At 39.7% G+C, this 283029-nt stretch overlaps 23 protein-coding genes across 44 annotated transcripts in view; 11 read left to right on the top strand and 12 right to left on the bottom strand.

The window, feature by feature from the left end:
- The window catches only part of rorb (RAR-related orphan receptor B), a 30019-nt gene extending 9365 nt beyond the window's left edge, over positions 1–20654 (top strand). The window contains exons 1-10 of one of the 2 annotated variants that reach the window (XM_086075045.1): positions 9467–9611; positions 10137–10222; positions 10326–10467; positions 11887–12318; positions 12465–12586; positions 13541–13673; positions 13766–13873; positions 14057–14167; positions 14461–14573; positions 16257–20654. In XM_086075045.1, the coding sequence (XP_085931171.1) occupies positions 9593–9611; positions 10137–10222; positions 10326–10467; positions 11887–12318; positions 12465–12586; positions 13541–13673; positions 13766–13873; positions 14057–14167; positions 14461–14573; positions 16257–16421 (1431 nt within the window). In that variant the 5' untranslated portion in view covers positions 9467–9592 and the 3' untranslated portion in view covers positions 16422–20654. Of the gene's footprint in view, positions 1–9466; positions 9612–10136; positions 10223–10325; positions 10468–11886; positions 12319–12464; positions 12587–13540; positions 13674–13765; positions 13874–14056; positions 14168–14460; positions 14574–16256 lie in introns of those variants that run through there. The other variant, XM_086075044.1, reaches the window with a different exon arrangement.
- trpm6 (transient receptor potential cation channel, subfamily M, member 6) lies at positions 19948–41016 on the bottom strand. 4 transcript variants are annotated; one of them, XM_086075039.1, is made up of 41 exons: positions 40757–41016; positions 39006–39085; positions 38525–38563; positions 38098–38287; positions 37792–38005; positions 36740–36864; positions 36505–36676; positions 35832–36006; positions 35575–35698; positions 35419–35491; positions 35189–35289; positions 33750–33884; positions 32415–32468; positions 32170–32313; positions 31970–32095; positions 31529–31800; positions 30987–31215; positions 30596–30748; positions 30361–30516; positions 30064–30192; positions 29587–29838; positions 29335–29509; positions 28485–28599; positions 28207–28403; positions 27956–28088; positions 26901–27318; positions 26545–26805; positions 26234–26465; positions 26009–26103; positions 25759–25861; positions 25533–25576; positions 25373–25437; positions 25251–25276; positions 25132–25179; positions 24905–24970; positions 24491–24789; positions 24183–24265; positions 23897–24102; positions 22042–22093; positions 21816–21925; positions 19948–21149 (listed from the first exon to the last, which is right to left on the bottom strand). In XM_086075039.1, the coding sequence occupies exons 1-41, from the start codon at positions 40757–40759 to the stop codon at positions 21046–21048; spliced, it is 5778 nt and encodes a 1925-aa protein (XP_085931165.1). In that variant the 5' UTR covers positions 40760–41016; the 3' UTR covers positions 19948–21045. The 4 variants fall into 4 exon arrangements, with proteins under 4 accessions (XP_085931165.1, XP_085931167.1, XP_085931166.1 ...); XM_086075041.1 differs by having other exon boundaries at positions 31529–31683; XM_086075040.1 differs by having other exon boundaries at positions 32179–32313.
- A 130-nt stretch (positions 41017–41146) lies between these two features.
- Positions 41147–43035, bottom strand: LOC147173889 (uncharacterized). Its single transcript, XM_086075046.1, has 2 exons — positions 42579–43035; positions 41147–42399 (listed from the first exon to the last, which is right to left on the bottom strand). The coding sequence occupies exons 1-2, from the start codon at positions 42924–42926 to the stop codon at positions 42241–42243; spliced, it is 507 nt and encodes a 168-aa protein (XP_085931172.1). The 5' UTR covers positions 42927–43035; the 3' UTR covers positions 41147–42240.
- Positions 43036–43697: 662 nt separating this feature from the next.
- Positions 43698–51427, bottom strand: carnmt1 (carnosine N-methyltransferase 1). Of its 2 annotated transcripts, XM_086075026.1 has the most exons (9): positions 51204–51427; positions 50562–50757; positions 49351–49517; positions 48988–49128; positions 48729–48907; positions 47297–47410; positions 46794–46897; positions 46491–46681; positions 43698–43873 (listed from the first exon to the last, which is right to left on the bottom strand). In XM_086075026.1, exons 1-9 carry the CDS (start codon positions 51338–51340, stop codon positions 43825–43827), a joined length of 1278 nt encoding a protein of 425 aa, XP_085931152.1. In that variant the 5' UTR covers positions 51341–51427; the 3' UTR covers positions 43698–43824. The 2 variants fall into 2 exon arrangements, with proteins under 2 accessions (XP_085931152.1, XP_085931153.1); XM_086075027.1 differs by lacking the exon at positions 43698–43873 and having other exon boundaries at positions 44688–46681; positions 51204–51426.
- A 1664-nt stretch (positions 51428–53091) lies between these two features.
- On the bottom strand, positions 53092–55988 carry LOC147173887 (serpin A3-2-like). 3 transcript variants are annotated; one of them, XM_086076866.1, is made up of 6 exons: positions 55881–55988; positions 54050–54650; positions 53906–53976; positions 53635–53828; positions 53426–53573; positions 53092–53337 (listed from the first exon to the last, which is right to left on the bottom strand). In XM_086076866.1, exons 2-6 carry the CDS (start codon positions 54639–54641, stop codon positions 53143–53145), a joined length of 1200 nt encoding a protein of 399 aa, XP_085932992.1. In that variant the 5' UTR covers positions 54642–54650; positions 55881–55988; the 3' UTR covers positions 53092–53142. The 3 variants fall into 3 exon arrangements, with proteins under 3 accessions (XP_085932992.1, XP_085932994.1, XP_085932993.1); XM_086076868.1 differs by having other exon boundaries at positions 55892–55949; XM_086076867.1 differs by having other exon boundaries at positions 55876–55947.
- A 1863-nt stretch (positions 55989–57851) lies between these two features.
- On the bottom strand, positions 57852–61088 carry LOC147173886 (dual specificity protein phosphatase 26-like). The gene is made up of 3 exons (XM_086076280.1): positions 60827–61088; positions 60215–60426; positions 57852–60135 (listed from the first exon to the last, which is right to left on the bottom strand). The coding sequence occupies exons 1-3, from the start codon at positions 61003–61005 to the stop codon at positions 59939–59941; spliced, it is 588 nt and encodes a 195-aa protein (XP_085932406.1). The 5' UTR covers positions 61006–61088; the 3' UTR covers positions 57852–59938.
- A 297-nt stretch (positions 61089–61385) lies between these two features.
- Positions 61386–67821, bottom strand: bag4 (BCL2 associated athanogene 4). 4 transcript variants are annotated; one of them, XM_086076847.1, is made up of 6 exons: positions 67797–67821; positions 66924–67063; positions 66511–66630; positions 64747–64971; positions 64335–64604; positions 61386–62944 (listed from the first exon to the last, which is right to left on the bottom strand). In XM_086076847.1, the coding sequence occupies exons 2-6, from the start codon at positions 66924–66926 to the stop codon at positions 62489–62491; spliced, it is 1074 nt and encodes a 357-aa protein (XP_085932973.1). In that variant the 5' UTR covers positions 66927–67063; positions 67797–67821; the 3' UTR covers positions 61386–62488. The 4 variants fall into 4 exon arrangements, with proteins under 4 accessions (XP_085932973.1, XP_085932971.1, XP_085932970.1 ...); XM_086076845.1 differs by lacking the exon at positions 67797–67821 and adding an exon at positions 67178–67285; XM_086076844.1 differs by lacking the exon at positions 67797–67821 and having other exon boundaries at positions 66924–67227.
- Positions 67822–67860: 39 nt separating this feature from the next.
- Positions 67861–69289, top strand: lsm1 (LSM1, U6 small nuclear RNA associated). Its single transcript, XM_086076849.1, has 4 exons — positions 67861–68023; positions 68147–68215; positions 68358–68473; positions 68805–69289. The coding sequence occupies exons 1-4, from the start codon at positions 67978–67980 to the stop codon at positions 68973–68975; spliced, it is 402 nt and encodes a 133-aa protein (XP_085932975.1). The 5' UTR covers positions 67861–67977; the 3' UTR covers positions 68976–69289.
- A 3128-nt stretch (positions 69290–72417) lies between these two features.
- grk5l (G protein-coupled receptor kinase 5 like) lies at positions 72418–101535 on the top strand. 3 transcript variants are annotated; one of them, XM_086075209.1, is made up of 16 exons: positions 72418–72916; positions 86939–87034; positions 87110–87222; positions 91308–91385; positions 91498–91595; positions 91740–91832; positions 92888–92951; positions 93301–93441; positions 93513–93703; positions 94419–94456; positions 95470–95559; positions 95636–95844; positions 95931–96068; positions 98978–99115; positions 99328–99455; positions 99542–101535. In XM_086075209.1, exons 1-16 carry the CDS (start codon positions 72865–72867, stop codon positions 99588–99590), a joined length of 1716 nt encoding a protein of 571 aa, XP_085931335.1. In that variant the 5' UTR covers positions 72418–72864; the 3' UTR covers positions 99591–101535. The 3 variants fall into 3 exon arrangements, with proteins under 3 accessions (XP_085931335.1, XP_085931333.1, XP_085931336.1); XM_086075207.1 differs by having other exon boundaries at positions 99328–99459; positions 99542–101534; XM_086075210.1 differs by lacking the exon at positions 72418–72916 and adding an exon at positions 85230–85315 and having other exon boundaries at positions 99328–99459; positions 99542–101534.
- A 4113-nt stretch (positions 101536–105648) lies between these two features.
- On the top strand, positions 105649–108942 carry star (steroidogenic acute regulatory protein). The gene is made up of 7 exons (XM_086075211.1): positions 105649–105815; positions 105893–106000; positions 106127–106257; positions 107653–107811; positions 107893–108077; positions 108154–108247; positions 108319–108942. The coding sequence occupies exons 1-7, from the start codon at positions 105752–105754 to the stop codon at positions 108436–108438; spliced, it is 861 nt and encodes a 286-aa protein (XP_085931337.1). The 5' UTR covers positions 105649–105751; the 3' UTR covers positions 108439–108942.
- A 1088-nt stretch (positions 108943–110030) lies between these two features.
- Positions 110031–124602, top strand: elmod3 (ELMO/CED-12 domain containing 3). 3 transcript variants are annotated; one of them, XM_086076662.1, is made up of 13 exons: positions 110031–110138; positions 112092–112798; positions 113223–113294; positions 113388–113462; positions 113951–114020; positions 114274–114336; positions 114438–114526; positions 116435–116558; positions 116628–116750; positions 116838–116968; positions 118268–118344; positions 118434–118561; positions 120060–124602. In XM_086076662.1, exons 2-13 carry the CDS (start codon positions 112763–112765, stop codon positions 120308–120310), a joined length of 1239 nt encoding a protein of 412 aa, XP_085932788.1. In that variant the 5' UTR covers positions 110031–110138; positions 112092–112762; the 3' UTR covers positions 120311–124602. The 3 variants fall into 3 exon arrangements, with proteins under 3 accessions (XP_085932788.1, XP_085932789.1, XP_085932791.1); XM_086076663.1 differs by lacking the exon at positions 113223–113294; XM_086076665.1 differs by lacking the exons at positions 113223–113294; positions 113388–113462.
- A 3615-nt stretch (positions 124603–128217) lies between these two features.
- Positions 128218–144396, top strand: aebp1b (AE binding protein 1b). Its single transcript, XM_086075523.1, has 22 exons — positions 128218–128744; positions 132032–132202; positions 132282–132341; positions 132436–133011; positions 134625–134699; positions 135194–135259; positions 135482–135559; positions 138093–138164; positions 138267–138376; positions 138762–138901; positions 138991–139075; positions 139169–139313; positions 139387–139475; positions 140153–140276; positions 140374–140570; positions 140669–140845; positions 140935–141095; positions 141168–141649; positions 141714–141853; positions 142990–143089; positions 143168–143334; positions 143419–144396. Exons 1-22 carry the CDS (start codon positions 128540–128542, stop codon positions 143803–143805), a joined length of 3807 nt encoding a protein of 1268 aa, XP_085931649.1. The 5' UTR covers positions 128218–128539; the 3' UTR covers positions 143806–144396.
- Positions 144081–150955, bottom strand: pold2 (polymerase (DNA directed), delta 2, regulatory subunit). The gene is made up of 11 exons (XM_086075524.1): positions 150794–150955; positions 150423–150655; positions 150049–150170; positions 149676–149799; positions 149484–149598; positions 149209–149407; positions 147423–147503; positions 147090–147247; positions 145359–145486; positions 145178–145279; positions 144081–144748 (listed from the first exon to the last, which is right to left on the bottom strand). The coding sequence occupies exons 2-11, from the start codon at positions 150646–150648 to the stop codon at positions 144588–144590; spliced, it is 1416 nt and encodes a 471-aa protein (XP_085931650.1). The 5' UTR covers positions 150649–150655; positions 150794–150955; the 3' UTR covers positions 144081–144587.
- A 225-nt stretch (positions 150956–151180) lies between these two features.
- On the top strand, positions 151181–153628 carry LOC147173878 (non-POU domain-containing octamer-binding protein-like). Its single transcript, XM_086075525.1, has one exon. It carries the CDS (start codon positions 151487–151489, stop codon positions 152753–152755), a length of 1269 nt encoding a protein of 422 aa, XP_085931651.1. The 5' UTR covers positions 151181–151486; the 3' UTR covers positions 152756–153628.
- A 2577-nt stretch (positions 153629–156205) lies between these two features.
- On the top strand, positions 156206–171223 carry npc1l1 (NPC1-like 1). The gene is made up of 21 exons (XM_086075974.1): positions 156206–156365; positions 158481–158642; positions 158723–159625; positions 161319–161612; positions 161685–161908; positions 161990–162090; positions 163340–163512; positions 163685–163813; positions 164130–164312; positions 164386–164500; positions 164678–164943; positions 165032–165121; positions 165209–165399; positions 166320–166447; positions 166529–166658; positions 166734–166789; positions 166871–167021; positions 168733–168964; positions 169034–169147; positions 169233–169395; positions 170447–171223. Exons 1-21 carry the CDS (start codon positions 156324–156326, stop codon positions 170668–170670), a joined length of 4071 nt encoding a protein of 1356 aa, XP_085932100.1. The 5' UTR covers positions 156206–156323; the 3' UTR covers positions 170671–171223.
- Positions 171224–171989: 766 nt separating this feature from the next.
- On the bottom strand, positions 171990–193265 carry LOC147173876 (rapamycin-insensitive companion of mTOR-like). Of its 4 annotated transcripts, none has more exons than XM_086076322.1 (38): positions 193197–193265; positions 193024–193071; positions 190249–190346; positions 189100–189164; positions 188740–188871; positions 188565–188628; positions 187204–187330; positions 186943–187112; positions 186445–186512; positions 185985–186052; positions 185837–185919; positions 185632–185719; positions 185393–185483; positions 185246–185312; positions 184962–185042; positions 184126–184226; positions 183868–184033; positions 183504–183605; positions 183378–183424; positions 183147–183282; positions 182845–183044; positions 182625–182751; positions 181509–181673; positions 181124–181200; positions 180953–181031; positions 180731–180840; positions 180562–180649; positions 180361–180453; positions 179953–180059; positions 179406–179635; positions 178247–179336; positions 177374–177454; positions 175615–175922; positions 175331–175537; positions 175067–175219; positions 174847–174970; positions 173630–173768; positions 171990–173562 (listed from the first exon to the last, which is right to left on the bottom strand). In XM_086076322.1, exons 1-38 carry the CDS (start codon positions 193243–193245, stop codon positions 173482–173484), a joined length of 5310 nt encoding a protein of 1769 aa, XP_085932448.1. In that variant the 5' UTR covers positions 193246–193265; the 3' UTR covers positions 171990–173481. The 4 variants fall into 4 exon arrangements, with proteins under 4 accessions (XP_085932448.1, XP_085932445.1, XP_085932446.1 ...); XM_086076319.1 differs by having other exon boundaries at positions 175615–175874; XM_086076320.1 differs by lacking the exon at positions 177374–177454.
- Positions 193266–193659: 394 nt separating this feature from the next.
- c5h5orf34 (chromosome 5 C5orf34 homolog) lies at positions 193660–197958 on the bottom strand. The gene is made up of 11 exons (XM_086076509.1): positions 197691–197958; positions 197500–197589; positions 197063–197425; positions 195646–195905; positions 195088–195183; positions 194652–194778; positions 194465–194556; positions 194318–194384; positions 194156–194247; positions 194032–194078; positions 193660–193909 (listed from the first exon to the last, which is right to left on the bottom strand). Exons 1-11 carry the CDS (start codon positions 197904–197906, stop codon positions 193743–193745), a joined length of 1617 nt encoding a protein of 538 aa, XP_085932635.1. The 5' UTR covers positions 197907–197958; the 3' UTR covers positions 193660–193742.
- Positions 197959–199239: 1281 nt separating this feature from the next.
- rnf34a (ring finger protein 34a) lies at positions 199240–205624 on the top strand. Of its 2 annotated transcripts, XM_086075953.1 has the most exons (8): positions 199240–199516; positions 199936–200154; positions 200991–201401; positions 202722–202784; positions 202867–203068; positions 203157–203186; positions 203613–203654; positions 204168–205624. In XM_086075953.1, exons 1-8 carry the CDS (start codon positions 199511–199513, stop codon positions 204353–204355), a joined length of 1161 nt encoding a protein of 386 aa, XP_085932079.1. In that variant the 5' UTR covers positions 199240–199510; the 3' UTR covers positions 204356–205624. The 2 variants fall into 2 exon arrangements, with proteins under 2 accessions (XP_085932079.1, XP_085932080.1); XM_086075954.1 differs by lacking the exon at positions 203613–203654 and having other exon boundaries at positions 199246–199516; positions 204168–205623.
- A 105-nt stretch (positions 205625–205729) lies between these two features.
- Positions 205730–216908, bottom strand: kdm2ba (lysine (K)-specific demethylase 2Ba). Of its 4 annotated transcripts, none has more exons than XM_086075949.1 (10): positions 216759–216908; positions 213575–213799; positions 213212–213355; positions 212630–212716; positions 211554–211895; positions 210626–211437; positions 208417–208580; positions 208152–208313; positions 207249–207467; positions 205730–206934 (listed from the first exon to the last, which is right to left on the bottom strand). In XM_086075949.1, the coding sequence occupies exons 1-10, from the start codon at positions 216810–216812 to the stop codon at positions 206753–206755; spliced, it is 2391 nt and encodes a 796-aa protein (XP_085932075.1). In that variant the 5' UTR covers positions 216813–216908; the 3' UTR covers positions 205730–206752. The 4 variants fall into 4 exon arrangements, with proteins under 4 accessions (XP_085932075.1, XP_085932078.1, XP_085932077.1 ...); XM_086075952.1 differs by having other exon boundaries at positions 211608–211895; XM_086075951.1 differs by having other exon boundaries at positions 211554–211886.
- A 3276-nt stretch (positions 216909–220184) lies between these two features.
- On the top strand, positions 220185–227618 carry LOC147173872 (calcium release-activated calcium channel protein 1-like). Its single transcript, XM_086076963.1, has 2 exons — positions 220185–220508; positions 224425–227618. The coding sequence occupies exons 1-2, from the start codon at positions 220395–220397 to the stop codon at positions 224968–224970; spliced, it is 660 nt and encodes a 219-aa protein (XP_085933089.1). The 5' UTR covers positions 220185–220394; the 3' UTR covers positions 224971–227618.
- Positions 227619–229026: 1408 nt separating this feature from the next.
- On the top strand, positions 229027–240495 carry LOC147173871 (histone-lysine N-methyltransferase SETD1B-A-like). The gene is made up of 18 exons (XM_086075958.1): positions 229027–229112; positions 229300–229452; positions 229536–229640; positions 229721–229991; positions 230092–230204; positions 231227–232135; positions 233140–233706; positions 233788–233886; positions 233959–234010; positions 234085–234278; positions 234912–235035; positions 235109–235495; positions 236361–237263; positions 237401–237561; positions 237625–237729; positions 239396–239515; positions 239677–239814; positions 239886–240495. Exons 2-18 carry the CDS (start codon positions 229315–229317, stop codon positions 240057–240059), a joined length of 4560 nt encoding a protein of 1519 aa, XP_085932084.1. The 5' UTR covers positions 229027–229112; positions 229300–229314; the 3' UTR covers positions 240060–240495.
- hpdb (4-hydroxyphenylpyruvate dioxygenase b) lies at positions 240335–245852 on the bottom strand. The gene is made up of 14 exons (XM_086077003.1): positions 245791–245852; positions 245574–245600; positions 245434–245496; positions 244731–244835; positions 244484–244526; positions 243401–243483; positions 243240–243329; positions 243057–243160; positions 242883–242960; positions 242365–242527; positions 242209–242280; positions 241090–241212; positions 240874–240990; positions 240335–240807 (listed from the first exon to the last, which is right to left on the bottom strand). The coding sequence occupies exons 1-14, from the start codon at positions 245791–245793 to the stop codon at positions 240697–240699; spliced, it is 1182 nt and encodes a 393-aa protein (XP_085933129.1). The 5' UTR covers positions 245794–245852; the 3' UTR covers positions 240335–240696.
- An 11311-nt stretch (positions 245853–257163) lies between these two features.
- Positions 257164–259774, bottom strand: aplnra (apelin receptor a). The gene has a single exon (XM_086077239.1). It carries the CDS (start codon positions 259626–259628, stop codon positions 258543–258545), a length of 1086 nt encoding a protein of 361 aa, XP_085933365.1. The 5' UTR covers positions 259629–259774; the 3' UTR covers positions 257164–258542.
- Between the last annotated feature and the right edge of the window lie 23255 nt (positions 259775–283029).

Raw genomic sequence — 283029 nt, 5'->3', positions numbered from 1 at the left:
CACCGCCCAATGGAAGCGGTCAAAATTAATTATATTTTTCTGTAATGATGAATCCACACTAAAAAAACTGTCATATAACAGCTTTTTCTGTATTTTAAACATACCAATTAATTTACAAAAATAAACTCAGATTTTACATGGCAAGTGTAAAATAACATGAATCACTGTAACTGTAAAAACACACAATATTTGTGTTCTTTTACAAAAAAAAACTCCATTAGAAATACATATATTGATTTTTAAAACATGTTCAAAAATATATCATAATTTCACAAATATTTGTCTGTTATTTAATGGAATGAAATGTAAAATTCAACTTAAATTGTTTGTTTGTTTATTATTATATTTACTGAGAAATTAGCAGTAAAAAAAAATCTTATTTTTACCAAAAGTGAAAATAACTACAATTTGTCTGTTATTTAATGGAATAAAATGTAAAATTCAACTTTAAAACATTTAAAAATATATATATATTTACTGAGAAATTAGCAGTAAAAAATCTTAATTTACCACAATTTCTTTGTGAATTGACAATTTTTTAAAAGTGAAAATAACTACAATTTCTGTAATGTCTTATAGATGTTAGCATTCATTGTATTAACATTTATTTTAAAAGGACATCTAATGTTATGAGAAGGTAACTTTCTGTTATTTTACAGTAATTTTCTGGCGCCCCAACTGCCAGAAAATTTGTTTTTTTAAAGATTTTTTTTTCACAGTGCACCAGTAAATCTTAAACTGAAGTAAAATTTTTAGCACAAAGTAGTCAGTGGTTGAATTTGTGGCTCAAATTTGGTTACAAAGACATGAATTCCTCGTTCCTGTTCACAATTTTAACAGTTGAGAGCTCATTAAAGATTTTGTGTTAAAGCACAAGATACTGGATGGTCTCAGACAAATACGTGGTGGTGGGTCTATAATAAATGTGTTCAGTCACTGTACATGCTGCAATAGCGTGACAAAGACATGTTTGGCGGCAGGGGTGGGACAAGGGGGTCACGCCGTTGCCCATGTGTGTGGCATTGTGATTATTATTTTAAAACACAGCAGGCTGTAAACTCACACAACTAGTGGAAGGTTGTTTCAAACCTCGTGCTAGCATGGAAGCATGCGTCCATCCTGAGTTTAGATGTAAACAATCTGTTACTAAATACTAACAATGGAAGCAATCTGGTCAAGTTGTGAAGGATACTAAAAGAAAAAAAACCTACAGGCTGCTTTTTGTCTAAGGTGAGCAGATGTTCCGGTTAAACGTGACTTGTTTTGAGCCTTGTGTGTCAAGTACCCGTAGATTTTTCCAGTCGCATTATTTCGTCCCACTTTTACACAGATCCTTTTCACACAGTTGTCATACCCATTCATACGACTAATCCAACTTCATCTTATGGCTAACAGGCATGTTTTCATCATACCGAAACAAAAAGCACAACTTCCTGTCTCTGTGTCTAAGAATCATGGGAAATTTAGTCATCGGACACATTGCAATGTGTGACCAGCACGAGGTAAACGGCACAGCCAGCTTCCAATAGCTGCCGTGACAAATCAAAAAAAGGTTGGGTGTTGGTCAGTGCAATGAATTGTTTAACGCCATTGAGCTGTCAAACAAGATAGCATTTTGCATTAGCTAAAGCAATAATACAACGGTCACCATATTGGCTACTGATTGAATTTGTTTAGTTTTTTTAAATGTCTGGTGAGAATTTATAGTATATTTGTCTAACAGCAAAAAATTTAAAATCTGACTACCCTAATTTTGGCCCACTCCTTTTGCGGTATCAACCACTCTGCTACTGTAGCTAAAGGCTGGCGCTAGCTAGTTTGTTTGCAGTCTGATTAGTAGTAAACACAAAATGTAACTCTTCTCATATAAATCAAATATTTGTTCTTGTATTAGACGTTGAGCTTTTGCTTTTTTCTTTATAAAAAGTTACACTCTGTTGCACTAATATGACAGACTATATCCAAAGCAGATGCAGTTATTACCATTTTGCCTACATAGCCTGTGGTGGAAGACCAAGCCAGATCATGAATATGTTACGTGCGCTTCGTGACGTGACAAGCTGAACTAATTTTTTTATCGCGTGGTAGAAACATAGCTGAAGTGTGTACGGGAGTATTGTTTGGGATGTATAGCAATCAGGCTTATAATAGTTTAGGATTTTTCATTATAGTTATTTTTAATTTCGTTTTGACCGTTGTTTTTTATTTCAATCTCGTTTTCATTAGTTCTCAAAGGATTTTGTTAATTTTTATTTGTTTGAAATTTCTGCTTTTTAGTTGAGTTTTTATTAGTTTTAGTATTATATTTAGTTTTTATGGCTAATTTGTACAGTACAAGATTTAAAAAGAAAAAGAAAAAAGTATTGTGTACAATAATACCTACATAAATACATTTAAAATGAACCCCAAAAGCTCAAGTATATTATTGACAAAAACATTTTCACTACAATTATAGTTAGTTTTACAAATGTAAAATGTATAGCTTAGTTTTTTTTTAGTATTTTCATTTTTCTTTGATTTCATCAATGAGAATGTTGAATGATGGAAATTAACATAGCATTTGTGTGTAAGGTGAGTGTAGTACTTTTCACAATACATTACTCGTTGAGTTTGAAAAGTTCTGAGAATTAAAGTAAAACTGTGTATCGAAGAGTCCTGAGGTCTAGCAGAAGCACAAGAAATTCCGATACAGTATAAACTTATAAACGCGTGGTGTTCAAACACAATGACAAACACGGAGAGAAAAACACAGACGTCTGCGTCAGAAGGAAGCAAAGAACACAAGCAGTATGGCTGACGGGTGAAAGTGACTGAAATTTAGTTTGTTAAGAAGAGCAAAAAGTCCACAGCTCTTGACTGAGTTTTTAGATGTTTCGCACAGCAAGTGAGACAACGTGCTGCTCGAGTCCATTTAAATCCGTTGGCGGAGGAGCATTTCATTGATTTTAATGGGACAGTAAGATGTGCCAACATGAGAGGAGACACAGGGGAGATAACCCAAGCAGCATTCTTATACGCTATTCCCAGAAGTGTGACTTAATTCACTCAGCAATCACAGCGCCAGAAGTTTTCGCAGTTGTTTTTCATCATCAGCGGACGGGAAGAAAAAGCTCGTTCCTCTCTCGGCTTGAGACGACAAGGATTTCTGCCGCGAGATGGAAATAGATCATGAAATACAGAAAGTGAGATGAATTCCAAGTCACACAGCCACTTACAGCGTGGAGGAACACTCAGAGATGCGTGGCAATGTCAAACAGACTGAAGTGGAAGGGATGGCGAATAGTGATAACATAATTCAGAGTGTGTAAGACATCTAAGGCCGGCGGCAGACTTGTTCGCATTTAACAAGCAGGCTTCGGGGGGAAGGAAGGAGAAAGTGTCGATCTCGTTAACTTGGAAAAGAAGCGATTCATATTTTTATATCGTGGAAATACCACCCACAGTCAACTCCTGGGACCGCAGGAGTTTTGTTTGCCTTTCTGAAGTGCCTCACGGTGGCAAAAGTTAGGATGGGAAGTGATATCAACTGTTCCGTTAGATGGGAAACGACAGCGCCGAGCTCGAGTTCATAGTCACTCGGTGCAATCGTGTGTTTTGTGTCGCTCTGGGTGTTTTTCTGTTTTGGAGACATCCCGCAGGCTGAATTAATGAAACATGCATGTCCATTCTGCCGCTTCTCAGCAACGCGCACAAGCTTTACATGTACAGCAACACCTAGTGGACTGCATTTGCCGTTACATGATTAGTGTGTAATTCATGTCACTATCTTCATATACATGAATTTCTGGCTAATAAGTGTGTGTTATAAGATGAAACATTGTAACGATGCGGGCGGCAGCCTGCTGCTTTTTTTTTTTCCCGAGTAGCACATTGTAGATAATTAGGACTCTATTTAAAGAGGGGCAGCCCAGGAAATACACAGGAGAACCTCACTTCATTAAAAATCAATTATGATAACGCACGTGCTGCTGTAATATAGTCCTCGTGGCCACAATCAGCTACACACACGCACACACATGCAGAGTTAACAGCACAGCTATCTGGCCTTGTTCTTTCTAAAGTTGTCTTTCTCTTTCTCTCATGAGCTTGAGACTGATCCTCCTCTTAGCTGAGGAATCGCCAGCGTTGCAGTCCTGCTCTTACGTAACAACTTCAGGATAAACACTCGCACTCCCGCTGGTCAACAGGGCTGTCTATGGAGGTAAATTTGGTGCAAAACTAACTTGTGCAAAAAATTTGTACCTGTAGAAAAAAGTCTAAATTTGTATCTGTAAAAGTCGTGATTTGTATCTGTAAAAAAAATGTGTGCCTGTAAAAAAACAATTTGTGTCTGTAAAAGAAATTTGTACCTGTAAAAAAAAAATGTGTATGTGTAAAACAAATTTGTATCTGTAAAAACAAATTTGTACCTGTAAAAGTCATGATTTGTATCTGTACAAAAAAAAATTTGTACCTGTACAAAAAGTATAAATTTGTATCTGTAATAGTTGCGATTTGTACCTGTAGAAATGACAACTTGTAGTCAAAGAAGTCGCCACTAGGGGTCACAAGTGGTTTTTCTGCTGCTGTTCAGTGACGTGAGTTCTGCCCCATTTGTCGCGCTACGAATGGAGCAAAACTAATTTGTACTTGTAGAGCGCCTGATTTGTACTTGTAAAGAAGGGGGCGGGCTCTGGTGAATGAAGGGTTGTTTTGACCAATCAAGTGAGAAGGATTTGAGCGGATTGGAGCGCAACCTCATTGGTTTAGCGAACGACGGTGGCGGGACTCGCGGAAGGATACAAGCAGGACACATCGTCGCCAACCAACATACATATTAAGAATACTTCTTAATATGTATGTTGAGGAAGAATACGTCAGTATTCTTAATATGTATGTTGAGGAAGAATACTTCAGTCGACTGAAGTATTCTTAATATGTATGTTGGTTGGCGACGATGTGTCCTGCTTGTATCCTTCCGCGAGTCCCGCCACCGTCGTTCGCTAAACCAATGAGGTTGCGCTCCAATCCGCTCAAATCCTTCTCACTTGATTGGTCAAAACAACCCTTCATTCACCAGAGCCCGCCCCCTTCTTTACAAGTACAAATCAGGCGCTCTACAAGTACAAATTAGTTTTGCTCCATTCGTAGCGCGACAAATGGGGCAGAACTCACGTCACTGAACAGCAGCAGAAAAACCACTTGTGACTCCTAGTGGCGACTTCTTTGACTACAAGTTGTCATTTCTACAGGTACAAATCGCAACTTTTACAGATACAAATTTATACTTTTTGTACAGGTACAAATTTTTTTTTGTACAGATACAAATCATGACTTTTACAGGTACAAATTTGTTTTTACAGATACAAATTTGTTTTACACATACACATTTTTTTTTTACAGGTACAAATTTCTTTTACAGACACAAATTGTTTTTTTACAGGCACACATTTTTTTTACAGATACAAATCACGACTTTTACAGATACAAATTTAGACTTTTTTCTACAGGTACAAATTTTTTGCACAAGTTAGTTTTGCACCAAATTTACCTCCATAGCTGTCACTCACTCACTTCAGACGTCCTCCCCACTCTGGAGAGGAGAGCTCGCTCGGAGGAAGGTGTCCTCCAGTTTTAGTTTGTTACTACCTGAGTTACAACAACAAAATGAGATGGAAGATTCCTTGGTCCATGCCTCAAAGCGTCAAAGAGTTTGGGGGAAAATAGGGGACTCCACACCTAAAATTTAGAACTGAAGAAGCCTTTTGGAATAAAGGTGAAATGTCTTCAACAAACTCGATTCCAGTTGCATCAATTAACCATTTATTTATTTAACCGGAAGGACTGAAAATCTACACAAATAACCAGCAGGATAGGTTTTACATCATGTAAAGAGGAAGTTAACCCCAACATTTTCTCTACAATATGTTCTATGCAGCCCCACCAGTTAAACAGGATATTCTGATTAATATTGTGTTTGTGGAATATGAGTTAAGCAGCAAAATGCAGCCCTTTTTATCCATCTCAGGGGGCGGCCATTTTGCCACTTGCTGTCGACTTAAGATGACATCACAGTTGCTCAGGGCTCAAGAAACAACAAATCACAGCTCACCTGTTTGCTGAAGCTGAGCTGTGATTGGTTGTTACCTGAGAAACTGCGATGTCATTTTTAGCCAACAAGTGGCACAATGGCCGCCCCCTGAGATGGAGAAAAGTGGGAGGAGTTTGCTGCTTAACTCGTGTTTTACATACACAATATCAATCACAATACTGTGTTTAGGGTCTCCATACAAAACATATTTTGGAAGAAAAAATGTTGGTTTGACTTCCCAATTAACTAAGAACACACATTGTGTGATTTCTTTATTATCGTAATGCCTTCATACTAAATATGTCGAACAAAAACAGGAAGTGGTCGGACGAATATGTTCAATATGAATTCACATGTATAACGGAACGTATGGTGTTCCACAGGTTCCATTTTTCTTGTGTCTGCTGCCCCTGGGTTCCATTTTGTGTGCTCTATAAATGTAGTTGAGTTGAGATGAGTTACGTGATTTGCAATGTCAAGTTGAGCAATTGTAGTCCGGCACAACGAGCTATCTCGCAAAACTAAAGGCACACTTTCTTAAGCTGTATGGAGATGGGGAGTACAAGAAAACAACACTTTCTGAATTCAAGGTGAAGAGAGACAGATTTGATAAAAAGGCTTCCCTCCCCGTTCATTTTGTTCACTAGTAAAAAAAAAACAACTTTACTTTATGCCTTCAGTACTTTGCTATAGAAATTCACTCGTTTCGTGTAAACATCAGTATAACTTTTCAAATGCATACAAACCATGGTTTGAACACACAAAAATCGCAATTCTGCTTTAATCCATAACAGGCAGAAAGCAAGTATTGTTTACAAAAGGAAGAAGTGGGAGTCCTGTGCTTTAACAATTCCTAAATCCTCAGCAGCCATGATAGAAAGAGACGGGAAGGGGGGTGGGGAAAGGGGAGGGGGTGTGCAGGCAGGACACTCGGTGACATCACTTCCTTTAAGAGTGCGACAGCTTAGCGCATCATTGCTGTGACAGCCAGACGAGTGCAGCGAGTGGGTGGTCACCCTGGCAACAGCGATGCTGTCATGACCGTATCTCTATATCCTACCTGACAGTCCCCGCTGGCAATGAGCGCATCCCATGCGCACGGCCGACAATGCGCACACCCACACACACGTTTGCAAACACGCACACGTGCCATACACGTACTTCACTTTTCTTGTCTGTGCATTTGTGGGAAAACTCACTGGAACACAAACGCTGACTGAAACAATGCTCGTGCCCACATGCCTGTGCTCCTTTGGGCAAAATTATATAGTACAAAGAGGAGTACAATCTCCTATGGGGTAAGAAGACATACAGCGAATATAGATATAATGTAATCACTGGAGCGGAGCTGTCAACACGTGCTCATCTTGTACACGTATCCACGTCACAGCAGCAAAAGTAGGCAGACTAAACGGAATCATAAGATAAGGTAAGAGGATTGTAAACACCGGGCATGAATATACGGTAGATGAGACGTTATTGTTGCTAACCAATCCGCAGAGTCCTAGACACAACTGACCCTGTTTACAGACGATCCAAACAGGCCGTGTTCACTGACTTCCCCGCATGTGTCGTCTGCTCTGACCCATTTTAGAGCCAGTTGGGCGGGAATGGATGGAAATGGGTCAGGTCTTGAGCTGCACCATAACTCACAGCTTGAGTGGCGCTAGATTCATTTTTTAGTTTTTTAAAGTGTGCAACCCGTCATCACTGATTCACACACAGACCAAGAAATAGAGATGGACCGATATGTTTTTTCAGGGCCAATACCGATGCTAATTATTAGTAGTGGAGGAGGCCGATATTTGGAGCCGATATTCATTTTCAGTAAAAAGGAGGAAAAATATATTGGTGTCCAAATTTTTGAAAATACAAATGCCAATCTGGACTTTGGTGTAATGTCATAGTTAATGCATGTTTATTGAAAATGTTTTCAGACATTTTTTTTAAATCCTAGACAATAAACAAACAAGGTTACCAGTATGTCTTAAAACGTTAAATGGAAACCTTAAACAAGTAAATAGCATTGCTCTCGAAAGTTTTCTACAGTAAATATATTTTCCCCAAAGTTTACGTTCACATTTATTTGTTTTAATGTTAAACAAAAACAAATGGTTCAGAAAGTTTCCAAGGTCAGCAGCATCTCTTTAAATAAATGGTTCCCTGAGATTAAAAAGGTTTTAGATTGACTTTTTATCGGCCGTCAGACTTTAAAAAAAAGGCTGATACCGATATTTGTCAAAAAACAGGCTGAATATTGGTCTATCCCTACCAAGAAGTACAAATCAACACTGGCCCATTGTTTGACTTTGACTTTTGATTATTTTGAGAAAAACGACATGTCATTTCCCAGTGGATCCAAAAGTTCATGAATGGTCATCCTGTAAACTATTGTCGTGCGTGACATTGATGACAAATAAAGGAATCATTCATTTGCATACGAGGGGTGGACCACTTAAGGTGCAAGTTTACAGCAGTCACAGTCTATAACGATGCAGTCGCATTAGACAGAATTGTCTCCATTGATCCTCATAATGGATTATCTAATTACACACACTGAACACTCATTCCGACACACAGCTATTTCATTTGCGAGTGCACATAACACGCCACATGCCGTATACGTCAGTATGCATAAATACACGTATGGAGCATTGACTTTTTCATTGGGTACATCTTTACAACATAGTAAGATCAGAAATCAGCATTTTTCTTCAAGGTACGGTCCGAAGTTTTTCCGTTGATGTTTGAAAAAACAACATTCAAAACCGACGTTGGAGGACAGCGGCTAACCAGGAACGTGAAACCAGCCTACCAATCAGGAGATGACGTTCACAGAGACGAATTTACATATGCAGACAAGACACAGGACTAAAGCTCCGAACACATCCGCGGAAACAGTCCACCAATCAGGAGCGGGCATTCGCACAGCAACATTTGCATATGCCACTGATAGTTGCTCGCCTCCGAGGCTTTGTTGGAAGGAGAACGTTGAAACATTTTGGACAGTCCAAAACAAATCCTTCGGACCATAACTTTAAAATTGCATGAAGATAATTTTTCTTAATTCTACTTCGTGATCATGAAATGGCCACAAAAGGGTTGCCAATCGTGAGCACCGATACCTTGAAATAAGGCCGGGTATCAGCATTGATACCGATACCATTCGTCTCACATTTTTCATCATTTCAAACAAAACGTGCCAAATGTCAGACCAACTGAATGGACGAATGAACATCTCCCGCAGAGTTTAAGACAGCGTTCAGCTCAGCACCACCAGCTTGTTGGGAAATAATTTAGGATTAGATAGGCTGCATAATCTCTTTAGAGAGTGTGCCATCTCAGCAGACAGACCTGCCTATCACTGCATTCATCTACGTATCACTTAACAGGAACGGCAGCTTTCGCTTTCCAGACTATGGATGATAGGCTCAAATATACGAGCAGCAACAGGCGCGCTTGTGCGTTACATTGAAACCGCTGCTGCTGTTTATATACTTGTGCCTTTGCTTTTGGCTGTACATGGAGCTGCCAATACACAGTGAGTAATATTTTAAAAAGGGAAACAAATGTACTGAATTTAGATTTGAAGATGTTAAAGAAAAGGCTTAAATGTGAAAAGTGGGGACATTTTGATTGTGTGAGTGAAAAGCGGTGATGCAACGTCCTTTCTTCTTTTTTTTTTCATTATGCGCAACATTACAAACCTGCAGGGGGTTTTTCCTTCTAGTGGAACACAAAGAGAAGAGACTCACATTTTGGAGTGTGTGCTTGGGAGCATGCATGTGGTCGCGCAGTCATTAGAGAAACTCCTGCAGACACACACAAGGTCTGCATGTCACACTGCCCTTGTGAAGGTGTTTTCGTAACTCTTAAGACAGCGCGTGGAGCACACGCATGCACACTGCCACTTCACAGGGGTCTTACTGCCAAATGGGTTACATGCATTTCTCTTTTACTCTCCAGTGAAATTAAACAAATATTTACACTCAAGTTCGTGTAGTTTAAAATCCTCTCACTGTGCACACTTAAAAAGATTCCTTTTTACATCTTACTGTGCTTTCAGCCCAAATCGAAGTAATACCATGCAAAATTTGCGGAGACAAATCATCAGGGATCCACTACGGAGTCATCACATGTGAGGGTTGTAAGGTAAGACTTGATGACGACGCCGCAAAAAAAAAAAAGCAAGTTTGTCGGTTTTGTCCCGTTACCTGCGAGCGGGTGTTCATGCATTGCGTTGACGTGCAAACAGGGATTCTTCAGAAGGAGTCAGCAGAACAACGCAGCCTACTCCTGCCCCCGCCAGAGGAACTGCCTCATCGACAGAACAAACCGCAACCGATGCCAACACTGCCGCCTTCAGAAGTGTCTCGCCCTAGGAATGTCCAGAGATGGTGAGGGAGAATTCATTTTATTCGACAGGTTGACATTTAGTCTGTTTGAATTGCACTTGTTGGTGTTCATTTAGTCAACCTCATCCCATTTTATTTAGTCAAGTTTTAGTTAATTATTTTAGTCTTTATTTTAGCCCTAGAAAATGTAATTTTGGTTTGTCTTAGTAAGTGTGGCGTATTATTTTATTTCATCTACATGAATTGTTTTTTTTTGTTTGCATCCATATGTAGCTGCCCAGGTGATTTGTGTTAAACTGCTGTATACGCTGTAAAAAAAATATTTCAGCCATTGTTATTGTAATTTAAGTGCATAACACGTTTTCACACATCAATGCATGCTTTCAAATGTCAATGTATGTTCATAAATTCAAAGGTGAATAACTCTTTGAGGTGAGTTGTTCAAAGGTTAAATTTGAAGACGTGAACTTGACTTAATGTGCTAAGTTTAAAAGTAGACGCCGGATGTTGTAGCCACAAAGCCATTTATGGTGCCTGAAAGTTTGTGTTCGTGGGGTAAATCAATACTTTAATAAACACTCTATTGTCCTTCAAATTAATTTTAAAAAAGGCTACTGAGGAACCTTAATCTGAACAAAAGTGGTGACTTGGCGGAAGAACACACCAGATCAGTCTGTTATCTGCCGCAAATTGCCGGTGGAACAGCAACCTAAATGGCCAGAACTCATATTGTTATGTTGGAACGATTGATTTTTTTATAAGTCATGGACAGTTTATAACTTTGTTGCTTCATTTGATTAAACGTGTAATTAGTATGTGCAAAGAACTTAGCGCATCATGGTGAATTTCGCTTGCAGCTCCTAGTTTAGCGCATACTTCTGTCTGCATTAACTAGATTTGCAATCCAACTGAAACCATAGCCCAACTGGTATCATGTATCTCAGTTAGCACAAATTCAACTTCACACACAAATATATCAAAAAGAGGCTATTATCGCTACATGCTACAAGCTAGTAACTTAGCCAGCATTAGTTTGCGGTTGGTTTATCATTATGGTTGGAACATTATTGCCATTGGTTTAATGTTTCGTTATGCAAATCACCGCAGATTTGAAAGGATCAGATCGTAGAATTTTCGTCTCGTGTTTGTTTGTGAACTAAAATGTCCATACTGTAAAATGTCCAGTATTTATTTAGTGAACTACATTTTCGTATCGTCTTATTGTCTCAGTTATTGTTTATTAAGGGAGGTTTTAGTCTCGTCTAGTTTTCATTCAACGACATATTTTAAATTTTCGTTAACGAAATTAACACTAATGGTGAGGCCCTTTTCATCGACACTTGTATCTTGTATGTGACGTGAACAATGCAGACATAAACGCACAAGTCGGACTGCGCTAAAACTGCTTCCTCAATCCTAATTCTTCATCTTATGCGTGTCTCTTTCCCTCTTTTTTGTTAGCGGTTAAGTTTGGCCGTATGTCAAAGAAACAACGCGACAGTCTGTATGCAGAGGTCCAAAAGCACCAGGCACGACTACAGGAGCAGCGGCAGCAACAGACAGGAGAAGCGGAAGCTTTGGCGCGCGTTTACTCATCTAGCCTAACCAATGGACTGTCAACCCTCAACCATGAGATTGGGGGCACTTACGCCAATGGCCACGTCATTGACCTGCCCAAGGGTAGCCACGGTAATGGCGGTGGACTTCCAGGAGGCTACTATGGGATGGATTCCACCCAACCGTCTCCAGACCAGTCAGGTTTGGACATGTCAGGCATAAAGCACATTAAACAGGAACCAGTGTACGACCTGACACCAGTGCCCAACCTGTTCAGCTATGGAGGCTACCAGGACAGTCAACTGGGACACAACAATGTCAGCATGGGAGAACTAGGTAAAGATGACATCTGACATGACATGTTTAGAAGGGTAATCAGTCCTACAAGGACAATGCGTGTCAGAATGATTGACAAATGTACAAGATGTACTCATCTATAGAGCGCTAGGCAGATTTGAATTGACTTACCTCCTCTTCCCCAGACCGCATTGCTCAGAATATCATCAAGTCACATCTAGAGACGTGTCAGTACACCTCAGAGGAGCTGCAGCAGTTGGCCTGGCAGACACACTCCTATGAGGAAGTCAAAATGTATCAGAGCAAGGTGAGTCGTTTTTATGACACTATGCTCATGTTTGATGTCAACAATTTACACTCTAAGATGACATGCATTATACACTTGACTAAATTCATATCCTTCATACATACAGTATATTGGTTTCAATGACAAATATGCTATGATATAAAATAAGGCTGGATATCGATTTTAATCTCCTCAATCGATTCGATTTTGATTTTTTTTCTGATTTGATTCACTTCAATCTGATATTGATAAATTATGGAACACCAAGTCTTCTTAATATCAAGGACATGATAAAAATCCACAAACATTAAATAAATTCCAAATTACATTTTGCGAAGGAAGTAACTGGTTAAATTATTTAGTGGTATAATCACATTAATGTTACACAAACATTTCATCACTGCTATGTGAAAAGCACTTATGTCCATTTTTTCCCCTTTTTTGGGATGTCTGCATTCAGTTTTGTTCCAATAACATAAAAATGGCTTATGTCTATTTTTAAAAACTCAAGTAAAAAAAAAGTCTCCTTTTTTTTTAATAGATTTTTTAATTTTTTGGAATGTCTGCATTCAGTTTCATCCCAAAAATATAAAAATGTCACATATCAGCGACGATTTGCATTAGCAAGGATGAAAATATTTGCGTAATTCTAATTCAATAATTGTAAATATAAATTAAATAGATTCTGAATTGTCTTAAAGTACAACAAGTCAGGTCTTTCATAAATGTAAGAAAATACTTTTAAATTCATGTGAACAGTACATGTCGAGAAAACAGTAAAATACACACAAAAACCTCTATTTTCTTACAAATGTATTGGAAAAAGAGATATTAAAATAATCGATTCATGATTTTATGAGTCAATATCAAGCTCGAAAAGGAATTTTTATTTCTTAAATGCAGCCCTAATATAAAAAAGAACATACAAACAACGTACCCGACTCTTAACGAAGTAAATGATGTGCTCTGGTTTAGCCTCGGGACGTGTTGTGGCAGCAGTGTGCCATTCAGATCACACATGCGATCCAGTATGTGGTCGAGTTCGCCAAGCGCATCTCAGGGTTTATGGAGCTGTGTCAAAACGATCAGATTCTCCTGCTCAAATCAGGTGAGTCCACACGTCTATTGGCCTTTTTTTACTCAGCCCGTGTGCACCAATGAGACTTTCCGGCTCCAACGTTCTCTGTCTTGCTCCCTCAGGTTGTTTAGAGGTCGTCCTGGTGAGGATGTGCAGGGCCTTCAATCCTCTCAACAACACTGTGCTCTTTGAGGGGAAGTATGGAGGCATGCAGATGTTTAAAGCTCTAGGTAAGACGTGATTGGCTGTATATTTCTGTCAGGTATGAATGACAATCAGGGCCAACCGAAGGGGAAAATGCATGTATCATTTGTCCTGTAAAAATAGTTGTATTCCTCTGAGCGTTGAAGACTACAGTAAGAGTAATGACTTTACTCCTCTCCTCTGTCCTCGTCTTTGTGTTTGCTCTCAAGGTTGTGATGACTTAGTGAGCGCGGTGTTTGACTTTGCCAAGAGTTTGTGCTCGCTGCAGCTGACGGAGGAGGAGATCGCTCTCTTCTCGGCAGCTGTCCTCATTTCCACAGGTCAGTGAACGCCCACTAATTGTATTAGAATCAAAGTGGCAAAAGCACATTTCAACACAATTCATGCTGTAGTGGCAGAATTGGCTTAAATCATTATTACTAAGAAACTTACAATTGCAGCAGATCAAATAAAAGCAGCGGTGGGGTGATCGACTTGGGCTTTGTTTTAGCCGTGTCCAAATAATCCAGACAACTGAAATGGTTAAAAAGAGTAAAATGATATATCTCGACAAATCAGCAGTCAATTCGTATGAAAAATGAACATCTCTCTTCTATTTCAATACCCTTTTAAGATCGTCCGTGGTTGATGGAGCCCCGCAAAGTCCAGAAACTCCAGGAGAAGATCTACTTTGCCCTGCAGCACATTATGCAGAAGAACCACATGGACGAAGATGCACTGGCTAAGGTAGGCCTAAGCGTTATAGCCGCAAACATCGTACGACAACGCATTCATGCAGCAGGTGATTTGAGCAGATATGAGGGACAGAAAAATGATCCGGGTCTCTCTACACTGTTGAGTTCAATTCAGCCAGGAAAAAGAAGAAGAAAGAAGAAGCTAATGCAGTTACACAGTTACTTTTGTCACATTGCATGTCTCTTTCTCCCGACTAGATTTCCTCTGACTGAGTTCCAGACCTTAGCTGTTTTGTGTTTTGTTATTCAGTAAATAAGTATCACTTAGAAAATGTGACATTTTGTATTTATAAAATGTGCATTTGTCTATTTTAGTCGTTGTCATGTTTCAGGCAAAGGTCAATGTGACGCATGCTTGCCTTTATGTCAAATGGGATTTGAACAACAAGTGTGATCTCAGTCACTTTGGGTACACTGTAAAAAAATAAATAAATAATAATAATCCTAAAATAACATAATTTCAATGTTTATTTTATAGATTTTTCCTATATTTTAAAAATATCATTTCATTTTCAAAAATAGACTGTGATCTTAAATACTGAATCACAGTAACTGTGAAAACACACGCTATTTCTGTTCTTTGACCACCCCCCCCCCAAAATGCATTAGAAACACATATTTATTTTTAAAATATGTTTACAAATGAATCTTAACTTCACAAATATTTATGTTATTGAAGGAAATAAACTGTAAAATGCAACTTAAAAACTGGGGAAAAAAATGGGGGGGGGGGGGTTAAATGACAGAAATTAAATTGTAAAAATGTGTAATTCTACAATAAATTTGTTGTTATTAATTGACTAATGTTCTTTTGTTTTGTTTTTTAAACTACAATTACTGTAATGTCCTAGATGGTAAAACATTCATTGACATTGTATTAACATTTATGTTGAAAGGACATCTAATGAGAAATAGGGAAAGGGGAAAGCTTGTGAGGGTGAATAATATGCAAAGCAGAGAATTGGACTTAGGGATGCTGCCTCTGCTTTAAGAAATCAGCACTACCAACTAAGTATACATTTAACAAAACTGTGGCGAATTGGCTCAGTGGTAGAGTGGTCGTCGAATATCCCTGAGATTGTAGGTTCAACCCCCTTTGTGAACATGTTGAAAAATGCTATATAAATGAATAACCATAATAGTAAACTGTTGCAATTTTAAACCCAATATCTAGTTTTTCAAGAGTTTTTTTTTTTACATGTTTTGAAAGATGAATCACATTACTTTTTTGTCATATACAGTTATATTACATCACACACATATTATAAAACCTCTTTCCATAAAAGAATGTGATTCAAAACCACTAATAACAGCACATTTCTGTAATTTTTAATAATTAACGTTTACCTACTATATTTCTAGGTACCGGTAATTTAATTGTTTTAAAATGTGAAAAATTTCTAATTAAACATTAAAAACAGCCGGAAAATAAGGCAAAATGTTGTTGAAATTATAACTGAAAACTGGAATTTATTTTTTATATGAAAACACAGTATTTTTATGAGAAGCAAGAAAGAATCAGTTTCTGTTATTTCACTGTATTTTTTTGCCGCCCCAGCTGCCGGAAATTTACTGGGGGGGTACATGTTTTTTTTTTTTTTAACAGTATATGCTTCCCATTTGATTTCCTGTCCATCTATCTAAATATCTTTCTTTTATCCCTCTTCTTTGTCAGCTGATCAGTCGTATCCCAACGTTGTCTGCTCTGTGCACGCTCCACACGGAGGAGCTTCAAGCGTTCCAGCAGCTTCATCCAGAAACAGTCAACGTTCTCTTCCCCCCGCTCTATAAAGAACTCTTCAATCCCGACCCGAACTCTGCCATGTCCATGCCCAAGTGACCGCCTATGGCAACCATTGCAACAAACAATTTCAGTGGAGTAACAAGACGACGAGAGGACCACTATGTCTGACAAAAAAGATTGGCAATATCTACTATGTCCTTGTCATATTTCACAGCTCCTCTTGTTTCATTTGAGACTGGGAAGGAGAGCGATCCACCAGAAACTTACAGTTACTGCCAACAATACTAGGAATGTCCAGCACTTATCCCATCCTGTTCACCGATACAGTCTGAAGAATGTATATAGAAATGAAACATGCCCCAAGCCACAACCTTAGCAGGGGCTTCTTGTCTCCTGACCAGAAATGTACAGACTTTAAAAATCAAGGAACAATTTATGTTTGTCAGTCTTAAAATATGGGTACATTTATTTTCAATTTGAAAAAGAAAATCCTTTTTGTTGTTTTTTTTCTGAGATGAAGAAATAGTTTTAAAATGCTGAATGGGGGTTGGGAACTGTGGAATTAGAAAAGCTATTGTAGATATTCTCCTAGTACAGAGCGGATTCCAGTATTACTTCTGTTGAAATAAGTTAGTCCTAATTTAAATATACAACGGTCCACTGTGGCTGATTAATCCTTGTCTAAGTGTTTTAATTTTAACTGATAGTTTCTCGTGTACAGAATTTGTAAAGTTAAGACTTGTAAAGGATTATTGGGTAAAACTGGGAAGGGATTTTCCTTTGTTTATATATAGAAGCCTTGTCTGGATTTTGTTGTATATGTATAGAAGGAATAGCATCCTTCTGATATAAACGTGTAGAGATGTAAAGAACATATGATGGAATAACAAAAAAAAAACGCCTTTTCAAGGTGAAAATGTATACAGTAATATTCTATATTGTTGCTGCAATAACTAAATCCAAAAAAGCTGGATTGCTTTTGAACAATCATACAGAAACAACCAATCTGAAAATGCAATTTCAAAATAAAATTAATCTCTTCATCAAGAAAACTCCCCTAACCATGCCCCATATACAGTATTCCTTATGAAAGGGCCTTGGCTTCAGGGTGGCGGGAATGTCCCCCAATGGAGAGCAAGATGAGAAAAGAAACTTAATCTTAATTTAAGGTAACGTTCTAATCTTCAAAGACCTGAATCATTGCTGTATCCCCTCATCCCTCCCATCACTATTTGCACAATCGCGTCCCTGGACATCCTGGACCACTCCGGGCTGTGAATATGAAGGAAGCCAGTGAGCAATAATTTTACACTGCCTTTTTTTTTTTTTCAATCTTTAAGATCTCCTTTATTTTATTTTTTTGTTGTTATTCAGAACAGGGTAGCAATTTCAACTAAAATGCACTATATTAGAAGGTACTAAATTCCATCACAGGCTCTTGTTTTTAGTGTTTAGACACAATATGGGCTGTGGTTAGGACATGCAACAGAGCACTGGTTGCCGGATGTAAACAAAAATCATCTTAAATACCAATGATCACTTCTTAAATGACAATTTATACCGAAAAAATGTGATTGACAATCACCTTGCTTGTTTTTTTGTTAGCAGTTACATATTTAATAGCACTTACAAATTGTTTATTTTGTTTGAAATTGTTCTGCCTTAATGTTTTAAGTATAATTTGGCCACTGAGTAACAAAAAGCTGCGTGAGCTCAACCGTTTGTTGGTTGGACACTTATACGAAAACTACAGACTTGGCTTAGGAGGTTTGTGCAGTTCTGCTTTTAGCCACTTGACAGGTATGACCATGATTTTTTCCTGAATAGACACAACAAAACAATAATGATGCTTTTCATCTTAAAGATTAGACAAGCAGAAAATGATGACAATAAATTCATTAATATAAATTATATATCATTTGGGAACGCACTTCTGTTGAACTAACTACTGCGTATTTCACTGATGTTGTACTGTATGTGCACAAATGTGCTCATTTGCTGATATCTGAATACCAATGTTCCTTACACAGTGGCCAAATGTAATGCTTGTTGTATGCATGGTCATAATTGTTCAATTAGCTCAACTCAAACATGGATTTCGTTTATTCAACCTCTCGGCCCACAATCGGAATCAGTGGCCGGTGACTCTGTAAGACAATCACTTGCTCATTAAGGCTTGATGCACTACACAGCATCTCTCAGGGAGCAGCTCTTTTCCAACTTTGCATTAGAAGAGGGTTTAATATTTTTGGAATAAAAAAAAAAAAAATACAAGTTTTTAATTATAATAGAATTACTTTTTGCGAATAAAAAAAAAATACAGCATATGCTAGAAATGGAATCTGCCCAGACAAGGCTTTGATTAGTATGCGTCTGTGTGTGCAGGGCATGAATTCACTGTCCAAATGTTGTTAACGCCCAGATAATATGATAAGCATTGTTACGTATAGCACAAGGAGAAATCTATTCGCTCCGTATCAGTGTGCTCTTGTCATCACTTATGTTGACTGCTTATTTTGCTGCTTTTGGGGCCATGTGGGAAGTTCACTGGCAAATTGTGAATCATGCGACATCACAACAACGCAGGACAGCGAATTTCAACTCTGACTTTGAAATTTTTGTGTGAGATGTTTTTATTTAATTTCCCTTGTTAGACTGTGAATCAGAGAGGTGGGATGGGGTTGTGAGAGGATGTGCTGGCAAGAACGAGTGGTAACATAAGTAAGTAAGACACTGTAGCAATAAGAACTGGAGGCATTTACTACTGTCATGTTTGCATTGTAAGATTATTTTTTATTTTATTACTATTTACTATTATTATTGTTCTTCTTATGTCTACTATTCTCTATTACTATTAGCCTATTGTTGTTCTGTTATATTTGCATGACGTTTCATTGCAATGAAACATTTGGGGCATATTTGTGTTTTCTCACGATATTGTGGGGTCCTGGGAGGGATTATTGGCAAGGGTGGGTTTAAGACGGGATGCAGAATTAAGTCAGTTTTAAATGATTTTCCAACAATATGAAGGACTTTTAAATAAAATATTATTATTTATACACAAGGAATTTAAGAGATACTGTTCAACTGGGTGAAAACGCTTTTTTTGCTTTTTTTCTAGAACTTTTGAATGTGTGAGTTGCTATCACCAGTCAGTGAACGGCCCATTCTGTACTGGCCTTATTGAACCGGATCAGAGACCCTTATACCCATGCTGTGGGGGAAGGTCAACTTTTCTGAATGTTATGGAGTTGTTTGTTCAGTGTGAGGGACTGAACTCAGTACGCCTTTTACCACTCCATCAACACAGACAAACACATTTGCAAGCGCACAATAAAACTAGTCGACATTCCACATGATGGCTCTGACAAATTGCACCGACATTTTAATACACTTGTTTTTGAAGTACATTTCCAACACTTTGTCCAACACACTACACCCATAAAACCGTCCTACCTTTCTTGAAAAACACCCGAGTGTGAGTGTGTGTGTGGGGGGGTGTGTGTGTGCATGTGTGCCTGTATGTGTGAGATAGACAGAGATACAGTGAGACTGAGACAATGTTTTGTCTACCAATGCTTTGTAAGCTTTCTCGATGCATTACACATGCGTGCAATTCAAGTAGTGTTGAAAATTGTTAATTTATTTTTTAGAATGTCTTTGCGTGCAAGCAAGAGCAAACAAAATAAAATGTAGCAATCTGTAACCAATACCTAAAATAAGGTATTTGGGGTTACAGAACCTCTTTTTACACAGGACTAACAAAACAAAATAAAATAAAATTTAAAAAAAATATACATAAAAAAAAAAAGGAAATGTTTTCTTTTGTTTTCAAAGTGCCATAGCTAGTGAAAAGAGGAATGGTTGGAAGTGGGCCATAGATGCTTTACTGTCTTGAGTTTACTTGAGAAACCAATCATGAAAACTGGAAACTCAAGGAAAACGTGCATTTGATGACACTGGCAAACAGTTTTTTTTTTTACATTTTATGCTTTCTTCGTTTGGTTATGTAGGACTCTGCAGGACTCTTGAGCTCTGACTATCAATCCATGAGCTCCTCTGTGGAAACACTTTCTTTTTCACATCAGAATGATATGATGTGTGTGTGCATGTATACATTTGCATTTAATTGCGTCGCAGACACCCACGTTACGGATTAGAATGGGTTGAAGTTCAGAGCTATGCAGGGCCCTTTACTGAGTCCTCCTTTGATATGTGTACATAAAATGTGAAGGTCTGAAGTGTTTTTTGTTAAATTCTATATTTTATCGCTTTTTGTAGACATTTTGTTGTGGGAAGAAAAAAAATACAATAAATTTTATGGGTGAATTTCCTGTCTCGTTTTCCTTTCTTACACGTACACAACAATATTATTGATTTGAGCAAGGCACTTGTATAACTGCGCATCTCGGATGATATAATTGAACCATGTAAATAGATCATCCTTTTTCAGCAATTTAACTTTGCTCATAAAAAAAATAACTATATATTAGCATATACTGTATATGACATGTATGATACTTGAAATGGACACATTTGTGTGTCTCAGTCACTCATTCTAATTTGTTGCTTTTCTACTGTATCTGTTGTATGCCAATCAATGTGTTTAAGGGCTGATGTATGAACTGAGCACAGTGTGAATTCCGAGTTGTCCGAGCATGACCTGCAATGTAGGTGTGTCCTTTTTCCTACTTCGTGGCTCAAAGGGAACCTGGTGCTTTTAGCCGAGACGTTTTTTTCCCCCCTCATCCTCTTGTTCTGCTTCCCCTGGCGTGGGCTCTGCCTCACTGCTGTTCTTGCATGTGTCCAGATGCTTCCTTAAAGCTGAACAAGAGAAACATCAGTAAGCGACATGTCGCTCCAATATGATAGTCATTAGCACAAGAAAGAGAATACTGACAAGGCTTTGAGGAAGTCCATGATTCCATCATGAATAATTTGGTTTGATTTGTTATAGAAATCTTGGAGAGGACATAAGAGGAGGAAGAGGAAACACAACATACCTTTGAAATATCAAAACAACTGTGACTGTATGTTTGCGTGTTTGTTTGCCGCGCTTGTTTGTTTTTCAGCACAGTTCCTTTCCGAGCAAGTTATCCTCTAGATGCTGGTCTCGTGTCTACCCAGAGACATTAATTAATAGCTAATCAAAGCTAATGTCTCAGCAGCACATTGCCAGCACAAAGACATGATTAATACGTAATCAAAGGCTGCGCAGCGCAAACGCACAAAGCAGAAGCCACCCCCAGCCACCCCGCCTTCGAACACCACTGTTGTTATAGAAATAAACGAATGCTCGCGGCTTAATTAGCTGGCTGTTGAGATGTGTTGTCTTCATTTGAAGTTGCTGAGGATTTATCTCCGAGCCAACTTTGGCCTCTTGAGTGACAACATTGAGGTGACATAGTGCATTGACTCGGAACTCATATTTTATCGCACGCTGTCTTCCTCTGGGATTTCAAATCCAATTGCTTTATGAACTTTTCTAACCTGAGAGGCCCAACGCGTGGCAGCAAGCACCGCATGAGTGTTTTTGCAGAAAAGCATTGATGGCAGCATCTCCAAGGTTGTCAGGGCCAAAGAGCATCTCGCCCATGCTGCTACAGTGCAATGAACAGAGAGAGCATCGAAAATGACAAATATGATTTATGTTAACTTGTTTTAGACAACCTATGCAGAACTTTAGCTAAGTTCTACTGTTGAAGTTGGTGTATACCTGTGCATTTCTGCCATACTGACTGTTGGATCGGTCAGCTGCTCACCCACTCCTGTCATATGCAAAATACACAATTCACAAAATGTTAAGGGTTTAGGCTTAAACATAAAATTTCTGGATGAACCTAAATGCATAAAAAAAAAAACTTTACAGATTAAATTAATTTGACTTTCTTAAAACTTCTGAATGCCTTTTGTCCACCCGTTTAACTTTCTGGTGTCAGACATGGAACTGAAACGCAAAATTCACAACAGGTGTTTTTATTTCTACCTATTCTATTTCGAACATGCATAGAAATAAAAGTACAACTTGTGTGTGTGGGGGGGGGGGGCAGCAAGCTTAAACCTATAAAATATAAATGGAAAAAAACTGCAAAAAAGTTAGAAATAAACAGAACGATATAGACTACTTACACGTTTAAAAAGGAGTAGGAGGTACATACGCATCTATTCCTTCCCCCATATATTTACTTTATTATTAATGTATTTCATATCTATCTGTACATAAAATAAAAATCCCAATATTCAAATTTACAATACATTGTGCAACACCATTTTTTTATCTACCAATATGTAGTTATCCATAATACTTTAATTTACAATCACTAACCCATCAATATAATGGTTCTTATGTTCATTTTACAAAATATTTCTCCTTCACCCTTATTTTCCCCGTAACAGTGAACTATCCCTATTCATATAGTGCTTTGTATTTCTACTATCTAGCCTACACATCATCAACAATATACATTCACGTTACAGCTTATTCCAATTCTGTACTTAACCCAGCCGCTCTTCTTCTTCATACCACTCCAAAATATTTCGTCTATATTTACTTTTGAACTGATTCATTGTTGGAAATGGTTGTAGTTCCCTATTTAGTATGTTCTATATTTACACCCCACAGACAGGAAAACAAAAACGTTTCATAGTTTTCCCTGAAATTATAACCTCCTTCGCTTTCAAAAAACATATTCTGTATATAAATTGCCTACCAGACTCTTGCACCGACCCTCATTAATATTTGAAAACAGTGCTCAAAGGGGGCCTTGACTGGAGGATGAGGTCATGGTCCGGTTGTGATTGACAGCAGCAGTGAAAACTACAATCTAAATTATTTCCATATTACTACAAACTATGCTAATAAAAAATGTTAAAAAAAAGTCACTAACCTGAAAATCGATATAAAGATGTTCGCATAAGAAGGCGGTGTACGAGAGTCATGTTTGGGTTCTGTTTTTCTTTGTGTGTCTCCCTTGGTCATGTTAAGTGTAACTTTGCCCTTCCTCGTGTCAACCAATCAGTGCCCTTAGCCACTTGTGTCTTGCCTCAGGTGTGTCTTGTTTTGTCATGTGTGTGTGTGTGTGTGTGTGTGTGTGTGTGTGTGTGTGTGTGTGTGTGTGTGTGTGTGTGTGTGTGTGTGTGTGTGTGTGTGTGTGTGTGTGTGTGTGTGTGTGTGTGTGTGTGTGTGTGTGTGTGTGTATATTTAGTCTCCTGTGTCCCCTCTGTCTGCGTTGATTCATTGTTGTTTTCCTCCCGTCATGCTGCCAGTTTTTTGCCTTGTTGCCCCCCTTTGTTTTGTTTCACTTGCCATTTGGAGTTTGCTTTTGTTGAGTAAAATTAAATTCCTTTTTTTACATCACCTCTGCCTCCTTGCCCTGCTTCCCTGCGTTTGGGTCCGCAACCACCACTACCCCCGTGACATGACTTGTTACGCAAAAAAAAAAAAATGCAAAATAGCTCGACATGTGCATTTAAAAGTTTAGAGAAGATCAATTTAAAGTAACCTGTAAAAGTTATATTGCATTTAGCTCTCAATTATATGTGACCAACACTTACAGGTTTGTGAGACTCACCTTGTACATCAAGTACCAGCAGTTCTCTGCGTGAGTACTCATAAGTCCAGTGTGAGAAGGCTAGGAGTAGCTCTTCCAAAGAACAGGAAGGCGTGATCTCCTCTCCTGTGTTGTTGTTGTACTTTTGGAAGTTACCTGGCATGTTCCGTTCAATAGTCAGCCACTGTCCATTCGAATGCCAAAGCACCAATGACACATCCAGAAATCTGGCACGGTGACATGACAAATGAATATAGAATCAACAATGCGTAAAAGTGCAAAAGTTGAATCACACCAATGCACATACTTTGGTGAATGTTTAATGCTAGCAGGTTTGAGCTGATTAAAAACTTGCATCATCCTGTGTGCTGCCCTCTGCTGCTGGATCTCCTTGAACAAAACACAAAATCTCCCGTTAAAAATCGCAATGGACCATGGCAGACAGGCTTAGAGAAGGCAAACAACTTGAGACAGCATCTATGAGTACTTACACTTACACCTGCCTCTTAAGCAGCACAGAGAGCACATGTTAATGATATCAGATGTAAATGTCCAAATTTGCCTCCCAACTGGAAATCTAAACAATATCATAGCTTTCAGACTTTTTGAACTAACCCTCAAACAAAGCTGCAGCGCTGTGCTACCATGAAAGTACTTCTGCCAGGCAGACACCACTTCTGGTCTGAAGGCTTTGACCACGTACACCGTTCCGGTTATGAGCACATCCTTTTCGGCCCAGATGCATAGCACCCTGCAGCCCTGCCGCAGGCCCCCATCTAGCGAACCCTCTTCGCTAGGAAGAGGCTGAAGAATTGCAGACAGGCCTCGAGAAGACCATGATGAGACTGTGCGGGATTCAGGTTCAGCCTCTGCGTGAACTTCCTCCAGGGAGTAAATACTCACCTCTTCGCCGCCTACAATAAACGACAGCAAAAGTAAATGGAGGGTGTTGAATTCATATTAGGATAACATAAAGTAACAGTAAGCAACTAGAAATTATTTGATGTGGATATGCATCAAAAAGTGTACCTAGAATGGAAACCGAAGTAAAAGGGATGGTGTGAGCCAGTCTCATCAGATTGTTTCTTTCCATGGCTGTTCACATACACAAACACACAAACTTAGCAAGGACTTAACTATTCCATAATAGTGGCGTTATCATGGCTGCAAAAGATGAGATGCGTTAAAAAATACATATGTGATATTACATCATATATGAATACAATTATTTTTCTGTAAGTTCATTTTATGAATACCTGAATAATGTGGATACAACATATCCGTGGAGTGGAATGAGGAACTCCCTGAAACAATGACAGGACAGTCATTTCGTACTATGCACACACATACGCTCACAAATAAATTTTAGAAATACCTTCAGCAACAATACCACTCTGCAACCTAGAGTAGGCATACAAAAAAATTGTTTTTGTTGATTCAACAATCTATGCACATTAGTCAGCCAAAAGAGGGCAGTCAGACAGAAAGCAGACTTACGAAGATCTGCGGCTCGTTGATCTCGCACAGCTGCTCCATGCTGAATGCGTGGGGCTGAAAACATCCTGATTGAAACACGCACACACAAACACACCTCTGCACTGTATTCCCTACGCTGTATACTTTATTTTATTGGCATGGTTGCTCAGATTTACAGTACCTGATGAGAAAAATTTTGCTTCTGCAAATCCATGGGATCGAAATCTTGGAAAAAGAAAAGTCAGCAAAATTTTAAACGTTATTAAACAATAACATGGCGAATAACATGCATTTTGGTACTCTCTCATAACCAGCTTGTCGTTATGTGTCGCAATGTACTCAACACTTGCTGGCTGAAAGCTGGCATTATGTATGCACTTCATTTAAAAAGTGTGTTTGGTCCTTACTAAGATGATTGAGGCTAGTTGAAGCTGACCAACATGCAGGCCCTCCTTTCAACCTTCGCCATCTTTTCCAGCAAGCGTCAGACAAAAATGTGTGCATGGTTCCCTAGTAAAAAAAACAATAACAACAAATAAACAACATAAGCAATTATACTGTTGCATGGGAACTGTTTTAAGGGTATGCATGAAGAAGACATACCAAATATACTGTCAATATTTAAAAAAAGTAGAATATTGGGAAACCAACTCTTACATTGTCTGCATTGATTTCCTGTATTTTGACAGTTTTCCTATTCGGGCTTCTTCTTCTGTTCAAGGCTTGGGTAAAGTCAGATGACTTGGACCACTCTGTAGAATCAAATATTAGAAACACTCAGACCAAACGATTCAACATGTTTTCAAGCCGAAGCTTAAGTTCACTCAAATCCCTCAAATAATTATGATAGGCAAAGTTCAAACTCACAAATGGCAACAGTACCTCTGCTACTGTTCCACTGCAATGATGTGTCATCGCTGAAACCTCTTTTACCACCTTGTTTGTTCAGTGCTTCGTTAAGGTAAGGAAACGATCCCCTTCGTGGATTCGGGGATGCCCCAAAGAAAGTCATATTCTCCACACTTGATGACAGAGATCTGCAGAAGCCATAAGAGTAGGCCGACCTTGGAGATTTCATAAAAAGTCTGGTCTGGGAATTCAGTTGGCTATCCTCCTGGTAGAAGATAAAATTGTCAAAATCCGAGGTTTTTTCTAGGGTCAGAAAGAAGAAGATTGCTAGTAGGTCTCAATACTTCTAAATTGGAGAGATGTTCATGCACTCGCTCTTCCCGTTCATCATCTCCACTGCCTTCTTCTTCCTCCTCTTCCATGTCAATTTCCTCACAATTTGGGTACAGGTGAAAATCACAGCTCCACAGTTTCGAATGTGGTGACTCCAGTGGTCCACGTGACTCATGAGGTGTCTGATCACTGAAGCCACTAAGATGGCTTCCAACTCCATGAAGGTGCAAAACTGTTGGGTCGGATGCACTAGGATGGTGAGCATCAGGAAACTGTGAAGTGAAAAAAAGAAGATAATGATTTTTGATTTACTGTACTATTATAAAAAAAAACATTTGCATGCTATAGCAAGAAGATTGCAAGATACCTCTTTTACTTCATCCTCCATTTGTCCTTCTCTCCCTCCCCTGCTTCCTCTGATTCCCAGGTTGGACTCCTGTGGCGCATGTCTAAGAAGGCAGCCTTTGATCAACGAAGGTGGAGTACTTTTAGAAGGCTTGCTCATCAGTCGTCTCATATTTGCCGCATCATAGTCCGCAGCGCTTCTGTGCAGAGTCCAGCTGTGAGGGAGGACGGGTGAGGAAGTTAGGCTCAGTCGGGACTGAGCCAGGCGGGTCTCCTCTTGATGTAGATTGTCAGAGGCGGAGAGCAGGGTCAGTGTGTCCACAGCTAACGCTGATAGGTCCTGAAGTTGACCCAGCTCAGAGTCCAGCTTTGTAAGACTGTCCTGAATGATGTCGACTTTCTCTGAGACTTCCCCCACCATCGTGCACATCTCTTCTGCTCTACTTGAACACATACTGGATAAATACATTTCTTGCACCGATACTGTACATTATTTCTAGATTTTTAAAAACATTGAATACTACACAAATTGTGCAACGTCAAAATCGAAATGGCACATACTATGATTTATTTGGGTTATTATTAGAGCTGTTAAAAAAATTTAATCATATTAATCACATCTTAGAATTTTGATTAATCACGATTAAAAGGCTTTTGTAACAAAACATTTTGTCCACCAGATTTAAAGAGCACCTGTTATGCGTTATTTATTTATTTTACATTTAATGATATGAGGACGTCTTAAAAATAATTTATCACTGCACACGCCCATCCTCCTCTTTTTTTTACTTGCATAATTGAAAATGGAAAAAAAATAGTTTGACATGAACAAATATTTTTAATGTCATACGCAAACTTTTATTAAATGCTTTACTTTAATGCAAGTAGTTATGTTTATTGCTCAAACACAACCTGTGCTACCTTTAACGTAACCATCCTCTGTCAAGATAAAGGATCATATGTGGTCAAAATTAATATTGCGATTAATCTGAGTTAATACATGATTAATGTGATGATTTTTTGTGATTAATTAATTAGTTAACGCTTTAACTTTGACAGCACTAGTTATTATACAACCTGTCTGCTGTGACTCTGATCCTGTTCATCTGACTGCTATGAAGATCTTGATTCTTCTCAAAGAGGTAGGCCTGTACACATTTCTCCTCAAATTCATAGAGCTTCTTGCGGTCATCACGGGCTAAATAGAGCTCTGGCGAAAGTACCACAAAAGAGGCTGTAGTACTACACACTTAATAATCTACAATAAAAATGTATCAATCTAAAAAAAAATCTAATAACAAATTATGCAATGAAAAAGTAGTACTCACTAAGTCCGGAGCTTCTTTCATCTCCATCAGCATTTCCATTAAGTCGCTTGTAAATGGCTAGCAAACCAAAAGTCATGTGACTGAGGAGAATTAGGGGTGAAGGCAGCCATGGTCTGTCCTGATAGGTCATTATGTATCGATAGCGGTTGTACTTCCACAATTTATTGGATGTTGAGGCCATATCGAAGTAGATGTTGCTGAAAATAAAAAGACAATCTGCAGGTTAAAAAGTGTCTCCCTTTATAATCAAATTTTAATGCGGACATATGGTAACTCACTTAAAAAATGCAATGAGAATGTTGACCATGATGATGTACTGAAAAAACATATAGACAGCTTGAAGGAATGCCGTGAGAAAGGAAGCGGGAGCACATGGATGACCATCATCACAAGCTGGTAATACAAACACATTCCATTCAGTCCAACATATTTGACAGATTAGCGTAGATTATAAAATGCAAACAGACATCAATATTATAACACAAGAGAGCGATTAAAAATAAATTGGCACGAAAGCAACGCATTTCTCTTTCTTCATGATTCTTTCTTTGAAAAAAAAAAATTCAAAGATGTGATTCACAGAACTATCCTTTTACACAGAGCCTCAACATATTATAATTTTAAGTAAGATATGAGGTATTTTCTTAATCACAAGTAGGGCTACAACTAATAATTATTTTAATAATTGATTAGTCTGACAATTATTTTTGTCAGTTTATTGATTAATTGGGTTTTTAAAAAATGTTTTAATTTCCATCCCTAAAATACAAAATAGCATTATTTCAAATTGACAGACAAAAAATGTAAAAGCATTAATTAAGATTCAGTTACTGGTTTGGTCTGTGAAAATGAGCAAAAATGTTGATCATTGTTTCCCAAAGATGTTTGCAAGTGTTTTATTTTGATTCAACACAAAGATGAAAAGTCTGCTTTCACGGACGACGACAGAAATCTGTGATTATTTACTGTTTAAAGGCTGAAATTCAAAGGATTTGGACAATTTGAAGTCAACAAGTGATGATTAATCGATTACCAAAATAATTATCAATGAATTTGATAATCAATTGATTAATCGATTACACCTCTAATCACAAGGTAATCAAGTGCAGTTTTTACTGAATCACTAACGATCTATTTCTGATGCGTAGACCTCCCCATAGATCATCCAGTAAGGCTGGAACACAACGTCACGGGCTAAACTCCACGATGGATCCTCATCTGGTGAGAGGATGGCCTTCCTGGATACCCCAAAACTGAGCAGTACAATTGCCATCATCACCACGATAAAGAACATGTTAGAGGTCTGGATGGAAACAAGACAAATAATGATTGACAGTATATTTTCCAAATGTTCAAAAGTAATCCATTTTACCCACATACCATTTTGGTGATCATTGTAAGGTAGGGACCAGCATGTTGATTGACAGCCAGCAGATCCATCACTCTCACAAACCAAAATATAATGTCCAGACAGTAGACGATTCGTCCGGCTGTCCGGTATGGGTCAGCATGCCAACGCATCACCAAACCAAATAGGAAGAGTACGATGGCAATGAAGTCAGATAAGTTCCAGTACTCTGAGAACCAAATCTTCATTTTCTGACTCAGCTTTCTTGGTTCTGACATTAACACCTGAAAAGAGGTTTACATAAATCATAACTATTAGTAATAAAACATTTTCCATAAAGGATAATTATTAGTAATGATTTGGAGGTGTCAAAATTAGTGAGTTAATTTTGAGTTAATTTAATGTTCCTTTAACGCCACAAATTTTTGTAACGCATAATTAAGTACTTGATCAGACTTTCCCACTTCAGTACACCCAACACAACAAGTCCCACTGATTGGTTTTCTCACCTCTCTGGTTTTCTCCACTGCTGTAGCCAATATATATAAAATGACTAACCACTCCTGGACACATGGTTGTTCATCCATCTTCACTAAGATGGTGTAGGAGAACAACACCAGGAAGGCTAAGTATGCCATCTACAGTTAACACAGTCACGGGAAGATGAAGAGATTTTTTTTTTAAAAGGGGGAAAAAAGATATACAGGCATATCCATTCAAAAAGTACGCGGAGGACATAAATGGATCTATTGCTGTATCAGAAAAATAATACAATTAATATTAAAATTATTCCTGACAACACCTACTGTATGGAACCAGAACTTGACAACAGGCGCTGTGTAGAATTCATAGAGTCTTGTGATCCAGGACACAGTGTGTAAAGTGATTGGGAAAAGTCCTCCAGACCCTGAACCAAGACGTGGGTCCTGGCATGGTTGTCCGTGCTCTGCATCATGGTTAGCCTGTGAGTGGGAATTTCAAAATGGGTTAGTGGGAAGCATTATGTTGACGTTTTTGGAGTCTGCTGTGTACAGTATGTACCATGTGATCAGTTTCATCGTGCGTTGCTCCTGACTTAAGGGTGTCACGTCCAAAAATAATTGCCTCATGAGACTGGGGAACATGACACATTTCAGCTTTACTTTTGAATTCCAGAAGGAGAATGGCAGGAGGCAGAAGAAGACTCAAAATGATCTGAAAAAGAGCAAAGAAGTCTAAAAAAAAAATACACATAAGCACAACAAGTCTCATTCAACATTGAGCCATTAAAATCAAACTAGATTTATTTTCCGAGCTCTGCTAGTTCAGATACTAAACAGGTTACTTACATAAGAGTGTGTATTTGTGAGTTTCAGTGGTCGTATATCAAGAGTGTTGATCATACTATAAATGTTCTCAAGGTCATGAAAAAATCTAGCCGCACTCCCATTACCTTCAAATATGAGTTTTTTCTCATGTTGAGCGAGCCAGTCCAGAGATCAGTGAGGAGCGTCTGCGTACAAGAGTGCGAAACAAAAGGTCTGTGGCATGACGAAACTGCAATTTGCAGGCTGGTGAAGTGGCTCCATGCTTCCATTTCAGAAGTGAGCAGCTTCATTGCCATCTTCTCATTCTGACGAAATGCGCAGTCTAAGACATTCACCGCCAGCTGCCCAAATTCACTAAGACACAAAACAGAATAAAAACACAAGCACCGTAATTTCTAGTGAGAGAAAAAAACACAAAAGCAGCTAAACTATATTATTCGTTAACATGTTCACATTCACATTCACATTCACACCTTAGGACAATAAAGAACCTTCAATGAACCTAACCTGCAAGTTTTTGGATTGTGAGAGGAAATTGAAGTAGGAGAAAAACTCATAAGCAAGGACAGAAAACTCCACAGAGGAAGGCCAGAGCCAGGACTTGAACCCCCAACAACCTATATACCATGCTGTTATGAATCATAAATGTGTAAATTGTGTGACTCACAGGGAATATGCTTTGAATCGTTCCGCAATGTGGTCATCCGTGCTGCTTTGCCGTGCCTTAAACGCCATGGAACGGTAAATCTTGCAGGCCACTGCGGCCCGAGCCAGAGCCTCTTCACCATGCTGCCATAGGAACAGCGCCATCTGCTGGCGTTGCTGAAGCACGGCCCACACAAAGACGTCATTAAAGTTGAACGAAAAAATCAGTGGCGCTTCACAAAGACCGGGACTCCATGCAGCCTTTTCACTGCTGCTGCGTGGCACATTCTGGTCCTAGATTGAAAAATTATTAAAGAATACCAATCGGAAGTGACCAACAAAATTAAAAAGACAATAGAGAAAAATGAGAGGGTATATTCTCACAAAAACAAGCCATTTGATGATAATAAAAGTACCTTTTGTTTCCTTCCCCATTGAAAAGATTAGAAGAATTGCCACCCACCTTGCGCTTGTAAGGCTGAGCAGTTCTAAAGAAATGGGGGTCCTGAGGACTTCCACTCCATTGAGAGTTTGGTATTATTCCCATTTTTTGTTCAGACAAGGAAGAGGTACTGACACGTCTACTTTCCTGTAATCACCACACACAAAAATACTAATTAACAGCAGAACGGAACTAGAATGAATCAAGGGTAAAAAACTAACGTTGTCCACCTTGTTCTGCAGTCTGTTGTAGGCCGTTCTGAAGTGTTTGCGTGTGTAGGTGCTGCGGTATGCTCCTCCTATGAGGCACTCTATGACCAAGCCCATGTCAATGAGAGACAGCCGGTAACCGAGAGGTAAAGAGGTCTGCGCACACACATATCCACATCAAGTAAATGGACATTATACGGTACATAATGCCAAACAAACGTTCTTTTGCTTCTTTGAACATAATTTTTAACACTGACCTGTTTCACGTCCTCAACAAGGTGATGAAGAAAATGGTCAGTCTGCCCCTGAGGCTGAGAAGCAAAGACTTACATAGTTATTAATAATAATAATAAACAACATATAGTTCAAAATATGGGAGAAGAGCTGATTTATAATTATATTGAGAAATGTATCCAATCAGCTTTTATTGGTGAGCTATACCTTTAAAGGAAATGCCTTTACAGTATATAGCAAGAAACGTGTTGCATCATACCATCTTGAACTGACTCACATATCAAATCATATCGTAACCGTCCTTCAATCGTATGGCACCCCGTGTATCAAGAAACATACCAAATCGTCTTTTATTGGAGAGATGCGCACCCCTAATTAACTCATTCACTGCCATTATTGGCTATAGACGTCAAAAATGCATTTGAAATATTTCTATTAGTTTCACATTTTTTCTACTTGTGTTAACAAGAGTATGAAAACCTAGAAGAAAAATTATTGTACATTTAGAACAGATATCAAATACGTGATTAATCGTGAGTTAACTACTGAAGTCATGCGATTAATTACAATTTAAAAATGTAATCGTCTGACGCCCCTAAATTTTTATAATAATTTCTTTCTTTTTTTAATTCGGGGCATCAGGCGATTACATTTTTTTTTTTTTGTAATTAATCACATAACTTCACTAGTTAACTCAAGATTAATCACATATTTTATATCTGTTCTAAATGTACAATAATTTTTTCCTCTGGGTTTTCATACGCTTGTTAAAAAAGTGGGAAAAAATGTGAAACTAATAGAAATAGTTCAAATGAATTTTTGACGTCTATAGCCGTCAATGGCAGTGAATGAGTTTTAATGGTTACTTTTAAAAATGATGCAGCAGGAGTCTGTATATTGAGCAGTGGCGCTGGCTCTAGTTTGTTTCTGAGGGAGACTTATTATGCCAGCATTATAAATAAGTAAACATATATTTTAATACACAAAAGATGAAGGCAAGTCTAAGTGGAAGAGAATCAAGTGTATACATGACAAAGAGTCTTGTGATCTTAACGGCATTCTAAACAGTTGAACTGAATGCAAATGACCAAAAGCCACAAAGAATCTCTTGAGCCTGAGTTTGCTGTTGTTGTGATTTTCTTTTTTCAGTCACAACCATTGTTTACAATCCGCGCTTCAAAAGAGAGAAAATAATTAAGTGGCTTTCCACTGTTTGTGCAGCAATTCATTCAAGGGGAAAGGGAAAAAATAACGAGCCAAAGAAAACAAGGGGGAGAAAGTATTCTGTTGAAAGAAAATGCGATTGAGAGCCACGAATACTTGTAGATAAGTTAATATTACACAGTATAATCAATCACCATGTTATAGAGTTCCTCCAGGCGATCCACAGTGAGGAAGTGGCTCATAGTCAACCCGTTGTCAATCAGCAGTTTAACAAAACTGACGCGGTCCATCACCAAAGCATCCAACATGGCCTGTTCCAATGAACCCACCTATGAATCACAATTAACAGCACCAATGAATATATGTAATATTGCGCTTCGTGAATTAATAGTGGTAACCTCTCACGATTTGAAGATTCTATTTGATTTGATTACAAGTCAGGAGCTACTTTTCAATTTGATTACCGAATCTTGAATCAATGCATTAAAAAGCACGCTACTTAAAAAATGTTAACGGGTAAAATCCCAAAATGAAACTAAAATGCACTGTAACCTTTACATTTTAATTTAAGTTGAGCTTGTTAAAACTTTTGATTTCACATGCCCACCTGTTTAATGTTTCAGTACTTTTAGCACAAGTTGATGTTCGCTAACAGGTAACTAAATGGCAAAATTCATACCACCTGTTTAAAGTGGGTCGCTTCTGCGGCCTTTCTGTGACTCTTCCAGTCTCTCTCGACATCTGGTGCAACCTACTAATTACACCCTGTTACACTCTAACTCACCCCAGTGGCTGCTTCCCTCTCAGAATATCAAGTTTGATGCCTGGCAGTGAGTGGCATGTTGTACACATGTACGCGTGCAGGTTAAGAACAATAATATCAGATATGCGTCACTTAACAGTAAATTGTAGGGATAGACCGATTATCGGCCAGGCCGATTATTGGTGCTAATATTCGGTATTTTGACAAATATCTGTATTGGCCTTTTAAAAAATATATTTGACAGCCAATAGAAGATCTATTTAAAACTGTGTTAACCTCAGAGAGCAAAATTTTCTGTTAACTTTATAAGAGATGCTGCTGACCCTGGGAACCCTCTGCACCTTTTGTGATTGTTTGAAATTATAACAAAGATAAGTAAAAATTTAACATTTCAGATATTTTGACATTTTGGAAGACTTTATTTACAGGTGAAATTAATACGGACCTATTTACATAAGTTTTAATTTAAGTTTTTAAAGATGCGCTTGATGATCCTGGGAACTCCCTGAACTTTTTGTTAGAATTTCAAAAATAATTATTTCTATGGTCTAATTAAAGAATAATAAAAAAAAACTAAACATTTTAACATCTGAAAAGTTGTTCAATAAGTTCAAGTTAATAACTGGAATTGTTTTATTATTTTAAATGTTAACGCCAATATGTGTTTCCCTTTAACTGAAAATGAATATCTGCTCCAATTATCGGTTATCGGCCTCCTTTGCTACTAATAATCGGTATCGGCATCAGCCTTGAAAAAAAAACCACATCGGTCTATCTTTAGTAAATAGACGGTAAAAAAATACAAATAAAAAATTATATCAGCACAAAATATGAGTTGGGCATGTAGTATAAAATCAGGCTTAGTCTTACCTGCCAATGTTGTCCATACACCAGGACGTTTTTTTGTGCAATATCAGGCCTGTCCCATGCTAGAGTCATACTCAGCTGCTCTGCAGCGCTGGCCTTTGTGCCTGTTCATTATATAGATCAATAGAAAAAAAAATCTGACACTTCATTGACACAGATCTTTCACAGCTTATTTAATGTCTGAGAAAAAAATATATATTAATGATGGCTATTTCACTAAGATGGTACAGTACCTTTGAGAATAGCGTTCAAAATGGCGGCATCTGGGGCCATCTGGTCTTCTGACTCTGAATCAAAGATGGTTATCTGTAACAACGAATAAATTATATAATGCATTCCAGACATGTGACTGACCATAACAAATCAAATGTAATTGTTCTTTCACCTACAGATTGTCTGTGGTCCATACATTCCAGAAGGAGAACGCAAAGGCGAGATGCTTCCTTTCTATCGACTCCAAACGCTTCTCCAATCCTTACAAGGAAGCCCTGTTTAATGTCTGCATCCAACTGCCTAAAACACATTTCATGTGCTTTTTTGAGAATGACTGCTTTTGACCAATCTCAGAGACAAATACTCGGAAGTATTTTTTTTTGCTCACTAAAGCCTACTTTTCCACAAGTTACATTCAACGACGTATGCATACCTGTCAGCATCAGTGTGCTTATGTAAAAAGGCAAACAGGTCTGCAGCCCTTCCAGATCCCTCAAACACAAAGACCGGCACAGGGGGGGTATTTTTGACGTAGTCCAGTACTGTGGACACAATGGCGGGGCCTCCTTCTAATACCACACACACCATTGGCACTCTTTGGTTCAATCCTATGGAACGCACATAGCACAAAAAAAAACTCTTGGCAAGAAGAGAAAAATCCTGATGTGGCATGCATTTCCATTAGAACCCATCCCAACTGGCGTTTGGAAGGGGCATGCAAGGTACAGCCAATCACAGTGCACATATAGACATTAGACAAACAACCATTCACACTCATATTCGAACCTAGGACAATTTAGTGGTTTCTATGAACCTAGCATGCCTGTTTTTGGAAGGTGTGAGGAAGACAGTTTAGACAGAGAAAGCCCATGATGCAACACAGAGGAAAAGCAAACTCCGCACAGGAAGGCCGGAGGCCTGATTCAAACCCACAACCTGAGAACTTTAAATCAGATGTGCTAAGCAATTGTTCACCAGGCCACTGTGGTTGAATATTAATCTGTTGTTTTGGTTTTCTTTCACTTTATTGCTTGGGGGAAGCAAACAAAGACTGTAATATCGCAGCCCCACTACTTTTTTTATGGTTTAAAAAAAAATGGACTCACGAGGATGGATCTTCAGCAGTTGAATGTGTTTCTCCAGCTTCTTCCTGAGGCCTTCTTGGCAACCATATTTTCCTAACGTTCCATCGTCCACCAGAAGAAAGTGGGAGTGGAAACTGTTAAGATAGGCCCTCTTGCTCAAAGGATTCCCCAGTGGCTGGTAAGGCCTGAAGACCTGAATAGCGAAGAGGAATATCGTTAAAATGATATTAACAAAGAACATCATTTGAAGACGCACATCTCTTCCTATAAGGTCTGTGTTGTTGTCTATCACTCCCCAAGGTGTGATCCCAATTGTGTTCCTCTTCCTCAGGTTGTGGCCACCAAAAGTTTTTGTGGCCTCGCCCACATACTTGGACACACCTACGGCGAGATGGCAAGAAGAACCGATGATTGTATTGTCTGTGAACATCTTACAAATCGTAATGAAAACCCTAAATTCACTACGTTCGCAAGAATTTATACTTTATAATTGATGCCAGCTTTATCGGCCTTCAGATTCATAAAAAGGCCGATTTTGTCACCGGTAAGCCGCCCAGCCGATAATTGGTCTATCCCTAATTGCAAACATACCATTCAAAATGTACTTCATATGAAATTGAACTGAGCCAATGTGCCCAATCTCAACAATGTATATTTTACACAGGGTTCTTGTTATTCTACAGTAAAACTGTGGAAATGTGCATATACACAAAACATAAAAACATCTTTACCACAAATGATGCGTTTATTTTATTACCTTAAAATAGGTGCGTTGCAACAAATAAAAAACTGTTTTGTAAAAGGAAATGAAAGGTCAATATTCAAAGGAAACACATTTTACACCCACATTTTATTCCCTTTATGAAACATGCTGATATTTATCACCACTTTCTTGCAAAAGAAAGGATGAAGCATTTAATCCAAAATATGTTAAAGTATTCAAGCATTTAAAAGAATTAGAAGTACCTATGGAAACCTGGTTTACAGATTGTGAGTGATTTTGTAGTTGTGATTTTTGTGACAAAAATTATTGCAACCTACTAAACAAAATGTCGTAAAAAAAAGTGAATACACACTAAGAGCAAAGCTATATTGCAAATAAGCAATTTTGAATCCATTAAAATAAATTGGATCATTTCCCGTTGCGCACCTGATGTGCCGCGGCACACTGCTTATTAGGAATCACTCGTCTAGTAACCAAATGTAACCGAGTGTCATTATTCTGCTTTGTAAATGGCCATGAGGCTGCCATGAAAACAAACATCATTAGTTGGGAAATTGGACCATTTTGTCAAAAATAACACTTACCAGTATTAACACCATCAGTAAGTATCCAAGCACCTGTGCTGTGGGCTGCAGTGATCAGGCCTTTACTGAAGGCTTGTTTGACTTTGGAAGGAAGGGTGAAGTTCTCAGATCCTCCATGGACACTAAGTAGGACCTTGGGCCGATCCATCTGCCATTCCCTCAGCATCAGCTGGAGAAGCACCTCTGGCTTTGAGTCCACGGCCACACGCACATACTACCAAGGAAGCATATGGGGAAAAGAACAGCTTGCTATCTCCACTAAAGTTTGAGATCATCCGGTCCAGACTGCATCATGCAATCACTAACCTTAGCCCGGCAGACTCGTGTTGCACTGTCTTGAAAGTCGATGGTCCCGTAGGCGTTGGTGGGACTGGCTCTGGTGTGCAGCTCCAAGGACCAGTCCTCTGGAACATCCTGTTCAGGACTAGGAAAGATGAATGTCGGGGGAGGTGCCTCTTGCCAAGAGTGTTCCACCATGAGACGACCACAGCAACACCTAGACAAGCAATATTTTTTATTGTTGTTTATTGTATTTTAAAGCAGAGTAAGTGGTGGTAAGTAAGGGAAGCAAAAAAACAAAAGTAAAACTGAGAAACTGACATGAATGTTGCAAAGGCAAAAACACATCAAGTGCATAAACGTAAATTCACTGGAATTGAGAGATAATGAATTGGGAGTTACTGCCACATGTTGGAATTATCGGCACAGGCATGCAATCATTCTTAAATCATACCTGATCAAGTTTTGACATACGTGACATACTGGAATGCATCTGTAAGAAGTGGGAAATTACATTTTTATCAAGTAGACCACATGGTTCCTGTTCCTGTTCCTGAAAATAATTCTGTATGCCAAATCCAATCCTTCTCTCTCTCAGGAAAATTAGATTGTCACCGTCCTAAAATAATGGTTTATGCCAATTTTTGACCTTTGGGGGGGCTAATTAATTAATCTCCTCATGTTGCCGACAAAATTGCCTATATCCTAAATTGAAGATATGAAATTCTACACCTGAAAGGAAACAATTAATAAATAGATTACATTCAGAAAGAAATTGCAATGCCATTATTTTAAGAAGGTGACGAAACACAGCCACTTCAGTTGTACCAGGTTTGACATTTACAGAGACCGGTAAATCTTTGAATTTATTTTTGTGATTGTTGTGCATGTTGGCTAAGTTAAATTCATTGATCCTGGAGGAAATGCAAATGTACCTGTGTAGATCTCGGGAGGAGGGGATAAACTTCACACATTCTCTCTTGGAGAACGTTTCCTCAATCCATGACTTGTGCGACTGGAATATGGAAGGAGAATGTTGTGTATCACAAATACAGCTAACAGTAATGCTGATAAACAATAAACATACTACTACTACTAGTCCAAATTGTGAGAATGTAACAGTTTTGATTCAATTATCAATACTTATTGATCAGATTCCTAATCGGTTCTCTTGAGCTTCTCATTGGGCGTGGAAATGAAATCATATAAATGGTTCAGTTGTTTTTTTCATGTTTTTGTTTCTTTTAGTCATTTGACCACTGACTGACAGGGACTAAGCTGAGAATCAAACAACAGCATCTGTCGCGCTAAAAATTTTGTCAAGTTATCCTTAGGAACAATTGATACAACTTTAATGTCTAAACATTGAGATCAACGCAGAGCTTTTTTTCAACTTCTCTCAGATCTCCTTTAATCAGCCACGTATAGAAATAGAAATGTTTCACTGGATACGTTTACTATTACTAATATATGAATATATAACACTTTGACTACTAACATTTGGAAATCACTAGCAGCGACTCCCCCTTCCCCGTGACAGCTGATTCTCAACACTCAGAATTTGTTACCTCCTCACTTTTTTCCGTTATTCTCACCGTGATGTGAGCCCACAACTGAGAATGATGTTACTAGTTCAAAGGGCATCACCAGCAGCCCAGCCCTGTTATAAATAAAATAAAACTCTCCACTTTTCACTCCCTTCTTTCCCCTCCAATTCGTCAACAGAATCACACTCAGAAACGAGGCGCTTAAAGCGGCCTCAAATGTAACTGAAGTCAGGTCATCTTGGCAAAGGAGAAATGCTCACTAACACGGACTTAGACAAGTTTTTGAATAATATTTGAGATAAATTGGCCTCTGGTGTGAAGTCTTCGAACTTTGACAGCTCAATTAAAGATCAGAGCAAAACAAGTGTTGTGTTTATATTTTTAGACTGTGTATTGTACACTTTATCTTCAAAACAGAGTACAAATTTGATGCAGCAAAAAAAAAGTCAACCTGACACCAGTATTTTCTTCATACTGCTCCCAGTTTCTCAAGGTCTCTCCGTCTCCTGAGTGAGCAGCATTTCAAGCAACATTTAACAAAGGCCTGACGTGAAGTATTGTTGGAAGGAAATATACACACATCACATCCCTTTCCTGAGATTTGTGTACATGTTTGCAATTGGTGCCCTCCCTGAAATACAAAGCCACACTGCCAAATTGTGTTGTTGTTGTTTTTACAGTAAATGTGACAAATTAGGAAAACAGTGTTAACTCCATTCTCGACCATAAACACGAATTAAGGGGGGAAACTGAAGGAAAATTCTGGACACAAATCTACAACCCAATAACTTGATTCAGCAGCTCAGTCGTGCTTAACAATGCTGTTTTTTGTTCACCTAACACGCGTGTCTGAGTACAGTAGACCTTCAACACTGAATTAATTAACATACAAACGTGTGGGTAGTAGCCCAGTAATTATTTGGACTGTGAGTATTCTGTAGCTGACATGGTTTCAGCACATGCTAACATAAATGAAGGTTAGCAGCCGAAAATTTAACGCCAGAATTTTGTTATACTGCAATTTATTAAGAGCTACAAATAAATAAACGAGATTTCAGCCACAAATTTGAAAGTTATGCTCCATATGTGTAACACTTCTATATGAATACGTTACAGTATCGGGGTGCTCAGCAACTCACCATATCTGGAGGAATACTGTAGTTTGAGACGTGTACATCAATACGTGTTTTTCCGCAGAGCACGCCTATATTATTAGGAGCATATCAATGACAAGAGTGGCCCTGTTATCAGCCATTAGAAGTCCAAAGGGTAATGAGTCTTTGAAAGTAGACTTGAGAAGTTCGCGGTCTCCGCCTCCAGAACACTTCCTCCATTATAGTTCTCATTCGGTTCCCCCGTTAGCGGGGTTCGTGCCCGAAAAGTGTGTCGGTGTTGTTTTACGTAAAAATGTGATGCTAATCGAAACTTTTAGCAGACACACTTGTCTTGTTGCAAGGTTTTCAATCGATAAGAGCGTAAATTAATCGTTAACGAATGCGGCATGGTGACGCATAAAACATTCCAATTAATTACCACAAAGCAACTTTATTGACTCAGGTGGACTTAATAATTCGTCATTGTGCTTTCTCCAATCACTAATAAAAAGAAAGTTCAATACACTTCAATGACCAACATCTTGAAATATTATCAAGCAACACGTGTGATATATGAACAATTAGATCTGGCTGGTAAGAAAAAAATGTTTTTTTATTGTTTCATATCATTGCCAGATCATATAACACGTAGACTATAAAATGTCTTAACAGGTGCACTGATGCTCATTTCTCCCACAGCATGTACAAAACCACTACATGTCAAAAACTAGGATACAGCTTAATGTGATGGCCAAAAAGAATGTACTTTTGCCCTAATTTGTAGAACAACTTTGGCACACTAGAACAGCTATGTTACTACAAGTGAGAGTAAGCAAAACTGTACACTAATTGACAACTCCGTGCAAATAGTTGTAAGATTTGACATTGCTAGTGAATATTATCATTCATCCAAGTCATTTCATTTTCAGTGTATTTGTCGATCACAAGACAACTGGACCATTCTGATTGACTTATATTTTTGCCTCTCATCCATGCAGGCCTCATCAGCTCATTAATATTTCGTTCAGTTGTTACAATACTGCATTGTTAGAGGAACCTAAAGGCCAAGCATGGCTGTGTTTACTTGTTAGAGGCAACATTATTGATTTTTTTCTACAATACCAGTGACATTGTAAGATTTTATTAGTTGTAGCAGCATGAAGGTGTCAACAACAGCGGATGTGCCACACTAGAAACATGTAATTGTCCTACTACTAATATACCAAAGTTGTCCTACTAGTGGGCACAAATTTCATTTAGTAGAAGGGAGGAGTCTAAAAATGTTACTAGACAGACACAGTGCAAATTGTTTTGCTTGTGAAGGCAAAGAGCGTAGATTACTAGTACAGTATAGCCATTAAGATGGTCACCAATGACATCAGATAAATGCTGAAACAGCTCTACAACAACAACAATTTTTTTGGAAAAGGTGCTGGTCACCTGCTCAAAGAACTAACTGCATCTCTAGCCACAAAAATTGTCATCAACAATTCTACATAACGTTTCCAAATTGCTCACGGAAGTGCTTGTCAGGTCTCCATTGCATCCAAAGCATTTCTGTCAATTGAAATGTGTTTTATTTGACAATTTTCTGTGGTTTCTTCCAGCAGCGAAAGGTCGACTTCAGGCAAAGGGACCCTCCAGAACTGAAAAGAGTTGTAAATGCAATCTTCAGAATCTGCATCTGTCTGAAAACATTGGAAGAAAATCTGGGTCAGAAAAAAAAAACGCACACGGTAAAATAAGTCCTACAATGGGTAAAGGGTGACATCTGGCGGTAGTGGGGACGCCATCCCACCAGTACACCAGTAAATCGAATTTTATTGTATATGTACTACATATAATTGTAATTTTTTTATTGACTTACTTTATCGCAAACCTGGACATCGGTAGTTCCGGATTCTTCTCGGCGTCGTTTCCTGGCCGTGGTGGAATCGCACGTCTGCGCATGAGACATACTCTCCTTGTGCGCGTCAGGTTTTGTTGTTGCCTTGAGATACAGCTGCGCTTCTTCTTGCGGCACATCTGGAATTTCTAAGCTACGTTGCCTTTTTCTGCAATGATCACTCAACAAAGCAAGCGTGTGTGATGGTTGCACGCCCCCGTACGCTGCCATGCTCTCGAGCTGCAGGTCAACAACGCGGCAAAGAGACCGGAACTTTCTCTTAGCGGGTGATTGGGAAAATAAAGTGTCGTCAGCGTGTCTCTTTGCCATAAAATGGCAAATTACAAAATTGCAAAAATGCGCAATAGCTGCCTATAGTTACTTTGCAACACAAATCAGCGAAAGCTTAGACTCCGGAAGTGGCTTGCTTAAGCGCAGTTGTAGCTGACCAATCAAGGCATTGTATCACTGTTTGGCCCCGCCTTAAAAGGAAAAGACAGCGCTTTTTCCCGGCGAAGGGAGTGTCATATCAAGATGCGTATTTTCGGCCGCCATATTGGAACGGTATGCATTCATTACTTGAAGCATTAGGGGGGAACAAGGATATATGAATTACTCCAATTAAAAAATATATGTTAATGTTAATGTTAAATGTTTAAAAAATAATGATAATAAAATGCCAAATTAGACAAACAAATTAGACAATTTAATGTGTTTAAATTTGACAATAATTTGCGCATCTGAAAACATATTGTTCAACATCACGGTCTATGTGCCCTTGACCAAGACACTGAAAAGCGGCTCATCTATTACTATTCAGTTTCCTCTCCTGCTTTTCACAATTGGTGTAAAAAGTGTATTAAGTTTTAATGAGCGGTGTTACCAAATAAACATTCATTCATACGGACATAAATGCAATTAATGAGAATGTACATATTATCTGAAGTTGGCTCTGGTAAGTGTTTAAAGCATTTCACCACTTGTTAAGTCAAGCTGAATGTGACCATAAGAATTCAATGTGAATATAGCATTCAACCCAGTTTTTCTTTATTTACCCCCCCCCCCCCCCCAAAAAAAAGATTTCTAGCAAAGCTGCAGCCAGCAAGCTTCAAAAAAATGTTCATGAACAATCCATACAACAAGGACACAACTGTTTTGTTGCATTTGAAATGTAGCAAATGTCCATCCATCCATTTTCTATAGCACCTATCCACATTCGGGTTGCAGGTCACCTGCAGGCTATTCCAGGTGACGTTGGAGACTCCGGAGAACCTGGACTGGTCACCAGACAATCGCAGAGTACATACAGACAAACAACAATTAACAGTCAGGTTTGCAACTTTAGACAATTTAAGAGTCTTCAATTAAACTAACATGCATGTTTTTTGTCATGTTTGAGGAAGTAGGAAGAGCCCCTGACAAGCACAGGGACACAAAGCAAGGACATCGTAAGGCTGGAGTCTCAGTTCAAAACTGAACCTCAGAACTGTGAGACACATGCTAACCACTAGTCCACATGCTTGAAATGTAGCAAATAAGTGCATTTTATTTTCCAATCGCACACAACCTCTGGTAACATTAATCATTGGTGATGGATTATTAAGACATGTTGACAATTTCAACAGTACACGAGAAACCTTTGCACAGTTAAGGCAAACCACTTCAGCATGACCGGCAGTTTAGTGTTAAGGTTTTCCTTTAACAGCAAATCTTAAAAGTAGAGGGATTTATTGAAATTAAAAATTAAAATAAATCACCATGCCTTTTTTTTCTCCATAAATGTTGACAGTAATTATGTTAAGACACTGAAGAAACACGGTGGATTAAAAAAAAGGTCTACACAAGCCTGTTCAATGCCACATTTTTGCAATATGAAAAAAAAATTGACAAATAATTTCACAACTTTTTCATCATTAATGTAAATCTTATAAAGAAGGGAAGTCCAAATAAGAGATAACGTGGTTGCACAATTGTGCACACCCTCTTGTAATTGGGCTCGATCACATTAAATTAACTTTAAATGGGAGTCAGCACTCATTTGCAACCATTCAAAGTTTTTCTGATTGACCCCAAATGAAGTTGAGATAGGCATTCCGGGTGTCTAGCGCATGTACTCCGAAATGTTCCATCTGAAGAAAAAGGTGCCAAAGCATATTGCTGTCACCACCATGATATATTTGCACCAAATATTATCATAGTTCCCTTAATACATGTTCCTGCATGCGTTTGAGAGATTTCAAGTTGCAAAATGGAGCCAGCTTGGATGTTTTTCTTTGTAAGATAGGCTTCTGTCTTGCAAGCCTGCCCCGCACTCCTGACATAAATAAAAAATAGAATAAAATACAAAAGGGAGATTGTTGTCACATGTACTAAACACCCAGTAATTATAAGAAATTCCTGCCGCTCCTTCACTGTTGCTGTCAGCATCTGGACAGCCTCTCAGACCAATTTTTCTCCACTTAATGATGGCTTCACTGTGCCTTGGTGATTTGAAATTCTTTTGTACGCATCTCCTGATACCTTTGAACAACTGACCCATCCCGTCTGCTGCAGTGGAAGCTCTGTGCTGACCATGGCTTGCTTTTGCTCTAAGATGGCAAAAATGTCAGAAAAAGAGTAAACTAGAAAGCTGACTTGACTTGGGGTAATCAGAGGCACTTTAAATGCTGGCAGTTTGACGCTTAAGTTTCGATACGTGCTTCTTCGAAACCTACATTTCCAAAGAATCACTACTTCAAAGCCTGCTTGAAGCACGCGATGTATGACGTTGGAAGAAGCAACTGCTTATTGGCTGAATGAAACACCTGACATGTTTGCGGTCCAATCAGGTGATAATGTGAGGTATTTTTGTAGGTGTTGATTCTCCCCTTCTTTATGTCATAGCAAACTTGTGTTGTCTCATGCTCGCTCAGTAGGTTTAATTTGCATACCAAACTTTGCCCTTTTTTGTCACTCACATTTATATGTATTCATATAAAGTTAGGATAACACTAATCCTAAACTCTTATGTTCCAAGTATCAATTTTTATTTTGCACGTTGTGAGCCATTGCTTTCCAAATGTGGAAAAGTTGTGTGCAAAAAAAAAAAAAGGAAAATAAAAAAGAAACAGGTTCAATTCAAAAAGTAAAGTGTAGGGACGAAACTAATGTGCCTCATTTGAGCGGTTCCCCGTCCCACTTAATGGCAAAGGCCATAGTTACACAAGCACACCCAAACTATGACATTTCCCCCCGGAACTCTCTAATCACTAACACAATACACATACAGTACTCATCAATCTTTACTTATAAAAATATTTTATTTGTTAATAATAAAAAAAAAGGAAGAAAATATTTTCAGTGTGTGTACGCATCAAAGACTTCAAAGCAAATATGATTTAAGTCCACTGCAGCCGAGCCTTCCTCGCCAGGAGAGGTCACTATAACCAAAGATGGTGAAATGATTCATCTTGATCTTATTTTTAAATGTCACAAAAACCTGGCATTTGAGCAGGAATGTACAGACCTTTTATATCCCGTGCTTTCTGCAAAGTTATTGCAGGTGGCTAACGGAATTTGAAAAATAATCTGTTAATGAGCAGAAACCCGTTTCTAAATTAGATTTTTACCACAAGGTTGCACATTTCTAAAAGCAAGTAGCCTTCTTAATGTAATGTCAGAAAACACATCTTCCCCTTAAATATTAAATGATCCTTAAACAAAAATATACTTAGTTGTTGCTTATTGTGTCTCCCTCCTGAGTTGATTCCATTTTGGTGGCTTAGAAACAGAATGGAACAAAAGGCTAGCCAAGTTCCTGTTTTCTCTTGTTCAGTTTCCATCCTTCCTTGGTCATCCATTTTTTTTGTCATATGAACCAAAGCTTATTGTCCTTGGTTAAAAAATTCCACTCACGTACGACACTCCGAGTTGTCTTGTCGAGGCGATTTGGCAGCCGGTGGTGAATGCTGTTGGTCATCCCCCGCTTGATACGTAGAGTACAGATTTTCAGGTTTTCGCGCCACAAAGAGGACACAGTCATAAATGTATCTTAACATGGAGCGCTCGTTCTCCGTGTAGGTGGTATGCAGACTCTCATTCTCCACCTGTAGCACAACAGATGTTATTTTAAATCAACAACTGATTTCATAAATGAACACAAAGTAAACGGAGATAAATGACAAATAAATAAATCAATGATTCAATTATTGGGTTTACCACTATGTGGAAGCCGATTTTCACCATAGCTGCTTTGATGTCTTCATAGCTGAGTTCCACTGAGAGCTCATTGGCCATGTTTTCAAAATGGTATAACAGCGGACCTGAAGGGGAACAATCAAATGAACGACGGAGTTTCTCAACAACAACCAAAAAAAACATTTAGCCTCAATCAACCTCTCTAAAATATTATTCATTTGCAGAAAACAACAATAACAACACATGATATCTGACCACCGTATTTAAGTAAAATCGTCTGAGTCGTGTTTTAGTCAACTGCGTTGTAGTTCTCATAGAAAAACAATGTTATTTTATTGACACAATACAAGCCTACAATCCTTGTCTCCTGAATTAAGTGCAGTAAGCAGCCAAAACATTTACTCATTGGGATTTTAGACCTGAATAAAGAATAAAACAGGATACAAAATGTGAATGCACGCGTGCGCACAAACGCGACAAACTTTTTTTCTTGTTTACAGACGGTGACTGTGATGAGGACTCACCCAGATTGATCCACACCCCTCCAGGTTTAAGAATCTTCCAGATGGTCTCCATATACTGTATGACGTTATGAGCCGTGTCGATAAAGAAGCAAGTCGCCACACAGTCCCAAGAATCTAACACAAGTAAGCCATTTATTAAATATATCATGTCTAATTCAATAAGAACTTCATTCAAGAATATTTGCAATCTGATGTGGCTTGCCAATAACTTTTAGTTTTGCATTCTCGGATGAGTTGAGGCTTGTTATTATACACTCTGGCAAATTGCAATTTAAGGTTTCCCTTCTTGAACGGAGGGTACCAACAATTTTGCTCATCTACAGAGTAAGCCCTGGATGCAGAGCGCAGTTTGAGGCGTGCATCAACGTCAAGTGGACCTAAACGTTTGACTCCGCCCACAGTTTTTCGACCTCGAAGCGCCTTCTTTCTTTCTTTGTTGTTAAAACGAACCCTCCTAACCATAACGATTAAAGCATGTTTTGAGCACTGTATTGAACAGCGAAAATTAAAAACTGACCGAAACCTAATTACGAATCTCAACCATCCTGCTGGGAACATTTAGTACTGAACTTCTGCCTCTTTCTCAAACCGTTAGTTAGCTCCGCCCCGGATGACAGGCTTGAGTGCTTGTAATTTTTGATGCTCCATCATGTGTTTTAAAAACATAACTTTACGTCATAAGACGGCGCATCATTAAATCTGCAAATTTTTGTTGGGAAAAAAATGGTTTCAACCATTTTGAGAAACGCGTGTGGGCGGAGTCAAACGTTTAAGTCCACCCGACGTTGAGGCACGCCTCGAACTGCACTCATCTGCATCCAGGGCTACTTGCATGGACACAAGCATTTTGACTCCGTGCATGGCAATTCACACATCCCCCCCAGTAGCGCTGGGCGATACGGTAAAAACATGATATCACGATACGGGCCATGTTATATCACGATAACGATATTGATATCTTTTCAGTTCTTCCATAGAGATGTACCCCCTTTTTTTCGGTACAAGTGCTTCTTTCTGTGGAGTTGAAGATGCAACTTCTTCCATTTCAGGGGCCGTTCTTTTGCCTTCTTCCTCCTCCATCGTCTGACTTGCGTGTGTGTGAGACAGCGCTTGTGTTAAATAACGTAAAGCAGCGCGGTGTCGCAAATCCTTGCATGCTGCTGTTAAACGCCACATACGCGAACTAAATGACGTAAAGGTTGCGGAGACGTAAATTTGTCTGTTTTTTTACTGTTGTTTGGCACTTAGATAATCCGAGTGCATGCATAATGACAAAAATACTTTAGCGTTCTAATGCTGCATACAGTATAGACACGTTTGTCTAAAAAGAGTGTAAACGACGATAGAGACGATGGAGGATAAACATTTTTCTATCGTCATGGCGATATATATCGCCCAGCACTACCTCCCAGTAAGGTTTTATTTTACTGACCTGCGTCAGAGTAGACTTCTAGGAAGTCCCCCGCTACCATGGAGAAATCTGAATCTGGTGGTAGGCTCTGAGGATTGACATCAGGAAATCTGATAGCCCGCGTCTGATCGGACGACTTCTTATTGTTGCTAAACTGGTGAATCCAGGGGTACAGTGTCAGACAATTCACATTTTCACACCTGAGTGAAACAAAAAATAGAATGATATCGTTACAAGGAGCAAATCAACAACGGAGGATTTACGTTGGTTCACAACGCACCTATTAAGAACAAAGTTGGAAGAGAAAAGCATGAAGAAGCTCCATTCGTTGCCCTGGCAAATATAGCCCAGGTGAGCAATTTCCCAGGCTAGACGACCAAGTCCAGCCCCCGGGACCAGCACGCTGACCTTGGACACATCACTGACATAATAAAACACACATCACATGGAAAACACTCACTAGTTTACAAGACCACAATTAAGACAAAGATACTGCGATATGTGTATAGCAACTGATGTTTTCTGACGGTGTCAACACCCATTTAAGTCGTGTGCAATATACATCTGAGCAAATGGAGTAACCTTGTGCGTGTGTATGGTGAATCCTTGCATTGATTTGTAAGAGCATAAGTGTGCTTCCTACTATTGGTCACTTGGGAAGTGTCTTTGGATCTCCCGGATGATGGGCTGATAGCAGGAGTCCCGCTCCCCCCGACCAGCCTCGCTCCAGTCTCTGACAAACTGCTTTATGGTGGACTTGAGCTTGTCCATGTCAAATGTTGAGGAGGAACGCACCTTCCTCGGATCCTCCTGAATAAGGTATAAGAACACATTGGCACTAGATCTATCCATCCGGTGTCTAGACAGCTTATGTTGTTCAATCTCGTGGAAGCTGAAGCCAAACCGTAGGTGGACAGATCGCCGCTCAAATATACACGGCTAACACAGAAAGATAACCATTCAGGCATACCGGGACGTCTTCAGCTAACTTCGTATACGTCATTTTGTACAGTACAGGGAAGCCAGAGTAAACAGTGACCACGTTAACATGCGGGCAATATTCGGGTTATGGTCAGAAGTCGGGTTTCTGGAACAATACAGTTACCCCCGTATACATGGCGTTTGGAATAACCCGATGTAAGGGGGTGAAGGACGGACACCATCATGGCAGAAATAGACGTCATTTCTGCTTCTAACTTTAAACGGTCAATAAAATTCATTATATTCATGTCACTCACCACGCTAAATAAAGTACTCGGTTCCCTACTCGCTCCAGAAGTGCGGTTCTTGTCGGTACACGCCAGAAGCACGGACTTACTTCGTTTGGATAAAGCAGAACTATGTGTGACTGACGTGTATTCTTGAACAATCCAAGCTGGAGATAAACATTGTTTAAGCATTACGAGCGATGTCGCGTCTGTCTCACATGAATAGTTAACGTGTTACAAACTGTAGCATTTTTGCCATAGAGGCACAATATAACGTGAAAACGGCGCGGAGAAATCAATGTATTTAAGCGAGGCCCGTGTAGGACGGCGCCGCGCCTACAAGTCGTTACTACAAAGACCAAGATTCCTTGCAAATAAGCAAAGAAGAGGAAAAGGAGACGAGGAAGAGGAAAAGCAATGCCCCATTGATTCGAGGTATTCCGATTGCGTTTATATGAACCAGTATTCCGATTATGAAATAGGGTAACCCAAGGCGCTTATTCGGGTTTTTAGAAACCCGAATAAGTGCATATTTGGGTTATCTGAATATTGTCAATATTGGGGTTTTAAATGGGTTATTGCCTGCATGTAAATGTACTCAGTGACCCCACTCACGTACAAAAACAGTTTCTTGACGAGTACTCACTCTCTCCCCATACTCGATGTTCTCAAACATGTGAATGCTGTGCTCGACGATGGCCTCTAGAACTTCATGGTTGTGGTCTGCACATTGACGGATGCGGGTCAGGTTTGGCAGTACAGACGGCAGTAAATTCTGGTGGCGTTGTGGCAGACTACAAAAGTGACGCTCGGCTCGATTGACATGTTCTTGTACATGGGCCCTAAGAAAAGGAATAAAAAATTTAAAAAAAGGGTCACAAACAGTGTGCTTGTGCGTGCGTGTGCGTGCGTGTGTGTGTGTGTGTGTGTGTGTGTGGAGGGGGGGGGGGTCCCCACATCAACTTTATGGCTGTCTTGAGTACAATTATAAGCTTATTTGTGCATTCAAATAGTTGTGAAACATCTAAAAACGTCATATAAATCCGTCCAAATTTCTAAAACGTTATCATTTTTCTAAGGATAAGGATGGATTGCAAACTTGTTTTAGAAGAGGACAACATAATGGGTAGAGGCATATAAACAAATTGAGCAAGCAGACAAATTCGTCAATAAGGACACTGGGGGTAAATGAATGGGCGTAGAGGAATTATTAACACGTTACAAAATAGTTATGCGTTTAAAGCTGTCAGTTTTTCGCAAACCTGTGTATTTCAACATGTAACAACACCTGTAAAATTTAAAGGCGTCGATTATCCTCCAAAAATGTTGCCTTTCTAGCTTGGTTTCTTCCTCGGGGGTGAACGTTTTTCTTTCTTTGGGAAAATATTCTCCGGTTAGCGGCGGCTCCTCTTTTGTTTCCGCCATGTTTGACTCGAATTTGGCAGCATAGATATTTCATATCAGACTAGATAGAGCCTGGACTTGGAGCGAAGTGCAGAGTGGCCGCCATCTTGAAACGGGAGTCTCGCCTCTCCACTTCGAGTGAGACAGCATTGCATTGGGGGGTTGGGGGAGTAGATCGTAATTCGCTGCATTTTTAAGAGATCTTCGGTTTGTTTTGTTGAAAACGTCAGACGTGTGGCTACAAAAAAAACAAACAGTGGGCGTTCACTCAAAAATGTATAAGTAATATAAACAAGTCTAATTAATTTATTTTCCTATTTCATATGAAACTGTTACATGGCACTAAACTATATTAAATTGCACCATGCCTTTACCCATGGCTGGACGATTGCTGCTGCTTTCTAATTTATTTAAGTTTTGAAATGTGGTGCGGTCAGATTTTCACAATTGTGGACATGACCAATGACAACAACGTAAAATGGTGGTTGTCAGTATCATATTCTTCATGCAGAAACACATGCTACTCGCCGTATCCGTGTGCAACCGTCAGCCACGCAATACTGTGACGTTTTTGTACCTAAGTAGCTTGACTGTAAACGTTAATATATTATGAAAAGGTCCTATTATAAAATTACCAACGTTTCTGGTATCATACATGCATGTCTGGTGTTTCTAAAAAATAAAATAAATAAAAACAATCCGTGCCGAAATCGGTAAAGAATTTGATGAGTTATGATTAATTTATTGGTGCCAAACAAAGAATAAAAAAGTGGAGATGGCGAGAGGGCTGATGATTCCCGGTTAAAGATGGTGGCTTGGTCTGCACGTCTGCAACCAGCCAATGCTGTCTCTAGTCTAGTCTGTTCAAACATTTTCTTCGTTCAATGCACCGTTTCCCACATCAGAGGCTCCAGACTCGTGCTGCCAGCTACAGTCAGATAATTGATATTGCAACTGAATTTGCCTCGTTGGCTACCTTTATTGAACCAAGGCTTTAAACTTTACATTAGAAAAAAAACACTGTACACCTGCCAGACAAAACTGGGGGTTGAGGGTGGGTTGCATACTAATAAATAATGATATTGTCTCAATTCAACTAATACTTAAACCTGGGCCTGTTTAACCATAAAGCCATGAGTTAATCTTTTGTATGAAAAGCAACAAGTGGATACACTGATTTATCATCTGCCATCTCAAGGAGGAGCATTTTATTGTTCTGTCTGTCCCTATGCGTCGACTGATGAACTTTGATGTATTTGAAACTGGAATAATTTTCTGATATACTAAGAAGTGTTATAAGATTTTAATAATTTCCCACAGCACATATGATGACCTCGCCTGGCATACGTGTGCCTTGGCATCCTGATGTACAGTATTTTTTTTTTAATTATTATTATTATTTACGTTTACTGAGACAGGTCCCTACAGGACATCACTGCCAGCGGGTGGACTCCCCACCTCTCCAAAGGTAGGCCTACCATTTTCAGGAAAACCCCACATATGAACTGGTGGATAATATGAAATTGACCAATTTTAATTTGTAACATTGCTCTGAGTGACCCTGAACTGGGTAAGTGGTATAAAGTGGATTTAGTAATATTCTACCACAGTATAGTGTTTTATTTTACAGACAAAGTTTAAGGCTTAAGTCTTAAAAATGGGGAAGTTTGATTACACACAAAAACGCACTCTTAATGAGTTGGTGTGTCAAATGTCTGAGTCCCATTATTTTGTTCTTCCAAGCTTTTTTTTTACAAGGAAAGTGAAAATGATTTGATCACAAAGACCACATGATTACTTTATTGTTATGATGATCATGTTCATCAAATGTTGGGATTAATTATCTTGCCCAAAAAGAGAATGTCATCTGTGGTGTTTTCAGTGATGAGAAGCATGAACGGACGATTGAACTTCAGCACAGGGACGTGTTGGAAGGACAACAGAGTGATGCCGATGCCTGTGGCGGCTGCAGCGGTGGCTCCGGCCTCATCAACGTCGAGGGCAGCTTTGTGCACAGCCTGAAAGGTAAAAAAAAAAAAAAAAAGCAGCGTGAGAGAGCGTGAAGGCAAAGAAGAGGTTTTAAAAAAACGTTGACTGCGTCCTTACGCTGGAGACAAACAGTTGCTTTCCCTCCGAAATGCCACTCAAATCTGCTCGAGCGTCAAACATGTGAGTCATTCCCATTTCAATCAGCACTTCCTTCAGAGGGTAGTTGGTCTTAATGGAGAACTTTGGAACAAAAATGTGGTACGTCCTAGAAGAAGCAAACAGCGATTAAAACGATCACACCAGGAGAAATCGTAATGTCAACCCACCTCTTTTTCATCCATTTTGACCATTTAGTGATATGTTGTGGACATATTTCCTTCTCTAGCATTGCCATGTTGTCAGGCAACAGCAGGAGCATGGAGTAAGAGCTGTTGAAGGGAAGGCGCAGGATTGTGGTGTTAATTGCCAGGTCATGGTAGACATCAAAGCTATCCTCCTTGTTCATCATCTGGACGGAAACCTGAAAAACAAAATCACAATGAAATCGTAGATCCGCCCCTTTTTTTTTTTTTCTTTCTCCAAGTTGTAGATTCAAACCTTGTTATCCTCATCAACGGCAAACATGTCCTCCTTTGTGAGCTTGGCTTCAAAAGGACTGTCCCACATTCCTATGCGATAGGATGGAACAGAAATAAGACGTTAGAGAAGACGTCTTCAGAAATAAATGTTATCCTTGTGTACCTTTGAAGTGGATGTAGCTTATGAGATACATGATGGTACCCGGATCCATGTCCTCCACCAACTTATCGATCTTGCCATGAGTCTTATCCGCTACATATTTATTGATGGTATCAGCGGCACTTTTTGTTTGCTGGAAGTTGACATTCGACACATCTGTATAATAGAATTCTTTCAAATCTTTCAGGAACTCAGGATTTGGCTCGAAGGTGTTATCCAGGTACACGGCAGTCCCTTCACTGATGTCCGATGAGTTCTCTTGCCTTTTGAGGAGCACGCTGAAGACCTGATTGACATCATTTTGCGTAACCAGGGAGCTGTTGTACCCCAAACCGCTCATCAGCTGTTGGTGGGTTTCCCCCCGGGCTCCGACAGACAAGGCGGCCAAGGCGACGGAGACGCTACTCGGAGAGCAGAAGATGTTCTTGTCCCGGTTGTCAGAATGAGCCGCCAACTTCCCGTACAGCTGGAAGGCAAAATCTTTGTTTCCCGAGCTCACGTGCGAGAGGCTGTCATTTGTGTGCTCTTCATGGTGGTCACCTCTTCCCAAACACACCACTGCTGATAAGATCCAGAATCTCAGGGACGCCTGCATCGTTGTGTACTGTGGCAAAGGTTCAAATGTACGATATGGATTTTCTGATTACACAACATTAGAGCAGGTTAGTGTAGGGTAGCATTCGACCCTCAATGACATACTTTTCTCTTTTACTCATTTCGTTTTTTGGGGAGCAAAACTACAAAACTTCTCTTGCCCCGTTGCTTTAATTAACAACTTTGAGACCGTAGAACAGTCTTGGCTGTTTCCCTGCGCCAACGCACCTGATTCGAACGATCGAGCTTCTGCAGAGCTTGGTGATGAGCTAATCATATGAATCAGCTGTGTTAGAGGAAGGAAACATTGAAAACATGATGGATCAGTGCCCTTGAATTGTATCATTTGTGCACTTAAACATCTGACACATACAAATGATTAATTTGCTAGTTACTGTATAGGTCTATGTACAAGGGGTGTCCAAACCAGGCCCCAGGGCCCATTTGCGGCCCACCATCCATTTTTCAGTGGCATGTACTAAAGTAACATTTGACACGGTCTACAAGCTAGTTAAAAAAAAATGGTGTTCAGAGTGAGAATGGGCATATCCAAAATATAGGTCCTACTATTACTAATAAATTGGTTTACAGTTGTAGAGCTTTTCTACACGCAAAGATACAAGTCAACTATTTCGACTAAAATGACGTGTTGAATAAATAGTTTCTTCTACTCTCTGCTCTGTATCAAGGTGGGATTTATGAACATTATGATCCTCAAGTCATCTTCCTACAGTTTGCTCTCGTTTTAAATCGGAAAGTGGAGATGGGATTTAATTGTTCAGTGCACAGGTTGATAAATGTAAAAAAATATATATATTAATAATAATATTTTGTATCCATTTTAACAAAGTTTATGTAGAAGAAATACCACCTACATTTAATTGATCCACTAACAAAGCATGAGTCTGCGTGAATTCAGGCTAGTTATTATTTTTTTATTCCGCTGAAGCATTGTCATTAACATACTTGATTTGTTTCCAATAAGCCTAGCTTGTAAAAACACTAATTAAAGGATTGTATTGTGATGAAAGTTTCCCTGGGATCAAAACTTTCACTTGTATACAATAAATTAATTTAAATGTACATGAAACGTGTTTAAGATATTCATTGGCATGTTTAGCAAAATATCAGGTCCGAAATTTGAGCTCCTGTCCTGTTCACACTTTATGGGTGACATTGGATTGTTTTATATGTTGTAATAGTGACGAAAGGAATACATTTCGGGTTTTGAATACCTTACCAATCGCTGACCTGCTCTCGAGCCTCAAGAACCACAGCCACACCGCACAGACTGTGAACAGTGAGGACTGTCTTCATATACACTTTGAGTGAGTGGGATGGCTCCACCTTATGCGAGACGTAAATCTATTGGCTCCTCCCACTTTGTGGGGGCGCAGTGGTAGCAGAATGGAGATGCAAAGCACTTTCACCTATTGAGGGCTAGGAAGTTTGGCATCCCAATATTTACACATTCAGACAAACCATTTCTACGTGCTATTTCATACATTAAAAATATTCTTGCATTTTCTTTTATTTCAATTCAATAATAGGTTGTGTCAGCTCACTAATATATTATCTTAATTTTCATCCAGCCAATGAGGAAGGCCAACTGAACTTTGGATTAGTGTACTCGTCTATGTGCTTAGCCACTGTTTGCTGTCCGACAATGACAATGCAAGAGTTTGCACAGTGCAAATAAAGAATTAAGCATGTGAGTACATACAATTGCAAAATTGGTACCGTAATTCTCTCTATCTCTAATGTAGTCTTCCTCTAAAAGCAATGCCAAAGAAAATGAGACTTGCAAAAAAAAACGTTATTAAAATGGCTAAGAAATATGGCTCCAAGTGGAAGACATTGCATTATAAAAAAATAAAAAAAGATACATAATGTAAATAGGCTTGACATAATCAGGATTTTTCAGACGATCAGGCAAATTAAGACATTACAACAGATCGCCAACTTTGCATAAACTGCTAAATATCGGCCGATCCTGAAGTTTTATATTATTATTATTATATCCATGTTTTAATTATAATTATAGTGTTATAATTAAAAACATGTACAAAGGGGAAAAGTGACAACAAATGAAATTATTCTTAACTCTTTTACTGCCACACGTTATAAAAAAACAACAACCCTGACACAGGCACGTGCAGGGGGGGGGAGAGGGGGTAGGGGCTAATGGGTTGCCGGGGCACATGCCCTTTTGGAACTGATGCCCAAAGTGCCCCTTTATCCATTTATTTATTTATTTTTATATAAAAAATAGTTTGTAAAAGTAGTTTTGTTGCCTTTAAACAAATTATTGTTAATACATTATCCTTGAATGACGTCATATTACTAGACGCGCGCCCCATTCTGCCAGGTCGCGCGCCACTACACCTGCGGTCGCTCCGTTTGTATTTACGAAGTCTCACAGTAAACAAAAGCCATAGGTCATAGAATGCAGAAAACTCAAGCAAAACCAATGCCTTTATTTGATAGATCTGGTAGCCATGATCACAGATCATGCGGCGTGCTAGCTAGCCTAGCTTCAATTGAAATGTGACACAAGTTGTAATCAGCCTCGCAACTACGATAAAGTCTGACATTTGGGCATAGTTCGCTCTGAGGTTGCGGGGAAGATGTCCCCCTCTGTTTTATAAAGACCACGATCCTTCCCATCCACGTTCGCCGCATCTAAAATCTACGTTAAACTAACGCTCCTCTTCCATTGGGACAGGCATGGAGCTTGTGTGGTGGTGACATGGGTTCAAAAGTGAAAATAAAAAAGGATACAAAAATTAAATGAAAAATAAATAAAAAATAAAATACATATATGCAAAAATAAATAAATAAAAGCAAACATAAATAAAAAAAATTAAAAACGAGATTCTAAAAATTAAAATTAAAGTTGAAATAAATACAAAAATAAATGTATAAATAGAATAAAATATCAATCAATAAATAACATTTCGTCCTGGCAGAGCGTCTGCATAATGAAATAAATAAATGTGAGAGCGAGTGTTTTTATTTATTGTTAGTGCAAGATAGAGTGATTGATATTTAATTATATTTGTATATTTATATTATATTATATTATTTTTACTTTTATATATATATATATATATATATATATATATATATAGTTATATATAGGTATTTTTATTTCATTTATATTTATTTTTGGGGATTAAATATTTGAATTATATTTTTTATATCTGTTTTTATTTTCACTTTTAGTCATTTGTTTATTTATTTAGTCATTTATTTATTTGGAATTTTGGCAGTTTTGGTCCTCCATATGCACTGGCCAAGGCTGACTGGTTTACATCAGCTGGGCTCATCAAACTCATACGTCATCAAACTCATTTGAATTAATTACAGAGAACTCTAAAACGCTGTGGAAACACAAATTATAAATTCCCTGCGGAACTTTTTCAACCAAGAACTTCCTTTACCCAGAACTCAAAGATCCTGGGCTTGTTGGTGGAAAAGCAGCTCATGTGACAAAGGCTTTGATCATTCACTTCATCCTTGAAAACGTTCTATTTCCTAAAATCCACCATGTGGGTTGATCTCAAATGACGTCACGTTTTCCTCAATTATATGCATGAGTCGGACAAAATAACAGCGTAGGACACACGCGTACACATCATTTTGGAAGAGAACGACGTCCCAGGCGTGACATTTCAACATGGTTCAATCAACAAACACACTTTGGAACATCTTAAATGGTGGTTGACATGCGGAGACCTCAAAGTACGTGGAAAGAAAGCAGTTTTTATGGAAAGGTCAGATTTATTGTATGATCGTTGCTGCCACTCCGTTGCGATGACTGCAAATATCGTGTTCGTCGCTAATTAATAAAAAACGAAACACATGAACTAATTTGCTCCCAAAAACTTAAAAATACGTTCTATTTTAAATGTTTCAAGTGTCCCAAAGACATATTTATACGTTTTAATTGTTTTTTTGTTTTTGTTTTAATGCTAGAGCATACAGAAGGCTTTGATGCAGCCTCTCAACTGCACCAAATGGTTGAAGCAATGGTAGTTATTACAAAAATGGCCAGCAGGTGTCAGCAGAGTATAAGAGATCAACCGGGGCCATGTTTAAAACAAACAGATTTCCCCACAATTTAAAGCAGATTTGTGAATAATGAAGAAACTTGCTGCAAAACAGATAGAAATACAAAAAAAATTCCTGATGAAAGAAGAGATTCTAATCTTTCTTTTGGTAGATTCCATGTTTTTATAGCAACAGAATACAATATTCTGTGGGCCTTGCAAAAATCAGTCAAAATCCAGTAAAACAGCCAGGGGATTGCTTCAGTGAAAATGGCTGTGAGTCAATGAGTTAAAGTCATGATTTTTAATTTGAAGATTTTAAGCCTACCTTTGGGTTGTTACTGTCTAGTTACTTTTGTTAAAGTGGCGTGGTGACACTGTGACCGCTCACATTTCATCTTAGTGACACTGATCAACTAGCATGTTGTTGTAGGCATAGGGTTCTATAACGCTGATACTTTATATTAATTTTCACATCTAAGCAGCAGTGGCTTCCGTAAGTCAACTCAAGGTATTTTTGGTGTATTTACACCATGATGTATAGTAGCTAGCATATTGTAGCAAGCAGCTAGCAAGGCTAATAACGCTGAGAAAGCAGACGATAAACATACCTGATTGGTTCTGGATTTTCAGCTGCTGGCCCATTTGAAATGTAAAGAACACATATAGGTGTCTTCTGTGACATTTTTTTGCGTAGATCACTGCCGTTTAATTGTACATGCTTGAACCCAGAAGAGACATTCCTCTGGAAACTCCCTTCATTCGATCCCGGTCACAACAACATCGCCAGACACATAGCGGCAGAGGTTTGTTCTAACCATAATATGTCTGATAAGTATATTTATGGTGAAATAGCGAGTCAGTTTACAAGTTTTGCCTCATACGAATACACTCCCTCAGTCGCCTGTCTGTGTTCCTTGTCCGAAAATCAACTGGCCACGCCCATGCGCTGTTATAAAATTAATAGATTGGGTATAATTGTAAACTGCCCTATTGAAAAGACAGAGAAAAAGATACAATGTCGCCATCTGCTGGCCATAGTTAGTGGCTGTTTTGTGATTTTTACACCCATTCACAAACGGAGCGCTGCACAAGATGTTGCACTGCCCATTGATAAAAATAAAAATAAAACGTGGTAAACTCAATTAACGTTTTTGGCGGCATTCATTTGAATTTTAGTCAACGTCATTAGACGTTTTTGTTCACAGGCAACAAAATCCCTGGCTGCACCTATTTCCGGATTCAGTTAGTTATGCGTGCCAAAAAGTTGCCCATCCAGACGGATAAGTTGTCGGAGGAAACCTCGGTTCGGAATGACCCCCCTGTTCTCTTTCACAGCGCATATAGCCTCCACGAGGGTGAGCCTTTGCTTCAGCATCAGGTATGCCAGGACCAGGGTGGCAGAACGGCTCACTCCTACATGACAATGCACCAGGACATGACCTGAAGAAATACAAGACAGGAAATAAATGTTACTTTTAGTCGCTCATTTTAACAGTAGGCTCTTCTTTCCAATTCTTACCTCCCCTGCTCAGAGCCCTGTGAATAAAGTCTGCAGCTGCCTGGAAGTTGACACTCATGTCAAAGTTGTATGAGTCATGGGCCTCGATGCCCATATAGGTGATCTTCAATCCCTGGTAGATGTCAGGACATCCTTGACGTTTACTGTGAGCTGCATTGAGGATATGAGTGATTCCATGCTTGGATAAATCACTCCGGTTCGCTGCACTGTGTCTGTGGGGGAAAAGTGATGTCAGCTTTATTATGCCATTTTTTACCGGTATCATCGATCTTTTAAATTAGCTACAAAGCTTAGCAACGTTTCTCAAAGAAATGCAAAGTACATCAGAGTGGCTCACTTACTATGTGCTGAAGAACCTTTCAAGCCTTTATTGGGAATTGTTTAGCAAACTTTGCCCAAGTCATTGACAGAAACTCACATAGTACAGCTGTCGCCGTGTGGAATGTGACTTGAGGGGGTCTAGAATTACTTGTATACTTAAATATGAATTTCTTCCTTTGCATATACGTGGACTCAATTAAACTTGCTAATATCAAAGAAAATGCGTCGGTGCTCATTCGATTTGGAAGATCTAGTCTTATTTAAGCATAAACAAAATCACAAGCTACTTACTGATCGCCAATGTAGAGCCTTGGCCACACTTCATCTGCATGGCTGATGATGGCTTTGCCAGTAAACAAAAGTCTTTCCAACTCAAACACCGCTAAACCAGGGGAACTTAGGTCAATTTCCACCTTCCTGGGAGGAGGTCTGTCATTCCAGGACGCGGGAAGTTTGGATGTAAACGACATCACTTTGCCAGTGCTGGAGTTATGCAGTCCTCTCAGGCGACAAAAAAAAAAAAAGACTTGTAAAAGAAGGAAGCTAGACTAACGGCAGGACATCCAAAGTGTTTTGAGAGCTCGGCCTCTTGTATTCATTCCAGCCCCCCCCCCGACGCTTGGGGTTCCACTGTTGTGCTTTTGAATCAAAATAGCAGCCTATTTAAAGACCAGACTGCTCGCTAGCAATGCAGTGCAATGTCGGCGCTATGCAACAGTTTACACAAATATAGCAACACTTGTATTTTTTTGTACAAATCACAATTTAGAAAGACAAATCTTTACAAATGGCAACTGGGGAATTCATTACGTCACAAATAAGGTTGGAAAAATGACAGATGTCACCAGAGTTAAAAATATAATATTTTATTATTTCTCAGAATTCTCAACTGTGACATCTTTTTTTTTTTACTGGTTTCATTGTTTTTTTTTTATCAGTCAAATATTTCCATCTTGTGTTGGAAACATGCATTACACCTGACATTTTACAGTTGGGCTCTAACAGCACAAGAAAATGAACACATAAGACAGATGATACATTTTCCATGCAATACTTTTACTTTGTTCTAAATATATTAAACAGCTACTTGATATATGACCCCCTCGGATCCATAAGGTTTCAGGGGAAAATATCTATCTTGCACTAGTTGGAAGGATTGTGCAACATTCCCAATATGATGAGATTCATGACAGAACAAATACAATTTGACTTGGGTGATTTCACATACACTGATGTATAACAAATTAATTGGGTTTTTCACAATTTGAATGAATATTTGGGAAAACACAAATTCATTGCTTGAAGGTATGAGGATCAACGTTTAACATTTATTTCAAAATGTAGGTTGGAAATCACAGCAGAAGCCCAAAACAAACAAATGACAATATTTTCAGAGTTTTTTTTCTTTTATACTCATTCCTTCTTCATGGTCCAATTATGAGGTCACAACGTTTGCAAAAGTATTGTACATGCAAGGCAGAGCAAAATGGAAACAAAACACACTGAACTACAGTACTGTGAAAGTCTCGATGATTGGTATCGACGACTATATGATCATGCAACTGGACTGTGACAAACACGAATGGGCAGTTAAGGCAATGTGCATGTTGTGAGGAGCAAGTGAACACAAGCAGGGACAGCAGGGTGATAAGTTGATTCAGAACCACTTGATGGAGATAAACAACAGTTTGGGAGTGGCAATAATAATAATGCATTCTTACTTTCATCATCCAGAATACCACAAATCAAAATTCAGTCACTGACCGATTTGAAAGTTCCTTGCGATATGTACAAAAAACCGTTTGTTGATCTACTGTATTGGCACCTCGTCACACATCCCAACAGCCTACTGGGTCATTTTTTGAACATTTCTTGATAGATTCTCTAGTTCAAAGACGATCTGGAAGAAGTCGAAAGGGTCCAAGACCCAATATAACTGGTTCGTGACCCACTTTAGAAAGCTTTCCTTTCCAGCTGGTCAAGAATGACCTGGATCATCTGCACGGCCTCCTTTCGCGCTTGACGGACATTTTCAAGTCCCCGAGTCTCTACAGAGTCCAGCGCAAGCAGCTCTTTGGTAAGAAGTTCCTCCAGGCATCTATAACTCTTATCTGTTTTTTTTCCCACAAACTCATCAACATCTTCCTGAAGAAGGAGTACTCTCGCCATGATTTGCTGGACCCGAGCTAAACTGGGGTTGTCGCTCACGGGCTGAGGTCTGAGAGCTGGAGATTGGGTGTGTGCGGCGGGTTGGGGCTCACCTTGTGAGTGGTTTTGATCAATTTGCCCTACTTTGTTGTAGATTTGAGGAGGTGAACTAATTTCTGTGGGGTTCCCATTAATACGATTTGGGGATGTGCCCGGCCTGGGCTTAGGTCCTACTTGCGGGGGGCGCTGGTGCTGTTGGTCCTGGAATGACACAAAACTATTTTACATTACATTTGACTTGAAATGAAATTTGGTGAAAAGGAAGTGACATTCTGAGATCGGCAGATTCCGAGCTCCGATCCGAAATGAAATCAGATTTGGGCCAAAATTAATTGAGCAAAACTAAAAAAGAATCACGCAAAACTCCTTGAATTGTAAACAAAAACTGAGATGATTGGTCCCATAAAAAACAAAAAAACAACAACAAAAATCTTTAGCATGCACTGCTGACATGTATGGTATCTTCATTTATTTATTTTTTAAATGCACAATCTTAATAAGAATTTACTCGCATTGGTTATCACTTTCTAATGTGTATACTGTATAGGAAAGTTGATACTCTGTGCAGTAGATAATATGCACAAAATCAACCGGATTCACGACAGCCCATTTTCTTCACATTTTGTGTGTGTATATTGATAAATCAGAATCCATTGTAAATTAAAGCATGTAAAAGCGTGGTGCACTAATTTGCATAATCATTTACATCAAGAAAGAGCATGCGCATGCAGGACACAGCGTCGCCATTCCGAATGAAGTGCATACATGACGCTCGTTCGGATTTGACGAAAGGAATATACCACCCCTGTGATTCCCAATTCAATTCCAGCTTATTCATTCCGTTTGAGGTGTTTACATGGAGCATTTTTGGATTCCTTTTGTTTGGAATACATTGCTCCATGTAAACCAGGCTGGTGTGTTGGTTGAACGACTCAAAGAAAAAGGTTTGCCTTTGTGATTCCACTGCTAAACTCCCATCTCTGACATGCTGTCATCCCAGCGCTTCTTACATTTGCATGAGTTATGTTTGGATTTTGTGTTTATTATGGATGATTTATTGCAACTAACTACTGCTTTCCTTGCCTTTTATTTGTGACAAGTGATTGGTTGATTGTATATACAGTATTGCGCTTCACATAAATACCGGATGCTCTGTATTGTCTAACTTTTGTGATTACATATAAAAATACGTATTATGACATAATATCATTTGTTAAACTGATCTACCTTCAGGACCCACTATGAACATAAAAATAAAAAACATCAATCAAACATGCAAAAAAATACACAAACAACAAATAGTGGTATTTTCACAACACACTCAATAACTTATCATCTACTTCGAAATACCTCGGCGCTCTATAGCATTACGCAAATAGTGTCACTGTAGCAAAGTGAAGCCATGCCACACGCTGTGTGGAAAAATGAAGTCTCAATCTGTGCCACCGAGCAACTCCAGATCTAATAAGTTATTAAAAAAATAACCTCATATTTATCCGAGTCCTGATCGGGTCAGTATCCGCGTGATTGGGTGAGCAAAGTTATACGCAATTTGATATATAATACAGATAATCTTCCGCTTGCTTCATACCTTGGGTTGATAAGGTGGTGGTGCACCAGTTCCGGTCCCTGGCCAAGCTGGGGGGTGTAGCGGACGTACCGGATTGCCATAATGATTCGGAGGAAGCTGTTGGCCTGGCTGCCATTGCTGCTGTGAGTGTGCATATGTGCCAGGGTGTGCCCAAGCTTCAGCTTGGGGGTTGGCGTGCAACGACTGGCCCGTGGGATATAGCGCGTTTGGAGGCATTGCATGACCGCCTTCGCTATAGTGAGAATATGGCCCTGGAGGATATCCAGGAACCTGGGAAAATAGAGATGACAAAGTTATTTCCCACCTCTTTAAAAAAAAACGAATGAGATGGAATAATGCAAATGGCCCTGGTGTTTGCTGAGAAAATACTAAATGTTGCTCGGCCTCAGTGAGTGTGTTTAAATGTCCTTACCCCTTGACAGTGTATACCAGGATAGTGATGGTTTTGTGAATGTGGCTGTCCAGCTTGCCCACTGCTTTGTTCTGCAGGACAGCTCTGGCTAGGGTAAGAAGCTGGAGGCGTTCTCTGAGGGTCAGCACAGTAGAAAGGGTTGGATGGGTGGAAACCACTTGTCGAATATTGACTCTGTGCCGGGCTGTAGACACCATGGCCATTTGGATAACCTCCAGAAACTACCTACAAAGTTGAATTTTCAGAAGTAAGTAATTACAGTATTCTGTAATGGTGGATTCTTATTATATGAGAGGTCACGGGTCGCATAACATTTTGTATGGGCCTCAAAATTGTTGGGCTTTCCCAACAATTATTCCTATAGGAAATAATGGAAACAATTTAAATGTTGATGGTTAATTATAAACCATCAGCAATCTTAACCACAGTAATTCTAACAACAAATAAATGTGTTCTTCTTATTTTGAACTGTCAAGTTATTGCAAGCAAATATATTTGGAAAACAGAAGTTCACACTAAGATAATGTAAACAAAAAGGTTAAAGCTGCTCTAAGGAGGATTTTGCCCCAAAATATTTTTACAATAGCAATTTTTGTACCATTTATGACTCAAACATATTCTGATTCGCAGATTAACACCTTAGCTGTTCACAATGGGTACTTTGGACAATAGTTTTCAGATGGATGCGGGTTCGAATTTCCTGTCATCTGTCTGCGCTTGCGGATGTGACGCCATGCATTTTTCGGTCATGTGGCAGCAGCCATTCAAAAGTCAATTTCCTGCATTGAGCTGCTTTAAAGAGGAAGTCAACACAAAAAAATCTTACTACAATATTAGATTGTAGACCGGTTTAAACATGGCATTCTGATTAATATTGCATTTGTGGAATATGAATTAAGACGCAAAATCCACCCATTTTGTCAACTGAAAATTACATCATAGTTGCTCAGGGCTCAGGTAACCCATCGCAGCTCACCTCTTTTCTGAGTTTGGTCATGTAACGTTTGCAAGCTGAGTTACCTGAGCCCTTGGCCACCACAGTGATGTAATTTTCAGTTGACGGTAGGGATGCAACGATATTGCGATATTGTGGGGAGGTTGGCCATACAAAAAATTCACAATATTGTAAAAAAAAAAAAAAAAAGAGCTCATACTAAAAAATACACACACAATATTGTGCTTTTGTACATAACAGCAATGCATATTAACAACCTACAAACACTTACTACTGAGGCACTTCCTTGCTAATGAACGCACACATTGAGTTCCTCCACATATTGACTCTGTTCACAAGCATATTACGTTCCCCTTCATCTGACCATGAGCATGGATTTTAAACATACAAGGGCCAAAACATGCGTTGTGAAAATTAAACTGCACAACAAAAAAAAACTAGCCACCAGAGGGTGGTAGAACTGCACAAATGGAAATCAAACTGACTTTTTTTGTAACAGATCCTGCTTTTAATATTGTGACATGACGACGATATATTACGGCAGTTTTAATATCGCGATATTACGATACCGCCGTTATCATTACATCCCTAGTTGACGGCAAGTGGCAAAATGGTCGCCCCCTTGAGATGGCTTAAAAACAGGTGGATTTTGTTGCTTGATTCATATTTCAGAATCAGAATACCATGTTTAGACTAGTCACTAGTGGGACTGCATATAACATATTAATGTCAAGGAAATTGTTGGGTTGATTATGATTAGGGCACTTCTTCACCTTTTACACAAAATTATGTTCGGACACGAAACGTACCTGAGGGTTATACTGCGGCTGGCCATCAGATCCAGAGGGATAAGTATTTGCATAGTGTCCCGTGGAATGCGACTGAGGGTACCAGTAGTGAGCTGGGTATCCTGGATACTGTGGCGTGTCCTGAGAGCACACAGCAACACATTCTCAAAGGATTTCACATTTGCTCTCATACATCAACTCCAGTACGTAGACCTGATAGTGGCGCATACTCATTCACGCACAACTAAACGTGACTAGCAACTAACTTAGCTAGGCTAGCAAGGAATCGCTTACATAACTGCAGTTAGTCCGTTAGCCGCGTAGCTAGCATGGGCACTAGCTTTATTATGGCGAGCTCGTGTTAGCCTAAAGCAGTAACATCAAACATTTCAAAGGCAGCATTTATACACAGCGGATGGTTTAGTCGGACTCACCATGTTTCTTACGGCAGTTTCTTAGGGTATTATCCAAGTTGGAATTCGAGGGCCAGGCAGATTTCACTTCATTTGACGGTTATGTACCAGCTGAACGCACTCCCGGCTGTAGTACAGTATACCAATGTTGAAGACAACCCCTTTTGATATAGAAAAGCTGCAATTAAATTACTATTGTGGCAGACAAGTGAAGCGGGACCGCTAAATAAGTGCAGATAATTTCATAAAGATCAGGAAATGATTGAATGGCTTACGACACGGTCAGCTCGCGTTAGCTTGTTTACCCTAATGAGGATGGCGAATTACAGGAAAGAGGAACCACTCTGAAATGTATTAAAGGACACCGTGTACAGTGTGACCAAAAAGACAGTCACGCTGCCAAAAAAGACAACATAAAACTAACTATATTTATTATTATTTTTGTATTTTATATATAATATCCAGTCAATGTTTTATTTGACCTGCTTACAAAATATGCACCAAAGTTAAAGTCTAAAAGTAATCCTCCTGGTAATTTATGCGATCTTTGTTCCACGAAGAACCTTTAAAAATAAATACGACTTAAATAAATCGGCATTCGTATTTATGAAATGGAGTCGATTGTAGACGTGTCAGCATAGCTAATTTAAATATTCCATACTGATTCAGATGCCTAACTACACAGTTAAGAAGACCAGTTGCGCTTTAGCAGCCCAGCTAACCGACGTGTCTACGTGGCGGCCATGTTGGGAGGGACAAAGTTACCATCAAAGCAATGCAGAACATAAAAAAACTGTCTTTAACCTGTGAATTGTTATTCTCAGCTCCCTTGTCGTAATTGTACAACATTGTCAATTTGTGTGTAATTTTATGCAGCACAAAGTGCCATTTTACTTGGTTTTCTTGTCGGCCAGTCAAGAGGGGCGTGTCGTATCAGGCAACCTCACCCGGAAGTTTAATCCAACTGTCTATAAAAATCTCTTCCGGTCATCTTCCGCTTATGAAATCTTTAGAAATATTGATGGCGTGACGGTACGACATCTAAGAAGATAAATTAGAAAAAAAGAATTCCAAGATGAACTACGTACCTGGGACGGCTAGTCTCATAGACGAGATCGACAGTAAGTCTGAGGGGAGAATCGACTGCCGGAGAAAGGCAGATCACAATGTAGATTTGGCTTTGTATCTGACACATTAGCCGGTGTTAATGTTGTATAATATCCTGCCTTACCTGTGCGTTGCAGAAAAACATTTGGTTCTCCTCCGAGATGGTAGAACGCTAATCGGGTACCTCAGAAGCATTGACCAATTCGGTACGTGTTTTGTTGTTGTTTTTATTACCTTCCCAGTGGTATCCTTCGCGTGACAATCTGTTTTCAATTTAGAAGTAATCACCGGACTTGCGTTGTTGCTGTGCAAATTCGGCACATCTAATTGCTTTGTTTATCTTTTCAGCCAATTTAGTTTTCCATCAGACCGTTGAACGTATCCACGTAGGTAAGAAATTTGGTGACATCCCTAGAGGAATCTTCATTGTGCGAGGAGAAAATGTGGTGCTTCTGGGCGAAATAGTACGTGTGCATTTTCTTTGTTTGTTTCACCCATCATCAGAACATCATTTTAACTAAGTTCACAGTTCCAGAAAAGTTAAGCTTGAGTTGATGCATAGCAAATGGTAAAAAAAAAAAAAAAAAGTCACCTCAATAAAAAATATAGAAAACCAACGCTTTATTAATGCTCCCACAACTCCTTTGCTCACGTCAATTACTAATCATATTTTGACAGTACAACAGTGGCATTTTTTGGGTTTGTATATAGTGTAAGTTTGAAATTCATATGTCCCTGTGACAGTGAGACAAGGGAAATGGACTAATTTAATGATGCATCTTTCTTTCATTGCAGGATGTGGATAAACCGTGTGACACAGTCCTGCAGCAGGTCTCCATTGAGGAGATTCTGGAGGAGCAGCGTTTGAAGCAGCAAACTAAGCAGGAGACTGAGAAAGTAAAGATGCAGGTCCTGAAAGACAGAGGCCTCGCCATCCCCAAAGCTGACAACTTGGACGAATATTAACACAGTGTACAGCCCATGAGCTGCTTCAGTTTGTATCAGACTGGTATCTTAGTTGAATTTGAAAACGTGAATTTTATGAGCAAAAGGCAACATTTTACTTTGCCTCCTTACTGTAGTATACTGTATGAAATTAATTTGAATGAACTTCTCTCAGCTTTTCAGGTCAGCTGAAGCAAAACCGTTTGTTGTGGCTCACTATGATGGCAATTATTTGACAGCAGCCCTTTGTGTTACTCAAGTGTTTGTATTTAGAGATATAGCCTGCTAGTGACACAAAAGTAATGGCTCTGCTCCATTAAAATATTGTTTTTGGATCATGGCTCTCTTTGCTCCCTTCCCGTTATAAAGATAAATATTAATGAAGCTTTTTGGAAGATGCACCAACCACTTAAGTGTTTTGTTGTGGCTGCTGCACATTACAGCGCAACTGTATGGTGAGATAAAGGCTTAATACCCATAAAATCCAAAATACTGTGGCAACTGTTTTAATTTTCTAAGGTTGAAGTGGACAACAGCAAATATGTGCATGTGAATTTTGGTGATGATTCATAGCATTTTTGTGTTACTAAGCAATGTTTAGCTTTTGAACTTATCCAGTTTACATACCCTAATTTTATGAGCACAACTGTACATGAAGTTATCTCACAAACAACCCAAGTACGGTAAGTACAAAATGTCGATCTAAAATGTTCATTTATTAAGGGGAAAACAAAAAAGCTATCTAGCTCTGTGAACACAACCATTACATATTACAAATATATACATTCTATTTTTTTCTCCCTCCGGCTTAGGTCCTCGACCAGAAATATGGGAGTTTGAGGGTTTTGTGCAGAATCTAAGTGATTCCAAATATCGTGCTCTTCTGCACGGAGATGTCAGATGATCCACCCAGCAAAGGGATTACTGCCCTCAGTGCCCCGATTACTACTGGCATCAGTGTTGCCTACTTCCTCTAGGGCTGGCGATATGGCCAAAAATTAACACCCCCCCACAAGTCATTCTGGACCATTACGATTTTAACTGAAGTAATAAACCAAACAAAAAACAAATATTTAAAGGTTTTATTCATAAAAATAAATCCTACGTGCAGTGTTCAGACAATGTATACTGATATTCAATAGGTTATGATGCAAACTTAATAGCTTGTTGGGGAAAAAGTGCATAACTTGCTTAAATGCCACAATTAAGTAGTGACTACAGTAAACATGTCTTGTAAAGCACCCATTGAGCATTCTGCCACTTGTGCAAAATTACAACTCACAATAACTTTTGTTTATAATATAATTTAAGAACAGCTTTTACTAATCCAGAAAAAGACAAAAGTTTATTTATTTATATGCACCTCGATTTCACGATTTAGCTACATTTGAATGATTTTATTTTGTTGATTGCACAACTCTATGCACCACATTTTCTCACGCTTCTTTCAGTGCTTGCAGCTGGTTGCTGGATGGCTCAGTGAGTTCAGACGATGGAGTTTAGACACAGGGGACTGGTGTTCAAATCCTGGCCAGGGCAAATGGTGATGTCAAGGTGGCTACTTATGCGTGGCCTTCTATACTGGTACTTAAGTTATAAATGATACTAATAACAGCCATATTGACTCGGGTGTTGCCATGTTTGAATTTTGAAGAAATTAGGACTTTTTCATGTTACTGGATAACATTCGAATTTCTTTAAAGACCTCAAGTCAGTTATACAGTGGAAGTATTTCTACCACCAGTGCTGAAAGAATTTTGTCAATGTGCCAAGTCCCAGCTCTGGCTGTATGCATTGCATTTGGAAGTTATTGTTTGAATATCACGCCTATTGCCCAATGATTCAAGTTAGTCTGTCTTTTGTCAGTACAGTATAAGTGCATAGGCCTATCTTGTATAACTCCTCCCCACCCCCACAACCAATGGTCTCTTTGCACAAATCCACTACTTCCTGAACTCAGTACCACTCCTTAATTTCCTGTCTTTCATGATTGGACAAACTGATTAATCCAGGTGTGCCTGACCTCAGTAACCACAACGACAATGGCCAGACACACCTTGATTAATCAGTTTGTCCAATCATGAAAGACAGGAAATGAAGGCGTGGTATTGAGTTCAGGAAGTAGTGGATTTGTGCAAAGAGCCCATTATCTTTTCTATTATATATATATATTTTTTAAAAACTTACACTTGACTGCCTATTTTTGTGCTGCTCAGGTTAAAGTGCAGTACATAGGCCTATGCACTGTATATTTTCATTAAAGTACCATGTGTCTATTGTATTGCCGGAATGGGCAAAATATTGCAGCAGGACACATATGGCTCACTCCCTTCAAATTTGGCTTGCTGAGCATTTACGGTATTAATAGTCCTGCAACATTTGTTTGCATTAATCTAGTTCTATGAACCCTACAATTGGTCAGTTTAGATTTGTTTTAAATTGAATTGGACCATAAAAGATCTGGTCAAATTAATTATAGTAAATAAACTAAAATACATACATTCACATTTTTTATTTATTTCATTAAACAATGCCCGGCGAGTACATTATTCAACTGTAGTTTTAAGTTGGAATGTCAACATTCAACACTAGATGGCAGACATGGCTTAGTTGCACCAGAGCCGTAGAGCCGTCTATATGGAAAAAATACACAAAATACGTTATTGTTGGTTTGTTGTTAAGTATTTTTGTGCCGTCCTTGAATGATAGTTTTTGAGCAAGACAACCCTTTCAGCTGGGAAAAAAAAGTCAAAGTATGTGATCTTTTTGTCGTTTGCTTCAAACCCTTTGTTGTTAGATTAGGATAGTGGATCTATATACATTGACAACATCATTTGTTAATATTTTTCTAATACATCTGGTTAGCAAGTGTTCTAAGGCCGTGGTTCTCAACCCTGGTCCTGTTTTCCAAGTCTCCCTCAGCCAACACGAGTGAGGATCGTTATCAGGCTCATAAAGAGCTTGCTGATTGGTTGATCGTTTGAAACACCTGTGTTGGCTGAGGGAGACATGGAAAACAGGCTGGATAGTGGTCCCCGATGACCGAGGTTGAGAACCACTGTCCTAGGGGGCCCCCTAGTAGCACTGATGAATACTTGTGGCCCTCTGCAGCATTCACGTTTTCCATCCCTGTTCTATGCCTATAGATGCTGAAAACGTATTTGACCAGGAAAAGAAACATCCTAACATCCACGCAGACCACTATAATGAGAATGAAGAGAATAACTATTTCGATAAATATACAGTTTTAGGGAGTTGATATTAGAACTTATGTTATCCATTTACAATGGACGTGAGATGTTTGTTTGTTTTACTTATAAAGCAATACAAGAAGAGTCCATATCGGCAATAAAAGCTATTTTACTTTGAGGACTCATGTCTACACTTCCGGTAAGTTGAAGCGTCAGTAAGCTTGACACATTCGGGGGCCGGGGGTCCAGCCCATTTTTCTGATGACGTACCAGTAGGGCAGAGGGGCGCGCTGACGTCCTCTTTGCTGCACTCAGCCAACCTCCGCCGCTGAAACGTGAAGCTATCGGTGTCCCGCTGGTGCACCGCGGCGAAGAATCCACCGAGAGGAGTCGCTTTGCTTGTACCACTTTCACCAGTGTGCTTTTTCTATGCCCTGGGGAGATTGTGTCGCCAAATCACGCATGGGACGGCTTTGCGGTAGAAGAAATGCAGCAGCGCACTTTCATCCCACAAGAACCATGCCCCGCGTTACATTGCAAGCAGACCCATGACACCCTTTTTCATCTCATACGACTTTGTCATGAGTGAAATTTGCTGGGCTTCCAACGAGGAGTGAAGACGCTTTTACGCGGGCCGTTAGAGCCCAAAGGACGGTGGTTCCACTGCAGACGTTTGTGTACCGTGAACCTCGTGCAGGATTTTTTTCCCCCCTCTTTTGATGGAGCTGGAGAACATCGTCGCCAACACTGTACTGCTCAAAGCCAGAGAGGGTAAGTTGACGCACCAATGATGCAAGTGTCTGTGGTCCTTTCTCGTGAAATGTGTCTAAAGATGAGCTTAGAAAGAGCCCGGCGGTCATGACTGCAGGTAAACCCCGCCAGAGGATTCCCGCACCTTGTACTACGTTACTGCCAACGTTTGAAACGATTCACTGAGAATTCAGCTCTACGCACTAAAAGGCATCCACTTGATTTCCATCATTTTGAATACAAGTACGCGGTTTCCTCTCACATGTACAGTAAGAGCAAAACCTGCTCTGCTTTCCACATCCGCTTTCAGTCTCTGCGAAAATGAATGCGCTCCCATTGCACTGTATACACACACACACACGCACGATGCATACATTGATTCAATCAACGACTATTTTCGTTTAAAAATGCAGACTAGAGACCGTTTTACAAATGCAGCCAACAGATGTGCTGTCAGCTAGATGGGAGTGGAAAGGCCGTTGCAATAGTGATCAGATCTGAGGACTTGCATGCAAGTCGAATTAATTAGGCTACTGTATTTAAATGCAATTATTGGGCCATTACTGCCATTATTATGCGATTATTCTCTTGCAATAGAACTATAACATATCCCTATGTAAGGTATATCTGTTTTGATCAACTCGCTACACTCACTGGACACTTCAGATAGGCTACACCTGCTTTATTTAGTGCAATAGTTGAATCAAAAACTGTGTATTCAACATAATGACACTGACTTTAATGTGACAATGTCAGCCATGCATAAAATAAACTACTTTAATGGTTTTAAGTGGCGTAGGACTGCATTGATCATATTTCAACATAGATGTTTCAAGATGACATCAATAGCAATAGCAACGTTATAAATCATACAAGCAACCTAAATAATTTGAGTTCTTTACAAATCATCATAACTGAAAGTACATTTTAACTGTTGAATGGAAACAGCGAAGACGATCAGGAAAATTGCTGGCGTTCTTATTCTTGTTTAGGTTACTTGTTTGCTTCCACTTATCGCTTGAATCCATAGCATTCAATCGTAACTACCAATAACCCAATGGAAAAATTGGCTTACGACGTTTCACAAGGCTGTTTGAATGGCGAATTTGGCATTGAACCCGATTGGGAAGCTAGACGTAGACAAGATCCCATAAAAGACAGGAGCCACTCTAATCAGCCGAAGCCGGACCGGAAATGGTGTCGTCTTCAATGGTACTCCGTTTAAATGTTATGGGTTGTGGGCGGTGGAATTCAAGGCCTAATGGTGCCCAATATGTAGTGCGAGCACCAACTGTGGACATGAAACTTTTAACGAGAGTCTATTGGTGGTGCTTTATATATATATATATATATATATATATATATATATATATATATATATATATATATATATATATATATATATATATTATTTTGCTCATCTAAAAACAGATAGGCCAAGTATATTTGAAGTACTTTTATTTTATTTTATTTTATTTATTTATTTTTTGTCCCTTAAAGGTGATTCAGCTGGGTAGGAAGGAGACAACCTAGCGCCCTCTATTGATAAACTGTCATTGATTAGAAATATTTTTCAGTTGGATCCTGAGTACTTTCACACTGCTACACACATTAAGATCAATAATCATCAGTAATAGTAGTAATAGCTTTTTGCCAGTGTCTAAAAAAGAAAAAATACAGACAGTACGGATGTATTTACTGTTGTGGCCAGCGTGTGTATTTCTCCGATATTTATGATTGTCCCCCCGAGAAATGAAATGATCCCTTCATGCCCACTTTAATCTGCTCCCCAGTAAGTGTATCAAATGCACCCTTGTGTCACAAGCACAAATGCTGTAGCAGCACACGGGTTGCACCCATGACGCAGGAGTAGAGTGTGCTCTTGGGACAGTCCATTTATGTCACCATGACGACATACTTTGGAAAAAGGGCAGCCTGCGTTGAGTGGCTCTTGTGGGAATTAATGGCATAATAAAGTGAAACAGGAAGCTTCCTTGCTAAGAAAACTCCAACCAAATGATGCATTTGCTTATAGGTCGGACTGGACATTTGTTGTACGGAAGCAGAGCATGACTAGGCCGGGGGGAATCAAGCTTTACAAATTAATAAGTGCAGTTAATGACCCATGACAGATCTCGCTTGTCCCAGCTGCTCCATTGGTCCTTTTCCAGTCTGTGGCTGTGTGCGGGAGAAGAATGGCAGCGGATAGTCCCACATCAAGGGATGAGATGGCCCTTTGACTTCTTAAAGTATAATATTCTCAGTGGCTTGTTTGCTGTAACTGTGAGAGTCGAGCGGAAAGTGTATAGCAGGGGCGCTCAAGTTCGGTCCCCGAGATCCCCTATCCAGCGTGTTTTCCGTTTTTCCCTCCTGCAGCACAGCTGAATCTAATGATCAGCTCATCCGCAAGCTTTGCAGAAGCCTGATAACGATCCTGATCATGAATCAGGTGCGTTAGTGGAGGGAAACATGGAAAACAGGCTGGATAGGGGCTCTCGAGGACCGAACTTGAGCACCCCTGGTGTAAAAGAGTTTACATTTATCATGTAAATATGTTAGATTATAGCCGTTGGCTAGTTTCCATCTGTGGGTTGCACCATTTTTAAGTAAACTTGTGTATTGTTTGTACTGGGTTTACACCTGGCAATTTTCTCAGACTAAAAACTGAAAATTCGAAGGAAGTTTTAAAGTTTTACTGGAGTCACAGTGCATTCCCAACATCAAATTCTTTTTGTGTAAGGTGGTAACCTTAGCTGCTTTCGATCGGTCTTTTCCTAGTCGTAAACAAGTTGGATATGATCACAAGTCTTGTATCTTTGCGATGACGTGACACAATCAACAACCAATAGATGAGCTCTAACAAGCGCAGAAACTTTGCCAACAATCACAAGAGCGCCGCGGAACAAAGGAGAAACAGCCGCAAAAATGTGACCGTGTGAAGTGATGAGCGAGCTGATGATAGCGCTGTGGTCGGACAGACCTTGCTGTCCCCGTCCGTAAAACCAGAATCCTGCCCACATTCTGCGGCGTTCTCTCTTCTTCTGCTTCTCCATTTTGTAGGTTTCTACCGAGCGCATGATGGGGAAAAATATGCATCGTGGTCTGTTTAACGGCTGAACAATGACGTCATTCATTGATTGGCAAAATTTAAGACATTACAGCCTTTCAAAAAGTGTGATTAAAAAGCAAAATATCATCCAGCCGATCAGATGTGTGTAAAGTCTAAATGTTTGTTTCTGGCCGAGTTTCAGTGCAGAGTTGTGCGGAATCCATCCTCCCTCAAAATCAGAAATAAACACTGGGTGCTAATGAAGTTTAGAAATATAATTCTGTTGTTTCAACCACCAGTGGCCAGCCTTGTGTTGATTCGTAAAGACACAACTACATTGTAGAACTGTTCATCATGGATTTTTGATCTGTTTGATGTCATTCCCAAAGAAGAAAATATGACTCATTATCTATTTCCAGTGGCCCACTCGCCAGCAGAAAAACAAAGCGATCACGACCACTGTCTTACATAAAATACAGGAATGCTAGTGTGCTGTGCTCCATCCGTCAGATACAGCCCATCAGCTATCTAATCAGATTGATTGTTACATAACAAACTGAGTGGGCAACTGCCATCCGATCTCCATCTTCCTGTGGAGCCGCTCTCCGGTCTCTTTGGAAGATACTTTATGGATGATGAGTGCGTGCGGTGAAACAACACACCGCGATCTTTCAGCATGGTCATCCCATGTATCAGTTGAGCGCCACTCGCAATGCTCTGGCAATGCCATCACTGTCTGTACGCTACAGTATGCTATGCTTTATTTGAGAAATCGGCTGGTGTGACAGCTGATTAACTACAAGTAAAGTATTCAGGCCTGACATGGCTGAGCGTGTGACCGGGATGTGCTTGAACATGCCTATTTAACAGTGGCTTATATTTAATAGCAGCTTTTATGGTATATTTCTTCGGGTGAATTCCTTTGTGTAAATGTAACCGCAGTCCAGTGTGTGTGTGTGTGTGTGTGTGTGTGTGTGTGTGTGTGTGTTGCCTCCCCATTCACAACTCCTCCCAGCAGCGGTTGTAGATTCCAAAACCGGCATACGTCACCGGCTGTTGAAATGAATGAGAGTACAAGGGGGAAAAACTGGAGTGCTGCATCCAGATGGCCTCACTAAATTATGGTAGAAAAGCGGGAGTATTTAGTTTGCGCTGTAACTCACTAAATTCCACTGTCCTGCTGCCTGCTGGCAGTCTCATTCGGGTTCCTTGTTTTGGATGTTCGGTTCTTGACACAACCACTTCAGTAATACAGTAGTTAGTGTTACTCATCCTTGATGGAGAAAACAAACATCGGTAGCAGGTTCACCTCTTTTCCTTTGTCTTCATGGGAAACGGTTTGGGCCATGTTTACACAAGAATGATAGCCTAAAAATGGCAGTTTTTGTTGCTTTTTATTGTGGAAAAGTTTTGCGCATAGATGACATTTGATCCTTGTTCACGCGGTGCTGCAAAAATGCCTGATGGTGCATCATTCACTGCCATTGACGGCTATAAACGTCAACAATTCATTTGAACTATTTCTATTAGTTTAAAATGTTTTCCCACTTTTGTTAACAAGAGTATGAAAACCTATAATTTTTTTATTGTACATTTAGAACAGATATGAAATTTGTGATTAATAGCAAGTTAACTAGTGAAGTCATGCGATTAATTATGATTAAAAACTTAAATCGCCTGACGCCCCCCCCCCCAAAAAAAAATTCTCTTTAAAAAAAAATTTTCGGTCACTACCATTGACGGCTATAAACGTCCAAAAAAATTTTTAACTTTTTTTATTAGTTTAAAATGTTTTCCTACTTTTGTTAACAAGAGTATGAAAACCTAGATTTCTTCTAAAAGGATGATGCCACTATGGCATGAGATGCTGTTGAGTTTTATTTGGGTGAACAACTATAGTGCATACAGAGGTGTGGAGGTAGAGATAGGTGGTTCTAAAATAGGTTCATTGTATGGCTGAGAATTTGAGAATAATATAGATTCAGTCTACTGTCTGTGGCCGCAGCCACAGATTGTGTTTAGTTGTAGTTAATGTCTCACGATTTGATTCAATTCCGATTTTTGGTTAAGAACGATTTTTGATTCAAAATGATTTGATTGACATTGATTTTTGCTTCAATTTATCGATGTGCAAAGAATCGTAATGATCTACTCCAGTCTGACTCGCTAATTCTAATTCGCTAATGCTAATTCGTGGCACTTTTATCACTCAAAAGAACGGCTCCACGCTGCAAAAAAACAACTTTTATTGGAATAACTTGATGTTTTTCCTTCTACTCTTTAATGTGGCTACAACTTAACAGTGTATCAGACCGCGTGGAACCACACTGCCCCTAGTGGCCAAATTGGGTACAACATGAACAGTGCTCCCAATAAAGGCACACACAAACAAAGGCAAGACAGTATAAAATCATTTAAATAAAATCGATTTTGGGACATTTAAAATCTATTCTGAATCGTACTAAATGAGAATCGCGATTCTTATGACAATCGATGTTTTGGGCACATCCCTAGTGTTTAGAATCCAGGTCTTTTTTTTTTTCAATCACATTTATATATAGTATAATACTAGGTTGTTAATTGACAATAATATTTCTGTAAATGACTTGTTAAAAAGCAAAGTTGGGTATGAGTCTAACAGAGACTTGTTGGTTCTACAATGCGTAGTACATAAAAGCATCAACCACAGAAGAAGCAGAGATGCACATTTCTACATTGGCACCACAAGGCTGTGTGTTTGGAGTGGGAGTGTGACTCATTTTTTTCTTGAGTGGAAATATTCAGCTCTGTGGCACTTGCATCTCTATTGTTATCGCTGCCTCTGCCCACACATGCAGTATATGTAACTCTGGATGCTAGAAGTTCACGCCTGTTCTTCAGGGGTTGTTGAACGGAACTCTGGGAAATAGAGGAGAGAAGGATCTAGAGTAGAAAAGTTTGGCAGAATGGAACGGGCTGCAAAAAAAATTCAATTATGTCAGTATAATACTCCACAAAAGTCCTGAGCAGCACAGTGCATCATGAGTTTTCCACCCCATATAAATAGATTATTTAAGTAGCATTTTATTGTGCCTATACCTTATGCTGTTTGCATTGTTGCCATATTTTAACGGCACATCCATTTAATACTTCATGTGCATTAGTCTGTGAATTATCAATATCTCCAGCATGTTTTAAAGCCCTCACGCCTAGTCAGCAGCTGTATGCAACATGCAGTCACCATTTGTTATGGAACTTATGGCATTAAGGTTTTGCAAGTTTTTCTTCAAACTGCCATGAACTAATTACTGTAAGTAATGGTAGTTAATAGTTACATATTTACTGGAACATTTGACCTAAATATTTTTAACTGGCTTTTTTAGGAGTCAAAAAAGTGTGGAGGCATCACATCTAATTATGTACAGTAAAATCATCAATCATCGGCAACGGAAAGAAGAAAGTATACTTGCAGCAAGCCATAAACACAACATAGCCAAATGTGGAAGGCAAGAAACAGCAGGTTTGTGTCAGGAGCTGAAGCCCACAACAACCTTGTGCATTTTTTTCCCTTTATTTTCTGAAATGTTGTTATAACGTGAACAAAACCATTTGGAATGTAAACATTGCGGTAAAATATGGAACAAACACTTTGATACGTATGTGTGTGTTTGTGTGTGAGAGAAGTTTTAGAGGGAAGAGACAGCCAGAGAAGGCCAGTATAATCAAGTTAACCCTATTCCAGGGACACATGTTATCCACATATACTGCACCTTGCTAAAGGTTGTGGAAATCATTGAGTGAACGCTAACATTACACCGGTAACGCATCAAAACTGTTCTGAATGTTTTTTTTCTCTCGAAATAATCAGAGTGGCCGTCGCTACCGAGGGCTTGTTTATCACTCCGTGTGTCCCACAGAATCAATCAGGGAATCAGCCTGAGTAATTGTGTTGTGCAATTGACAGGCACGAGCCATTTTTAACTACACTGTGGTTATGTTAGGCGGCTTGGCCGGCTGAGCCCGGTCGGCGCGTGCTCGGTCTTGACGTAAAAGCGTAGCGATGTCATTTTTGATGCACTTATGTCCCAACAGAGCTTGTCGGTGACGGGAGAATTGTTTCAAACTATTTGTAACTTGTTTTTAATTTGATCAAGCCATTGCTTTAATAAAAGTGTTAAAACAATTGCGACTACTGTGCTAAATATATGAATGAACTCTTGATAAATCACATGCTTAAGAAATTTAGACCACTTTTCCTGCTTTTGAAATCAGTTCCAATTCTCTGACATCTTAAGTTAGAATACGATACTAATATTTACCACAAACGAGTTTTAATATTGTTTCTCACCTACTAAAAACTGTGAATTTGAGAAAGATTTCCTATTTAATGAGATTGATGAAGTCATTAAAATCCTTTTTGATGATTATTATCGAATAAGTGAACCATCTAAAAACATTAACTGAAATTGATGAGAACATTAATCAACATTTAATACAGTTTACCTTTTTAACTGGTTCCTCTTTAGGTGTCTTCATTTTAGGGCCTTACACACTTTCAAAACTTGTACTACGATAAATAATGTTTGTCTTGTTCCAAATGAGTTGGTCTAAGCTCATAAACACACATGATCCTAATGTATTATTACGTTGCATACTAAAATGCTAGCTGCTCAATTGAAGTTGCACATATAGTGTTGTAGCCTTTTTGTATTTAATGCCCTTAATGTTTATGTTACATTAAAAATGTCTCTAGACATTAAAATACCATTTGCTGCTATGCGCAGTGTGGAAAACCAATTGGCTGTTTGTTACAAGGGGAGCTGTATTAAGTAAAAATATCACTTACACGAGCACATGATTATTATGTAGAATTTTCTGAAGGATGCTCGAATACTGAGATATTTGATATCTGTAGCCGTATATTTAACCGCCCTGGTATGTCATATTTTTACTCTATTGTTAAATAAAACCATTGCTTCAGGTACCTGGAATTAACCTGCAAATTACTCCTCAAAATTACCCATTTGTTATTGACAATTCCGAGCTCAAAATGGTGGTCAACTCGGTGAAATGATGCACTCGGCCCATTGAAAAGCATTGGAGTTGGATCCTTGTAATTTGATTTGTGTGGATTATTTTGATTTCAAAATATGAAACAATTTTTTTTCCACTGAAAGAAGAATTTGTGTTGTGTTGCATTGGGGAAATATCATAAATCCCCGGATGTTCGGAATAGTCAATAGATATAGAGAAAACGACAGACTAGTCCTCCTCTGACAGAAATAAAATGTATAAACATGTGACTGGCGGTTGTGCTCAAACGTTAGCTAGTTCTAACTAAATGCTATAGCTAGCTTGATTCACATTTCAACAGCTGTAAGCAAGTAAATACTGGCCCACAATGTGGTCCATTGTAATCTAACAGGAAGATAGGTAATATAATATGTCAAAATTTAATGCGTGAGCTGCGCTTATGCTTTTTCCCTTCCGCATTCCATAGTTAATGTATTATTAGAACAGGAAACCCGTTGCACCTGACTCTCCCGAGACAGGAAAGGTACCCTGCCTTCTCTGCTCTGGTGAGAATTCAGTCATTTCATGCAAGTTTATGAACACATACACAGTAGCAAAATCACTCCAGCAACAACTGCTGCGAGGTCACGGACCGGTTTGACTACCTCAATGTTATAACTCACTCGTGCCCTTGGGTTGGTTGCTATTTTTAGCAGTCGTGATTACAAGAACATGAAGGAATATCATCACGGTGATTGAATTCAGATTGGAATTTTGCTACACGCGGATCTTTATTAGGATGCAACTGTGCTGATATTGATGATGATAAAATATGTTTTTAATTGCAGTTGTCACGGTTATATTTGGGTAATATGGCCTCACATAATGTGGTTTAGCAGGTGTATTCCACCCCCACCCCGTAGCTAATACAGTAAAAGAATAGGTCACAATGCCGAGTGAAAAATGTACATTGTTTGCTGGGAGTGCAGACGAAATCAAGTACATGATGGGAGAGGCTAGCAGAGAGACGGTAATAATGCTGCAGAGCAAAGGGACCAACATGACATCATTGTGGACCAGGCAAGAGCGTCTTCCGGCTATAGTCCTCTCCTTGTGCTCAGGTCTGGGCAGTGGTTCCCTCAGCTTCCTGAGGCACACAAACAGCAGTGAAACATAAGTGCAGGAAGCCCTAGGACTGGCCCCAATACATCTTCTTTCAACAAACCTTTGATGTTTGCATAGGGTTTTTATTGTAGGTACTGCATTGCATTGTTTTGTTTGTTGATTGTCTTTTTACTGTTGTTCGTTTTTGGTATCCGTTATTGCATCAAAAGCTCTGTTAATGCACACCTTTTACAGTGTGCATTTTTCATGACAATGCTATGCTAGATAAAAGTTGGTATTTTTTAACTCTTAAATGTTTGCCCATAGGCTTTTGTGTTTATCTTTGGGCCAAACATCCTACATCTCTAATGCCAATGAGGTCCATCTCATTAAACAGTCGGACTTTGTGAAAGAGCAGGAAAAGGAAGACTATGCGAGAACAAAGGCGTTTGTATCATGGTGCTGCTTTTCATCACCGTGTGTACCTTTCTGACCACCCGGGTGTGACTCAACTGTGAGACCGACATTTAAAAAATTCAGACAAAGGAGGTGACGTGAGAATCTGTGAGAATTAGATAATAAGCGTTGGCTGAGTCATTCGTTTTCTGTGAACAAACTGTCAGGCCGGTAAGGTGAATGCTAAGAAACCCAAGTTTGCCGCCTTTGGTGTCGACTGTAGCGCAACACGGAAGCGCTTGATGTTTACACCACATGAGCACTAACTTGTTTATTTAAAGACAGTAAACAATATCGCTGGTGTTGAGCATTTGATCAAGTTTGTATTTTTCAAAAATCTATAACTACTGATAAGTCCCCCCCCCCCCCATGTAAAATATGTGTTATTTATACAAATTATAGCTCCATCTAAAGTATTGAAAATGACTTGCACTTTACGATCAAGCAAAGATGTGTTTCAGCGTATGGATGGATGAGGCCTTGAGGACGACATGCTCAACCAAGCATAAAGATATGAACAGAGCGGTCACACTACAATTGTATGGACTCGCACAAGCACACACTCAATCACACACGTACATGTTTTGCATACCGGCAACCTCCGAGTCTTGCGCCAGGAGGATGTCCTTCCCTCTTTAACCTTATTTTTACTCGACTTGACATGCCTTGATGATGTCACAGCTGTGGAGGGGGAACATAAATAAAGTGCAGTGACCACACAGCCCGTATGGAACAAATTAAACTGACGTGGGCTCGTGCACAGCAACGCCTCAGTCCAGCGTGTATTTCTGCACCTGTGTACAGTAAGTGACGGACCCTGAGAGCATGGGCTTTGTTTAATAAGCTAAATAAATACACGCATCATGGGAGCAAGGGCAAAATGCTTCACAGAGGACGGACGTTTATATTTTTTGAAAATTGTTTTTCTTCTCTTTTTTTTTATTAGTATTACAGTATTCTTATTAGTTTTGTACTTAAAAGTCGAAGGGATATCAACCATCCTTTTACAAACTGCCTTTTCGACTTGATTTGTTGCATCCTGCCTGAACATTTCCCCTTTAGGGAGCAGGTGCATATCAGATCAACACAACAAACACTGTAAAGTGGAATTTGGACTCAGGAAACCACAACAGTGCACGTTGGCAGATTACGCTTTTATATGATCTTGATTTATTAATGCTTATTGTGTGTATGCGGAAATGGGAAGAGTGTGTTATACATTTTGACTCTGCTGGTCAGTAAGTGACATGACAATGACAGTCACAAATAACTGGCTTAGTTGAAACAGTGAACCAAAAAAAAAGAACGTACTCAAGTTAACAAGTTTTCGGGTAGCAATAAAGCAAATGGCAAACAATGAGGAGTGCAAAAAAAATTTGAATAAATAAATCTAGTTTTTAAACACAAGAAATTGGATAGACTCAAAAGTGCCTTTGTTTAAACGTTGACAATTATAACAATTATTAGGAATAATGGTGAGGTGACCTTCCACAGGAAGTCATTGAGTTGATACGGATTCCAAAAACGGTGGCAACAGTGGGGATTAGCTGTCACTGTACAGACGTCATGGTTTCCCTGAAGGAAATTCAATTATTGGACTACGCAGCAACGCAGTCGGGCACGCAGATGTGGTACTTAACTTCATATATTAACTGTTTTCCAGGAGCTTAAATGAGTGAGTGTGGCTGCTTATAGCTTATGAGGTCTAAAACAATGTTGATGAGCAGCAGGTGTTGCGAGTTAATGATTCTCTTAGGGGATATTTTGGCTTGAGTTATTAATACATTCAAGCTTGCTGTTTGTCTGGGGACATATGACCTCTTCTCAATTGTGTCGAAGCTGCTACAATGAACGTTTTTACTTGGTCACATGCTGCATTAAAAGTGTGATTTTTAAATGTCCATCAGTGAAAATGTTTGTCTGTTCGAACTGCAGTCATTGTCTTTTTGCAACTCTCAGGAGAGAGCATTTCTTCAAAAAGTAAATATTGTATTTAAATAATCTATTCAAAATGTCTGTCATTTTTAAGTATAGAGAAATATAAGGATGATTAGAACACCTGTTACTTTCATTAACATAAATAGACCAAACATAAATAAACTAAATCATTTGACCACTTACTGCCGCCGTGTTATTTAATTTGTAATTTAATGTGGAATTTTTAGCATGTCCTGAATATAATGCAATCAAAAAAAATAGCGCATTAATCATGTATTAATGCAGATTAATCACACTATTAATTTTGACAGCAGATGATCCTTTAGTTGACAGCGGATGGCTACATTAAAGGTAGCACAGGTTGTGTTTGAGCAATAAACATAACTACATGCATTAAAGTAAAGCATTTGATAAATGTTTGTGTATGACATTCAGAATATTTCTTCATGTCAAAATATTGTTGTATTTTTTTTTTTTCATTTTAAACTATGCAAGTAATTAACTGATTAGAAAAAGAGGATGACAAATGAAAAATGTTGAAGACGTCCTCATAACATTAAATATCGAAATAATGAACACATAACAGATGCTCTTCAAATTTGGCAGGCAAAAAATGTTCATAAAAAAGGCTTTTAATTAAGCGATTAATCGTGATTAATCTAATTTAAAAGAATTAACTTTTAGACAGCTCTAATATTTACATCAAAATACTTTATACAGTGATTTTAAAAAACATATTTGCACGACCCGGAAAAGCCGGAAGGAATTTTTCCTGTTTCCGCACGGACATTAGTTGCCGAAGGACCGCAGAGCGGAGTTAATTCAAACTTAAACACGCCTGATGACGAGCCGACCTGCTTGATTGACGTCCGATTCCGGAGGTAACAACAACGCAACTTTAAGTAACTTAAAAATAGTGTGATTACTCTAGGGAATTAACGAAAAAGAAGGTGCTACGGACGAGGCACGGGCGCTGTAAGGTCGAAACGACGTAAGTCGCGTACGACGTAACATGAGGACTTCACCGTAAGTGCGAATCATCCGAGTACAATTCAATAAATCATACGCTTAGGTGATTCATTAATTCCTGTACAACAAATGGTAACATGTCCTCTATCACTAGATGTATTGCCACTTAAATAATCTTTGCTCACAGTCATGTTAAGTGGAACTGAACCAAAGTGAATTTGATACAGAGAAAGCAGAATCCACCATCTTTTGACTCTGCACACACAATTATACTGTCGGATGTGTGAATAAAATTCTGATTTTATTCAATCATCCTAGAAAAACATTATTTGATTTAACAAGATTGAAAGCAAAGTGTGGTTGTGGTTAGCACATCTACCTCACAGTCGAGGGAAGGTTCGAATCTCTGCTTCATTCCTTCTCTTGTGGAATCTTTCTGTGGGTACGTTGGCTTCGTTAATTGAAGGTCTTAAATTGCCAGTGGGTGTGAATGTAAATGGTGTATATGCAGTATATGTGCCATTTGATTGATTGGCAAGTGCAGTGCCTCTCGTCTGAAGGTAAAATAAAAAAAAGAACTGTTGATGGGTAGTTAATTTTTTGCTCTTCCTGTCTGCATGCCTATCTGTTCTTATTGCTGCTGGAAATGTAAATTTCCCAGAGGGAGTCATCCCAAAGGGATCAATAAAGTCAAGTCTAAGTCTTAAACTGAATGAAAACATGACAGAAGACTTACTGATAAAGTGGAAGTGCAGAGCCGATGAGGATGAGGCGGTAATGTGAAGACAAAAGTGCTGAAGCTTTCCCTCGGAGGCTCCAGCATGACGTGCTGCCGCTCACATTCCAGGCTTATTACTTAAAGATGTTTGCTTGTCATTGCTTTTCCTGTTCTCATGCTTGCAATATTGCGGCCGAGCCGCTTGCTGGCCTTTTCCACTGCACTTAACAGTTTAAGGAATTTTCAGCCAGTTTGCGAAACAGGATATACATCAATAAAACACACAAACAAGACACTGGACGCAACAGCTGGAATGGATCAAAAGTGGTCACTTCAGGGAATGCGGGTAATGGCGGAAATAAGACGCTTAGTGATGAGGGCATGATTAATCTATGAATTAATTGCTAATATTAAAATAGTAAATGACTAAATTGTCTTAGTAAAGAGCAAATTGATTTGGACTGAATTTGTTGATGCTGAAGGAAGCTGATGCTTGATTGTTCACAGCAGTGGAATCCGGTCTGGCATTCATGTTCTGGGAACTGAGAGGGACAGAATAGGCTTCTAACTGCATGGACACACACACACACGCACACACACACTCTCCAGTCTAAGAAAAAGTCGTCACGAGTGTCAAGAGATTTAAGAGAGGAAGTGCAACGTAATCAATGAATTAAATATACAAGCTGAGACTATGATTTCATTCATCTGCAACAACCCCACCCGTCTCACTCTCGCTCACGGTTGTCGTTTCTTTGCAGCCAGTAGGCCTGATTTGCGCTCCGCTCTGAAAACCTTGTTTTTGCTCCTGATGCAGGTGGAGGAGGCAAGCGGAAAGGGCGGAGCAAGAAATGGAAGGAGATCCTTCGTTTCCCCCACATACGCCAGTGCACTGAGATGGGCAATAGCATTGGTATGGTTTGTGTGAGTGGGAACCAAAAGTGTGTCTCGCTGTGTAGTAAAACATTGTGTTTCTCTCTCTTTGTAGAGAAGGACTATGTCAGCATCTGTGAGAAACAACCTATCGGAAGGCAACTCTTCCGTCTTTACTGTGAGACCAGACCAAAACTGCAACGCTGCATTCAATTACTGGATGCGATGGTACGCACACACACACACGCGCGCACAGTACATAGTAGAGCTAGTGACCTTTTGCACGTGACGTCACAGCCCTCATGGGAACGCCCCCTCGGGGACACTGGACGGCAAAAGAGCCACTTGCCTGTATTGCAACCATTGAATCTCATACAGCGTAAAGTCCTTTATCTAATGGATTATCTTATAAAATGCTCATATCTTGCTTTGCGGTCGGTTGTACAGACAGACAAAGGGGTAAACCAAATGTTGCTTTTTATCGCATTATCTACTAATGAAGACAAAAGACGTCGATTGATAGCAGCAATCAACGGAAAGGACTGGCAGCCCACAAAGTATTCACGGCAGCGAATGCACTTTCTTCAGAACTATTAAGTGCATTTGACTGTTTAATAATGGGGGATTTCGTCTTTGTGTTTGGAGTTTTTCACTCTGGAGCCGGAGTCATATTCATGAAATGACCGCATAGTATCATAACATCATCACAGCGTTTCAATAAAGAACGGACTATGTAAAAATAAGTCAGTTAGCATGATCAACAAGTTTTACCTTTGCATTACGAGGCATATTGTCCCCCGGTGTGAGCCTGGCATCTCGTCCCAGAGAAGCTTTTGAATTAGAACCCACTTAACTTACATAAAATTGATTACATTTTTGCAAATTACTTCAGATTTCTTTTCTCCAACAAGCAAGCAAAGGTGAAAGTAAAACTACCTATAGTCCATGTTTGTCCATCTTTGTGCCATTGACTCCAACAGAAAGTAAATAAAACTGAGTTAACTGAGTCATTTTTTTAACGCTTAATTAAATTAGTCTCCAAAATGAACGCTTTAACTTTAACATCTCTAATTTCGATTTTGAGATTTCTCCAACAATAACCTCCTTATTGTCTCTATTTTCATTTCCTAGCAACACAAAAGTTAAAATTGTAGTCTGTTTATAAAAATAAGAAATAAAAAAAAAAACCACTCATGTGAGAACCTTCTACCAGAGCAGAGTGACAGTTTGAAAAATTGTGAAATTCCTTGTATGTATGATAATGTCATGTTTTGATCACTTCTCGATGTAATCAATTTCATGCGACTGATTACGGGTGCTGCCTGACAATGTGCTGGCATCGGCTGATGCAAGCAAAGAGCCGACCAATAACTGAGTAGTGATTATTCCGCTGACCCCCGACACTGGGCACACCCCACGTCGCTTTCTCTTCGCGTCTAGACGGAATTCCTCCCACTTGACACGTTTAAGTCTTTGTCTAAGCCGAGAATATCATTGCCGGGTATGTGACTACACAAAAAGGGCGGCATTGTTTCTCACAACACCCCATTCAATACCAGCAAACCCCCTCCAATACTCCCGCTGCACATGCACCCTATACTGTACATAAATCATTTTAAGGGTTCGGTGAATGCGCATTGGAAACTGGTGGGCTTCAGAACCACTGTATTAAATGCCTCGTCATCAGTTCGTCTGTACATTACTGGTGTACCTAATCATTTGACCCGTGACGGTGTATACAAGTTGTATGTCCTTTCTGCCTTGTTCTGAAGTGTCGGTGACGCTGCTGCTTTTTAAAGCCTAAATCTCCAGGCTTATGTGTGTATGTACTGTATGTATACGTGGGTGTGAGTGTGTGTGTGTTTTGTAGTGGAAAGATGGTGACGCTGGTGCGACACACTGTGACACTCCAGGACCTCGAGGAATCCTGCCGTGTTTTCTGTGTGGTTGCCAGGCAACGCAGGGCCTTGTTGGGGGGAAAAAGCTACTGATAGACAGCGTCGAGCCAGTGTGCAGCCCGGGTGCCTTGCTGCCCTCCACCCTGCTTTTTTTCCTCATTGAAAGTTAAAAGTGCTCGCTCCGAAATGCGTCAGAGTTCTTTTCACGTCTCTGAGATGTCCAATATGTGCAGCCTTGAACAGTCATGGCTGTCTGTGTGAATGGCAGCATATGTATAGACACACGGCCAAGTGCGCCATATGTTTTTGAGAGTGACAGCAACACACGCATTTAGGGCCATATTCTCCCACTCGTGCGTAAGTCTTTTTTTTTAAGCGCCCCCGCACTTGCACACCTTTCATCCACACGGTTTCTCCCGTCCAGAGTTATGACACACCCACTTTGTAAAAGCTTTAAATAAATGTGGAAACACCAAAGAGGCGGGATTCACTGACATCATAATCTGGTAACGTGTACTTTTCTTGAGTCTTGTGAATGTCATTGAAATCTGTGGAAAAAATTACATTTCAAATGACTTACAGGATAATGTATAGTGGATGCAGTGTGTAGTCAGCCAGTCTGGATGTGTGAACATATTTGGCTTGACTTAGAAGGAAGTGTTTTGTTTTTTTCTATATTTGAAACTCACGATCGGTCGGTATTAGGCAGATACCCGGCCTTATTTCAAGTTATTGGTGCTGATGACCTTTTGTGGCCATTTAACAATCAGGACTTAGAAATGAGACGAATAGAAAATTGCCAAAAATCTCATGCAATTTTAATGAAAAATGCTATATTGGGATATACAGGTTTTTCTTTAAAATTGTCTGTCATTGTTTTTTGGGGGGAAATTTTATCAAAAGTATGGCTGGGTATCGATTCTAGAGTCCATTTTGATTTGATTTTTTTTTTTTTCAGATTCGATTCACTTCACTTCAATCTGATAACAATTAATTATGAATTCTTCTTAAATGGGAATGAAATTATAAAAACTCCACAATTAAATTCCAAAGTAAATTTTAACACATGTTATTATCACCTAATTGTTACACAAACATTGAAATCAGCAAGGATGAGATGAAAATATTTCCATAATTCTAGCACAATAATTGTAAAATGCATTACATTTAAAAGATTCGAAATTGTCTAAAAGTGCAATAAGTCAGGTCTTTCATAAATGTAAGAAAATACTTTTAAATTCATGTGAACAGTAATTTCAAGAAAACTAGGATTTAAAAAAATCTGCCTCTAAAATTATATTTTCTTAAGAATTTGTGTGAAAAATATTAAAATAATCACTTGGTATCGGTATATACTGTGACTACTCAAGACTTGATTTATCATACTGGTATGGGTCTGATTTTTTTTTTTATATTGAACATCCCTTTTTGAAAATTGAAATGCATACGATAAGACTAATTTGATCGTCATACTGTGTTTGTGGCATCTCTCTTTAGAGTAGATTCAATTTTGACGCGCCTGGATAAAAACATTATAAAAACAAATTATTAAATATATTACTCACACTTACTATTATGAGGAATTGAGTTAATTTTGTAAGTTTCTCTTCAACAAACAGGTCCTAATGTGGATTAATCCTCTTTTTTTATTATTGTCATAAAACTCCAAAGGTGGACCTTTGCCAGCACCATGTTTGAAGTGGAATCGCCCCTCACAAAAAAGAAAAGAAAAAAGTCAGCTAGTACCAATGATCCCCAACAATAAATTTCACAGCCAACACTGAAGTAACCGACTCACAGGCCCTCTTTGATCAACTCAGTGACATACAGTCTCGCCACGTACATTTGACTGCTTTTTCTTAAGATGTATATTCCTTCCCAGGTGATAACGGACATACTGTATTGTCCGCTACAACCATGACATCGTCGACGGGGTGGATTGCTAGCCAGGTGCTAACGTACATTTGGAGGATATCAAATGTTATGCCCATGCTTGCTTGGGATTTCTGAGTACCCTGACTTTCCCCGGATTCCAAAAACATACATGTTACTGTATGTTGTATGACTTAATTGGCCACAGGTGTGAATGTGAGTATGAATGGTTGTTTGTCTGCAGTGTGTGGGCCCTAATATTGTCTGGTAACCAGCCCAGAGTTGACATCGTGCCTCACCTGAAGTTAGCCGACATAAGCTTCAGCTCACCTGCGACCCTAATGAAGGGAGGCTAAGCAGTATAGAAAATGGATGGATACAAAAAAATGACTCACTTCCATGTTACTTTCTAGGCTCTCTCATTTAATTAGTATATCTTCTGCCCACCTAGACTTGTTTACTTCACCAACACAATGGTAACGCAGGATAATAGAATGTTATCCTCTGGATGTTGTTAACGATGCGAGTCATTTTCTCGTACAGGAAGATTACGAGGTGACGCCTGATGAAAAAAGGAAAAGCAGAGGGGACCAGATTGTCAAGACCTTTCTTTCCAAACAAGTGAGTTCATTTATTTTAAATCCGTTGGCGTTGTTATTTAATTGACACGATAATTGTGTAGACTAAGAGTGTGTATTGCTAAAGAGTATTGTATATGCATGTGTTGATGTAGTCACCTCAGCGTGTGGACATTGCAGAGGTCTTTGCAGATCAGTGCCGAGAGAACCTTGAGCTCAGTCCATGTAAGGAGATCTTCAGCAACTGCCGCAAGTGAGTCACCTCTCCATCTTTACATCCTCTCACCTGCCTGCTGGGCTCACCTGTTTTTTTCACCCATTTCACATGTACAGTGTATAAAGCGTTGGCTTATATGTTATTGCGATGACCGAGCCCCACCTTTGTGTTTGAAACCAGAGCTGTACACGACTACCTGAGCGGTGCTCCATTCGCGGACTTTGAGAACAGCATGTACTTTGACCGATTCCTGCAGTGGAAGATGCTGGAGAGGTCAGTTCCTGTAAGGTTTATGCAGCGCACCCCCACTATTTGTGGGGGAGAAGGCGCGGGCCTGACCGCAAATAGGAACATTCTGTGAATGATTGACACTCCCTAAAAAGGGATTAGAACTACCTATATTAATAGTTCAAATTAAGGATGTTCAATACCACTTTTTTTTAGACTGATACAAGTATTTAAATCTTCAGTACTCACTGATACCAATACTTATTAGTACTTATGATACATAAAATGTCCCCAAAAACAATGACAGATATATTTTTTAAATTACCTATATATCCAAATTATAGCACATTTCCTTAAAAAAATTATGAAATTAATAGCATAATAAAAGTCATTTTGGAGCACAAAAAAAAAATAGATGAAAAATATAATCCAGTGGCCAGACAAAAAGTCCCAATCAAACTATATGGTTGGAATATATCAAAGTGCAAAGAATGACATTTAATACAATAGTGTTCCAAGTAATAGCTGTTTAGTGTGTGATGTTTAATTATTTCTTGTTTTGAAATCCTTGGTTTTAATTTGGAAGGCTGCTCTGTATTTCTGTTTCCTGTTTACAATTGTAAGGTTGGCCACAATTGGCCACCGGGCCATAGTGTGGACACTACTGTGCTAGAGCATCAATGATACAATAAACCCCACAGAATAATAATGGCACACCAGGAAGTAGCTCATTAACTAACAAACAGATAGACATACAGTTGTCATTGTTATACTGGCAAAAAGTGAAACAAGCAAGTTTTAGAAGGCAACAGCTGACTTGTGGACGCTCCTAATAGGAGTTGATCACTCTTGGCAGGAACATCTCTGATGCAGAATGAGCACCGTATCAGATGCAGCTCCAAGTAAACAGCAGGCTCTCAGAGCATCCTTGATCATATCCGTTGTCTGGAAAGTAAAATTGCACGCAAGAGGCCCCCACCCTGTGCACAGGAAACAGACTCAGGATGGTATTGAGTTGTGCAGATAATATCTCTGCCCTAATCAATAATACGGTACATGAGTATGTATTAATGGGTTTTCCTGTCTCTGTGTTTTGTCAGGCAACCAATCACTAAAGACACTTTCAGACAGTACCGAGTTCTGGGGAAGGGAGGATTTGGAGAGGTGAGAGGTACCAGTTTGTCATATGACACATGGGCAAAAGTAATGAGACAAGGGTACGAATTTAGGAATGCACCAACTTCAACTTTTTCTCTCTTTTTTTTTCTTTTCTTTTTTTTTCTTCAAACTCATCCTAAGAGGCTTTTATGAATGTTGCGTTGTGCGAATTGTCATGCTGAGCTTTCCCCAAAACATTTCCCACAGAATTGGAAGCAGAGAATTGCTCAAAATGTGTTCCTGTGAGAACTGTTTTCATAGATGTCTCAATACGTTTGTCCATAAAATGAGGTGACAACACATTCCTTATTCATTACGATGTAGATAACGCGTGATGCACTTTGCTTCGTCTCAGGTGTGTGCGTGTCAAGTGCGAGCTACAGGAAAGATGTATGCCTGTAAGAAGCTGGAGAAGAAGAGGATAAAGAAGAGGAAAGGAGAGTCGATGGCGCTGAATGAAAAGCAGATCTTGGAGAAAGTTAACAGTCGATTTGTTGTGAGTAAACATTGAAAAGCGAGTTCCTGTTTTGCCCAAGCCACTTGAAACCATGTAACATGTTCCTCTAGGTGAGTTTAGCGTATGCGTACGAGACCAAAGACGCTCTCTGTCTGGTGCTGACCATCATGAATGGCGGGGACCTGAAGTTTCACATCTACAACATGGGCACGCCGGGCTTTGACAAAGACAGGGTCCAGTTTTATGCTGCTCAGATCTGTTGCGGTCTCAAACATCTTCATAGGGAATCCATTGTCTACAGGTATCAATAGGAAAGAGTGTATATAGAGAGTTGTGATCAAAAGCATCTGGTCATAGTGAAACTTGCTTAATGATATTTTGGTTAATATTGTTTTAGTGGAATATGAGTTAAGCATCAAAACCCATCAATTTTTATCAATATCATTTCGCCACTTTTTTGCCTGCCACTTTTGACATTTGTCGACTGAAGATGACATTAGCGTTGCTCAGGTCTCAGGTAACAACCAATCACAGCGCAGCTTCAGAAAACAGGTGAGCTTTGATTGGCCGTTGCCTGAGCCCTGAGCAACATTGATTTCATCTTCAGTTAGTTGACAGTAAATGGCAAAATGGCCGATGGATAAAAACAGCTGGATTTTGCTGCATAACTCATGTTCCACAAATGTTTAGACGAGTGAGATGACATATAACATATTATTGTCAAGAAATATTTAAGGTTTGACTTCCCTTGAAGCAAATTATAGTAGGTATGTGTCTGCATTTACATTATATTTATGGCCATGTTTGGATAAGAAAATCCAAAATATGCTACAATATGCAAATATTTATTCCACCCTAGAAAAAGAATGGTTTAAAAAAAAGAATCTAAATTAATTTAATAATAACCTTCATGCCCAGGATGAGTGTATATAAACTATGACTGATTTACTGTAATTTAGCAGTACATATTTATTTTGAGTTGTGCATATTATTATTGTTTTTGTCTTTTTTTGCAGAGATTTAAAACCAGAGAACATCCTACTTGACGACAATGGTGGGTTTTGAAGCATGATCAGCTCAGTTTTCTGTTTTTAGTCTTTAGTTTTGACACTCAGACACAGTGTCAGACTGTTGACTTCAACACTTTGTGATGTAATATGTGCATTTTGGGGGGTAAATAGCATACATATATTTCAGTACAAGTACTGTATTAAGTTAGGTATTAAAAATGTAGTGTAAAGAGATGTCAAATGGGATACATGCTACTTTAGCCTGGCATTTTTTTAAATTCAGTATAATTTTAAATTGATACTTGACTCATTGAGCTATTTTCAGCCGTAAGCCGTATGATATTTTGTCTATAATTAATGTGATAACTTCATAATTTTTTTTAATGAACAATTAATACCTTTATAAACTAATTTGACCGCTTGCTGTTGACTGAAGATGACCAAATCCGGAAAACGGGTGAGCCGTGATTGGTCATTAACTATTTCCTCAGCCCAGGTGATGTCATCTAATTATCAAATTAATTCTGGACAAAATATTAACTTTTTACTGCTGAAAATTGGTTGACAATGAGTCAAATATGCCTGTAGGTTTCTTGGTTACATGTCTGCCTCACAGTCGCGAGGTACCACGTTCGAAACCCAGCTCAGTGTGGCGTTTGCATGTTCTCCCAGCGCTTGTATTTATGATATCTACACCTATAGATAGAGATGTTCTATACCACTTTTTGTCAAACTGATACCAGTATGAGTATGCAACTCTTGTTACCGATACCAATTGTACTTTTGATATGCAAAATTTTCCACACAAAAAAAAGACAAACATTTTGAAAGAAAGACTTATGTATCTCAATATAGCATTTTCCTTAAAATTACATTATATTAATGGAAGTTTTCTATTCTTATTTCTAATTTCTAGTTCCTGATTTTAAAACGGCCACAAGAGGGCAGCTGATACTGGTATCAGCCGATGCCTTGAAATAAAGCCGGTTGTTTGTTGCAATCATGTCAGTTGTATAATTATAACAGTAGCAATAGTAGCATTGTTATTGTTCTGCAGGACACATCCGTATTTCTGACCTGGGCCTTGCTATCAAAGTGCCTGAAGGGGAGGTAATCCGAGGAAGGGTGGGGACAGTGGGCTACATGGGTAAGTCTCGATCTGATGAACATCTCCATTCACACATGCAAGTTGCTCATCTGACAACCCGTTTGGTCACGTTTAGCTCCAGAAGTGATCAACAATGAAAAGTATGCAATGAGCCCCGATTGGTGGGGGCTGGGCTGCCTCGTATACGAGATGACCGCTGGGCAATCGCCATTCCGAGCCCGCAAAGAGCGGGTGAAGCGGGAGGAGGTGGAGAGGAGAGTGCAGGAGGAAGAGGAGGAGTACAATGACAAGTTTACAGAGCACACCAAGGAAATCTGTAGAAGGGTGAGGGGTTGACGGAAAGAGGTTCACATGCAGGATGTTAGACGGGGAATCATATTGTGATTCATCTCTCCTTCAAACTAATCTAGCTGCTTACCAAAGACCCAAAACAGAGGCTGGGGTGCCAGGGGGACAAAGCGGCAGGGGTCAAGGCCCACTCCTTCTTCAAAAACATCAACTTCAAGAGGCTAGAAGCTGGAATTGTGGAGCCTCCCTTTGTGCCTGATGTGAGTAGTCTGATAGTGTTCCCCGTGATCTGGCGGTTCACCATTTGCAACCCAGCTACATGCTTAAGAATACATTTATCAATACAGAGCTGACGTCACACGCCACCCCACTAGGACCCGCCTCCTAAAGGGAAGGTTAAGTTTTAAAAAAAACTTTTCAATAATATACGTGCCCCCACTAGTCTAAACACAGCATTCTGATTAAGATTGTTTGTGGAATATAAATTAAGCAGCAAAATCCACCCGTTTTTATCCATATCAGGTGGCGACCATTTTGTCACTTGCTGGTGACTGAAAATGACATCACAGTGCCGAAAGGGCTGATCATTTTCATTTCCTTTATTTAACCAGGTAAGAAACTCCTTGAGATTAATAATCTTTTTTCCAAGAGTGACCTGGCCACAGGGGCAACAAAGACACACAATAGGACAACAATTTAAAACGGTCAAAACATCATAGCGCATAATAATCAAATAAAATTTAACTTTATTTATATAGCACCTTTCATACATTAAAATGCAACTCAAGGTGCTGAACAACTAAAACATCCATAGTACAATTGGAAAAAAAAATGTCATCCCAGAGACCCCAGGCACAGATTGCCTAGGGGGCCCGGGACAACCACCCGTCTGTAGGACAAGACAAGCCATCCCTCCCAGTGCTGACACTCCCCCATGAGGAAACACTGGAGGAAAAAACTTAGTAACTAAATAAAAACTGTTAAACGCTAAAAGAAACAAAATAAAAGGCAAGAACAAAGCTAAAAGACAATATAATTAAAGATATAAACTTTTTTTTTTTAAATCATTTAAATGACAAACTAAAAAGGTGTGTCTCTCTGTTTTGTCCTGGTTGACCTGCAGGAAATGTTCTGCCATCCATGACTTAATATCTAAAATACAATTTAAAAGGGTATCAATAGGCCCCATGTCATCAGGAGACACGGTGATGTACAGCTGTGTATCATCAGCATAACTGTGGAAGTTGACATTGTGTCTCCTGATGACTTCCCCAAGGGGAAGCATGTAAAGATGGAAAAAGTAATGGGCCTAAGATTGAACCTTGGGGAACCCCACATTTAATTCCATGGGTTCCAGAGGAACATGTATCCATACTTACAAAGAAATATCGATCTGTGAGATAGGAATAAAACCAGTTAAAAGCAGTACCAGAGATGCCCACCAGGCTTCTAAGTCTGTTTAATAAAATGTGGTGATCTATTGTTTCAAAAGCAGCACTTAAATCTAGTAGCACAAATACTTTTTTAAGGTCACCATTTCAAATTCCATCAATTTTACTCCTGAAGTGGTCTGCAAAGCCCTCACAGAGAGCGTTTGGTGGAGTGTTTGTTGGCTTTTTAAAATCTAGATTGGTTAAAAGATTGAAGGTGGAGAAAATAAATTTGGGGTTATTTGAATTAACTGTAATCAGATTTGAAAAATATGATGTTCTTGCCTGTTTGACTGTTTTATTGTAGGATTTGAGTTGTCCACATAATATTTCATAATGAGCTTAAAATTTACTTTTTCTCCACATCCTTTCAGCACTCCTGCATTTTCTTTTTGATTTTTTAATCTCATAATGTCTCCACGGGGTATAGTCTTTAATTTTATAGTTTTGGTTCAAAGTGGAGCTACTTCATCCAAAGTTGTTTTTAAATTCCTATAAAAATGATCTACAATAAAATCACATGAAGCAGGTAAAATGTCAGCTGGGATTCTCTTAAAAATCTCAATAAACTTTGCAGCCAACTCAGAAGTTAGGTAGCGTTTCCTCACTGTTCTCACCGGGGCCTCCTGATGAATAAAACTGGCAATGTTAGAAAATACACAAAAGTGGTCAAAAAGCCAGGTCAACAACAGAGGAGACATCAACGAACAGGCCATAAGTTATGACCAAGTCTAAAGTGCGTCCTCTGTTGCGAGTCGGCTGTGTGACATGCTGTTTAAAATCAAGGCAAAAATTCAGTTATAAAAATTTTATTATAAGTAGTATGTAAAATTTATTAAAAACTCACTAATAAAAGAAGTGGAGTGATGGGGAGGTCTGTAAACTGAGAATGGGAGGATTGCTATAAACAAAGGCATGATATTCAAACGATAAATAACTGTTAAAAATGACTTCCCTTGAAGCTAAGGTAACTTTAAAAATGGATGCGGTCCCACCTCCACGTTTACCATCCCTGTTAGAAAATAAACTAACATCATTTTAAACAATATATATACCAAATCCTATCATTATATCAATATATTCAACACATTTGCCAATAGCATTAGTTTCATGGATGTCACATGACCAAACCCAGAAAACAGGTGAGCTGTGATGGTCGTTATCTGTGATGTCATTTTCAATCGACAGCAAGTAGCAAAATGGCCGCCCTCTGAGATGGGCAAAAATTGGTGGATTTCTTTTGCCTAATTTATATTCCACAAACACAACAATAATCAGACTGCTGTGTTTAGACTAGTGGGGGGAGCATCTGACATATTATTGTAAACGACATTTTTGACTTGACGCCCCTTTTAAAGGCACATAAATGTGCACTGACACTACAATATGTTTACAATGTTGTTTAAAGTATGGGAGGGGTAAAACTGTAGAAAAGGTTTTTATATGGTGACTCTTCATAGAGGACAACGGTACAATTCTCTATAAAGTGCACATAAAGAGCCCCCAATACATGTGTTGTATTAAAAGCACTGGCAGTGGGTTATTAATGTAACCGTGTAGCCAGTCTGACATGAAATCAGATTATTTTCTTTGAAAGCAGATTTAATGGATGTGTACCTAATGTTGTGGCTGATGAGTGTGTATGCATGAAACATGCCCTAATTTTCAAGATTCTTTTTGAGGTGAAGAAAAACCTTGCATTTCATCGAATCCTTTTCACGGTTATTGGCCTCTTGCAGCCTCGGGCAGTCTACTGTAAGGATGTGTTGGACATCGAGCAGTTCTCCACAGTCAAGGGAGTAAATTTGGACCAAACTGACAATGACTTCTACTCCAAATTTGCTACGGGCAGTGTTTCCATCCCATGGCAGAATGAGGTGAGCGTGTGTGCCGTGATGGACAAATGATTCATGAAAATAATTTTTGCAATACACAAATCTCAAGGGAAGAAGTCTCAGTAAAGGTTAGTAAAGGTTTGTTTATTTTGTCTATTGCAGTTTGCAGTGTACACATAAAATGATTGGACTCTGTGTTCATCAACAATGGAGCCAATGTTTGTAATAAGCCAAAGGTCTCCTCTCTTCTCCAGATGATAGAAACGGAGTGTTTCAGAGATCTGAATGTGTTTGGCCCTCAAGGGATGAGACCCCCAGACCTTGACTGGAATCAACCTCCAGAGCCTCCCAGACGCAGCCTGCTGGACAGGATCTTCAGGAGGCACGTACGTAGAAACAATCGCTCATGCATTTTCATACAAACTGCAATTCTAACTTTTCTAATTCTTTTTTTCTTGGCCGTTTTAGCACCAGGAGGTGCCTATTTCCCACAGCCGTGTGCAGTCTTCCAGCGTAAACTCTGTGGACTCGATGTCCAACTCTGCCCCCTAGTGGTGCAGTTACAGCGTGGGAGCCATAAACTCAAAGGGATGATAAATCTCTGAGGGTTTACCCGCTGCTAATTAGTTCACAGTCGGGTCCCGAGATTGTCTGTTGAAAGTCTCATGGGTCAGCCCATAAGAGGGGGTCGACCAGACCCAGGTACTCGAGCCATTTTGTTAGTGGGAAGGGCAGAGACGTTTTGAAATATTGGACAAACCCTCTTACCCTCAGGATTGTTGGAAAACAGAACAGAGCCACTTGTGTTGGTGAAAAGGATAGAAACTAAGCTAATATTTCTTTTTCAGGGGATCCAGTGTATTATTAAAACCCACTACAAGGAATTGAAAAGTGGGTCCTGGTGATGTTTCTTTTTCCAAAACAAAGTCTTTTACTTACTGGCCTGTACCTAATAGCTATCCAACTATCTATAGTGTCACCATCTGTATACCACTGATAATATTTCTCTGTATTTCCCACCTGTCTTACCTCACGTCACTCCTTTACATTCAGAACTGACCGCCTCCTCCACAACCACTACACTCAGGCCAAAGAATACAGATCACTTGTGTGATGTTGATTAGGGGTCTGAAGATGTTTAGAATCATGTGAGATCAGTGTGCGGGCTGTTTGCTCAGTATAGTCACATTTCTAAAATAATGGGCTTAAGTCATATAAAAATTAATAATCAGAAAATACTCAAAACTGAACCAACTATAAAATAAAAATGAAAATAATTAATAATAATAATAATTTTGCATGAACGGCTCAATCAATTTTAGGTGGCCACTATCCGAGGAGATGATTAAAGGGAGGGTGTTATTTGGTACTATCAAGTGGTGAACTAATAACTTATTGATTTAAAAAAAAAAAAAAAAACACTTAATTTCAATAATATGGAAAAATAATAATAATGTTCTATCATATACAACGTAACATTTTTATATAATAGTAGTTCTAGTAATCAGTAATTATATTACATAAGTCGCGGCGCGTTTCGGGAGGCTCACACGTTTCGCCGCCATCTTTCTGCTACAGACACTCAAAGGAGAAGAACTTCGCCGACGTAGTTAGCATCTGGTGGTGCTTGCAGTTAGTGTTGTACCCAATGGGTCGACCGTCGCTTACCTTCCACAGCTGGGCTTGCAGGTGGTCGTCGCTGAGTCCCGTGATTCGGCCTCCTGCCGCTTGTCTCACCTTACTTTGCTTTTGCTAGCTTCTCTTGCTAGCTGCTTCAGCTTGTTCTTGATCGCCGGGCTGCTCACACACACCAAATAATAATATTTGGTTGTGTATAGCTCTATTTTTGTAAGCTCATTACTATTTGACAAAGGGGCAGCTCATTCCAAAAATGACATCGCTGAAAGTTCATACTGAAAATAGCCTGTAAAGTGTCCGCCTCCGTTAGCTGATAGTGTGGTCTTCCTACGTCGAGACAAAACCGTGACCCGTTGTCCTCCCTTCATTTTAGAGAATGTATCGGCCACTGTTTTCGTCGGGTGCCGCTAGCTTAGCATTAGCTTCTTGGTCAGAGCAAAAATTACAAACTTCACCAACTGCTGACAGTTCACAAACCGCTGCCACCAGTGTAACACAATTTTTGTGAGGTAGTGAGTGTTATAGTTCCAAGCAAAGGTCGCGGGGAAAGAATGGCACACAAAGAACTCCACAGCAAACTTTATTCAGTGGCTTCGCTCCTGAGTAACTACATTTACTCTCTCAATCCGTCTAATCATTCGTCACATCACCACAGGTATCCTTCCGCCAGTACAACTCAATCACAATAGTTCCCCCCACATAAGAAACAAAATAGGTTCACATAAATACATACGTACATGTTAAAAATCAGCGGTGGCAAATCCAGGTCCAGAAAGTACAAACCCTGCCACAGTTTGGCTTTAGCCCCTCGTGCTAGCTAGCTAGCTCCCTAGCAGGTAAACAAGCACCCGGGGAGCTAGCTAGCTAGCTAGCACCTGGGGCTAAAGCCAAACTGTGGCAGGGTTTTTACTTTCTGGACCTCGATTTGCCACCTGTGAAAAATAAATCTTATAGTAGTAATTGGTGGTTGGTTTGCGAAGTGTGGCATTCTATTAGTTCACCACTAGATGGCACTAAATAATACTGGCACTTAAAGCCCCCCCCCCCACACACAAAAAAAAACAGGCCATTATTTTATCAAGGTAACGATATATGAGCTTGCAGGCGGCATATCATATAGCTTGCATACCGATACATCTGTCAGACAAATACACATAAACAGCATTGTGAGAATCGTGATGTGTTGTCATTGCATGGACAAGTGTACGTTTGGACAGCTGTATCCCTTTGCTTCTGCATACCTCATTCCACTGATGTTTTTGTTTACCATACAGCACAGGCATCTCCCTCGGTTTACAGTGTCACTTAATAGTTGACATTATATGTGACGTAAAAAAAAAAAATTGAATGAAAATGCTGTACAGGATCAGAATAATTAGTTTTGTTGAGCTTTTATTTTTTCTGCACAGTCACCGTGAAGTGGAGAGGAACACATGCACTCAGCCTGACTTAGAAGTTGCACAATTTAAAATAATTAAATGTCATGTTGGGGTCACCAAAATGAAAATGTTTTACCTCTTAAGGCACATTATTGCATTGGTAATTCCATGCAATGCGTCTTTTCTACAGTTTAGTTCCAGCATCTGAAATTTTAAGTGTTCTTGCTCCCTTTATGCCTTTTACATTTCAATAATATTGCTGCCTCACTTTTACATGTACTGATTTTTGTATTTTTCTCCTATACATGTTCAAAATGCCTCCTCTTGTCTAAAGGCTCTTCATCTTGTTATAGTTCTGAGACTCATTGAGGATGTTAACTATGAATGGTTGATGTTATCTGCATTTTATGTATCTTGTCCACTTCATTTATGTCTGGAAGAGGAATGCCGGAGGAAACCAAAATATAACACAAAGATTAAGTGGCCTTCCTGCAGCAGCACAGCCAATTAAAAATGACGAGCATCACCTCGTCTTCCTGTTTTTAAGAACATGTTGTTTTGCTATTTTTAGAGATTGTTTAAAGTAATTTAACTCACCCATCCTGCAAGTCTGATCCCCAACTCCCTATTTCTGTGTACTTGTTATGAGAAGAAGAAAAAAACTGAATCAGACTGAAGTGCCTCCTCGTTTGCATGATCTCCCAGACGATGCCCACGCAGACATACGCACTTGTGTGTTCTCCGAATGACTATCGTACTCATGTTTGTGTCACTGGGAACAATACAAATAGACAAGAAGAGAGGAAGTGTTTTGGGAGGTGTGCTGGGTGCATGTGAAAACCAAACCCACTGTGTCTGTCAAGTCCCAATAAACTCTGTGCTTAGTTTGAATACTCCACGTTATGCACGTCTCTTCATTCAATGCTCTTTCCTTTTACTCCATATAGCACACAGAGTAGAAAGTAAAATTATATTTGATCGGTATTGTGTGTTAATTCACAAGATAATTTAACAGTGAGTTAATCTTAAAGACTATTGATCACAATCAGGGCTGATGCCCAGTGGGTCGGCATCTTTTGGGGCTGATGCAGTGCTTTTAAATTGTTATTTTCCTCCATTTTACCCCAAGAGACTGGCCCACAATTTAAAGGAACTATTAATCCATTTTGAATATAGACAGCAAACTGAACCAGCATAAGTCAATATCAGTGGCAGAGCTGCGTGCTAGGCGAGGTGATCAGAAGTCGGGCCAGGCCGGGGTTTTTTTCCCTTTTTTTTTTAACCCGAAGTCCAGCCCTGATCATATAGCCAGTATTTTTGTGCATCTGGATTTGTATCAAATGTAATTTGAAGTACTTCAGAAAGTGATTATTGCTGCAAGGGAGCTAGTTTGACCAGTATTTAAAAAAAATAATAATTAAAAAAGTTAAAAAGCACTGACTTGAATGCAACTATCTTGACCATTGTTCCTGTGCATGTCACATCTCTACTCAGCAGATTGACCAGATACATCAGGTAGGTACTACTATATTTCTCATGCTAAAACTGCATAAAGCAAGCAAAATATCCAACTGTTTCATGTTCCAGTACATTTTGCACAACTAACTCTTCAACTAACTGGCCAATCACAGGCAAGATCGGGAGTACATTCTCCATTAATGACTTAAGTATTTGACTGAATAAAGGCTTTGGTGTGACGTATTTTATTTTTTATTTTTTTAACTCACCCTGTTGAAGGCCACAGAGACTGATGGGTAATCCCTACAATCCATTTGGAGGGACGCCAAGTTATAGGTCATGGGGATTCCAGTATTTCCACGGGATTTAGCACTAGATTCCTGTTTTATTACGCACATCCTAGTACATGAATCAGATGACTCGCCTTTTGACAGCTTTCCATGCAATGTTGACACTGAGTGTAAGCTTGACAAGCGGACCGTTGAGGCAATATTACTGTTAGATAGTTTTGCTTTTGCTTGGAGGGCTGAACAAGGTTGTCAAAACATGTGAGATGCTTGACAAAACACAGAGTGCCTTTGGACATCTTTTTTTTTTCCAGAGTGTGATTCAGTCTCGGTGATGTGGAGGCCAAAGCAGAATCATGAAGATGAGGTTGGTAACATGAGGTGACAAGACTGAACAGGACTTTAGCGAAACAACATTTTCAAGATGGCCTAATTAGATGACTGTGATTTTTATGATGGCCGGTTGCAGCCCCCATTTAGATTTCAGTGTTAATTTCCGGGTATTGAAAGCTAAATCAACACAAATTATAGGAGGCTCGTTTTTGTCATGGGCCACATCATAGTTATGATTTCCTTCGAAGGGCCGTTATGATTGAATTGTGATGACCTCATACTACATAAACACAAAGTGATGAATAACTTTTGAAATCAGAGGCCAATAAAAACTTCAAATATCATTAGGTTCATTTTAAACGGGAAATAGTTTTTTTTAAGTGAAGACTATTTGTTGTTATGGTATTTCAGCAAGAAACTGGCCCCCGGGCCTTGAGTTTGACACCCGTGACTTAGAAGATGCACTTATATAAGGTTGAAAACACATTTTTAGTTGAGCAAAAGCATTGGAATATAGATTTAACATAGATTTTATTTATTTATTTGATTTTCAAAAATATTACTTTTTCAGACTGATGGCCAATAAAATATTTTTGGGTTCAGTCCCACTGTCCGATATCCAAATCCCCACATATGGGTACTGGTCCTCTATACCCCTACCAGCCTGTTTTCCATGCCTCCCACAAGCAACACAGGTGTTTCAAACGATCATCTATAATCAGCAAGCTCTGCACGAAGCCTGATAACGATCCTCAGCTGTGTTGGCTGTTGGAGACATGGAAAACAGGCTGGATAGGGGTACTCGAGGACCGGGGTTGAGAACCAGTATAAGATTTAAGTCTGGAGAATGGACCGGCCAGATCTATGAAGTTGTGTTTTAAATCCTGAGGTCAATACCTGCAAATAAAAACGGAAATGTTGATCTCCTGTCTCATATTCATCACTTGATGTCAAACCCAAATGTTGACATGAATCCAAAATGCGGCCTAACTTCTGACTTGCTTGCTCGTTGACTTGTTTCAATCATTTGAGGTGTGTCCCAAGACTTTTGCCGATATAGTCTTTCAAGGCAATCAAGTGTTAGATAACAGAGTCTACAGACCACCCAAAGAGAATGCCCACCATCAATTACAAATGTCATGCGCTCTAAGCCCACGGCAACATATCAGTTTTAACGAAGGTTAGCCGGAAAGGTGCCAAATCAAACAGGGACTTTTTTTTTAACCCAAAGGTCTGAGCCGTTTCAGACTATGAAGGGATTCCGGTCACTCTCATATTGACCTCTCCGAGCAATACAGCGGGTTTGGGCACTGGATGTTAACTGACAATATGTGAAAGTCAGAGAAACGCTCGTCTTGTACGTGAAGCAACCTTGGCGACATGGACCTCGGAAGAGGGAGGTGATGTGTGTGTGCGTGTTTATCTACACGTAGATAGCACAGTGGCCTTGTGGACATATCGTATAAATGCTCAAGCTCACTCAGACATCCACAGTCCGAATTCATCGCTACAGCACTGTTTAATACGGCGATTGAATTTTTGTTCTCTTGAAGCATCGTATTCCTGGAAAAATAAAAAACAAAATGCTGCCTGCAACTTTCAAACTGTGTGCCGGCATCTCCTACCGGCATATGAGGAACATGAGAGGTGAGTGGAAGATGAACGATGAACGTTGTGATGTATTTCTTGTTGCCCATTTTGTGCCTTTCGTCTCCGTGTCCAAGGTTTAAGAAAGAATGCAATCGTGGCTATACACCATGAGCTGGACCGACTTGCAGGACCAGGCCCCAGTATCTGGATCAGCCAAGTCCGGAGAAGAAGTTCCCTCCTCAGTGAGTTGTCAAATATTTTCACTTAAACACAGACGCACAAAAATGTAGTACATTTTCTTTTGCGATCAGAACTTTCAAAATGTTAACCACAAGTTTGAAATACTTTCCCCACCTGTTTGTTGTAAGGTTCTCAGATTACAGAGGAGAATGCATACAGCGAGGAGGAAATGTCTTATGTGAAACAAGGTGAAGATGCGCTGCAGAAAGCTATTGGCATCCTCAGCGAGCAGGAGGGCTGGACTGTCGAAACGGTCGCTGTGAGTATCAAGACGGGAACCGCTGAACTGAATTCTCTGAAATATTACATGGCAGATATTGTGAATAAAACATGAGGGTTTAAAACTAGATTTTTCTTTTCACTTTTTCTTTATAGTGAGGGGCGTAATCTCAATTTCAATTTAACCCGCCATATAAATCTCACTGAAATTTGGAAGACTTTTATCTCCCAGAAAACAAGTGCAGACCTAATTTTAATTCTAATAATGTTATTCAGAACTTGTTTCATTATATACCTATCTTTCTGTATAGTTAAAAAAAAAAAAATCATCATTACAATTTAAACGTGAAGTCAACCCCCCCCCCCCCCAAAAAAAATCTTGACAATATGTTCTATGCACTTCCACAAGTCTAAATACAGTATTATGGTTAATATTGCATTAGCGGAATATAAATTAAGCAGCAAAATCCAGCCGTTTTTGTAGTCAATATTGCTGTCGTGTAAAAATGAATAACAACCAATCACAGCTCATCTTCAGAAAACAGGTGAGCTGTGATTGGTCGTTGACTGAGTCCTGAGCAACTGGTATGCCATCTTAAATTGACAGCAAGTGGCAAAATGGCCACCCTCTGAGAGGGTTAAATGGATGGATTTTTCTGCATAACTCATATTCCACAAATGTAATATTAATCAGAATGTCATATTTAGACTAGTGTTATCCCATATAACAGAATTGTCAAGAAATGTTTAAGGTTGACTTCCCCTTTAAGAAGAAAATGACAAAGTCCAACCAGCTAGTGGTTCATTTGAACATCAGGCATGAGATCAATTCCGACTCAATGCCCTAATTCACTAACCTGGCAATAGCTAGATTGATAATTATGATTCACTCAAGGGAGTTCTCAATCTGGGACCGCTCCGATGTGATCTCCTTGGGAAAGGCGGGATATTCAGTACAATACTTCAAGCTGATTGGGCAATGAGCAACTTGTGAATGTCTACCAAACTTTTCTTTTGACCAATCACGGCAATCGATGAAAATATCGTCATCGTAGGTTAAAAACAAAAACAAAAACAAGAACATTTATACCATTTAAAAATGCACGAAGCGCCTCTCGCTGTTCTTCATTCAACAAGGAAACAGTGAGTAATTCTGTGAGAACGGAAAAATTGCACCATCTATGCATTCGTCCATGTTAGCTTTATTTGTTTCCCACGGCGCTTCTTGTTTTCGACAATACCAAAATGTGATTGGTCCGTAAAGTGTACGGACCGGTGAAAATGAGCAGGCTCGGTAATGGATTCTCGGGGGTTCGTGAACCATGTAGATTACTGACCATTTATTTTATGTTTTAAATTAATCTGTGTGGGATGGGCTCCAGTCCCAACTGTGACCCTGAACAGAATAAGTAGTGATGTTTGTGACGCTCCTCAGGCGAATGGAGACAAAGTCCTGAGCAAGGTGTTGCCTGGCATTGGAAAGGTGTTCAGGCTGGAGGTTCTGTTAGAGCAACACCCTGACAGCCTTTATGGAGAGCTGGTGGGAAACATGGAGCAGATGGGTGAGTGGAACCCAAATGTCAAGGAGGTCAAGGTGAGGCAGCATCATGTGCGAGCAATTAGCACAAACAGAGGGTTTGCTAAAAATTTTAAACAAAAAATTCACATCCTCCAGATTCTTCAAAAGATTGGCAAGGACACAATGGTGACCCATGAGGTCTCAGGAGACACACCTGGCAACGTAGTGGGGCCTCGGGATTTTGTCAGTGTTCGCTGTGCAAAGCGCCGCGGCTCCACCTGCTTCCTGGCTGGAACCTCCACTCAGCATCCAAAGATGCCCGAGCAGAGGGGTGTGGTCCGGTAAGGGACGACTCTGATGAATGAATGTGCCGCATGATGACGCTACGATGTTAAAAATGATGATTATGTTTGACAGGGCAGAAAATGGGCCCACCTGTATAGTTCTGAAGCCCAGCAGTGAAGACCCCAACAAGACCAAGTTCACCTGGTTACTAAATATAGATTTAAAGGTACACAAGAGTCTGCATTCCATTCCAGTGATAGCATTCTAAAACAAACTCTGGCTTTGTGTTATTTGCAGGGCTGGATTCCAAAGACTATCATCAACAAAGTGCTCTCCCAGACACAGGTGGACTTTGCCAACCACCTCAGGCAACGGATGGCCAGTCAGGTTACCGTGGCGATGGCTCACAGCTGCTGACACGACATCCCTCCTGTGCTTTGACATTATGCAACCAGTAGCGGCAGAGGAGCGACGAATGCGCCACAAACACGCTATCATCCGCAAATAAATTATAATTACTAGGGGCATTAGATGAATATATTGCTTGACTTAACACGACAAAAAGTGTTTTTCTTGCACCTCCTAATAGGCAATCTTTGACTGTGACACCAATCATGTTGCTGATTATGTTCATTCACATTGAAGCATTCCAGCTTGAGCCTGTCTGAGCAGTAAAACATCAAATAAACGGCACATTGTTTCACACTGTTAACACCTTGGGTTTCATCCATTGCTCTGCTGTGAAATTGCACATTTTGTTGCAGTGCTTTATTTATTGATTTTGTGGAGTAGCAATAGCTGCTATAAGAATAAACCATTGCTATGACATTGATATTTATGATTGTATGCAAAAAAAAAAAATGGAGATACCTATTTGTTTTCCTGATGCATGAAAAGTCAAATAAATGCTACAAGAACAGTCCATAATCTCTCTTGTTTTTGTTTAAATCTGGGGAATAGTTAGCATGACTAGTGCCTCATAGTTCTGAGGTTTGGGGTTGAAATCAGGTGCAGCCTTCCTGTGTGGAATTTGCATGCTCGCCCAGTGCTAGCATTAGCTTCTCTGAGTACTCTTGCTTGCCCCTGGGTAAGAGTAATTAAACAATCTGAACTGCCCATATGAGTGAATATCAGTGTGCATAGTGCTCTGTGATTGGCCAGCGAACAGTCCAGGGTGCACCCCACCTCTTGCTCAAAGACCCTGAGGAGAGTGGTATTGAAAATAGATAGTGAGTAGTGCTCTGTTTTTTTTTTTTTTTTAGCTATTATTTAGTATTTGGTAATATAGCAACTACAAAAAAATTTTTTTTTAAACACACATAAAAAAAAAGCTTTACATTTTCAGCATCATTAAGCTCTGCTAAGACTCTTGATTTTCTACAGTATTTATGATGCGTTTGATTATTATTATTTTTAAATAGAAGTTATATAATCTTTATTATGAACTTGTGCTGCAACCCTCACACACATTTGACTTATTTTATTCTGATAACATCAGATATTTTATTAGTTCTTAAGGTTTTTGCAAGTTTGCTTGATTTTAAAATAGTTTATTTATATATTACACAATGATTTGCCTATAATTATTTTTATATGATATGGAAATAAACTCTCACATGCCTTTTAATAATTACGTTGAGCATTTGTTAAATCTGAAACATATTTCTCTGCTTTTCCCAAAGGGAACTTTTTATGCAATTTCTTACATTTGTATTTATTAGCTAGAATATACAATAACATTCATATTACATAAATATGAACACTATCATATATCTAACACTATGTCAGCTAGTAGCCCAACAGGTACAAAGGTGCAGGTACTGCTCATAACATTGCGTCTTTTTGACAAAATGTGTCAAAATTATGCAAATATGAATGTTATCTTTATCATATATATATATGTAATTGCTTTGGGGACGGCAAATGGCAGTGTAACTATGATGTGTGTAATGTGTACTAAGAAACACGCCATCAGTACCTCTGAGCCAGAGAACAATGACGTAATGAATCCAGATCGCAGCAGGAAACGACAATTCCCATGATGCATTTGCACTACAGTGGCCGCTGGACGGGGGAAGGGAAGCTGAGATTGGAGGGAGAAACAATCAGAAACTGAGGTACTTTTAAATTCTTCTTATCATATAATTTGCTCATGCAAGTAGGGCGTCGCGTCATTTTGTTGTGTCGTTTGAAGTGATCCCAAGGCAAAATGCGTTTTAGTTGCATTCGTTTTTGGATCGGACTTCATCCCCGTTACAGTTGAATAGAGCTACAGTTAGCCCGTTAGTTAGCTCTGACAGCTGGCTTTTCTTGAGAACAAGACGCTTTCAGTCCCAAAACAGCACACGCTTTCCATGACATGGTTTCCCTCTGCCGTGCACTGCGAAAATAGATCGCCCTGTTCGCAGACATTATCATAATTGCATTCGTTGTTTGAGATGAAGTCGTACCTGCTTCTTTGTGCCTGCGGGGTTGCTAACTGACATATTGCTAGCTCGCTGGATGCTAGCTAGTTGACAGCAACTGTACTGTGGCGACGTTACATGTCAATTTTGGATTTGAAAAAAAAAAGTTATTTTATTATTTATCACTAAGCAAATTTACTGTTAGACAATTTTTGGAGTGACATTTTGCAGTGTACTCTCCTTTGTAACTTATTTTAGCAGTTGTGTTGGGAGGGAACAAATAATTATTTAATTAAATTTTTACAGGAAATTCAACGAACTTGAAACACGAGTACTGAAATTAATATTGCTTTACGTCGATGCAACATTTATGTAATTTATTTCTACATATGCATATGCAATGTAAAGCATATGGGGTGGCAAAAACTTAAATTCAGATTTTTACAATAGGCAGATTTTGTCGGCCATTTGTAGATTACTTAAAAAAAAGCTACATTAATAAAATAAGAAATCCTTTTTTTTTACATTTTTGTTTTAGTTCATTTAATAATTATTATTTAATGGAATAGAACCAATCATTTAATGGAATAAATACATATTTATTGTATATGTAACATTTTCAAGTCATAGCTGCACTATGATGTGGGCTGCTATAAATATCAGTGTGGCACCCCTGAGATAAAGGAATACAAAATGTATAAATTCATTTTAACTCTCAAATTTTAGGGGGGGAAAAAACGCAAAATGAATCCAACAAATATTACAGAACTCATCATTTTGTGGAATATATGTTAGGATGGTTTAAAGAACGCAATTAGCTGTATTTTCCCGCACATGATCTAATGATACCCAATATGAGAAATATATTAAAAAAATATTGCTTTTACATATGATCATGCTCAGCGATTTCAGAAAAACATCAGTTGAAGAATGCTTCTTATTGTAGTCATAGCAGTGGTGTAGACTGTACACACATTGCACCCAATCACACAATCAACACAGATCATTAATATCTCATCAAGTGGCGGCCGTGACGGTCATTCAGTAACCAGAAGGTCGGCTGTTCGATCCCCGCTCTCCCCAAGTCATGGCTCGTTGTGTCCTTGGGCAAGGCACTTCACACACATTGCCTCCAGTGCTACTCACACTGGTGTATGGTGTCGGAGGGGCCGTAGGCGCACACTGGCAGCCACGCTTCCGTCAGCTTACCCCAGGGCAGCTGTGGCTACTTAAGTAGCTTACCGCCACCACAGTGTGAATGTGTGAGCGCATGAATAATGCAACCACTGTGAAGCGTCTTTCAGGTGTCCAAAAAAGCGCTATATAAATCGAATGCATTATTATTATTATTATTATTATTATTATTATTATTATGTAAGTTTCTTTGTGCTGTTTGTAAGCACTTGGGCTGGAGTGCTGCAAGGGGAAGAAAAGTAATGACAATGCTAAGCACCTGTGACTGACAGGGGCACTTGAAAATTGTAGTGTGAGAGCGCTGTTTTTTTCACAGGGTCCTCGGTGGACATTTAATTATGCTGCAAATTTTTTAATTATAGAACTCAAACTAGAATTGTAGGCCCCCCCCTGTCCTTTTTGCATTTAGTATATTTTATACCTGGTGTGTCTGAGAGCTTTGTGATTGATTTGTTTTGCTTCACATTGCAGATTTAAATGCACATGAGACCCCCTCCGTAAGATTGTTGCCAAAAAGAAGACAACTCATGATCCACATCTGGACACCTGCCCTTCTTTTTGTTTCGCATCAGGCTGAAGACAGCACAGTCAATTAAAGCATACTGCAATCTCTGAGCGCTTATTGGATTTGTCTTGAGAGCCAAAGTAATGAAGTGTCTGCTATGAGGAGAGCTCAAGCCTGAAAAGCGATGTCCTTATCCAGCTTCTGGGCACCTCTGATGGCGATGAGGAGCGAAGCAACTGGCCAAGCAGATCTGTGGAGGGGAGGAAGGAGGGAGGGATCCGGGAAACGTGCCATTTCCTCTGGGCGCTAGACTGATATCCGCACATTCCTCTCCCTCACTCAAGGTTAGGAGACTATAGGAGGGAGGCTGCCACTAGAACCAACAGTCATCGCTGTTCTGAGCGAAAACCAGACATGTGCACTATCTAGATGTCTGTTAGTAGCTCGCTGAAGTCATAACTTGAGACCGCGGACATATTCATATGAAGCATAAATCCTTGCAATCACGACACGTGTGCTCAAGAAACCATGGTAGTCCTCGTAGCAACTTGTCAGCCCCACTCAGTCCAGGATTTCAGAAGCCTTTAGAGGCTACAATCGGGAAGAACCTCCTTGCCAGCCAACACACTCATATGCAATGGAAGAAGACATCGATGTCACTTTCCACCTTGAGGTAATACATTTGGCCTTCCACATATCTCACCATTTTATTTGGGCTATTTGAACAAAAATGGAGGCTGTTGTGTCTTACTCGTGTCTATAACCACACTTCTATGGAGACATGTTCTCTTCCTGCACTGCACTGTTAAACAATTAAGAGCTCGTTTGTTTTTAGCAGTGCACCCACATGTGTTTAATTTAAGACCTAAGGTCAACAGCTCTCTCCACTGCTTTAGCTGTAATCTCTGCTCTGGCTCGCTTGCCTTGTTACCATGACGGCAGCTGACCGAGCGGTTCTCCTATCCTTAGCTTGGTTTCTCTCTGTTCGCGCCATGGCCTCCGCTACTCGTGCTTGGGGTGAACCAGTGTCTTCTCAATGAGTTAAACAGAACTTCTGTGTTGTACATCTCATAACCATCTGCTGCAACTACTTTTAGGGCCAAAATGGTTTGTCTCCTGAATGTAAATCATCAGAGGAGACCACCAATGGACACTCGAACCAAAAGCCTGTCAGTACAGTTAAATCATCCCTTCACTTTGTATTCAACCCCCCCACCCTCCCTCCCTTCGATTCAAGACTTCATTTTCCAATTTCTTTCCAGGTTATGAATGGATTGATTATCAGTCATAATGTCAAAGACCACACCAATGGTTGTGCCCCCCTCACATCCCTGCCGGTAATTACCCTCGCTAAGGAGTTTATTACTTTATTTTTTGGTTTGTTTCAGTTTTGTTTTGTTTTGTTTTTTGCTAGCAGTATAACACACTAACTTAGTACTGATTTGTGTGTGTTGCTAACTTGCTATATGCTGTAAGTAGAGACACGTGAACCCTCTAAAAATCAAACAATCCATTTTTTCACATGGATTGACCTTTGAGGTTCATATTTTGAAGCCGTTAAAAAAACATATAATTTGGGCGGGTTGCAAAGTCCCTTTATAGCTTCTTGCAGCTCTAGTTATTATTTAATTTCTCAGTTAAGAATCAAGTAAATGATTGTCAACAGTCTTCATTACAAAACCTGTACAATACTTATATAAATTATGCAGCATACAGTCTCGCACTACTCCAAATTGGATTAGACAAAATAGTTTGTTTTTAATAAATAAACATAATAATAATGTGCTTTTCAACTAAAAGTTGATTGTGTTCATGGTGTGTCCAGATTTCAGCACTGAAGCAGAATGGTCTTCTGCAGACTCTTGCAGCAGGAGGGAACCAGACTAAACCTGCAGGTAACACACTCGCACACAAACTCGTTTTGGTCCCTCCTCCTATTCCCACTGGAACTTGCTAATGTATCCTAGACACTGGGCTGCTGTGCAGATACAACCTTCCTCTGGGATACAGGTTGTCGGCTTGGTGCACAAAGCATCTCAACGATGAAGTACCCCAGATAGGAAGGATGAATGTTTGAATGAGGGATTTGAATTAAACTACCCAGTGAATGACAATCTATTCTTAATTTGTCTTTGCATGTCTCCACAGAAGAAAATGTGGAGTTGGAAAAGGCCAGGCAGGAGTGGGAGGCTCTGGAAAACATCCAACCAAGTCAGAGTTGTCAAACAATTTCACCTGTTTGCATCAATGTATTGAATTTGCCAAGCTAAATTAGATTTCTTTTTTTTAATTATTATTTTTAAATCTCCCAGCTCTCACTGAGGACTCAAACCCTACGCCGCTCATCTCTTTCAATGAAGCTCTTCAGTACTTCCAGACTACAGATCTCGGGGACTTGCTTGTAAGCAATTGATTGACATTTTTATAACGTATTTTCACGACTATAATGCACACCGTATTAAAAGGCGGAGTCTCAGTTACGTGTGCTATTTCTGTATTTAACACACACATAAGGCGCACTGTATTATTGGGCGCAGGCATGGTAAAACATTCGCTAGCTTAAAACATACGGTAGCATGCTTTCATGCTAATGCATGCTAGCTTATGAATTTAACTCATTCACTGCCATTGACGGCTATAGACGTCAAACATTTATTTAAATTATTTATATTATTAAAATTTTAATCGTTTGACGCCCCTAATTTTGAATAATCATTTTTTTTAATTAGGGGCATCAGGTGATTATTATTTTTTAATTGTTATTAATCACTTGACTTCACTAGTTAACTCATGATTAATCAAAAATTTTGTATCTGTTCGAAATGTACAATAATTATATATTTTTAGGTTTTCATACTCTAGTTAACAAAAGTGGGAAAAAAATTAAACTAATAGAAATAGTTCAAATAATTTTTTTACGTCTATGGCAGTGAATGAGTTAAAAAGGCAGCGGGAACAAACTTTTATTGAAGTATTTAACAATGCATTCTGCAGTGGACTGTAGGTGCGTTCAATGACCACGTACGCAGTAGGAAATCTTAGATATGTGTAGAAAAAACGCAGACGACTGAATGTTACTGTTTTTCGGTTTTGTTCCAGAGATTTGAAGTTTAACTAATTTGCTTCCAAAAACATAATACGTTCTATTTAAAATATTTAAGTGTCCCAAAGACGTATTTATACGTTTTAATGCGTTTTTATGCTAGAGCATACAGAAGGCTTTGATGCAGCCTCTCAACTGCAAAGAACGGTTGAAGAAATGGCAGTTATTACACAAACAGCCAGCAGGTGGCAGCAGAGCATAGGAAATGAACCAGGACCATGTTGAAAGAAACCCTCAATTACTCAGAATTCTAAATAGATTTGTGAATAATAATGAAACTTAGCTATATTCTAATGCTAATTGCTGCAAAACGGAAACAGATATACAAATGTAAAAGTTTTGGCACAACACTGGCACTACTGGGGTGGCGTGTCTTGAGCGTCCGCATGCCGTCTTCTTTTAATTGAGTCTTTCCCATTCTCATAATTCCTACCCGTCCTCACCCGGGTCCGCCTTTTCTGTATTTAAGCGATGTGTTGACTCGGCGGGACATGCTCCCACATGGTCAAGCAGAGCGCCGTTGATTTTTGAGAACATTTAAGACTTGTAAGTGCGCCTTATGGTTGGGAAAATACGGCATTCTGTCCTTTTAAGTTGCTCTGTAGTATGTCACGTTTTTTGGAAACATTTATCTTCTGCAAAAACCAAGCCAAGAACATTGGAGCAGTCCCTGTTCCCTATTCGTGTTGACGACAGCGAACGAGTTCCATTTTCGCTTCTAATTGCGGAAAAGTTTTTCTTAAGTTTAGAATTGCTTACCTTATCTAGAATCTCGCCTCACATTGCGGCTAAAGGAAAACTAAAGCCCTAAGTAGTGGCGGCCACTCTGATGATTTAAAAAAGAAAAACGAAAATGACGACGTGTTACAGACGTGACAAGTTAGCATTCAGGGATTTCCGTTCTGCATTTTGCCACAAATTGCCACCGCAAAATTAGAATTTTGACTTTGAGCTTGATCATGCAGAATGGAGCATCTGTATGCCTTTTTATGGTGGGTCAGTTTTTATGAGTAACGGGAATTTGATATACTCCCTCTGGTTATTTACATTGTGATGGATATTTTTGGGCAGAACAAGGTTTGAGAGGGGACAGACAGAGAAAAGACAGACAAGCACTAAAAAACAAACAAACTCTAAATGAGCAAAAAATGTAGTATAATCTTGTTTCTATTCTTGGCTGTGTTTTGTGTCCATATACATTTTCAGAAGAACATCCAGCCAACTATTCGCAGGACAGGTCTCGCCGCCATCACACACTTCCTGTTTGGGCCCCCTCGACTGCACAGGGAACTCACGGAGGAGCGAGATCTTGTCTTTGCCATCGCGCAATGTGAGCGTATGTTCGCCGTGCCTGTTTTTGCAATCGTCCAATGCTGACTTGTGCATTGGTTTCCGATAGGCCATGTGGACAACAGCCAGATAGTCCACATGCGTGTTCTCCAGACCATCTACAAAAAGCTCATTGGCTGCAGGCTAGACTGTCCTCGTTATGGGACACACTGGGAAAACATTGGCTTTCAGGGTAAAATTCTCCAACATTGCACTGTCGTACACAAATCCGGATTTTTTTTAAATTTGATTCAAAGGTAAATAATGTTTTGCTTTTTAGGTATGGACCCAGCTACTGACCTGCGTGGCACAGGCTTCCTGGGACTCATGCACACTTTGTACTTTGTGATGGACCCGGAGACTCTGCCGTTGGCTCGAGACATCTACAAGTTGTCTCAACACCCTACACAGGTAGCTTATATCAAGATACTCCAATACGTTCTTATCATAGGTTGTTTTAGATCTTCTCTATGTTGTGATGGACACTGTCACAGAGGTATTAACATTTTTTTAGGTTTAAAAATAAATAAATATATATATATTTTTTTTACAATAATATTTCCTATGCACCTCCACTAGTCTAAACACAACATTCTGATTAATATTGCGTTTGTGGAATATGAATTGAGCAGCAGAATCCACCCATTTTTGTCCATACTATGTGGGCGGCCATTTTGCCACTTATTATTGTAAACATTTTTTATTTGACTTCCCCTTAAACTCATCATCTGACCAAATACATCAATAGAAACAAGCCGAATTTGTATGGTGTAAAAAGCAGGACTACAGAGGATGACATTCAATAATATTCAACAAAAACTAGGCTGTGCTGAAATACTTCCTGTTGTGTTTTCGTTGTTCTTCTTCTAAATTAACAGGTGTCCAAAAAAAAAAAAAAACCAGGGACAAGAAATTAGAAATTATATGAATACAAAGTTGCCCTAAACTTCATGCAATTTTAAGGAAAAACAATATATTGGGACATATAGGTTAAAATCATGGCATTTATGGGTGGGGAATTTTATTTACTAATGGTATCGGTATTTGGTATCAGTAGCGGTGACTACTCAAGGGTTGTGTATCGGTCGGGAAAAAAGTGCTATTGAACATCCCTAATCCTGACCATGCGCACGTGCATGTATTCTGTAAATTCAACTGACTCGCTTTCATTTTTTACAGGCAACATATAATAATTCCATGTTTCAATAATAAGAATATGACTATTATCATGTTAAAGCATTTATTCATTATCAGTCACTCAGGCTAAAGGTGGTGAGCAAATTAGTTGGAGGTGGCTGCCTCTGAATTTTGTATTTATATATATTATTATTTCAGATATTTGTGTTTTGTGTGTGTGTGTTTAGCAAAACACAGCTCATAATTCTACTTTTGGATATTCACATTTTTTACACTGTTTATTGCCATCCTGGAGATTTAAAAATGGGAAGAAAGAAAAAATGAAATCAAAATGATTACCCTTAATTTAGACAAAAGGGTGGACAAAAGTAATTTATAACTAAACTACTCTCTAATTTGGAAGAAATCTTTCTTTTGTCTGATGAGATTCATTTTGGTCATCCAAGTCCATGCTATATTTCTAGTTGTTTTTGCAAAGGGTGACTTTTGGTACAGCTATTGCACTGGATTTCATTCCATTTTTTTACATGTATACTATGTATTGTAATGTTGTTGCTGTGACTGTATTTCCAGAACTTTCCTTTCAGTGTGATGTCAATCAACATGACCCGCATTGCTCTGCAGGTGCTAAGAGAGGAGGCCTTGTCCAAGTCAGTCTACTATTTTTTCTATCTTCCTAATACTCTTCCATAATGCATGAGTCATGCAAAAACCTCTTCTCTGCTTTTGGACTCACTAGGGAGTGCAATCGTCGCCAGCAAGTTGTTGGCGTGTTGAATGAATTTTATGTGGCCACGTACCTGCACCTGTACCAGCTGTGGAAGACGCAACAGAAAACCATCGCTGACTCTGGCTTTGTGATAAAAGGTAAAGATGAAGTCACTTAGATTCTTTTACATGCTTCGCAAGCCCTTTCAAGCTGCTACGTCACATATGTCTAGAGCAGGAATTCTCAAACAGTGTGCTGTGTTGGGGAATTGTCCAATTTAAGTGATCTGTAAATTATTAGTTTACTACAAAAAATGTTTTGTTCAACTTTCTATGCCAACGATGTACAGAACAGGCAGAACAATTATCGATAACTGCTATTCCACTAAATTAGAAGAAGGTACAATTAGCCTTTGTATCTAGCTGTTGCCGTCACGATTAGGGATAGACCGATTATCGGTGCCGATATTTGGCATTCTTTTTACGAAAGAAAACTGGTATGCTGAGCGGTGAATGCTTGTGAACAAAGCGAATTGAGGGTTTTTGTCAGGATTTGTAAGATGTTCACAGACCGTTTTTAATTTTTGCAAAGACATTTTGAACATATTCAGACAGTTTTTCACTGTCTGCGAAGATCTTTTGAGAACTTTTACGAACCCTGGCGAAAACCCCAAATTAGCTACGTTCGCATGCATTTGTTGCTGAGTGAGATACAGGGAACTTTTCATTTATGGGTTTATTTAAATGTTCACTTTATAAATAAAAAAAATGCTGATACTGGGAACTCTTCACACATTTTATTTTTAAAAAAAGAAAAAAAGATATGTTGAAATTAAATTTTAGAAACTTTATTTATAATAGAAAACTTTAGGGAACTATGTACTTGCTTAGTTTTTAATTTAGCTTAACACATGCTAATGACCGTGGAAGCTCCCTGTCATTTTTTGTTATAAACATAAAATGTCTATTCTTTATATGTTTAAAATATAAAGAAAAATTATTTTTATTTTTATTTTAGTACTAATATTTTGGTATTAATATTTTCTCTTTTACTGCCAAATAATATCACTTCTCCTTGACTACTAATAGTCAGTATTGGTATCGGCCTTAAACCCCCCCAAAACAAAACATATCTGTCTATCACTAATCACAATAGCACAATAGCTTTGTGTCCAACTAAACAGGCCCAGATTTCGCACACAGAGCGTGAAAATGTTTAAGTATATTGAGACAAGATCATGGATATTTCTCTCTAAAAGATATGCTTTTTGTGACATTTTTGTAAAACACGGCTCATGAAAGGTTGGTAAACAATGGTGCCGACAGCAGCAATTTTTTAAATGAATGAGTCAATATCCCATTAGGGTGCTTTTGAGACTTCCTCGTTTCACGCTCAATAAAACGGAGAATTTCCATTGAATTTCATATTCATTATACGAAGTAGATGTTACGCTGTTAGGAATGCATGTGGGTCAAGCTCTAACATGTTTACATAAATTAGCGGCAAGCAGCGAAGGTACATGCAAACACTATTGACTTGCATTTGAATTTTCATGCAGCTGTTGAGCACTGACGCTTGATGATATACTCGCGAGTTGAATTTTGGTATACAGCACATGGCATCAGACTGCAGATACACTCGCTGTTTATCCTTCAGAAGTAGAGCTGTTCGCCAAAAAGAACCCAAAGCAGATGCTTCGCCGACTAGAGGTCTTCCTGAAAGAGAGACGGGCAGGTGGAGTCCCCCGCGGGACGTCGCCAGAGCCGCCGGCTCAGCAGCCTTCCCCCAGCCTGGAGGAACGAGCGGCCAGAGCGGCCAGCGCACTGGGAAGCAAGGCAAAGGAGATGCACTTCACGGGGGGGTGTGAGCTACCATCTGACATGGAGGGTGACGCCAGACTCATCTAAGCGTGCGTGCGTGTGTGTGCGCGGGCGTGCGTGTTACAGAGAGCTAGATGAAGAACACTATACCCTGCTATCGGAATCTATCAAACATTGTCCCCATATCGTCTTATGTTGGGGTGCTGCACTTTGCAAAAAAACAAAAACAAAAAAATCCTCGTGTGATTTTTTGTATTTGGTCAGAGCTCTATTATTTTAATTATTTATTTGAACACAGAACAGTCAAACTAATGGAGCTGATAGAGGATGTCACAAAACAAGAAAGTCAACGTTTGCACTTTTCTTCAAATTTAGCGGTCAAAAAAAAAAAAAGGAAACGATCATGGTCACATCTCCACCCACGTGGAGTGTGTACCTCTCAGCCTGGTGAGGTTGGCGTCGGAGGTGCCATGAGTCCCCCCAGCTCTTGTTTCACTGACCACCCACCTTCAATGCAGCAGATGGGCAACCGCCATCAGACATATTAACAACGCTCTTCACCACAGGGTCATAACCAGCAGCACAACACTTGATCAGGTCACATGCAGTAACCGTTGAGCAGGGAGCAGGTTTCACGTTAGCTTGCCTTGAACTTTCCACACTTTTCGATTCCCTTTCGGTAGGTTGAAGATGTGTCAACAAATCACCCAGTGAGCTTAACCAAGCAGATTTTGAATTGAATGAAACTTGGTGTACTTGTTGATCGTGTTGGCATAAGACTGAGTCTCAAATTTTAGGTCAAGCGGAGGAGATATTTTGGGTGCTATGGACCGAATTTGGACATTTTCTACATAAAGGGGCGTGGCCACCTTCATTTAGACCCTTAGGCTATAGCTCAGGAACTACTGGGACAATACAGTATTCACAAATCAAGCATTGTTGGCAAGGGAACCCTGCAATTTAGAAGATTGGTCCATATTTTAGTAGCCCTTTGACCTTTTCTTAGATGACCTTGAAATGTAATCTCACATGTTCTCTTTTATCATCAATAAGGAGTCAAAGTATCCATACCCTCAGATATTCATTGAATTTGAATACTCATTGAATATTCAATGAAAGTTGAATATTCATTGAAACTCTGTGGCTTCTTATTGCCATTGAACAAAAAAAAAATTACATTATCCAATTTTACATTTCATGAAACCTTTACAATAAGCTTTTTTATTGACCATTTACGACTAAAATGCCTTCTAATTAGTAGATTAACACCTTAGCTGTTCACAATGAGTACTCCTGCAAGCCTCTGGCCAATAGTTTTCAGACTGGATTCGGGTTAGAATTTCCCGCGCCCTGTCTGCGGATGTGACGTAATGTGCGTGGTGTGTATGTGAAGAACGGTATGTGCAGTTTAATTCTTCGTCAGCAGGTGGCAGTAGCTATTCGAAATGGAATATTCTATGTTCAGTAGCTTTAAATTAAGGTCATGTGATCCACAAGGTCAAATAAAAGGTTACTTAAATGTGCACCAATATTATAAATGATTGCAGATGTGGAATGCTTATTTAGTTGCCTTAATAACAAGGTGTTTTTTTTTTTTGTGAAGATTGGACAAGTAGTTCCTGAGAAAAAAGGGTTCAAAGGAAGACGGTCACACCACTTTATGCAAATAATGTCAACATTCGGTGGGCCGTCGTGCCCAAACAAATCCTCTGATTGACCTTAAGTCATGTGCCATCGCTATCAAGAAGTACGCCAGGTTTCATTCAAATCTAAATCTGCTTGGTTAAAATTTTCAATTTGAAATGGAGCAACTACCCATAAACAAATAAAATAAAGGACACCACAGTCTGGATAGGGTTCAGACAGTAGAGACACTGTTGGTGATACAAATATGATTGACCAAAAAAATATCTATTTTAGCTGCTTCAGTTAAAAATGTGTTTTTCTTTTTTTTCCAGAAGATACTAAGAATGAGTTTAACAGAACATAGTGAAATCTTACACATATTCTTAGCCTGTCATCTTAAAAGTTTGATCAGGCTTAAGCTGAAGGTCTAATATAAGCTTTGTGGACATTCCGTTAGTAAGCATGCGATTGTATTTTTTGAAGGCGCTGTTAGATTTGTATGTGTGTGTTTGAGTGCTGACATTGAGGGGTGCCCCGCCTCCCCTATATATGGTACAGTATGCAATTCCAGATCACACTCAATGATAATCAAAAGTGTCCGTGCTGTGCGAGTGACGATAGACATCGTTCCTAACTTCAGGGCTTGTGTGTTTGTGCACATCCTGGTATGTGTGTGTGTGTGTATTTTTTTTAAGTGAGAGTGTAAATGCGTCTTAGTGAAGACATTTAAAGGAAAAGTGATGACGTTTTAAAGGGCAGAGTTTTGAGTTGTCTGGTTTAGCGCTTTGTCAAGCTCTTAAAGGGCAATCCGAATGTCGTCACTAAGATAGCGAGTGCATGCGTGGTTTTGTCGTGTTCGACAGGAACTGATTACAGATGGGGTGCTTTCCTCTGCACACTATTAGCCAGCTTTACTAAGTACTTGATCCATCCAGCTGCAAACATGGTACTTTTTGTCATTTAAAGATGGTACTTGGAATGGACATGAACAAAAACAAAAAAACATGGCTGGTCGAGAATGGGTTAAGGCTCCTGGGCAAAGCTGGTTCGTGCTTTGTGCTCGTGTGAAACTGTCTCCCATGTTTGTAGTCTTAATCTGTAGCATGTTCAGGTAGCACTAGTACTGTAGCATCCTATAGCCTCCTCCTTTGTGAAGCTTGTTGATGTCACGTTGACGTTGGTCTGTAGTGTCGATGAGTGCGCGGACCTTTACTATTATAGCACATTCATATCTCATGAACCCCTCAGTAGAAACATTTTAGGCAGCGCAGTTTGCGGAGATTGACTTGCCATGTAAATGAGCGCAACTTTGTCTTCTAAGAAGGTAACAGTAAAAACGGTGCCTACATTCCATAGAATCATGTAAGGTCATGTGCTTGCCCCCTCTCTTGTTTTTTTGTTTTGTTTTGTTGCTTTCAGCCTCAGTGCCACAGTAGACCTTTTGTTCTCGCAAGGCAGTATATGTCTAGCTGACCTCAGACGAACCGTTTCCATTCTTCATGTCCTCACAAATGAGACGACGCAGTTAGGCCAATCGTTTGCAGGCGTTGTGCGGCCGGCGGGGAACTTTGCACTGTTGTAGATATAACTGTATGTGTGTGACGTATGCAAAAGGGCCACCTTCAGGAGCCATAATGTTCATTTGCGACCACCTCATCAAGTCGGGTCACCTTGCCCCTTCCCCTCGCCACCTCCTCGTCCCAAACATTGCACCACACTGATCCCGCGCTTGGTTTTCTTCTTTTTGAAGATGAGGAGCAGTACAGTGTATGTAAATCAGGAAGTTTGTACATAGAGAATTAATGATTGTAAGATGTATGATTGTCTGTAGGGCATTATACTAAAATACATTGCTTACCTCAAGACTTAAGACAAATCTCTCCTTTCTCTCTCGTTCTCTTTCTCCTGATATTTGTTGGCCTCTCAGTACATCTTTCCATGTTTGCTTGTACTTTGGCCTTCTCTTTCACCAACTTGACTCATATAATGTACAGGATATTAAACAGCTCAAGCACGACACACTTGTGGCAAACTATAATAACATAAGCAGGTCCGTGTAATGTGTGTACTATTTAAAAGAGACATCACTATATAGGCCCTTAGACCTCTGCAAATTAAAAGCACTTTCCTCTACTAAACTTTGACTTGGTTTCTGAGCTGCTTTTCTTGTGGCTTCGGTGACAGTGGAGTATCATTTGCTGTTATTAAGTGTTTGGTGTCAGGAAAACACAGAAACAATCCAGTCTATAGAGCTACAAACAAACTGCTCAGCCAGAATATGATTTGTCAGACTTTGGTCATTATACTCCGTCTGCTTTCAAGTCCAGACGAGTTCTCATTCATCTTCTCATTACCTTCAAACGTTTAATGTTCATCAGCAATTGTCCTGCAGCATATTTTTTGCTTTCAATTTCTCCTCAATAGCATGACCCTTACCAAGAGAGAAAAGAGAAACAAGCGGGTTTTCGCAGGATGCCAGACGCACCAGGAGGTGCCGTCTGAAGTTCTGTTTATGATCCAGCAATGGCTCGGCAAATACAATCACATCTCTCGACAACACCCTGCGCTTTATACTCTTTGAAGGTGTTTTGCTGTCACGGTCTTTGTCATGTCCCTCAGAGCATTTTATGACTGTACCTTGATTGTAGACGCCCTATTTTATACTGAGAGTTATTTCAGAATACAGTATGTGCTGTTGTACATTAAATGTATTGTATGGAGAAAGCTAAATAAATGCTGTTGGAAACTAAGAACCGTTGGCATTCAGTTTAACTTCTTGTACATGGTATTTGATCAATTGGCACTGATTCTATGTAGTATGTATGCATTAAGCTAGCTAGTTACATAGTTAGCTAGCTACTTTTCTAATTATTCTCAGTTCTGACTAATTTTTTCAGAAAGTGAGCAAGAATTTCTTGAAAAACTACAACTTGAGCCATTGAACAGTGCCTGGAATTTTGTATATGCTATTTAAGTGCAGCGTATGCACTTCAAGTTCGACGCAATCAGCATTTCGTTGCCTTAATGTGCTGTGTGTGTGACAGTTTAATCTATGAGGCTTTTTGGTTTGCTCTAGTTTAACCACTAGAGTGCGCTATTTGATAACAAAACATTTCCACACACACACAAGTATTGCTTCTAGTTTTTATCAATGGTGTCACTGCAGTGCATTGCTAACATTTATAAAATATGTCGTTTTGGCAGTGACTCAAATTTGGTGTTTTACCCTCCCTCCATTCATAATGTAATGTGTGTAAACTGTTTCTGTCTATTCGTTAAAAGCTGCATTCAAGACATTTGGACCTCGTTGTTTCCCCCTTAACTGACTATGGAGTGAATTGACACTTGTAAGTGTGTAGGCTATGAGGCAAACCATGCTGCTACACTGATGCTATTTTTCCGTTTCAAGTTCAACACAATCTAAGGTCTCACTCAGCCAGTCATAGTTCACGGTTGGTCACATTCTCACTGGGGTAACAAATGACTCACACTCAACGAAAGCATGCCCTCAGCAGTGCTTCCATTGCATTTTCACAGACCATCCCCCTTTTCAATATAATATTTTGCAGTTAGGAAGGGGAATTTTGGTGCTGGGTCATGAAGTTGGTGTGCCTCCGAAAGAATCTTAGTGCTGTGCGCTTCTACATCTGTGCTTAATCAGACCCCGCAGAGCCAGATGACTGAGCTGTGGTCGACCTGCTGAATCACTGAACACACACCATGGGAAAAAATAGTTCAGGCATTTATCTCTCATCCATAACCTTAACAACCTATAACTCTTATTGCTGTTATTTCTATGCTATGATTTCTGCACTTGGATGTCTTATTTCCAATTTTGAGTACATACAGTGCATGTGATTTTAGATGGCAGATTAATCGCAGAAGAGCTCAATAAAATCCAACATCCTCATGGAGAGGTCTATCTGTTGGACTGAATCTTTCCATCTAGAGGGAATTGACTGAATATCACAGGATGGAGATTTGTAAACCTGTTTCCATTTGCACCTAGTGAGCCTGCTGGATGACTGCACTTTTCTCTCTCTCTCATACACCCCTCCTCCGTCTTCCCTCCTACTCACTCCCTGATGTCATTGTTTCCTGCCTGCTGGATGCTGACACTCCACTCGAAGCACCGAACCTACAGCACAAATGATTGGTCATGCACATGACCAGTATTAAGCACACAAATGAGACCTCAGAACTCTAGTTATGTTGGTCGTTCAAGTTTTGTCAGTTTTGTATTTGAAATTATTTTCTTTTTGTATTAGTCTGAGAAATATTCAAATTTAAATGGAAATCATCTTTTGGACGTTTTGGCACTTTGACAAAGCTCACAGCATGAGACACTAACATGCTAGCTTAACTAACATACCTAGCTAACATAACTAGCATAAACAATAACATACAGCCAATGAAATAAACCATTCGTTTAGAGTATAAATTACAATATTATACTTGTATACAGTCTTTAAACTAACATTGTTTGGTTTATGTGCTGTCGAGGTAATGACAGGTGTATTTCAAGGTCTATTTTGCAATTTGAAACACTTGGATGATGACTTGCTTGGTGTACATGGTCATTTCATCTCATCGCCTGCCACAGCTTCTTTGATTATCACTCATATTGTTTAGCTTGGCTGCAGCACACGGCTATTTTCCGTAATCTATTCCTATATAAGTATTTAAAACCCTTTGAAAAATGAAGTATTAAATTACACAGGAGATTGACTTGGAGATGAAGATAAACTAAGTTTTTATGTACACATATTTTTTTTTTTTATGAGAGAGTTTAGACAGATACAAATCTTTGTAAAATCATTATCACAATATTCATGTTAACGCCTGTAATCCGCCAGTTTTCAAGGCCTTGTCTTGACCTTACTGTAGAATGTACTATCTGTCTCGTTCTCAGCCAAAGTCATAACCCCAAAATACTTTATCTTTCTTTTGCTCCACTCCACTGTCATCACAATGTTGGATAGCATAAACATTATTTCTTGTGCATTTGGCTGTGTTCGTGTCCCAATTGTTAATCAAGCTCAGCTGTTTACTGCTCAAAGGGTGACTCCGTCAAGCTGAAATCATTAAAAAGAAATACTTTTTGAGTTAACATTCATTGGCAGACATTTCTATTTTCCTCACATTGCTTGAAACACGGCACGAGAACATGTGACAGCAAATCTTTGAAACCTGAGTTAAAAACCACGATGCCCGTGGGCATTTTTGCTTCGCACAGTAAACTCTATAGAGTAAATTTGACTCTAAACAGAGTCTATTTGGTCCCACTCTAAAGTAAAATGTACACTTGGAAGAGAATACAAAATTCAAAGTAAATTTTACTCAAAAGTATTTTTAGTGTACGAGAGAATATCTCATGAAAAAAAACGACTAAAGATTTGTTCACTCAGATTCAAATTTTAAGTAAATTTTACAAGGAGAGATGTTGACTAAATTTTACTCGTTTATTTTATTTTTTTAAGTTACACACGGGTTGAGGAACGAACTCAGCTTGGGAGACTTCCATTCTACCACCTGAGCTATGCCACTCTTAGTGTTTGCTTATACGAAATTACAGATTCCAGCTGACACGAGCGATATACTAACAGAGTAAGAGCTGCATGGCTCAGTGAGTAGATTGTCTGCCTGAAGTAGTGGGTTTGTTCCTCAACCCTTGAGGGACTTAATATTTATTATTTTATTTATGTGTTTATTTTTCCAAGTGTAAATTTGCTCTGTTTAAAGTGGGACCAAATAGACTCTGTTCCGAGTAAAATTTATTCACTTACTAAGTATACGTTCCAATGAATTTCACTGAGAATCGCTAATTGGCATCTCACATAAAGGGAAGTCTAGGGCCCAGAAAGTAACACCTTTTCAAATGTTCTAATCCTGTCTTTAATCCCAACAACTCCCAAGTGCTGCGGGAGCCAACATGGCCTCTTTTGCAAGTTCCCCCGCAAAAAAGGAGAAGACGTGCTCGATCGACACCACCCAGAGGAAACCGTGACAGAGAACAAACATCCATTCCCTACTGCAGTGAAAAAGTAATTCATGTCTGTTTTCATTTACTTGAAATCCCTGCTCTGATGTTTGGTACTTTATGGTTTTGTAAACACACACACACAATCCCTATACTCCCACTAATGCCCCCCACACCCCCTTCCTTCTGTGGAATTCAAGGACCTGGAGTCATTCTCATTCTCCATTTCGTGGAGTGCAACAAGAAGTTCATCCTGCTTCTTTCTGTACAAAATACAGAAGTGTGCAGTCGGCTTGGATTTGACCTGCCCTCCTTCATCCTCCCCCACGCCTCCCGCACCTGTTGTGACTCGTCCGGCAGGTGACAGCGATCCTCTTGCCTCTTACTGTTTTTTTTGTTTTTTTTCAGCTGACCGAGCTTCAGGGCAGTTAGCAACAGAAGCTTTTCATTTGGGCTGAATGTCTGCTTTGCTGTCTATCTCTCCGGTGTCTCTGTTTAAGCCACCTCCTTCCCTCCCCTCTATCCCTACCCCCATCCTCACTCCAGCTCCGTCGAGCCCAGTCTGAGTCTGCTTGACTCTGAGGCTCCCACACAAGAAGGAAGGCTCAAATAAAAGACTTCTGCTGGATAAACTGTGTAGTTGAAAAGCTGGTGATAAAAGGAGCTCCAAAGCAAATTAAAAGGATTCTGCAATAGGAAGAGCTGCAGGCATGAAAAGCCAGACTGTGCTTCTGTCTGCGGCACTGCTGGCCCTCTGCTGCCTGTTGACCCCCAGACAAGGGGAGAGCGCTGGGGGGATTGTGTCCCTGAAGCAGCGTGACGGAGACAAGCGAGAAGGGGATCTGCTTCAGGATGAGCCTCAAAGGATGGCAGGCCAAGTGGAGGGCATCGACAGTGAGGCCACAGTGGAGGCAGGTCAGTAACATTTCAAAGTGGATCCAGCGGCGACTGCGCTAGGGGCAGTGGGGGCAGTGCCCTACCAGATCCAGCAGATGGCATTGTTTTTCATTCCAATGTGTATATTATAGTTCCCTCATTTTCATGTTTCAACTGCAAAATTGATTTGTAACTTGTTTATCAGTCTGACTTTGCTCCAGTTTGCCATTCAAACGATCGAGTGGGCGTGGCTGATGTATGCCAATTTCTGCTTTTCTTGAAAAGTGAACCATCGGAATTCTGCCTGGCAACAAGTAGCAATTCAAAAAATATCCTGAGCAATTATATTGATCTACGTTGCAGTATAGCAAGTCTAATGAATCACAAACGTCTGTGTTGTTTAATGAGGAAGTCAACCCCAAAACATTCATCAAAATAATTTGTCTATGCAGCCCCACTAGTCACATTATTCTGACTATTGTGTTTTTGGAATATGATTTAAGCAGCCAAATCCACCCTTTTGTATCTATCTCAGGGGGCGGCCATTTTGCCACATGCTGTCGACTGAAAATGACAACACAGTTGCTCAAGGCTCAACCAATACTGGCTCAGCTTGTAAATGTCACATGATCAAATTCAAAAAACAGGTGAGTCGTGATTGGTCCTAGGCACTGTGATGTCATGTTCAATTGACAGTGAGTGGCAAAATGGCCGCCCCCTAAGATGGATAAAATGGGTGGATTTTGCTGCTTAATTCATATTCCACAAATACAATATTAACCAGGATGCTGTGTTTAGACGAATTGTAAAGAAAACAATTTGGGTTGACTTCCCTTTTAAATGGAACAGAATGCAAGAGAAACTACATGAAATAAGACTAGTGTGTTTGCCTTCATTTTAAAATGAACTATTCAACTATTCTATTTACTACTCTCCAGATTCTAAAGATGATCAAAGTTGCATACTCATTATAAACACTTGATCACTTAACGCTCAGACTAGCAATGCATTCCAGTGCTTCTGTGTTGCTTTTATCCTGCATGTTTAAACACTCAGAGAGCCTCACATGTAATACGCATCAGTCCCAAGTAGCTACTTAATGCCTCCCACTAATGGCGGTACCGTTTAGTGGGGAAGATGTCGCTGGGGTGCTGGTGATGTGTTCATTGTAAAACTGGTGGGATTTGTGTGATTGAAACGGAGTGGCTCATGGAAAGAAAGTTTTTCCATGGAAGTGCCCGAGAACAGCATGCAGCCTGGCCTGAAGGAAAGACTGATGAACCTCTGCTGAGCTATGAATTAGTTTAGCTGTCTAGACCGGTGTTTTCCAACCTTTATTGACACAAGGCACATACTATTTTACATTTCATTTGTTATTTCAAAAATAATACTATAATAATGACAATCTTGTCTTAATTTACTCAGTTTTTGCAATCTAGTAGAAGGCCATTTAAAATGTCTGTCTGTCACCTTAGACCGGATATAAAAAGTCTACACACCGATGTTCAAATGCCAAGTTTTTGTGGTATAATAACCATCGATGTGTTCAATAACCTGTATAAATGAATTCGGGTGTGCACAACCTCCTATGAGTGGGATGTTCCTGCTATGTTCAAAATTACCAGGCACATTCAAATGTGAAAAAGAATACAAGGTTTTGTACTAACTGTTCATTGAAACTGTTGAAAATTCCCTCCAACTTGACTAATGCCCCAGAGCACGATGCTGTCACCGCCATACTCCACTGTAGGTATGTTGTTCTTTTGGAGATTTGCGCCAAACATATATTTTGGAATTATGGACAAAAACTTTTTGCCAACCAACCAACTTTGGTTTTATTGGAGCATAACAAAATCCCCCCCAACACATGTGGGAAAATGACCAATGAAAAAATGTGAGGGAAAGCTTACTAGAACAGCTGAAATGTATTTGAGGTTAGATGAGAAGCACTTTAAATGGTTGCAGGTGTGTGCTGACTCCAATTTAACAAGAGCTTGAATGTGATTGGTTCATTTTGAACACAAACATCCCAGCAATTATAGGGTGTGCACACATGTGCAACTACATTATTTAAGTTTTATATACTTCCCTTCTCGAAGAGATTAAGGACTGTAGGCCACGTTGCTAGTAGCAATTATCTACCTGTTCAATAAACTCAAGGTCAATAAAGGTTGGGAAGAGACAGACCTCCAATGAATACGACCACATGGGTCGTTTTTAAAAAGGAGCCAAATTACAACCAAGTGTTAAGTATTTTAGTTTAGCGACCTTAATCGGCCATGTTAAATAGCGCAAAAGTGTTGACTACATGTTTTGTAACGGTCCACAACCTCACTGTGCCTTTTCCTAATCTCAACCATTAGTGTCCCAAGTAAAGACGTAACGTGTACTGCACAACCTCACCGAAAGCCTCATCCTAACCCCAACCATTACTCCCGGACGGCAAATTGACACTAAGATCATTAGCGGACTGTTAGCTCGCATGGTAAAACGACCAATATGGTCGTTATTGTTGAAGGACTTGTTGGTTGGGAAACACTGCTCGAGATGTTCCCCTCACTAAAGTGTTTTAAAGATGCAGAGAATAAGTCACTTCCAAGTAATTTGCATATCGCTGACGTTTGACCGAAACCTTCTAAGTCACAATTTGGCAAATAAAATATTTTAGTTACTGTTGGTCATTACCTACGGAAGCGTATTGCATTCACTTGAAAAAGAAAAAAAACAACTCCTGTTTTTCTGACAAATTTTTTGGGGGAGCTTTGAATTTATTTTTTTTGTTTGTTTTTCATTTTCTGTATTTCTGAATATTTTTTTCTGATTTACTAAATATTTTTTGTCTGTCAAAAAAATATTCCCAAAAACAGGCTGAAAAAAATTATTCAGAAAAACAGGGTAAAAAATATTCAAAAAAACAGAAACAAAAAAACAGAGCTGCTGTTCTGTTTTTTGGACTATTTTTTATTTTTTTTACCTCTGAACTTCAAGTGACTTGTTGCAGACTCGCTATTAGCGGAAGCAGACACTTTCCTGCATACCTCCATATGCAATAAGATGGTCATGTTATTTACTGGCTCTCAATAAAGGAATGAATGTGTATACTGTATTGCGGTTTGTTCTCTAATCTCTGAGGGAAAACCCTTTTAAAAAAAAATATTCAGGAATTTTTTTTTTACCAGGAAAAAAAATTGGGGGGAAAAAAAATACTCAAAAAAAAAAGCTCCTCCCAAAAAATTTGTCAGAAAAACAGGACTTTTCTTTTTTGTTCAAGTGAATGCAAAGATAATTTTTACATCTCTACGTTTTTTATGCCTTCATATATTCAGGTAATTTTGGCAGAGTGAGAAGAGCACCACAGGAGGGCAAAAAGAAGAAAAAAGACAAGAAAAAGAACAAAGAGCCTAAAGACCCCAATGCCACCAAGAAACCCAAAAGCGAGAAGAAAGGGAGGAAGAAGGACAGACAAACAACTACAACTCTCCCACCCACTACAACAGGTCAAGCTCGGTGCCAAGTTTGTTTTTAGAAGAGTTTAAATGGAAAGTTGTTGACTTTGTGTCTTTGTGCTGCCTTCAGCTATCCCAACCGAACCGCCCACGGAACCTGCGCCCACAGACTACGCCTACCCCGATGTCGGTAAGTTGCTCATAATCCATTAACATTTTATTTAAAAAGTAGCCGGAAATGAAGGTATCCATAAGATTTTTGAGTCTGTGCATTTCCCTGTCAGACAACGACTACTGGCAGCCAGAGGATGACTACTGGGAGGCTGAGCCCACTCCATCTCGACCAGCTTCGGAGGTCACAGATCTTCCATACGACTACTGGAAGCCAGAGGAGGAAGGTCTCGTGCCTCCAGTGACAGATGAGGATTTTGACTGGGACCCAGTGAAAAAAGACCCAGCGCCCCCAGTGACGGACACAGATGAAGAATACTGGAAACCAGAAGAAAAGGATCCATACAATCCAGAGACGGACACAGATGAGAAGTATTGGAAACCAGAAGAGGAAGATCCATCCCCACCAGTGACGGACCCTGAAGAAGACTACTGGAAACCCGAAGAGAAAGACCCATCCCCACCAGTGACGGACCCGGAAGAAGAATACTGGAAACCAGAAGAGAAAGACCCATCACCTCCAGTGACAGACGCAGATGAAGACTACTGGAAACCAGACGAAGAAGATCCGTCTCCAACTGAGACCGATGACTATGAAATCTACTGGAAAGAGGTGGACCCGACGCCCGCTAGCCCTAAGGTTGATGAGAAGACTGGGACAGATGACGGTGATTACTGGGATTCCACATGTACGTCTGCTGCTTTCTTTCTTCTTTGTCACTTCTAAGGAATGTAATGCGGGTGGGTGTTTGTGGATGGACAGAGACAAAATGGTGGAACGAAAAAAGTCAAACTCTAATTAAGGCCAATGCTTTGGGCAGGTTAAGGATAGGAACAGAGGTTATCGTATAGGAACGTATACTGTAAGGCCATTCTATGTCAGTTGCATAGGTGTCAGACTCCGGTCCTGGAGGGCCCAAGTCCTGCAGGTTTTGGATGTTTCCGTTCTCCAACACAGCTGATATATGATCAGCTCATCAGCAAGCTCTGCATAAGCCCGATAACAATGCTGCTGATTGGAATCAGCTTGTGTTGGATAAGGGAAACCTCCAAAACCCGCAGGACTGCGGCCCTCCAGGACCGGAGTTTGACACCTATGCTCCAGAGTGTCCTCAACAAAATGTTAACAGGATACAGCAAATAAATAGAGACATTGACTGGCTGCCACTCAAACATCTTGTACATGCACAGTGACAAGATAGCCCTTCAGGAGATGAATGTGAAAGGTTACACCTGGTGTCAAACCCGTCACATCCGTCATTCTTGGCAGCGAGCCTCAAGCTTGTAAAGAAGAGACTTTTTAAATGAAGCAAATCTTTTCGGTTTGGCTAAGAAAAAAATTGGCTCAGTTCCCTAATGTCTGCTCGCATCTATGGGTGGTGTGACGACAAGGGTCAAACTGTGTGTGTGCACATGCCTGTGTGTTCGCGGTTATGTTTGATACACGCACCATAATGCACTGTTAACTGATTGTTCCTTTATAAAGACGTGTGCGAGTTTATTTGGTCATAGTTCTATTCATATAATTTTCCGGTTTATATTCTTATAAATATACAATTTCAAATACTAAATAATTGTACGATTTGATACGATTTTCAATGTGTAAGGGTGTGAATCGAATCAAGGATGGTTCAATTTGAAAGTAGAATGACTTAATTCAGTTTGGCTTCAGTTCGAGGATTATGATTCAATTCGATATGGTACGGCTCAGTTTGAGAGGGTATGATACAATTATTATTATTTTTTCATCTTACATACATTGGAATGAACTTGTCATTACTGTAAATATGATATTTTCTTAAAAGATATATCTCTACAATAAAAAACAATTCGATAGTATCTCAATATACTTCAAAGTGTAACGATTCGGTCGGATTCGATGCATCGTTTAAAACAAAAAAAACGATTTTCCGGTTCAAACCGGTATTACTTTTCCAAATCTCAAGCTGAGTTGCTATTATAATCAAGCGTACTTTGTATGATTGTAACTTTACTCAACTATGCCAAAACGCTTGGAAAAAAGTTACTCTATTAAATCCCTCGCAGATTTGACAAATCCAATCACAGTCTTCTGTGTGTATATCTAAGTCAATTCGGTTTGCAAATACAGTGTCCAAGTTTAATTACTCCTGCCAAGGTAAAAATTTTATTTAGTGCGTTTGTAATCTGTACATACAAATTATAAAATGTGCAGACTGATTTTCAATTAAGAAAGCTTATAAACGTGGAAAAACTTGTAAGGGCTTTGCCATTCGTCTTTTTTGAGTTGATTATTTCCTGATTTCACCTTTTGTTGCTGCAGTTGCGGTGCCAGAGAAAGTTCCGCTCCCAGATGGCAAAGATGTCAGCCCCGAGATAAAAGTAGAAACTCTCACAGGTAACTGCTGACACTCAAACATGCCAGAGAGGTGAAAACGACCGCTCATAAATCAGCACGTCAACATTGCGATGGGCACTCGGCGCTCCACTCGAGACTGTCCATGCAGATACATTCAATATTGGCTTGTGTTGTAGGGATGAGATCTTGTGAGAAATAATGACTAATTCAGCACATGGGAATAACATTAAAGCGAGTCTGTCCTATTTTTCAGACAGGAGGGGTTGGGGTGGGGGGTGCTTGCATGCCTCACAGACCAAACTTTCCATAGTGTTTTTTTTTTCAAGCCTGAGGTCTGATCGGAACTTTGTTATCATTCCTGTAAATTTAAATGGAAGATTTAACTATTAAATGAGACGGTGTTTATATTCCTCCAAATAGAGAACAGTTGTTGTGGTTGACGGGTTGAGACGTTCTATAAATCACAGAATAAGTCATCACATGAAATGTGGAACAACTCCATGTTTGTTTATCTTCCTTTTTTTTTTCTACAGAAGAGACGACAAATACTCCCCCCTTTGAGGAGAATTGGTACGATGAATACGACGAATACGGAATGAGTATGTGACACACGTGCACTAATCCAGCCACCCACTCACACTCGCACTGACTTTCCATGACCAAACGTTTCATATGAAGCGCTGTCTGGACAGTAACTTTCCAAATCACTCTTGGCTTACATGGTGTGACCTTTTCCTACAATTGGTGAATCCTAATGGCATACACAGAGATTCAATGGCTCAACAAATCCCAATGATCCTCCATTTTCTTATCGCCTACAGGGAAAAAGGACACTGATGACAAATGGATGGAGAAGGAAAGAGAGCGAGCACAAAAAGAAAGGGAGAGGGAACAGAGAGGTAGGACTTCTTTTCACTTTGTTATTTATCAGCAACATGCCACACGATTGACACGCGATCCCGTGCTCGCCAGAGTGAACGTGGCCTGTGACCCGAGTGCAAAAGTAATAGCAGATAACGACAGCGCGGTCCCTCCCGCTGGATCACATTACTCTCGTAAGAGAAGGCAGATGTGATTTGCCATTATGCAAATGGTGTTTTGCTTTTAGGAGCAAAAGTTCTCCTCAATAGTTTGCCACATGACTTGAGTGGAATGAGCTTGGCGGGGGGCGGCATTGCTAAACTATTGTTCATTTGGAAAGTAAAAGCACCAGAGTTGGTAAAATGGCAAATTTAATTTAATGTTTTTAAATGCAACTTAAAACTAAATGTAATGCCTATGTCGTACTGCATACACACACAGTACATACATATAAGTATATACTCATTATATACGTATAAGGGCTGTCAGTTGATTCCAATTTTAATCATAATTAATTGCATGACTTCCAGAGTTAATTCGTAATTAATCGCAAATTCATTGCACGTTATATTTGTTCTAAATGTACAATAACATGTTTTTTCAAGTTTTTTATGTTAATTATCATAAAAGTGGACAAATATGGCTATCAAAAATACAAATGTGGTTGTATCATTGAGTTCAATGATACAGTATTTTTTATAGTAAGTAATTCCTAAAGTTATTTGAAGTTAAAAGGATATACTAAACAGTTATAAGGAGTGTCAAACATCAAGTCATAGATTTGTGTTGAGGTAAATTTCTGCCACGAGATGGCAATAGTGTTTCATGCTGGACATTGGCGGGAGAAACGGTACTTTTGTCTTTTCTTTTTTTCAAATTCAGACCGATTGGTATTTGGAACATAAAGCAACTCGACTTGACTCCAGGCCATTTTGTTCAATGTAAAATACTAAGGTCGCCAGTGACGTCACAAATACATATATTTTGATAACATTTATTATTGCTAAATTGTGTGACTGTTGTGTGTAGAATAAAGCATGAAAAACGATGGGGGGTTTTCCGTTTGTTTGTTTTACATCAATTGTGTTTACATTTTTAGTGCCTGTGGACATTGTATTTAATGCTTTTTAAATGCCATTTAAAACCTTAATTTGAGCAAAATCCATTTAATGGCTTTTAATACTTTTTAAATGACCCGCAAAAACCCTGCAAACAGTATTTGATCCATGAATTGACTAAAACATTTGACTTGCTCAATCGTAATTGAGTATTTAAACAGTCCTCTTCATCTTTCTATTCACATTTTGACATCATGAGACCGATTCATAGCGACACGGTGGATGACTGGTTAGCACGTCCGCCTCCCAGTGCAAAGGTTGTGAGATCAAGTCCGGGCTTCGGCCTTCCTGGGTGGAGTTTGCATGTTCTCCCCGTGCTTGCGTGGGTTTTCTCCGGGTATTCCGGTTTCCTCCCACATTCCAAAAACATGCATGGCAGGTGAATTGGATACTCCAAATTGTCCATAGGTGTGATTGTGAGTATGGTTGTTCGTCTCTGTGTGCCCTGCGATTGGCTGGCAACCAGTACAGGGTGTACCCCGCCTACTGCCCGAAGCCAGCTGGGATAGGCTCCAGCAACCCCGCGACCCTTGTGAGGACAAGCGGTACAGAAAATGGATGGATGGATGGAGACCGATGTGACGCCTAACACTTGATCAGCAATACCTCGACATTGTAAGGCTTTAAAGGTGTTGTGATGTTAATAAACAGCAAGTTAAAAGCAAAGCGTACTGAAACATTGCAGTCAGATGTGCATTTAAATGTTTAGAAAGGGTCAAATTAAGTTCACCTGTAAAGTTTATAGACCATTTAAAATGTATCCTGAATTTTCACCTGAAACTCAAATATCACTAACTTTTCCGCATTTATTTCAATTTTAAACAATCAAATCACGTCTACGGCCACTAATTGTTGATTGTGTGATGACCCAGTATCCACATTTGTTCGACACGTATCCACCAACATGTCTAACAAATGTGCTTTTATCACAAGATGAACATAAAGCTGCCCTTCATTGTGGTTTGACCGAATTCTGATGAGTCGGAGAATGAGTTTGGCTCACTTGAAGGAAAACAGCAGTATTCAAAAGTGCAATCATTTAGTCACGATGAACTCCATTGTCACTGGACATTCTCCAGTTGTTTTGTGATACAATAGATGTAAAATACAGAAAACATTTCGAGTTAAATGGAAAATAAAAACTATACTGGGTAAGACGATTCTGCACCGCCAATCACAATAGTGAGCATACTTTGTATTGTTAAACCAGTATAAATGAAGCCTTATCTTTGTAAAGGCATCATTTTTATACAGCTCTAATAATAGTCACGTAATACGATCACTTTTAGACCCTTTTACTGCTTTCTTTTCCTCATGAGCACTTTTGGCATGAATAATGTGCAAAAACAGTGATGAATTCCCCTGATGTGGTCCTGGTTGAGTAACAGAGGGGAGATTTGGGACCAATGCTGTGGAAATTTTTTTTGAAGACTGTTTTTCTGACCCCTGCCAGAGAGAGCGCAGAAACTGAAGGAGGCTGAGGAGCGAGCCAGGCACAGGCCACGAGTGTACAAAGAACCAAAGAGTAAGTCAAATGCCGTCCGCGGTCTGGAAAACATTGTGTGAGCTTCCTTTTTTTCCACATACGGTATGACTGTTCGTTCTACGCTGTGTGTGTTTATGTCAGAATGTCCTCCCCTGGGGATGGAGTCCCATCGGATCGAACCGGATCAGCTTTCCGCTTCCTCTATGTCTCAGTATGATTTTGCACCCCAGAGGGCACGCCTCAACATGCAGGTACACATCAATCAAGCCAGGGTGTGTGCGCACGGTGCAGGCATCACTTACTTCCACTCGTGTCTGGAAACACACTCTAGTCATCGGGCTCATGCTGCAAAATAAATTAACCGCAGACCATGTGAGTGGGGCCGTGGTGTCCGTTTGAGTCATCAACACCCCCCCCCCCCCCCCCGCGGCACATTGTTACACCGAATCAAATGACTTTCCACGGTTTTGATTGCAAGAAAGAAAGGAGGCCATATCATTAGGTACACCTTCGAAACGTAGCGAAATGAGATCAAAACAATTCTAAAACATCCCATTTTCTATATGGTTTGTCATATAAATAACATTTTCTGAATCAATAACTCAACAAACCTCGTCCTTGTCTCACTGGCTCCAGGGTTCAGATGATGAAGATAACCCCCGAGGCGGAGCATGGTGCGCAAACTCAGAGGATAAAGTCCACTGGTTTGAAATCGACGCTCGCAGGGATACCGAGTTCACGGGAGTCATAACTCAGGGTCGAGACTCGCAGAATGAGTGAGACGCAAAAACACATGTGAAAACACTTCCCCATTTTCTCCCATAGGGCCTCCTTGAATTCATAGGTGTCTCCGGTGTCGTTGCAGGAGTGACTTTGTGACATCATACTTCCTGGCTTTCAGCAATGACAGCAGAGAGTGGACGACCATCCATGATGGATATGCTGACTGGGTGAGCTCACCTAAAAGGATGTGATTTTCCCAAATCTGACAATTGTATGCATTTTTCTACTTCTTTAATTCCGTTTTCTTTTTTTCACTCCAGCTGTTTTTTGGAAATAGTGATAAAGACACTCCAGTCTTGAACCAGCTGGCGGAACCCGTAGTGGCCCGCTACATCAAAATCATCCCTCAAAGCTGGAATGGCACACTGTGTATGAGACTAGAGATTCTGGGCTGCCCATTGCCTGGTAGGTATAACATAGATATATATATATATACATGTTTATATTGTATTTATTTCATTCTCTCCCGCTCACACAGATCCAGATGTTGTCCAGTACAGGCAAAATGAAGTGACTCCGGTAGATTACCTCAAGTTTAAGCATCACAGCTACTCAGAAATGGTTACAGTGAGTAAAATAATACTTCGCTTTTTTTCCTTCTAATTCTGTATATTGTTGTGGATGAAAAAGTAAAGCGTTGGAGAGTTTCTGTCACCAAAATGCACGAAAACAATACAACATTTGGAACGTGCTTTAAATGGTTGAAATGGTTCAAATCCCTACAAAAAAATACATAGCAATGCTAAATACTAATAAACACAATAAGTATTGTATGTGCTTTCTCTCTCTTTCTCTCTTTTTTAATTTATTTGTTTTTTCAATAACTGTATACCTCCTTTTGTACCCGCCGCCCAGGATATACAATTTTTATAGAACTAAAAAGCTAATTTTCCATAATGGCCCCTTCAAAACCAATGCAGCTTCCTCAATAGAGCAACCTTTCAACCACCAGAGGGCGACATGACCTTCCAAAGCTCAAGCAAGCTTTCAGAACGGAAAGCGCTGTAGTTTCTTCTAATGGCCTGCAAATGAGCCTTTGGTACTACAGTGGTTAACATAGCAGACTTTCCTGCTAAATATGTGATATTAATTTTCCACCCAATGACACATTCAGAAACACCTAATCCATTCATGACCTGGGTGTAGTCACACCTTTGGACCAAAGTCTGCTGACCCCTAAACAGGACAAGTGTGTAAAAACAAACCATCGTGACACTTAGCATGGTTTTCTATCTGTTGTTCAGCTTATGAAGTCAGTGAACGAAGAGTGTCCCAACATCACCAACGTCTACAGCCTGGGCCGCAGCTCTAAGGGTCTGGACATCATGGCCATGGTGATCTCCGGCAATCCCACAAAGCATGAAATAGGTGAGCAAGGGTGGGAGCAAACAGACTTTTACTGCCTAATGTTTCAAGTTAAAATCTATTGATGGACAACTCCAGTCCTGTTTGGCGTTCTGTGCAGGTGAGCCGGAGTTACGCTACACAGCTGGTCTCCACGGCAACGAGGCGGTGGGCCGGGAAATGATCCTGCTTCTCATGCAGTACTTGTGCAAGGAACACAGAGATCGAAACCCCCGAGCTCAGCGTCTGGTGGACGGAATACGCATCCATTTGGTGCCCTCGCTCAACCCTGACGGACATGAAGAAGCCTTTCAAGCAGTGAGTTTGAAAAAATAACGAAAGAGGAGATTCCTGGGAATGGTGGTGAATTGACTGCAGTTTGGTGGCTCTGGCCTCTTGCTTTCTCCCTGCTACAGGGCTCAGAGCTGAGCGGATGGACCACCGGGCACTTTACCAACGATGGATTTGACATTTTCCAGAACTTTCCAGATCTAAACAGCATCCTTTGGGATGCAGAAGAAAAAGGCATGGTGCCCAAACTATTCCCCAACCACCACGTTGCCATACCGGACAACTTACTGCAAAACAGTTCGGTAAGTACCAAGTGGTTGGTCCGTCAGGACTAAACACGAGTACTGACCTACATTCATTACGTCAACGTGACTCTCCTGTTTGATTCCAGATTGCAGTCGAAACCAGGGCCATCATCTCTTGGATGGAAAGCCACCCGTTTGTGTTGGGGGCAAACTTTCAGGGCGGCGAATCATTTGTGGCCTACCCGTACGACAGTTTACGTACCAACAAACCTACTGAAGACAAGCCCCACAGCCGCAAGAAGAGACAGTATGACCTCACGCCTCATGGATGTGCGTCGTTTCTTTTGCACAGCCTACTCATTCCAATTATTTCACGCAGGTATGAAGAAGACAGCTTCGATGTGACCGAGTGGGGGCACGGGTACCGGGAGGAGCCGGATCAAGATTGGAGAAACGGAGGATACCCAGAGCATGAGGAGAGGAGGGGACATGGCTATGACCACGGTCATGGTTACGACCAGGGACACAATTATGACCATGGGCATGGTCAAGGTTATGACCAAGGCCAAGGTTATGACCACGGCCAAGGTTATGACCAAGGCTACGATCCCAGCTACCACCAAGGTTACGACCACAGGGAGGAGGAGGATGACAGGGAGAGAGGCGGCGGTTACCATTACGCCGAACCCGAGGAAGACCTGCGAGAGATTGCAGACGAATCCCTCTATAGGTGGTTAGCCGTGTCCTATGCGTCAACGCATTTGACCATGACACACAACTACCACGGATCCTGCCACGGAGACGTCACCGCTGGGGCGCACGGCATCATCAATCGGGCCAAATGGAAGCCAATCACCGGAAGTAAGTCCGGACCTACACTTTTGACTTCAAGATCTGGTTTTTACTCATGTCTTTCTCTCCCCAGGTATGAATGACTTTAGCTATCTGCACACCAACTGCTTGGAGCTGTCAATTTTCCTGGGCTGTGATAAGTTCCCTCACGAGAGTGAGCTGCAGCGAGAGTGGGAGAAGAACCGAGAGGCAATGCTTATCTTCATGGAGCAGGTTGGAACCCGCACACTGACAACAAACTACTTGGATGTAATGAACTTCTAAAGTAAACGATGATCAGGGCCAGTGAGTTCTTCTCTACGGGTCCAAATAATATCAAAAGCACAGGCCTTGATTTAAAACTACTCCACTTACTCCATGAAATTGTGCTAATTTATTCCAAACAGTCTGGTTTCTTAATTTTGTACCATTTTCTTGGCTGTGCTCAAAGGTTTAAGGGTGTTTAGGTCCCAGCCAGGCAAGATAAATTTACCCGTTTTGTACATTTTAACACAACTCATTAACATACACACACAGGACATACAGCTAGCTAGCTAGCTTCTCTCATTCCAATTCAAACAGAGGATAGTGGTGCTAATTCTGACCACTTGAAACTTTTCCTAGTTAGAAAAAAAAAAAAGTACCAGCTAACAAGTTAACTCCTACCTAACAACATAATTGTTGAAGTCCTGTATGTTAACACTCTTCTCTAGCTTGTTTAAAAAGGACATATATTTAAAAAAACAAACAAATAATCTCTTACATTTTTTGCGGTTGACTGCATTCAATTTAGGGGTGCCTGAGCACGTCCAAAAATGGACTAGAAACGCCCATGGCTGTACTGCTTCTATTCCATATATGTGGATGTTTTTCGCCCAATCAGATTTCAGCCTATGTGTTGCCATATCAGTCAAATCTGCCCAGGGCATTGGAAATCAGGAGTTCCGGCCTTGTATGTATGATGTAACGTAAACTATACAGGCAGTGGGACCGTTTTTTTTTTAACTAATCAGATTTTATATTCACCTCAGGGGGGCCTGCTAGTTCGCCCATAATAATGTCAGCATTTTCCCATCATTTGATTGGTTGGTCAGAGAAATCCAAGTTAGACTAGCAAAACACATTTGTAGAGATTTACATTTGATAATATTTATTATTTAAATGTCTTTTGTTTTTGTCATGTTATTCAATAATTTTTTTGTCTGAACTCTTCCTGACGATGTATGCAGCACCGTTTCCTGCTCTTATTATATTGCATTGTTGAATAGTCCTAGTACCTGAAAAGAAGTAGGTAGAAACTAGGGCTGTCACTTTAATAGCACTAGTAGAAACTATCTTGATATGACTAATTCAACTGTTTTGGTGCATAGGTTCACCGTGGCATTCGAGGAATAGTGAAGGATGAGCAGGGCAACCCGCTTGCAAATGCCACCATATCTGTAGAGGGGATAAACCACGACATCACCACAAGTCAGATCAAATGCACAAATCACGTGAGGGTCGAATTCATACTTAAAGATAACATTTGTTCCGTCTGTCTGATTGTAGCTTCAACGGGAGACTACTGGCGGCTGCTGAACCCCGGCGACTACCGTGTAACGGCTCAAGCTGAGGGCTTCTCCTCCTTGACCAAACTTTGTGTGGTGGGTTACCAGGCCGGAGCAACCACGTGCAGCTTTAATTTGGCCAAGTCCAACTGGGACCGCATTAAACAGGTGTGGCAATGACGTCGGCAAGCATTAACGCAAATAAAAGTGATACTTTAAATGAGATTCTATTCTTCTGTCATTTGCCCACAGATTTTGGCTCTCCACGGCAACAAGCCAATCCGCCTGGTCAGCCATGGCAACACTATAGTCCAGCCCCCAATTATCAACAGCAATGGCCGCGTGGTTAGTGGGAACGGTGGGATCTCACAAAATTCCAGACTAAACCAGGAACGGTTGAAAAGACTCAAAATAGCTCGCATGCGCCGTCTCCGGCAGCAGAAGTTATTGCGGTTGAAAACGACGACGACGACGACCACGACCTTGCCACCAACAACGACCACAATCCCCACAACGCCGGGGACCACCACACCCTGGTACGACTCGTGGCTAATAGGGGAGGGACAATCATCAACGCCCGGTGGCTTCACAGACTCAATCCTGGACTACAATTACGAGTACAAGATTGATGACTATTAAAGCAAACTCGCAGCGTTCGTACCTGTGAATTTCTCTTGAGCTGCAACAATCCAGAAATATTTTTCTCAACCAAGCCGTACAGTTCCGTTTAGTCTACCGTGGTTGAATGTCAGTGAACGACATGCTGGAAATGTTTCTGTTACGTTAATAGTTTGACATCACAGCAATACAGTGCAATCGTCAGTGAGTGCTGCATGCACCTATCATAGGCCAGGAAAAAGTAATAATAATTTAATTCCCATGTAAAAGTACCAATTAAACACCAAACACTATAGTAGCATACCAAGCGGTATTGCATGGATAATTTATTTTTGGTACCCTTCACAAATATTTACAAAGCAAATGCAACTGAATAGAACGGACACAAACTGTACTGCTTGGTGGAAACGGGGCTTTAGAGTAAACAATGTTCACATGTGCAACTTTAAATCTGACTGTATTGTATAACACTTGAAAATATGATTCCTCTTTGAAAAATAATCATCTTTTCTGCGTGTTCAAGCTGCATCTTTCTGACACAATATTCTGTCTTTTTATACATGAATTTTTATTGCAGATGCACATTAAAAACAACTTTTTTTTTAAATTCAAGATGTAGTTATTTACAGTGTCGTCCTCCATGAAAAGTACATTTTACAGTATGCCACTGAAGGTTTAACATGTCTCACGTGAACAGTTGTTTCAAATTTAGGTTTCCACAGACCAACTTTAACAGCAATAATTCCGGCGACCTCGCAATACCGAATGCGTGCGTGAGAACACGAGAGCTGACGACACAACTCTCAGTGGCTGACGTTCATCTCAGTTTCCTCGTCGTCGCCCGCAGAAAAGGCTGAAAATCGGATTGGCTCGCATTCAAGAGTGCGCAAGTTGACGAGGCACGCCGTTTGGGTGCTGTGGAACGTCGGCACGGTCACCAAAAGGATTTCCTGGCCATCGGCACCTGGTGAAGAAAAAACGTCAGCGATTCACACAGAACTTCTGGGACCAACTCATTTTTCTTGAACATCAAATTAACTGGCCCTTATCAAATTAATTAAAATGCCATTTAGTTGTTCCAGCCTGGCAAGAACTGAATCTATTGGAGGGGTTATATGTTTTTAACGAAGAAAGATAGCAATGTAATGTATATAAACATGAATCGATTCAAATAGATCACAAATAAATAAACTGGCTTGATAAAGTGAATGTGCCTTTAAGGGGTGTGACCTAGTGAAGGATACAAGAAACTGGAGTAGGTAAGTCCATGTGAGTGTCGCGAGTCATTTCTGACAGCTGCTCCTTTGTGAGTGTTCTCATGTTGCATTTGTGTAGTTCAGTGTTTGTTGTGGCCATTAAACGACCACAAAAAAAAAAAAGTACACACACAAACCTGTAAGGCGCTTTGACTCATATGTGGGAGCGCTCCCGCTGAAGTAAACATGCGGGCACTCTTCTAAGATGAACGGATCTTTCATGTAAAACGGGTAACAACCTAACAGAAAATCCACAGATGCTGTATCAATGATTTGAGTGCGTGGATGATTCTACCAACGGCAAGCGGCCTGTCGCACCAAGGGTATCTGGAGCTGTCGGAGCGAGGTGGCCCAATCGTAGCGTTTCTTCCAGAATCTCCAGGTGACTGGTCATGCTGCTGTAGCGTGCAATGTCGCTGATATTCTGACCCGAGGTGCCCAGGAACCTGAATGCAGTATGGACAAGAGGGAGAGTGATATAAGAAAAACTATTTTAAACAGGAGTGTCAAAATTTGTGTGTTAATTTGGGGTAAATCTTTGTGCAGTTTGTCTTTTTTTTTTTTATACTCGAGGCTGCCACCTCTGGCCCAAAGCGTAACTGCAACATCTGTGTTCGGCTAGTTTATGGTGCGCGTGCGAGTACGTGCACGATCTTAAAAGCGACAGCCACAGTTGACAAACGAAGACATGACTTCAAATGAGGTTAAGAAAAACTCAGCCCCTCCCCTCCCCAAAGAAACTGTGGAGTGTGAGGGTCCGCACACTCCACTATAAAAGGACATTTAAGAGCTAATAGGCGCAGTCAGAGTAAAACAGTCAGGTCTCTTCGTACTCATCTGGGCATTGGTGGAGCATGCATGATGTAGAAAAAGCTTTAATATTTATTACCTTTTTAAACGGCACAATGCACCTTTAACGCCACTATTTTTTTTTAAATGCGCATTTAATGACCACCCCTTACATGGAAAGCCTGTACTGGGGGAATTCTAATCGCAAGGAAACAGACACGTCAACGTCAAAATTTTGCAGTAATAAATGTAATAATAATGCATATATTTGTGGAGATTGGGGTCAAGTTGTATTTTACAATTTTAAAAATGTGCAACATTTCACAAGTTAATTTATGTTAAGATTTGACAGCTAAAATGACAAAAAAAAAAAGCATTGAGCTGCCACCGTCTTACAAATGCATTTACGCCATCTAGTGGCAGAATATGACAACACAAATCAATATCACACTCATTTTTTAGAGTACAGTACATCTTTTTAAGTTTAACTCAATTTTATAAATTATGATGACAGTACTGTACAAAATGACTAAAAGATACAGCCATATTTCTATTAGTTTAAACATTTTCCACTTTTATGTTAACAAGAGCATGAAAACGTAGATTTTTTTTACATTTTATTGTACATTTAGAACAGATATAAAATGTGTGATTAATCTTAAGTGAACTACTGAAGTCCTGCGATTAATTACGATAAAATTTGACCTGAATCTAGAAACTATAGTGAAAACAGGTGGATTAGTCTTTATCATCTGCATTTTCAGGTAGAGACACGACTGGTCCGCAAAAGGACGTGGACTCAGCGCTGACACTTCAATGATCCTCACCAGGGCAAACATAGTCGAGCAGCTCTGATTCTCCTAAGCCCAAAAACGCTATGTGCATAACAACTCCTTGATTCTAACGTCTCCCATGACACTTACATCCACCAGATTAAAAAAGAAAAGAAAAAAAAAGACTGAGTTGAACATGACAGACACTGAGCTGGACCAGCTGGCTAACTTTCTTGGACATGATGTAAGAGTTCATCGTGAGTTCTTGAGAAGAAGAACATGCAACTTGCCAAGGTCAGCTTCTTAAACAAGGACCATCAGATGAGTTCCAAGGATCAAATTAGAATACATCCAGTTGGGAGTTGCTCTTTGACTTTTAAATTATAATTTTTTTTAATTTCTGAATATTATTCAAATGTAGTTGTTGTCTGTTCACGTGTACTACTATTATTTGCTTCAAAAGAAAAATACGTGCATGTGTGCTCACCTCACTCCATCCACCGTGGCCTGGTATGGGTTCGACGCCAGCTGCAGGGTGGGGTAAACAGAGGACAAGGGGAACATACAGCGATGCAGAGGCTGCTGAGGCAGTGTGTAGTTGGTGGGGTCATACTGGCCAGGCATCACATCCACTGGGACCGAGGCCTTGAAAAGGGGGAGGGGGGTTTACGCAACTGCCGTCAGACTTTGGTGACACACAAGCAACTTGCTGATCAACATCCATCTGCAAGTCTTTAGTAACATTTCAGTGACCAACCAGCAGCTGTAGATAAAAGAGCGGAGTGAGTGGGTGTACGAGAGTGCAGTACTGTAGGCTCACCACTAGCTGGTGCAGCAGCTCGTCCAACAAGCGAATGGCCTCCACGCTGCCGGCCTGCGTCTTTTTGGTCAGGTACTTGGCCTACACGCACAAACAGGAAGTTCTATTTAAAGCAGCAATTACTTGACTTGTATTGTTATTCATTAAGCCTGGTCGAGGAAAATGGAAGTACCGTAATCCACTTTCAGTATGACAAAGTCCAAACACTGAAGATGTAATGAATATGTAAAATTGGAGCACAGCAAATAGTCTTGTCAGCGCAACAATAATAATAATAATAATAAAGCATCAGATTTATATGGTGCTTTTTTTTTTAGACACACAGACGTTTTACAATGAATACAAGAGGCTAGACAAGTGAGGGAGAATTTATGCCTCCTTTGAGTCATTATGCCCACCGCACATGGTTCCCATCCTTCTAAACCAGGGGTGTCAAACTCATTTCACCTCAGGGGCCACATGGAGAAAAATAGGCTACCAAGTGGGCCGGATCAATGAAATCATGATATTTAACTGAAAAACAATTGCTGTCAATTTGAAGCACATTTTCACTATTTGCAGGCCGGCCCTGAATAGCGGGGCTCTACTCTCAATATATTGTTCCAACAATAACACAAATGCAAATGGGACGAGGCAAAACTTTGCCCATATGAGTTCCGGGTGCAATTTATTTACCCGTTTTGCATACATGTTGTTCCCAGAATGCATTGTGTGGCAAAGGTAATGGCGTTATCAGAACATTAATCCTTGTCATACGTGTTACCAGTAGTTGAATGTGTGTCATATTTATCATATTCGTGTTTGATTTATGTTTGTCTATGTTTTTATTTATATTTTTTTCCAACAAAACGTAACTTGTAGGGGTGTTAGAAAAAATCGATTCGGCAATATATCGCGATATTACAGCACCGCAATTCTCGAATCGATTCGATATGTGATATCGATTTTTAAACATACATTTTTTAATGGGAATATTCAACAAAACTTCGTACTTTGGGTTAGGATTCACACATTAAGCATGGAAGAATGTTATATTAATGGAACATTAAGCCTTAATATTTTATTTCAGTGCTGTTCAAACATGAAACAGACTGCAACCTGTTTGTTAAATGCAGTGGCTCAGTTATAAGCCTGAATTTTCAGATAAATAAATACATTTTCATACAAATCTTACAGTGTACATGTACAAGTTTACTGATGAGTATTTTCTAAATTTAAGTTTTAAAAAAATCGCAATAATTAATTTACAGATTTGTATCAGGATTAATCGGTATCGAATCGAATCGTGACCTATGAATCGTGATACGAATTGAATCGCCAGGTACTAGGCAATTCACACCCCTAGCAACTTGTGAGTAAAATAATGACATCCAGGGCAATCTGTGTACAAGTTGCATTGCTCATCTAAGGATTGCTTCGCGAAATTACGAATTTATATGTTTTGATTGTGGCCGGCTGATTAATTGGTCAGGCAATACTTTTTTTTTTTTTTACACAAAATCATCTCACGGGCCCCTTTGCAGGCCTAATCCGGTCCGTGGGCCGTACTTTTTGACACTCCTATTCTAAACACTTGCTCCTTTTCATAAATCTTTCTTTTAAAATGCAAAATGAAGAATAAATATTGAGCAGGAATTAATGAGTGTAGAGTGCACGCTGCCTCCAACGGCACACAAAGAGGACAAAACACCTGCTTGATAACTATGCTTAAGTTGTTCTTTTAAACTTAGAAGACAAATGGGCGAAAGAAGAAGTAAGCTACACTTCTGGCTTAAGCTTGACTTACCTTGGTTGAGGCATCCTTGTCCTGCGTGCTTTGACTGAGGAGGTTTCCTGCCATCAAGACCCTCGATATCGCGGCCGCTCCGCTCTGCTCTCCCTGGTCACCGAGCTGACCCGTTACCATGTCAACAAGCAGCTGCAGGCCCAGCATGCTGTCAGCATGACTGCTACCCAGACCCAGTCCTGAGACGAGCAGCACAAATCTGCACAGACGAAAAACAATACAGTACCAAACAGTATCATCACCGAAAAAACTCCAATTTTTTTTGTTTTGTTTACCTGTCGGCGTTGAGTGCAGGTCTAACAGTCTGTGCTGGGAGATCAGCTGTACAGAAGTCCTCCACTGTGAACTTCCCGTCATTCCTCTCAGCACCATATACCGCAATAACACTACCTGCAGAAAACGGCAATCAATGAGGTGCGGCTCAGCCAATTTGCAGGACAACCGTCAAAATGGAGAAACCCTCTCACCTGTGACACATCTATCTCTGTCAATTTTGCCCTCCAGTTTGATCCTCTGCAACTCATCCTCCAGAATCAGCTCATCATTATCACTGATGTAATTGACTCGTGGAGGCTGGGGCAGCAGGTTGTGCTGGAGGCAACAAGAAGGAGAAAAACAAGTCGTGACGTGCTGCATGCGGAAAGCATTCACAGTGCTCCAGTTTTTCTTCTACATTATGTTAATTGGCTTATTACTAAATGGCATAAATTCTTAATTCCTCGAAAATATTCCGCACAATGGAACAACGCAGTGCAACATAACAAGATGTGGAAAAAAGTGAAGTGCTGTAAAATACTTTCCGCGTGTAGCTAGCTAGCAGTGATCAAATGTACTGCTAACCTCCTCACTGATCTCTTTTAAGATGGATGGCTGCAAGTCCATACGCTTGAAAAGAGTTCCCACAATGCAACACTGTTCGCCTGTCTGAAGATCACACAGTTTTCGGAGAAGCACATCCGCTCCTACACAAAAAAATAGACACTTATACAACAATTACCCTGAATGCTTCATATCTTTTAGCAATGTGTAGTAAGAAAGAACATTTGAAAACTCTTCCACTCGATGGCTGAAGATACATAACTAAAATTGCATCCAGTTTTTGTAACATTTGTATGTCATGAGATTATATTTTAATATAAAATATATACATTGTCTCAGTAAAGATTGAGAAACATTGAAGTGACAGTGCTCTCAGTCATATAACAGACACGTACCCCACTTTTGCTGGGCTTTTTCGGTGAGTAAAGGTCTCATTTGCATGAGTCGGGCTGCATAAATATGAGCATACTGACGACTGAAACTCCGCTCCCCGACTCCGAAGCGCTCCGAGCAAGAACTGTAGGCCGGGGAAGCTCTCTCAAACACGCCCGGCGTCACGTCCTCAGCCGGGCGGCACAGAAGAGAAGGGCCGTCTCTCAGCACGCTCAGGTCGGAGAACATTGTGGACCTGTTAAGGCATTAGAAAAGATTGGAGTGAAGTCGCCATGTTTTGAACATTACATGTTTTTAGATTAGCAAAGCAACGAGGTTAGCAAAATGAAAAGTGGGCACTTCCAAATGCAACGTTGGCAGGTGAAGCTCTTACCTTGATAGTCTTATAACATTAAACTACAAAACCAAAACGTGTTAAATTCGGCGCAACGTTTGTTATTACTGCGCAGGTTTGAGAGCTACTTCCCGCGAAATGCCCGCTCTACCAGAGATGTTTTGAAACTATGAAGATTAACTTTCACGTAACCGCTGCCAGCTGCTTGCGTCAGTGATTTTTTTTAACACATTACGGTACGATGCAGTGCGCATTTACACCATTGCAATTTACATTACATTCATTAAAAAATGTTTAATTTTTAATAGTGTTCATTTTTGTCGTAGATACGCGACGAGCTGATCTTTCTTTAAGAACATTTCTGCTATGACGTATTTCCGGGTTGTATTGTATTCTCGCGAGAAGCGTGATTGAGCAAAAAAAAACAAACAAACCTGTAAAACACATTTTAGGACAACGGCGCATGTTACAAGCGAAACAAATCACCTTAACGGTTTGACGGGAACATAGTGAAGAGGTAAATGAAATTCCCCCAAACAAAGTGCTCGTAATTGTTTCCCGCATTCGCGTTGTGCACGTCAAGATTCAAATATATTCGGCGCATTAGTTTGACGTCACAATAGGGTCACCGCCACACGCAGGCTCGCCATTTTTGCCCGTGTCTGTACGCCACTCTCTGAAAAGAGATTCGGGCGATTTGTCGATTCGGTTTCTAAGTCAATTGCAAACAAAATGCAAGGAAACAGGGGCCCTAATCAGAACCAAGGTCCAAACCGCCAGTCTGGCCAGGGAGACCAGAGGAAACATGGGGGAAATGCTAACGGCCAGGATCCGAGCGACACTACCCGCCCGAACGAGGCCTTCACGCTGGACTTGCAAAGCTTCAAGAAGCCCGGTGAGAAAACCTTCACCCAGCGCAGCAGGCTCTTTGTAGGAAATCTGCCTACCGGAGTCACGGAAGAGGACGTTGAAAAGATGTTTGAAAAGTACGGCAAAGCCAGCGAGGTTTTTGTCAATAAGGATCGAGGCTTCGGTTTCATCCGCCTGGAGACTCGAATCATCGCAGAGATCGCCAGAACTGAGCTCGATGATACCCCGTTCAGAGGTAGACCCATCCGCGTTCGGTTTGCAACACACGGTGCAGCTCTGTCTATAAAGAATCTGCCAGAGTTTGTCTCCAATGAGCTGCTGGAGGAGGCCTTCGCCGTCTTTGGGCAGATTGAGCGAGCTGTGGTCATCGTGGACGACCGAGGGAGACCCACTGGGAAAGGGATAGTGGAGTACACCTCCAAACCAGCTGCAAGAAAGGCTCTGGACAAATGCAATGACGGCGCCTATCTGCTTACCGCCTTCCCTCGCCCCATTACCGTGGAGCCTATGGATCAGCTAGATGACGAGGAGGGTCTGTCGGAAAAACTCATCAACAAGAATCAGCAGTACCACAAGGAGCGCGAGCAGCCTCCGCGATTTGCTCAGCCTGGCTCCTTCGAGTACGAGTACGCCATGCGCTGGAAGGCCCTGATGGAGATGGAGAAGCAGCAGTACGAGATGGTGGACCGTAACATGAAGGACGCCCAGGAGAAGCTGGAGACTGAGATGGAGGCGGCCCGACAGGAGCATCAGGTGATACTGATGAGACAAGACCTGCTGAGGCGGCAGGAGGAGCTGCGCAGGATGGAGGAGCTCCACAGCCAAGAGGTGCAGAAGCGAAAGCAAGCCGAGCTCCGGCAGGAGGAGGAACGCCGGCGGATGGAGGAGGAGATGCGAATGCGCAACGAGGAGATGATGAAGCGTCAACAGGAGGGCTTCAGGGGCAGCTTCCAGGGAGAAGGCCGGGAGCAAGACATGAGGATGCACCTGGCCGCCTCTGGCATGGCGGCAGACAACGCTGCTCTCATGGCCGGCCCGGGCAATGTCAGCATGCCCGGAGGCCAGGGCGGATTCCCCAGGGGCCTCCCCGGACCGGGGGACTATGTACCAAACAAGCAACGCAGATTTTAAATTGCATACTCAACTGTATTATTTTTTTTATGTTTACACATGTCACAGTTCAAAGATTTACTTTTTGTTCTTTAAAAAGTGACATGTTTGTTTATTTTTCCTTACATTGTACTGTGGAATTAGCATTTTTAGAAATAAGCTTCTCACTTGAGCCATCTTGTTTTACGTACTTTTTCAATATGGATACGAAAAGATATTTGTCCTGAATTTGTTGTTTATGGTTTATTAAATGCTGTTAAGAAAGCATCTATTCTCGTCAAAGCAGATTTTTTTTCCTTCTTCCTTTTGCATATTTCCATTTTATAAATAACAAAATGAACTAAGTTTGTCACTGAGTTGGATACGCTGTTTTTATACTGTCATCAAGAAAGTAATTAATCATTAACCATAACTGTGATGACTCACAAAATGGCGCCAATAAAGTATGTAAACAAAGCCAGCAATGTTATATCTTAAATCTATTGAGATCATTGAAAGCGATGAATTGGTTAAAAACACTTGAGGACCATCAAATCTTGACGGGAAGTTTTACTTGATGGTTTCTAACTGAACGGTAATTTATTGAGTAAAGGCCCCATTGATCAGAACATTCCAACTTATCATGAATCATTACTGCAGGTGAGGAAATCCTTTACTGTATTCCCAAAGGTGTGTCACAGTCTGGCGAAAACGTGAGTCATTAAAATGATTTCCTGCTACGAGATGGCTAATGAATTGATATCAAACTCACGCACGCCCTTTAATTATTATGATTTTTTTATATCGATTTCTACAAGAAAATTTGGACTTACCTGTTTGTTTTTTCAAAATGTAGCTTTGCTAGAATTTCACTGATGTGTACTATTTTTGCAATATTAAACTAATTTGTGAGAACTGAGAAGGTTTTTTTTTGTGCGCAAACTGACAAAAGTCCTTTTCAGTCACTTTGTGGCAAGTTTCAACATTGATTCTTGAAAAAAACCTCAGGTTTTTGAAAAATCTTATGAATTATCCATCGATCCATTTTGAGCCTTCAAATAACCTAGGGTGTGTTCTTATTTATGCAAAAAAATTCTATATTATAAAACAAATACAGGTTTTATCACCTTCCAATCAAAAGTCACATATTTGAAAACAATAATGATGTTTTGGCGACCCACATTTTATTGGAGAGCAACAAAATGGGATGTGTACAGACAGCAAATAAAAGCTTTTACACCTAATGAGGTCAAAGGTGAAGTTCCATTTACAAACTGCTTCTTTAATCTCATGTGAGGCTAGTCCAGGGATTCCCGACTAAGGATGGGACTCGATTGCAGATTGTTGAAGGTTTTTTTATCTTTACTGCGTAAAATTCTGTATCTTCTCAGACATTTTAGTAGGTGATAGCTCAAATCTTGCTGAGTATCTTCCCCTCAAGTTCGTCCTATAGCGTAACGTATAGAATGAATAATTGTAAAAAAAAAAAAAAAAGCGCAGTTACTTTAAAATCTGCAGCGTATATATAGCCTAAAAAATTTTTTTTTATTTTTTTTTAAACACCTCCTTTATATATATTTTCAATCAATTGTCAAGTATTAGAACACCATTTAATTCAGTTTTGTGACAATGGTTTATTAAGTTAATTATGACAATGTTCAGAAAAGAAGCATTTAATACATTTTAAGGAATTATCATCAGTTGAAATATGACAGCGAAAATACCGTATGTATTAAATTAAAAACAGCAAAGAAAACTAACTTTACAACTTGTTTTAATTACCACATAAATCATATATGTAAACACTGTAATGATAGCAAGTTATTTATTTTGAGTATAGGGAATGACAAACAGGCCTATGAGAAAACTTTTATTTACTATTTAGGTTCTATCTTTTGTTTTTGTTTCCCATTGGGCATTTAAAAAATTGGTTACACATTGTGGAGGTGAAAATGAGCATTTTTCTGGGGATTGTATAGTGTGTGGGTTGCCATAGAAACACAAGGCAGTGTAAATCGGACACGTTTAGGTTAGGGTTTTAATGATCAATGTTTAAAATTAGGTTAATAACATGATTAACTCATTCACTGCCATTGACGGCTATAGACGTCAAAAAATCATTTGAACTATTCCTATTAGTTTAATTTTTTTTCTACTTTTGTTAACAAGAGTATGAAAACCTATATATTTTTTATTGTACATTTAGAACAGATATAAAATGTGTGATTAATTGTGAGTGAAGTCATGCAATTAATTACGATTAAAAAATATAATTGCCCGACACCGCAAATTTTTAATAATCTTTAAGTCGCGTCAGGCGATTAACATTTTTTATTGTAATTAATCACATGACTATATTAGTTAACTCACGATTAATGACACATTTGATATCTGTTCTAATAGTACAATAATAAAAATAATTCTAGGGTTTCATACTCTTGTTAACAAAAGTAGAACAAATGTTAAACTAATAGAAATTGTTTAAAAAAAATATTTTTTTTTACGTCTATAGCCGTCAATGGCAGTTAAAATGGCTTCCTTATATTTCATTACGCTATTTAGCTGCATTGTATAACTTAGCAGGGCAAACTTCTAAACACTTGAATGATGCATTATGGTTCGTTTTTAGCCTAAAATGTGCGTAAACACTACTGTGTCTACCAGAAATGCTGCTTAGTTGTGTGCTATACAAAAGATGATACACCTTAGAGAAATACAAAGTAAATTAATCACACAATTTGAAAATGTTTTCCAGTTGCGGTGACTTGAGCAAAAAAAAAAAAAAAGTCCCTATCTGGCCCAGTTGGTCTTGTCTTTTTCTGCCATCAAGTTTTATCATCCTCCCCCAAACGCTTGCGCACCTTTGATCTTGAACAGTGCAACTTGCCTCGTCAGTTTTATCAGAGCCTTGACCTTAACATACGATAACAATGTCAATTAGAGATTGAATCTTTTAATTGTAGGATCTGATAGACGAAGTGACAAAGCTGCTTGTTTTTGGTTCAGACTTGTATGAACAACAAAATGCTACGTCGCTGGCATAGATACATGAATAAATACTGTAGTTGTAATTCATAAATAATTGTGGAATTGGCTAATTTTTGGCAGGACGCTCTCACAACCTGGTTGTTTGAGTGTGCAGACTTGACTTGATGTGGCTAATTTATAGCCCGGACAGAAAGAAAAAAAAAGAAGAAGAAAAAAGCTCCCAGCAGGAAGCGCACTGATCTTCATGATCCGATTCAAATTCATTCACATAATATTTGATCTCTACGTAGTTACCGAAAGGTATTTAATCCACAGGGTGTGTTTGATATTCTCTATTCTCCCAGTTGCTCAGTTTCTCCCAGGCAACCCTATCAGCATCCCCTAAGTTAATCATCAGACACGGTTATTGACCATCCATAGCTGCCATTGGTCAGGCCTGGCATCAGACCAGATAAGACAGTGACATCATAAGAGTGCTGAAACTGAACATGTCAGGATGTTTGTGCGTTCCCAGCAGTTGAGGGGGGGACGAGCGAAGCGGACGTTCAAATGCAGCCACGGCAGTGATTAACACGCTTCTATCGTGCCCGAGGACTCTTTTGTGGCTGAAACGGCAAAAGTCATGCGTCTTGTCGCAGCGCTGATCGCTTTTTTGACATGCACGGTGAGACCGTCTTTATCAGTTTAACTGACAGTTTTTATAGCATTACTCACATGCAACATGTTGTACTGGGAAGCGTGTGAATCACAAATTGAATATTTAAAGAGGTGTTTTCTAAACTGTAATTGACGTTAATCGGTTGTTGAGGGTATTAAACAGTATTATACTGTATAAATGTGATGTATAGGCCTAAATAAGCCCCTTATATTTATATTGAGTTATTTCATAAATATGTTTGACATACGGTAATTAAAAGTACAACATTTAAAAGCAGTTACAGAGTTAAGAGATTTAAAATCAAAGTAAAATAAATACAAATTAGCTTTCTAAAATTACTAAAAACGCACAGTGCAAGAACAAGATTTTTAAAAGCATGATTTTAAAAATGCTCTGAAAAGCGCATAGTTTTAAACTTCTTATTATTCACTCTGTTAATAAAGGATATCAGAAAATGGCCGGACAATATTATACACAAGTACAGAGAATAAAACAGCTTTTTAATGATGATTTTTGTGGGCATATCATACACGGGTGCGCGTTATTTACAGGATTTTATAGTAATTAAAGTTTTGTTCTGTATTTTGTTTTATTTTAAATAAGTCCATCTGTCTATAGAAATCAAAGTATTTATTAGGCCTGTCACGGTGCTTTTCAGCTGCGTGATGGAATGCCATGTATATGATTCATCATGATCTTACTTTCGTATGCCGGTAGTGCGTCGTGGGATGTAACCATTCGTTAGAATGATCGTAAATGTCAAATTAATCAACCTTGAAATACTGCTGTTCATCATCTCTGAGAAAACGTTGATTAGGTCGGGGCACAGTACAGCCCAGAAGCCACGATGATAACCTTCCTAATGGGTTTATGGTTTTGTACATTGACGTCTCTGGAAGTGTAAAGTTATATGTAAATCATGATAAATCCGATCAACTCTTGTTTCTATTTGCAATATCGACAGTTTATTTAATTTTTAATTATAATTTAAATGAATGGTGAAGGGCAGGGGACTGCAACCTGCGGCTTTGGAGCCACATGTGGCTCTTTAGTCCCTCCTCTGTGGCTCCCTGTGGATCCCAAAAAAAAGTAGAGATTAATATTTTTTACATATTTTTTTATTTTAGATAAAATATTAATTAAATGAATTAGATGCACAAATAGATAAATAAGAATAATACAAACTTCCCAAAAAGTCAACATTTTTAAGTAAAAAAGACAGAAGGTCGATGAAAAAGTTTTAAAAAATTACGTACAAATGTTCAAAACATGGCTGTAAATTTTCCAAAAAGGAAGAGGAAAAGCAGGAAATTACTATAAAATGTCCATGGAATGGCCAAGAATATCAGAGAATTTAACAAAAAAGGCAAAAAGGAAAACGTTCAAAAAGTACCGGTAACCATAAAATGTCCAAAAACAAAAGAAGCAAGGCAAAATTTCCATAAAATGCCAAAAAAGTCAGAAAATTGATTGTAAAAAGGCGGAAAAGAAAATGTTCAAAAAGTAACTATAAAATGTCCCAAAACATGACAATTACAATAAAATGTACACAAAATAACCTAAAAAGTCAGAACAGTAATCTTTTTAAAAAGGCAGAAAAGAAAACATTTAAAAAGTAACTATAAATGTCCAAAAGCGAAAGGAGAAATCCTGAAAAAGACAATTAAATGTCCACAAAATTGCCAAAAATGTCTTAAAAAAATTCTGAAAATGTATGAAACATTATAACAAATAAAAATGAAAAAAAAATCAAAAAACGTATTGGATGCTGCATATAGTTTTCTGTTTTGGTGCAGCTCTAATTAGCTCTTAGGCCCCTCAGTACATTAGACTAACACTGACACACTGTTTCCTTCATCACAATCTTCAAATGTTTTACGGCTCCAGACAAATTTTTTTTGTTATTTATTTGGCCTAAAATGGCTCTTTTGACAGGAAAGGTTGCTGACTCCTTGTGTAGGGAAGTCTAGTAGGTGTAGAAATAAGGAAGTACAGTACATCTGAATTAAAAAACTAGAAATGATCTGTGGTTGACTCTTTGCTATGACTCCAATGGATCAATTAATCATAATGAGGATGCTGTATATTTATGTCATTGTTCCTGTATGGTGAACTGTGCAGGTGCTGTCACAGGCTGAGCATCAAGCCGGCTTCTGTGCTTTCTATGAAGAATGTGGCAAAAATCCGTCACTGGGAGAAACCCTCATCCCTCCCATCGTCCCCTGCCGAAATTATAGCCGAGCCCGGGAAATGACGGGAGAACACTACCGCAAACTCCAAGAGGTGTGTAGTGACGGCAAGGAAATGATCGTAACATCGGACAAAGCAACTATTATCTTATTACACATGTTTATTGTATGCAGGTGTGTCCCATGTTGGACAAGGGAGCTGGCAACACGTTTGCCTGCTGCTCCATTAAGCAGCTGTCATCCTTGGAAATTAGTTTGACTTTGTCCAAGGCCCTGCTGATGCGCTGCCCTTCTTGTGCCGAAAACTTTGCCCACCTGCACTGCATCAACACCTGCAGCCCAAACCAGAGCCAGACGGTCAAAGTCACAAAGGTCATGAACGTTACCCACCTGGGACAGATCAAAGAGGTCGTGGTGGCGTACCAGGCGTACCTCGCCACCAGCTTTGCCGACACCGCCTTCCAGTCGTGCCAAAACGTCCGCATCCCTGCCACGGGAGGCTTCGCCATCTCCACCATGTGCGGCCGCTACGGCGCCAAGTTGTGCACCCCCCAGCGCTGGTACGACTTCCAGGGAGATTCCAGCAACGGTCTGGCTCCACTGGACATCGACTTCAAACTCATCAAACAGGGAGAAACAGAGGGAGTGCCCGAGGGTGTGATTCCCTACAGCGGACGAGCCTTGAGGTGCAACGAGACCACGCCGTCCGGAGGTCAGGTGTGCTCGTGTCAGGACTGCAAATCGTCATGCCCCGTCCTTCCGCCTCCCCCGCTGCCACCAGGACCCTTCAGACTCTTGGGCACGGACGGCTTCCTTGTCATTTCCATCATCGTGTTCGGTCTCCTGATATTTTTCTTCATCTTCTTCCTCTTGGTCTCTTGTTGGGTCAAGTCCAATAAGCAGGATGAAGGGAAAGAGAAGAGGAAAGGCAAAGACGGGAACGGTAACGATGTCAGTCAGCGCGTCATTCATCCGTCAGAAGTGACGTGTGCCGACAAGAACAGCATGGCTGCTCAAGCCTTCCTTAGCTCCGTGTTTCAGACGTGGGGAACATTCATGGCTACTTATCCTCTCATGGTTAGTTTCTCCCAAAGCATCTACAAACAATATCAGATACTTATGTACATTCTTGTTTTTTGGTATCATTCTGTATCAAATGACACAAGCTATTGGGTAAATGATCAAATGGGAAGTCCATAATTAAAAAAAAATGTATGTGCCCCATTCATCTCAACATGACATTCTGATTAACTCATTCACTGCCATTGACGGCTGTAGACGTCAAAAATTAATTTGAACTATTTGTATTAGTTTAACTTTTTTTCCACTTTTGTTAACAAGAGTATGAAAACCTAGAATTTTTTTTATTGTACATTTTGAACCGATATAAAATTTGTGATTAATTGTGAGTTAATTATTGAAGTCATGCGATTAATTACGATAAAATTTTTAGGCAATCATTTTTTAAAATTGTAATTAATTGCATAACTTTACTAGTTAACTCACGATTAATCACAAACTTCATTGCTGTTCTAAATATACAATAATTTCCCCCCTAGGTTTTCATACTCTTGTTAACAAAACTGAAACAAATGTTAAACTAATAGAAATAGTTAAAATGAATTTTTGACGTCTATTGTCATCAATGGCAGTGAATGAATTAATATTGTTTTGGTGTGATATGAATTAAGCAGCAGAATCCATGCATTTTAAAGGGATACTTGACTCATTGAACTATTTTCAGCAGTAAAAAGTGAATACTTTGTCTCGAATTAAGTTGATAACTTCATTAATTTTCATGTACAATTAATACCTTCAAAAACAAAATTTTCCATTTGCTGATGACTGAAGATGACATCATGTGTGCTGAGGAAATAGGTAACGACCAATCAGGGTTCACCTGTTTTCTGGGTTTGGTCAGCAAACTGAGCCATGATTGGTCGTTACCCGTTTCCTCAGCACAGGTGAGGTCATCTTCAGTCGACAGCAAGTGGTAAAATTTGTTTTAAAAGGTATTAATTGTTCATGAAAAGTCATGAAGTTATAACATTAATTATAGACAAAATATTATCTTCGTACTGTTGAAAATGGCTCAATGAGTGAAGTATTAACCCATCTCAGGGGGAAACCATTTTGCCTCTTACTGTTGGCCAATCATGACTCAGCTTTAGAAAAGAGGTGAGCCGTGATTGGTCGTGACCTGAGCAACTGTAATGTTATTTTCACTTGTGGCCAAATGGCCGCCTCCTGAGATGGATACAATTATTATTATTGTTATTATTAATAATAATCAGAATTGTGTGTTTAGACTAGTGGGGCTGCATAGAACATATTGTCAACAACATTTCTGGGTTAACTGTTGCAATGTATCGTTCAGTAGGATACTGTAATAATACACTAACATAATAATAGCAATGTTCTATATGATACTGTATTAGCACACAAACTTGTAGAGAAAAGATAGACATCAAGATGTTTCATTTGTTACCATTTTATATCAACAGCAGCAGCATACAGACAAAAGATTAATGTTGCTCAATGAAAAAACATAAAAATGAAGTAAAAAAGGAACATGAATTAATTGTTTTTAGTTTGTTACTTACAGCTCTCATTGGTTATGCACCCTGTACCGTCTTGGTACAAAGCAGTCCAGCTGTTTGATTTCTCAGAACCAACTAACAAAGAAAAACTCTTTAAAAAAAAAAAAACGAAGAAGAAGTATTATTATGCCGGTTGTCATCTGACTTGTTCATCTTGTCTCCCATCTAAGGTGCTCCTGGTGTCGGCTGTTGTCGTCGCGCTGTTCGCCAGCGGCCTCATGTTCATTGAGCTCACCACTGACCCAGTGGAGCTGTGGTCGGCTCCCAGCAGCCGAGCTCGTCAGGAGAAGGATTTCCACGATAAACACTTTGGCCCTTTCTTCAGGACCAACCAGCTGATTTTGACGGCGCCGGGCAGGAAAGGTCACATTTATGACTCGTTGCTCTTTGGACAGCAGAACTTTAGTGGCCTTGTCTCCAAAGAGCTCATCATTGAGATGCTGCTTCTGCAGAAAAAGATACAGGTAAACATCACAAGAAGCGCAACCAGATCTCCGTGCGGTGTTGACGATGAAATCCCTCTCTGATTTTTCTAGAACATTGAGTTCTGGTCAGAGGCCCTGAAACGCACAGCAAGTCTGAAGGACGTTTGTTTTGCACCCCTGAACCCCAACAACTCCTCCCTGACCGACTGTGCGGTCAACAGTCTGCCACAATATTTCCAGAACAGCTTGGATAACATCAACGCCAAGGTGAACATGACCGAGCTGGGGGTGACCAAAGAGGTGGACTGGAGAGATCACCTCATCTACTGCCTCAAGTAAGCACTCCTCTTACTCCTGAAGTTGGATGAAAACTGCTAAACATTTTCTCAAAGACGTTTGTCTTCCCTTCTGTCAAGTTCGCCTCTGTCGTTCAAAGACATCACCGATTTAGGGTTGAGCTGCATGGCTGACTACGGAGCTCCAGTCTTTTCCTTCCTGGCTGTCGGCGGCTACCAGGGTGAGTAACTTGTAGCAAGTGACCAGTTTTAAGGGGGAAGTCGACCCCATAATTTGTTGTATGTGCCCCCACTAGTCTAAACACGACATTCTGATTAATATTGCATTTGTGCAATATGAGTTATGCAGAAAAAGCAAACCGTTTTCATCCATCACAGGGAGCGGACATTTTGCTATGTGCTGAAGATAACATCACAGACGTACAGGACTTACGGTCACGACCAATCATGGCCCACCTGTTTTCAGAAGCTGAGCCGTGATTGGTTGTTACCTGAGCACTGAGCAACTGTGATGCAGAGGTGGCAAATCCAGGTCCAGGAAGTAAAAACCCTGTCACATTTTGGCTTTAGCCACGGGTGCTTCTAATCAACCGGCAGGTAAACGTGCTAAACGAGCTCCATGTGTGCGGACACCAGCTCGTTTAACTGCAGGTTGAATAGAAGCACAAGTGTCTAAAGCCAATATGTTAGGATTTTACTTCCTGTACCTGGATTTGCTAACCTGGCAATAACCAGATTGATATTGTGATTCACTCAAGGGAATTCTCCACAAAATCAATGTGGGACTGCTCCGCGTTGATTTGCTCGGGAAAGGCGGGACATTCTGTACAATACTTTGAGCTGATTGGACGATGCGGCATCTTGTAAACATTTGCTTTGACCAATCACGGCCACGGATGAAAATGTCGCCGTCGTTCTCGTCGAAAGGGGGAGGGGGAGCACGCAAGTCTTTACTTTACCAGCTAAAAATGCACGAAGCTCCTCTCGCTGTTCAACATTCAACAAGGAAACTGTGAGTGATTCTGCGAGAACAGAATTAATTGCAGCGTCCATACGTCCATTTTAGGTTTGTTTATTTGCAACCGGTGTCGGCGCTGGCTCCTGGCTCTCAACTAAGCTGCATATCACGCCCCCAAACCCAATGTCGCTCTGTGATTGGTCCAACCCACTGGTGGTTCGGATCGGTGGGAATTTTTTGTTATGTTTTTGCTTTCTTTATTAATTCACACTTCAAGATGTATTCTCGGGAGTTTGTAAACTCACAAAAAACGCGAGAATTCCTCTAGCAGAGCAAGGTTATGGATTTGCACCTCTGCTGTGATTTCATTTTAAGTCGACAGTAAGTGACAAAATGGCCGCACCCTGAGATGGATAAAAATGGGTGGATTTTGCTGCTTACCAATCTTGAAGAAGTCAACATTTGTATGGTAAATCGTGATCAATATCTTCTCGCCTTTGAACATCTCCCAGGTGATGAGTACACCAATGCAGAGGCCTTCATTTTGACCTTCTCCCTCAACAACTATCCGCGGACTGACGTCAAGTACAATGTGGCCATGCAGTGGGAGAAAGAGTTTCTGAAAATTGTTCAAGACTACCAGAGAGACCCGGCCGCCAACTTTACGTTTGCATACATGGCAGAGGTGTGGTTAAAAAAAATAAAAAATCTGCAGTCTCTAATGACAATGTTTACCAATAGAAAAGCAAAGCTTATGGAAATCATTGTTTCTAGTGACCCTCATATATTCATAAATCCCATATAGTGTACACAAAGGGTGGTTATATTTATGTTTGTGACTCTGTTTATGTCTATAGAGGTCCCTGGAGGATGAGATCAATCGGACAACAACAGAGGACATTCCCATCTTCATGATCAGCTACGCTGTAATCTTTGTTTACATCGCCGTTGCTCTCGGGGAGTATTCTTCATGCAAGCGCATACTGGTAACTCAAGAGTTAAAACTTTCAAGCTTTAACTTTGACAGCACTGTTTTCAATACAGTAAATACATCCCCTCCATTTTTAACACTTCTTAAGTTCTTCTTATATCCTGTTCAGTGTCAGAGCAGGAGCTTTAACCCTTGAGGTAAAGCTTTAACTCCAGAGTTAACTGCAGAGTTAAAGCCTTAACTCAAGATTAAAAACTTTAAAGCTTTAACTTTGACAGCACTAATTGAAAACATAAGTTGACTGATAAAATACAGCAGAAAATACGATACCAGGAAGGAAAGGAATTAATTTCCCCTTTCGCATTCTATAGGTGGACTCAAAGTTCCTTGTGGGTCTCGGTGGGATTTTGGTGGTTGGGTGCTCGGTGCTGGCCTCGATGGGCTTCTACTCCTGGATCGGCGTTCCGTCCTCGTTGGTCATCTTGCAGGTCGTGCCCTTCCTGGTGCTTGCTGTCGGAGCGGACAACATTTTCATCTTTGTTCTAGAGTACCAGGTATTTATTTGCCAATATCACCTGTTGTGTTCATCATACTATATTTGATAACATTTGTGTTGGCATTTGGCAGAGAGATGTGCGGAAGCCCGGAGAGAAAAGAGAGCAGCAGATTGGCCGCGTGCTTGGGAGCGTTGCTCCCAGCATGCTCCTGTGCAGTCTCTCGGAGTCTGTCTGCTTCTTTTTAGGTAAGAAGCTTTGAACAAATTCACAAACAAAAATAACTATTGCTGGGGGAAAAAAAAAGAAGTGAATTTATCAAGTAAGATTCTAATATTCTGACGTTGCCAAGTAGGCACTTCATGTTCTATGTGATGTTCCGTTCAGTTTCAGGCCAACGCGTTGCGTTTTTTTTTCTCTCCAAGGGGCCCTGTCCACCATGCCCGCAGTGAAGGCCTTCGCTTTGTACGCCGCCTTGGCTGTCCTTATGGACTTTGTCCTCCAGATGACGGCGTTTGTGGCACTGCTGTCACTGGATTCCCGGCGTCAAGACAGCGACCGCTGTGAGCTTCTTTGCTGCGTCACCGTAGCGAGCCAGAAATCCAAGAAGCCTAACGAGGGATTCCTGTTGCCCCTCATGAGGAACTATTACGCTCCCGTGCTGCTGAACTGTTACATGAGATTCATCGTGGTACGACTTCGAAAAGAGTGGCTTACGTTGTTTTTACGTCATAAGTTCATCATGTTTAAAAGATGTTCTACTCATGTTTCCTCTCCAGATGTTGGTGTTTTTCTTCGTGTTCAGTGGTTCGCTGTACCTCATGTTCAACGTAACAGTGGGTCTGGATCAGGAACTGGCTATGCCCAAGGTCAGTGCAGAACAGTATTTGCATGTATAGTATCATTGTTTGGGAGTGATGCCTCATGCCTCACAAATGTGTTTTCCTCCTTTACAGGGCTCATATATGCTGGATTATTTCCAGTATTTATACAAATATTTGGAAGTGGGCGTCCCGGTTTATTTTGTAACAAAAAGAGGCTTCAATTTTACCACAGATGAGGGCATGAATGCAGTGTGTTCCAGCGTGGGCTGTGACCAGTTCTCCATGACCCAGAAGATTCAATATGCCGCCAATCATCCTGAACTGTGAGTCTTTTGCATGACAAATGTTGCTGCTCATATTTCATTCTGTCCTTGAATGCAGAACTCTGAAAAGCAGATGTCTGCCTGAGTTGTGCTCTTTTACCTGACACATCCTTGAACCTTCTGATATCATAGTAGCACCTTTTGCATCCTCACAATCTGATCTGATAGGGAAAATGTCAGGTACGTGATTTGCGCTGGGCTGATAAAGGTCACCTGTCGCTGACCGTGCCAAGATTAGAAACAATTTAAATATGTCATTCAAAAACATGACAAGGCAAATTTGATAGAACTTAAAAGTGACTATACAGTGTCACAGTACAGAATTATTAAATGTAAAAAAATATATATATATTTCTGTGAAGACCAGGCATTTTTGCCAGCTCTCTCTCTCTTATACTCTAATAATGATTAAATTCATTTTAGAGTCTGTTAGCATATTAGCAATGCTATTTACTTTGTGACACAAAGAAGACCACCCATCAGTCCAAATATGATATTCTAATTAATATTGTGTTTTATTAATATTGCATTTGTGGAATATGAGCAGCAAACTCCACTTGTTTTTATCCATCTCAAGGGGCGGCCATTTTGCTACTAGCTGTTGACTAAAAATGACATCACAGTTGCTCAATCACGGTTCACCTGTTTTCTGAGTTTGGTCATGTGACATTTGCAAGCTGAGCCGTGATTGGTCTGAACCCTGAGCAGATGTTATGTCATTGTCAGTCAATAGCAAGTGGCAAAATGGCCGCCCCCTGTAATCGATAAAATTAATGTTCCCTTTTTATATAACGAAACATATTCATGGGTAAAAAATATATTTTTTTTAACTTAAAAACAGCAACATTCGAACAACACTCGAATATACATTCTTCAAATTCTAACCTCTATTGCATTAACATTTACTTGATTCAATGTAGATCATACATTGGCATCTCTGCAAACTCCTGGGTAGATGATTTCATCGACTGGCTGAACCCGGGATCCAAATGTTGTCGACTTTATACCTTGGGTCCAAATGCTGGAAAGTTCTGTTCCGCGGACAAATGTGAGCCTCGCTGATGACACAGCTCTATCATGAAGCACATTCTTCTTGCTAATGACCCACCTTGCCCTTATGTCATGATAGCTTCTTTTCTCTGTGGACGTAAATGTATGGCGAAACCCCCCGATGGCGTCCTCAGGCCCACCGAGGAACAGTTCGACCGCTTTCTTCCAAACTTCTTGGGCAACAGGCCTGACCTGCAGTGTCCCAAAGGGTGTGTATTGCCCGCATACACACGCAAACGTATCACGAACTGCAAACTCACTCGCTTGTTGCCTTCACCATAAAGAGGACTGGGAGCTTACGACACGGCTGTGGTGAAAGACGAGAGCGGAGAAATTATTGGTGAGACTTTTCACAAATGAGATTACAGTCCAAAACGTTTTCCCAAAGGGATTCACCGTGCACATTTCTCGTTGCATGCAGCCTCCCGCTTCATGGCTTACCACACGCCTCTGACCAACTCTCAAGAGTTCACTGCAGCACTGCTGAGGGCCAGAGAACTGGCCTCCAGCATCACCGAGGGCATGAAGAAAATAAACGGAACCTCTCCGGACTTTGAAGTCTTCCCTTACACGTGAGAACTCTTGATCTTGAACATTGTTTCGTTTATTTCCTCATGTTTCATATCTGCCATGTCTGATGCGGGCAAACATTTAGGTTGGCTACGTACGTGTTGATCTTCACGTGAATGTCAGTGCGCTAAACCACAGACACAGGCAAGCACGGGTCATTTTGTCACATTTCGAAGTCAAAATAGTCTTCACAAATCACATTGCAATGATCTAAAGTCCAATGCTTTTTTTCAATGAGCGGAGAGCTTCCTTTCACCAAGTAAGACCGCCATTTTGATTTGTGGTTCAGGCTCGGATTTGTCCATACTCGCAGATAGTAGTGGTACAGAGAGATGGATTATGTCAGGTAAATCTCCACTTTTGGTCAAGGTTCCAAATGCATGGTCTGGTACTATAGAAACACTATTTACTACTTATTGTGTCATTTTAGATCTATATTTGATTTAAAGAGGAAGTTAACCCACCCAAAGATTTCTTGACAGTGATATGTTCTATGCAGCCCCACTAGTCTAAATACGGTATTCTGGTTAACTCATTCACTAACATAAATAAATTTTAAAAAATTCTAAATGTACAATAAAAACATTCTAGGTTTTCATACTCTTGTTAACAAAAGTGGGAAAAAAATGTTTAACTAATAGAAATAGTTTAAATGAATTTGACGTTTATAGCCGTCAATGGGAGTGAATGAATAAAAAAAGAAAAGAAAACATTATAAAAAATTTGGGGCGTCAGGCGATTTTTAATCATAATTAATCGCATGACTTCACTAGTTAACTCACAATTAATCAAAATGTTATATCTGTTCTAAATGTACAATAAAAAAAATCTAGGTTTTCATACTTTTTTTTAACAAAAGTGGAAAAAAAAATGTTAAACTAATAGAAATAGTTCAAATGAATTTTTGACGTCTATAGCCGTCAATGGCAGTGAATGAGTTAATATTGTGTTAGTGGAATATGAGTTTTTATCAATATCAGAAAGCGGCCATTTTGCCACTTGCTGTTGAGTGAAAATGACATCATAGTTTCTCAGGTAACAACCAATCACAGCTCAGATTCAGAAAACAGGTGAGCTGTGATTGGTTGTGGCCTGAGCCCTGAGCAACGGTGATGTCATCTTCAGTCGACAGTAAGTGACAAAATGGCCACCTCCTGAGATGGATAAAATGGCTACATAACTCATATTCCACAAATGTAATATTAATCAGAATGTCATGTTTAGACTAGTGAAGTCACATATAACATATTATTGTCAAGAAATGTTTAACGTTGACTTCCCCTTGTTGCAATTATTATTTTCAAATACACTAACTTCAAGTGGACATACACAGACTATACACATTGTTTTCACATTAGAATCAGTAACTAATATTGACTAAAGGACGTCATCAGCTGCATCTGTTGGTTCTGGGGATGGACGAGTACCAATACCTGCTATCTATATTTCAAGGTAAAGGTACTTGCATTTTGTGGCCGTTTAACAATCAGGAACTAAACATTTTACGGCTAGAAATTGCTATACTGGGTTATATAGGTCTTTCTGTTGTTGTTGTTTTTTAAATTTTATGTGTCAAAAGTAGTAGTGGTATCGGTATCAATGACTACTCAAGAGTCGAGTATCGGTCCAAACAATAGTGGTATCGAACATCCCTAAATAACCTTCAAACACACAAGTGACGTTGACTCAAAACGGTTCCCTGTGTCCTCCCAGGGTGACCAACGTTTTCTACGAGCAGTACCTGACCATCGTACCGGAGGGCCTCTTCAACATCTCCCTGTGTCTGCTGCCCACATTCATTGTGTGCTGTCTGCTTCTGGGCTTGGACCTGCGCTCCGGCTTGATCAACCTCATCACCATCATCATGATCACCGTGGACACCGTCGGGGTCATGACACTCTGGGATATCCATTACAACGCAGTGGCCCTCATTAACCTGGTTACAGTAAGTGCACAGACGTGACGGTCAGTCAGCAATCCATTTTGGTCATCTCTCCATCGCTCTTGTTTACAGGCAGTGGGCATTTCTGTGGAATTTGTGTCCCACATGACGAGATCGTTTGCTCTCAGCACAAAGGCCACACGTGTGGAGCGAGCGAAAGAGGCCACCGCCAACATGGGCAGTGCAGTGAGTTGTTTAGTCTGATACAATTGACGGGACATTTCCAAGTGCACCGCAGTCTAAGAGGGGTTTGCTCGTTTGAACCCTGAAGGTGTTTGCTGGCGTTGCTATGACCAACCTGCCCGGCATCCTTGTTTTGGCCTTTGCCAAAGCCCAGCTCATCCAGATCTTCTTCTTCCGCCTCAACCTGGTCATTACACTTCTGGGGATGGCTCACGGGCTCATCTTCCTCCCTGTAGTGCTTAGTTACTTTGGTAAGTGTCTATTTTATTCGTTTATTTTAAAAAAAATTTTTTTCATATTACGGGACACTTATAGTGCATTTGCTATACCAGGGGTCTGCAACCTGTGGCTCTGGAGCCACATTTTGCTCTTTAGTCCCTCTCCAGTGGCTCCCTGTAGATATCTCAAATAAATAAATAAAAAAGTAGTGATTGTTTTTTTTACGTATTTATTTTTATTCTTCAGATAAAATATTTTTTACATGAATTAATTATTAAATAAAAATGAGTAAGTAAATATTTTAAAAATGTCAGTCCAAATTTTTACAAGTTGTCAGTAAAAAAAATAAAAGTGACAATGAAAACCTTTTAAAAATGTCCCAAAAGTGACCATAAAATGTCCAAAAAGGAAGGAAATTAGTATAAAATGTCTATGAAATGTCAGATAATTTTTTCCCCTTTTCTTTTAAGTCAATAAAATGCAGAAAAGAAAACGTTTAAAAAGTAACCATAAAATGCCCCCCCCCCCAGAACATTACCATAAAATGTCTATGGAATTGAAAAAAAAAGAAAAAATACAAAAATCTGTAAAAAAAAAAAAATTTAAGCCAGAAAATAAAACATTCAAAAAGTAACTATAAAATGTCCAAAAAACCAAAACAAGAAATCCTGAAATTTACCATTAAATGTCGACAAAATTGCCAACATCGTCAGAAAATATATAGCAAATAAAGCAGAAAAAAATAGCCATAAAAAAAAGTCTAAAAATGTAAGAAAAAGGAAGTATGAAAAATTACAAAAAAAGTGTTCTGGTGCAGCTCTAATTAGCTATTGGGCCCTCATTATATTCGACTAACACTATCACAATGTTCAAATGTTTTGCGGCTCCAGACAGATTTTGTTGTTATTTATTTGGCCTAAAATGGCTCTTTAAACAAACAGTAAAGGTTGTTGACCCCTGATCCATACCTTTTTAATTTGACCTTCTCTACACTTTTGAATACTCGCCCAACTGTTCAATGTTTCAGCACTTTGTGCTCACTTGTAAAGGTTTTAGTATCCTCTTCATTTGTGCTTTAAACAGGACCTGGTGTGAATAAAGCCGTGCTGCTGCAGATCCAGCTGACACAAGCGAATACCCGCCAGCAGTTGGAGCTGTCAAGCATGAGGCAACTCTATGATAACTTATGCTACGAAGACAATGAGGCACACTCCAAAGCTGCAAAACCTCCCGTGTACACCAAAGACTCACCACAGAGTACGAAACACCAACAGGGTGAGAAAGAGGATACAATTACAAGTTTTTGAGCTCCAACAACTAAATAGACTATTATGAAGCTCTCATGAGCAAATAAATACCTCTATAACAAACAAAACTGGAGATGGACAAGCAATCGCAAATAGAGGGAATGGGAGGGTGTATTTAGCTCCATATGCTAATCATTAACCTGACTATCGGTACACCTCCATCATAGGTGGATAAGTAGGCCCATATACATCTACAAAGAGTTGTGTAATGGACACTTTACACTAATACGACTATCGTGAGGACAGTTAGCACATATCTCCTCACTAGCACTACAGTGTTGTTCTTTCACTTTTTAATGTATTTCAGGACAAGAAATGGACAGATATTCTTGAATTTTGTACTTTTTATGGAAAGTAATTATTTTGTGTATGTACTTATGCTTAATATTAGCGCTGTCTGGAATTAAATGAACACACTCCAACATTTATTCAAGATTCAGTTCAAAAACTTAAGTTGGACTTTGCACTTTTGTGCCTGTGTTGCTGCATTGTCACTTTGTGAGGGAGAAAATAAATATACTTTTTGCACCCAACCTGTACATATTGTACACTAGCCAAGTTGTGTTCTGCCTGATTACTATTACAGTATGCATACCTAAACGTAGAATGAAATATTTTTTGTTCAAGTATTTCATACTCTTGTTAATTAACATAAAAGTGGACAACTAAGGTTACTAAATACAAATGTGGTTGTATATTTTAGTTAATACCATAATTTTATAGCAAGTTTATTTGAAGTTAAAACGATATACTTTTAACAGTTAAAAGGAGCGTGAAACATTGAGTCATAGATTTGTGTTAAGGTAATTTTCTTCCACTAGATGGCAGTAGTGTTTCATGTTGGACATTGGTGACAGAAATAGTATTGGTATAGGAATTGGTATTTGGAACATGAAGCAACTTGTGGACTTCAGGCCATTTTGTTCATTGTAAATTACAATTACAGTATCTAGTCCACACTAATACATATATTTTTAGATCACATTTATTATTGTGACTCTTTTGCAGAAAGTATGTAAAATAAAGCATTGATTATTTTTTTTAAACATCAATCATTACATTTTTGATACCTCTGAACATCATCAATAATGCTTTTTTAATGCCATTTAAGGACTTAATTTCAGCACAATCCATTTAATGACTTTTGTTGCTAATTAATGACCCGTTAATAATGTTGCAAGGTAAGAGTGGAAAAAGTGACTTCTTGCCTGGTTGATACTGGTTAAATGTCTCTTCTATTTTCTTAAACAAGACCGATCCAAAAGTGTAATTTAGGTTGCCTTTAACTCGAGACAAGTCACACAAAACAGAAACAAATAAAAAGGGTATTTCCATCTTTTTAATTAACAATGCATCCCTTTGATAGGATTGTATGTTTCTTTAGGTCATCAATGACCCCAAAACATACTGTACACAATATACAGGGGAAACCACGATTCAGGCAAAAAAACAAAAAAGAACTTATTAAATTATAATACAGTCTTGAGGAAAATATAAATAACTTTTTTTCTTCTCTGGTTGAGCTCACTATGGTACAGACATATAATAAATAGATCAAATCTGACATCACTCAGCTGATCTATGAATCATCTCTCTATGAGTCCATTTGTGTAGCAGCATTAGAGCAAAAAACAAGCCAATGGAGACAGAGATCAGTCGCATCCCATCTCCCCGGCAACCTTGTACAGATTATTTAGTCACCGTCTTCCGTCTCAGCCACAGTGATATTGCATTGTGGTGGTGTGTGTGGGGGGGGATAATCTAGGGTATTCCTACTCTTACAATGTAATGGCAACCTTCTTGAAAAGAAAAGTGTTACAAGCGAGAAACAAGGTGACAACTTGGCCCATGCGTGTTACACATGCAGAGGAAGTGAAGCACGGAGGTAAGAAGGCATAGTGTTGGAGAGCTGCTGGGTTTATGCAGGTTTTGGTGCTAAATCTGTATTAAGTCATTCTACGCAATGAATAGCAGATACAGCGCACTTCTTGACTAAAAAAACACTAGCGTACCAAAAATGCAATGGCTGAAGGACTTAAGCAAAAAGGATGATAACAAGCATAAGACTACATGCTATTCTCCTCATGGACTTCATAAGGGTGGTGGCATATACCGCATAGCGCTTAAGATGACAATACTACAAATGTTTGATTGTCTGAGATACAGGAAATAGGAAAGGAAACCGTCGTCTGTGTTGACTGGAGGCTACACGTTGCGGGGAAGTGAGGAAAAGAGAAGCAAAAACACGCGTGGCTTGTACAGATCACAGGCGGGTGAATGTGAAGCACAAATGCTCCAGATCCTTAAAAAAAACAGCAGGACTCTTTTTTTTTTTAGTGTTTTGTTTCATAGGGAGAAAAAGCGCACAGGATCTGTGGACTCACTGGGTGGGCAATGAAAACACAACCTCTGGAAGGAGACAAATATTTTTTTTTTCTTTTGAAACAGCGCGAGTCCTTTGTCCTTTTGATCCATTTTTTTTAAATGTATTATTGAGTGTTGCAATTTTGCCAACCCTCAGCAGACCGTATTTGGTTAAGCTGCTCCTCTTTTTCGCCCCTTCCAAGAAATCTGAAACAGCATTAGGCGGTTTGTTTGTTACTGCTCATTTGCTTGAAGAACAGCGAGTGACGAGACGCTCCACTCCTTCACTTCTTCCTTGGCTACTTGTCTTCCGTTTTGAGCAACAGAGACACGCGCCAAATCTGCTCCCACCCTTCAAAAGCGTATCTGATGATCAGGCTTTCATGGTTCAATGTTGGGTGGTGTTCGAGGGCTGGTAGGCAAGACCCAGGTGAGGGAGGAGGATGATCAGGATTCCGCAGGAGAGTCCTCTTCCTTTTCAACAGGTTTTGGCAGCTTTGTCAGGATTAACTCTGCCTCCTCGTACATCTAAAATAAGCAAGATCAACATTACATCTATGCTGACTTGAATGGGGTGGGGGGGGGGTAGACTTACTGGCATGAACTGCACATCCTGGAAGAGTTCCTGTATGAAACGTCTGGAGGTCAGGCGAAACATACAGTGGGCTAAGAGGTGAGACACCTCTGAGTACAGGCAGATGTCATCAAATGCATACGGAAACTTCTCTTTTATCCTGAAGGAAAATTAAAAATTTAAAACGCAACGTAATGTTTGGACTACAAGTTGCAGCAATCAAAAAAACATCATGACAAAGTTTTAAAAAAAACAACAACCCCACATAGTCGCTTTTTTTTTAATTTAATGGTAATTTTCTGAATTTCTCTTTTTGAATGTTTTCTTTTCTGCCTTTTTTATTCAATTCTCTGACATTTTTTGTAATTTCATGGACATTTTATAGTCACTTTTTGAAAATTTTTAGGTAGTTTTAAAAACCTTAATCTACACCTTTTGTCTCTTTTTCTGACAACTTAAACATTTGGACTGACATTTTTTTGAATATTTAATTGTTCATAAAAAAAATAATTATCTAAATCATATTAATCTCTACAATTTTTTTTAGAGATCCACAGGGAGCCACGGGTGAGGATTTAAGAGCCACATGTGGGGAGCCGCAGGTTGCAGACCCCTGAGTTAGGGGAAGACATTTTAAACCAAAAAACAAAAAGAAGCGAAAGTTTCAAATTCAACTGGGACTCATTTGCTGCCGTCAAAACAATTAAGGGTATGTTTATAGATATGCTTTGAGCGTGCACTGCTTCACACTGACCGTTCGGATACGGGAAGCTAGTGATGGGAAAATGAAGCTTCATGAAGCACGTGTGATATTTTTTTTTGTACTCCCCAAGATAGTGCTCTTGGTTTAAATATGAAGGCTAACGCAATGGAAATTTCCACTGCATCTTTAAACCAAGAGTGCCATCTAGAGGAGTCAAAAAAATCACAAGTGCTTCATAAAGCTTTTCATGACGCTTCATTTGCCATCACTACTTCAAAGTGCCCCCAAAAAATGAATACTGGAGCGCGTTCTAGGCACTCTCACTAACTGGGGAGACGGTGCGCCCAGTGCATCAGCCACTACAGAGTTCAAGCATGGGAGGGAAGCGCGCTCTGCCTCTTCGAATACACACACTCAGAGTGGTGTTAGGGCATCAGAGTGAATTTTCAAACACACGCTAGGGAATGGGGATTTTGGGTGCCAGTCCGAGCTCTAATTTTAATATTCACAATAAAAAGAAAAAAACGTCACTTACGTGAGAAGTCCTGTTTCGTGGCCTTTGGTCCCAACTGACGAGCTGAGGTTGATGATGAGGCGAAGCACCTCTTTTCTTAGCAGCACTCGGGGGGCAGGGCCGTCCTCTAATATGGCCTTGCAACCTATAGAGGATGACATAACGGATTTGAGAATAGGGCTCTGATGCCAAGCACTGCTTATGTGCTTGCAAACCAGATGAAGGCAGTTTTTTTTTTTACCAATGACAATATCGCTAGGTGTGGGCGTGCCACAGATGGAGCCTTGTGACACGGCGGCGTCACTGCAGCCTGACACGCCGGAGAACTTGGACTGAGGCATCACCTCAAGACGATGGCCACTTTGGCCCCCCCAGGATGGGAAGTCGACATAGTCTGGAAGACAAAGTTGCACTCAATAAATAGACATGAAGGAAAGTGTCGGTTTTGTAATGCACCAGCTCGAAGTCCGATTGAAAAATCTGTGAGGCGTGGGCGTGCAATCACCTGTCCGAGGCCGCGTACTGTTGCTTGGTGGCTGTGCGGGGTACCCGAGGACAATGGCGCCTACACAGTAGAGGCAGTTCTCGTCAGTGTGATCCTGCAGGCCCGTCTCATCCGAGTCTACAATGTGGTTGGGGCAGTCGCCTCTATTGGCGATCAGCTCCGAGATACTGAACTGCTGCTTCAGTATTGGGAGGGCAGGACGATCAACTGCAGGGTAAATAATTCACAAATGAGCATGATCTTTAACTACCTTGTTCCTTTTACAGACACACACTGACGATTACCATTATCGTCATCAAACATAAAGCGTTTCCTCTCCTCTGAAGGCGGGCTTATCCTCTGCTGAAAGTACGCCGTGTCTCGGATGTGGAACATATCATTGATATCCACAGGCAGCGCAAGACCGATGTAGTCATCGCTGCATCCATAGGTGGCGCTGGAGACCATGGAGCGCACAGAGGAGCAACGTTGCAAAGTGCTCTGGTTGATTGGGCTGAGGAGCTCCTCTTTGTCCAGGGAGGCGAAGCTTAGAGCTTTCAAAAACCTAGGGAGGCCAAGAGGAGAGGCACGTGAGAGGATCCGGGGGGAGAGACTGGGAAGGAAAGATGGGGAGTAGCAGCAAAAAATGGTGGATAAAAGCAGAGAGAGATTTGGTGAGAAGAGTGAGAAGGTTGGCGGACAACAGGATGACAACACATCAGAAGCGACGTACGAGTGTTGAAACACAAGCTTCAAATGATAAAAGCAGAGAACTGACTGAGGTTCCTTTCAAATGGAGAGGGACACATTTTTCATAACATTTTTAATTGTGGGACTGTTGAAGCATTTTTATTCTCCACACTTTTTTCCATGTAACAACTCCCAGATAATACTTATACTCAAATTTCAACTTGCTTCAAAAATTCACACCTACCGGAGTATAAACCGTCTAATTCCACATTACAGCACTTACACTATTCGCACAATTTAATGTTAAATATAAACTTTTCCTCATTCATTTTCAATAGGACACTTTTTTGACACTTTTCAAAATGAATATGCCATAAGCCAGGATTTTGAACAAGTTAGGTCAGTGCTTAGAGCAATTGCCTCCACCACAGAGAACCTGGTTTCAAACCCCGCTTGAACCACATTTTAGGACACCCGATGGTTCGATACCAACTGACTATCATATCAGGAAATGGATTATAATTCCTCTGAAATTAAATCCCACTTTAGACAGATAGCAGTTCAAGTTTTCTTTTTATTCATTTGTCATCTAACTACAAGTAAAAATGTGTAATTTTCACATAATTTATCGTTCAATTTACTTCAAAAGCACATGCATTCAAATTTTAGCATTCGGCTAATAGCATTCAGCTTTTCAGTATTACCACGCAATTTCTGCAGAAATTGCACTTTGTCTAGTTTATGACAACATTGTGATAGTCGTATTTATTCATAAAGTGGCCAAAGGTGGCCTTGTATTTTATTTTCCCCCCATTTTATTCATGAATATTTAATTCATATATAATATTATTATATGCGGCTGAGACAAGCTTGTTTTGTGAGAGCGTGTTCAATTTGTGGCAGAGACAATTGAGAAAGTACAATTCCAGTATGGGATGCACCGTGTCACACTCATCAACTCATCTTGGAGGTCTGTCAGCCTCACGGAGCTGATTGTGCATATTTTGCTTCCATCCAGGAAATTTAAAAAGGATGTGGATCATTGCCACAGATGAAGAAACCACAAAGTGTGAAATAAGAGCGGGGGTTCACCTTCCTACCTACCTACCAACTTTGCCACCATCACCTGTCATTGGAGCCTTGAGTTGCTTCATTGGATGTAAACATGCTTGTGTAAATATGATCAGCAGTCAGATTTGTGGGATTGCTATGTGTTACTAATACTAACAACCAAGCTACAAGGAACTTTCTGACAACTTCTACAGGGGTCAAAGCGCTGGTGACGACCCCTGTGGGCAAAGTGGCAATACAGGAGAGTAAAAGCAGACTCGCACTAGAATCTAACTAACGACAACACTGGCAAGGTCCACCCACCGCGGCACCAGCGTTCTGGACAGTCTGCGGTATGGACTTAAGACGCTGGAGTCTGGGCAGGTACTTCTCCTATCTGATATCCTGACAAACACAACAGAATGTCCACGAAGCACAAACAAACCTGTGACTGCCTATGCAGACAGAAACACTGACCCTGCCTTAAGATTGATTCTAACAGTATTAGGACACCCGCATATCAATATATTGCTTTAAAAAAAAAAATGTGAAAAATGGAAGAAAATCTAGAGCTGCTTGTCCCTGTTTTTATCTCCAATTCAGCTTACACACAATTAAAAGACCATTTCTGGTCAGAGGTCACTGATGTTACCACAATATCTGTTCTAATAGATCCCAACTAATTGAGTACGAGGTGCAACTCACTCAATGATTTGGTCCATGGCATTGTATGCTTTAATACAGGGTTTTTGCAGGTATCGGCAAATCGCTGGCGTCGAGCCAAAAACTTTTCATGAGACCCCAAAAATGGCTTTGGCACGATGCCATAATGGTTTGGTTCAATCATTAAAAATACATTTTCAAAGTTATATATATATATATATATATATATATATATATATATATATATATATATAAAAATAAATCACATTAATTATTGCTAAATTGTGTTACAGTGACTCCTTCGCACAATGTTGTATGTAAAATAAAATATTAACAACAATGCCTCTGGATATCATATTTAATGCCTTAAATTCAGCTAAATGAATTTAATGACTTTAATGCTTTGCTACTGACCTGCGGAAACCCTTTAATAGTAAACTGTTGAAAATGATGACACTCGTGAACCATTAAGAAGGACAAAGAAAGAATAACTGAGAGTGCTTTTGCTACATAGTTTTCATAGCCAAGCTTTACCTGCGAGGTGTGAGTCGAGAGTCCAAGCTGCCAGTCTTCATAGTGATGGTGTCTGTGAAGAGCACATCTTTTGCAGGTGACGCCAGTGCTTCACTGTGGGACAAAGACGGGTGTATCCTTTGTTGCTGCAGCCGCTTCAGTGTGGCATAGCCCAGAGCGTCTCTTGGGCTGGTGTACATGAAGCTGCAGTCAGCGAGGCTCTTGATGGTGGTCACTGAGGGGGACTTAAGAGATTGCGCTCGACGGGGCAGCGTGTGCGAGGAGCCGGGTGGTACCAAAGAGACAGTGGAGGACTTGGATGCAGACATGTGGTTTGTCTGTGCCTGGGGGGCGAGAGGGGAGAGCGTTTTGACAGTCTTGGCTGAGACAACCGTGTTGAGGCTAACGCAGTCAGAAGAGTCCGGTTCGGGTTCGGAATGCTCGGGGTTTCCAACGGTTTCCCTTGATGGACTGGAGCTCATGGAGCTGATGCCGCTGGTTGTGGTGTCCGTGTTAAAACTCTGACTGCGGCTTTTAAACTGAGTACCTCCCGCGCTTCCTCCTCCTCCCACCGTACCCCCACCCGATGAGGAACCTCCATCTCCTCCTGCCAGACGCTCTCGGCTGCTCTGCTCCCGTTCTCGACACGGATGCTCGGCGTGCCCTCCCAGACCACTGAGTGTCAGGCCTGAGCCTCCTCCCCTGGCTAGCTTTCCATCTACAAGATGCTCCTCAGATCCCCCTCTGGTCCCGACAAATGAGGTCTCCAGGCTGACAGTGGGACTCTTTGGCATTCCTCTGCCATTTAACACAGTGGTGAAGACATCACCCTGGTTTGGGCTGTAGACAGAGGGCTCCGTCACTGTCCGGTTTCGCCTCATCTTAAGCTCAGTCGGCGTGCGGGAGCCCGTCGAGGTCTTGGGGTCACTTGTGGAGCGCAGTTTCTTGCTGGGGAGAGATAGGGAGTTGAGGAAGCGTGCACGGACAAAGCGTGTGGAGGCCAGGATAGTGAAGGGGCTGCGGTCTTTGACGGGTTTGGAGTGTATATAGAAAGGAGCCTCATCTGACTGGTCCAGAGCATCACATTTGTCATCGTCCAGGATGTACATGTCTGCAAGCACAAAGTAAAATATTAGTTATCATGTTCTGCAACAAATAGTAATACATCAGCCTTGCATACTTGGTTGAGACTCGCTTTCACTGTTGTGACGGGAGCTGGTGGATTCGGAGTTGAGACTAAGCGTGCTTGGTACGGACGATAGTTCAGAGGTCAACTGGGTTTCAACCTCATCTGGAGTGACTGGCCACAGCGTCCTGCGACTGTGTCTGACTGCATCCCAACCATACTGCTTCAACATCTCACACCCTTGCCTCGTCTTGGAGATCACTCCCAGCACATAAACACACGTACTGTCAATATAAACAGATTTAAAAAAAAATTGTGAAAACACAGAGGACTCTCAAAGCATTAGTTATTACACCATGCAACTTTGGTAATATTTATTCAATTCAGTGTTACTGTTGAATAAATGTAATATATAAGAATTATGTTCAACTTCCAATAATGAACTTTATTTTGGAATACTAAGTGATAGGCAGCCTAATAAAATAACCAATAACAGCAACTCTTTTTTTCTTTTAATGCTTACAAACATGGGGATTTGAATAAGATGTATTTAAAGTGTGTGTTTTTAGTGTGTGGTGTAATATAATAAAAAGGGCCTTACCCTCGTACTGACAACACCTCGCAGTGCTGCGCTAAAGCAATCATGTCAGGGATGACATTCTCCTCATGGAGGAGATTCAGGCCCCAATTCGAAGAGCCGATGTTGCCCTGGATAGAAATGAAACAAAAATGCAGAGATATTATTACCTTCAGACATCATTGATAAAGTAAATTAGAATAGAGGTATCAACCAAAATGGATAGTGTCTTGATAAGTTTTTTTTTTTTTGTCAGAGATAATAGATTAAAAAACAAAAGTTGCCCTTGTGCTTTTTATAAGTGTACTCACCAGAAACCACCTACATTTTGAATCCCAAACTTTCAATACTACAGAAGGATCAATAAACTTGTAAAAATTAAAGTGTGTAAATCATTTATTCGAATATTAACTTATATTAAATGTTACTGACTAGAGCCCAGAGAGCAGCCTTCAGCTGTTTGATGCCCTCCCAGGTGTCCAGCATCGGGGAGCGAACCGTGTAGCTGAGGTCAGGAACTATACTCTGGAGATATACAAACAGAGCAAAGAGTTCCAAATAAATCTGCATGATTTTACATAGAAAGAAAATGTGGCAGATTAGCAAAATTCCAGTGCAACATCCTGTAATTACCTGAGTCTCCAATAGATGGCAGCCTGTTTTATCATGGACTAGCTGACCATACAAGTGCACAGGGAGATAGACATTTGGTCTTTGTAACCTGGAGATGATCAATGACATTAGACAAAAGTCGTTTTGACTGGTATTTAAATGTGCAAAATAGAAAAATCAGCTTCTTAACCTTTGGTTGCTGCGTCTCACATAGTTATCGCCATCAACAGGTTTGCGATAGGTTGTTAGTGCTTCGTTGAGTTGCTCCTCTATCAGGTCTACGTATTTTAGGTTGTATTCCTGCAATTCAAAAGGAAATCACATCTTGCAAATAAACTGCATACTTTTTAAACAACAGGTTAAAAAAAATTAATTTGCAAAATAAATCAATACAAGAAGCTCCTGTGTGTACCTTCTGCCATTTATCGAGTTGTTTGCTGACATAACCCCTCTCATTGAGGTAAGAAAAACCTTTAGGTATGGACAGGAACCTGCAGTAGAGACAAAATATAGTATGATTGTAAGAAAACACAATGATGTGACTATGCAATGAAAGATCTAGCAGACATTAGGCAATTCATACCTGAGGAGCAGAAGAAGGCCTTTGTCTCCTAGGTGAGACAAAGCTGGTTTCAGCTGGATGAGCGCATGAAGATTGGCCTGTCAAATGAACAAACATATTTAGTCAGACAACAAAAGTTGCCTTTTCGACATTTCAGTCTTTGATCGCGAAAATATGTGTCACTGGATTTACCCACCATGATTTTCTGTTTGTTTAACTAGATATTACAGTACAGACGTACGAATGCCCCAACTTATGAGTTTTTGACAACAGAAGGCAGTACAATGTCAAAAAAGCCACTGGAGGCTTTAAAGGGATAACATATCATGGCTGAAACATGCAGGCATGTGTATAAAGGAGAATATGTGATTGTGAGTATGACGTGTGTGTGTCTCTCCATGATCACCTTGTCCTCACAGGCTTCGTCCAGAATATCGAGGGCCTCCATGGACACAGCCTTACTATGGTCGTGAAGCTGTGTGACCAGCAGCTCCATGCCCCAGCTGCTAAAGAACTCCACGGCTGCTCGCAGCAACACACGGAGGTGCTTGGTTGCATACAGTCTGCAGGTCTGCTCACAAGATGCGTTGTTTGAGAGAAGAGGAACACCATTTAATTTAAATTTTTTAATTATGTCTTATATTCTGTTATTTTATTGTAGTTCTTTTTTCTTAATTTTATTATGTTGTAGGGTGACCTTGAGTGTCTTGAAAAGCGACTAAATGAATTATTATCATTATTATTATTAAAGAATAATACAGTACCGGTATTATCAATTAAGTCCAATAAAGATAAATGCTAAAACGCTCAATTAAAATGTTTCGAAAGTTGAAAACCTGCATGTCAAGTTACCATTTCATTATTTTATATATTTCCTAGGTCTTAAAGTTACTGTCCCTCTCCCTTCACAGTTTGAAATTTCATATTTTAAATAGGGGTGTCAGGCAATTAAATTATTTAATCGCAATTAATCACATGACTTCAATAGTTAACTCACGATTAATCGCAAATGTTATATTTGTTCTAAATGTACAATACAATGTACATTAAAATAAGTTTTCCTACTCTTGTTAACAAAATGTGGTTGTATCTTTTAGTCATTGATACAGTAATTTCAAAAATAATCCATAAAAGTGAGTTAAAATTAAAAAGATGGACTGTACTATAAAAAAAAGGAGTGTGATATTGATTTGTGTTGAGGTCATTCTTCTGCCACTAAAATACAACTTGGCACCAGTCTCCACAAATATATTCATTATTATTAAATTTATTACTGCTAAATGTTTATGTTGCGACTGGAATTCCCCCAGTACAGGCTTTCCCAGTAAGGGGCTGTTCATTTTCATTTTCATTTTCATTCAAAAAAAATTGTGTTGTTAAAGGAACTTTAAATTAACTCAAAATTAACACACTAATTTTGACATCCCTAATTTAAAAAAATAATTAACACCAGAGAATATGTCCAACTCTCCCTCCTTATCACAAATACAAATACATTTGTGTGTTTATGCTGTTGTCCTACATCAGTAGCAGCGGTAAGGATCTTGGAGAGGATCACTCTTGCCAGACCATCTCTGCTATAGTCCAGTGTGGCTACAGCAAGCTTCAGCACAGCATCCTGGTTCTTTACAGAGCACAGATTCAGCAGGCTGCCAAAACAGAAAGCAGATAGAATTAAGCTGTGTAAATGCACATGGACGAGAATGCAGCAAAAATGTGTTAGGTTGTTCCTGTACACTCACCACTGAAACAGGCCACATTTCTCCAGCAGTTTGACTCCCTGAGAATGCGCAGAGAGTGTCCCCAAGAAGAGAAAGTAGTGTTGGCTAAGTGTGGTGAGCAGGCCGTTACTTTGCAAGCAGCGCTCAGGCTTCAGGCCTGCAGACGAAGACAGCCATGATACCATATCCCTCACGAGGTCCTCCAGGTAGCCATGTCCATCCTAGTAAATAAAGGAAGCCGCGAAAGACCCAACAGGACAAGCAAGTTAAAAAAAAGTACGCAAGGACATGAAATAGGAAATTTGTTTCTAGATTGTTCTCACCTCATCAGAGTCCATGAGGAACTCGACAAATTGACAGCCAACCACAGTGAGTTGTCTCGCCTTAACGTGATCCAATGCCAGCCCTGCGTACAATTTACTGCTGGGCTTATAGAAGTACAGCAGCCTCCGCACAAACCTGCATCACATGCAATAACAAAAGTGCAATAATCAGAAACATATAGATTTATATGTCGAGGGTATGACGGTGTAGAGTTTGTCAATGGCTCTCACTTGTGCATCTGTTCATCTTTGTTGTTCCTGAGATTTACATTTGGCCACTAGGATGAAAAAAAGGTATTTAAATACTATTATTGACCCAAAACAACAAGAGGGTGCATGTGTGTATTGTTGCCTGACCTTAAGGATAGTGCCAATGAGCAACCAGTTCCACTCTAGGTTTTGCTTATGGTTGAGAATGTGACTCTCTCTCAAGTTCATCATCAACGCTTCCTCTGTGTCCTGAACAGAGAAATACAAAAGTAACAATTTGAGTGAAACTGGCAGAAGCTTTTCAGGGTCAACTAACCATCAAAAGTAAAAAATTAATTGACAAGAGCTTTCGTGCGAAATCATCAGTGAGATCATGCATTGTGCCAAACAGTAGATTTGAATAATCCTCAATAAACTAGTACTGTACTTCTGCTTGTTAGTATTGCCTACCTTAAGACAACAGTCCTAAAAAGGAAGATGTGCTGATTGAGCTCATCAGTGAACAGGTTACCTTAATAACGTAGATGTCCCTTTGGACCCGTGAGTGCGACTCTCTGCGGCTATGCGAGGACACAGACTTGCGGATGATGTGGTCAAGATAGAGACTGTGTGGTTTAAAACCTTTCTTCTTTCTCTCATGGAAACGCTTCAGATTGTTGACAGCTGCACTTGCCCGACTGAATCAAAATTGAAAAGTAATCCATGATGGGGTCAGGGTTTGAGTTCAGCTCATCGTAACGAGAGAGAATTCAAGCATGAATGTACTCACAGTCGTTTTTCCTGTGGGATGTCAAAGGAAGCTGCCATGTTGATAAGGGTGGGAAGGCAGTGCAGGTGGTGACTGTGGGCGTGCGGAAGGATGGTGTTTGCCTAAACATGGGGACACGGGTAGCGGGAAAAGCCTTGATTACGTATGCTATTCATGTTTGTTTATTATAGGGGTGCCAAAATTAGTGTGTTAAATTAAAGTAACGGCACACATTTTTTCAACGCGCAATTAATGACCGCCCCTTACTTGGAAAGGATGTACTGGGGAATTCTAGCCGCAACGCAGCAGACAAGTCTACGTCAAAATTTAGCAGTAATAAATGTAATAATAATGCATATATCTGTGGAGACTGGGGTCAAGTTGTATTTTACGATTTAAAAAAATGTGCAGTATTTCACAAGTTACTTCATGTTAAAAGAAAAATGCACTGAGCTGACACCGTTTGACAAATGCAATTATGCCATCTAGTGGCAGAAAAATGACCAACACAAATCAATATCACTCGTTTTTTTACAGCACATCTTTTTAATTTTAACTCAATTTTTTGAATTATTATAAAATTACTGTATCAATGACTAAAAGATGCAGCCATATTACTATTAGTTTACATTTTTTTCCACTTTTAAGTTGAGTATTAAGAATTAGGAAAAAAACATTTTGTTGTACATTTAGAACAGATATAACATTTGCGATTAATCGTGAGTTAAGTAATTCGATTAATTACGATTAAAAAACAATCACCTGACACTCCTAGTTTATTTTATATATAGGATTTTCTCACTGTACAGAGAAACAGCTTTTACCAGCTTCAGAATTAGTCACAGACTCCGCCTTACCATATGTAAAAGTTCGCCTAAAATGATGGTGGCCCTGACAGCAAGAGGATCATCGTTGCTTGTCACCACTTCGACAAGACCCTGAAAACAGATAAAGCACTGTGAATGAAAGTAAGCAAAATATTTTCCACAAATACTATGAAAATGTATCTAAAACGACAACATATGCGACATTTGAAGCAAACCAAATCTGCCTGGTATAGAATTAAATTAAAAGGAGGAATGGGATTACACATGCTGGGTCACTTTGTCTGGCCCGCACATATTACTTCCAAGGCGCTCACCTCTAGCAGCCCACTGGTGATGAAGGCAGACAGCACAAACGCTAAATAGTTATCCATCAAATCAGGTCTGCAATTGAAAAGATAAAAAACCACTTCATGAGCAATGTAAAGGGTCAAATGTCAGCTTTTTAAATCTTTCTGTCTTACCGTGAGCGAGCCCTATGGGGAAGAACAACTTTGGCCTCAGCGGCAACAAACCCATCAGAGAGTCTCCACGTGTCCTGAAACCTAGTTGGATCTAATAGGGAAGAACAAATTGTACCATGTGTAGAATATGGATTTATATTTGATCATTAGCGGGCAAAACCTTGTCTCTCCACACCCCTACTCAACTTCTACCAATGGGAGGTGTAAAAGCTATAAGGAAGACAACCGATATTACGCACCAACACTTAATAGAGCCTCTGTGAAATCTTGGGTCACGATGGGCACAGGGAGTCTGAATATCTCATATAACACCTCCAACAAGCCTTTCTGCAAAGTAAATGTTTAGATAGATCAATACAATTTAAAATGCTTAAAATATATACAGTAATGTTTACTGTTAAATTGTTTGAAAGACTAGAGGCAGACAGTACAGTTCACACTCACCCTAACTTCCACATTTGGTATGCAAAGTAAACCAATTAAAGACTGGATTCCAGAATTACCAGGCTTGCATAGGTTTATAATCCCTATTAAAAAAAAAACAGCAATTTTAAACAGGCAGGCTGAGTTTTAATCACAGTTGAGGCCTTACCAGACCAAGAGCGGAAAGCTGCCACTATGGCCATTCTACTTGATAAGAAACGTGCCTCTTTGTCCTCTCTGTGAAAAAGAAAACACACATCCATTAAAAACAGAACGCTGTGTTCCTCACGCAATACATCATTATAAATGGACCGTAGAGTCTTTCCAAAGACTGTAAAGAAAACTTTTCAAGCACGGACAAACTTGCACAAATACAAAACTGAGAGAAATAAAATAAATAAATAAAGATACTCGCTCAGAGTAACGTTCAGGGGTTACACCAATAAGTGCGATTGACATCCTCAGGTGAGTGATTAAGGAGTCAACAGCCCAGATAATAAAGGCTGTCTCAAAATACATCATAGAAACCCTTCAATGTTCACAGTGGTCACCAAGATCAGAATACAAGAAGTGAACAGACTTTCACAGTTTGTTTCTTTTTCATACCACACGCACACGCACACACTCACTTGAGTTGGCCTTCAGCCATGTCTGCATTGTGACGATAGTGAAAATCTGTGAAAGGCGCGAGGATTTGCTGGAGGGCAACAAAAACAGACACAGTACAACCACAAAAGATCAAGCACACTTGTTTAGACTTGACAAACTTAATAATTGTTTACTTGTTCTCAGACATTATGTGGAATTCCACTCAAAAGTTCATACAAATCCTCTGGCCGTTTGACTAATGTCATATGACATCCATGTGGCTCGTGTGACTATTGATGGATGCTTTGGTCCAAGTTGCTGTTTAAACAATGAGGCTATGAGGGAAACACTGTGAGTAACTAATGAAAGCAACATGGGAAGGAGAGGGCCAAGCTATGGTTGCTAATACTGACATCCTCTACACTGGCTCATTCATTACTCTACATGGTGTGTGTGTGTGTGTGTGTGTGTGTGTGTGTGTGTGTGTGTGTGTGTGTGTGTGTGTGTGTGTGTGTGTGTGTGTGTGTGTGTGTGTGTACCTCTAACTCTACATCGACGCGCACGTACTGACGAGTACGTGGGTGGTTGAGAAGATGGAGGATGGTTGTGATCAGAGCTTCATTAATGCGGCTCAACTGACAGTCTATCACGCTCTTCAATATAGTGCTTAGGCCACCCCGTTTAGCGACCACCTCTGGGTTTTTCAAGGCTACAGGGAACAACAACAACAACAAAAAACACTACTTTAACATATTACTGATTGGGTGAGACCAAGATACAGTACAAGAACATCTTCTCACCTAGTTCACAGACAATGGCGATGGCTGCACGGACCATTCGGTCCCTCTCTTGTAATCCGTCGGTACCCACAGCGATAAGAGAGTTTGCAACAGAGGTGGGGAAAAGCATTGCATTGACAGTGATGATCTACAGAGGGCAAGAAAGGAAGGGTGTTAAATCCAAATGTTGGACCAAAATAAATGTTCACGATAGCTTTTAATGTCGTTTTTTTTTTTTATTATTAAGAAATAGTAATACAGTAGAGAGTCATAATATACAAGCCAAAAGGTGGTTTGCCATGCTGTCTAGGACTTCAATACAGTAATACCAAAATTGTGTTTGTGTGACAAGCCAAGGTATACACTCTAAAAGTATTAGAACGGTACAATAATTATGTCATTTGTGCTGTATACCGAAAACATTTGGGTTTATGAATATGAGACAAATCAGAATCTGCAATTGATACATAATTTAGAAGCAGGCATGAGCTGGAATCAGATTCTGACAGTACGATTACCTTGAGCAAAACTATTGTGGTATCACGGTACTGTATTGCAGTTACGGCCCTAAAATGTATTATTTGGAAATATTTTGATAAATGAAAACAACTTTTGATAAACATGTACCAATACCATATTGAGTACAAATGAAAAAATATGAACATTCTAAAGAAATCATAATGTCACATCACTGGTGAACTATTATTAGAACAGGCTACTCAAGGTCCTTTGCGGCTGCCTGATGCCCACGGCTGTTCGGCCCACCAGTGATTCTAAAAACATATAAACATTTATTTATTTTTTACAATCCAGACCCATTTTTGCTGACAAAATATTTTTTTGTTGTTGCAAATCCTTTGCTTGCAATAACAGCATTAAACTTGTGACCCAATGACTTCACCACACTTTTGTATTCTCTTGTGATGTTTTTCATGGCTTACACCGCAGTCTCTTTCAGTCGTCTCATGTGCAACTTTTGATGTAACCCAAATGTTTTCAGTCTACAGCAAAAATCAAACAATTGACCTCACTGTTCTAATACATTTGGAGGCGAGTGCACATCATGAACCCAAGTAGTCGCCTTAGGTCGATAGCGCTTTCCTAAGTACAGAGCCTCCCCTCTGTGTGTTTGTGAGCAAGTGCATATGTGTGAAGAAGGTTTACAGTAAAGGACTGAGAAAGCTATAAATAGCCTTGACTGCAGAGTTGCGCAGACCATCCACACACTGGCATCGCTGCAAACCCAATGATCTTTGTGATGGTAATATGACAGAGGAATTTATAGTGATTGCAAGAGACACATTCCTCCAGCAATATCACAGCAAGCTTACAAATTAAGTAGACACAGAAAGGTTCTAGAAGACTGGAAGAAATGTGTCTACCTTTCGGACTAGTCTCAGAGCCTGAGTCCTTTCCCCTTCGTTGCTCTGCTGGATGTCAATGCACCTAAATGAATACATGATATCTTTAGGACAAACAAGCAGTAGGAGAAAACATTCACGGTGGTATAGCACCATTCGAATGAATCAAGGTATCGACATCAAAATCAGCAGTTACCTAGCTATCAAATAATCCACTTGTAGTTTGAGGACTTTTTGCAGCACAATGGTGTCACGAATGAGGTAGCGGAGTGCCCGCAACCCAGCAGCACGCACTTCCTTAGCCTCATTCAGTAAAGCTAGTCGCAGACTAGGGGGAGACAATGCATTCAGATGAGTCCAAAACGGGGAAAGAAAACAGTAGAAAAACAAATTGATACGTTTTGCATATCTACAATGTAGCCTATCTACAGGAAAACATTTAAAATTCCATCACATTTCTAAACGAAATAATGAATCCAGCCAAAGATAGAATGCCTGACTGATGTCTTTTGGCTGCAGTAATTCTGGATGAATAAATTACAGGAAGAGCACTTACCATACAATGATTTCTTCGTATGTAAACCCAAAGATTTCCTCATGATGTCTAACACTGCATAGCAGCTGCAACATAGAAATATTTTATTACAACAATTATAAAGTCACTTGAAAAGTTCACTTCTTTATTGTATTCCACACAAAAGTAATGAACACTAAACTGACCAAACAAAACCCTTTTAGGAGGGAATAGCATTTCTTTGGATCAATTCCCTTTCACTGCTGATGGAAAGTTCTAATTCCAAAACGCAGTGGCAACATATCTCACTAGTAGCATTTATCATCTGGTGTTTCAAATGTACTTTCAAAAATGTAATTTCTATAATAATCTAAAATAGCCCATTTTCAAAAAAAAAAAGAAAGAAAAAAAAAGAGTCAACAATGCAGATCAAAATTGATCATGTAGATTGCATGAGACAAAGAAGGCAACCAACCGGGCATGTTATCAACAGTCTCCATCATGGAGCAGCACTAACTAAGAGGGAAGCTGTACAAGAGTAAGACGGGTAGTGAAATGTATCTTTGGATCTCAACATGAATCTTCTAAAGCAGAAGCAGCACCAGAGTCTACAAGAAAAACGGAAAGAAAGCTGTAGCGGGATTGGATGAGGCATCGAGAGGGTGTTCTTGACTAACTCGGATGTCAGAACCCAAGCAAGCAGGAGGAGGGGAGAAGAGACTCCACAAGGGATATGTGACATTCTCGTGGGGGGTGGGGGGATAGGTCAACCTCATCATCCAAGAACCCTTTTAAGGTATCAGAAGCAACAGCAACACATGCTAGATAGAGGATGTCCCTGTCTTGTTGTAAACAGGAGAATTAATAAGGTCTATGAATTTCAATCACACAAGTCCGACTCTGCCTTGGCCTTCAACCCATGATGTTGCCACCGGCTCAACAATCAGTCACAATATGTCCTGGACTGACAACCAAAAGTAATAGAACACATCAGAAAAACGTTTTAAAGCAAATATTTGCATGGGTTGATGTATTGGTCTGTTCTTTTAATTCAACAAGACATTCCACATCATCACCTTAAACTTAACACTTTTATGAGTGTTAATGTGTTTATCTTAAGAGAAAGACAGCAACAGAAATGCTTGAGAATATTTTGGGATTAGACACCGAAATTCAATTGTACAATATTACCTTGACAAAGTTGTTCAGGTGGCCAAGTTTTCGCATATTACTGACTCCATGTGGTTTGGCCACATTTTGAAGGATTTCCCTGAAGTTTTCTGGTGGTTCTACAGGACAAAGAAAACCAAACACAAAGAACTACTGTATAGTACAAGTAATAGGTCAAATCATCACATAAGTCAGGGAAGCGTCATTGATATGATGCAGGAAGGAAGTTGGTTTATCTGGTCAAACTAACATCGTGTGTACAGTAAATACACAGTCTAGATGGTAAATCATAAGCCTGAGAGGGGAAGTGCTTTTTGTTTTCAATTCCGTTTACTACTTTATGCCTAGTGGAATGTTGCTTATTTAGTTGTTTATTTTCCGTAAAAAACATAAAATTAAAATTAAAACATTCAAAAAAAACAAAAAAACAATTATTCATGTTAAAAGAGACAAAATGTGGGGTCATTTCTATACTGCGATCATGTTCAGGGCCACATGGCAACAGACCAGTCTAATTTTTAGTTAATGGCAAGGCTGACATAGGGTCAGAAAACTATTCATACTCGCATTCACTCCTCCAAGTACTTACATATATATGTCAGTGCTCAACAAAACAGAGTAGAGACTTGAAAATGTCATAACATCTTGCAAATGTGATTAAATAGAGTATAATGTAGAGATTTTTTTTTAATCAAATATAGTTCAAAAATATTATTTTTTCTTGAACATGGCATGTTTCACTCAAATAACACTTTTTAGAGTAACAAAAAAATACAGCTGTGCGTGTAGAGAGTATGTTAACTACAGCATTCAAATCAAAATGATATTTCTCTTTTATAATACAATGGTGCCTTGAGATTCAAATGACCCGACTTAAGAGTTTTTTGAGATATGAGCCTTAGATCGGCCAATTATTTGTTGTGACTTGGGAGTGCAAACTTGAGATACAAGCGCTGTATGGTAGCAAATGACTGACTCACGTCACAACATTGGGCAGTTTGACATATAATTAGTAAATATTCTTGAGAAGAAAAAAAAGAAGACTTCAAGCTTTTGTTTGCCGCTCTGAAGGCTACTGCCAAACTTAACATACAGAGAATTACATGATGCGTATTTAAAGACACCACATAGCCTCTGCTACCTGGCTGCTAACATACAAAGGGAAAAAACTAGAATTTAATGAAAACAGATTTTAAACTGAAAATCAGTTTTGATGTAACCGACCCGAATCAAATGGCTACATTTCGAAATGTACTATTCTTGAATCGTATCGCACCCCATGTATCGAGATACGTATTGAATCATCTTTTATGAGACAGGCTTACCAGGTTTAAATCAGTTTAATGTTGGTATTTCTCTTTCCATATGCAGAAATTACGCACATACACATTTGTGTGTTTGTGTGTGTGTTTTTTATGTAGCTGACCTCCATAATGGGATATGTATGGGAGTGGGAGTCATTCTGAACGGGAGCAGGATGGGACGGAGTCATTTTCACAGGTAGTGAGACAGGATTGTTGTGTGTTTTTTTTTTTTTTTGTACTACTGTCCAGGACTGGGACGGAATAGGATTTTTGCGGTGGGAGTGGGATGGGACGGGAGTGAAAATCCACTCACGTGTCACCCTCTATCCCACACCCACCCGACAAATATTTTCCCAGGTCGAATTTTGTTCCCAGTCCATCCCTAATCGTCAGGCTTAGCAAGTTTTATGGGGGAAACCCTGCATCCGTGCATTAAAGAAAATGCTAAATATATTCAAACAAGTACACACAATTCATGTTTGTAGATGTATGTGACTTAAATAAATAATTGAACACCATCAGTGATCAAGAACATTGCAACAGTCAATTCAAAGTAAAATTTCAAGCACTCACTAAAACAAAGCATGTGTAAACAACTACCTCATACTTATATGACTAAGGCAAAGAAAACTAAAATGTTCAACGGTCATGCAAACCTAGTCATTCACGATAAACCTTCAACATTCTGGAAAATTTATATCATAAACTCATCTGGTTAAATATGGCCTAAAACGCGTTTGAGTCTATCTAGTTTGTATTTTGTGATTGAGGATTTTAAACTTAAACGCAGTAACCAACCGTTTTACACTAGGTATGCTGTACATAATAGTTAATTTCCCTATCCAGTATGAAATAACTCATGTCCATCAATACAGACACCAGCCATGTTATCAACACTGTATGAAATAATTATATGCTATACGCATTCAGTGTATTTCAATGCCAGTGCATGCTTCGCAAATTTAAAATTAGAACGCAAACGAGATCATATGTATACCGTACAGTGAACAGCCAGAGAGGTTATGCAGCAATGATGGGAGTCACTTTTAAGAGGCAGTGCACCAGCAGATCATCCCTGCACAGTGCACACCATGTGCTGTTTGAATGCAACTCGATTGCCAACCTTAAACTCCGATTTCACATGGAAGACGAATGCGTGGCAGCAACAATTGTGGATGTTTAGCCTAATAACAGGCTATCCTACCCGCTCGCCAATCAAAACAACGGAGTGTCGTCATGGGTGGTTAGCTGTGGCAGCTAGCTACAGCTAACTCAGCTAGTTAGTTAGCTCGCGAACGTCTGTTATTAAGATGCGGCTAGAAAATGTTTATTACTCTAAAGAGAAATGAAACAAACTAAGTGGCATTAGCAAGCAAATGCCAAGTGGCAGCGATGGGCCTGCGCTTTTCGTGGGTTGTGTTTGGAAATAAATATATGCATCCATATTGAACAATAATCGCTTTCAGTGTGATGTGAACAAGCCTTTGCTTACCCCTGGTCAGATCCAGCGGTACGTTCTCTTCCCCGCTGTCATTCCGACCTGTCAAAAACACACACAATGAACGTTGAGGGGGAAGACGCCCAGGTCATCAGCTGCCTCGGAAACTCTACATTTGCAATATCCCAACAACAAATGCAGAACCGAGTCGGCTTTTCCATGCTTACCTCGCATCCGAAGACTCCGGATAGGACGGCCGCGGAAGCTGGCCGCCATGTTTCCAGGAACATCCACAACACCGGAAACTTCGTGGTTTCTCGCGAGAAAACAAACAACGGGGGTGGCTGTCATAACAGGACATCTCGCAGATTTGAGATCAGATGAACTATCCTAATCCCAATTAAAATATTATCGAAACAGCAAACGTGGATCTGACCCAGTGCCAGTTAAGGGTTGTGAACGGCAACAAAAACAGAAAATAAATATTCGGTTCACTAACTCGAATGGGCCGTTAAAGTAAGTTATTCACTTTCAATAACTGAGTTGAACGGATCAGTGATTAATAAAAACAAAGAAGCCACAACAGATGGTTATGATTTATTCATGTCACTAGGTGCTCTGTAAATGGCTGTCAGACACAAAGACATATTTGGTGTGAAGGGCAAGTAAACACATGCCATCATACATATATTGCAATTAATTGTATTTATTTGAGTCATACACACACACAAAAATCTTTGCATTTCCAGCAATCAAACTCTTGCCGTCCATCTTCAGGTCTTCTTGGTTGCAGCTATGAACGCATCAATATCCTGTATGGCTTTGGATGTCCTCTGAAGAGCTTCTGCCACACTGTCTTCACTCACAGTAGCGATTCCAGCCAAACCATTTTGTTCACTTCCTTTCTCCCTTCTTAACACGTTACTGTTTTCCAAAGGAACTGAGCACACAATGTTAAAGAACACATTTGACCTCATTTAAAATTGAAGCCTATGTAGCTGAGATTACATAGCTGATGGTGATATTTATGTATGTAATTATCAGTTAAATGCTAAAGGATACAGTTGAATCGCTGTGTCTTTGCAAGTTCTGCAGCAAGCAGATCTGACCTGAGATTTGTTTAAAGAAGAAACATCAACACATCATCAAGTGTTTTCAGGAAGTACTAAAAAAATAAAAATCTCACCGACTTTCTTCTTTCTCCCTATCGTTCTCATGCCATCCTAAAGGTGAAGGATTGTTTCCATCAACCATTGTTGGTTTGAAGAATAGATTTTGCTATAAACAAATAAAATGTATTCAGACTATGTATACACCAGTACATATCTTTGTAAAAGTTCATCTCCACCTGTAGCAAGCAGCTGGGTGTAGCAGGGAGCCTCCGTTTTTTTACTTCATTGTATCTGGTGAGAAGTCTTTAAAAAACAATAATGGGTTAGTACGTGAAATGTAAGTAGACACAAATCAACAGGTTTATTGGACTGTTGCATCTTACCTGCTTGCAAAACTCACAACAGAGCAAACAGAGTACAACTGTCCAGATATGTCAGGTGGAAGGCCATTCATGTGATATGTTATCTCTTTAACCTGTGGTGACGACATCTGAATCAGGTTTCAGTATCTAAGATCCCATTCAAGTCAATAATGGAAATTTGAGACGGATAAAAAGATGAAAGGCTGACTTTTGCCTGCACTGATTGGCACTGAGGCTTATAATGAATAAAGTACATGCTGAGGACTCCATTCGATCGGATGACAGACCCATCCCCTGGTGAAACTTCTATGACTGGCACATCTTGATCCAGTATCCTAAAGAAGGGGCATTTAAGCAGTTGTAAAGCTGACATAATGTTTTTGAAGCCCTAACAAATAAAATTAAAGGTACAATCCAAATGTTGTTACCAAAAATACATGATGTGACAATGAAGACTGTCATGACAGGTCCTCAAAACTAGTGACAATTCTGCATTGCCATTTGTGGCCAAACAGCATTCATAAATGAATGTTACATTTGAAGCAATGAGTCTAATTTAAATGACACGGCAGTAACATTTTGCCACAATCGCAACAGATTTACTGGAATTGGAATATTAACATTAAAGATTATTTTCTGCACACCTGTACGTCACCCCTTGGTACCACATCACTTTCCCCGTTTCTGTTGGAAAGTCTTGATCTGGTTCTTTTTGGGGGACTGGGTCTTGAAACTTCCAGCTTAAAAGCAAACAAAAAGAAAGATTTAAAACAGTGATATAATTTTTTTGTTAAATATGTTAACTCATTCACTGCCATTGACGCCTATAAACGTCAAAAAATCATTTTAACGGTTTCTATTAGTTTAAAATTGTTTCCACTTTTGTTAACAAGAGTATGAAAACCTAGACATTTTTTAAAATAATCTTAAAAAAAAAAGATTATCAAAAATTAGGGGCGTCAGGCGATTACATTTTTTATTGTAATTAATCGCATGATTTCAATAGTTAAGTCACGATTAAACACAAATTTGATATCTGTTCTAATAGTACAATAATACAAATAATTCTAGGTTTTTATACTCTTGTTAACAAAAGTGGGAAAAAAATGTTAAACTAATAGAAATAGTTCAAATGATTTTTGGACTTCTATAGCCGTCAATGGCAGTGAATGAGTTCAATTCAAGAGATGTTTGTAATTAACCTGTGAAAGTGAGGAGATGGGCAAATGAGAGGCAGGGTTTGAGGGAGGAGAAATTGTCTCTCTTCGATACCTAAGTTAGATGTATTCAGAATTTGGTCGGCCGCCGAATGTCTAGCTTGTTCTTCTCCATCATCACCAGGTTTAGAGACACAACCTCTCCAATGGCGGCGAGCCAAGGAAAGAGGGTAGCACCAATGTGATGCAACTGCGTGGCAGGAGTGATGCTGGACGAGTGTGATGGACTGGTACTTTTTCTCTGGCTTAAAAAGACAAGCTCAGTCAAATAGTTCCATACATGGTCAATACTGTACTGCATTATCACTTCACTAAGAACAAGAAAATCCATAAAAGTGCTTACTGCACAGGCTTCAACAATTACGGCATAAATTGTAAAATGGTGTGAATTTTCAATACGCCACATTGAAGTAGTTGGGTCCAAGAGATATTTTTTTTGTGTACAATGAAGTTTCAAAACAAAACCTCACTTAGTAAAAATAACAGTAAAGTACTGTAAATGGTCATGTGAATGATTCCCTTCCAGGCTCAAAAAGTTGAATTAACTATTAACTCTTACAGACCATATTATAGGTTTAAAGAGAAGTTAACCAAATAAAACTAAAATGAAGTAGTCTAACTTCATACTGATTCTCTAAAGAAACCTGCCAAGATGTATGGAGTAGAGATCAGGAAGATGTTTGCAGAGCGACTTTATAGCATTTTATAGGTATTATTGGAATTTTAAAAATCCTTACGATATTGTTTGACACTGGAACAAGGGTAAGTCAACACACACAAAAAATCTTCACAATAATACAGTATGTTCTATGCAGTCCCACTAGTCTAAAAACAAGGTATTCTGATTAATATTGTTTTTATAGAATATGAATTAAGCAGCAAAAAACATACGTTTTTAATCCATGCCAGGGGGCCGTCATTTTGCCAGTTGCTGTCACTGAAAATGTAACGACCAATCATGGTTCACCTGTTTTCTGAAGCTGAGCCGTGATTGGTCGTTACCTGAGCAACTATGAAGTCATTTTCAGTCAACAGCAAGTGGGAAGATGGCCGCCCCCTTAATACAGAATGTCGTGTTTAGACTAGTGGGGGCACATACAAAATAATATTATAAACAACATTTTTGGTAATGCATACTGTACATTTCAAATGTATGCCATTGTTTGTTGAATGTGTTGTGTTTTTTCTTGTTTTACAAAAATGACTTGTACAATTATGTTATTAAGTGGACAAAGGGCTTTTTTTCTTCTTTTTTTATGTAATAGTATTAAGGATATCTTCCGCTCACAAAAAATATATAAAAAAAAATAATACTGGATGTTCATCAAAGATGTGAGGCTGATCACACAAACAAACCCACACTCGTGAAAACGTAATCTCCTCGATAGAGGTTAAGCCTTACCTTAGCCTCAACGGGAGTGATTCGAGGAGAACATGACCTTTTCTCTCCCCCCTGATGAACCTCTTGGATGTCATCACTGGGGCTCTGCTGGCATTCCGCAGCCAAATAGGTCAAACTGCTTGCATGCTTTTGTTGACTGTCTGAGATGCATTCAGGATCTTTGTTCAAATCTTCTGGATGCTGAAGGACAGGCTGGCTAAACCTGCATGCATATTCCACAAAGAACTCTTCACCCGAGGGTGACAACGTCAGACGGGTGCGTTTGTCCTCTGATTTGATGATGGTCTCTCCTCCAGGTAAAAATTCTGCCTCACAGGAAGACCATCCTGGCCACTGCACCTTCAAGTTAATGCTAAACAAAGGCTGTGAGGGGGAAATGTGTTGGATTGGATTCATACAACATAGATTGTATCAGAAGACACAGAAGCAACTGGTACCTGTTTGTTATCAGGAGTGGCGAGTTCCTCTGGCAGATACGGTCGACTGGCATACTTATTCCTGAATGCCAGAGCAGCGATTATCAACTCCTGTGATGAGAAGAATGACATCGTTAACGATCGATACAGTAAACAATATACAACAATTAACGTTTTAAAATGGCCGTAGTAATTTTTAAAACAAATGTTACTTTATAGGCGCTGGTGGTGAACCGCGTCCTCTGCCGAACTCTCAAGGGAGTCTGAAGGGGATGTTCAGTGGGGACTGAGCCTCTTGCAAGCATAAACTCGCTGCCACACGGCGAAAGTAGTAACTGTGCCCCGTTTTCATACCGAATATCCACTGACTCATCCAAATACATGATCATCGAACTCACATGGGAAACGACAGCTTCCATCGTTAACATTAGCGACACTCTCAGTCAACTTCACTTGGACGCTCGCAGGCGCGCGCACAAACTCAAAAAAATAAGAAACATGTGACGTCATCAGAAATGGCCGTCCGGTGGTTTGAAAGCAGTGTCGTTGACGATTAAAAAACAGAGACGTCACATTTTCTGTTACAAGTATTTTAATTATCACAATTGTATCGATACTTAATCTGATCAGACATCTGAGTTTTTGTCAGAGGGTTAACGTTTCAAGTTAGTTTTGTTGTATTACAAGAATCCTTGAGATTGTTGGTGAAATAATGATTATTTTTTCGACCAGTGAACATGCAGTCACTACTCCTAATCAATCAATGTACAGTATAGTTAAAATAGACATGTCGATCAAACAATTAGTGATAATGTGTTTAACCATTACTCATCATTACATAAAAAATGAAGAACACCTGGTTTTAACTTACCCCAAAAATTTTTAATATATTTTAACCTAATATAACCTAATAAGTAACCTAATTAAACTTGGTTAATGTCAAACATTTTCATCAAGTTCTCTGTGTTTGATAATAACAATTTTCAACAGATTCAAAATCCAAATGAGTGGTTTACAACTATGGGGCGTGATTTGATATATGTTTAATTCTGTAAATTACAGACAAAATGACTCCCTTGTTTGAATATTATTATTATTATTATTATTATTATTACAGCATTATTTCTACAAAATAAAATTTGGGCAATAGAAAAAAATGCAATGAAGTTTTAGTATCAAATAATAGAAACAAAACAGGATCATGTATCTTTAAACATAATTCTACAACTGTTTTCAGATATATTTTGAATAATACAATTAGCTATCACAAATACAGTATTTGCTTTGTCGCCAATAACACAATGCTTTTTTATTTTTTTAAGTTTCCCCCTCTCTCAATACACTGAACTGCTTACTATAAGTTGTATATTGCACATTTTATATATTGTATCAGTATTTTTTAAGCAGTGTGGTGTAGTGGCCACTGGAGAAGTGGGTGACATTTTTTTCTCTTTTTTCTTTTCCTTTTTTTCAAGCAGTCCAGAAAAGTGTCCTAACACTATTGTTTTAGGCCGAATTTTAAATTTTGTCCCCATTCTTGTGTTTTAACTTACTTTAAAATTGACTACCAGCTCAGCAATAAAACTAAACTAGATCATGTAGGTTAGCGTGTAACCCTCCGTAGTGTTTCATCTGTCGCTCCTCTTCCTTCCATTTCCTGGCCCTCATTCCTGCTTTATGGAGTTCAGTCCACTGATTTGCATCAGTTTACTGGGCAGATTTGTCCCAGCAAATAGGGCTAATGCGCTGAAGCCAGGATGTATTTACTAGTATTTATATTCGATGTCTATGGTTCTAATTTCTAACAGTCCAAGGACCATTTCAATAACCCCCCAGTTGGTGTCGATAAAGAGCTGCCATGTTGTGTCTGTGGCCACGTAGTGAAGGAGAAGAAAAATCCTGAACGCTCGCTCTCTGCAGCATAATCACATCAAGACGCCGTTGAACACTTCAGCAGTTTATCGAGAGACGTCCACCTTGCAATGAATACACTGTCAACCTGCCCATTCTCAGTAGACATACCGGAGCTGTAATGAAGGTGCCTTTTCACTTGACTCTCGTTTTAATTTCAGCTTCGTTTCGTGCTTAGATGGTTGCTAGCATGCAGCTAACATTAGCAATGTAACCCGATCTTCTCGTATCGTTGGCAACCTTATCCTGATGTTAACCTGTGCGAATGCAGTGTTGGTTACGGGATTATCTTGTCAGTGACACTAAAGGGTGTCTTTTCGCTGCCAGTAACGTCTTTAAAAAAAAAATGTAAATACTTAACTGATGTTGCTGTGCTTGTGAGGCTAAGTACGAGCACTACATATTTGTTCCTCAGTTCTTTCATTGAGTAGACAGGATATATTTACATATTAACAGGGACACCTTGTTTTCGCCCTGATTTAGGGAAAATGCATGACAGAAAATACAAATCAAGCTGAACTGGACGTGCTTCCTTTCAAATATTAGGCTGGGGCTTCGTCCGTGTGGGCTTCATGCTGTGGTCTGCTGAATGAAGTTATGGGTACTGGAGCAGTCAGAGGTCAGCAGCCAGGCTTTGGGGCAGGTGCTGGGCCCTTCAGGTTCGCCTCCAGTGCGGGGTACTCCACATACCCGCCCACTAGCTCAGGAAGTCCCAGCCTTGTGTGCAAGTCCTGTGGTCTAGCGTTCTCGGTCTTCAGGAGGAAGGTAAGTAGGACACCAGGTGCTGCTGGTGGAACCCGGTGCATGTTTATTTATTGTTCGGCCGGGTGTGAAAAGTGCAAAGTATACAACACATATCGTATATATATTGCCCGTGGGAGGGATTATAACACATCAGGCAGTTTTTGCTCAAGGTATGTATGGTTGTCATAGTGTCAAATGCGTCTATTTAAGAAACAGTATTTCAGAAACTAAAAAAAACGTTTTACTTGTGTATATATATTTTGATGTTTTTTTGTGTGCAACTCCATTTTAAGTGGTTTGTGTAGCAAATGACTGATCATTAGAGATATGTATAAATGACTAACTAGATCATTATGCTCACAACTAGTGTTTTGTTTTGATCTGGGGTTTAAATGGGCTAAATTTGATTTCATTTACACCCAGAAGCAGACAGGTTTGTTTCAATTGGGAGCACAGCGTGATCCCAGCTGATTCTTGAAACAGATGTTGAAACACGCCCCAACCCCTCCCCCCAACTCATGTTCATGTATGGCAAAGGGTCTCCTTCTGTCAAGACCTCAAGCTTGTCTCACTCGCAGTGCCGGTGGAATCCCAAAGCATGCATGCATTACTTTTTGATCTTTGTCACTTGAAAAAACAACAACATGCAGCCTGCTGTTTCTGTGCATGAAGAGCTTGAGCAGATGTTCTGCTTCTGAGGGGCTCATTAGATATCTCTTTCATTTTTGTTCCTTTTTTTTGGTCCAAATGCAGCCTTTGCATGCAGCAAACTTGTAAACGCCATTAAATGCCTTGCATGTGTAATTTCCAACGTCCTGTTTCTCTGTTCTGCCACCCCCCCCCCCCCCCCCCCCCAGCACATTTGCAGCGACTGCAAGAAGAGCTTCTGCTCTCTGTGTTCCGTGCCTCTGGAGAATGTGCGCGTATGCGCCACGTGCCATTTGCTGAAGGCAACAGCCTTCCATCGACCGCGGCTCATGCGTCTAAGGGTCAGGGACCTGCGGCAGTACTTGTTGCTCCACAACGTCCCCACCGACACTTGCAGGGAAAAAGAAGACCTGGTGGACCTGGTGCTCTGTCACCAAGGCAGTGAAGGGGAGGAGGAGGAGGAGGAGGAAGAAGAGGAGGAGCCAGACACGAGTAGCTTCCACTCGCGTTCCATGTATACGCCACCACCTTCTACCACGCAGTCTGCCTCAGAGCTGTCCCAACTCGCTGCCTCTCAGGAGGAACCGCTCAGCAGAAGTGATAGTTCTGACAGCAACCAGGTCAGTGCATGAATCTCTTTTCGACTAACTTATTCACATTTGACAAATGGAAGACAAAGGTTGTATTTGGAATCATTCACTCATTCCCTAATCTATAGTCGAGGGATGGGCGAGTATTGGTATCCGGCCGATACCAATGCCGGCCGCCCTTTTGTGGCTGTTTTACGATCTTGAACTAAAATTTTGAAAAATAGAAAATTGCCATTAATTTTATGCAATTTTAAGGAAAATGCTATTTTGGGATATATAGATATTTCTTAAAAATAATCCATCATTGATTTTTTATTTAAACAATGATCAAAATTACTAGTGGTAATGGTACCGGTGACTACTCGAGTTGAGTACTTGTACTGGTATCAGCCTGTAAAAATGCTCTACTGTAGTCACTATAGGCAATTGCATATAGGGAACAATATAATTAATTCCGCAGTTAAGAGAAATAGTTTTCGCACACTCACATGTGCCGTTAGTTATATCACAGTTCAATGTACAGGATCAACGTCAACTGGCTTACCTTCTGTGATAAATTACAAACACATGAATGTTTTTGTCAAATTGATACAAAACACTTAATGTCCATCCATGTTGTTTTGCTCTACTTATATTGAACATATTTTCATGCTACAACTTAAGCCAAAGATCCTACAATACCCCAGATTTTTTTTAAATTACTTTTCTATTGAACATCGGTTTCTAACTACTTTTCCAAGATGCATTATGGGATAGGTTGAGGGCACTTTAACTATGCTCTCTACACCTTCAAAAATAGCACTAAAAATAGCAAACTCCCTATACAAGGCACAAAATAGTGGCAACACAACAACACACCGAATTGAGCAATTGCGAGCTAATTACAGTTGGCGCAACAACAGGAACAAGCGGATTGCCCTCGCCTATTCATTGACTGCACTCGTGCATTTGGTAACAGAGACTCTCCACACTTCACTTTTTAGCCACATGTATGTATTAAATTCTATATATGGTTAAATAAAACACACTATATATAATATTTTGGCACGGCTTGGCGCAAACCGCTAAATCTGGCTTTCGTAACAAAACGATCGCCGGTTAGCCACTCACGAAAATTAGTTGCAGAACCCTAAACGCTGCCGCCCTGCTACGATAATGGTTAACTGTCAGGATCCACTATAAATATGTGAACTGCTTTGAGACCACTAAACCTTTCTATAAAAGGAGGGAGGGAGCCAATATGCTTAAGGTATCATGCCCTGGCTAAGAATGACTAATCCAGCTCGTCATTAGGCTGCCTGCTCCTTTGCACGTCGTCAAGAGGAATGTCCTCTTTATGTTCTGATGCAGGACATCGGTGATGCCACGTCAGTGTCGCTCCTCAACTTGGACCCCGGTGAACACACACCTGAGGTAATCCGGGCGCTGATCTTTTGTGGACACGTTGGTGCAGTTGACGTGAATGCTGAACATCTCGAGCGTTGTGCCGCTTCAGACGAGCCCTCAGACGCAGCGTCTGCTCCGAGCGTCGCTCTCGGACATCTCCAGCGTGGGTGACATCGAGGGCCTCTCGGTCAGGCAGTTGAAGGAGATCCTGGCCAGGAACTTTGTCAACTATTCAGGGTGCTGTGAGAAGTGGGAGCTGGTGGAGCGGGTCGGCAGACTTTACAGAGAGACGGAGGAGAATAGGAAGTCATGTGGGTATTTGTTTGGCTACACAGGAAAAAAAAAAATAGATATATGATGGGATATATGTGACTCATTTCTTTTTTTAATTTCTTGCAGTGGAAAATGTGAGCAGTACTGTAACCAAAGGTAAGCGCTTAGATTGTGCTGCATTTGCACACCCTGCTTTCAACCACATACTGGACTGTAGTGGTTCTTAACCTTGTTGGAGGTACTGAAACCTCACCAGTTTTCTGTGCACAACTCTTCTTTATTGAAAAATCAAATAGGATTATTTTTTTGTTCAAATGAAAGCCATTAGGTGTAGGGTTTATTGAACATGGAGAGTAGCCTTTCCAACAACCAACACAGGGGCAGCAGGTACAATGAAAACGGCAGAGGCCCCAGAATTGAACCCTGTGGAACACCTAGGGTGAGTGTCCTGACCTACGCCGAATCTCTCGGGTTTAATTACCCAGGTTGAGAACCACTGCTGTACTGTATGGTTAAAACTTATTACAGGTGATCTCGAAATGATGCTCAAATTTCTCTTACTTTAATTCTTCCACACTTAAGTGGTGGCCTTCCCCCCTCCTATCTGCAATGGGGCCATTGGAGGTAAGGTAGTCTCTTAAATGTGCTCCCATCATCTGAGAAACAGCATCTATCGTGTTCATCATCATTATCAAACCCACTTTTGCATATTCACATTACATCCTCTTTGTGAAATTCTTGCATGTAGTTCATTTTAAGGCAGAATGTAATTTACTCTGAGAGTCTTTGGTAATGCTTGTTTATTTCTTTTCACACTAAAAGGCAAATTGAACCATTTAAATTGGCCTCTTTGTGACGGTCTTGCCACACTGAATCTACAATAAAACACAAGTCATCTTGTTAGCTTAAGCAAAGCTAATCATGCAATGTAGGCCTATTACCAGTTCAACTCCAACTGCATTCTTTAACATAGCCAGCAGGGGGCAATTCCACTACTGTAATATGCATCCTTGGAATGTGTTGTTTCTGTATTGTTGTCATTTCCAGTTTGTTACCACCAACCAAACGACCACCCCAACTCTTGATTAAACAAGACGAACGAAGCTTTTGAATGTCGATTCTTTCTTTTTTTTGCAGACGGTGACAAGGGTCCGCCGATGTTCCTGGACGAGAACCTGTGCAGGATCTGCATGGACGCCGTGATCGACTGCGTTCTGCTGGAGTGCGGCCACATGGTGACCTGCACCAAGTGCGGCAAGAGGATGAGCGAGTGCCCCATCTGCAGGCAGTACGTCGTGAGGGCCGTGCACGTCTTCAAGTCCTAACGCAACTTCAACAGCGGCAGTTCGACTCAGACGGTACCTTAAATCAACCATGCAGATCACATCCTCTCAGTCCCCTTTGTGTGCATGTTTCAAGTTTGTATTGGCCTATTTTCACACCATTTGCACATTTGGAAGTATGCTTTTGCAGTTGAGAAACATTCCTGATGTTAACATATCTCTTTCAACATAAAGAATGTTGAATCTGGGCGCACTCCTCTCCCTCAGTTCTGCCTATAAATGTAGCCATTCTTGTGTAGACAGAAACACCTCTTTACACAACTGCTGCAAATAACTACATAACTTAGTAACATCAAGGATGCACACAGACGTAGACGGTACGCAAATGGTGCCAAATAACCGGTGTGACTTGATGCTCCTCACTCATCATTCTTTCACTTTGGTGGGCGAGTTTGTGGCTATTTAGCTCACTCATCAGTTTATGAGCGGTAGTCGGGGCCGATGATGTGATGTTTAGCAATTCGTCAGTACTAACCAGATGATGCCAGTCGAGTAAAAATTATTAGAAATCACAGTAGATGTTGGTGATGGACAGTGAGGATTTGCTTTTGAAATGTTTTGTACACGCCTTTATCAAAATTCACAACATTGAGATTCTAACATAAGGTCTGTCATTACAGCAATAGTTGGTTTTCGCCATCGCCTCCGTCTCAGCACTTGAGACAAAAATCGGTGCTAGTCATCTTACCGTCATCACGATTTTCTAGTCAAACTGTGGATATAACTGAATGTTAATTTTGTTTTGGTTTACTGTCTTAAGTGAAATAAAGTGTCTTATTTTTTTTCTCAAGTAGAATTAATAAGCGTAATGACGTTAATGGATATAGGTACAGTATATATAAATGACTTGCTAATGTACATTTGCTTAAATTAATGCACATGAGAAATATATTTTTTCCATTTTATTTAACTTGTGTAAAGTAAAATATTTTAAATGTCCCTTGGATTGGAAGTGTTTGCGTCAGGTGAAGTTAAGCTGTTTAGTCCCTCATATGTCTTTTTTTCTCTCCCCCAGATATCCTTCCAACCTTTATCCCCTCAAATAATGTTCACATTTTATGTTCTTTTGCAAACCTGTATATCCTATCCATCTCTGAACCTTACCTGCACAAATGTCAAGATTGCTGCTATTACAGTAACAAAAATTTCCTTCATGAAAGGGCACTTTTCTTTTAGAGGGCAAATATTGTGTAAATGTTTTGTCTTTGGGACTGTTAAACGTTTTATTTTAATAAAGAGTTGTTGTTTTTAAATATATATTTCCACTTTGTTTCCTTTATCCATGATGGGGGAAAAAGTGTTAACTTGAGACAGACAAATTAATAAATGGAACGCCTATGGCAGAGAATAGACAACTTGATGGTACAAATGGAAGTATTTTAATGCATATTAGCACTGAGCTTTTGAATTTTACAAATATAAACATCACATTCACCTGAGGCGATAGCAGGTTAATCACAGCACAATACATCCCCAAATACTGTACACACAACACCGACTGCATGGAGTTATTTACACAGGTAACGTAGATAAATTGATCATTTGAACTGGTGTGCAGAACCAGATATGTAGCTTTCATTGCGTCATAGAAATCAGTGCTAAATGTGTTTTGTCAGCTTCCTGCTACTGGCTTGACCGTTAAACCAGTTCCGCGAGAACTCAACTTTGTGTAAAAGATTTGCAAATTGTCATTTGATCTAGCTCTGTCTGATAGCTATGCCAAAGACTAGTTGCTAAGCACACAAATAAATAAAAAAAAATGCAGTGAAAAATAAATAAATGCTTAAATCCCATAAACCACAACTCAAACTGTAAAAATAATAATAATAAACTGAAGACGAAATGACGCTTTAGACACGTGAGATTTGTTAACTCTGTCATTGAAATACATCCTACATGTCCAGGAACTATACCATAACTTAATGTACTGTTTGTGTGTATGTACACAGTTAACATGTTTCATGTAAAGTGTCGCCATGTCAAACTGATTTTTGGGCCACAGAAAGGAAGAGAACTTGAGAATGGCACTACGCTTGGTTGACACACTGGATTGCCTTCCTCAGAAAATTTGCTCCCAAGCAACAGTGAACATACTGTAAACTTTTGTTTGTATAAAAATACTGCTTTCAAATATTTGAGGAACAAAATCAAAACAACTGAACAGTCAGTTACAAGCAAGTTTCTTTTTTATATGTATATGTAGAAATACAATCAACACAAACATGCTAGTTCTTTCCACCTTTCTCTGGTCCATCTCCTTAGTCTGACTCCTTTAACTGTGACATCGTTTCAGAGATCTAACGCAGGCCCAGTATAAAAAAAACAAAAAAAAGTCCCAATAAGTGCAAATTGTCATTCGATCCATTTGATTATTGTGAACTAGCTCGTCTTCTGCAGCAGTTTATCCTCCTTCAGTCTAAATGGAACGCTTACGGACATTTCGGCGATGAACCTTTCGCAGCCCACCTTGGTCACCTGCTTGCAGAAGCGAAGGTCAATCTGGCAGATGCTCCCACATCGCTTGAAAAAGTTCAAGGAATGATCTGTGACCCGGTTACAAACTAGACAAGGGAAAAAAGAATGCTAATGAGTGAATTTGGATTAGGAAAAGTCTAAATTAAGTATTTGACTGTTAGATTTGTACCAAGCTTGCTAAACTACACAAACTCTAGTATTTTTACCTTGTAAATCCATCCATACAATTTATTATATTGGTTATTGTGTTCATTTTAGTTTGTTTCATTTAAGATGACTCTCTTGCATTCAGGTTGTCTTAATCTGCTTTTGTGTTTAATATCGTTTGTGCATTCTGTGTGAGCTTGAACGGAACTTTTTCAAGCTCTTATCAAAAGATGCCCTTGGCTGCTGCCCTTACCTGACAGATTGATTTCTGTGAGTGAGTCTCGAGTGGTGGTCCCTGCCGCTGTCAGCAGGTTGACCGACTGGTCGTTGACGTGGTTACAGTAGCTCAGGTCCAGCCGGGAAAGCAGAGGCATCTGGCGAATGATTAGGCGTAGTGACGTGTCGGTGATGTCCAGGCCTGCCAGACGCAGATCCTCCACATTGCGCAATTTGCAGCGGTTATCCAGCTGACCTGTCCATCAGTCACATGCGCACACGTTAACTTGGCTCTACTTGTGTGCTAAAGTTAGCACAGATGATGTATGTCACATACGCAAGTCAAAAGTCTCAAGTATTAAGTTCAGTGTCATCGCCCTATTGTCTAGCCCTTGAATGTGTTTTCAATAAACACATAACCAGATTGAAGCTTAGTTCAAATGAGCCAGCTGTCAGATAGCTAAACTGAACGTAGCTTCTCTATCGTATATCTTTGTGGGTTTTAAAGTGACAGATAAACTGAGATGATGTCAAGGATGTGTCTCAGATGCAAACGTGGCATGTTGCAATTCTGTTTTCCCCCCATCTTGAATCCAAATGAAATCATGTTCAACACTCCCGTCATAATATGCATTTCTTGAAATGACCTCTGCACTCAACATCATAGCACACTGGTGGGTTGCCAGGTTAGCACACAATACACAAAAACTAAACAAATGGGACATTTATCTTCAACATGTAGATTAAAAAAAAAAAATAACCGTGCAAAATGTATGAAATGTAATTAACGTCAGTCCTAAAATTGGGGGCTTTGCCTCATGAAGAATCTTGGGACAGATCATAAAAACCTAACATGACGTTTCATCCAATTAGCATAGTCAAATGAGATACTTGGATGAAAAACACAACTGATGATATTAAGTGACTTTGCTCCACTGACCTGGCCTGTTGTCTGTGGGAGGGGACAAGAGATCCCTCATCTGTGCATCCTTGAGCCCCTCCACCCACTGGACGTCCAATGTTCGTAGTAGCGGGCAGCTGGAGGTGCAGAGTGCAGATACAGCCGCCCACGAGCACCCCGATAACTTTAACACTCGCAGACCTGCCAGACACAGCAGCCATTTTACTTTCGCACACAGCCAGCGTCAAAGCTAGAAAAAAAAAGTCTGCATCCTTAACCTCAGCAATGCCCGGTGATAAGGTACCTGGCAATCTGTTAATGAGCCAGCTCAATTGTTTCTTGGAAATGTTGGTCCAGCTCAGGTCCAGGGTGAGCGGCTGTCGCCGAATGATCCCGCTCAGCATGAGCGGCGTGATGGACGTGCAGCGGTTTAGATCGATCGTTGTCCACAGTCTTTTATCGCAGCACCTGCACATCAGAAATAAGACAGTTGGGGAAGGGGGGTCTGGACCCTGGCCTTAACATGCAGCACAGTTTACTGCATGTGGCAGCCTCGCAACAAACAACACCAGCTGCTTACAAATGAATGAATTTTAAGAGTGTGTGAAACAACATGAGTACATAGGTTCAACTGAAACCGGGTATAGGTAGTCTGGTTTCTATCGTTCAGCTTGGTGCTTCGAGCACGGTGCAACCAAAAGACCATCACGACTTCTTGATGGAGTGTTAGTGTAACTGGCATAAACATGCTTTTGTTTGTTTGTTTGTTTTACTGTTAGCTAGTTTCCACCAAGCGGTTGAGGTTTGGAACAGAAAACGCAGATTTTCAATTGGCAATCAAAAAGCCAAAATGTGATTTAAAAAAAGGATATTTTTATATTATTATTTTTTTTTCCTTAGATGAAAAATACAACATTGAAAAAAACAAGTCAAAGGATTGGGTTTGATTTTAAAATGTAATTAGTTTACGTAATCTGGCTGTTTGGTAAAAAGCATTATGAAGCTATGTTAGCTTAGTTGTCAGTATGTTTAAGATTTTTAAAAAATGACTCACTTTATAGTTTTTCAATTGCCAATTGGAAATGTTATTGATCATCTAATCTTAAAAGTCTCCAGGTACGAGTTCAGTGGTTCTAAACCTTGTTGAGTGAACCTCACTAGTTTAGTATGTGCATACACCGAAATCCTTTTTATTGAAAATCCCCCCCCCCCCCCGTTCCATTAGGAAATGTAATTTATTTCAAATTCAGGAGAAAGGAATAAGTATTGGTGAAGAAAATTAACAGGGAGAGTAGCCTCTATCAACTCTATAGAGAACTTTAAAACAACCACCGCAGTTTTTCCTTTTTTTTTTTAAAGATTGAACCTATGGGCAGCAGATACATTGACAACAGCAAAGGCCCCAGAATTGAACCCTGTGGAACACCTTAAGGCCTAGATACACCAATTTGATGTTGGGAGTCGGACAGCGTTGGTGTATAAATGTGTTAAGTGTATAAATTACTGTTGTAAAGTCGGATCGAGTTCGGGGGCCGTTTTCAGCAAATTCGACATGTTGAATCGGAGTCGGGGCATTTGATTACGGTGATTGGCTAGCGAATCAGCGCACGGGGCAAGAAGAGAAAGTGACGAACGCGGATAAACAGTACTGATGGAAAGCCTGGACCATTTTTTGTTGTTGCTTATTTTGCGCATCGCCACCCTGCTGTACCCTCCGCATTTGAACGTACAATGTCTGTCTGGACAGAAGCTCGGGAAGATGACTTCAAGAGAGACCGGCATTGTATGATATTACCGTTAAAGGGTATCCCGACAAAGGTATGAAAGCCAAACTATGGCATGACATGAGGACGCGGCTGGATATAGCAGGTAGGATTTACTTTTATACTTGAAAAGTATAGCAACTGTTTGTAATTAGTAAATATAATTACTTTTTCACTTGTTTACCTTTTTATATCCCGCCCCCGTAAAGAGGTTGCCGGTTGCCTTTAGGAATAATGACTACCGCCGCCGATGGTATGGAGGGGAATTACTTATCACGCATGCTCTGAAGGTACGTAATAGTCGGGGTCGATGCGGTGTGTATTTATGTCATTTTTCTACGCGACGTGCCGACGTCTGGGCTGACGCCACGGGGTAGGCGTTGGTTACATTTGGCCGACGTCGGATTGGTGTATCTAGGCCTTTCCGTTCCGTTCATATTGCACATATTCATTCGACCACTATCTTTATATATATATATATATATATTATTTTTTTGCTAGACATGGCTAGTATGAAGAGATTACAATAACAAAATCACACGATGCACCATCACAACAAACACAAGTTGACGACTATATATCAGGTGTGTGTCTTGACCTCAGTCGAACCCTGACTGACTCACCAATGGAACTCAGGTTAAGATTCACTGCATTAGTTGCTCTCCAACTAGCACCCCTAACCTCTTTATGATTATTATTATTATTATTATTATTATCTTTAATGCAAGTTTAGCTGTGTGTTCCATTTACCATCTGTTCCAGGTCTTGGACACTCTCATGCAGCAGCAGAGCTCTTGATGTGTGAGGTGGTTGAAAATTTTCATCCAGACCTCCCGCTGGAGGACATGCATTTTGCCATCTTTCAGAGGCAGTCTGTCGGGTGGCGGGCTTATTGGCGGGGGCCGGATGACGTGTCGCTCCATTTGGACACACTTAGGTGGCGAGCGCGGAGGCATCGGCCGGGTGGTCGGCGTGCTCCTGTTAAAGCCCAGCGGAGTGATCTGACTCGGGTAGAAGTGGCGCAGTTCCCAGGGGGTGCCGTTCATCTCCTTGGTCTTCAGGTGGGACCTCTGCTCGCCTATGTCATTGCTGTTCCGGAACAACCTCTTGGGCTCCTCGTTTTCAGACTCCGGCTCCACCTTAAGAGGCTGGCGGTTCTCATTGGCCAGGCAGTCTTCGCTGTTGTGGATTTCCTGGTTCAGTGCTTTGCTCAGCTCTCTGCTGAGCTCCCGGTTAGGTAAACGCCGTTTGCGACGAGCTTTGGGACGAGGGCCTTTTTCCTGGGTCTCACTCCCGCCTTCGCTGCTTGGGCCGGCTTGCGGCGAGCTGCAGTGGGAGTGGTCACTGTCCACAATCGGCATTTTGAGGGAGGAATTCAAAAGATCGTTCTTATAGTCTCTGTCATCTGTTAAGTCGTCACCGCCGCCCAAGCGGCCGTTTCGCTCTACAAAACCCCGGAAATGAAGTTCCCGTCCATCCTCATCATCGTCCTCGTATCCATCTTCCTCCTCTATCTTAATTTGCTGCAGGATTTTCGAAAAAGACGGTTCCTCTGATCTTTCCTATAAGAAACAAAATGACATGATACTTTGGCTATCTGAAATCTATTTGTTACTAAATTAAAACGTTAGCATAAAGGAACATTGACACATGACTGTAACATTTTGTTGGCACTTACTGTAGGAAGGCCTAACATTCCCTGTATGGGAAGTTGGGAGTCTCTGACACCAACCTTCTTCCTTCCTCTGAAATCATCATCGTCCTCTTCATCAAAGAGTTTCCTCTTCTTCCTCAGTTTATCCTCGAGCCGGGGTCGGGGAATGCCGCTAGGGGACAACAGCGGCGGCTGCCGGTAAAAAGGCTCCTCAGGTCGATGCCTGGGTGTCTCCTCTCTGTCAGGTCTTCTCTTGACTGAAGAAGACATGTCCCCCTCCTCCTTCATAGGCTTCTGTTCCCTCAGCAGAGAGCCAGGGAGGTTGGAGGCGTACTTGAACCCTGGACCCCTTTTTTGCTTTAATACCAAAAGGGGCAAAAACGTGCGAGACAACTTTATACCTTTAGCCTATTGCTCCTCATACATTCAAAATCTTTACAGTTAGGACATCAGGAATTGTAAGCTGTTTAAGTTTTTACTTGTTGCAAAGAAATTTTGAACATGTTCAGACAAATTTTCACTGTCTGCGAAGATCTTTTAAAACCTTTGACGAACCCTGACAAAAAGCCTATATTAGCTATATTTGCATGCATTTGTTGCCCAGTGAGATACGGGTAACTTTTCATTTATGGATTTATTAAAATATCCACTATAAAAAAAAATTATGCTGACGCTGGGAACTCCCTACAATAAAAATGTTGTTAAAATTAAGAATTTATGTTGAATTTTAGGAAAACTTTAGGTAGCCTTTTACTTGCTTAGTTTTTAATTTAGTTTAACAATTTTAAACAAAGCTGTCTATTCTTTGAAATTTTGGCTTTAAGCAAACATGCATAAAGTTGTTTTGGTTTTTTTACACTAATATTTTCTTTTTTACTGCAAATGAATATCGGCTTGAAATATCGGTTATAGGCCTCATTGACTACTAATTATCAGCATCAGTCCTGAAAAATAAACATCGGTCTATCACTATCAAAAATATACAAAGCAACTGCTCTTTATGACTGTGAAACTATTTTTCAGAGTGAAAATAACATCCTGACCTATGATTCATCAAACAACTGTGTCCTAATCTAAAGCCGCCTCCCACTTGTACTCACTTTTCCACTCTTTCCAGCATGGTTGCACTTAGGACATTCCCAGCAGTTTGGAAGCTCGTCGTTCACCACGCCTGAAGCATCGCTCACCTAACAGGTCGGCAGGAAAAAAGAAAAGAAAAAGCAACAATAAAACAACAATAATCATGTCCAAGGTACAGTTTGCGTCATAAAGAAAGTGAAAGTGAGTGTGATGTGGGCCTGTTTAACAGTTAAACATCAGCCATTAATGTGCGGAATGCAACCGTGAACATTTTGTAAAAGAGAAGTGGGTGTGCTCACACGTGTAACAATTGGAGACAATTTCCAGTGATACACAACTGTTTGTTTAACTACTTTAAGCAAAGATATGCTAGCTAGCTAAATATTGTGCAGGTTCTCTCTTAAACGTTGAAGCATGTGATGATGTCACACTCACAAGACATCAGATGAAAACCTGTTGATAGTTCAAGCACCTTCAGTCAAAACCATTGAGTCACTCCTGTGAGTTTATGATGACCTGGCATTCTTGGCATAAGACTAAACTCATGAATCACCGGATGAGTGATTTGACTGAGGGGGAGTTGGCGTTCTCAGGCTGCCTACCTTGAGGCAGTTGGGATGGACAATTTCGTTGCAGATTGAACATTCCATTAACATGAAGTTGAACTTGTCATCTTCTTCCTCCAGCGTATCCTCCTTCCCTGCTTCCTTACACACCACGCATACTGCCGTGTGGGGCAAGACAGGCTGTATTGGGAAAGGCAGAGTGGAGATTATTTTATTCTGAAATGAGGACTGTCATTTACAAGTCAACGTCTTACATGTATTGTTTACACACATTTGTAACTTATTAATGGAGGTGTGTGGTAAATGGTGATGGCTCAAAATAAAATGGACTTCCACCCCTGCCAGTGCTATCCAATCCATGCCATTTGAATGAAAAAGAAAAGGCAAAAGCCGACTCACTGCTATGCACTGTCTCATAATGCAGGACTGTTTCATGCGCCCCGGACCACCAAACTTCTTCATGTCCTTGCAAAAGTGACACTCGCCACACTCTGTCCGCATGCACGCCTCACACTTTCGGCAACGCGTTCTCCTCCGTCTGGCTCCTGACGAGCTACGACTGGATGGTAGTTTAACAGCCGACGGTGTTGCCATCTTGGGCTTCGGACGATTGGCTGCACGCTGCTGCAAGAGTAACAAACAATGGGATGATAAATACCTTTGGCAAATACGACACACAATACCATTTACGTGATTCAGTACATTCTCCTGTATATGAGTCAACAGAGGAGCTTGCTTTTTAGCAGGATGATGAATTACAAATAGATTGTAAGACTCGGCAAAACAGTATAAAAAAAAAAAAGCCCAGCTATAACTAAAACGTGATATACAACAGTCAAATATCATTCCCATGTGGATTTCTATCATCTCCTTTAATACCTCTCTGGTTGCTATGGAAAGATGGTAAATCACTGAGGGGGGAAAAAAGAAGACAAATCACAGGCCTTACATAGACTCCTTTTCCAACTGGAGACGTTACCTAGGCAACACGCTCGCCTTTCTGCTGGTGGATATGATTCTTAAGGACTGCAGGGGATGCATGAAAAATGATATTGCAGAGATTTGTGGTTTACGTAAGGCATTCAATTATTGTATACCTGTTAATAATAATAATAACAATAACAACAATAGTGTCATTATTATAGCCATTTGAAATGAATGACATTTAAACACCCAGAAAATCAATCTAGTCATTTATACACTTGTCCCTAACTGATTACTATTTGTCACTCAGCGGAACTTATTAAAAGCTGTTGTGGAAAAATGAGACGTTAAAACTGCTTCAGCAGGTTAGCCGTGCATGCGTCTCTTCAAAGCATTTCGTTAAGCCAAACGGTGTCTTGTCAGCCGACTGTCAAGACATTCCAGGTAAAAGACAACCCCAAGTGTTGTGCTTATCTGGCACTTTTAAACAACTGCAAAGCCGCTTTCAGTTGACTGTAACAGACGTTATCCAAGATCATTTACGCTGCCGTGATTATCAAGTGAAAACATGTTCCTTCATGTTGAACAGAAACAACTCATATCTGTCCACAGTAGCATTTTGTATGATGGACGTCTGTGTACATCTGTACAAAAAGTTCAAATAAATCCTCAAATAACAAAGATACCTTTTCTTATTATCCGTTTGTCTTTACACACTCAAGAAGGGAATCAATCATTGTATTTTATGTCTATTAATAAGGGTGAGGTCATGGTGGGTGTGGTGGCGCACTGGAGTGAATCATATTAAAATAGCTTTTGACGCTTCAATATGTTCACATGGAATTTTGAAATCATCTTTAAATTATGCAACACTACGACATCATAGGGCAAATGCAAGTAGGGGTCAAATTGTTTCATAATTGTTACTCAGCATTATTATTGCTGACCTCATGGTAAGGGGCGGGGCTGTACATTTTCCTGTCTATGCCATAAACAAAATAAACCAGCAACAATCTCAGTTCCCCTGACACCATTTAAAGTGTTGGAAAACTTACCTCACTATACTTGGGGAAAAAAAAGAAAAGACAATCCCTGTTACAGAGTATCAAGCATCCATGCTTCATTTTTAGCTACTGTTTTTCTTAGTCCAAACACTTTATGATGTGGCTATGAATGATGTAATAGCATTTCTATTATATTACTCAGTAAATGTCCAGTCAGACAGAGGTGAAATCTGCACTGATTATTGCTCTGATTTGCTAAGTCAATGCATATCTAAAGGATCCATGCATTAGAACTTCACATTAATATGATGTGAAGAAATTGTAATTAGCAGGAGGACAAAACCTTTTTGTAACCATAATCACACTTCAAGTTCACATTTTCCTACCCATGCCTATTAGTTTAAAAATGGGTTCAAGTTCATTCAATTTAAGTATATATTATGTATGCTCTGTTTGTTTATTTATATCCAAGTACAACAATATGTAGTATGGAATCTGCAAGCAATCATATCATCTTCCCCTTTAGATCAGAGGTAGGGCAAACTCGGTCCTCGAGGGCCGGAGTCCTGCAGGTTTTGGAGGTTTCCCTTTTCCAACACAAGCTGATTCCAATCAACGGGGTTATGCAGAGATTGCTAATGAGTTGAACATATATAAGCTGTGTTGGCGAAGGGAAATATTCAAAACCTGCAGGACTCCGGCCCTCGAGGACCGAGTGTGCCCACCCCAGCTTTAGCTGTATTTATGAATTATATTCATCACAAATACCTGTTTAGATCAGTTGGCGCACTTTACCTACTTTATGGTTGTGGGGGAAAAAAGTAATACAAATCCACAGAATGATGCACACATTTTCAAAAACATGTTTGTCCTCACAGTAGAGTACACGTGCAGTGTAACACCTACACAGCCTTGTGCCATGCATCCAATCTAAAAGCAGTTGCAACGTTACGACTAGCCAAGGGGTCACTTGGTTCTATTTGGATCAGTGTTCTCCATGCAACACAAGGAGACACACTTCATTGTTCCCTCTCCCCATCCCCCTTCCACGGCCCCTGCTTTTTGAGAACATTTGGCCCGGAGCCTTCTTAAAGACAGTGTAACTTAAGGAAGTGGGTGAAATGCACGCTTTTGCAGGAGGAAAACGCGGCAAGCAAATCGTTTAGGGGGAAAAAAACTGCGAATAACAGTAGCAGTAAGCAGTTGTGGTTCCAATGACACGTGAGTCAAAATGTCACCGCCGTGTGAAACTTAAGCGGTTGCTTTCAAGGCTGGACAGTGCAAAATGGGTCAGTTGTGGCAGCAGATCGACGGTGACCAGAGAGGACACGGTGTTTTGACGCTCGGAGTTTATAGCTTGATAAACATAACTGGTTGGTTGATCTAAAAATCAATGTAAATGCTGGCTGGTGCATGTACAAAAAAATTAAAATAAAATATGATGCTTAAATAAAGGTTTCGAGCACATATTTGCCCTTTGAATTCGCCAGGACAGCGGGGTAGCGCTTGAGGATACAACAGTGTGCTCAGGTAATTGAGGGGGGAAAACACAACTGTGTTAACAATACTCTTTTTAATCTTACGCTTAAATTTACATTCACATCACAGATCGATGTGTACTAAGAGTACGCTTAGGTTAATCCATCAGCTCTGACCTGTTCGGACTCTGAATCATATTCCTCATCGTCTCCACTCAATGACAAGGCCATGGCTCCGCGCTCATCGTTGGTGAAACGCAGAAAAATCTAATATGGCTGAACAAGACTCGAGAGAACACAGCGCACTCCCCCCTCCTTCCCATCACACCAACATGCAAGCCAGCTGGCAGAGTGCACTAGGTTGAGTTCAATGCATTCCCAAAACGTAGGAAAGTTTCATAGTCATTCCCTCTTTAAGAAACACACTACTTAAAAATAATAATAATAAGTCTGTAGGAGCAAAATGACAGGTTTTATATGCGTGTGTATATATGTATTTATTTTTTAGTGTTCAGATTTATTTATACCGAGATACATTTAGGAAAGGTCAATGTCGTTACCGAGGACCTTGAATGTGACATTAAATAACCCGGAAATGAAGAGAAGTCATTAACTAAAGATTGTTCATCATAAACACACGTCATTTTTTGCTTTGATATTCGGTTTCGGTGCTGTCAATTATTTAACTTTACTTTGACGTAGTTGAATGAGTCGCTGATCATGATTTGAAGTAGAGATGGGAACCGTACGTTATCGTGTTGTACAGTAATAACAGAGTTGAAAATCCCCGCAATTATTTCCACCAATATACGAAGCATTTGATCTACGTAAACTGTGACCCAAAAATGGTAACAATTGTACAAATATGCAATGTCATGCAGTGTTATGCAAACTTGAAATTCGAGTATGTAGTAATCTAGCAGGGTGGACGAGTGGTGTCTTGAGTCCTTATCACGTGCAGGGCCAGGTTGGATATGTTTTTTTCTTCCCTGGGGGGGTTCAAACATTTTATTAGCCCAACCCCCATTCATGTGTCGAGTGCAGAAAGGGGGAATTTAACGGTGATCATTCGTCATTTGTGTTAAAAACTGTCATAGTTGAAATTATCTCCATGAAAAACAAGGTGCATTACAGAGCGAGTAATTACCCCTTCCCAATATCCAAACAATTTACTCAATCACTTAAAGGTACACCACAAGTACAACTTACATTTAACTGTAAAAAGTGTCTGTGTTCCTAGCTAGGCTTGATGAAAATCCTCAAGTCATTCATGTTCAAAGAGGTTGATTGTTAATTAAATTCTCAAGGTCATGCACCTTGCAAAGCTTCAGAAATTGACATTGAAAGATTACTGTTCATTAAGCAATACCTGATACAAGGTAGCCAAGGTCGAGGTAAAAGCAGTTTTTTGGGGGAGCTTGTCCACACAGATTATAGACTAATCTTCAAAGTCTCAGGAATGCTTATTATGTACCATTTTGAAGCGCATCTGGCACAAGATGGCTAAATCAGCTGAGGTCAAAACAGTCACTCAGTCTCTCTTTTTCTGACAAAACATCTTCAAGACATCAATGATTAATTCTGTTTACCAGGGTAAGAGGAATGTAATATCAAATGTGCATGTTTTATCTGAGATTAAAGATCATTGCTTCTTTTGGTGAAACTTTACCTTTTTTTTTCTCTCACGTTGCTGGCCACACTCCTGCCTGTGGAAGTTAAGAAATGCCCATTTGTGTGTTGAGTATCAGAATACTGTAGTTATTTGAGTTTTGTATCATCCATCCAGGCGGCACGGTGGCTGACTGGTTAGCACGTCCGCCTCCCAGTGCAAAGGTTGTGAGATCAAGTCCGGGCTTCGGCCTTCCTGGGTGGAGTTTGCATGTTCTCCCCGTGCTTGCGTGGGTTTTCTCCGGGTACTCCGGTTTCCTCCCACATTCCAAAAACATGCATGGCAGGTGAATTGGACACTCCAAATTGTCCATAGGTGTGATTGTGAGTATGGTTGTTCGTCTCTGTGTGCCCTGCGATTGGCTGGCAACCAGTTCAGGGTGTACCCCGCCTACTGCCCGAAGCCAGCTGGGATAGGCTCCAGCAACCCCCGCGACCCCTGTGAGGACAAGCGGTACAGAAAATGGATGGATGGATGGATCATCCATCCATCCATCCATCCATTTACCCATCCATCTACCCATCCATCCGTCCATCCATCTGTGAGTTGGACCTTATCCCAGCTGACTTTGGGCGTGAGGAAGGGTGCACCCTGTACTGGTCAACAGTTAATCACAAGGCACAAAACAACCATTCACTTTTACATTCACACCAATGGATACATTTAGTCTTCAGTGACCCTAACATGAATGTTTTTGGAATGTGGGGGGAAGTTTGAGGACCGTGCAAGAGCCTGATCTTAGATGAGCCCAACAGTGAGGTAGACATGCTTAATTTTCAGAATATTGCTTGATTACTGATATCTGACTGTCTTTTTAAGACTACTTTGCATTTTAAGAATTCATCATTTTACGAGAACACAGAAAAAGGGGAACTCGAAAAAAGAAGAGTGTTATTGTGAAATCCTAGATGATTTGTTTCTTTCCAAGTTTAATGTGTGCATTATACATTCACATTTCATTAGATGCAACTCCAAAATAAAATGATTCCCAACAGTGTACCCTCTTAATCTCATCATTTAGTGCTTCCAGTACATGTGGTTATTTGATGATGATGATAACTATTGTCCGTTATTATTATTATTATTATTATCATTATTATTATTATTATTGTGCGAACAGATTTTAACCTTCGTGTGCTGCCACGTCAAACTAATCTGCCAAGCGCGTCCTCAACCAGTTGCACTGGCCAGTGTAATTTACACAATATTAGCAATGGGACTGTTTGCTTAACAAATTCGACTTTACATTTATCCTCACAAGGCCAGCATGCTGGCCCTCAATGACGTCAGCATTTTCCTGTCCTTTGGTTGATTGGTCATATAACAAGCCACCGGCACACATACCTACTAGTAGTATGATGTAATTTATTTATTTATTCATCTTGAATGTGTTTTTGACATGTCATTGGAAATGTTGCTTTGCTTCTGAGTTGCTCCAGATGTTGATGATGATTATTGCGACGTTAGTGGCATAAAGAGGTGGGCTAGTGGGTTAGGTCAGGTAAGTATCGACTCAAAGCCAAGCCTGGCTCCAGGATGTTTTCTCTCCCGGAGATAAAGTGATAGAATAATTTAGAAATAGAATAAAATAAAAATGCTGCAATTGGCCTAACTGGTACTATACAGATCTCGGACGGGGCTCTAGCACCCCTAGCCGCTGAAAGCCCAAGTATCAAATGCAAGAAAATTGTGTTTTCATCATCTTCAAATATATATATATATATATATATATATTTTTTTTTTAAATGAATAACAATCTTACAATGCCAATCAAAATGAACAGCGATGATATCTTTGCAAAAATAAGCTTTTGAACAAACGACATTGCCTTCAACTTTTCCAAGCTGCTTAATTGTGCAGATATGGGCCTACCCATAACGGACGCTAGGGGCCACTCTTGTCCAGCTCTGCACTGCATTGAATTGTGGGTACAGTAGCTCATATTTCCGACAGTCAGCTGTTGCAGGAAAGTTTTGTCGTGGTCGGATAGCTCTCTCTCTTTTTGTGTTCCTGATCTTGCACTCTCTTCTGCGACACCACTCGCCTTCCTTCCGTCTTTTGCGCAACTGCAGTTTTTCACACCCAAGACAACCTGCTAACCAAGTCCAATTCTACCCCAGGCTAAAACTTCGGAACTTTACGGAATGAGTTTGAACGAACATTCATTGCAGGCTCTGTCATGGCGAAAATTGTACTTGAGCCGGGCCAAGCTGAAAGCCACCAGTCGCACTTCAGCTCTTTTGTCGGGATTCGCAATGGTAAGTTATTTTCGCGTCTCTGCTTCCTGGAAGACAATAATGTTTCCACCGCACAAAGACTGACTGACGCACACGAGTGTTTTCAAGGTCTTGTCGCTCTGCAGACTGCCGCCTATAAATACATTATTGCAATGAGACCTCGTGTGTAAATACAGTAATTTACAACTACAGTATGAAACAAAAAAGGTCGCGCAACCTGTAATTGTCAAGTAACCTGGTTTCACAAATATGACGAAGTAATAAACAGACGTTCCTGGCGTGTAAACAAATCATGGCCTACCTTCGCAAAATTCGCACCCTTGGCCCTACTACAGGGGATTGTTTGAGGATTATATTCTGAATGATACATTCTATTTTCAGTAGGTGCTGATGAAGAAAGCGCAAACATTCATTATGTCATTATGCATTCATAAATATCTCATTCTTCATGAATTCCCGTATAGTGGATATTAAAAGTCAAGACGCCCCTCTTTAAATGTCAAGTGCTAGTGATATAAAAAAAGAGACTTGATAAATCATTTCAAAACGTTTCTCAACGTTAATGTGACTACGTTATAAGAATAGAATAGGCTTGAAACAGAAAGACTAGTGTTAATATTTTCCTGTACTCTACTCAGCTAATATCAGCTATGGTACGACTAGTAGATGTGCTAAAATAAGTAATAAAAAGTTGACAGACTGTAGAAAAACCTTTTATGTAGTTTCACGAAAGACATGAAACAATGACAAAGTGACTGTTATCGACAACTACGATCCCTGCACAATTCAAACCTGTCACTGCATAACTGTGTGCAAATACAAGTGGAAGTTTAACTGCCATCTTGCTAATCAAATAATCCAACATTTCTAACGTGTAATTTTAATAAAATATCACAGCAAAAATCAACCGATCCAACATGAGATATGTTTTATGAATCTGTTTATGGACTGAATTAGAATGCATACTGTAAATTAATTCATGATTGAAATTGAAAATGGAGATATGTACTGTATTTATTATTATGTAACATAACATACGTTGTGTAACGTTGCTAAGCATTAATGCATATACCTCCAATGAAGTGTTACGAATAGACATGGATGTAAAGATAGGATATTTGGTCAGATCAGAGCTGGCGGTTCGTGAAAGCCACAACTTCCGTGTTTTCCTCGACAAATGTCTAGTATTGAACTAAACAATGAAATGAGGCTTTGTCGCTCCAACAAGTATCATTGCAGCCAAGCACTGCACAACGAAGCATCTTTTTAAAAAAAAAATTGTTTTTATTGTTGGCTATCAAATTTGTCTATTCAGCAACTCCTTTGTACCCTTGTCCAGACTGGTACCTTTGAATAATAAGAAGCTCTCTGTTGAGATGTGAGTACAAACATATCAGGAAAAGCCTACTAGAACTGCAGAATTTTATGTGGGGTTAATCTGGAGATCGGAGGCATTTTAAATGGTGTACGCTTTGAATGTTAATGGTTAATTCTGAACACAAGAGGGTGTGCACACTTGTGTAACCATATCTCAGATGTTGATTTGTAGTTCCCTCCAAAATATTTTAATCAGTTAAGATTTACATGTTATAGATAGAGCTGTCACTAACAAATCTTTTTAAACTTAATTATCCTATTGATTGTTCCACCAATTACTCGGGTAATCGCCCGGATAAAACTCTGAAAATAACAATTAGGTTTGATCAAGTTGATGTATATTAACACTGCACTCACTTTAAAGTAAACATTTTCATCTCACCTTTATTTACATAATGCTTTCAGCAGCTGTAACAAAACATTTGACAGACCACATGACAAACAACACCAACACCCCCCCCCCCCCCACACATTCATTCACACATTCAACAAGTCATCAAGTAATTTGAGTTTTTGATTTAAAAAAAAAACTGGAGGATTTTTCAGGTACCCGCTTATGTGTTGTGAAAGGACGGGATGACAAGCCAGCCATATAGAAAATATGACCGTAACATGCTGTCAACGTGGTGAGAAAGCCAACTTCAGAATAAAATCTTCTCAAATACACTAATACCCGGGCATCAGTGCCTTGTTATGCTTTTATTTTGAAGTTGCAAGTGACAACGTGTGGGGGCATGGCGGCTGACTCGTCTTCACGTTAAACTAAGCTTAAATCAATTATTATGAATAATAACTGTCGCCACCAACATCAACACGACATCATCCTGAAATCATGTTCAATCGCGAATTATGGATGCTTTAAAAAGGAATTAATTACACTGGTATGGTAGAACACACCGTCTCTTCCCAGCATTAGCGGCTAGCTAGTTTTGTATTAACAGCATTCTTTCATGCACCATTATATTACGTGTTTACAAATAAAACAAATTGGGTTAATTGTACAATATTGTTCAGTGTTTTAAATGCCCATCCATTCTATACCTTCTCAACTTTGTAGTTTGTACATCTAAAATATGCACCACTATGGTAATTAGGATTACTGATTTTGTACTAGCTCTTTCATTGTCATCCAAAACAGTTACCGGTGCAATTGTTTTTCAATTTATTCAAGCGTTATTAAAATTTCCCCAAATGTGAACTTCAAAGATAAGTTGAATGAATAAATAAATAAATAAATAAATAAATAGGCAATCTGAGCAGTGTAATGTAAGGGAACATACACTCAGAAGTATTTCAAGCCTAACTTAAGATTTATGTAATTTTTTACACAACAAATCCTTATTTACCTATTATTTTAGATAATTTTAACACAAACCTACCAAATAAAACTTATATGATACATATGAATTAGTCTAATAAAGCCAATTTATTTGAGATGCATAATCCTCAGGTTTATGTATTTAGTATTAATAAAGTATAATTACTTTTTTAAATGTTTACATTTTCCATGTCCAAAAAAGGACATAAGTGTTTTTCACATAGCAGTATATTTATTGTGTCTAGGTAACCTGATTATTATGCAATTCAAACAATATACTTTATCCATCCATCCATCTTCTCAACCGCCTGTCCTCACAAGGGTCGCGGGGGCGCTGGAGCCTATCCCAGCTGGCTTCGGAAAGTAGGCGGGGTACACCCTGAACTGGTTGCCAGCCAATCGCAGACAATATACTTTATGTATTTGAAATAAATACTCTCATTATTATTAATTTAGAATAATTATACTTTATTAATACTAAATTCAAAAACATGAGGATTGTGCATTGCAAATAAATAGGCTTTATTACTTAAACTAATGGTTTGTGTTAAAATTATCTAAAAAATAGTAGATGGGATTTTGTCATGTAAAAGAACAACATAAATCTTAAAAGGGACATCAACGTGACCCACCCCCGCACCGCCTCTGCGGACTAAACGCACGTCCACTGTCTCTGAGACCTCCAAGGGTTTGTCACAAAAGTAGCCTTTATCAGTAGACATTCTGTCCAAATGAATTCAAAGCAATCAATTATCCTTCACATTTGCAATGTCAAAGTGCAATGACAATTGGCCGTCTTAAAATCCCAGGGATCTGGCAGACATTTAAACGTAAACTACAAGTACAACTTTTTGCGCTGTTGAATCTAACTGAAAGAATGGTGCAGTGGTTAGTGCGTTCGCCCTGTAAGCAGCAGGTCTACGGTCCGCGGCAACCCCACGGGGAGAGGCGGGGTTTATACTGAACCAGGCATTTTACTTCCACGTTAGAAAAATAGCCAGCAAAATACTTAATATTTCATAAAAAATGACATCGCCATGGTTTCAAAGGTAAGATTGAATCATTATATGCCTATAGTTAACTGTGGAAGGGCTTAAAACTCTGTGATGTAATCCCTTTGAGTTAGGCTTGAAATATTTCTGTGAGTATACATTATTGGTTAATTGAGTCTTTAAACATCACGATAGTCCGAAATGCAAATTCATGAACTTCATTCACTTTTTTTTTTTTTTTTTTTACCAGGTTGCCATGGTGGAGGTACAGCTGGAAAAGGCCGATAGTTATCCTCCAGGGTTGCTGATCGCCTTCAGTGCTTGCACTACAGTGCTTGTTGCAGTGCACCTCTTCGCACTCATGATTAGCACCTGCATCCTCCCTAATCTCGAGGCTGTCAGCAACGTTCACAACCTCAACTCAGTGAACGAGTCTCCCCATGAGCGCATGCACCATCACATTGAACTGGCCTGGGCTTTTTCCACTGTCATCGGCACCCTTCTCTTCCTCACTGAGGTGATGCTCCTTTGCTGGGTCAAGTTTTTACCCCTGAAAAGCGACACGGAAACAAATGGCACCATAAGTTCTGGCAAAGCCGCAGCCATCGCTTCCACTTGCATCATGGTGCCTTTTGGGCTGGTTTTTATTGTGTTCGCCGTGCACTTTTACCGCACACTCGTCAGTCACAAAACGGACCGGCAGATCCGAGAGCTGGAGCAAGTTATTCGGCTGCAGAACCAACTGGACCACAGGACGGAAAATGATGACCTGAAAGCTGTTGACCATTTCGCTTGATTCATTTGCTTACTTGCAAGAGCATGGGACATTCAGCAGTGTTTTTTGTTGTGGAATTATTGTTTGTGGACAGGCCTTATGTAGTCGTTTTCATGAGTCTTGCTGTGTTGTTTCTGTAGCTTTGATAAGAGCCTGTCATATAACGTTGAGTATGTATGCCAAATGATGGAATTCACATGGTCATTACAATCAACATATTATATCTATTTTTTATATGAAGGAAATATTGTCAATTTTACATTACCAAAAATTCACAGTGAGATTTTTTTTATTAGGCTCCCGCAAAAAAATTCTGGCAGAACAGAAAAGTTGAAAGAAAATCTCTCTATTCACATTGCTACACATCTAAAATCGCATATGGACACATGCCACCTATTCACAAAGTTGAATGGAAATTGGTGGTGTTGTTTTTTCGTAATCCTGCTCACATATGAACCAACCGACAGATGAGAAAATACTTGTCATGATGATGCATAGTTTACGTTGAGCTCACTGGTTTTGTGTCTTTTACTGCATGTGTCATAAGATTATTTTGTGTTGATAATCACGATGACGTGACTTTGTACGTTACTGTTGATGATACGTCATTTTGTATCTCATGGTGTGTGGAATATGTGTTATCGGTACGCAATTGCCAGTCAAAATTTGCACTCTGCGCTTCATCAAAACTCTTTGAATAGCACAACTCAGTGGCACTCACATCACGTTGGGTAGTCAGCTGGGAGGCTGAGGCAAGCTCAGTGCTACATATGCCGGACCAGTTAGCTAAAAACGAGCTTGGGCTGGCTACAAGTGGGGCTAAACATGTTGTGGAGTTGCTCCTAATTTAGTAATGATGGCCTCCATGGTGGCGAATCAGTACACTTCTGTCTCGTAAGGGATTGTCACAAAGGGATGACGTCACAAAGACTGAGACGCCATGCTAATTGCTAAGCTAAATTAAAGCTTGACATGTGATCGTGAAACGCCGGAATTAACGCTTGGTTGATCGAGTACGCTTTTAGTGAAGTCGGGCACTAACTGCGCTGAACCGGAGAGTATAAAACTCAACAGCAAAACCACAGGCAATTTAATAAGTGTTTTATTTACTACGCTTACAGAGAAAAAGGACAGAAACCGGACATTACTTATGTTAGTGCATACATCAGCCAGGAGGTGTGGCCTATAAGTTTAAAAGTATGAAACGCATTAAAATCATTTTAGAAATCCTAACTTAAAACTGAAATTTACATTTCTGTTTGAAAATGTTTCTAGGCAAGAAAATACAGTTTGCTGCTATGCACAATTTAAATTTAAAAGTGCATTGGTCAGTTTTTTTTACTCACGGCTGCCACCTCTGGTCTAAAGCGTAACTGCAAACTCTGTGTTAAGCTCGTGCGTGGCATAATTCCCATTCCCCAAGAAACTTTGGAGTGTTCAGGGTGAAAAAAATAAAATAAACTTAAAAAGTTGCTCCTCAAATGAAGTATTTGATTCGCAAAACTGCTCAGCAAAGAAAAAAGTTATTCCGGGCCTTGTGTAATGTATAATTTTAGTATTGTTAGACTTTGTCTCCATTTCTCTGATCAACGTAGACTTTGCTGCACTTTTTAAAATTGTGGTATACAGTATTGTAATCCATAATAAAAATGATAATTTTACAAAAATGATCCTACTTTTCAGTGTTCAACATTGATGAATACACCCTGTATGAGTTTTTGAGTTTCCTTTCAGAATCAAGATTTTTATTCTGTGCATATCGTACCTTCCAAATGTGGGCCACTGATTGAGAATGAGATTGTCAATGTGTACTCAAAAATATATTTGACCCTGAACACTCATTTATTGTTAGAATGTTTCCAAACTTAAATACTTCACACCACGAGGACTTACAAAAGGCTTTAATTGGTTAAAATCCAGAATCCCAAACATTAAAGTAAAAAACACTCAAATAATAACGACCGAGTTCACATTGTGGTTGTATGTAATGAGAAATAGATTTTTAAAAGCCTTTTTAACCACTCTATGTTGATCACTATAAACTAGCAACATTTTTGCCGCAAGTAACATGTTAAGCAGTTAACATAAATAATGGAATGGCATTACGTGTTCATCTGGTAGCATTGAGAAAATGGTTGTTTTCATTTTTTCCCCACACAGTTGAAGTTATACATGTTTGTTGGAAATGTCTGGAAGACATTTGTGTCTTAGTCTTAGGTGATGGTTTACATGTTTTAGTATGCTTGCATGTTGCAAATTATAATTGACGTATGTATTATTGTCCTGTGGCACATGTTGAATTATGTTACTGTGTTTTTCTTTTATTCTTTTATTTGGGCACAAAGCCTCTGGTTATGCTGAAACGCGATGTAGAGTTTACCTGCATGCTTGCTTGTATGCAAATAGAAATACCACTTATTGGGTCATGTGACAATCTTGGGCAAAGAGCCTCTCAGCCCACTTATTGTGCATTGTTTTGAACAGATTTTTGCTCTGTTCCTTAGGTTGACTTTTGTGGTGTGTTTATTCAACTAACTGTATTGTTGTAGGTTGTTGAGGTTCCATGAATGTATTTTACTATGTGTGGTTACACAGCAGCATATACAGTGAGCTTTACCAGGGTGGTGTTGTCAATTTCAAAATAAAACACATCTTGTGTTACTTAACCACTTTTTTTCTTTACCTGTACCTCTTTATTCTACCACTAATTCCTTATATGGTGCTCAAATCAAGGACAGGCTGTGTACTGAAGCCTGGTATGCACTGTCAAAACATTAATTCTAGTCTTGTAGATTATCATGACCTTTTGGAAGGGACGAGATCACACTCTTTAGGACTTGATATGAAAGTTCCATACTGTGGTGGCAACACCATATCAAGGTAACTTTTTTGGCCAGTGGCATCAACATTTGTCAGCTGTATAGTTTAAACAATCTCCCTGTCTTCTTGCTGGGTGAGGTGCTGCGTGTTGTAAACTTCAGATTCTTCCTTGACTTGTGTTTTGAGAAAAGACATGTACGCCGGCCTGTGCTGTAAGTGGCCGCATGATCCTGCCACTGTACATTATGTAACAACTCAGAGATAAACAAAAAGAAACTAACTTCTGAAGACACGTTGCAGAGTTAAATTCAGTCTATTGTTTACCATCAGTTGTCATAGCAGAAGACCTTATTGTGTGTGTGTGTGGGTGGGGGGGGGGGGGGGTTCACATAAACTTTTGCATCTCAATGGGCTCATCTCCCGACCATAACTCTGATCGACACAAATTGTTATTTTGGTATTGCACCTACTGGTGCAGCATTACGGTGAATAATGTTATTGTATTGCAGTGGTCTTTCATGCATGATCTGTTTTATAATGTAAATTATCCACTATTATTAAAAGTTTGGCTAATTCACCCCAATATTTTTCTGGCCAAAGCTTGGCAGTAGATGGTTGACAATCCACCACTTTCAAAAGTGGAAATTACCCAATTTCCTTTATTTACTCCCCGATTTAAATAATAATAATACAAATAAATCGTCTTTCTTCTTCGTTTAAATGCCAATGACAAACGCATACATAACGAACAGCGCAAACAATGAACAGAACAAACAGAAAAATAGAAAAAAGATACACTAAACAAATAACTCAATTTATGATTTTACTCTACTTTAAAATAGGGAGTTGTTTTTGCAATCACCCTGTATATCTCAACAATGCAGTGCAGTTATGACACTACTATATAGCCTATAGCCTACATATTATTAAATTACTACCACTTTGACGTTGTCAATCACAGACTTGTTGATGCATCTAGTGAATTGGATGTCATAACGTTGGGTATAGGCTACCTGCACATTGCGGCCGGGGTATTGGGAAATATTTCATATTTATTTCCAAGATGATAAGTAAATATCTAAATATATAAGCCATATGTAAATATAATCCGTACGGAAGGGTTCGGGGGTACACAAGACAAAAAAGGTTCATCACTGTTAGCACTGTTGTGCTGTTAGCACTTTTAATGTGCTCCTCCGCCTGGATGAAAGAACTATCTTACTCCTGGCGGATGGATCTGTACATCAACCTGGGCAACGTACGTTGTGTACACCTGGCTGAAAAAATAAATACAAAATACAAGTCGAGTATAGATGATGGTGGATCAACGAATACAATCATAGGTAAGATGTTAATTTTCTTTATTCGGGTTTTAAGGAGTTGATTTTTCTTTCAAGTGATATCCGAGTTAAGCTTACAGGGGATGTTATTCGCATCACCTGTTGGGGCGTATATACGTCCATCGCAATAACTAGCGAACCGATAGGTATCCAGACGCAAATCACAAACCCTGGTGTGTCATAATTGCAGGTTTGGACGAATGTAATGGAAAGCGAAAAACTGGTTTTAGGGAGAGAATCACCGCGTCAGCCCTGGAGAAGTTGCAAGTTGATTATTGATCCCGTTCTAACAAAAGGACTATACAAAGTGTACCGCTATGATGGGCACGACTTTAACATTCCCGTGAGCGTTTCAAAACATTCATCTTCATTAGTACACCCCCTCGCCATGAACAAACCCACAGTTGTCTTGTTTTCCAACATCAGGTTGACGACTTGGGTTTGTTTCCAGTGGATGCAGTGAAAGATCCGCGCATCTGCCGCATGTGGAGCAAATGCGTCAAGACTGACCTTTCGGTTGCCAGATTTAAGGTAGCCTTTTATGCCACGAGAGGTATGTTAATAACACGCCTACTCACGGTCGTGTTGTTTTTTTGCATGTGCCCTTTCAGATTGACAAGTATTACATTGGCCCTATTCCCCCCAAAGAAGTGACTTTTTGCAGGTTGAATGACAATGTAAACAAGGCCTTCCTGACTAATATGTGTGCGAAATATGGCCACACGGAAGAAGTGGACATTTTCTACAACCCAAAGAACAAGAAGCACTTAGGCATCGCAAAAGTTGTTTTTGACACTGTGAGGGCTGCAAAGGACGCTGTTCATCATCTAAATCAAACATCAGTAATGGGTAACGTTATCCATGTGGAAATTGATCCAAAAGGTAAGGAGGCTTTTTCACTTTCTCGGCCCATGTTTAAATGAGTAAAAATTTAGATTTTTTTTTAAAGTTTTAAAGTGACTTGTTGGGCCTCATTCAACAGGTGAAAATAGAGTGCGCTACCTCAAACTGCTCTTTAATGGTCTCTACACTCCATGGAGCTTACCAGTGGGAAGCAGTGACAAAAATCTCCAAAACTTAATCGACAATTTACTGGTATGTGCAGTACAGTATTTGCTAACACTTAGTGATTTTAATTATTGAATGAATGGTGAGCACTCTCAACAGATTTGAATTCAATCAATCAACCAACCAGAGAAAGAGGATCATAATTACAACAAAAAAAGAAAAGAAAAAAGACAACAGTCTCACATTTACACACCTCGAATATAGGAGATGGAAAATGTGTATCCCAATATTTTTTGTTTTTTTTATAGTCCTAATGACTGTTTGGATTAGTGGTGGGTGATGTGGTTTTAGAATAAAATCTGAGCTGTTTTAATCAAATCCCCCTTTGATTTTTATAAAAAGCAAATGACAGTGACATTGTTAAAACAAGTTCAGCTTCTTCTTTTTTTTAACCTTCACCTTCAACAGAATTGTCCATTTACTGTTAAATTGTCCAGGTGAGGCAAGGCGACTTTTGCAAAATATTGTGGCTTGGAAGCACATGGATCGTGTCAAACATTGCTTTTGTCAATAAATCACTGCTTTTGCAGCATGTACTTAAATAGGTTTGCACCTTTCTTTGGCAATATTAAGCATTAGTAACCCGATCTGTAATTACCTTCCATCAGCTCTTTCCTTGTCATACACAAAACAAGGCAACAATTATTTTGCTTATGTTCTCGGTTTCTTAGCGGGGGAAAAAAACAGTTACAAGAGGTGGAATATTTTTTTAATTATTATTTTTTTATTATACTTATTATAATCTCTCAATGGGAAATTGAAATTACTCTCTCACAATAGATTGAAAAACAAATTGTTACCTTGCTAAAATAATGGACTAAATGTCTTATTTTCTTTCTTTTTTTTTTACATACATTATTACTCCTAATCATCTCATCAGGTTGTAAGCAACCTCTGCTAAAATAAATGAATATAACATTTGGTATGTTTTCTGAAAAAAAAAAATCACACACACACACAAAAAAAAAACCTTACTGAAAAAACCTTACTGGTAAGCCATTATTTTAGGAATATGACAATATGTTACATTTTGTCTTGATTTCTTGCAGTGCAATTCAGTCCCACAGGAACAAGGAAGCCCAAGTAGCCTGACGACTCCACTCTCTCTCGACACAGCGTATTCCAGTATTGGCCAGGATACACCTTATAGCTTTGGGCTGACTCCTTGTTCACAGGGAACCCCGCGGACCCCTTGCTTTTCTGCGACTCCCCTCTCCCAAGACTCGTGCTACTCCAGTCTTCAGGGCACGCCGATCCTCCAGGCGGAGGCCTCGACCCACAGTGTTCACAAAACTTTCCGAAGAGAGCTTTGCTGTCGTAAATTCCCAAGGCTTCACTGGGGAACTGGTGAAGTCTCCGAGGTCATCGTAAATTTAAAGAAACGCCAACCTCAGCCTTCCATCCCACTGTTTACCCAGAGTAGCAAGCACACTGAATCCACATTTGCTCAGAATCAGGAAAAGCATTCCTTTGAACTTAGATCCTCCGGTCCACAGTCGAGCGATGTGGTCACACCTACCTCAAAAGCAGCACCTATAAACCCTTTGAGCATCTTGAGTGTCAACTTGGCAGCCAACAAGCAGGCAGACGTGGACTTTCTCCCTAGAAGCCCCCAACCAGAGACATTAGATGCCCGAATACAAAGTTTGCTGACAGCCAACAAAAGTTCAGATACTTTTCTTGGGAGTACTTTGAAAGCTGATGTGTTCTGTCAGGACAGCCCAACCTCACCGTATTCACTCCAGAACTTCCCACTCTCAGAAAGCCCAAACCAAATTTTGGAACATGTCAGTCCAACGCCACTCCTCGAAGAAGATGAAACTTCCCAAGCTGTTTTTTTTCTGACATCCCAAAGAGATAACGAGTGCCCCTCTCCTTTTGATTTCACACAATCTGAAGGAAACAGAGATGGAAACAGTCCGGCAGATGCAGAAATGTCCCAGGCACCGTGTCCTAAGGTGATCATTCTCTTAAAGTGAAAGTCAACCTTAAACATTTCTTGACAACAATATGTTATATGTGACCTCACTATTCTAAACATGACATTATTATTAATATTACGTTTGAGTATGAGTTATGCAGCAAAATCCACTCGTTTTTATCCATCTCAGGGGGCGGCCATTTTGCCATTTACTGTTGAGTGAAGATGACATCACAGTTGCTCATGGCTCAGGCAACGACCAATCACAGCTCACCTGTTTTCTGAAGCTGACCTGTGATTGGTTGTTACTCGAGCCCTAAGCAACTATGATGTAATTTTCACTTGACAGCAAGTGGCAAAATGGCCGCCTTCTGATGTAGACAAAAACTGCTGTATTTTGCTGCTTAACTCATTTTCCACTAACACGACATTAACCGGACTAATGTATTCAGACTAGAGGAGCTAGAACATATAATTGTCAAAAAATTATTTTTGGTTTGACTTCCCATTTAACTCATTCACTGCCATTTGAACTATTTCTATTAGTTTAAAATTGTTTCCACTTTTGTTAACAAGAGTATGAAAACCTAGAATTTTTTTTAATTGTACATTTAGAACAGATATGAAATTTGTGATTAATCGCGAATTAATTAGTGAAGTCATGCTAGATTAATTACGATTAAAAACTTTAATCGCCTGACGGCCCAAATTTCTTATCTTTTTTTTTTATCCATTCACTGCCGTTGACGTCAAAAATTCATTTGAACTATTTCTATTAGTTTAACATTTTTTTCCCACTTTTGTTAACAAGAGTATGAAAACCTAGAATTTGTTATCGTACATTTAGAATCGATATAAAATTTGTGAAGTCATGCGATTAATTACAATAAAAAAATATTAATCGCCTCTTGTCCCAAATTTTTAATAATCTTTAAAAAAAAAATGAAATTATGGCAGTGAATGAGTTAATCACAAAATCACTTATAATAATTTTGTCTTTTATTTTATCCGGTCAGTTTGATCTCTTCTTGTCTCTCTCAGGAGCTTCACTTATCAAATGTGGACAAAGGAAACTGTGACGCGTTGACACCATCTATCCCGCAGCCTCCCTGCAACACTCATCTACCCGCAGGTCACCATCCACCATTTCCCCCTTTACGTTTCCCCATTCCTTCATTTCCTCATGCCCCATCTCGCCTGCCGAAAGGCGCCATTCCAGGCTGGACCCTCCCTTCGGGTCATCACAGCAGCATCCACGTTCCCCCAGCCTCAATCCCACCATCTAATTTTCCAGTACCCCGACCTCCTTTGATGCACACATACGCCTCGTCCCTACAACCTCCAAGCAGCTTGGACCGGGGCGATCCACCAGGGCTGGGAAGCGTCCACTTAGCGCCTCCTGCCACTTGTATCAACCCTTTACTGCCTCCACCAAACTACACACTAAGAAAGGGAAAAAATCGTAAAGTCACAGTGGATAAAGTTTTAGCTGTGTTGATGGATGAACTGAAGTCAATAATCAAGAAGGACATCACTCGCAGAATGATTGAGGGAGTGGCATTCAAGGTGTTTGAAAACTGGTGGGACGGTCAAGAGAAGAAATCAAAGGTAAATGCTTCTTCCTTTTTTCAACATTCATCATATACCGCACACTTGTTTTAACTCAATAATATATTTTATGTACTGAAGATAGCAGTTTTGCCTTTGAATGATAAGAAAACCAAAAGTATAAATCCTCTGAATCACATCACTGGCGAGCGCAAGAAACCCCCACTCCCCTCCTTTAAGGTAAGCAATATTAGATTTGTAATAAAACACCAAAAATGAACATTGAAATGAAGAAAGTGTTTTGCAATGCAGATTAAGAAGAAAAGAGATGACCATCCTGCAATATTAGAAGTAAAAAATTCTGGTAAGTTAATTATTATTATTATTTTTTATTCAATTACTATTCAAGGACTAACCCTTCTTCATGCGTTGCTTTAGATGGGACCCAAGAGGACAATTCGTTCAAACCAACATTTGAGAGACGCAAACGCAGATACACAAGACCACTTGATCTTGATAGCGATGATGATGACGGAAATGAAGAATGCAAGACGCATCAAGCAGAGGAAAGGGAAACTGCGACAAACAAAGAGGAACTGGCTGGGCCCTTAGAAGATGATGTAAACAGTTTGGTAAATGACAAGTTACATGAAAAGCTGTCATTAATGATTCTTATAATTGATTTTTTTTTTTTTTTAAGTTATTTAAGTATTTAGACATTGACCGTTGTTTTTTTTGTTGCTTTTTGAAAATGAAAGAATAATGCAAAGGGCTACCTGTTTGATACACATTTCTGATATAACACATTTGGGAAAATACCCGATTTTTTTTTTACAGTTATATTAATAAGGAATGATCATTTGAAAACACTGATCATGTTATTGGTTTCTCAGAATAATTATGAAACCTATAAATATCATCATCTAATCTATGCTATTTATATAAATCTGCGACAGTGTAGGAAATTACAATGTCCCATCACTGGTTACCTATTTTTAGAACAGGCCTGCAGGCTACATGGTGTCTGCGGTCAGCACGTTGGTGAAGCCTGCGCTAAATGTGGCATTTTCAATTTATAAAAAAAGGCTTCTACTAACTTCCTATATGATAATATAACTGTATATCATAAAACAAAACCCTCACATGGTTTGGAATGACAATTTTGAGAAAGTCACAAACATAAATGTTGTACACTAATTTGAGTTGTAGCTCAAGTAACTTAACTTGACAAACATTGATGCTGATATATTTTTTTTGCATTTCAGTGTAACAGAAGAGATCATGTCAACAATGTTGATGGCAGTCAGGAAAAAGAGAAGGAGACTGAAAAACACATAAAGGCCAAAGACACCTGCCCGGTTCTTGATGAAGTTCTCTCCTCCGACAGTGGTATGTTGAAAAGTTAGTGTGTGCTACAGCTAAGTTTCAGGCCAGTTTCATGCATTTTGTGGTTCCTTCGTAGAGACGTATTCAGAATGCAGCTCCTCTGAGGACTGCTTATCCGGCTCGGATTCCCTTGACTCTTTTACATCAGAGAGCTATGACGACTCATCCTACTCTGACTTCAGCTCTGAAGAAGATGATGATTTAGGAGACAATGAAAAGGGTGCTGACGGTTTGGAGTGTATAGTAATATCATCAGATGAGGAGTCCATGGATGTTGAGCCCCCGGTGACGCCATCAGCCCCCCTCACACCTGGCGCTCAGCTGGAACTCCAGGACTTGTCAGATCTGTCTGATAGGGAGAAAACAGAGGAGAACCAGTACATGCAGCAAGGACATGTAATGATGGATCCGCATTTCAGCAAGCCCCAGGAGCTACAGCCCCCATCGCGTACTGGACTTCCAGGTATTTTGTCGGAATATTGAAATAATTATCTGTATAGATCAGGGGTCTGCATGTGGCTCTTATAGTCACTCTATGGCTGCCTGTGGACATCTAAAAAAATGTGTGGAAATAAAAAAATTGTTTTTTACATAATTATTTTCTAGATTATATATATATATAAGTGAATTAATGATTACATAAAAAATGAATAATTAAATATTCAAACAATGTCAGAGTTAAGTTGTCATAAAGAGAGAGATGAAAAGCAAATGAAAAACAAACAAAAAAAAAACTAAAAATATCCAAAAGGTGACCATAAAAAAAGCAGAAAATTAACATAAAATGTCCATGAAATTGCCAAAAATGTTAAAGAATTGAATAATTTAAAAAAGGCATTAAAGAAAACATTCAAAAAGTAACCATAAGATGTCCCAAAACAAAAGAAAAAATCCCCCAAATAGCCATAAAATGTCCCAAAAAGGAAGAAGAGAGGCAGATCATTACCATATGTCCATAAAATTGCCCAAAGTGTCAGAAAGGTAACAGAAAGCCAGAAAAGTTAAAAATTTTATGAAAAATTTCAACAACATCAACAACAAATCCAAAAAGAAAAGAAAAAAGGTAGAAGAAAATTATTCTCGGAAAGGATTGGATGCTGCATATTTTTCTGCTCTGGTGCACCTCTAATTAGCTGTTGGGCCCTCACAGTACACTCAACTAACACAAACACAGTTTCGTTCATCACAATGTTCAAATGTTTTGCGGCTCCAGACAGATTTTTGCTATTTATTTGGTCTAAAATGGCTCTTTTGATAGTAATAGTTGCTGACCCCTGGTATAGACACGGTAAACTTGTGTGATATGCTCTTGTCAACCATCTCTGTAGCAGTGACCCTTGAACTTGATGTTGAGTCGGAGGTGCGTGAATGGAATTTGGGATCTCCGGACTTCACCTTGAGGCCTCTCACTCCTACTGGCTGCTTTACCGACAGTGACCCTGAGCTTTCGATCAAAAGTAAATCAACATCTCCGGTCGTGATGGAGGTGGAACGACCACGGACCCCGGGCAAGGGGATAGCCTCACAACTAGGAAGTGAAGAATCAGGAGACGACAATCTCTCGCTAATTATCGGTGAGCTACGTCTGGCATCAGGAATGTCTTTGCTATTCCAGGACACGCCCAGAACCCCGGGTAGAGAAGACACAACTGCTTGGAGTCCAAACAGTGTCATGAGGGTCTCAACAACTTCACCAGAGAATGAAAGTGTTCCATGCCCACATGTTAGAAAATTATCATCACTGTTTAGAAATCCATTTACGTTACCACCAAAGACGCCTGGAAGAGCTATCCGACCACAAAAAGCGTTAATCCACAGAAGAGTGAACACCTCACAACCGCTTTTATGTGACAAATTCCTTGGAATGTCATCTCCGTGTGACCCCTCCGAGTCTTCATCTGATGGCGGAGGGGTGAGAACATGGTCAGGTATGAGAGCGAGACCTCTGCAAGGACTGGAGAACATGCCGGGTCTTCTCTACGAGGGAACAAAAAAAACGAGGAGTAAACGGTGGAAGAGAAAAAAAAGGGGTTGGAGGAGCCAGCGCTGCTCTCGTCGTTGTCGTCCCAAGTGGCGTTCAGAGCGGGAGGAGAGGAGGATACTTCACAGTATATGGAAGGACGGCCTTGACGAAGAAGATGGGAGACTGCTGCAGTGCACTTATGGAAGGTTACAAGAGCGCGATGATGAGTGTAGCTGGCTTAGTGACACTCGCTGGATACACCATCCTCATATCCTTTTCTGTTTATTGTGAGCATTAAACTTTCGTTTTATTTTGTATGCGATGCATGCTTTTGATTCTAAATATATCCAGAAGTATAAAATTGCTCATGGATGGGTTTGTTTTATGATCTTAACTGCTGCTTACTGACTCACGGTTCAGAGAAAAGTGAAGGACACCAACCATGGCAGCAGAAGCACATTACAGGCTCGGCTCGCAGCGAAGGCTTCTACAAAATCAACTGGAGGGATAAACTTGAATACCTCAACCAGGCAAGAACCACTGAGCTTCCATCAACAAGCGCTCAGGTATTTAAAACAGGAATGTGTGAGTCTCGTCATCAAAATGTGTAACGCATTGTGTTTGTGCAGGAACCTCTGACACTTCGGGCTGGATCAGACTTCAGGTCAGAACAGCGCAGGCTGTTGTCATCTTTTAGCTGCGACAGTGACCTGGTCAAGTTGAACCAACTCAAGGTTTGTGAAATGAAGCAAACGCACACTAGCCACCGTCAACTTTAAATAAAGGCATGGGTTATAATAGTGCAGGAGAACTATAATATGAGTCTATCACTTAAACCTACTGAGCGCAGACAATTCCATTTCGAATCGCTACTGCCTCCTGTTGACGAAAAATAAAACTGCACACATCCTTGTACACAATGCGCAAATAACGTCACACTCGCAGACAGACGGCGGGAAATTCAAACCCGAATCCAGTCTGGAAATTATTGACCAGAGGCTTGCAGGAGTACCCACTGTGAACATCTGTGGTGTTAATATACTTATTAGAAAATGTTTCAGTTATAAATGGTCAAATAAAAAGGCTATTGTAAAGTTATTGTTGGCCAAATTGTTACAGAGAGCAGTTTTAAGTTACATCGATTTTTGGTAACCTAGTAAAATCATGAAATGTTCTACATTTTTAAAATCAAATCTTTTTGAAGGGGGAAGTAAAAATAAAAAAAACTGAGATGTTGTGGTTGCACAAGTGTGCACAATCACAACTTTTAGACAAAGGACCTTTAAATATCTACAATATATATATATTTTTAAACATGTCATCACAAAGCCACGAAAGATGAAAATATTCATTATGCAGGCTTCGTTCATGTTTACATCATATCAAATGTGTACAAGTAAATGCCATGCTATATGTATTAAATTTTTGTCGAGACATCGACCATAAAAAAATAAAAATAAAATTTGCAAGTTCGGCTTCAAACAATCATGTGATCAAGCAGCCATGCTCATTAGCATAGCGTACACAGGAAGTCGGCAGCCACTTTTTCTGGATTTAATGAAGTCACGATGTTCCACACATTGAGCGAATTAGAGAAGTGTTCAGAGTTAACTTCCCGTCCTTGTTTTGCTTTCTAGCAGAAAGCATAAGGTTTTGTGCTAATAGTAATTACTTAATCAATATATTTGAGACGTCCCCCCCAAAAAAAATTAATGTAATATTTTTTGTATTAAGTTGATGTTATAAAAGCATAACAAGCTCCCACATTTTTAAAACAAATAAGCTGTAAGCATACAATGTACATGCAAACAGCTACATTTGAAAGTTTGCTGACTAGGATGGCCATTTTTGGCAAATGTTGCCATAATAAGCACTTGGTCGACCATTACTAATTTAGCAACATGATTCATTTAGCCTCTCTGTGTACTGTAAAAAAAACAATCCTGGGTCATAAAATCTCCCAAACGTGTGAGAAAATGTGTTATGGTCCAATTAAACCAAGGTTGAACTTCTTGGCCATAATTCAGAAACATTTGTTAGATGTAAACACAAAAATGCTAGTCATCAAAAGAATGCCATATCATTAACTACAGTGAAGCATGGTAGTGGTGGTGGCAACATGCGTTGAGGATGTTTGAAATAGCAGTCAGTTTTTCGACTTGAAAATTAATTTGAGGCATTTTAAGTGGTGGCAGGGGTGTGCCACTTAACTTGAGATTGAATGTGATTAGCCACAGGTGTGTATCTTGGCCTATTTATTTATTTATTTTTAGATGTCACAAACACCTTACACAACAGTGTGTAATCTTTTTTTATATCCATTGCATGATATCTGTTCATAGTAGATCAATATTTCGATAAAAAAAATTTTTTTTTAAGTATATATATTTTATCCTTCAGTTCCGAAAGAAGAAGATTCGTTTCAGCCGAAGTCACATCCACGATTGGGGTCTGTTCGCCATGGAGGCCATAGCAGCAGATGAGATGGTGATTGAGTATGTAGGCCAAATTATCAGACAGGTGAGACCCCCCCCCCCCCCAATACATTTATGGACCAACCCACCACCACTAATAAACATGTCTTTAAAGTTGTTTCCTGTTCAACCCATTAGAGCATGATTTAACATAATGAAGACAAACGTAAAGGCAACAAGAATTAATTTTTACGTTGTTTCTCTCAGGATATTGCCGACATGAGAGAGCGCAGATATGAGGAGGCAGGCATCGGAAGCAGCTATTTGTTCCGGGTGGATCAGAACACCATCATCGATGCCACCAAATGCGGGAATTTATCCAGATTCATCAACCACAGCTGCAGTGTGAGTACCACTCGCTACATCCGGGTTGACTCAATTTACAAATCAACGTGTACGTTATATTCGTCTCACAGCCGAACTGCTATGCAAAGATCATCACTGTGGAGTCTCAAAAGAAAATTGTGATTTACTCGCGGCAGCCAATAGGCATCAATGAAGAAATCACATACGACTACAAGTTTCCTATTGAGGACACCAAGATTCCTTGTTTGTGTGGTGCTGAAAGCTGTCGGGGCTCTTTGAACTGATTCCATCGGGAGAGCACCTCTTACGTCATAGATAGGAGCCCACATAACTTAAAGTAATGGGCGGACACAGACGCGGAAGATGTGCCTTATCAAAATCAAATCAGCACATTGGCAGCAGCTCTCTAGAAGGTTAAAAATAACCTGAGATGCATCAAGAGGACCGAATGAACTTGTTTCCCAACCAGCACGTAAGCTAGTGTATGATGAAATATGAAGAGGACGCTTGACTTTTGTTTAATCAATGAACATACTGTACATAGTTACTGGAAGAATATTTTAAAGGCATGTTATGAGAGACTATCTTTGGTTTATGTCACAGTATGGAACGTGTCTGACAGTCATTGTTTAACTGTTGCTTTCATACAAATATAGACATTGACATTAAATGATCAGATATGCTGAACATGCAAATAATAACACACTTTTTCAGTTATGAGCACTTGAATACTGTTTTCTTTGAGTAATGTGCTTGAAAATGAATATGACATTACAAATGAGTGAACACTGAATTGTAATTGAAGAGTCAGGTAAACTCACATGCAGCTTCTCACCTTTACTTGTACAATACATGAAACGGCCTTAACTGGTCGTACGATTTACATTGTTTAAAAACCATGAAGATGGCCCACATCTGAGCTCACATACTCTTGGACACACCGTTAGGTATGAGGATGGTCAGATTTCCTCTGGCATGTTGATCCGCTTCAATTGCTTCAAAAAGAGATTTGAAGTTTCCTGCACCGAAGCCCTGCGATACATTAAATGCAAGTGAATGGTAGTGTTGTCGTTCTTGTCAACCCATAAGTGTCCTAACCTGGTGATTATGTCTCTGAATGACTTCCAAGAAAACAGTGGGGCGGTCCTGAACTGGCTTGGTAAAGATCTGAAGTAAGTAGCCATTGTCGTCATAGTCCACCAGAATCTTCAGCTCCTGAATAAAAGGACAATATGTTCTATAGTGTTATAAGTGGCAAATGTTTTAGGATTTTTTTTTTCAATATGGTCCTGCAAATACAGTATGTGATCCCACCTGCAGGACATCCAGGTCCTCTGCAATTTTCACCTTGGAGTGTTTTAACTTCTCCCTCAGTTGGTCGTAGTACGTGTCGGGCACTGACATAAAATCTGTCCCACGCTGTTTTAGGTTACGGACCTGCAAAAAATGAAAGGTTTATTTTCGCAGCCTTCACAATTCAACACAACTAAAAGGAAGGAGTCATTCCAGAATTTAAGGCCCACGTTTATTTTTGAAAAGCACATGAACCATTCATTTTATGCCCCCCCCCCCCTCATGAAAAACAGGTAATAAGCCATCAAACAATTGGATTTTCTTAAGCTCAACCATCACCATGGCACATTTTTAATGAGATAATTTGTCATGTGCTGCTTGACGTAACCATGTTACAGATAGTCATGCACCTAAAGAACTTCCCCAAAACATTAGGCTACTGAATAAATGTGTTACAATTAAATCAAGAATGTTACATTTTATTTGAATATGAATTTAATGTTAGTATTTCTAAAATTACAGTAACAGGGTTGTAATTCATTGGTGATGTTTATGCTCAAGAGTAGCTACAATAGCTAGTAGCCACATGCTAGTTGTGTTACCTCCTATGCTAACTGGTAAAGAACAAATTTTTCTATATATTAAAAGTATTATATGTGTTTTTATGATAATTTGAGTAACGATGTTGCGGTAGTTTGTGTGACACACTCCATTAAGAAAACATAAAATAAAAATATGACAAGTGAGGATTGACATTAGGTCTTGACGATCTCATTTCTGCTGAGTCATGTAGCTCACTTTATTCCCTTCCTCTGGATGGCTAAAACCGTTTTAGCGTACATGTACGTATGTTGGGCGCAACTTCAGCGTATAATTAATATTATCTACAAAAACATATCAAAAAAGATGAAAAAAAAAAATTCTTCTCATCTATTTGTAATTTGTTATGTACTGGTAAGTTGGTCATCAAGTGGGAGGGACAAGAGAAAAACAAAAACAAACAAACTATATTTTTAGTTATTCAGATATACAGTAGATATCCAGAAATCACTCTCGTCACTAGTGCATGTTTCTGTATTTTGTGCATGAATTATTTAAAATTTCACAATGGGGACATAAAATTTTGGAATGTCCACTTACTGATGTTATAATATCGGATGTGTTCATGGCAATGTGCTGCACTCCTGGACCTCCATAGTACTCCACATACTCCTGTAAGTCAATAGATGTTTTCTTAGTACATACTAATTGACAGAAGCCAACATTCGCATCATTAATTTAACTGATTGTATAAACCTGGATTTGAGACTTCCTCTTGCCCATGGCTGGCTCATTGATAGGCATCTTTACAGTTTCTTCATAGTTGGCCACCACAATGGAGCGCAGGGCACTGATATCCGTCTGCAGCTGCTTGTCATCCACTGACCAGAAGCGGTGAAAAAGAAGATTCTTCCGGTACCTTTTGGGTAATGAATCAGTGGTGAAGGAGAACATAAGGAGGTCAGGCCTATAATTTTGTCTTTCCCTCCTGTTACTTGATGCGTATCTGCAGTATTCGCTCCTGTTGCAATACGTGTGACCCAAATGACGTGACAAGAATTCATGTAATGAGGTTCATGCCTTCAAAAAGCCGCAGCCGCCTCCCCTCCCTACTAGGAGTCTACCAATCACCAGCTTCATTTACGGAATGGCCTTGCTCGTTACAGGCTAAAACGCGGTCCAGATGTGGAGAGTCACTGAGGCCAGTGAGAGAAAAACGCTAAGTCATGCTGGTCTCTGATGTGAATCAATAGAAACAGTTGTGTAAGTTTCACCATTCCACCACTGGAACCATCTCATCTTCTGGTTGGTTCCCCACAACGTGATCAATGAAGTTCAGTTTTCCATCTGGTCTGTAGTAAAAGGTCAAAATCAGGGTCATATGTTAGCACATTTGAACAAAATAGTTTATGCATGCATTACCAGCTCGATAAATGAGGGATACTTACAAAATGGCTAACGAAGGGTCCTTAAATAGAGGCGTTTGGAAGCCTGGCAGAAACAGCCCGCTATATCCTGCCCTCTCCACAAAGGTGTGTGTGGTATCACCATACTGTTGCATAAAAAGAACATTAATAATGCTGCCTAATGGTTTTTTGAATATTTAACTTAATGAATGGTTGATCTCTTACTGTTTGCAGCACAGCAAGTCTGACTTTGCCATGCTTGTCCTCCAAGGTGCAGGGCTCTTTTACAATCGTAGCTCCTCGCTCTTTGGCTTTCTGTCAAAATATCATTTAGCTCGATTTTCATTCAGTTAAAGTCAAGTCAGATTTAAAGGCCGACGTGTTACCTGCACCAACGAGTCACAGTTCTCCACTGTAAATGCCACATCTTTCACGCCATCCCCATGCTTGACTAAATGAGCTCCCATCTCTGAGAAATAGTCAAATGGAATGATCTGCGTTGAACTTAAAGGGATACTTGACTCATTGAGTTATTTTCAGCAGTAAAAAGTTTATATTTTGTCCAGAATAAATTTGATAACTCTGTACAATTAATACCTTTAAAAACACATTTTTCACTTGCTGTCGATTGAAAATGACATCACACGTGCTGAGGAAATAGCTAACGACCAATCACGGCTCACCTGTTTTCTGGGTTTGGTCAGCAAAAGCAAACTGAGCCATGATGGGTTTCCTGAGCACGGGTGATGTCATCTTCTATCCACACTCCACAGCAAGTGGCAACATCATTTTTTAAAGGTATTAATTGTTCATGATAATGAAGTTATCACATTAATAATAGACAAAATATTATCTTCTTTCTGCTGAAAAGGGCTCAATGAAGCACGTATCCCTTTAGTTTCACATTTTTTTCCCACTTTTGTTACCAAGAGTATGAAAACCTAGATTTTTTTATATTGTACATTTAGAATAGATATAAAATTTGTGATTAATCGTGAGTTAACTAGTGAAGTCATGTGATTAATTTAATTAATTTAAAAATGTAATCGCCTGATGCCCCAAATTAAAAAGAAAAGAAAAGATTATTAAAAATTAGGGGCGTCAAACGATTAACATTTTTAATTGTAATTAATCGCATGACTTCACTAGTTAACTCACGATTAATCACAAATATTATATCTGTTCTAAATGTATAATAAAAAAAATTCTAGGTTTTCATACTCTTCTTAACAAAAGTGGGAAAAATGTGACACTAATAGAAATAGTTCAAATGAATTTTTGACGTCTATACCCGTTAATAGCAGTGAATGAGTTAACAAAGAAATAGTGCTAGAGACTTCATTGACAATCATTTAATACTAAATCGATTTAATATTGTGCTTTATATCTGTGTAACAAAATCCATATTAAAAACTAATTTAAATAAAATAAAATAAACCGTTTTTTTTGTGTGTGTGTGTTTTTTTTACCTTTGTTTCCAGGATTGAGAGCAGATGAGAACACATATATGATCTGTGAGATAGACAAAACAATCATCAGGGCACAAGAAAACTACTTCACTCGGGAATAATTCCTTTTGTGTGTAATCCATTTTTTTATCTTTTATTATTATTAGTATCTCTTAAGAAGAACGTGTGATGGCAGAAATTAACTCAATTTATTGCATTTCCTGACATTTTCTCGGGGGTAATGATGTATACTTCCACGTCTCCTCACCTTTCCTTGTTTGACTGCATGAGACACGACATCTCGACTGCCTGTCTCCAAGCCTTGGTAAGCAAATGGTTCAAATCCCAGTTTGTTGCAGTAAAATGACGCTGCCTATTGAAAAGAAAATGTGTGGTTGATAACGTCATTTGAAGGGAAGTCAGCAACTGTCTGATTTGAAACTGACAGGTTGCGCTATCTGCTGTTAGTAGGCGAAGTTACGCGAAGGGAAATATGTAACGTGTGACTTTACATCCTGGGTGTCCCCGGCCCCTCCCCTAAAGAGAACCAATAGTGTTGCTGAATGTATAGACCACCACCAACTGTTGTTGTGTGAGGAATTGGTGCCAGTGTGAGGTTACTCAAACGCCCCAAATCAAATTAAATTCACGTCAATTCATTGTCGACATAAACGTTCACATTCATATATAGTGTAAAATGTTTGCTAAGAAAATGTGAGCCAGCACCATTTTATTTTGATAAAAAAAACCCAACAACGAACAAATGGAACCATGCACTTACAAAATAGTTTATTTGTTCCCCTTTTCTTTCTTTTTTGGGGGGTCAAGCAGTTATCGTATTTACTTAACACACTACAAAAATCAAATAATTGTTTGAAACCAGTTTACATTTTTATTTTTAAATTGAAGTCACTGGGTCTTATAAGTCTTATTTATGTATGTTTGGGAAATTATGTTCAAACATAGCATACCTGTTTTGCATTCCCAACCCAGAATGTTAAGTGATCAAAGCAGAGGAATTGTCCTTGCTCGTGCTACAGACAAGAAAACAAAAACAAAAAACAATGGTAAGTGGTGAATTTGAAATGTATAGTCAAATTCATTTTCCTACCTTTTCGCCTTTGTCAGTGTATGTCGTCTGCAAACGGAAAGCATATAAACAATTTACTCTATTGAATATAAACAGCAGCAGATTTGTGTAAAAAAACCAAACCTGGTTTATTTTGAAATTAGGTATCAATATAATATAATATAATATAATATAATATAATATAATATAATATAATATAATATAATATAATATAATATAATATAATATAATAACTCACCATGTTGCCCCTGCTGATCTTTCCTGGTAGTCAGGATTAACCTCTGAATTGAAAAGCTGACCGAAATGTTCTAAAGCCATCCCAAACACTTTGGAGGAGGTTTAAGAGGAGGAGGAGGAGGAGATAAGGGTACGTACGGATGTTTTGTGGCACCCACTATGTTATACAATGATGACAATGAAAATCATGTCCACATACATTGTTCTCAAGTTAGCAAATAGACTATCGATCGACAGAATAATTTTTTTTACCATTTGCTACAACTATTAAAAGAAAACTTGTTAAAATGACAGTTAATTCAAAAGTGGTTGTGAAGATTTGCATCCCAAACACTGATTAACATTTATTAATGATATGCTAATATTTGAAAAATGATATGACAACAAGAAACATGCTAACAAGCATACGACTGGTTGCAGAGTTGATAGAAGAAAAGGTTTAGAATTACTGCCATGTTTTCCAGAAAAACCATTAAGTCCATATGTTAGTGTTCAGCGGCAAGAGGAGGCTCACTTGTTCAGGGCTCTCATTGGCTCATTGGCAGCTCACTCCTCAATGTGAAACCTCACAGTGCTCCTTACCTCAATTGTCTGTTCAAAATCATCATTCATCATTCTTTATTTTATTTACATTCTAAGCAACTCAGATGCAATACATAAGACAAGCAGTTGGGTATTATCGAAAAGCAAAATCAATTCATACTTTCAGTATGTTCTTGCAGTAAGTAGGCTACTAAATAAGTCATATCTCATTAAAGGGGAAGTCAACCCAAAAAGTTTATTTACAATAATATGTATGTTGCGTGGGCCCCCACTAGTCTAAACACAGCATTCAGATTAATTTTGCCTTTGTGGAATTTGAGTTAAGCAGCCAACTCCACTAATTTTTCTCCATCGCAGGGCGCAGCCATTTTGCCACTTGCTGTCGATTGAAAATGACATCACAGTTACTGAGGGCTCAGGTAATGACCAATCATGGCTCAGCTAAAAAACAACAACAGGTGAGCTGTGATTGGTTGTTACCTGAGCCCTCAGCAACTGTGATGTAATTTTCAATCGACAGCAAGTGGCAAAATGGCCGCCCTCTGAGATGGATAAAAACGGGTGGATTTGGCTGCTGAACGTATATTCCACAAACTCGTTATTAATCAGAATATTGTGCTTCGACAAGTGAGGCTGCATAGAACATATTTGGACTCTTTTACTGCCACACGTTATCCAAAAATCAACCCCGACAGAGCCGATTTAACTAATTTAACTCATTTTAACTCATCTTTCAAGGCATACAAAATATTGTATACTTTGACTACACAAACATACCAAATGAAAGATCGCGTTCCATTCTTTCATTAGAAAAAAGTATGTGTAGGTAATTTGAGTGTCATTGAGCGAAAATTGAAAAGAAACGGAGAAAACGAGCTTTTTGTGAAAAGATACATTTTCTGCACAACAGTGAATTTGACACGAATATTTTTTTTGTTTAGTGACGCTCTGTGAATTAAATTTAATGTGACAAAGGCTTTGATCATTCACGTCATCCTTGAAAACGTTCTATTTCCTAAGATCCGCCATGTTTCACTGCAATTGCATACACCCTGGTAGAACATTGAAAAGAGATACATTGCTGCCATCTGCTGGCCATAGTTAGTGGGTGTTTGTGAGTTCACAAGTCCATTGAGTCGGCAGCTGCACAACAACTTCCACTGAGAAAAAAAACGTAATAAACGTCAATTAACGTTTTTGGCGGCATTCATTTGGATTTTAGTAAATGTCACTAAACGCTCTTGGCGGTAACAACGTTTTTGGGTTGACTTTCCCCTTTGTACTCATTAATGCACAATCAGTCTACGATATGTGTCGCGACTTTATTTTTTGTCTATTAATTTCGTCACGGCATCATTGTAAATTTATATAATGACATTAAAGTACAGGTTGAAAAAGTTGTTAAAGTGTGTTCATAAACATTGACAAATCCATATTGAAAGAAGTTTAGGAGACTAAGTAAGTCCCACTGAATCATGCAACGTTTCCATCATGTTTGACGTTAGGAGGAAAAACTCCATTTCAACTGTTGCATCATCCACATGAAAATAATTGCATTGAAACTGTGTTGCTGGCATTTTCTTCAACTCAAGGCGTAACATGCACTCTCATGTCCATTTAGAACAAATTGACAACGAGACCAATATGTGTGTGTTGTGTATTCCACTGATTTAACGCCATAAACCACTCATACTGTAAAACCACCACAAATGAAGCCCAGTGTTCCTTTTCCACTGCCCCCCAGAGATCTTTGTTTTTCCCATTTGTTACCTGGAGGCCATCTGCTGTCATGGGATGCAACTCTGCACGATGGATGAAATCATTACATGTGGATATATGGAAGAGGGGCTTTTGTTTATTAGCAGAATGAATTATTAGGAAATTATTCAAGGAAAGCGCTCACCCAACTCCTACTCATTGTTCATTTGGTTTGTATTCATATTTTAATTGGTCATACTGCTTTAGACAAAACTGCAGCGCTAAGCCCGAGAGGCTTTAACCTCTCTCAGGACAGTTACTTAGACCTATCCCCAGCTAGCTCTGCTCACATCATTAAAATTGCGTCAAAGCGGCAACAATAGACCTGCGTGAACCATCATCAGCGATGAACCCACAGATACAGATCAGTGGCGAAGAACACGAGGATCGGCGCAACATGGACGGTCCGAATGGTGAAAGCGTGGATGAATGTGACCCTGCCGACAAGGACGCGCAGGTAAAGGTGCAGTCGGTTTTCCAGCAGGTACGCAGCCAGATCAGGTCACAAGTGGCTGCGAAGACCTCGAGGGGAAGCATAGCTGACTTGGTGAACCAGCTCAAAGACAAACAGTCTTTGGCGCAGAGCTCGCGTCGGGAGATTAAAGAAGAACCCTCCCCGGGTGAGAGCGAGGGCGAAGCAGATCTGAAAGATGAAGCATTGTGCGCCGTATTTGAGAAGAAGCTTGCAGACACCAAAAACGCTCTAAGGGATGAATTTGAAGAGCATCTTTCACAAGTGCGTAGTGAGATGCAGGCCTACATTGAGAAGTCCCTAAAAGACTTGGAATGCAAGATTCCAAAGACACCTCTCAAAGAACAACAAGAGGGCAAAGGACAAGACAAGAAACAGAAGCCTCCAGCAGCTACGTTGTCGAAGAGAGGACGAGCCTTGACCCGGACCATGACCACCATCATTCCCAAGACCTCCCCGTCTGTCATTCTGGGCCCACGTGCCAAATCAGAGACTTTGACCTCACCAAAGGTGGAAAACTCGCGAATTTCCTACCAGATTCGCAAGTCCCTCCCCCCTGTTTGGCCACCATTGCACCAGTGCAAAAAGACTGTTGGGGCAAAACCGAAAATTGGAAAGTGATTCGACTAGAACGTACTGGTTGTCCATGTATTGAGGTTAAAATCTCTACATAAAAAAAAAAAAAATCTATGTTATTGTTGTAGACATCTGACTGTTCTTTATTTGTATTTTTTTAGTTGCTATTACTGCATAGATTATTTTGTTCAAGCTGTTGTGATATTAAAAACGAGCTAAATTAAATGAATGAACACAGTCACATGATTTTGGTGATATCATTGTAATACAGAGTGCAAAAACCAAAACCATTTTCCTTATAGGCTACCTTCTACTATGGGAAATTGTGTGAATTACAAAAATCAAATCAGGCTTCTGCAGCCATGGCAGATGAATCCTTTTCGAAACCTTTTTGTTTCGGAAAAATAGGAAAAATAAAGAGACCGTCCATCACAAGATCTGAGGTGGACCACTTTTCTGGAGGCGTTCCTATGGAGGATTCTGCATGGACCAACCAGGCCAGGTCCTGAGGAAGACTCAACTTACCCAAAGGCATCTACAGTGCTTGTGGCGCTCGCTTCATGTCATTAAAATAGACTCTCATGCTGTAACATTGTTCAACTAGATTAGGGGGATGTTGCCAATCTTTGTCACCTGTGGATCCCTTTTAGGGCTATAAAAATAAACTTAACTTGACTTTTTTATTTTTTATTTTACTATTTAGCTTTTGTTAGAAATTGATACAAACAAACCCATGATAATTGATCTCTCAAACACAAAAGCTGTGCATACTACACATCATTTATCTGTGTTTGAGCATACTTTGCAAACAAAATGGCATGTGCTTAATTCACTGCTAGTGAAGAAACACATCACTTTTAACTCTTTTCTGAAGAGGAAATGTCCTCCAACTTAATACCAAGCAAGTTGTTGGAAACTATTTTCTATATTGCAATCCAAAAGACCAGGGTCCTGAAAAAGGTCAGATTCGGGGCTTGGTCAAAAGTAACCAGACAAAAAGCAAAACAATCCATAAATGTTCAGATTATATCTGTGGCATAGTGAATCTAAATGGGCAGATTGATGTAGAAAACATAACAGGGTAAGTAGATACTGTCATTCTCTAAATTTGTTATGTATTATAAGTACCATTACGAAGTGGTTACCATTTAGAATCGATCGTCATCACTTAAACATTCCCCCACCCTCTAGCGTCACCGTGTGGCCACAATGAAAACTAGGGTCAGAGCTTGTGCCTCATGTTGTGATTGAGGTTACTGTAAAGAATTCGTTGCTTAAGGAACATGTTACGTAACCTAAGCAATCCCGCCAACCACTTATACTTTATATTTATATAAATTCTACCTCTTAATCTTGAATATTGCATTTTTATTCTTCACCTTCGTACAACCACATCACTGACAATCAATATGATACCACAATAAATAAATAAATAAATAAATAAATAAATAAACAAACAAATAAAGGTACTGGTTAGGCTTTGTATTTATTTCTGAATCGTAAAGCACAACAGACATTTTGGACAATTTTGATTTCAACTTTTGGGAAATGGATGGAAGGATGGAAGCCGTTTCTTTTCTGTGGAGATGAACAAGGGCAGCGGGTCGATGACAATGTTGTTGTAGTTGTAGCATTTGACCAACAGGTGGCTGCAGAGCACTGGCATGGATTCCCATCCAAGGAGGTGAGTTTCATCCTTTCCCCATGGACATTTCAACATGAATATCCGTGTTGCTTTCTTACTTAAAAGAACTCATAAATACTGCCATTCTTATAGAAAATTGGCATTATACCATTTGGAAGCTGTCAATGTCCATTTTGTACACTGCCGGGAGATGATACAGCTCCTCTCAGACTGCATATGTATATCAGAAAATAAAAATACAAGCCCCATTAAGGTTCAACTGCATACAAGTCAATCCAGCCTTATTAACCTCTGGTGATTTAGCATGGAGACCTGAGCACCTGAGTGCCCCCCAGCAGCTGAAGTAGTTTCTGTGGCCAGCCGCAGTGACAGAAGCTGCATTTAGGCCTGGAGCAAGTGGGCTCCACAATGGACTGGATAGAGAAGCGTGTGAAGAGGATCTTTGTGTCCTGAGGGATGATGAGTCCAGAGCAAGCGCATCCGGAGGCGACGCAAGGCCAGCACATTCAGGTCTGGCCAAGGCGTCGCCGTCTTCGGAAGCAGCATCTCCAGTTTAAATTATAACCAGCTCATTATTATGCATGCAGAGGCTTTCTGGTCTCCCCTTCAAATAAACGGCTGAGCACTTAATGTACAATCCAATCAAATACTGTAACTGCAAATGCATTATAGCATTTGCACATGTACTGTAAAATAATGCTTTCAAACAGAGCAATTACTGTAGATTTACAAATTTGCATCATGTGGTATTCATTCTTTTTTTTTTTTAACTCAATACACTTTTTTCCCCCCAATACATTTGGAAAACCGGAACATAAATTAATCACAATAAAAAAAGAGTAATAGTCATTGAGGCTCAAATAAAACCTCAATGACTATTGAAATCACACAAAATATTCATTACACTGAATGGCAATGATAGGAGGCTACCACTTCACTCATAGATTCACACTCATTTAAATAACCTGATTTCCTGCTCACAAAAGGTGACTTCAAATTAAAATTGATGTTTATCTTCCAAAAAGCTGTTCTCAAGCCTTAAACAGTTTTGCTTTCAGTCATTCTTAAAGGGCAAGTAACCCCCCCCCCCCCCCACCTCCCCCATTTTTTGGGGGACAATAATATGTTCTATGCAGCCCCACTAGTCTAAATATTATATTTTGGTTAACATTGGATTAGTGGAATATGAGTTAAACAGCAAAATCCAGCAGTTTTGAATCAATATCAGAAGGCGGCCATTTTGCCACTTACTGTTGAGTGAAAATGACATCAAAGTTGCTCAGGTCTCAGGTAACAACCAATCACAGCCCAGCTGCAGAAAACCGGTGAGCAGTGATTGGTCGTTGCCTGAGCCCTGAGCAACTGTGATGTCATCTTCAGTCGACAGCAAGTGGCAAAATGGCCACCCCCTGAGATGGATAACTCATATTCCACACATGTAGTATTTATCAGAATTTCATGTTTAGACTAGTGAGGTCACATATAACATATTATTGTCAAGAAATATCAAAAGGTTGACTCCCCCTTTAACCTTTAAACAATTTATGATTTTTTTTTTTTTTTAAGTTAACCGCTGTGTTCATTGTAGCACTCCAGGCGAGTTAAATAATGATTAGTATTAAGGAATGCACTATACGCTTGTAATTTTAGAGCACATCAGTAATATTTGTTGCGGTACGGCTGTGTCAAAGGTCTCAAGCTGCAATAAACAATTGTTAAAATAAAAAGGAAAGCTGTATGAAGATATGATCGAGTAAGTTTGGCAAAAGGGTGTGTAAATGGAATAATATAGCTGGCATTGGCTAGCTAGTAGGGGAGGGGATCTTTGACTGTTTCACGATTCGTATCGATTCCAATTCCGATTTTAAACAAAGCCGATTTTGCGACATTTAAAGTCGATTCTGAATAGTACTAAATGAGAATGAGATTTTTACTCGATTTTTTGGCACACCTCAACTAACTAGCAAGTCACCTGCACTTTTTTTTCTCTTAATGCCCAAGGGGATCCTTTGATCAGTGTTTTAAAAATATTAAATTAGCCTAGTTGCTATACTTGGTCACATGATCCACATTTACGTGCCCTGATATATTAAAAAACACTTTTGTATCACCGTTTGAGTTATAGTGCGAGCAAGCTTAAATTTAAATAGTGAGATAAGTTGTGATGGCTCTTTTGATCTTTTAGACAAGTACTAGTATGTTTTTATTTAAGAGCATATTATTAATCAGTTCCATGGAGCAAATTCGTGATTATAGTGTATTTCTAAAAAAAGTATGAAATCTCACTGTGTGTGTACTTAAACTGTATGTATGCACAATATGGCGAGCACTTGTTTTGGCGCAGGAGATGCTACGCTGTCTAGACAGGCACAGAACCCCCCCCCCCCCCCCCCGACACTTTATGTTATTAACTGTACGGTTTAATCCCTCGGACAGTAACTCATCACAAGGTGTCAACCCCATGCTGAGCAGCAACTGCGTTTATAATGTACTCATGTGACAAAACAGCACCTTGCCACAAAAGGAAATGTTGTCGTTCGTATGTGTACGTTGACTTCTATGAACTAATTACGCATCTTTTGTCGTGGTTAATTGTGTGAATTCTGGAGAGCATCACAATATGTTGCCCATATTCCCCTTTTAACTGTCAATGTGGGGACCGACTCGTCCTTGTGGGGGACATTTGTGCGTGAGTACGCTTTGGCAACAGGTGCACGGACGCTACAGAGAAAGTCGGGTAAGCGTTGACAGCCTACGGAATGTGTCAGATCTCAATGGCCATGTGCATATTCACCCCCCCCCCCCCCACACACACACAGAATGCATTTGGTGCTGCTTGGGTGGGATGGAACAGCAGGGAGATCTGAAGCGAGGCAAACACTTGTGTTTTGGCGGCGGCACAGGGCCCATTTGGGTGCGACTGCTCCAGGAACAGGCACCTGTGTCTGTTTGTTTAGTGCACTTCTCATTCACGTCGCCTATTAATCCTGATTCCACCAAAAAAAAAAAAAAATACAAATGTAAAGGCTCACAATGGTCACATTACTTTTCCTAACAGGGTTCGTGCACCTTATCCATGGTCACATAGACATAGAATATACAGATTAAATGATTGAATTGAATAAAAAGGTTCAGAGAATTATTGTGTGACCCCCTGCCCCAATTTTTCATAATTTCAAGAATTATAGTTCCGTATTTCAAACTGTATTTTTAAGGGGAAGTCACTCACCCCCCACATTCTTGACAATAATATATTCTATGCCCCACTAGTCTAAATATGGTATTCTTGTGGAATATGAGTTAAGCAGACAAATCCAGTAGTTAAAAAAAAAAATCAATACCAGAAGGCCGCCATTTTGTCACTTGCTGTCGCGTGAAAATGACATCACAGTTGCTCAGGTCTCAGGTAACAACCAATCACAGCCCAGCTTCAGAAAACAGGTGAGCTGTGATTGGTCGTTGCCTGAGCCCTGATCAACTGTTTTCAGTCGACAGCAAGTGGCAAAATGGCCGCCCCCTGAGATGGATAAAAACGGCTGGATTTTGCTTCATTACTCTTATTCCACAAATGTAATATTAATGTCATGTTTAGACTAGTGAGGTCACATATATTGTAACTAGTGCTGTCAAAGTTAAAGCGTTAACTGATTAATTAATCACCCCCAAAAATTATCGCATTAATCATGAATTAACACAGATTCATTTTGACCATAGATGATCCTTTAGCGTGACAGCGGATGGCTACGTTTAAGGTAGCACAGGTTGAGTTTGAGCAATAAACATAATTACATGTATTAAAGTAAAGCATTTAATAAATATTTGCGTATCACATATTTGTTCATGTCAAAATATTGTTGTCATATTTTTTCCATTTCAAATTATGCAAGTAATTAACTGATTAGGAAAAAGAGGAGGATGAGAGTGTGCAGTGGATCAAAAAATGTTGAAGGCGTCCTCATAACATTAAATGTCAAAAGAATTAACACAACCCGGTGCTCTTCAAATTTGGCGGGAATTTTTTGGGATTAAAAAAAGGCTTTTTTTATTAAGTGATTAATCTGATTATAAAATGTAATCGCTTGGCAGCTCTAACTGTAATATATTATTGTCAAGAAGTGGTTACAGTTGACTTCTCTTTAAGCTTTGAAGTCAAGATGCAGCATTTAATTGAATTTTCAAGAATTTCATTCACTGTATTCTTTGTTTTGGAAGAAGTAACTTTTTTTTTTTTTTTAAAGAGACATTTCTTAACCACCACTGGACATGCTCATACAGTGCATTTCCTACAGCAATGTTGGACTAGATTTTACAAGAATAAAAGATTGTTTTGTTGACTACTTCAGTCCTGCATGCCATGATAAAGAGTCGTTATGCCTCGCTGATGTAACTTCTTTTGATTTTCACGGCAGCATTTTATCCGTCATCAGGTTAGAAATGATGTAGATTAAATTCTCATTCTCATCGTGATGACACATTTCGGCTTTAATTAATATGTGGTGGAAACAATCTGATTATTAATTTAGATCAGCACCAAATTATTTCCCTTGACAGATAAAATGACGGGGGGAAAAACACTCTAATACAAAATGATTTTCTTTTTTAATTCTTCAAATTGCTCCTTCATTTAAATTGAAATGTGCCCTTGCAAAATTTGGTTCAACTCCAGTCTTGCTAAGTAACAAACAAACAAACAAACGCATACCAAAACATAAACACCTTGGCGGAGGTGATAATGAAAATGTAAACCATTTTACATTCCATACATTCTATACAGTGTTTCTGAAACACATGAAAGTCAACTTTTTCCCTTATTTACTTATTTAACTAATCTAACCTACATAATAATGAATAATCTTAACCAGATGAACTCTCTTTTTGGGATTGTTGTCACACACATGCAGGCCACACACATAGATAACGTTGAAGTGTTTTTTGGAGCATACGACTGTTGTTGTTCTTTGCAGAGCCATTTCCTATAGACCCCCCTCATATAGAGCCCCGCCTCTTTCCTATGCGGTGTTTGGGTCGGCTGGTCTTCTGGCTGACTTATCCTGTATTTAACTGGCGGCACTAACAGCATCAGACAAGTTGTCTCAATAACAACAACATGAAGTTCAGCCAGTTCTGCATGCATGATTGGCTCCGCCTTATTTCCACTGTACTGTTGAGCTGAAATTGCCAATGATGTGCAAATATGAACCAGATGAGGACTTCGGGTCATTCTCATGGTAAAGTTGTTTTAGGGTGCAGTAAAAGCCGCTTTGGAGTTTGTTTGGCTTTAAACTCGCCATAGTGAAGAGCACTCATAAATCCCAAGCAAAAGGCATCCGAGTGTTTGGCCGATGTGATCGGTGTGCCTCACAGATTTCAACATGCTTCACCACTTTGACCAGGAAGTGCAAATATGTAACATACGAGCAGTCACGCTACAGAGACCAGATGAACCATCGGCCTTCACACTTGCACACGTGTTGCTGCTTTCAGATATGAGGCCAAGCGCGATGCTGAAATTTCTCCCAAATTCTGCGGACTGTTCATGCTAGAAGACTGCCATCCTCCTCACCCCCGCCCCCGCCCCCGCCCCCGCCCCCCCTCTCTAACTGCAATCTCTTGTCACCACAGACAAATATTGACTTGTTCAGTGGCTCAGCTTCTGCCAGGATTAGAGCCCCGCTTCCTCCCGCCACCACCTCTAAACAGTCATTATGTCTCTGCAAGTCAAAGCACTCCTCTCAAGAGTCACATGCTTGAAAAAACGTATCGTTTCCAAATCAGCCCATTAAACGAGTTTATTTGACTTGCTCTGAATTATTTTTTACAACCACTTACATATTGTTGTCATATACTCTAAAAACAGTTGGGTTAAAAATAACCCAACTATGGGTCAAAAATGGACCCATCCTCTACTTGGGTCAATTTGACCCAATTTTGAGTCAAGAAATTGGTCTTTTAGTGTAAAACAACTCATAAATATTGATCAGATCCTTTACTTGGGTAAAAAAATGGGGTCATTTTGTATGAAAGACCCCTGAAAGTTGGGTCAAATTGACCCATAAAGTGCATCAGTCCATTCTTGATCCATCATTGGGTTACTTTTGACCCAACTATTTTAGAGTGTACAATTAAAAGTGTATATTTCCAAATTTTATGTGTGTGTGTGTGTGTGTTTTTTTAGGGATGTTGGATACTGCTTTTTTCCCAGACCAATGTCAGTCAACTCTTCAGTAGTCCAATACCAAGTACCAATACCACTAGTAGTTTTAAAAGTAACATTTCTAAAAAAACAACAACAACAACGACCTACATATCCCAATATAGCATTTATTCTTAAATAGGAAGTCAACTTTATTTATTTCCTTTACAATAATATGTTGTATGTTTCTCCCCTATAGTCTAAACACAGCATTCAGCATAAGTAATATTGTATTTGTGGAATTTGAGTTAAGGAGCAAAATCCACCAATTTTTTCCCCATCTCAGAAAGCGGCCATTTTGCCACATGCTTTCAACTGAATATGACATCACAGATGCTCAGGGCTCAGTAATGACCAATCACGGCTCACTCAGTAAGTGGCAAAATGGCCACACCGTGACATAGATGAAAAGAAAAATGAGGCTGCATAGAACATATTGTAATGAACATTGGGTTGGCTTCTCCTTTAAAATTGTATGAATTTAATGACAATTTTCTATTCTTCTAATTTCTAGTTCCTGATAATAATAAAAAAAAAAATCATGATTATTTTAATCCTTTTTTTTCTTAGAAAAAATAAAGAAAAAATACTTTGGAGAAAAAAAATATTCTGATATTTTGGTGAAATCTGCTTTTCAGTGGGCATGGATTACACACTAAATGCATTTGAATATGTTGCGCAACAAGATAGAAACCCATCTGTCACAGGTGAGCACTGAATACACACTTTCAGGATGGCCGCTGCTTTGCATAATCTGGTTACAGTCTGGATAGTGACTGCGAATCGACAGTATAGAGATTAGAGATCAATTAGCCTGAAGGTGTAAACCAACTGCAAGGCATTCACAACAAAGATGGAGATATGCATCACCCAAATAACAGGATGGGGTCATGAAACTGACACGTTTAAAGAAACTTTTAAAGGGAGTCTTTTGTTTTGCTTTTTATTTACATTTCAAGTTTCTGTGGTGCAACCGTAGTTTTCACACTCAATGAAATGTAGAAATCTTGCTGTCGTCCAACACATCTTTAATACAGTAGTTAGTAACAGTGATGTGAAAAATAAAACATACAAATTCATCAGGCCCTCCACCCGCCCCAACACCCGATTTCTGTCCCGCCACAACAACATTTGTCAACTGCCATCTGCCACTCCGCACCCCCTCGGCAAAATCGATATCATTAAACTGCGACACCTTTGCTCCCTCATCTCTCCTGTAGCTTGAAAACACACGGCACATTCAGTACAAGTGCTTCTAAAACAAAACAGTAATACATCTATGGTAAGAAAATACTGTACACCTTTAAAATTCATCCAGTGTCATTCTTCCCCCCCCTCCCGTAAATGTATTCTCAATTCAAACAAAAGGAAAAGGAGGAGGGACAAAGCAGCAAAAGAGCTCAGCCAGCTGGCTCCTGCCTTCCAAGTCCACTTGAAATGATGAGCGGGAGCACGTCAAAGTTCATCTTCTCGTCTTACCAGCGCAAACGGACACAAAAGTCTGTGTTATTCTTTCACAAGTGTTCCAGTGGTCGGATCCCTTTGCCCCACATCTGGCCTTCCTCTCTACACCTTGGTGGCTAGCGACTGAATCTCCGACTTCTGAGTCTGGGCGCTGAGCGTGGACGACATGGAGCTCATGTGGCCGTGCATGGCCTTCTTCAGGTTGAGCAGGCACAGGCACTGCGAGCGAAAGCGCAGGTCGAAGAAAGCGTACAGGAAGGGGTTGAGGCAGCTGTTGACGTAGGCCAGGCAAGTCGCGTACGGGTGAGCCAGAAGCAGGAAGCGCAGGAAGCCGCAGGAGCTGGGCGCCAGGTTCAAGTAGGACAGGGCGTCCAAGCTCTTCAAGACGTGGAAAGGCGTCCAGCAGATGGCGAACACCACCACCAGGGTGGTGATGATCTTCAGCAGCCTTTTCTTCTTCTGGTCCTCCTTGCGCAGGTTGTTGAAGTGGCGCGTGACGGTGCAGCCGATGAAGCAGTAGAAGATGGTCATGGCCAGGAAAGGGAGGAGGAAGCCCAGAGCCGAGGAGGACAAGCTGAGCCCGGCGATCCAGAAGAACTCGTGCCTTTGGTTGAGGGTCACCAGGCTGAAGTCCATAGCGCAAGTGGTCCGGTTGCTGTTCTGGTCGCTGACCGTGGTGCGGAAGAGCAGCGTGGGGAGAGCCAGCAGGCCGGACATCAGCCATATCACGCCGAGGGACGCCAGCATGGTGCCCCTTGACCTCAACCTGCTGCTGGACAGAGAGTGCACGATGGCCAGGTAGCGGTCAAAGCTGAGGCAGGTGAGGCAGAAGACGCTGGCGTACATGTTGACCAGAACCACGTAGCTGCTGATCTTGCACAGAGCCACGCCGAAGGGCCAGTGGTACCCCAGGGCCGTGTACACGGCCCACAGAGGAAGCGTCACCACGAAGGTCAGGTCGGCCAGCGCCAGGTTGCCGATGTAGACGTCGGCCGCCCGCCGCTTGGATTTGGACCTCCAGACGGTGAAGATGACAACGCCGTTCCCCGACAGGCCGAGGATGAAGATGAGCATGTAGAGGACCGGGATCAGGGAGTAGGAGGGCTCCCACTCGGAGAAGTCGCACGCCGTCTCGTTGTCGTCGTAGTACTCGTAATTGTCCGCGTATTCCCCGGTGGTGGCCTCCATGGCGCAGGGCACAAGAAAAATCTTGGAGAATCAAAGTCCTCAACTGGTCCAAACGGCCTCGGAGGTACAGCAAACACAACACCAAGTGGACGTCCCGCTGCTGGCAACTGGTGGAGACGGACGGACGCCAAGTGTGTGAGTGACTGTTGCCGGCTGACTGCCTTTTTAAACTCAGCCCCCCCCAAGCCCCCGTCAACCAACCCCCCTCAGGATGACCCCACCTTTCTACTCCTCTCCTCCCCCCTCCCACAAACATCTCTTAGCCCTCCCCCTCTTCTCAAGAATATGTTATTCTTGTTCAGACAGGTCAGACCTGATCTGGATTTGTTTTTGGTCCCAAATTGCTCCAAAGGTCATCTAAAATTGAATTTAGCTTTCATTTTAACAGTAGTATTTAACATTTAATAAGAACTTTATGCACATTATTGAAGGATACAAAAAACTTGGGATTGTGACTTGATTTGAAGTTTTAAGTTTTTTTTTCTTTTAACATTTGCTATATTATTATTTTTATTTATTTATTTTATATTTGCTTCTGCCCTATGTGAGTTTTTGTTAAACATTTATTTTATTATTATTATTTTTCTATTTTATTTATTTTATTTTTATTCATTTAATTTTTCTACATTTGCTTCTGCCCTATGTGAGTTTTTTTTAAACATTGATTTTTATTATTATTATTATTATCATTATTATTATTATTATTATTATTATTATTGTTATTATATTTATTTTATTTTTATTTATTGTATTTTATTTTTTACATTTGCTTCTGCCCTATGTGAGTTTTCTTCAAACCTGTATTCATTTTTTCATTTTCATTTTATTTTATTTTTTTTACATTTGCTTCTGCCCTATGTGAGTCTGCAGCTGAGCAGGACATGTCTTGACTTGAGTCATCATGTTTTACATTAGAATCAGTGCAATTAGACGCTTGTTAAAAGTGTTAAGGGTCCAGATGTTTGGTCAGAACACAACCACCACGACCTCCAAACCCCACTTCAGATTGACCAAACCTCAATTCTAACAAATATTGCCAAATATAAAGTCACGTCATTGTAATTATAAAGACGATGAATGTCAAAGTGTTTGAAGATTGGATTAAATGGCGATCAGTGACGTGTCAATTCAATTCTCAAGTCTGGAGATTCATTTCCATGAGAACATGCTGCTGTAAAACAAAAACGGAAGGAAACTTGACATTGACATTGTGTTTGTTGATGCCATTTAAAAAACCCTAAGAAATCCCTTTTTATTTTTTTATTTCAATTCATTTACTCTATTGTATAATATGTGTTCATTTGAGTTGCGGTTAATTGCATTTAATACTATTAAAGTGAGATAGAGAATCTTAATAACTGGACACTCTAAGAGTATATTTGGATTATTAAAACGATTAAAAAAGAAAAGATTAAACAGAAACAATTCAAAATCACTTTTTTTTTTTTTTTAATAAGGTTTAGTTTTGAAACAATTAGAATCGGGTCTGTCACTGATGGTGGTGGTTCATTTGCCTGACTTTGGTGCAGGCAGTGCGGGTTCCGTTCCTACTCAGTGATGATGCAAATGGTTGTCCATCTACACGTGCCCTGTGATTGACTGGCGACCAGTTCGGGGTGTTGCCCAAAGTCGGCTGGGATAGGCTCCAGCAGCCCGCAACTCTGAACAGAATAAGTGGCATTGGAAATGGTTGGAAAATAGGGTCCCCTAGTGGTGATTACAAGAGTTGCAGATCCAGATGTGACCCGGCCCCTATAACACAAACTGTACTGCACTTGCAGTATTCAAGATGTACTTATGTGGAGCCCAACAACCAAGAGGCTTTATTTATTTATACTCATTTAATTGACCTTTTTTTTTCCATTTATCATGTCACATCATCAAGTAGAAAGTACTGTATATATAAATTCAAAGACTGATAGCTTTCTTTCTTTCTTTTTCAGGTTTACTTTATTCAGTTAAGCATTGATTTGTGAGGATATTTTGCTCTGAGATGATACACCAAAGACGTACAACTTATATGCTATTTGCTTTAGGCTATGCAAAGTGTGCAAATTATTTGAGATTTCTCCATCACGCGCCAAAAGTAAAACTTAACTCAATTTGAAATGTAATAAAACCCAATAATACAAACATTTTACCAATATCGTAATAAAAAAATAATAATTTTCAGGAAATTATTATAGTTACTATAACAACACTAAAACTCTGATCTAACAGTGAACTTCACACATCTTTGATTGTTTAACAAAACATGAATTAAAAAAAGAACAGTTACATTTAACTGTAACACTTTGCACTCCCAGAAGTCTTTGCGAAAGAATAGTCCTAATCAAGGGGGCGGAGCTTGCTTTGATGAACTCTCTGCAGAGTTGGCTTCACACTAAAGAAATTAACTCTGTCAAATAACTCAAAATACTGACCTCCATATAAATCAGACCGTGTTAAAAATACACTTTGGGGGTTGAAATCAACTCTGAATCATTTAACACCAACATTTCAACACTCCAATTTTTGCTGTGACTGTATAAAAGTCTTAAAGATTCTCAAAACACAAAATGGAGAACTTTTGACTCAAAATGAACATATATATTACGTTACTGTATGCTTACGTTTTACACGATCTATTTAGAGAAAAAACCCCACCTGAAAAGTAAATAAATAAATAAATGGGATTACATTACTGGTAAAAATTACAATATCGGTCAGGATTATTTTTTTAATTGATGAAATTTAGTAATACATTATTATTATTAAATCATATTTTTGATCGAGTTAAATGCAAATGTTATTACGTTGTGTGTGTCCATTTCCTGTACGTTTGGCTGCACACATAAGCAGAGGTATCATTCATATTCAAAATAGAAAAAAAAGCCCAATGCTTCTTTTCTATTTGAAGTCATTTTAGCAAAAATAAACACTTCCACCTACACTTGATCCTCGCTCACCATGCAATAACTGTGGCGAGCAGTCAAACACACACCAGGTGGGGCCCACCTCTACCTCACTCCCCAGGGAGAGGTTTGGCGCCCTGCCGCTTGCATCCCTTGGACAAATAAATGTATAGATTTAAAAAATAAAAGCAAGAAGATAAGAACCAGATGGCCAGATTAGAGCCTTGTCTTGGATATCTTCTGAAGACCTCCTTACTTGTTAATCACAGCCGCGATAGTGGGAAGATAAAGAGACCTGATGCTGATCCTCAAGTCAGTTTTATGGCAGTTTCTTTTTTTCTTCTGGAGTGAAGATTTACTCACTTTTGTTTCTAAATTGAGAAGTTAAAAGAAAGATCTTTCCTACGAGCTGCACGGAATTTGACAGCTGTTGTGGGCGTTGTGACATTTTTCAGCGTAAAGGCAAATGGTTTGTGATATTCAAACTATATAGAGTGAGCAAAAGGAGCCACGGGGATCATTTATAATGGCTGCATGTCAGCCCCGGTGTGATCAGAGGCGCAGATAAAATGACTGAAGCTGTGAGGATTGTTTGAAGTGAAAATTGTTGCTGGCGCACGCGCTCCCCTTTGCATGATTTGCGGCCAGTGAGACCCAACAAATCAGGCAGCGGCATTTAGAAAGGTCAAGGGTTGCACGGGCCTCCGAGGTCACTTGAATCAAACTTGAGAGTGAGAGTCATCCCTGCTTTATATTGCACAAAAAAACAACGATAATTCATGCAGCTGTCTGACGAGTGTTTCCACTTGGTTTGGTTCTGATTGGAGAGCTTTCGCACGGGCCTGCTAAGTGCCGACTCCTCTGTGTCAGACGGAGTCACACGCTTGTGCCGTGGAGCCAGTGGCACACCCCCCCAAATGTGCGAGGGCACTTCTCCTGCTGAGGAGTCTGCTGATTGGCAGGACGTCTTGTTAACATGACGCTCGCTCGCTGTCTTGTTGTGCGTCCATACAATGATTTGTACTAATGCGTGCTTTCATTTTCAAGACATTAACAATAAGATATCACATCATAATAAAGCCATAAATGGTTGTAGCAGCTTTTATTATGAGTTCCCCCAATTAATGTCTTCAACTTAAGGGCATGATGCCATATGTTTTCCTCACGTCTGACAACTCCATCAGCAATGAACTCCACATTATCAGAATCATGTCACCTATTTTTACTTTTGTTTTACGACGAATACTGTGGGGGGAAGCCTTTTTTTTTCTTATTATTATTATTTTTTTACCTCCACACTATTTATTTGTGCCAAGCTGCAAAGTAAGCTTCATGTGTAAAAGCATCAGGTGTCAGCAACCTTAAATAATCAAACAGCCATTTGGACTGTCTCCCACTTGGGGGGGGGGTCAATAGCCAATAAAATCTTTTGACATTTTAAGTGAGGATAACATTGCATATATTGTTTTATTTTCTTAACACAAATCAAGTCAAGTCTTTTTTTTTTTTTAGCAAGTATTTTATTAGCAACTCTGAAAATAGGTTCTTTGTTGAAGCTTACTTTCAAATAAAATCGTCAAACATTTTTTGAGTCCTTGTATTCATGATATTAAAGCCAAATTCACTGACTGTGTTCCATCATCATTTTATCGCATGTGGATTATGCGGCTGCCCAAATGCATTAATAAGGACTATTTTAATTATCATGTAAAATAATTGCCAATTAAAATATATATATATATATATTTTTAAATGTATCCATGGTTTGCCTACTGGGGGATGAATAGCTCATTAAAACTTGGCGCTCGGCGGTGTACATCAGCGCTTTTATTCTATAATTTTCTTTGTGATTTTGATGTTCAAATGTAATTCAAAATTTTAAGATTTTGGTGCTTTTGTAACATTAGAATAGAATAATTAAATCTAAGTTATTTTTTAAAAGTTACAGACAGCAACAAACAAAATACTAGACTTTTTTACAAAAAAATATTTTAAAGCGGAAGTCAACCATAAACATTTCTTGACAATAATATGTTATATGTGACCTCACTAGTCTAAACGTGACATTCGGATTAATATTACATTTGTGGAATATGAGTTATGCAGCAAACTCCAAACATTTTTATCCCTCTCAAGGGGGCGGCCATTTTGCTACTTGCTGTTGACTGAAGATGACGTCGCAGTTGCTCAGGGCTCAGGCACCGACCAATCACAGCTCACCTGTTTTCTGAAGCTGAGCTGTGATTGGTTGTTACCTGAGACCTGAGCAACTGTGATGTCATTTTCACTGGACAGCAAGTGGCAAGATGGCTGCCTTTGGATATTGATAAAAACTGCTGGATTTTGTTGCTTAACTCATATTCTACTAATGAAAAATTATTGTCAAGTTTGTTTGTTTTTTTTTTTGGGGGGGGGGGGGGTACTTGGCCTTCAAATCCACAAGAAGGCCTCAACTTTTGCGCAGCCAACAATAAACTACAGTTGAGTTTGTGAGATGATTTTTTTTGTTGCCGTGCAAAACAAAAATCTTTATGGTATCTCCCATTTATGTTGTTCTGTACCCATAGTAGCTTGGTCAGGAGCGAGGGGGGGGGGGGAGGGGGGGGGGTCACAAGGTGTTTCCCTTCTCACTAGTGCCTGTGCGTTTGGTGACACACCCCTCCAAAACTACTGGAACATTAAGGCCAATTCCTTTATTTATCTTATGGACTAGACTAGACACATGATAATGCCAACAGGACACGTTTGGTTGCGGTGCCACACAGGAGACGCTTGGGGTCAAGGGGAAGACCGGGAAGGAAAAGGTGCAGAAAATACATCGGAAACAATAACATGGGAGAAAATCAAGAGACGAGCCAAATGACAGAGAGGATGTTGCGGAAGAAATAGAGGGACAAAGGGACAGTGTTGATGTTGATGAGAGGGCAGTGACTGCCAGGGCGGCCCAGTTAATGACAGGGATTAGAGGCCGGAGACTGCTGGGATCTCAGCTCCACTCCACTGCGGCCAGGACCTCCCACCCCAGGAGACCTGCGAGAATCTGACCCCATTTGGTCTTAAATCTCCTGACAAAACAAAAACCCTGTGGCTCAATTAGGGGATTTGGTCTCCTTTTACATCAACGTTGTCACTTGAAAGATTTAATATCACGCTCAATCAAAATTAGGCTACTTTATGTTCTGGAAAGGTGGATGCTCCTTGTTCAAATGAAGCATCTGGATCTCATGACTAATAAGAACCCAGGTGTGATTCTTTCTGCGTTTTGTAAAAATGCACCTTAACACCCCAAACCTGCCCCTTGTTAGGAAAAGTCAAGGTGAAACTGTAGGCCATGTGAAAACCAGGTGCTGTTCAGACTTTCCAACCCCTTCAAAACGTCCTCTCGCAATGTCTGACCGCAGTTTTCCTCTGGAAATGCAATAATTTGGTGCAGAGCAAGAATGGAAGCGCTGTCAGCGAGCTGACTGGCAGCGAGAAAGACCAGAAGCCGGCACCTGAACAAAATAATCAGTGTGCCAAACCACAAATAGGAATTTGAAGCAAACTTGAAAACCTTGCCCTCACAAATGACATTTTAATATTGCAGCAGGACTACAGATGGCTTTTGGACGTCTGCCAAGGAAAACTAAAGATTATTCTTGAAAGCTGCTAAAATAAGAAATAAGTTGTGTCCCTCAATTTGGGCTCGCCAGAAATATTGCAGACTATTAATATTAGCCTAAGATAAACCCACTGATAAGGAGTAATGTGGACTCTTGTTTTTGTTCTAGGCTTTTGACTCGCATCTGGTGGATTGTGAACCATCTTGGGTCCAAAATACATTTAAAACTATTATATGCATATCTATAATGTAAAAAAAAACTGGTTATGAAAGGCGTCATATAACTGTCAAGCATTACCTTGCGACATTTGATTTTGTGATGTGGGGATCCAAGATGGCAAAGCGTAACTATATCCAGAGAGTTCTTTAATGTGGTTTTGTGCCTACTGACAATAAAAAAAAGATCAGAAAGCTCAATGCGGAAATAGAGTAGAAGAAGTAAAAATGTTTAATTTTGTGACCTTTATTTGTACAGTTGATGTTTTATTTTATTGACTTAATTGTCTTACTGTATGCAGTACTGTTGCTGTTGTGTTGCATTAAACCGCTACAAAGCATAGACAAGTGTAGAAAAGCCTTGTTTCTTTTCCCCTTCTGTTATAAAAACGTGTCATAGTCCAACAAATGAATGTAAATGGGTGTTTTTACATTTACATAGCCATATTCACTTAGCTCATTCAGATGCCAGGATGTTGTTTTCTCTTTGGTCCCTTTTAAATCCATTCCCGTTTGGTTGTACTAGCCTGTAGCCTCGTCCTAGCTAGCGCTAAGCTAGTTCATCTCTCAGGGTCTGATGTGTCCCCGTTTGCAAAGTCGCTTTCGTTTGGTGTTAGGATGGCGCGAGAGGCCAACAACAAGGTGTTAGCAAGCCAAATATTCCCATACACAACTGTTTACTGGCGTTCGCTCAATTAGCTACTCAATTTGAGTCACAACCTATTTGTGCACTATTGTAAGAAGATGAGTTTTGAGGACTATTGTTTAAAAAAATATATATTTTGCTTGGTTTGACTTCTATGAAAGTGGGTGTCAAAGGTCAAATGTGGGTCTCAGTGTGAGACCATTTGAGAACCTCTATACTTGAGCAATTATAGATGAATAATGAAGATGATGCATTTATGTATCATCCAGGGATAAGAAATCACAGTGCTAAAATAGAAATAAGACTTCAAACTCTTATTCCCTCGTGAATGTTAATTAACCTCCCTAAGACCTTTTGAACAAGTCTATGCTGTAAACTTTGTGGGAACCGTTTGGGAAAGGCCTCAGTGACAAAGCAAGGTCATGCTTGGCCAAGTTTGGTGTGGAAGAATTTGAGAGCGCTGAACCCAACAATAAAACAAATTTGGCGTTAAGTGGAACAGAAATTGTTCTACAAGAAGAAAGGCCCAAAGGACACGCTCCAACATCTTCCTCTCCTTGAAAAGAGGCAGTTTGGTATTCTTGCGACTGATGAAACCTCAAAGCATCTCACGGTGACGACGCTGTGTCGAAGTTTGCGCTGTTTCCCGTCTGTCAGCTCTTTGACAGACACCAACAAACTGTAAATCGGTCACCTCTGACCCCGGGCCAGCCCTCTCCCTTCTTGAACAAACAAACCAAGTGTGATTGTGTGTATGTGTTTGTGTATTGTCTTCAACAGATTGCTGTCTACCTTCTTTTACCGATGCCATGCGCTAATGCTGCAGCACCAATAGTGTGACCAGATTTTTAAAATCAAGAAAATCAAATATAATAAATTGTCACCAGGAACGATTTATGATAAAATTGTCAATCTGGTGACCAGTGTTTATCACTTCAGCTAATGCTAAATGCTATCTTGGTTGACGGTTCAACAGCTGTAGATAATCCAATGCACTCATCGTTTTCCAACCTTTTTTGCTCAGTCTTGGCAGTTATTGGAATCTGGCTGTGTCGTTTACCTTGCGACAGTCCCGCATTGTGACATTGGAAATGTGCCGCCAGAAAAGCTTAGCTTGCGTTGGGTCAGACCGGCGACTGCAGCAATAGGCTAGTAGGACAACATTTCCCTTGATTCTTGATTATCTACGATAAACCAATTAAAAAGGAATATAACAGTTAAATTCCTTTTTAATTGGTTTATCGTATGAATCGCTTTGACAAGTGGGACGGCAGGACGGGACCTGCATAAAAGTAGGACAAAAATATATTTTTTAGATAGCAAATAGTTGCACATTAGGGCCACATATATATTTTTTTTAGAGGAGGTGTAATATTCAGAGAAAAAAAACTCATAAATGTACGAGAAATAAACTCACAGGTTTATGGGAAAAAAAACTCAGAAACTTGCCTGACGTAGTGTAGCAATAATCTGGACGAGGTGCTGGCTTTTGTCCACCAGGAGCAATAGAACGTGAATATTCGTTGGTGGTTAATGGGACATTCTTTATAAAATCAAAAGGCGGGATGGAGACGGATTTCTAAACTTTACTCTTTACACACGGCAAACTACAGCGGCAATGCTTCCTGACCCTCTATCAGCTGACTAACACTAACCAATCAGAAGCTAGCAGACTTTAGGTAAACTCAAGTGAATGACTGAAAACAGCAGATTCATCACATCAATTTAGCGACTTGTACCCAACGCCTCAAAGTGCAAATGCGTAATACTGTATGATTTGGTTAATCTCTGCTAACGCAATTACTATCTCCTTATTTGAAAACCCGACTGAAAAATATTGGCACAAACATCCGACTACGCTATGTGTATTTCTCGCAAGTTTTTTTCTCACAAATTTGCCACTTTTAATCTCACAAATTTGTGAGTTTATTTCTCGCAAATGTGTGAGTTTTTTTCTTCCAAATTTGCCTCTTTATAATGTCATAAATCTGCAAAAAAAAATTCTGGTACATTAGTATTTTTTTGTTAGTTTTTTTTTTAAACGCAAATTTGCCACTTTGTAATTTGTAAAAAATATTTTTTTAAATTCTCGTCAATTTGTGAGTTTTTTCCTCTGAATATTACCCCCCCCCCCCCTAAAAATATATTTATATTTATACGTGGCCCTAATACGCCGTCATACAGACTAAAACATGGAATGTTGTCTCAATACAGCATCCATTTAAACAGTGGAACTGAGGAGGGCCTTGACACGGTGCCCAGTGTGAAGGTGGTCTATTCTGAGGCTGTCAGCTTGTCTACAGAGAGGCCAAGACCGCGGGATCCCACAACTGCTTTCAGGGAGCAAACAATAAAATCAACTTTTACACTCTGTTGACAACTTTGATGTGCAATCATAAGGCGTGTGTGTGCGTGTGGGATGGTGGTGGTTGGGGGGGGGGGGGGGGGGGGGTTAGCGTGGAAGTGAAAACATCCTCTGACTCCCTCTAATTGTTTTGGCAGTTGTTTTGCTGTTGCCATCACCACGACTGAAAACGGGAAAAAAGTTTCCACGCACGTACATTTCCTCGAATCAATCTTCCATATAATAATTGCCTCATGTCACTTTTGTCTTCTTATCGTACAACTCATGTTGAGCAACTTACAGGACGGGCCCCTTAAAGCTCATCTACGGACAGCTGATATTGACATTAGGACCAAGGAGTATTTAAGATAAAGACCAGGTGACTGAAGATGAAGCTTGCACGCAGGCTAGGATTGCCTAAAGGTCCCCCCGTCATGGCATGTTAATGAAATTAGAGCAAGTGGTTGAGGAACGTGGCCTTCCCATTAGACGAGTACTTAAGGTTTCTAAAAGAGGAAGCAGGACAGTTAAAACACAAAAAGGTCCAGATGCGAGGTCCCTCGAAACACTTCTCACCGATCTCCCTTGCGGTGAATGCTGACAAATTGGCTTTTAACGATCCCAGAACAGGCTCGGAGTCAATGTCAAAGCCGTGTGTCACTCTTCTCGTCTCGTTCGGCAAGGCTGGCTGCCTTCAAAACCAAGCTGGGACTCTATGAAAATATTTGAATAAAGCCCTGTGCTATTTCAGCCCTTGAAACGGGCTGACCCACATCATCGGCATTCGGCGCATGAGACTGAGGCCTTCGAAACGCAGCTGGGGGATTTTGCAAGAAGTCTTACATCAATAATCAATGCAGACAGCATTTTTAACCTTATGAGAAGATTTAAGTGTGACCACACACTAATTCGGCATTTAGTCTAATCCTTCAGCTACTGGGATGTTGAATGACTTTTTGCAGAGATGTTTGCTGGCCGTGCATTACTCCAGCATGTTTGAATCTACTGCACCAAAAGACTCTAACCCTTCAAAATCAAACAACTACTATGTAACATTTATAGAAGAAAAAAACAAACAGAAAATAGGTGGCTTTGGTAAAAGCCAAAATTGACATCACTAGATCGGTGAGATTGGCGTCGGTGATCAGGTTCTACGAGGAAGTCTTCACTGATGTTGGACACAAGTGGGTCGACGGGATTTTGAGGATAGCAGCATTGAAGAAGATAACAGATGATGTTGTGCAAGAAACCTTTCTCAGCCTTTGAAGGAGTAAAATTAAGCGTCACGTTAAGGTGAAGGGTTCGTTCAAGAGATTATAGTTCTAGTACACTCACCTGTTATTCATTTTCATTCACATAGCATAGTACCATGAGGATAATTTTATAGCAATGTGAAAATTTTGATGTGCCTATTTTATTGAGCATTTTGTTATGAAGTGACATGAAAAACTATTTTTTTCCTTCAAAATGGCCTCTTAATCGCTTAAAATGCACATTCTTACATGTAATGTACAATATAACTTGAAACCAGAAATATATATATTTTTTTCTGAATCCACAAAAAATGTCTGCCTTTGTGTTCTTCAAGTGTTGTAGATCAAGCATCCCAATAGGTTTATGTATATGTTGCCCTACTTCCTGCTTATACAGGGTACACCATGAGAATCATACTGTGCGAAGGGTATAGTGTAATCTGTGGCTGTCTACCCCTAGATATGAAATATTGTGTGTCCTGTATCACTCATAATATGCCGTCCATATGGCCATTTAGCTGTGAAACAATCTGGAGGAACTATTTTGAAAGACGATCTCAATATCCAGCTGCGAGGAGGCACATTCACTGCAGCTGAGCATTTCCCCATCACCTTCCGCTTTTATCTGAAACAAATCGCGCTCGGTTTGAACTTAATACTAAGACCTGGATTTAGTCTGTCTGAGCTTTATCGCCTTCAGCCAATTCCTGCTGCGCTTTATGAGCTCGCTGCATACACATTTTTCACAACATCAGGAGGACTAGGAAACCTTCCACAATCTGCCAATGTGCATGTTTGCATGCATTGCGGAAGAAATTAAAGTTCATGATTGAATAATAATAGAAACTTTTGAAACTTGAGTGCTTGGAGAAAATATCTGTGACTATGTTTAAAAGCCGTCAATATGTTAAGATCAAAATGATGGTTCGGACAGAGTTATTCCGCTGTACGTGGTAATATGATCGACCCCGTCCCCCCTCTAAACCACAATGCATAGACGTCGTCCTGACACAAATAAACGTAATTAGCGTTTCTTATTTTCTACAGTTGATAAAAGACGTTATTCTCATGTTTCGCCATTTTTGTTTATTTCTGCAAGACGTCGCAAACACAAGTACTTCCTGTACTCAAAAGGCCAAGACTCCTTGTAGATAGAGCGTGCATAGAACAGTTCAAAGGAGGTAACCTGATATTGGTTATTTAACCAAATATTCCGGTTAGAAAAGTGGGGACCTTATTATAGTGTTCGATTGAGATCATATTCAGGTTTCTGCGCGTTTACATGGACTTTCAAAACCCGAATATTGTCAATATTTAAGTTTTGAAAGGGTTATTAACTGCATGTAAACGTAAACTGTGCGATGCTAACCTCGTTTATAGCTGTTAAAGCTAACATGCTTACTCTTGTTAGCAGAGGCCAGCAAATTGTCAATTCATCAACAAAAATCTTCTTTTTTTTTGTCTTTGTCCCGTTATGTTAACTGTTAACTCGAATCGCGTATGTACAAGTTGAGAAACTGGGATTATCAATACATGGTTTGATGTTACTTTCAATGCCAAAATGTGATCTTGCACGGACCACCAAGGTCCACTGAGACCAAAGTGTTCAACAACATAAAACCTTGACCTGCTGCTGGCACTAAATCAAACCATTTCCAAGTTTAAAGCCACATTTGTAGTAACTATTTCTTTCAAGCTCTCTCTCACAAACAATAAATCATCTAACAATGGCCTCCTTCACCCAAAACATATTAAACTGTGTGTCCATGTTGAGTCAGGTTGTTTACGTTGCAGTGCAGATTCTCAGGGCGCCTCTGCTTTCGCATGGCCATTCCTCCGAGAATAAATTCCCAAACAGGAAAAACAATCTTCCTCTGCCCATCACACTCAAGCGACACCCGCTAACTGTGGTAGGGAGGATTTGGCCTGGGTATAAGGTTCAGCGGCTCAGCCCTTCCTGTCTTTGTTGGACTTTGTTTAGGGTGGTACATCTTCATCAACCAAGAGATGCCGTGTGCGTGACCTCTGCTCCACAGGTTGCTCCAGAAAGTTCACCTTTTACAATACATTGTAACGTCAGCTAATTTCAATATTAAATTGGCCAGAACCTGGAAGAGGTTATATTCTTGAGTAGCATGGAAACTGACAGTCTTCTCAACACAAGGTTGCCTGAGGGCTTTTTAGCATTCGAGCTTAGGGGGCAAGTCTAAACCTGATCTTTTGCCTCATGTTCATGAGTCTGTAAAGACTCTCTCGTGGACAAAAACACGCAACACACGTATTGAATTTTTATTTTATTTAAATGATATCTGGACATTATGTGACCTCAGGAATTGCTAACTCCTTGTGTGCAGATGACACCAGAAGCAAGATCAAGGCCATCAAAAGTTGACAAGGTGGGCTGGGGGTTGGTGGATGGCGATGTCGGGTGAAGAAAGGACGACATCTCCACTCTTTTCAGGGATAATCTCCAGCTTCCACACTATGGAGTTACATGCTTTCACGGGCCCCAAAAAGGCAAACAGCTTTCAACATTCCAACATGACAGGCAGACCTGTCTATTCAGAAGCAGAGTGGCTGGCGACTCATTGACATTTGGGGAAGGAGGGGGGGTCCAAAAGGGAGCCTTACCTGTCAGGGTAATAAAGCCAGAGGGCCAAGTGAAGCATCTGAAAGGACAGACTCATGCGAAAGGGGACGAATAAAGATTGAACTTAAAATACACATTGTACACACAATAGCAAGAGTTGTTGGTATTTTGTACCTGGAATTAGAAAAAAAAAAAGCACAGACAGTAAGAGTAAGTAAGAATAGCAATGCAGCACATGAGCTGTATCAAAACCACCGCTGTAATCTGATTCAAGGGAAATGCGAGTTTGTTGATTTTCAATAATGAAAATCAGAGAGAGGATCCAACTGTTGTTGCTCCCACTCCCCCCCCCCATCCCCCCCCCCCCCCCCCCCCCCCCCCGACCGTCCGCGCCTATCAGCACGTCTCTGGAGAAGGGCTGGTTTCCGTAAACGTGATGAGGAGATGCTTCCTGTGGCAGGTCTGTCTGCTGCTGATTACAGGCCATCCATCAGCCGGACCTCCTCGGAGCACAGAGGTGAGCATTGGTCAAATCACGTCCACAGAAGCCAAAACGCAGACAACCCCGCACCTTTTGCGATGGACAACATTTTGCTTCTTCAGGAAGAAGGCACAGTAGTCGCGTTTAAAGTTGGTGAATTGAAATGTGCTGCTGGTCTCACTAGACATGCACACTGACTTTTTATGAGTATCAATAGCTTGGTAAGAGGTCAGAGGTTTTTTTTTGTTCTATGCTACAGTAAGTTGGATTCATGATGGTTGCAGCACCCAACTGACTGCCACCTAAACCCCCCATTTGTTCAGGTTTGCGTTGCTAGAGGAGCTTCTCCCCAGCGCCCCAAACTTTTCTTGGTCTCCAGTACAAACAGGAAGTAGTGAGGCATCCTCCTTGAGCAGGCGGCGGAAATCACACACGGTCTGGAGACTGAACTCAGCGGTGTCAACTTGGAAGGCCAAACTGTGAACGATGGCCTCTGAGAAAGTCGGCCTACTTGGTGTATTGTGCTGCTCGGATCTTGTGAAGAAAGGGCGTGAGCGTTAAACTTTGCTCCTGTGCTGGAACCGGTGATGTTCTATTAAAAATGAAAAGGGAAATGCCCCAGTAGATATCAGTTTTGGGCATCAAGACACAAACAGGATATAGCTAATTCAATAACAAAGCTGGTCTTGCTATAATTGTAATATTACTTTTGTCTCAGGACAAAGAAAATCTCAGAGCCGATAAAGTGGGCTACTATGTAGACAAAAACACTGTACTTGCTATTTTAAAATGTAATATAATGCATGTACTGACTTCATTGTAAATTGAATAACCCACTAGGGTTATGTAGCATTATGCAAAGTAAGTATTATGAAAAATGTTGTCATTTCGAGGAGCTTCATGTTGACTTTCAATTCCAGTGATTTAAGCGTCCCTTCCAGGCATGTTGTTTTTATGGATGTACATTCCCCGTGCAGCACTAAATGACGGAGCACCACTGATCATTTACCCCAACCTGTCAGCCTATTGAACCTGAGGCTGACTTAAGACAATGCTCAGGTCAGTGGGGCTCCAACACAATCACTACAGGCCAGTGTTTCCATTCCTTAGTGATGACCTCTCGCCTTTCGAGAATGTCTCAATGAGACAATCAGAAAAGGTGAAAAGTGTCAAAACATTAGTCTCGTGACAAAAGGGTATTGGGGAAGTGGGAAACGGCAATAAACGGGTGCCCTGAGGGTGGTTACATTTGATATAGGCAGGAAAACCTTTGTTATTATTATTTTATTTGTATTTTTTTTTACTATATAATAAGGTTGACACTCATGCTGTCAATGCAACTAACACACATCTACAAAAAAACACTGTCAAGCTTGTTTTCAACATTTTAGAGCAATTTCATCCATAAAATATCGTACAAACAACTACTGGCCCATAACAGTATCTACAATGTCTTATAATTCATGTGTTTCTTATGTCAAATAAGTGATCTATACTGTTTTCTGTTCATTTCACTTACAGAGAATGCCTTCAAAAGTCTGGGGAGAAGACAAATAACACCGTAGCTTTGAATGCTGTCGTTCATTACAATGAAGTTCGTTCCCAATAAAGCTTGCTGCTGTTCAAAATGACTTACTGTTTTGATTTTCAAAATAAAACATTCTTACAAAATAAAATGTTTGACATTAACTTACAACTGTCAGAGCCAGAACATGTGTTGTACTCCGTGTAGCTAAATTAAAGAGAAGGCTAAGCCTTTACGACACTCCATTTTGCCTCAAATTCTTCTAACCGTGACAATTCGACAATCCATTTCACACAACAGTCCAAATTCTTAAAAGCCAATTGTTCGCATCTTTAGTTTTTATTTACTTACTGTAATGTGATTCGAGGAATGCAAAGAATTTGCGGAGGATAGGGACTGAGCCCCGCCGCGAATACTGAAAATGAGTTGAGTAATTGACGACAATCCCCAAAAGATGGTGGCAAAGCACTACTACTTGACACCACAAGAAAACAATGAGGATTTGTCACCCCCACCCAAAAAATCTGCCAAGAGACAAATTCCTGAACACCCAACCGCGAATAGGTAGGTTCACTGTTTAACAATTCACTTTTCACTGACTGTACGGTTTACTCAAAAATAAATGAATATATTTTTTGGTTAACCCTTCCATCAATCTCTGCTTACCCCTCTCCGGCACACAGATACAATTGAGTACAATCAGAAATGTTACGATGATGAATCTTTGAGGAATACGGTCGAAGTTGAAAACCAAACCCAGCAAACAACTCAAGCTACTTGGCTCTGAGTTATTATGTGGCAAAAACTCTCAGAGGTCGATACGGGCATCAAAACACACACACAAAAAAAAAGGTCTTCTTGCCAGCTGCGCTGCAGAAAGGAGGGGGTTAGGGGGGAATAAGAGGTAAGTTTGGAAGGATTTATAGGCTTCATAATAAATTTCACAGGAAGGATTACAGCACGCCATGGTGAGTGTGGATATAGTGGAGGCGGCGGTGGGATGGTTCCGTTAATAGCTTGGCCACTGCTGCTGTTATTGTTCGGGGGATGCTACAGCAGGCAGACGTGTCTTTAGATCTCATCCACTAAAGCAGATGTTGAAATTTCCTTTCTTCCATCCAGCTGTTGTCTGCCATTAATGAGGGCCACTGAAGTTTCAACCAGCTGTTGCTGCAGATCAACTCCATGTATTCCACTACAGTATAGATGCCCTTTTGAGCTAGACACGTCATATCTAGTGTTGGATTGATAATATATGGGAATATGATTTGTACAAAACTGCTCCACAACAGGCCTCTTAAAAAGTGTCCACATATCTGTCATTCCAGTTCAACCACCTCTACTTGACCTCAATTTTTGCACCAACAGTCTCACCAGATTCCACAGCTAACAAGCACCATGGGGCAGAAAGGGAGGTACGCCCACTGCGTTTTCACAGAGGAACATCTTATCACACAAAATGCCAACAGCAAGCAATTAGCCTGCAAGCTTGGTCATTTACTCACAAAAATGCAGTAGTACAAAGTTAATTTGCTGTGATAAAACGACTTGTGCACATTGTAACCCTCATGGGAATAGTGCGCCATTTTGATGGCGTATCTACTACAAGTCATTTGGAATCTAGCGGTGGGCCGTGCAACCGACCGTGAACCTTCAGTGGAATTTAAGACAACATAATCCACCTTTTAATCAAGTCGCAATAATAGAAACTATCATTACTATACAAAAAGTGCAATATAACAGCACACAACTGTGCCATGTAGTTAACGTCACTCAGCAGAGATGTTGGTTTTCAAATGTATTAATGTGTGTGGATCGAGGTAATTATAGTTAATGAAAATTAGTAAAATAATATTTTCATAAATTAAGCAAAAACAAACAAACACATAAAACTACATCTTTCATTTCCAAAACTAACTATAATTCTAAAATATAGCAAATATGTTCTTCGTTTAGATTTTTATCACTTAATATCATACATAAGGTTTTGGGTTCATTTTAAATGTATTTCTGTATTGCTGTATGACGTCCATACAGAAGAATTGAAGTTAATTTTTCTTTAACACAATACTTTGTATGTATCTTGCAATTGACAAATATTCCATATCTAAAATAAAATAAAAATAAAAATAAAAATAAAAATAAAAATAAAAATAAAAATAAAAATAAAAATAAAAATAAAAATAAAAATAAAAATAAAAATAAAAATTAAAATTAAAATTAAAATTAAAATTAAAATTAAAATTAAAATTAAAATTAAAAAAAATACAAAATAATATTAAATAATTAAAAAATAATAATTAAAATGTAACTAAAATGAAACATTTTTGGGGGGAGGAAAAAAACACACCTGCTCTAAAAATGAAAAATCCAAAACTATTTAAAAAAAAAGTTTTTTTATTATAAAGCTCATGGACATCACCGCAGTTGTGTTATGATAGTCAAAGTTTGCTGTGTCAAATTTTGTTATGATCAACCAATCAGATGGCAGAAGATGAAGCAAATTTGTAAATGCTAATATAGTTTAAGTATGCACTGCTGATTCCGAAGACAGATTAGACTAATATGGCTAAAATCTGATTAGACCCCCCACTCCAAAAAAAACAAAACAAACAAACATCTAAATGTACCGAAAGCAGTGCAATCGAGAAATGCTTCGAAATAAATGGAACATACTGTTAGGATTAAATTATAATTTCATAGAACTAATATTAGAATATTGAAAATGTGCTTCTGATAGCGTTTAGGACAGCAGAGAAGTCCTTGCTTCCCCTGACTGCTCACCACTAGAATCACAAAAGACAACCATCTAAATTCTCAATAATGTGCCAGACAAATAGGATCTAACAGCGGTGAACATAGAGAATGTTCCCAGTCCTCTCTTCTATTGTTGCGCAGGCGTGGGTTGTCACATCGCATGTCTCCTGGCTGCGGCGCAAGCTTGGATGCAAGTTGCAGCAGCGTGACCTGACGCTGGCCCCTGACTGCCACCCAATGGGACGCGAGCTCAGCCGCACGACGCCGCGGCGGACATGACAGCGCCCACTGGGAGGGGAACGGGCCTCACCCAGCTGGCAGCCGCCTACAACGCTGCGCATTCCTGCAATGGTCCAGAAGCCCGTTAGACGAGAGGAAGACCCCGATGGAGTGATTTAGTGAAAGACGTGATAGTGTGGTAATGAGTCAAAAGAAAAACCTTCATGTTGGCAATTGGTTGGCCTACACGCACCTCACAAGGCACACATGCCTGAGCAAGTTTTAGCTAGCATGTCAAACACATTAAGCTGAAAATGTTGTCTGGGGACACAATGCCCACAGCACGAACAGCTCGGGGGCTGCAGCATGCCTTGAAAGCAATTATACTGGCATGCACACACACATGCACGCACACACGGTCAGTGAATGGTGGACGGCTTGGCTCCTCAAGCTCTGCTTCTCCAAACACGCCCTTTTCCTGTTTTCACAAGGGGCGAATGGGAGAAGAAAAAGGGTGAAGGTGAGGCTGCGGTGTCACAGCACTGCAAGGTGCATTAGGCATGTTTGTCTGTTAAATTCTAAGGAATGCTATTAGATATAATCATTTATTATACTAGACTGCGGGTTTGGCCTCTTAAATATTTCATCATACAGATTTTGATTCCAAAGGGGGGCAATTGGAATTGCTGAATAGGCTATATATATATATATATATATATATATATATATATATATATATATATATATATATATATATATATAGGACCTTGTGCTGCATGCATTACGCCACACAAAGGACCAATTCAGGAAAATGCAGCAATGCAGACAGACTCATGTCATGTTTAATGGTGTTGTGCACCTGACAGTTCACAGGAAGGAGACTAGCTAATCGGGCAAAGTGCTGAAAATGGCTCACTCTCTTCAATAATGCAATGTTAAAAGGGAAGTCAACCCCTAGATATGGTATTTTGGTTAACATTGCTTTAGTGGAATATGAGTTAAGCAGCAAAATCCATCAGTTTTTTATCAATATCAAAAGGCGGCCATTTTTCCCTCTTGCTGTCGAGTGAAAATGTCATCAGTCGTTCAGGTCTCAGATAACAACCAATCACAGCTTAGCTTCAGAAAACAGGAGGGCTGTGATTGGTCGTTGCCTGAGCCCTGAGCAACTGTGATGTCAATGGCTGCCCATTAAGATGGATAAAAACGGCTGCATTTTGCTTCATAACTCATATTTCATAAATTTAATATGAATAAGAATGTCATGTTTAGACTAGTGAGGTCACATATAACACATTATTGTCAAGAAATGTTAAAGGTTGACTTCCCCTTAAATGGTAGAACACACATTCCAATTTTGGGGGCTCCTTAAAAGTTACATATTTGGAGGTGCAAGGTTTTGGCCCGACACCAGTGAGATTGTAATTTTCAGACAGTCGTCACAAAATGGTGCCTCTGCATTTAACCACAGCAAACACTGTTAGTGACTGGAGCAAGATGACTTATGTAGAGCCCGGAGGAACAATTGAGATTTATGGTGCCTTGTTGAAGGATGCTTGTAGTAATATATGGACAATGCAGTTTGTTGGACCAGTGAGAATCCTGACTTTTATAGCAAATGGGGCAAATAATAAGACTATATATAAGCCACAAAACGTGTTTTCACAAGCTTGTCTACTTGCATTAAACAGCCATTTGGAAATGTTCAGTTGGCAAATACATGTTTCACATGTTTATTCTTTCTGCTCTTAAAGCTGCAGTAGCCTATATACAGCAGGTGTACATTTGAACTCCACAATGACTCTTGCGCAATGGATGCGTTACACATTCAGTCATTTTCACCCGGCAGACTGAAATACCCAATTGCAATCGTGATAACGCACGACTGACATTTGAGATACTTTTCTGGATTATGCAAAAAAACATCTGAGGGAACGCAAGGAACCTGTTAAACATTAGTGACTGACTTCATGACGTGACACAGGTTCGAGCCAAATGTGTGACATTCCGCACATATGGTCCACCCACTTGAAAGCAGGAAGAGATGAAGAACCTACAAGCTTTCATCTACAGGCACGAGGCGTGCAGACTCCATTTCAACATCACCAGAGTATCACAAAACATTGACGTGAACTATGACAGAGGTTACTAAACCGGAATATTAAACAACAGTTACTTTCTTTTGATGCTTGTATTGACAGTCAAGAATGTTAAAACATTTGATGACCTTTTCTCACCTCAGCTCAGATTGTACTATCCTGATTTCTCATGTGCAATTCAAGGGAGATCTAAAGAGGCCCGGGACCTCAAATGGATTACCTTCAGTCCACCATTTGGGTCCTCGCCTCCTAACAAAGCACTCGCATGTGCTCTGCAGATGCTCGCACATCTATGCAACTAACACTGGATTAGTCATACTATTGAATGGGCTACTGTAACTTTACACATTATAGTCAATGGAACCTTGATACAAGATGAATGAACCCAAGTTTAATCTTTCGCATGGATGAAATACGACTAATAACAGCAAAAGATTTTTATTAACTCATTCACTGTTATAGACGTCAAAATTCATTTTAACTATTTTGATTAGTTTAACATTTTTTCCACTTTTGTTAACAAAAGTATGAAAACCTAGATTTTTTTACTGTACATTTAGAACAGATATAAAATGTGTGATTAATCGTGAGTTAACTAGTAAAATCATGCAATTATTTACAATTATAAATTTTTATTGCCTGACGCCCCTAATTTTTAATAATCCTTTCTATATAAAAAAAGTATTATTAAAATTGCATTAATCTTTTCTATTTAACAAAATATTTTAATTATTTAAAAAAAATTTTTTTTATCTTTTCTTGAATTTTTTTTAATTTATTTTTATTTTTCTTTTCTTTAAAAAAATTGTAATTAAAAACAATTTTAAATCTTTTTTTAATTATTTTAATTATTTGTTTTAATTATTTGAATTATCTTTGAATTTTTAATAATCTTTTCTTTAAAACATTTTTTTAATTATTAATATTTTCTTTAAAAAAATTATTAAATTTTTAAAAAATAATCTCTTCTTCAAAAAAAAAGATTATTAAAAATTAGGGGCGTCCGGCGATTACATTTTTTAATCATAATTAATTGGATGACTTCTCTAGTTAACTCACGATTAATCACAAACTTTATATCTGTTCTAAATGTACAATAAAACATTTTTTTCTAGGTTTTCATACTTTTGTTAACAAAAGTGGAAAACATTTTAAACTTATAGAAATAAAATGAATTTTTGACATCTATAGCCATTAATGGCAGTGAATGTGTTAATAGTGGATGCTTTCGTGTACAGTATGACAGCAATTTGAAATGTGTCTATAAAAGAAGGAACCCTCATCCGCTTCCATTTGTCAATCTGGAACAAATGTTTTGCAAGAAGGAAACATGACACTGATAGTCACAGCGAGCGCGTCATGACCTTTGGCTTCATTAGCTTCTGTAAGTCACAGCACTCTCTCAATAAGCAGCTGCAACAGCTAAAAACAATTTAAATGGGAAAAAAAGTGTTTATTTTCCAAATTTAGAAAGGCTCAAGTTGCTTCGGCACACCAGAAAACCTTTATGTACAGTTGGTTTTAGGCTGTTTTACATCAAGTGGGGAGCCCACAGCCAAGGTAAGCATGGCTGTATTGGACATTCTCTAAATACTGTACAGTGGAGAGAAAGCAATCCCTTTGACATAGTAAAACTGTAAAGAGTAGGATAGATACTAATAAGTACATTAATGAGGGTAAAAATATATTTGGGTTTTAGAGAGTCAGCTTCCTGCATCGAATAACTAAGTCATTGTTAAATTGACTTTTTCCTTGTAATATTAGCTTTCACCGTAATAGTGTTTATTTTCAGAAAATGTAGTTAACGCTGCAATCAGCTGGCGACCATCTTGGCTAAGGTCAGATGGCAAAAGATCCAGCTCACCTGCGACCGTAAATGTGATACACAAAATGGATGGATGAGTGTAGTTAACTTTTTGTGAACAGCTGTAGGAATTTTGTAGAAATAAAGAAAAATTTAGAAATCATTATACACAGTCTTTTGTAGATTTATACTTATTGTGTATCCCCCAATATATGTACAGTATACGTATATGACTACAACTGTCATAATCCGTGTTTGTTGAGTTTGGTTATGTCATGTTTCCCTTATTACGTCCACCTGTTCTCGTCATCTCTCTAATCAGCTCTATCAGGTGTCTAGGTGTCTCTTGTTGCCTCGTCAATTAGTTTGTATTTATGCTACATTTGAGGAAGGTGGGAAGTCGGATATATCCCACTTGGATTCTCTCAGTTCGCGGTCTTTGTATCTACGGGGTTCGCTTTTGTCAGTTGACGATTTAAACGGATGGTGAACTTGGGGTTGTCCTTGTTTTATTAGTTGCAAAATCCAATGTGACATCTTACCCCATATCGTGTGACAACTTACCCATTGGTACTCCCTCTATTTGATGGCTTATAACTCTGCACTGACACAAAATGTAAAAATGACATGAATACAAAAAATATACCTAAAATTCAACATGGTCACCAGGGGTGAGGAATCAAACCCACAACCTCACGGATGGGAGATGACCACTCAGCCACTGATCCATGCCACATGATATCTTGATTCCAAGAAATATACAAAAGTATCAAAAGTGATACAATTAGCCCCGGTGTCACCTACTGCATGTAAGCATGAAGTTGTTAAAGCTTGTGTGGGAGTTGAAACTCACAAAGACTAAAAGATTGGCTTATACTGTATATTGGCACCATCTGGCTACAAAAGCTGTTGAATGTGGTTTACTGAGGGTTTACTTGTTCAATTATCCCTATCAAAATCTTATTTCCTGTA

This window comes from Leptonotus elevatus, chromosome 5 (assembly GCF_054856555.1).
Source record: "Leptonotus elevatus isolate MCC_2025b chromosome 5, RoL_Lele_1.0, whole genome shotgun sequence".
NCBI lineage: Eukaryota > Metazoa > Chordata > Actinopteri > Syngnathiformes > Syngnathidae > Leptonotus > Leptonotus elevatus.
The sequence above is the reverse complement of the archived record's forward strand: the minus strand, read 5'-3'. Positions and strand labels throughout refer to the sequence as shown.

What these genes read in the sequence shown, in the direction of transcription:
- bag4 (XM_086076847.1), bottom strand. An exon ending in AGCCGCAGTATAACCCTCAG is followed by an intron (nt 64,972 to 66,510) that starts GTACGTTTCGTG and finishes TCAACTTTGTAG; the next exon opens with GTAGTTTCTGGAGGTTATCC. An exon ending in CTGGTATACACTGTCAAGGG is followed by an intron (nt 64,605 to 64,746) that starts GTAAGGACATTT and finishes CTATTTTCCCAG; the next exon opens with GTTCCTGGATATCCTCCAGG.
- hpdb (XM_086077003.1), bottom strand. An exon ending in ATGGTTCCAGTGGTGGAATG is followed by an intron (nt 242,528 to 242,882) that starts GTGAAACTTACA and finishes ATTACCCAAAAG; the next exon opens with GTACCGGAAGAATCTTCTTT. An exon ending in TTCAGAGACATAATCACCAG is followed by an intron (nt 240,808 to 240,873) that starts GTTAGGACACTT and finishes AATGTATCGCAG; the next exon opens with GGCTTCGGTGCAGGAAACTT.
- carnmt1 (XM_086075026.1), bottom strand. Translation starts at nt 51,340, where the DNA reads ATGGCGGAAACAAAAGAGGAGCCGCCGCTAACCGGAGAATATTTTCCC. An exon ending in GACGCCTTTAAATTTTACAG is followed by an intron (nt 50,758 to 51,203) that starts GTGTTGTTACAT and finishes TCCTTTTCTTAG; the next exon opens with GGCCCATGTACAAGAACATG. An exon ending in ACATCGAGTATGGGGAGAGA is followed by an intron (nt 49,518 to 50,561) that starts GTGAGTACTCGT and finishes TACCTTATTCAG; the next exon opens with GAGGATCCGAGGAAGGTGCG.
- lsm1 (XM_086076849.1), top strand. Translation starts at nt 67,978, where the DNA reads ATGAACTACGTACCTGGGACGGCTAGTCTCATAGACGAGATCGACA. An exon ending in TCTCATAGACGAGATCGACA is followed by an intron (nt 68,024 to 68,146) that starts GTAAGTCTGAGG and finishes TGTGCGTTGCAG; the next exon opens with AAAAACATTTGGTTCTCCTC. An exon ending in CAGAAGCATTGACCAATTCG is followed by an intron (nt 68,216 to 68,357) that starts GTACGTGTTTTG and finishes TTATCTTTTCAG; the next exon opens with CCAATTTAGTTTTCCATCAG.
- LOC147173871 (XM_086075958.1), top strand. Translation starts at nt 229,315, where the DNA reads ATGGAAAGCGAAAAACTGGTTTTAGGGAGAGAATCACCGCGTCAGCCC. An exon ending in GTCAAGAGAAGAAATCAAAG is followed by an intron (nt 233,707 to 233,787) that starts GTAAATGCTTCT and finishes TATGTACTGAAG; the next exon opens with ATAGCAGTTTTGCCTTTGAA. An exon ending in AGTTCTCTCCTCCGACAGTG is followed by an intron (nt 235,036 to 235,108) that starts GTATGTTGAAAA and finishes GTTCCTTCGTAG; the next exon opens with AGACGTATTCAGAATGCAGC.
- LOC147173886 (XM_086076280.1), bottom strand. Translation starts at nt 61,005, where the DNA reads ATGTCGTTTACATCCAAACTTCCCGCGTCCTGGAATGACAGACCTCCT. An exon ending in AGGCTCTACATTGGCGATCA is followed by an intron (nt 60,427 to 60,826) that starts GTAAGTAGCTTG and finishes TTTCCCCCACAG; the next exon opens with ACACAGTGCAGCGAACCGGA. An exon ending in CAGGGCTCTGAGCAGGGGAG is followed by an intron (nt 60,136 to 60,214) that starts GTAAGAATTGGA and finishes GTATTTCTTCAG; the next exon opens with GTCATGTCCTGGTGCATTGT.
- aebp1b (XM_086075523.1), top strand. Translation starts at nt 128,540, where the DNA reads ATGAAAAGCCAGACTGTGCTTCTGTCTGCGGCACTGCTGGCCCTCTGC. An exon ending in ATGATGGATATGCTGACTGG is followed by an intron (nt 139,076 to 139,168) that starts GTGAGCTCACCT and finishes TTTTCACTCCAG; the next exon opens with CTGTTTTTTGGAAATAGTGA. An exon ending in TGCTTATCTTCATGGAGCAG is followed by an intron (nt 141,854 to 142,989) that starts GTTGGAACCCGC and finishes TTTGGTGCATAG; the next exon opens with GTTCACCGTGGCATTCGAGG.
- aplnra (XM_086077239.1), bottom strand. Translation starts at nt 259,628, where the DNA reads ATGGAGGCCACCACCGGGGAATACGCGGACAATTACGAGTACTACGAC.
- trpm6 (XM_086075039.1), bottom strand. An exon ending in ATTCTCATTGCATTTTTTAA is followed by an intron (nt 28,404 to 28,484) that starts GTGAGTTACCAT and finishes TTTTATTTTCAG; the next exon opens with CAACATCTACTTCGATATGG. An exon ending in TACTTCGGTTTCCATTCTAG is followed by an intron (nt 24,790 to 24,904) that starts GTACACTTTTTG and finishes CGTTTATTGTAG; the next exon opens with GCGGCGAAGAGGTGAGTATT.
- grk5l (XM_086075207.1), top strand. Translation starts at nt 72,865, where the DNA reads ATGGAGCTGGAGAACATCGTCGCCAACACTGTACTGCTCAAAGCCAGA. An exon ending in AGCCTCCCTTTGTGCCTGAT is followed by an intron (nt 96,069 to 98,977) that starts GTGAGTAGTCTG and finishes GGCCTCTTGCAG; the next exon opens with CCTCGGGCAGTCTACTGTAA. An exon ending in ACAGGATCTTCAGGAGGCAC is followed by an intron (nt 99,460 to 99,541) that starts GTACGTAGAAAC and finishes TGGCCGTTTTAG; the next exon opens with CACCAGGAGGTGCCTATTTC.
- LOC147173887 (XM_086076866.1), bottom strand. Translation starts at nt 54,641, where the DNA reads ATGCAGGCGTCCCTGAGATTCTGGATCTTATCAGCAGTGGTGTGTTTG. An exon ending in AAGCTACATCCACTTCAAAG is followed by an intron (nt 53,977 to 54,049) that starts GTACACAAGGAT and finishes CCTATCGCATAG; the next exon opens with GAATGTGGGACAGTCCTTTT. An exon ending in AGCAACTGTTTGTCTCCAGC is followed by an intron (nt 53,338 to 53,425) that starts GTAAGGACGCAG and finishes TTTACCTTTCAG; the next exon opens with GCTGTGCACAAAGCTGCCCT.
- c5h5orf34 (XM_086076509.1), bottom strand. Translation starts at nt 197,906, where the DNA reads ATGTTAACGATGGAAGCTGTCGTTTCCCATGTGAGTTCGATGATCATG. An exon ending in CACCCAGCTGCTTGCTACAG is followed by an intron (nt 194,248 to 194,317) that starts GTGGAGATGAAC and finishes ATTTGTTTATAG; the next exon opens with CAAAATCTATTCTTCAAACC. An exon ending in AGGGAGAAAGAAGAAAGTCG is followed by an intron (nt 194,079 to 194,155) that starts GTGAGATTTTTA and finishes AACAAATCTCAG; the next exon opens with GTCAGATCTGCTTGCTGCAG.
- LOC147173889 (XM_086075046.1), bottom strand. Translation starts at nt 42,926, where the DNA reads ATGGCAAAGAGACACGCTGACGACACTTTATTTTCCCAATCACCCGCT. An exon ending in ATGTCCAGGTTTGCGATAAA is followed by an intron (nt 42,400 to 42,578) that starts GTAAGTCAATAA and finishes CAATGTTTTCAG; the next exon opens with ACAGATGCAGATTCTGAAGA.
- kdm2ba (XM_086075949.1), bottom strand. Translation starts at nt 216,812, where the DNA reads ATGGCCTTGTCATTGAGTGGAGACGATGAGGAATATGATTCAGAGTCC. An exon ending in TCCAAGACCTGGAACAGATG is followed by an intron (nt 208,581 to 210,625) that starts GTAAATGGAACA and finishes TCTGATGTGCAG; the next exon opens with GTGCTGCGATAAAAGACTGT. An exon ending in TCCCACAGACAACAGGCCAG is followed by an intron (nt 207,468 to 208,151) that starts GTCAGTGGAGCA and finishes ACTGATGGACAG; the next exon opens with GTCAGCTGGATAACCGCTGC.
- pold2 (XM_086075524.1), bottom strand. Translation starts at nt 150,648, where the DNA reads ATGTTCTCCGACCTGAGCGTGCTGAGAGACGGCCCTTCTCTTCTGTGC. An exon ending in CCTGCACTCAACGCCGACAG is followed by an intron (nt 149,408 to 149,483) that starts GTAAACAAAACA and finishes TCGTCTGTGCAG; the next exon opens with ATTTGTGCTGCTCGTCTCAG. An exon ending in GCCACGGTGGATGGAGTGAG is followed by an intron (nt 145,487 to 147,089) that starts GTGAGCACACAT and finishes TACTGCATTCAG; the next exon opens with GTTCCTGGGCACCTCGGGTC.
- LOC147173872 (XM_086076963.1), top strand. Translation starts at nt 220,395, where the DNA reads ATGAGTTTGAACGAACATTCATTGCAGGCTCTGTCATGGCGAAAATTG. An exon ending in TTTTGTCGGGATTCGCAATG is followed by an intron (nt 220,509 to 224,424) that starts GTAAGTTATTTT and finishes TTTTTTTACCAG; the next exon opens with GTTGCCATGGTGGAGGTACA.
- LOC147173878 (XM_086075525.1), top strand. Translation starts at nt 151,487, where the DNA reads ATGCAAGGAAACAGGGGCCCTAATCAGAACCAAGGTCCAAACCGCCAG.
- npc1l1 (XM_086075974.1), top strand. Translation starts at nt 156,324, where the DNA reads ATGCGTCTTGTCGCAGCGCTGATCGCTTTTTTGACATGCACG. An exon ending in TGGCTACTTATCCTCTCATG is followed by an intron (nt 159,626 to 161,318) that starts GTTAGTTTCTCC and finishes CTCCCATCTAAG; the next exon opens with GTGCTCCTGGTGTCGGCTGT. An exon ending in CCCTCATTAACCTGGTTACA is followed by an intron (nt 168,965 to 169,033) that starts GTAAGTGCACAG and finishes TCTTGTTTACAG; the next exon opens with GCAGTGGGCATTTCTGTGGA.
- star (XM_086075211.1), top strand. Translation starts at nt 105,752, where the DNA reads ATGCTGCCTGCAACTTTCAAACTGTGTGCCGGCATCTCCTACCGGCAT. An exon ending in GCATATGAGGAACATGAGAG is followed by an intron (nt 105,816 to 105,892) that starts GTGAGTGGAAGA and finishes TCCGTGTCCAAG; the next exon opens with GTTTAAGAAAGAATGCAATC. An exon ending in GGACTGTCGAAACGGTCGCT is followed by an intron (nt 106,258 to 107,652) that starts GTGAGTATCAAG and finishes GACGCTCCTCAG; the next exon opens with GCGAATGGAGACAAAGTCCT.
- rnf34a (XM_086075953.1), top strand. An exon ending in GGAGGAGAATAGGAAGTCAT is followed by an intron (nt 203,069 to 203,156) that starts GTGGGTATTTGT and finishes AATTTCTTGCAG; the next exon opens with TGGAAAATGTGAGCAGTACT. An exon ending in CTGCAATGGGGCCATTGGAG is followed by an intron (nt 203,655 to 204,167) that starts GTAAGGTAGTCT and finishes TTTTTTTTGCAG; the next exon opens with ACGGTGACAAGGGTCCGCCG.
- LOC147173876 (XM_086076322.1), bottom strand. Translation starts at nt 193,245, where the DNA reads ATGGCGGCCAGCTTCCGCGGCCGTCCTATCCGGAGTCTTCGGATGCGA. An exon ending in AAAGATGAACAGATGCACAA is followed by an intron (nt 183,283 to 183,377) that starts GTGAGAGCCATT and finishes CATGTGATGCAG; the next exon opens with GTTTGTGCGGAGGCTGCTGT. An exon ending in AAATGTGGCCTGTTTCAGTG is followed by an intron (nt 182,752 to 182,844) that starts GTGAGTGTACAG and finishes CTGTTTTGGCAG; the next exon opens with CCTGCTGAATCTGTGCTCTG.
- elmod3 (XM_086076662.1), top strand. Translation starts at nt 112,763, where the DNA reads ATGGAAGAAGACATCGATGTCACTTTCCACCTTGAG. An exon ending in TCTGGAAAACATCCAACCAA is followed by an intron (nt 114,337 to 114,437) that starts GTCAGAGTTGTC and finishes TAAATCTCCCAG; the next exon opens with CTCTCACTGAGGACTCAAAC. An exon ending in AGAGAGGAGGCCTTGTCCAA is followed by an intron (nt 118,345 to 118,433) that starts GTCAGTCTACTA and finishes TGGACTCACTAG; the next exon opens with GGAGTGCAATCGTCGCCAGC.